This window comes from Lepisosteus oculatus, chromosome 17 (assembly GCF_040954835.1).
Source record: "Lepisosteus oculatus isolate fLepOcu1 chromosome 17, fLepOcu1.hap2, whole genome shotgun sequence".
Taxonomy (NCBI): Eukaryota; Metazoa; Chordata; class Actinopteri; order Semionotiformes; family Lepisosteidae; genus Lepisosteus; species Lepisosteus oculatus.
This window is the reverse complement of record NC_090712.1, coordinates 11,491,447-11,700,716: the sequence shown is the minus strand read 5'-3', so window position 1 is coordinate 11,700,716 and position 209,270 is coordinate 11,491,447. Positions and strand designations below refer to the sequence as shown.

General features: G+C 38.3%; 7 protein-coding genes across 19 annotated transcripts; 3 read left to right on the top strand and 4 right to left on the bottom strand.

The window, feature by feature from the left end:
* Nucleotides 1–32,505: 32,505 nt before the first annotated feature.
* On the top strand, nt 32,506–49,515 carry agpat4 (1-acylglycerol-3-phosphate O-acyltransferase 4 (lysophosphatidic acid acyltransferase, delta)). Of its 2 annotated transcripts, XM_015362933.2 has the most exons (10): nt 32,506–32,807; nt 39,023–39,234; nt 40,486–40,655; nt 41,322–41,483; nt 42,226–42,379; nt 43,233–43,335; nt 43,962–44,037; nt 44,566–44,764; nt 45,297–45,317; nt 46,573–49,515. In XM_015362933.2, exons 2-10 carry the CDS (start codon nt 39,057–39,059, stop codon nt 46,662–46,664), a joined length of 1,155 nt encoding a protein of 384 aa, XP_015218419.1. In that variant the 5' UTR covers nt 32,506–32,807; nt 39,023–39,056; the 3' UTR covers nt 46,665–49,515. The 2 variants fall into 2 exon arrangements, with proteins under 2 accessions (XP_015218419.1, XP_006638831.1); XM_006638768.3 differs by lacking the exon at nt 45,297–45,317 and having other exon boundaries at nt 32,511–32,807.
* A 319-nt stretch (nt 49,516–49,834) lies between these two features.
* Nucleotides 49,835–83,117, bottom strand: map3k4 (mitogen-activated protein kinase kinase kinase 4). 5 transcript variants are annotated; one of them, XM_015362929.2, is made up of 27 exons: nt 82,899–83,117; nt 72,016–72,200; nt 69,062–70,458; nt 67,987–68,244; nt 66,717–66,869; nt 66,112–66,269; nt 65,363–65,479; nt 64,625–64,724; nt 64,090–64,173; nt 62,780–63,046; nt 60,731–60,880; nt 60,181–60,342; nt 59,685–59,818; nt 59,510–59,588; nt 59,278–59,356; nt 58,983–59,076; nt 57,475–57,591; nt 56,556–56,656; nt 56,111–56,191; nt 55,281–55,472; nt 54,993–55,063; nt 54,220–54,336; nt 53,813–53,972; nt 53,349–53,471; nt 52,882–52,988; nt 52,033–52,212; nt 49,835–51,083 (listed from the first exon to the last, which is right to left on the bottom strand). In XM_015362929.2, the coding sequence occupies exons 1-27, from the start codon at nt 82,928–82,930 to the stop codon at nt 51,063–51,065; spliced, it is 4,719 nt and encodes a 1,572-aa protein (XP_015218415.2). In that variant the 5' UTR covers nt 82,931–83,117; the 3' UTR covers nt 49,835–51,062. The 5 variants fall into 5 exon arrangements, with proteins under 5 accessions (XP_015218415.2, XP_006638830.2, XP_015218414.2 ...); XM_015362928.2 differs by lacking the exon at nt 49,835–51,083 and adding an exon at nt 51,257–51,542; XM_015362931.2 differs by lacking the exons at nt 49,835–51,083; nt 82,899–83,117 and adding exons at nt 51,258–51,542; nt 82,599–82,734.
* Nucleotides 83,118–96,849: 13,732 nt separating this feature from the next.
* kcnk1b (potassium channel, subfamily K, member 1b) lies at nt 96,850–105,216 on the top strand. The gene is made up of 3 exons (XM_006638766.3): nt 96,850–98,294; nt 100,989–101,384; nt 103,647–105,216. The coding sequence occupies exons 1-3, from the start codon at nt 97,940–97,942 to the stop codon at nt 103,907–103,909; spliced, it is 1,014 nt and encodes a 337-aa protein (XP_006638829.1). The 5' UTR covers nt 96,850–97,939; the 3' UTR covers nt 103,910–105,216.
* A 10,623-nt stretch (nt 105,217–115,839) lies between these two features.
* On the top strand, nt 115,840–156,752 carry slc35f3b (solute carrier family 35 member F3b). Of its 3 annotated transcripts, none has more exons than XM_015363085.2 (8): nt 115,840–116,086; nt 117,210–117,439; nt 148,154–148,481; nt 152,818–153,037; nt 154,629–154,754; nt 155,073–155,265; nt 156,013–156,102; nt 156,511–156,752. In XM_015363085.2, exons 1-8 carry the CDS (start codon nt 115,992–115,994, stop codon nt 156,750–156,752), a joined length of 1,524 nt encoding a protein of 507 aa, XP_015218571.1. In that variant the 5' UTR covers nt 115,840–115,991. The 3 variants fall into 3 exon arrangements, with proteins under 3 accessions (XP_015218571.1, XP_006638828.1, XP_015218573.1); XM_006638765.3 differs by lacking the exon at nt 115,840–116,086 and adding an exon at nt 116,192–116,947; XM_015363087.2 differs by lacking the exons at nt 115,840–116,086; nt 117,210–117,439 and adding an exon at nt 139,797–140,046.
* On the bottom strand, nt 156,096–166,271 carry LOC102685153 (5-hydroxytryptamine receptor 1D). Of its 5 annotated transcripts, none has more exons than XM_015363084.2 (5): nt 164,086–166,271; nt 163,215–163,375; nt 161,323–162,516; nt 157,690–157,748; nt 156,096–156,809 (listed from the first exon to the last, which is right to left on the bottom strand). In XM_015363084.2, the coding sequence occupies exons 1-4, from the start codon at nt 164,264–164,266 to the stop codon at nt 157,728–157,730; spliced, it is 1,557 nt and encodes a 518-aa protein (XP_015218570.2). In that variant the 5' UTR covers nt 164,267–166,271; the 3' UTR covers nt 156,096–156,809; nt 157,690–157,727. The 5 variants fall into 5 exon arrangements, with proteins under 5 accessions (XP_015218570.2, XP_069035895.1, XP_015218569.2 ...); XM_069179794.1 differs by having other exon boundaries at nt 156,722–156,809; nt 161,307–162,516; XM_015363083.2 differs by lacking the exon at nt 156,096–156,809 and having other exon boundaries at nt 157,618–157,748; nt 161,307–162,516.
* Nucleotides 166,272–166,350: 79 nt separating this feature from the next.
* tarbp1 (TAR (HIV-1) RNA binding protein 1) lies at nt 166,351–185,762 on the bottom strand. The gene is made up of 30 exons (XM_015363082.2): nt 184,716–185,762; nt 184,347–184,444; nt 184,141–184,210; nt 183,632–183,780; nt 183,294–183,346; nt 182,906–183,003; nt 182,598–182,733; nt 182,287–182,383; nt 181,658–181,747; nt 181,216–181,363; nt 180,905–181,001; nt 180,179–180,369; nt 179,874–179,968; nt 179,319–179,477; nt 178,653–178,849; nt 178,164–178,389; nt 177,651–177,839; nt 176,267–176,454; nt 176,016–176,087; nt 175,325–175,445; nt 174,657–174,767; nt 173,654–173,803; nt 172,993–173,079; nt 172,483–172,685; nt 172,218–172,299; nt 171,884–172,055; nt 171,561–171,740; nt 170,251–170,375; nt 169,786–169,922; nt 166,351–167,054 (listed from the first exon to the last, which is right to left on the bottom strand). Exons 1-30 carry the CDS (start codon nt 185,668–185,670, stop codon nt 166,901–166,903), a joined length of 4,830 nt encoding a protein of 1,609 aa, XP_015218568.2. The 5' UTR covers nt 185,671–185,762; the 3' UTR covers nt 166,351–166,900.
* A 1,425-nt stretch (nt 185,763–187,187) lies between these two features.
* Nucleotides 187,188–208,703, bottom strand: zgc:172136 (FERM_F1_FRMD1 and FERM_C_FRMD1_FRMD6 domain-containing protein). 2 transcript variants are annotated; one of them, XM_006638762.3, is made up of 14 exons: nt 207,624–208,700; nt 201,220–201,385; nt 200,406–200,496; nt 198,938–199,017; nt 197,702–197,778; nt 196,858–197,044; nt 196,211–196,366; nt 194,318–194,383; nt 194,040–194,108; nt 193,479–193,653; nt 192,176–192,490; nt 190,464–190,559; nt 190,058–190,128; nt 187,188–189,825 (listed from the first exon to the last, which is right to left on the bottom strand). In XM_006638762.3, the coding sequence occupies exons 2-14, from the start codon at nt 201,286–201,288 to the stop codon at nt 189,544–189,546; spliced, it is 1,734 nt and encodes a 577-aa protein (XP_006638825.3). In that variant the 5' UTR covers nt 201,289–201,385; nt 207,624–208,700; the 3' UTR covers nt 187,188–189,543. The 2 variants fall into 2 exon arrangements, with proteins under 2 accessions (XP_006638825.3, XP_015218141.2); XM_015362655.2 differs by lacking the exon at nt 190,058–190,128 and having other exon boundaries at nt 189,732–189,825; nt 207,624–208,703.
* Nucleotides 208,704–209,270: the final 567 nt, after the last annotated feature.

Here is a 209,270-nt window from a genome sequence, read left to right as displayed (position 1 = left end):
TCTTATTACCTGTGCTCTTCACTTGTAGTGGGTACTGACCATTTGAAAGCTACAACACAGAAAGAGAAGAAATTACATCTATATATCTTTGGCTTTGGTCCCAGAATGCGTTGTGTCAAATGTGGCCCTACCGAAAGTACAGATCAGCTGAGTTGAGGCAGAAGGTCCATGACACAGGGTTTCAAGATGGTTTCTTCATTGAAAATATGGTTTGGCTGTTATCTGGTAAGTGATCTTCACCAATTTCTAAAGTGTAAAACATTATTTAGTGCACAGTTCTTAATATTTGCAATCTTTGCATTTTATATTTTTAAACTGCAGCATGCCTAATTTAGCCATTCTGCAGTCATGTGGTTTTAAGCTTTCTAATGGCAAGGATGGCAAGAATCTGCTTATTCTGAGAAAACTTTCCTATAACATAACCTTGTCATTCTCATTGTTCTTTATTGCATTAATTTTTGTTTCTTCAGTGATATCAAACTGATATGATGTAATGCCAATAACCAGAATTAGTAGTAGGATAACAAAAAGATCTTAATCTAAACAAAATACCTACTCTTACCTACAAAAGCTTGCTGATGATACCTTCTTTATTTTATTTTATATTATTAAATTAAAAAATAAAAAAGTATTTTCCTGTGTATTTGTGTTGCTGATCTCATGGCAGACGAACAGTTCTGGTTAGTGTCCAGATGCATGGCAGACAGAGCTTTGTGTCTCTGTGGTTGTTGACAGACTGAAGTGAGACTCCTATGCAAACAGAAGACAGGAAAGAGCAGAGCTCTGCCATGTGCAACATACTGTACTGTAGCTGGTGTGAAATGCCTGTCTCTCCTGTTGCAGATTCCCTTCTTAGAGTGCTATGCCTTCTATCAGTTGTTTTCAAAGTGCACAGTTCTCACTTTAATCTCCAGCATTGTGGGAAAGGAATAAAAGTTGATTAGTGGGAATACAGAGAACATTTGAAAAGCTGATGCAGTGAGAATGATGCACTTCCTAAAAACAGAGCACATATGCTTTTTTGTGCTCTGCCTGCACTACCATGGTGGGGTAGTACTGTTCTGCATTTGCAAATCCATCTGGCCAATCATATCCTAAGGGACCAGCAGACTGGGGCTTGCTCTTTGAAATAGAATCTTTTCACTTTCCCTCGTTTGTCAGAAGAGACATATGAATCGACATAAAACAATGTAAACTCTTTTACAAGGTGTAATTAAATAACAGTTCAGCAAATAAATGGAATAAAAGCCATTTCAAATACTTAGTTTTGAGCACTTTACCACTGAGTGTGAATTTTACTCAGAAATGTAATTTTACATTTGCATTTCCAGCTGAAAATGATTTCAAGAGTGATTCTTCACACACCACTAGCTGTTAAAACCTGGCAGCTTTCTAATACTTATATATAAATGGTTCCTCGGGATGAAATAAAAACCATCATTTGTTTCAAAGCATAAATCTTACCATATGAAATATTTCTTTAACACTGCAGTGCTGCCAACAATTCAACAGAATCTCTTATTTGACTTTTGAGTAATAGAATATAAATATTTTGGCAAATCTGTATAATGGCATCATATTTTGTGATGTGGACATCTTTAAAATTATAACTGAAAATGAACTGGTAACAGAACACCTGCCAGAAAACAATTACTGCACAGAGAGAAGTCACGTTATTACTTCAGATCACAGGAAACCAATAGGTAAGTGACTGCATGATAACAAATAGCCATCTAATAACGAATGTCTTTTACATAGTGATGTAAGTAGGATCTAATTAAAAATATATTTTTGTAGGTAGGGTCTAATTTAACAAAATTAAAAAAGAATGCTTTAAACTGGTACTGCCACTATCTTACTGTATATTGCATTCCCCATCCATCCATTTTCTAACTGCTATTTCTTATTCAGGACCACAAGGGAGCCAGAGCTATCCCATCAAGCAATGGTTGGAAGGCAGGGTACACCCTGGACAGGACACCAGTCCATTGTGGCAGACAGCACAAACACAGACATGCACCCACTCACACCAGGGCCAGTTTTCCCAGCCAATTAACCTTCCAGCATGTTTTTGGACTGTGGAAGGAAACTAGAGTACTCAGGGAAAACCCATAAAAACTAAAAAAGGTGAATATACAAACTCCATTTAGATAGCACCCCGGGTCCAGAACTGGAACCAAGGTCCGAGATCTTTGAGGCAGCAATGCTAAACCACCATGAAGCCTGCCTAGTCAATTATCTAGATCTTTTTTTTTCACCTCAACTGTGTAGAATCACATAATTAAACAGAAAATTGGGTACAGTCGCAGGGTGACTCTAAAAGTGATTCAGTATCATAGACCTTACACCTCCTGCACCATAATGTATGTCTTAGTGGGTCCATGTACTGTAGGTGGACACCCCGGCTATACATTTTAAGAAACAAAGTTATATTTAGACTCATAATTAACAAAAACGAAACCATAAATAAAATGCAGTTGCCACCAGCTCAAGCAGTCGAAAAGGCTCTCTCCCCTTCTCTGTATTTTCGTGTCTGGAATTAAGACAAGAGGATCAGTAGTACAAAGTAAGGATCTGGCTCTTGGTCCAGCTTCCTCAATAAACTTGTGAAACACCGTGGATATAAGAAAACTGATCACAGATGCATGGCAGCAGTGAGGTCTAGCATTCTAAGTATGATTGTATTTCATGTGCATTTGAACTACTTGCCAGTATATTCAAAGTATGAATATAAGGACACCTATGTGAGTAAATTGTACATTCACATTATTATTTGCACTTATCTACTATATATTGTAGTTTTTTCTAATTGTCTTGTTCTGTTTGGCTATATAAGTCACCCACCCTGTGCAAGGACATCTACACAAATTAATAAAATAATAAAACCATGACACTTCATTTTTCCTTAATTAATATTGTAACTTAACCATTTGTTAATATTGTGACATAAGCATTCCTTTATCTTTTATAAATTCCTTTATTTATATATTCCTTTATCCTTTATAGTCTAGCACACTGTTGTGTGCTAAAATGTATATTGCTGCTTTGGATTCAAATGAGTCAGTCCACTTTCCCAGATAAAAAACTTTCTGCCAAATTGAGTATTTTGTGTGTTTTTCTTTCTTTACTTTTTCTTAAGTAGGATTAAGGAAGTATGTAGCTTGAAAATGATTCATTTAATGGAAAATATGCACAGATTCCATTTGTTTAAGATCTTGGAAGATGTGAGAAACCTCAATGGCTGTTGGTACCATGTTTGACATAAAATGCAGCACCAAATCTGTATTGTGAGCAATAAATCAAGTGTGCCAACACAAGATTAACTTGTTTATGAAACACAGTAAAATACTAAATATTGGCACAACATAAAGTTTATTTTCTTTAATTTAAAAGTATACAGTATGTTTGTTTGGTGTACTACTGATTACTGAATCTCCATCATGATTTAGAGAATTATTTCAAAAGAATTAAATACTTGCCAATTCTCCGTAAAATAAATAGAATAGACAAATTATAAAGTGCAGTGTATGACAGAGTGTATTGTTTCAGCCTTTTCCACAGTGTTATAACTGCCAGATTCAGATGAGGAGCTATTGGGGTGGGCCGGCATGTACCATTGAGTAAGTATTTATACTTTGTCATCAGGCTTAGTTTAAGTGCGTAAACAGAGTGTGATTTGTTGCTGCTGATTGAATTACACTATATCCTTCAATAACTTTTAAAATGGCTTCCTGGGATCAATTTGCTTGAGGAACGATGGTGAAAGTTGCTTTTGAAAACTTCACACAGCACTCTGAGAATTACTCAGCACAAAGTTCTAATCCAGTCTAGACGTTTTGGGACTTTTGTGGAATATCAGTGTATAATTTAAAATGAAATAATTCTGATAAATCTTTGAAGTACACAATACTTGAGTCACAGAATGATAATCTGTCTATTTAAACATTCTCTGCGATTTCTGTCATCTTCCTCAGATAGACTTATTATTTAATTTCTTTGCTTATGATTTGGTGCCCTAAAAGATAAAGATTATGATGTCTCAGACTGATTTGGAAGAGTGGTATAGCTTCACCCTCAAGTTCCAGCAGGACTTACAAGCCAAAGAGGAAAGGATACCCTGGAGAAGCTAAAAATCTGCTCTTGACCAAATATTTAGCACATCTGCTTCCAAGCTTTGTTAATAAAGTTACACTTCCTGTGTACTGTACTTTGTGTAGGTCAAACAATTATTAATTTTTTTCTAATAAAATACATTTAAACGCGGGCACCTGATTGTGTCTGTAGCACTATCAATCTACCTTTTACATCCAAAATTGTCAGAAATCGAAGAATCAATTCTGAAATACTGAAAGAAACCTAAGGATTAATTAAACACAGAAAACAAATCCTGATATGCCCTCTGGTTGTGCTCAAGGGAGATTGAGTTAAACAAAAAGGCACAAGGAAAACATCAGGACATAAGTATCCTTGGAAGCTGCTCCACACATTCGCATGCAATCTAGCATAGCAGGTACAGCAATCATGTGCAGGAGTGGAAAAACATTGTCAACAGGTCAGTTTTAACTGAAAACATTAAAGTGATGAAGCACATGTTATGGAATGAAGTGTTGAATATGTTAATAGTAAGAGACATTTTAAAGAAGGAAAACATTTCATATCTGTACAACGTGCCATTAGTTCCACCTGAAACAATAATGAGTGTACAATAATGGTAATGCTGTTCAATTACAGGGAAGCATTAGTGCAACATGATTATAGAGCCTTTTTTAAACCAATACCAGTTTCTTCCTGCTTTTGTTTTTCTGACCATTCATTAGATATTGAAAAACAAAGTATTTTATGAAGTGAGGATTTCAGTTAATTTTGCAATTATTGCGTTTATTGGAAGATGTCCAATCTAGAAGTTTTCCATACTGATAGTTATGAAGATGGAAACAATTACCACAAAATTCTATCTTACTGTTTGTGGTGAACGTTCCAATTTCTCATATATCGTCTTTTAAATCCCTCAATTGGTTTCATTTTTGAGTAATTCAAGACAGCCAGGGAAAATAAAGTAAGAAGCAGGTAATGGCCTGGATGATACTGACACTCACTTTTGAATTCCAGACAGAAGCTCATTAATAATGTCTGCAGACAGCCAGGGATAAAGCAATTTCAGTAGCTTTAGAGTGAAGGCTACACATCACGCAAAAGGCCGAGAAGAAAATGGGAGGTTAATTATTTGCCAAGATGGAAAGAGATTAACTGAAATTTCTTTCCAGTGACTGGCACACCTTCAGAGATAAGAACGTTGTTAATTTGTATGAATTTCTCAAATCTGGACAAAAAACGAAACAGAAAAATTTAAAATCCTGTTTTAGGATTAACTGTCAAAATGTTTTTTTGGCTGCTTCCCTTGACAAACTAACATAAACCAAAATTTATATATTGTATCACTTTAGATTTTTGTTTTCAAATTGTTCAAATTGATCCTACCAGTTAAATTTGCATAAATCCTTTATTTCCTATTTAGCTAATATTATAATGAATAAGAATTATTTCTCGGCATTTCACACTGAAAAGCACAATCATCTAAATAGGTTTCTAATTGCACTTTGTAGTTGTAAAGTCAAAGTAAGCAACCATGGGTAGCTGTTGTCCTAAAGAGTGCTCATTAGCAGGGCATACTATAGCAAAGCTTGTTCAGTTAAAACTAAGTTCCTGACCCTCACAGATATTTAAGAATTTATAATGAAACATAATCTAAAAAAATGATTAATGCAAAAAAGGAGTAAAGCTGAAGGCAGTAAATCTATACCTATCTTAGAAAAACAGCTGTTTTAACTGTTTCTAATTCCAATCTAACTATTCACAGTTGGAAGGTTTGCTACATAGCTATCTATCACAATCTAAACCCATTCTGAACACACTGCAGAACCAGGTAACGTCCCATGGTGTAAGATGTATTCACTGCCTCAGAATTCCTGGGGCCTGCTTTCATGAGCGCAACTACAATGCTACATGTTCCTCCTGTGTGGTGCCAATGGAAATATTGGATCACACCGTATCACTTTACATCTTGATGGGTTTTGCAGTAATGCAACACTCTGTTGTAATGGAACTTGTATTATAATGGCAGAGCCTTCAGAAGATATGAATATTTTTGTAGCCTATTAGAAAACTTTGGAAAACCTGCTTCAGATTTCCACAGTCTCTGCCAAAGCATTTATTATTTAAACTGACCATCTTCAAGCTGCAAAAGGAATGTCACTCAAGTTACTTCTCTATGGGCCTTTTTTCCTACTGAAGTTTAAACACTACAGATCCCATTGGAAAATCTCAGTTTATTTAACCTGACTTTTCATAGTTGGTAACATTTTTTGCTAAACCCTAGGGGTGTCTACTTGTATTGTATTCTCACTGTTTACTTTTCTTTCCTTCATAGCTCATGGAGTAAAGGTTCATTCATAACTATCTGTCATGCTTTGTAAATGTCAAGCAGTAAATCTAATAATTAGCAAATGTGACCGTGCATGTTGACAGACTGGATTAGAAAGAGAGACTGCAGAAGGTATGAAAACATAGCAAACCACTCTTAACAATTAGTCAGATTAGGCAAATCAATATTACACAGGATACCAGAGATCTACAGTCCTCAAAGATCTAAAGTTATTAAAAAATTAAGAAGGTTATTGAAGGATCTGTGCACCTTTCAGAAAGAATAACACAATTTTTGGAACAGGCAATGCAAACAAATGACAGATATCCTCTGCTTAATATCAATATTCATTATGGACAATGCAAAAGGCATAGGTTTAACACATACAGTATGAATTCAATATTATGAACAATATTTTCACAGCCCCAACCCATGGGGCCATGGGTTGAATTCCAGACCTTGGGCACTATCTGCGTGAAGTTTGGATGTTCTCTCCTTGTCCACATGGGTTCCCTCCAGGAGCTCCAGTTTACTCCCACAGTCCAAAAACAAACTGGTAGGTTAATTGGCTTCTTGCAAAAGTGGCCCTTACATGAGTGTGTGCGTGTCAATGTCTGTGTGTGCCCTGGGATGGAGTGACGTTCCTTCCAGGGCGTATCCTGCCTTGAGCCCATTGCTCGCAGAGATAGCCTCCAGCCCCTCCACAACCCAAAATTGGAGGAATTGGTTAGATGATGGATGAATGTAAATAACCGTCCATTTTTTCACTTGTTTTTCTATGCCCTTAAGATAAATGTTTTAATCTGGTTGTATTGGCTGTTGAGATATTGTGTGGTCTACTGGTCTCTGATTGATCTTGTTTTATGATCTCATAAATACACCAATCCAAAATAATAATCCATGGAATTTTTGATGAGATAGTAATAATGATTATACCTGTCATGTTTGGTCATTTTGTGGTTAATTGAATATACACAGTGTGTACTGTTAATCATTAGCTGTTTCTCTCTTTTACAATCAAAGTGTAAAAGCTATTTACCATCTGTTACAGATTATATATACAGAATATTTCCTATAATTAATAGAAATGGATACCTAATATTTTTCAACAGTGTGTTTGAAGTTTGCAGCTGTATTAAAGATTGTCCTTAGCTCTGACAAAGCATTATGGAAAATGGAATGGAGACTGACAGTACAGACATATCATTCAGTAAATCAGAGATCTTTGCCAGTTCATGGAGGCTTGTTTGCTTCCCGAAAAACCAGACATTAAGTGAGGCTTAGGATGTTATATGTACTCTTTCTTAAAATTTGCATTTTAGTAGATTATTTCATAAATGGGTCTCTGTATCTTCTAGATCACACTTATTATGATTACCAAAGCCAAATTCATCTTCATTGGAAGGAGAAAGAGAAACAATGATCCTTCCAAAAGAATTTATCTTCAGTGTAACAGATTGTGAAATCATTGAGATCTGAAACCAAAGGGAACCAAAAGAAAAATTATGCATTGGCTGATGATAGTACATACCAGAATACTCTAGGATTGGATACACAGGTGTTTTCTGTTGTTATCAATGGGAAATGTGGTGCCCCTGGACACCATTAATATGTGTACCAAATTGTTGCTTCATGGTACAAAACAATCTGTGAGACAAATCTGGACTTGCTTCTCCTAGATGTGAAGTTGAAGTTTGTTGGTGAAGTTGAAGTTTGTTGAAAGCCAATCCAACAATAATGCAAGTACCAAAAGCAACACGATGTAAGATGCTTATGAGGGCAGTATCTCAGACAAGCAGCATTGCAGTGGTATGGAAACTTATAATTTGATTGACAAGGAAGACCTAAAAAACGTATTTAATTACATTTTACCTAGTAAATGCTAAATACTGCCAAACAGAAAAAAAGAAAAGGGAGCACTCAAGTTGCTCAACCAGTAAATATGCTTATTTGGAGAGCAGGTTAGGTCTTGGTCTTGCCACTCCAGCTCAGACTGGGATTCCCCCAGCAGCAGTGTGCAATTGCCAGAGGGCTGGAAGTAGTCACCCATTTCTTTCTTGCCAAAACAGCAACTCCTACCCTGCCAATAAGAGAGGTACTACTCCTCCATTCCTTAGTCACTCTCCTGTCCACATCATTACTGTGTGCTGAGAGGTAAAGAAACCATTGCCAATTCCAAAATTAGGCAGTTATAAAATTAGCCATCAGGAAAAAAACAACAGAAAAGTGGGGTAGATACAAGCTTCTTTTAACATTAAAGAAAGCAAAGCAGTCACATTCAGTCAGCTACAAATATAGCTGCTGTCCAACAGTTCCTGTGTAGCAGAAAAAAAATGATTATTTCAGGAAGTCAGAAGAAATGCATCTTGTTCATTTTGTTGCTAATAGTTAACTGGTTTGAGAATTTCATCCATTGTATTTCATTAAAGGTCACCTGTGAGGTGTTTACTTAATCTTGATTTTTTTCTGTTGGAAGCCCTTTTTCACACTTCCTTAGCTATTCGACAGTTTATTGACTCCATTATTTTAGTATCATCTGTGAAACTGACATGTGCTATACCAGAATATAGATCATTGATATTCATTAGGAAAACCAGTGGTCCTCATACAAATCCCTGTTCCACTGCTCCACTAATTATATAATTACAAAGTAGGTGAACATTTAACCTTTATCTGTACTGACATTATGAGGGTTTGAAATTAATCTCTCCATTAAACAGTTTGCAATCCAAATAAATAAATTACCATGAATACCGACAGCTTGCAATTTAAAAATGTAATACTTATGTGGAACTATATCAAAAGCCTTCTAAATATGCCATATCGTACTCTATACATATCATATGCTCTGTTTGCATCGATTTCTCCTTGTTCAAATAACTAAAAAGTTAGATAAGCAAGACTTAATTTTTCTTCTAGAATCCTATTACCATTCTGATGGCCTCTAGTTCTAATTGTTGTCACCATAAACTCACATATAATAGAAATGGGACTTACTGGTTTGTAATTACTTGGTTTGGTTTAGTTGCCAGCTGAAAGAGCTATTTGTCTTCAGAAAACAAATTCTCTGAGTGTGAGTCACTTACACGTCATTTTGTTTCTTGACATTTTCCTGAAACATATGCAATGTCCATATTTGTCTCCAGAAGAGACTGTGGACCCTGGAGGTCAGAACAGCATTAAAGCTAATTGAATGACAGCAGTAAAACCATCCCCTGGAATTCCATGCTGCAATAGCTAATTGATGAAATACAGATTTTTGAGCCTAAATCAAATGTATTAGGCAAGTATTTTAGGTTTTGTTTTCCACCTGTGTTTAAGTATTTCTAAAGCTTGTCATTTCTTTTGGGTTACGCTTGATTTCATGTCTAAAGCTTTCCATTACATGATTCAATAATGCTGTCAGTGAGAATTTTTTCTTCTTTTTTTATAAGAATTATTATAATTTCCAATTATTTTTGTTATACCGACCCAATTTGGAATAGCCAGTTGTGTTTTTTTTACATCTCATCTCCCGGATACAAAGCCACATTAGATAGAATTGGTGATGACAGGCACACTCCTCCAACCTGTCCTCCTTTGAGTCCCTCATCTTTTAACACTTCACACACTCTGCAGTTCCATGCGGGGAATGCTGTAGTGACTGGAGGAGAGATGTGATCCTCACAGACAGCATCACCCTGGAGGGTGAAGGGGTCACGGCATCACTGAGAGTCAAAAGACCCCAGGGTAACAACTATTTCTACACCTCCCACTTAAGAATAACTGTCACAGTCGACTAGTGACACGATCCAGGATTGGGAATATTTCCACCTTTTTTTATTTATTTAGCGAAACTATTGTTGTTTATTATTTTTAAAAAAGTGCTATTGTCAATTATTATTAATTTATTCATTTGTCATTTCTGTATTCCAGCAGAAAGACTGGCTTTTATGTGATATGATGAGAGTTTGCAATGGCATTCAAACTGACTTAAAACAATGCCAACTTGACTGCTTAATAGCTAGACAACAGCATCAGTGCTTCCCAATGGCTTTTTCATCATTGATATGATTTTTAACACTTGTAACGTAAAGAGACATTTTACTGAATAGAAAAAGAAACTTGTCATGCCACCCCACAGAGGAACTCAGTATTGACACTGACCTATGATGTGTGACTTTATTAAAAGATAATATTCAATCTAATCTGATCCTAAATAAAGCAAAGTAATCATATTACAGGCCATTTGTTATTTCCCATTTTAGATTAGCAATATTAACTTGTTTGCCTTTTGTTTATATTTTAAAGAACAACAGTAGTAAGAGGCAATCGGGTATCAGTGAATATTCCTTGTCATAACAGTTTAAGGGGATCCAGAGTTATGTAAAGTGTCTGCTTCTATTTTTATTACTAGTTACTATTTTTACAAAACAGAGGGCCAGAGTTAAATGTGTCTTAGAATGAGTGGTTTTGACTTATTGGATTTACTGGACTAGAGGACAATTGATATTCACTTTGTTTTGGTTAAAAGCAGCATAATGTGTTTCAGTAGAAAGACAGCATATACTGTATAGCATGTATATCTATAGTAACAAAAGTACCTCAATATTGAAAGCTGTATCCTAAGGTGTTGGTGAACTCTAGTTTAAACAGTTTAGATCAGATGATACCATCAGATCAGGACATCACTAGAGGTTCTAACTAGTACAACAGTACAACAGCAGCGTCAACTCTTAGGAATTCCTGGAACATAGATGGGAAATCCAGAGCCTGTCTTTGAGTTTAATTATCTATAAAGACAATAAAAAATCCTAGAGTGTTCCCTCCAAGAAGTCTCTGTTTAAAATAACTTTCATTTTCCATCACACAAGATTATGTGCTGCAGTGACCTTGTTCACCACTGACAGCCCGAGGTAAGTCCTGAAATGACTTTAAACTCTTTGACCTTTTTTATATGTGAAGTTCTTCTTGTTTCTAGTCATGAATTTACTCACACCTAATTTCCATGTGAGCCCTTTGGCCCTAATATGCTGAAATTTAAAATAATCATTGAGGTTGACTGGATCATTTCCTTTCTGGTTCTTGTAATAACTTAATCTCCAAATCTTTCTTTTTTTTCTTAGGATTAAATAAATGTGCTTGGGAACTGCTTTGGCATAACATACTTTAAAATCCACGAATTATTTTCATTGCTCCTCTATTGAAGGTTTCCAGATTATCAGTACATATTTTTAGCATTGCACCCCAGTATACAGTATATTAGCGTTTCCTCTCTTGACTTGAGTTTATCACTTTCTCAAACACAGCCAAAATGTTTTGGATGTGATTACTATTTCTTTGAATTGTCACCATTAGAGATTCACAGACGCCCACGGAATATTTTTTGAAATACATTTCCAAATGCCCTTTAATGGTAATGTTCAGCTGATGCAGTAAATCTTACAAATGTACAAATTACATTGCCCTCTAAATGTATACATAACCCCAATTAAATAGAAACAAAACACATCATATAGCAGTATACGTTATGGATTGTTTTATGTGTCTCACTTATAAAAATCTTATGTTAAACTACTAATAGGATTGCACAGAGCAAAGTCATGTCTATCATAAATAATCATTGCATTCCAGAAACCACAAGGGTCAGAGTTATTTACACCTCTAAGTATTCCTTTAAATAAACTTGAATTTTTTGTGGTAACATTCTGCTCTTTGGAAGTGTAATGAAAGCCTCTGGAGCTACAATGAAAGGTACCAAAAAGATGTCCTCTTTCTCTGGAGTATTAAATGTGGTAATACATAAAAAAACATTCAATAGTAGCACTCATCATCATGGTTAACATCAGAGAGCTCTCTGAACTTCGTAAGCTGGGGGGTGGCTATTAAGAAATCCTCCAAAAGCTGAATCTCCCACTTTCCACTGTAGGGTGCATAATTAAGATATTTATGGCTACTGGTATCATGGCCACCCTATGAGGAAGAAGTGTCCTGTATCTTCCCACCACAATCTGTGAAACAAGTTTTTTGGAAAATAACTTTAAATCCACTGTGACAGCATGAATTCCAACACATACTGTACCAGGACTTTTTGCCCAAACAGATGGTTTTTTTTCTGCCAAAAAGCTTAAGCTTATGTCAATGATCCTAAGCATACATCGACACAAGGAATGGTTAACTGCACACAAAATAAATATTCTCAACTGACCATCTCAGTCTCCACACCTCAATTCAATTAAACATTTGTGATTCTAACTCAAGATGACTGTTCTTAATGGAAACCAAAGGGTCTGAAGGAGCATTTCTACAAGCAGGATTTTCGTAAAGTTCCCCTATGAAGTACTAGAACATTATATCACACTACTGGAGTCATCCAGTCAGTGTAATCCCTGACATTTCTTTTATGTGATCATTATTGTTCCTATTTCATCAGACTACATTTGGAAATTACTGTATATATTCATATGGTCAACAGTGACACCTACATTTTTATCTCAAATTGTACCTAAGATGATATTCCAGGATATAGCACTATTTAACCTGTGACTGGATCAGGCTGGAAAATCTTCAAAATAATATATCATTCTATTGCCTAGCAATGCTAAAGAGGTCATGATTTTTAGAGAACAGTAATGCTTTTTTCTACAAATCATATTAACTAAAAATACTGAAAAATAAATAATTTATAGCACTGTCTTATTTTTTAAGTGAGCATTCTGAAAGAAAATTTGGGCTATCCTGTTCAGTTTCTAGGTAAGATATCATTATGCTTCTGGATGAGAATGCACATCCTAAGAATTAAGTAAACTTACACTTTTCTCGTCATACTTTTGTATGACTTACACCAGGAAACCTCTTTTAAGGTGGCAGACATATTTTAATTATCCTGTAAAAGGCACTTTCCCCCAAAAAGTAAATAACTTAATACCAGAGCTCATCTAAATACTGTACTGTATATTCAGCAGGAGTTTTCCACTGTATTATTTGCTGCAGTGTTATAATGTGTGTAGAACTGGATGTTTGAAAGAACCCACAATACTGAAAGTAGCTTCAGTGATACAGATGTGGAGAAACATGCTGCAAGTTTGTGGATTTGTTGAGCATGACCAGAGCAGAGACTGCCCACAGTGCTGCCTGTCTTTTGATAACTTTCAGGCAATCAGGAATTGGTTATGTGATGTACAGTAGTTTACATCATTCTTTAACCTCTTGTAGCAACAGTTAAATGTAAACCATACCATCAGCCTTTTCTCTTTCCTCTTGACTCCAAAATGACATTTTGATGTTAATGTTCTAAGTGTACCAAAGCATAGTATTATAAAACTCTTTTATAGCCCCAAAAACTATATGTCAGGAACAAAGGTGATTCACACTTTTTGATTAAAAAAATAAATAATATAATAATAAAAATAATATGTTCTGGATATAAAATAATATAAGAAGAAAAGGAGTAAATCTTAAAAGAAATGTTGAGCAATTAAAGGTTGAAAGCAATGTTTTCAAAAAGCATGGAGTAAAATTATAATTAAGTCATTTATAAAATTATTTTCCCATAAGGAACATCTTACTTCTGGGGTTTTTCATTCCTTTTTCAAATATTTTTTTATACACAACTGTTAGGCTTCCAAATGCACTTCTGTTCAAATTCTTTAAACATCTGAATGTTTTTTTGGCAAAATACCTGGAAAATGCTGTAACATTTTTAAACGATTAGGCTTTAAAATTAGTTTGAACTATAAAATGTCTGTCAGACTCACCAAAGTTCAAACTGGAAAGTTAATAATCCTCGGGTATGAGGAGAAAGTTAACTAATTTATATAGAAAGTTTATATATAAAGTACCTGTAATGCCTTTGCTAAATAAATAATCCAGGTTTAATGCTGGAATTCTAAAGCATAAATATATAACAGAGAAATGTACTTGAATAGGATAATCTGATATTTTCCATGAGCTTGTTATACAATGTTAATCTGCGGTGATACTAACACTCATTTTCACAAAAGTGTATGGTAGTATCATTACAGATTCACCAACTATTCTGGCAGAGATACTGGACATTTGTTTTCCTCTTTCAGGTGTTTCACCTTTTGTGACTTTATACGAGTCGAACACAATACCACAAGTGTATAAGTGAGGCCTAGATGAATATCAACCCAAGAGAAATTCAAGCTTATTCTCAATTAAGCTTTAGATAGTGAAACATCTGAAGGTAAAATTAGATAGTGACATATCTGAAGGTATTGTTCAGTCACAAAAGGAAGGGTGATAAAAATGAAGAAATCATCATAGAGGACATAATCCTAAAATGAAGATAATAAAGAGAATAACAGAGAGGATTGTGATGATGAAATTGTTGGAAATCAATGGGAAGACAAAGAAGGAAGCCATGAGGTTAGTGTAGTGTAGTGTAATAATACCAATTTAATTGTTTTAAAAATTAAAAGACAGTCTACAGCTTTGTCCTCAATTAATAATATTATGTTGAAGGGAGTGACTGTGAATATATTGATTGAATGTGGTACATTGGCATACAACGAGTTTATTTTTAATATTAGTAGTATAACTACAATTTCCTCTTATCAGACAGAATAAAGAACTTTTATCAGACAGAATAAAAAGATATACAGTATACTTCTCTGTCTAGTTCAGGTCGGTAGCTGTGAAGAAGCACACACCCGAAGAAGGCTCCACAGCCGAAACGTTGTGTTTTCTTTCTTCTCTTTTCAGCATGGGATAAACCTATTACTTGTTACTTCTCTGTCTTTTGTGAAAATCTGTTGATGTCATCCATGTTATCAGGTTTATTTTCTGTATTTCATGCTGTGCAGCGAAAGAAGTGAAAATAGATGTATAAATCTAAAGGAACTGCAAAAGTTATTTCCTCTGGGAGGTGCAATATAATGTTACATGAATATGCATACATTAGAAATCCTGAGAGCAGTAGCTCTTTGCCAAAATTAATTTTCCAGGCTCTTGCTCAAAGCCACTTGACTCCACACGAGATGGATTTATACCCTGTTTGGAGAGCAGTGGCTTTGCAGTGGTCAAACCATGAAGAATAGCTACAATCACAATAGCCAGGAAATGTCTTTGATCAAATGGAAAATACAATGTAATGCCAAAAACATGCAGTATGTTCTCTTCATCAAGCCCAGTATGTATCAGTTGCAGATAAAGCAAAGTTTGATATGAAAAGCATACTGTCAGTCATATTATTCTAATATTGTTTCATGGAACAAAAATCTAGATTAAAAAAGATAACGCACGGAGCATTGCAGTGGCAAACTGCCCAATGGTGTAGATTTCTCAGTGGCATGGTAGGCTTTTAGCAGAATAAGCATCAGATGTCCTAACAAGTGTCCTGACAAGTGCCCATTTCGGATGTCAGAGTTGTCATCATTGCATGGACCCCATTTCCCCAAGAAAACAAAAAAGGGGCCAAGTAATACATCCCCTTGCTGTGAGAAAAATACAAGTCAATCTCACCCTCAGAAAGCAACATAGCTGTAAAGATGGAATCCCATATTTTCTTCAATCCCAATGTACAGGCTCATAGTGGCAGGAAGCTGATGTTGCTTCTGGTGGTGAGAAAGGATGATTAAGAATTGGAGTTTCCAAATCAGATTAATAAAAGAAAAATAATTTGTGATTTTGAATTTAAGACAAGATCATTCTTTCACAGTCATTTAATCTCATGTGCTATTCAATACCTGGGGCACATGTAGTATAATTGAATGCCTATAATGTGTCTAGATACACTTGAATTTGGCCATTAAACCTTCTGACTGATTAGATTTTTTTCACATATTGTATATCAACACAGACTTTAGTGGACGTCAAAGACACATCTAAATTGTTTTCAGTCTTTCTGATTTGGCACTGTTGCTGTGTGTCTGAAGGTGATATTTTATAACCTGTGTCGATAAACTTCAAACGCCAAAACTAAAGCAACGACTAGCCAGATTGTAACCCTATTTTGTGCCCTGAGTGTATCCACACCTGTTATTCATCACACTTTTAATGGCAATGAATGTCTCCAAGAACAATGGAAATCTCTAAGTCAGCAATTCATTAGCTTTAATTCACACTGAAAAACCCTGACCAAACCTGTCCAGCTGAGCAGGACAGTATGCACATGAGTGTCTCTCAAAGCCAAATGGTTTCTGATGGGAGCCAAAATTAGATCATTAGATTGGTGTTTGGGAAAAAAGGGTTTTCACTACAATATCTCCTCCATGGTAGCTCTTTTAGTGCTGTTTACAGTATATTAGCATAAAATATTTCATTTTACACGTTACATTTGTCCTTCTGCTATAGTGCTTGGGCTTTTTTCCACTGAAGGTCTCACCTATTGTACTAATAGACCTACTAATAGACCTAATAAGGTCTCAAAATTATAACAATCCAGGCAAAACAATATTAGGTAGATATTACCATGTATTATTTGAAGTTTTGAAAAGGTCATATATACCATTGATATATGTACAGTATATTGACAGCTCCATATTCCTAACCTTGGATATTGTTATGAATATGGATCATGTTGTATAGTTCCTATGAAAGGAACACCAGGCCAGTGAGATCAATCAGTTCTATGAATAATCAGAAACCAATTTGTTACTACTCTTCAGCACTGAAAATTGATCCTCACAGACATAAGCATTGTGTAAATGGTCACATTGTTATCCAGGTGCCTTATCAGACTGAGCTCAGCCTCACTGCACATGAAAACAATGGGATGTATTCACTAAGAATTCAGATCTGTGATGTGGCAAACAAATTCCAACTGCTTAAACCTCACGTAAGGGCTGGAACTTTTCATTTGCAGAGGGTTCTATGACCTTTGAAGTGCTAGCTGACGTCCAGGCACCAAATAAAAATCTTAACATAGTTTTCCACTATGCTGCTAAAATACCACATACATTGTAATTATTTTATGACTCTTTGAGTATGTTAATTAACACACTGCCTTGGGTCATAATTCCACTGGAGCGGTGAGTCAGAAACAAATTATCTGGAAAAAGAAACTCTCTTTGGGGGAATAATTTATATATAAAGTTGGTGCCTCAATGATTAATGAATCTTATCCTTTACATCTAGCTGTGAAATGTTATGAGTTTCATCTTTTTGACTGGATATAGGCTCAATGCTGAGCTCTGTTGTTGATTTTGTGCTTCTTTGATATTACTCAACAGACAGAAGTGCAATGGAGAGAGACATGTTGCACCTACAAAATTCTCAAGGAGAAATCTGGGCTGCCTGCAGCCCAGCTAGGCAAAAAATCTATATTATCTCAGGAAAAACTCATCTGGAAATCTATATTCACCTCATCTATACTTCAAAAGGAAGAAGGACTCTTCCCAGATTTGTGCAAAAACCACAAAACATATTCCAAACAGACTCTATTCAGAATAGTTAAACAATGACAGGTTAGGTTGAACTGGTAACTAAGGACAGATATCTAAGACAATGATGTGAGTGTCTGATCTCCTTATTAATGTGAACTTTACTGTCTTTACTGATGAAAAGTGATGTGTTGTTTTGTAATTAACTAAGGGAGGAAATCTGAAGGATTCTCACTTGTTTTGTGACGGGAATTATTTTCGTATTTACTAAAGTACCTTCTAGATAAACCATTTAATTTGCATGAAAATCTATGTCATTCTAGTCTTCATATTGAGTCTCTCCAACAGATATTTTTATACTCATGAAGCAAATTGAAAGCAATAGCCATGAAGAACAATGGAGTAAAATCAAGTAATATCTTTGAAATTCTAAATTAAATCTCTGTTTTGTACTACTTTCTCATAATAGTGTTTAGATTTTGACAAACTGACCAGCAACGTCTGCTTACAGGCAATAACATTCTACTAAATCAGCTCATAATTTCAAACGATCTTGGATTTTTTCTCATCCTGTTTATGCAATGATGATGCAATAAGTTACTTTGGTTTGCATGCAGTCTGGACTAACTTTACCTACTGAAACCTACTGTACAATATTTTGAACAAAAGATTGCTTAGGTTAGTTTTCATTTAATTTGATCCTGTTAAAATAATGTATGTCATAAAAGGCTAATTTTGTTTAAAATGCACTTAACTGCTGAGGGAGGTTCAGTTTAACCCGAACATTTTCTCAATAGCCAGTATATCTTTGAGTTATTATTGCCAATAGTGATTGCATTGTCAATGTTCATGTTTATGGTCTTTGAAATTAAATATATTAAAGCATGGAATCCACTGAGGCACTTCTCTTCAAAGGATATTTGAGTCCTTTGTCATTCTATTAGCACTGTGATTTAGTCAATTTCATTGATGAAAGGAATTCCATAGCCTGCTAAACTAAGTCCTTTGCCTTCTTTTAATCAACCATTGGCAGGGATTCTCAGAATCAAAAGCAATAATGCCTATCAACACTATCAAAAGTGGAGAACGGCTATGGCCTCTGGTTAAGATTCATTTTAATATTTTTAACTGTCATGTAGTTTTTGTTGTTTGAATTGTCCATATTGTATTCTCTGATTAGGCATGTAAGTTCCTTTATCAGATCGTCATTATAAATTACAATTTCCTCTTGACTTATCTTCCTTATTAAATAAAGGCTTAATCACATATAATCACATGGTCGCTTGAATAATGTACATACTGTACATTCAGCATTGCTACTGTTTTGCCTTGCAAAATACAGTATGGATCTAAATGCTATATATCGCTTTGTATTATTTTGATTAGTGTTATCATTTAATGGTTAAATTGGAGAAACTGAGAAATTCTCAAAAAAGTGACAAAATAGAACATTTCATGTGTAGTTCATATGAGCAATAGCCCTGCACAGTGACATAAAATGGTTAATAAAATATTCCCAGCCACTGTCGATCTCTTTCTTATATGAGAAAAGTCTCTTTTATTCTCAGACAATAAACTAAACAGCAACCCTAACAATGAAAGAATGAGCCAACATTCCAGAGCAAGACTCCATTCTAAAGCACTAGGAAATGTGAAAGAATCTGTGGGAACTGCACTTATTATGAGGGCGGTGAAATGCAATGTTCGGCTAACTCTCTGAGCAGTAATCAGACTGTTGTGACTTTTTACTGACACGTGTGAGACTGTGCTTTAGGAATTATCTATGATCTCACGCCAAGACTGGGCTAGTTTTAGAAATGGCAATCCAGTGGCAAAAATGTGTGTAGATACCGAAGGCATTTCCACTTAGGCTATAGAGCGTTTAAACTGGGACCTGGTCTGAACCAAAAGCAGAACGATGACTTTTCAACTCCAGAAGTGTCTGGCGCTTCAATAAGATGAATGCTGCATGCTGATAAACGACTTATTTACTTAGAAACTACAGAAGAAAAAGAAACAAATGTTCATAATGACCTTTGCAGGGTTAACAGTGCAAAAAGCTGGAGCTTTTACAATTGAATGTAGGAACTGGTGGGGAATGATGGTGGTCATATTTTGTGGAGAAATTACCTTCTGCTTTTGTGAAGGGATTTACAAAAATCCTTGGTAAGACAAACATAGTGATTATCAGATTTGAATGCAATTATTCAGCTCAGCTGCAGTTGGAGAAATGAAAGAAATGTTACCTCTGGCAGTAATTTTTTGTCTAACATACGTTTTTAAATGCAGCTCATTTCGATAAGGTGCAGTAACTGAACGTTACAAGATATTTCCCTTAAAATATGATTTCTACACTGTAGGGTTAATGAAGAGTATCTCATTTAAAGCCAGCGGTTTTTGCAGTGGTCAGCATTTTCTCCGTCCTGTCAGCTGTGTGAGGAGCTGGGAGCTGTGGAAGCCAAGCAGACTTGCCAGCTCTCCCTCTGACTGATCACATCCTGTGTCTGGCACTACCTCCCCTGTCTCCTTGACTCCTGATTTAGCAGAGCAGCTCAGGCCAATGGGCCAAGGAAAACACTAGACAAGCTGAGCTGGACCAAACTCCTGAGACCAGACTTGTGCTGGAAGCCAGGGGTCTCTTCACACTTCAGCCGAGAGACTTCTAGTTACTCGGGCTGCTTATCCATCCAGTTAAAAGCTCTCTGGAAGCAACTTCATCTCCAGATTTTCTTGTGTACTTTCCTATTTGGTAGATAGTTTTCATTTCTGTTGTTATTTTGACATATGAATGGAAAGAAGAGAAGCTAATGTAGTTCTGGTGTACACACTAATACTATTCAACTTGCATTGTATGTGCGGGAAACTATGTATGAGTAGTAAAGGCAAAAGCACACAGGTAGGCCTGGATAGTTTTTTATAGGTCCAATTAAGAACGTGATGGTATAACCCTGCTTTCTTTGGCTCATCTGTAAAGTCTGATGACACTTGAAGAAAGCTCCACAGATGAAACATTGTGTTTTCTTTCTTCATTTTTCAGCATGGAATAAACCTATTACTTGCTCCTTTGCTCCCTAATGAGTGCTTACTCAAAACTAAACCACTGTGTCAATATGCTTGTATTAATTGTCTTAATTCGCAAGAGTAAAGCAATTTTTTCCCAAAAAATTAATACGTTTAAGAGTTGGTTAGTTTTTCTTATTTTTTTACATAGACTTTCAGGAAACTGAATTTACTAGGCATGAACTTTCTATCACCAGAATCACCTCAAACCCACTTAATCGTATGTGCAGTACATCTAGTTAATATAACACAACTACGAAGCATAGAATACACTGGTGTATATGTAATAGCATTGGTACAACACAGGTAGTACTGTATCTACGATTCTTGTAGATAATTGTGTAACAACAAAGAGAACTGAGTGACTGGATCCAATAAAAGGAAATATTTCAGGATCCTTGCATACTCAGAGGTCCATCAGACTTGTACTTATGTTGTAAATCAAGACCCTTCAAAAATCATTTAATTTGGATGTATTTTTAAAAGTGAAAAATGATCTACAAAAAAACCTTGGTGTGGGGGAAGCACTGTAAAATCAATTAATGAGATGCCAACATGACTGCATGAAATCACTGCAAATCTGAAACACTGTGTCACTTTTGCATGCCATTTGGCAGGAAATCAGATGGAATCCCTTGCAACATTACACTTTTTAAGGCACATGTCATGAATCATATTTAACCAACAAATGCTTTATGTGCATAAGGAACTATACCATTTATGCACAAGGTCTGTGGATGATTATCCCTAAGTTTCTTCAGATGTAGGTGTAAAATAATATTAGACATGACACGATAGAGACTGCAAAGGGATGCAAATAGATATGAAAGCAGAAAAAACAGTCCTTTTGCCCATCCATTTAACCACACTCCCAGCTCTATTTGCCTTTGTCAATGTATTACAGTATATCTTATTATAAAGCTACGTCAATTTAAAGAAGTTAATTTTTCTATGGTTTTCTCTCCCAATCTGTTTCAAAAGAAACTATTGAACATAAAAGGTGTGTTTGAGTTTTAGAGCAAATAATATAAACAAGAACAATAGAGTTGAAACTGCAGCTTGTTGAAACTTCAGCATGTGAGGAATATGTTACTGTATGTTTCGTCAACAATAGTTAAGGAAGTATTAAAAACAATATTAAGATTCAATTTCTCCTGAGACTATAGTGGGAAACGGACTTAACAGATAAAACATCAAAAAGATTTAAAACATTAAATCTGGAACTGAGTAACATGATATTAACAACAATGACGTACCTAGCATGCAGTTTAAAAATTGGATTCGTATTTTTAATGAAACTGGGTCAGTAGGACGTCAATTCCAAACAGCATTGAAAAACTGTTGTGTAGAAATTATTTTAATATATAACTTAGAGGAAAATATTAATTGTTTATGAAGTTTTTCAACTGTGAAGTCCTTATGTGGACCATCATCTGCTGTTTTCTGTACGCAAGCCCTTAGTAATTGATTCACATTTTCATAAATAAAATGAATGCTGTCAAACACAGCATTTATTACACTATGGATAGTAACAACTCAAAACGTGTTAATGAGATTTAAGTGTATTGGCATTCTTTTTGAACACATCCTAAGGAATATAGTATAATTACCTCTCATTTTATATTCCTCAGATATAAGTGTAGTATGGAACGCTGGTAATAATTAACAGCATCTGCAAATCTGTCATATTAGAACATAAGATTGTAAGAAAGATTGCAAATGTTTCTTGCTTGGCTGTCAATTCAGTAGCTGATTAATTGAAGCGGTGTGTTTTTCTCTATATTAATTATAAAACCATCCACATTGCTACACTTGACACTACATTACCCAACATTACAGCTGATACATTTTTATTTCAGTCATAACTTCAGTTTCCATTTTTCTTATAGTCTTTGTTTCATTTCAGTTTCACGTCATTATATATTATTTCTCTTAATTGTTGAAACATCTGTGGAGATTTTTACTTTTTTATACTGTGATATTTTTGGGTTTGTATCTCCACCAAGACTTCTAATCAATTCAGCTTTCCTGCTCCAACTTTATACCAGGGCAGGAGGGATGAAAGGCATACAAGTCGTCCTCTGAGATATGCACTGTTAAAACTATCTACCTCATTGACAGAATGCAGACCACACAGTGGAGACAACTAATTCTGAATTGCATTTTGTGCATAGACATACAGTATGAGGACAATAGGTAACATTATACAGACTTATAAATGGCACAAAGACACACAGAGTATTTTTCACTGAAGGTCTGATGAAGCTTTAACTGCCACATAACTAGGATATTGCATTGCTTACTAATGATGGGAACTCTACCCACTGACAGAGGAATTGAAAATGTAGAGCCAATTCATAAAAAGTGGAGAAAATCTAAACCTGAAGTCCAATCAGTCTTGCTTCTGTTAACAATTTGTGTAAACAAATTGTTTACACAGATTGTTAATCTAAACTAGACAAACACAAACAAATCTAAACTAGACATACAAGAAATATGGTTAAAAACTATAGTTTTAAGATGTAGTCAACATGGATGAAAAGGGAAGGCCTTGATTAACCAGCTTACTCAGATTCTTCTAAATAAGCAATGACAGTTGATACCACAGAAATAAATTGAGAAAAACACGAATCACATTGCAAAATAAATCCACTGTAACACTAGTTAAGTGTAAAGAGATCTGCAAAGTATGAATACACACTGTATCACATAATGTAGGTGATTTTGAAGTGCACAAAGACATTTCTTAAAAGAATCTGGTGTTTATGTAGCTTTTCCTATGTTGTCATGTAAACAATGTGGGTAGCAATAAAGAGGCAGACAATGTTTTTGAATATTACAAAAGATGGGGAATTTTAATCAAGAGAAGTTATGTTCAAGCTTTGCAAAATGCATTAGTAAATCATAATTTAGAACATTGTGCTGAGGTTTGGATATCATACCACAAAAATAGGATATTATAAGCTTAGAAAGAGTTTAAAGAAGAGCAACTAGAGTGATGTTTGGTCTTGATAGTCACATACAGACATATTAAAGAAGCTAAATTTCTTCAGCCTAAATTAATAAAAGGTTCAGAGGAGATTCAATACAAGCATTTAAAATATTAATGGTATACAACCATTAGTTTCAACACCAGTGTGTTCCTCAGAAACTCCAACAAAACAGCAACAAAGGGTCACATTGAAATGAAAAAGAAAATAATTTAGAGCAGAATGAATAAGAAACACTATCTAGAGTAACCCTCCCAGTCAAGAGTTTGAAGTCCTAAATTTCGGCACCTTGCAGAATAATTTGGAGAGAACCTTAGATTCATATAGCTACTTTACTACCAACAAGCAGGATGGGCTCAATTGCCTTCTCTCATTTGCAACATTCTTATGTAACTTAAAAAGCCTGCAGACTCGCAGACACCTGGGAAATCCAAGGGTTCAATGTTGCACAGCAAGCTGATAATACCTCTGTGGATTCAAACCCACCCAACCCCAGCATCGTTCAACCAGTTGTGTGCCACCTATGGGGGTATCACATGCACAGCCAGGTGCAGATGTTATCTACATTTGCCCTGGACATGTCTGAGCATTGACACAGAGTCTGCAATTTTATGAAAACCTCAGGTTCATTTGATTACAGTATCTAGCATCAGTTAGCTCAAGCATGCAGCAATATCTCAATAAGCCAGTCAATATATTTGTTCTTTTTTTCAGAAGCATGGATTCACCTAAAAAATCAAACAAATCTAAATGAAAGATTACCTGGCAAAACACCTGTCACTTAACTTCGACAAGGTTGTAATTGCAATGTACAGTATTTGCCCTAGTAAATATAGTATTGTTATGGCTAAAAAGAGTTAAGCTAGTTTAAAGCATGAAACATACAGTAGATTACCCATCTATTCATTATCTAACTGGTTCATCTAATTCAGGGTCGCAGCGGAGCCGGAGCCTATCTCAGCAAGCAATTGGCACGAGGCAGGGTCCGCCCTAGACAGGACAGTCCATCATTGGGCAAACAGACATAAACACCCACATACTGACACCTAGGGCCAGTTTTTCCCAGCAGCCAATTAACCTACCAGTATGTCTTTGGACTGCGGGACAAATCCAGAGCACCAGAGCAGTGCAAACTCCACGCAGATAGCACCACAGGTCCAGATTTAAACCTAGGGCCTAAAAGCTGCAAGACAGCAATACTAACATACTAACAACTGTGCCACAGTGCTGCAAAACATAAATCATTAAATAAAGCCACAATCGTATATAGCAGAATATAAACTTGCTTTGCTGGTGTGGAAGATGGGTGCATCGTGCCTGTGTATATAGCTGTATAAGTGGATGTACAAATGGCAGCCATACCAGGCCAATGAAATAAAAACAACAAACTAGTTATTTCTCAAAAAAAAAACCTACAAGGTTACAATGCCAGTAAGGAAGATACAGTAAATGCTGCGTTGAAGAATGCCAAGAACTGTTAAAAAGCTCAAATAAGTAAGAATGAGGAAAACTCCCCCCCCCCAATGTAATAATCCTACTGATGCAGAACAGCAAAAAGACTGTATTCCGCTCTATATACTACTTACTGTATGTATTCATTCAGTTTAGAGAAATGTCAAGGAATAAACATGCTACAATACTTGTAAAATACTTGTTTGAACTACTGTATAGTAGTCTATGCTTTACTGACACACTGTTACACTCTTTCCTTCTCACTGTGCTTCTTTTTAGTAAATACATATATTTTTAAATGTGGAACTGTCAGTTATGATTTATGCACTCTCCCAGTTTGGAATTGCCAATTGTTTTGCAAGCAGGCAACAGCTCCTGTGGCCGCCTGGGAGAGAATAAGATGTTCCTCCATCACTCTCAATCCAAGCTATTCATCATTTATAATTACCTGCATTATTTTGCCATTTATCATTTGACCTGCTGCGAGCTCTCTCTCTTTCACCGATGTCACTGCAGGCACACACCAGGAGTAGTGGCTGGTTGGCAGCCAGCCAGGTGAGCCCTGTCTTGCTAATCCTTGCCCTTTGCCAGTGTTGCTGAGCCAATTCTACGCAACCTCTTGCGGATTCGTGGCTTGATCAGCTAGCGACCTCACCAGCGCCTACAGATCTATGATGTCTAAGCCGTAGAATCCAATCTGCACACAAAGCAAGAGTCCCTCTAATTGAACCACTAGGGAGTGCTGCTTGTGCTTCTTAATATGTTTTAGAGTCTCAAGGCTCTAAAAGGATGAAGATAAAAAGTGCTGAGATTTAAACACCTACTAAGGCCCCAGTGAAAAATAACAACAATAAAGGATAAGCAACAATATACAGTGATATTCATTCTGTCAGGTTAAACCATTCATTCAATTTATGTCCATGTTTGCATTATTTCTCTCATTTTTTGTAATAATTCAAAATGAAGTTTTTGTTTTATATAAAGGAAATATCAGTTTTTCATTAGGATTATGGGATAATTTTTGCTTTTTTTCAGTTTCTTTTTATTTGCTTTTGGTTAGGGATAATTCACCCCCTTTGTGAGACATATAGTACAATCATATTCTGCAAATTGGCTTAGAAGTGATCCCTAATGAACAGCACATATTAAAGCTCAAAAACAGGGTGGATGATTAATTTGTTTTTAGCATTCATGACATTCTATACAATAAACAGAACATCTGGCATGTTTTTCAAGTGTGTATGTCACTTAATTAAAAGGAGCATTTAGATAAAAAGCATAACACTGATACATTATTTGTACTGTGAGTAAAGATTTGTTATTGGAAATGCACAGCACCATTGATCTTCATTACCAATGGTAACTGATGACGTACCTATAATCAGGTCAGTAGGGCAAAGAGAAAAAGATTTAAAAAACCCACATAGAACTGAGGAAGAGTTCCTTTTCCCTACCGTTTGAAAAGTGCCCATCTGTTATTAATTTCCTTCTTGTATAGACATCATTGATTAAATACTAGTATAAAAACAAAGTTCTTTTGCTATTACACAATGTGATTTTTTGGCTTTGCAGTTTTGAAAAATACATCTAGCATTACATTTACAACATCTGTTTCACTGCATAAGGGGTTTTGTGGTCAATATTGCACTGTGATCACCAATATTCTAATCCTGCCCTTCTACATTGATAGCATCGGTGGCCTTGGTCTTGTATTCTTTTTCAGGGTTATTACAATTGAAATGTCACCCAGAGATGTAGTTCTCTAGTTTTAATAAATGCAGAAATATATCTTTGTATAAAACAATGTGCTATGCAGAAAGTGACCTAGGTCTTGCCTAGGTCAAAGTTCTCTTGTCCTATTGATTGTTTAAAGGAAAGGCTGACAGTAGAACCTTTATACTTCAAAAGAAAAGAAAGTGTAGCATATTTATTAATCATTAATATATATAATTTTAATAAATGATCTTCCAGCAATGATTGACATAAATAATATCAGTCTAGAAGAGTCTAGAAATGATTATACATATTTGTGTTCATTAATACCACCACCTGAAAAACGATTTCCAAAATAAAGAGGCGTGAAGGCAGGAGTGCTTTTTCGAGATATAGTATAATTTAAGAGAAACTGCCTTTGTGCAAACTTTTCAACCAATCTTTGTTGTCTCTCCTAATAAAAAATGAAAAAAACAAACAAACTCCACACTACCCAAAGGAGCACAGAGTGATAAGGAACAGTAACAATAAGAAGTTTAATAGTTTTCACACTAATAGGAGCAATGTGACATCTTTGTAAGAGTGAAGACACGAAATTGGAGAAGAACCAGATAAACGGTAAAAAAAAAAGATAATCTTCAAGAAAAAGACATTAAGAAACAGACAAAGAAGATCACCTGTAAATCTTTACAAGCGATTAAGGCTTTAAATTTGCAAGAGCGAGGTGTGAAAAACAATTATGGATGAATGTCGGGGAAATCTTGCATCCAGCCTTAGAATGACCAAGGCAAGTTTATATCAGTTTCGTTGCAGCGAGCTGAAGGCAGTGTATTTATTGGGGGTGATCCTGCGATCTTGCTAAAATTTTAATTTAGTATGCAGTTCCGTACTAGATCCGCAAGGTCGTTACGATTGACCCAATGGGATTCGTAACGACCTGTATGTGTTAGCAGAAAATGCCGATTTTGCTTTTTTTCCATTCGGATACTACAAATCCCATGGCCCACCACTTCACAGTTTCAGACTGCATTGCAAGAGGTGGCGGGCAAAATTCAGTTGAATTTTGGGCATCGATTTTGTTTTCTATCCTCCCTTTTGGTATGTAAAACAGAAAATAAGTACAATTTATTTTATTTTTGCTTTTCGTTTTATATTGCGTCACTCCCATGGTTAGAGATTCGCGGACAAGTTTCACTGGTGGTTTATTAATGCTGTTTATTTAAACCATTTGAAATGCACACAACTCGTAACCATAAGTGTTCTTATAAAATTTAACGCTGGTTTCCGTGACAGCCTTGAAGTGCATATGTGCCATATGGATTTGGGATTTTTAAAAAAGTTTGCAGTATTAATAGTTTGCAAGATTAGAAAAAAAGTAGAACTATCGTTTCCTGCCCAATTGGCAAGGCATGTCTCATGCTCGTACCGCTAAGCATATAAGTAGTTTTATCATTGAGTTTATCTAATAATGCAAGTGTAAGTATACTATTAATGCAAATACTTTTTTTCTTACACGAGCTGTGTCTTGTTTTAGTTATATGGTTAGTTTTGACAGAAGACGACAGTATCCCTGTGAACCCAACTGTATATTTTCTCAGTTTTATCAAACCAGTGGTCGTGCCGCTGGCTAGGCTAGGCTCACAGGTCACCGGCGACCCTGTGTTACAATGGGTAAAGCGGTTAGAAACTGGGTGAATGGATAGACTTGTCCCAGCCATCAAATGGGGGCCAGATTTCTAATTTCGCATAACCGGACAATGACGCTTTAGTGGCGCATGTTCTGCAGTAAATGTGGAGGTGTCCGGGAATGGGAAATATTGAGTCTTTCCTAAAAACGTTCGCCACTAAAGTAGCTCCGACGTACGCTTGAAGATTGAAGATTGCTGTAAAAATACCTACAACTTAAACTAGAAGCACAACCGGGGGGATGCCTGTAAGTAAAGGTGATGTATTCAGTCCTGGTCAATGAGCAGTTAATATAATACCGCGGTCTCATGCGTTTTTAATTGTGAGGAGGTGGTGTGAAAGAGGTGCCCTCGATGCCCTTGAGAGGACGTAGCATCTAAATAAATATATTTCACCAAACATCTAAATTAAATGAAACAAACAATCATGTGAGAAGGGAAGTTAAATCATTGTAGCAATTTGCCAAAAAGTGTTCCACTTTCCCACAAATCTAGGTACACTCATATGCCAAGTATTCACTAGGCCGGGCTTACTGTTGGTTTTTTGATGCGTTGCGGAGCAGCATCTACAAAATAATAATGAAAACTGTCAGGCTGTAGTTTAGAGCAGGGTCAGAAACACATGAGTCTGGTGTCATGAGAAGTTTTTATAAAATGCACACATGATCAGATCAACAGTGAATAGTGATACGCTATTTTTTGCCTATTCCTTATACAAATGCAAAATGTTTAATGTGAGATAGTAGTTTAGTTTATGTAATAATATTCTCTGAAAAGAAAAACCTATAGGAACATTAGCCTATCTGTTATTTAATTTCTTAAGCCTGTATCTGGAATTTGTTCAGGCTTCTGCCACGTGCTCTTTAGCTGCCGGAGATTTCATCTGGTAGTTACAGTGAAAGAGTGATCCCTCTGAAAAGTCAAACCAGTTCTCCAGGTAATTCACCATGCATACTGTAGACCTGCTGAGCATGGTTCGGCATATTAAATTGACTCATGACATTATGGGCAAATAACATATAGGCTTACAATTTGGAGCAGCGTGAGGCATTTCTCACTGGCCACTTCATTTTTGTGGCCACCCTGAGCACCTGTTTTTGTTCCTTGCTCGAAAAATAGCTCTCGATTGCTAGCTGATTCTTAAGCAGTCTGTTCACTGCAATCAGAAGGTACAGTAAGTGCACTTGCCTATGTCTCAGTGTTTCTGAACACTCCATCTCCATAAACTGAGAACACACATTGAGCTGGCTGACAGTTTAATTAAAAATTAAACAAAGCATTATTTGCACTGGAGGCGAATTTGCAGTAGACTTTAATGAAAGGTGAACCTAGCACCCTTTTCAACTGCGTGAAAACTATACATCTCCAATGGCCTGAGAAGCCTTGTTGGTGTCCTCATAAAAGTCCACATTTGATGCTACCAGTACCATTCACCCAGCTGGAAAGGACAAACAACAACCAGGTACAATTTAATGTTTCCCTTGTTGGATGCAAGATCCAGTTTTGGAGCAAACTGGATTTGCCCTTAAGTTAAGTGAATGAGGTGCCAAAACATCTTATACTAAAGCCTCAGCCTTTATCCTCCAACCATGTACTGTGGCAGCTTTGAGTTTGAGTTGGTAAATATGGACCAAGACAACTTAGTTCTGCAGTCCTGGGAGAGATTACTCTGGTGGTGTGAAACACTATGAAAGGTCAGTAGCAATTCATCCGAGCTGACAATTTTTAGTGAGACATGAGATGCTAGTGTACTTCACTGATAAGAGGTTCTTGACAAACTTAAGGAGAATAAGCTTCTCTAGAACCTGAAGAAAAGCAGGATCCAAGAGACATATGTTTCTGGGCGTAATGGGTACTACGTTTGCTTCATTCCCTGGTTCTCGGAATAAGTGAACCAATCGATGGACTTTAAATAAATAAATCTAATTAATTGGACGCCTAAGGCTGACATGATGTACTGTATATGCCCTGCATAGCCCTGTGCAAAGTTCTCATGCTTGTAGTCCATCACCAATCAGTTTGATCAATCACCAATCAGGAGGGCAGGCAGGACTGTCTTGTCTCTCACATGGCAATCAAGCCACACTAGTGCCATCTAACTCTGGCTTTATGGAAGAGCAAGCTACTGGGCACATGGTTTCATTTGTTCTGCTTACTATGTTGCTAAAACACTTTAGTTTATGTAAAGGATTGCACTGTTAGTCAAGTATTTCAGTCATCTCTAGTGCTGTAGCAGTTGTTTGAGCTTTGTTGCAATCAAGAACATTTTTAAGATGCATATTCTAGAACTACAGTAAATAATAAGAATGCGTTCATCCCCACTTAGTGTGTTGATTTCATTTTGTTGCCATTTTTATCATGGATTGAGTAGTACAAACAACCTCTCCTGCAAATAAGCCAGCATGTCAGCAGTAGCACAACTGTTTGCCAGTCTATCATTGTAAGGAACTGCCAGCTAAAAACTTGATTTTTGTCTTGAAAATGACAAATGCATAATGCCAAAGAGACAATTGTAAGCAACTGGCTACTTTTCATAGTTAATAAAGAAGTTTCCTTAAAGTGGTGAAATATGTTTTTCTGTAGAAAATTACAAATTCTGTTTGTCCATAGTTAATTTTTAGGATCCCCGCAAGCACGAAGAACTGTTTCTATAAAGAGCTTCTCTCCTTTTTGAGAAAATATAAATTGTTCTATATAGAGATATGTATGGAAATATGTCCCTCTAGTGGATTTTCATTGTGTTGACATTTTATTTGATTTTCATTCCAAAGATTATTTTTTTTACATGGAAGCAGCAACAAATGTAATTTGGATTCTTGTCAATACTTATTTGCATCTGAAAGATAAACACATAAAAACCTAACAAGAATTGTCCGGTTTCAGGAATGTATGCAAAAATTAGTTTTAATAAAAAATGACTCAATTCACCCAAGCTCGGTCTGCACAGTGAGAGCTGTGACTAAAATCCTAAATGTTTATCAGAAATGCCTTAGTTTTAAAACAATTTATTGTAAAGCTGCAATTCAAAAATTGCAAATACTGGTAGTTCCCCAGTTTACCATCGGAACTAAATCCTTGAAGGTGATGTGCAACTGAAATTAGACTAATTTTATATTAGAATTTCTTAGAAAACACCATATTATTAAAAGTATATGTTGGACAGAACGGTATTTAAAAATAACAGTAAAACTTTACTCTTTTGAAATGATAAATAATTCAGTAGTTTCTCTGAATTACGTCATGACAGGTCAACCAACTTAAAAAGAATCAATGTCTATAAGAAAATATCTCTGAAAACTCTGAATTGAACTACGTATTAATATTGAACTACATATTCATATATTATTGTTGATGGGCTGCAGGACACAGCTAAAGCACTCAATTGACTGTCCATGTTTCTCCAACTGTGATACATATTACCACATTTTTCCATTGTTCAACGTCTGTACATTCTCCTAACAATCTCCCAAATGCATAGAAAGTAGGAACACATTTCTCCTTTGCTGTAGTAGCTCATCTGTAATCTTTGATTATTAGCATGTGGGGGAATACGTACAGTTGAGTATTTAGACTATGTTCTTTCACTCCAGCCACAAGGCTGTTGCTTCTGCAACATATCAGCATGTAATATACAGTATACTGCATAGCTGTATTCTTGGATTGAGACTACTAATATTGCTATGTTTTTTTGTACATTTAGAAGTGATTTCCCTTTTTGGAGATAATCTTTGCCTTTGGCTGTGCAGCCTGCAGGGGGTGCTGTTGTATCAGTCCTGTGTTAGCAGGCCTCGGTGCCCACCTCCTTGTCTCTACAGCTGTAAATGAAACAGCTAGTTTCCTAGTTCCCTCCCTCTCCCCAGAGGCCCCAGAGGACTGTGTTTTGAGACCCCGGCTGCTGACTGAGCTGTGAGCTGTGAGCTGTGGCAGGAAGTGATCTGACGGGGAGGCGCAGGCTTTCCTCCAACAAGGAGACCACCCCTGGGGTGGAGTTTGCCTGCACTGGGTGGGGTCTACGCAGAGGGCTGTGGCTGGCTTTGTGCTGATCTGCTGTGCAAGAAATTGTTGCACTCCCCTCACTCCATCTCTGCTTGTCTCCTCCTCGCTCCTACTTCCTCCTCAGTGACGTTCTGCAGTCCATGTGGTCAGGAATACCAGGCACGAGGTACAGTACATGCTCATTAATATTCTGTATGGGTTATTTTTTGTTCCCTTCATTTGTTTCACATCCTTTTCTGCTTCATGGGTTTCTTATGTTTGAAGGGCCATGGCTGCCTGAGCAAAGAAAGTATACCAATAGGGTGGAAAAAATGAACTATCTTGGCTTTGAGGTTTCTGTGTGTGGAGCGCACCCAGGCAAGAAACCAAAACTAAAAGTGAGGGATCTGTGTTGTAAGCAGGCTGCTGGGCTCCAGTGTGTGTACCAAAGCAGAGGCTGAGGGAATGTTCTAGTTATCAACTGTGTCATGTGGGACTGGTTGGTGGCATGTCTCTTTTCAGTTTCCATGGTAACTGCAGAGTAATTGCTCAGAAAGGCAGACACAGGCCCACCATTCATGCATGTACAACACATTCATATAGATAGTAAGACAGAAGACAGAAGGTGTGCTTTACTGTAAATGTGGATTCTACTCATGCTTGTATAAGTCCTTCTTTTATTGCTAGGTTATTTTTTTAAACTCTTGTCACATGGGTATTTTAGTTTCCCTGGCGATGGGGGGTTAGTGATATGTCTCTTTTTCCAAGACCTTTTTTTTAGTTGTTTTTTCCACATCAAACAAGTACCATACTGCATCAGTTTTGATTATCAACATGTGGTACATTTGTTTTTTCCCTTCTGTACGAAAGGAACTGTAAAAGCCTGTTCTGTCAGTCGTTTGTCCTGAGGGCTAAATATCTTATTTCAAGATACATTGCACACTTCCTGTTCAGTCCAAAGTTTCCCTCTCTTTGCACTTTTTTTTTCCACTGTGCTCTACCTTATAGTCTTAAATGCTAGTCAATTTCCCAGTTGGTCAGCTGGAGCTCCTCTCCATCTACCCTGCAAGTTGCAGAATCTTGAAGCTGTGCTCACCAACCAGACCTGGAGTGTCTGAAAGCAAAGAAAAACTTCCTATCAAGTTGCAGGAGAAACATAATTTAAACAATAACCTGATAAAAGCCCAAAGTAGAACTTTAGGTCTCAAATCAAATTCATTTTCTGCATAATAAATAATGTAGTGTAATAATGTGCACTTTTTTATTTTTTCACATCATCTGGCTTCGTGGATGTTTTACTTTTAATATGTATATTGACACAAAATATTAGAATGTTTTTACAATTGACAGCTTACTTTGAAGTATCCAGGTGATTCAGAGATACAGTTAGTGTTTTGTCTTGGAGTTGGGCTTATATCTAAATGTAATTTTGTCATGGAACATTTTTGTTTACGTAAATGTGTTTTGTGCTATTAGGACAGGGGCTATACTAAAGAGTAATATAAAATGTAAAGACAAATCTTTTAAAAATTGGGCTCAACCTTGATTACACCATTGAATCATTTTTAAACAATAGTCTGGCAGAGATGGATTGAGTTAATTATTGAAATCTGGTGGGTCCACCAGTAATATGAATACTTACAGCTTGATGTAGACTGGCAGAGACATCACAGGCATATTTCTATGCTCACTCTGGAAAACATCAACTAGATCAGCAGTTATATTTGGTTGAAACGGATATGCATTTCAGTCTGAATCATCCTCACAGGTGTGCTGTTGGTTTAAGATCCAGCATTACTGTGGACAAGAACATGACATTAATCTCAGATTCATGCAAAGTCTTTGAAATATTTTATTTAGATTGCCTGAAACTTTGGAACTATTAAGGCATTACATTTATGTCTTTTGCCATAACACTCAGTGGAACATTGGTCTCAAAATGTCTACAACATACAATAATAGGCAGTTTATTGCCACTGTTAACACAAAAAGCAGACTGTTGAAGTTAGCATTATTGTCCCTCCATATTTAAACTATTACCAACAGGAAATAGAACTTTGTGAATGTCAAAATGTTGTATTGAATTGGTTAATCAGTAAGTATTGCATAATTCATTATAGAGTCATGCTATAATTCCAAAGACTTTTAGTACTGCATGTTTCCATGTTTCCAGGTGCATATACAGTATGCAAGGAACAAGTAAAGGTTTCTTCTCTGAAAAGAGAAGAAAAGAAACAACGTTTCGGCTGTGGAATCTTCTTCGGGTCAAAAAAAGGCTCCCCGAAGACACCCGAAGAAGGCTCCACAGTCGAAACGTTGTGTTTCTTTTCTTCTCTTTTCAGCATAGAAGAAACCTTTACTTGTGCCTTTGCAGCCTACGCACGCTGACACAGCTACAGTATCTCCTGTACATGCTATTCAGTATGTGTGGTTATGGTTGTGTTAGCACTGAGGATAGAGTTGGAATTAGGATGTGTTTAGAATCTGAATACTTTATTTTCAGTCATAGGAATGGTGTTGAAAATAATTTTAAAATGAAAAATGCAGCAGACTCAGGAATATTAAAAAAACAGAGGCAAGTGATAACGTGTTTTAAATTTGGGTCTTTTTACAGATATGTAATTACCTCATCCTTTAAAAATGTATCGATGTTTTCAGCTGCGCTGTGAACAAAATGTTTGTTGGGAATGACTTATTTTAGTTCAGAAACTAAAACAAAAATATTTACAATGTTTGACACTCTTTGGTTCAGCACACCAAAATATTTTTAGGTATGAGTGCTAGCACTAGTGAATAAGTATTATTTTTTTTGTAGTTTGCTTTTTATGACATTTTATAAAGAAAGCAAGCACATGAATTGGAAATTAAAGCAATAAACCACAGTTGATAAATATTAACTTTTCAGCTTAACTGTCAAATTGCCATGACCAGTTGAGTGAGTAGGATGTCATTGCACAATCAGTGGTGATGTAAAGAGAGATAGTGCTCCTGCCCAGGGAGGGGCAAACACACCTGAGCACACAGCAGAACTTCAAAACCACAGCTCTACAAACTGTACCTACCTGTTCCAGAGACCGCTGCACTTGCTGCATTTTAGGGCCCGCAACTTTAAATATGTCCAAGTGTTATATCCACAGCTTGAGTTACTCTTTTAAACTATTTAACTGTTCTTTTAAATGTCGTACTATGTGATATTCTGCTTTTAGTTTTGAAGGAATGTAGGGCAAGAAAGCCTTTTTTCTGCTATTTGCAGTTTTTATCAGTGCAAAGTCAACTCGAAGATTTCTGTCTCCATCTTACTTAATACACTATAACATGTTCTATATTTTGTAATCTTATACTAATTATTCTGCACTTTATCAACTTCTAAAGAAAAGGCATTGAAAAGTAACAGATATGTAGAACTGGGTTCCAGAGTCATGTACTGTATGCAGAATACTGCAATAAATTAATAAATTCTGCTGTCACATTGAGCAAAAGAAACAATGATTTTTCTAGTTATGAGTTCTGCATGAGTTTTAACTTCTTACCAACTGGAAGAAACGTTCCCCAGTTAGTTCCCAAAATGTTGTAGAACTTGTGTTTGTGATGTCATCTCACATTTGAAACAAGACCAGTTGGGCTTGTTTCTGCTTCACCTGCTTTTCTGTAACATTGAATGACTTGACCAAAGGAAGCCCAATTATCATTACTTGTATAGGCATCTGCACGGTGAGGTTGTACTGAGTTGTCAGGCACAAATCAAGCCAAGCAAAGCTTTATAGCAAATTACTTAATGAGACATGATTCTGTGGTGAGACTCAGTAGGAGAACTTTAAAAACCATGGCAATCAAACCTAACTGCCTGGTGCTCATAATACTGTGCATTGTTTCAATAGGCAATATTTAACAGTGCATTGTGCTCTAGTAATTTAAGGGAGCATAACTTTGCTGATTTAAAATCTGTTTTCACAGATTTGTTTAAGTTAAACATCTTCTGTCTTTTATCACATTTGAGACATCCTTTTGTAAAGTTGATCAAATAGCAAGGAATCTGAGACCTGATTGAGTTGAGATTACATGTTCAGTGAACTGTGTATTTTCCACTCATATTGCTGAATTTCCTCTACAAATGAAGACTCAGACACATTTGGTTTCATCACAAACTGGATGACTTTGAACACGAGTTTGCAGGTTCTGTAACTGTGAAACTAACAATGCCAGAATACATACCAAAACTACCCTATATATCTACAATTATAGATTTTTGCTTTTCCAATTATTTTTTGTCATTGATTGTGCTTAGAAAAAAAAAATATTTAAGAGCACAGTTATAATTGCACCTGACTAGTGAAAAACACTGTAATCAAATCATCAGTTATAAATTTATCAAATATTTGCCCATAGAGAGTCAGTATTGAATTGAAATTCTATTTAAATTAAAAATGTGTCTACCCTAAATTCCTGCTGAAGCAGATTATTTTTTCATAAAAGGCAGTATAGAGAAATCAGATATATTATGTTCTGTGGGTGTCTCAATCACAGAGCTATCCATCTTCATTTTGCAACATAAGTGATGATAAATTTAGGTAATTTACTGTTTACTTTACCTAGAACATTAGAAGAAAGCATAGTAAAGTAATTGTTATTTTAATACAACCATGTAAAAGTGAAATAAATTATATTAGTCCAGTAACTATTCTAAAATGTTTTTTGTACAAACAGGTGTGACGCCAGTGTAGTGTGATAAAGGTTAGACAGTGTACCATGTAAATATTAATATTCACTCAAAACATTATTTAAAAAGATATTAAATTTCATCTTTGTAGAAAAGGTGATATACTGTATGTGGAAATTATTGATCTACAGCCATGTCGATTTTTCACAAGAAGGCATGGTATCTTTAACAAATATCGCAGATGGTTTCCCTCAGACCAGTGCAATGCTGTTTTGTACAAACCATTCTTCCTGTAACCAGATAAAACCACAAACTATTTCACAAGGGTTGACAACCATTGTTTTCCTCTTAAATTGAAGAGCAAAGTACCCTGAGTTATTAACTTAACAGCCACTGACAGAGTACTTCTCCCAACTTTTTCATTTTTAAAAAAGCTTTTAGAACAATATGGCAGAACTGATAATATTATAACTTTGTAAAGAGATAATGAAAACTACTTTGTATCATTATTTTGTAAAGCTACAATACTGAGGTATACAGTGGTTTTACAACAACTAAAATATGTTTTTGATAGATGATTTGTTTCAGTTATAACTGAACTCAGAAACATACTGATTAAAGTTGAGCTTCAGTAGTGTACCTAAACTAGGTACATACAATCTTACCTTAGGACTGGACTTCAGTGTACAGTACTGTATATGAAGTGCATTAAGAATCGTGTAGGAGAAATATGAATACTTTAATCTCTATGATTTATTTCTAGGTAGATTTGTAGGAGGCAGACTTTATAGACTGGTGAGACTTCTAGTCTGTTGCTGTGAGCTGCAGGACTGTAACGTGTATTGTGGTCCTTCATCCTGAAAAGACAGCACAAAGTCCCCAGCAGTGTGAGGAGGTGAATAGCTGCAGTCTAATATATGTGAAAACATGTTTTAGAGAAATAGGTTGTAATTGTTTTAGAAAGATTAACCTCTTAACATAACACTGTGACGTACTGTATACTGAGTAAGATGCATTGTAAAAAGTGAAGTGGTCTTGCTACACACTGTGTGTTAGGGTAATGTTCCCTTTCAGTTGGGATTAGTAAATACCAGGTGCTTACATTTTAACTTCTGCTTACCCAGGAGTGCATGGGTGTTCCTCTGATGAAACTTCCTGTATTTGTTGAGCCTGTAAAGAAAAGTAGCTCTTGCACAAAACCAAAAGAGTGAGTGCAGTGCAGTCTGCACAACAGAGAAGCTTTTAGCTGTGTGCACATCACTGCACCAACAGTAACATTGGCTTAGAGAAGATGTAATTTCCCAGCCTTCACTGTACTGATGATCCTGTTTTGTCTTTAGGGTTTAAGTTGGTTCTCCACTTTTGCCAGTCGGTTAGTGAGGACCCTAATAAAGAGATCCTATGAAACTAGAAACATGTTCTCAGAGGGAACAGATCTGCTGTCTGGCCAGGCCATAGCTTATTAACAATGATCAGTAGACTTGTGCGAGGCACTTTACCAAATAAAGCACATGTCTGTGTATTAGAAAAGTACTGTTAGTGACTTTGTTCCTTTCCAGCAATTCTTTATCTTCAGCTTGTTGTATTTAACATTGCACATTGTTTTTCTTTGACCATTTGTTGCACAAGCTCCAAATGTTGTAAATGTTGTGAAGTGTTTCATAAGAATAACCACTATAATAAAGATATAAATAGTAATTAATTTTTCCCCCTTTTTAGAGTGCACTAATCATCATTTTTTACAGGCTATTCCAGCTGAGGTCTGTTTACTTCTGAAGAATGGGAGTGCTGGAGTTTGTGAAATCGCAGTTCCTCTGTCATCTCCTTATCTGCTATGTGTTCCTTGTCAGTGGCCTCATCATCAACTTCATTCAGCTATTAACCCTGTTAATCTGGCCATTCAACAAGCAGTTCTACAGGAGGCTGAACTGCAGGCTGGGATACTGCATAGCGAGCCGTGAGTGCCCTGTGCCCATCACTACCACATTCATGCTACTCTCACAGCTGTTGCTTTATAATTCTAGTGAATTTTGCTGAAAGGGAAATGACACTAGGGCAAATCTGAATTGATCTTTAGAACATGTACACTTAGGGTTTTTATTGCATTCAACTGGAAGAACTTCAGTACAGGTATAGCTTCTATCCACAGCACAGCAACAATTTGACATGTATAAAGGGAAGCTCTAAGATGCAAGGACACTTAAGAGGAGATGCAAGGACACTTAAGAGGTTTATCTCCTTAAAGCCTTTTCTAGTGCTTTTTTCGTCTATAAGGTTTAATCTATGATACAAGCTAAATTAAGACCCACTAAATAAACAGGAAAATACCCCTGAAGCAAAACTGTTGGATAATTCTAGTATTGAACTGTAACTGTTGTAACTAATGTTGCTTTCACATCTACCTGATTTTATCCTGTACCCATGAGTCACCAATATGGCACTTCCAATATATTTTAGCAGAACACTTAAATAATTTAGATCATGAATGTGAAGCTGTGGAGGAAAATAAAAACACTGTAATGTCATTGTTTAGCAGTGAAAGTTCCAGTGTGCTATTATTCTGAAAGTTCTATGAATGTCTTTGCTAAAAGTAAGTTAATTCTAACTTGTTGACTTAACAGTTGTATTGACCTATGATGGTCATTCTCATTGCAGTGCCAAACTGCTTTGATTTCTTAAGGGACCTAAACTTAATATTATATGCAATGTATCTTTATCTAATACTGACTATATAAGAATGAAAAAACATTGTCACTGTTTCCATGAAAGGCACATGTTACTGTACTGTACATTAACCAAATGAAAACCCTTGTGAACTTGCTCATGAAGTTCATCTCTAGTCTCCTAGTGTTTCATTCATTCAGGATTGTTGGTACGGGTCTATAGTCAGCATTGAGTATTCATGTGCGATTAGAGTTTTGTTAGGATTGGGGTTTGGGTTAGGATACTTTAAAAATCTATTTAAAAAATTACCATTTTACCAGTAATATTGCCAGCTCATAAGGGAGAAGTTAATACAGAGGGCAAATAGGAATTTGTGTCTGTTTATTTATGGAATGTATTTAGTGGTTCCTGTACTGACAGTGACCCCATGAGGTGACAGATGTGAGGTTCTCATGAAGTGTAGTTTTGAATTCTGCAATTTGACATTAGGGTCTAAAAACCTGTGTGACTGTGACATTTCTCGGCTTCTTGTGCTTCCCTGTAGAGATGGTGGCCCTGCTTGAGTGGTGGTCGGGTACTGAGTGCAGGCTCTACACTGATCTGGAAAGCTATAAACTCTATGGCAAAGAAAACGCCATTGTCATCCTTAATCACAACTTTGAGATTGACTTCCTCTGTGGTTGGACCTTTTGTGAAAGATTTGGAGTCCTAGGGGTAAGAGATGGCATTAAGTTATAAATATTGTTTGTTTTTCTGTTTGTTTTGTTTTTGAGCTAACTTAATAACTGGAGAACCTAATTTTGTTTAGGAGTGCAAGCTTACTGAAATACTTGCCCTGGAGGAAAAAAAGAGATTCTCTAAATGTTTGATTGTGAAACTGTACCCTTAAATTATATTTTTTTACTATTGAACAGTAGTAAGCCTGTCCATATACAATCATTAAAATATTTTGTGCAATAATTGAAATACATAGAATTTTTATGAATCAAATAAAATGATAGACGAGACCTGAAATTTCATAGACTGACAATGTTTGAAATGGAAGACGTAGCCTCGAGTACTCAATTTAAATATATACTGGCATTACATGTAAATCTAGTATTTATTTTATGCTAGTGTTTACGCTCTTTACAACAAGGTTCATAGCCTTTGTTTATGTGGAGTAGCCATAGGATCTGACTGTTTCCTGTCCATTTTCAAAACCCCCTTCTCACAAGGTACACACAACTTACTCTACAGCAGAAAATTCCTTTGGCAACTGCTTCTTTAAAAACAGGCATACGTACAGTACCAAAGATATCATACAGTATAGGCCTCAGACCAGCAGCAGTCTTAGTTACGCCTTATTCTGGTGGCTCTAAGAGAATCCTTTTCTTTCAGAGCTCCAAGGTCCTGGCTAAAAAAGAACTGTCTTATGTACCTCTCATTGGCTGGATGTGGTACTTCCTTGAGATTGTCTTCTGCAAGCGGAAGTGGGATGAGGATCGAACGATGGTGGCGAAGAGCTTACAAAACCTCCGAGACTATCCCGTGAACTACTGGGTATGACCAACTAAAAAATGCTCCGCAAGTACAGTCCAGCTGAACATCCCAACATAAGTGCTTTCTGCAGTGTTCTCCTTATGGGACATGAACCTTCTCTTTTACTGATCTGAAAAATTGTGTACCTGATTTGTGGCAGCTTTAAAACCAGCAGTGTATCTGTTTCAGGGTAGGACAGTTTTGATACTCCCCAAAGACAAATCAAATTGTTTGTTGGCTGACAAATTTGTTACAAGGGGCTCATGAGTGGCTCAGCAAGTAAAGAGAGCTTACTTCAAGCACAGCTTGAGCTCTGTGATCTTGACATTGAGAGTTTGAGTCTGGGTCATGGCACTAACTGATTGTGAAGATTTGGCTCGGGATTGCTAGGGGCAGAATTGGGATCATTTGGCCCAACTCATTTTATTATTTTTGACCAGAACGTTACAAACGAGTGATTCTTGCACTACATTTGCACTTACTGTATCAGGATATCAGTGATGCTTTCAAGTATAAGGCATTCCAGGATACTAGTTTTGTGAGTTCCTATTGGCAGACTAAATACATCCTTTTTAGATCTGTATTATTCATTAAAAAAGTAAATGAAGGCTGAGGGAAAGGCCATGATTAATATTTCCTATAATATGACCCTGAGAGCCATAATACACGTAGTAGGTAACATTCTACAGCTTTTAAAAAAAAAGAACTATAGCCATTGATGCATCTTTAACATCACCTTGATGTCATTTCTGTGTTTTTGCAGTTTCTATTACACTGCGAAGGGACACGTTTCACAGAGAAGAAGCATCAGATCAGCATGCAGGTGGCAGAAGCTAAGGGGCTGCCCAAGCTCAAATACCATCTCCTGCCCAGAACAAAAGGCTTTTGTGTCACTGTGCAGAACCTGCGCAATTCTGGTAAGGAGCAGAAAGGAGTTAATCGCAATATTTTATTATCGTATGTTTGTTGTACTGAGACAGTAAAGAGAGAACTCATTGTACCTGACATGCAGAAACACTGGAGTAATGTTAACCCGTGTCCTGTAATAGCTGAGTATGGGATCTGGTCAATTCTGACTTTAAGAGCCTGTGCCTAAGTAAATAATGTGTTGATGTACTTTGATTTTCTCCATGGTAGCAGAGCTGTGAGTCAGAGCTTTATGAGTCCACCATTTTTTTTTTTTTTTTGGCTAGAGTTGCAACAGAAAAGGAACAAACTTCATTTTGACATGCATCTGGGCAAAGTGAAAGCAGGGGTTGATTGCCTACAGTTTAGGGACACAGATACAAATATTCCCTTTGCAGAAAGGACCTTGAGACACTAGTTACTATAAATCTACAAGGGATGGTACTGTATAAGATACTGTTACCACAATTGGGATCACTGAAATTATTGGGAAGAATGGGAATCCCAAATCATCTGCACCCTGGTGCAATCCATGTGGTGCTGATGTACAGTTTATTGCTTCCAACTGTGTTAATCGGCATAATGAATTTACTTATCTCATGCTTGTTCAGTAAAATTTCAGTGAACATGTTACACAAAAGGAGGTCTTTTTCATTTAATAACTGACTTTGTTTCAGTTACAGTTTAGGTGATTTTGCTTATCTTTTTCTTCTTCACCTTTTGGCTTTTTTCGGTTTGCAAGCTCAGAGTAAAAAAAGCAGGTGTGAATAATGCCCATGAAACTTTTAACCCCAGTCATCGGGTGAAATGCAAGGACAGATGAACTGACTCATTGTGTGGTTTTACTCTCTGTTTGCTCTGTAGTTGCTGCTGTGTACGATTCTACACTTAATTTCAGAAACAATGAAAACCCAACTCTACTGGGACTTCTCAATGGGAAAAAGTATCATGCAGATTTATATGTGAGGTAAGAGGCATGTCATCACAGGAACTTGTAGTTGCAATTGCACTCTGCACAATCACACAATGGTTTTTGATACTTCTGGGCACAATGTGCAAATAATTGTGGAAAGTTTGCTCTAGTATTTCAAATCATATTTTGAAAACATTTACTTGGTAGCGGTCCTTTTTATTTTTATGGATAGTGTGTTGGATTAATTTCTAAAAGGTTACATCACTATTTGGTTCATTCCATGCTGAAAAGAGAAGAAAAGAAAAACTCCCTGGATGGGATATGCCAGTCTATCAGGTTTTCCAATGCCATGCAAATACCGCACTGAATTTTTAAAACAAAGCCTCCTGGTTTTGAAAACTGTCAGACCCGTAGGTGGTAGAGGAAGGTTAAATGCCTGGGGGTAATGGAAAACCAGTAGACCCTGTAGTCCAGGAATATAACTGAACATTTTAAAATGACAAAAAGGAGCATTGCCTTTTGTCACTACTGTACATACCCTATGTATAACATGCCTGCTGTACATAGAATTCTTACAATTCATATAAAAAAGTAAAAGGGCACATGTCAAAATCTAAACACTAAAGGAGAGAAATGTGGATGGTGTTAAATCTGTGGACTTTATTTCTTCTTGTTCCTAGGCGGATTCCTTTAGAAAACATTCCTGAGGATGAGGTAGAGTGTTCTAACTGGCTCCACAAACTGTACCAGGAAAAGGTGAGAACTACCCTGATTTCCACTGTAGAATATGACTGAGACAGCTTATTTAATGTTTTGATTAAGTGATCTTTTTTTTTTATTAAAAAGTGTACCAAACACATTAAACGGGAAAGGGTTTGAATACCTGGTTTTTTTTAATTGCCTGTGCCTTTTAAGTCTCTGTGTTCATACCTCCAGAAGCACTGTACCATTTGAAAGGAAGGACTAATTCATAAAGTCTGGCTGAAAGACTCTCTTGCTAAATTTCTCTCTAAATGAGCGTGCATGCATGAAAGTGGACTTTTAGTGTTTGAGGTAACCATTATTTAATCTCTGGAGTGTATCCTTAGACACTCAAAGATTTTTATCAATACAGTACTGCACACCCAACACAAGAACTGTTAGAAACAGTTCAGCCCAACTGTAAGTTAAATACACTTTTCATATTATGTAAATATCTTTTTCAAAGTTTAAAATGAAAGACTTGCTTTTTCATCAGAACCAACCCAGTGCTGATGCTGCTTATCCACTCCTTTTCTCCACTAGGATGCTTTTCAGGAGGAGTACTATAAAACTGGGCGTTTCCCAGGCCAGGCAGTCAGCCCGCCACGGCGTCCCTGGGCTCTCCTCAACTTTCTCTTCTGGGCAGCTCTCCTGCTGTACCCCCTCGGCCATCTGTTGGTCAGCGTGATCAGCACCGGCTCCTCCATGACGCTCTTCAGCTTCATCGCCCTCTGTGTGGCAGGTCAGTGTGCTTGCAAAGGCACCTTTGAAACTAAAGCGTCCGCAGTACATCGCTGAACCAGCACAGAATTCTGTGCCTCAGGCATGCCAGGACGACACCGGTGGGGTCCCAGCTGCTCCGAGGACAGTGGCTAGGGGAGGGAAGGGCAAGATGTAAAAATGGGAAGGGGGGTCGGTACGATAGGAAATCCATGCTGAAGAAAGAAGAGTATCCCTGAAGGACACTATTAGACCTACTAACAATAATGGTAACATCTTATATAAAGTACATATTGATCCACAAGAAAACCAATGGGATCCTGAACCAGTCCCTTATTTTCTGTGTCTCCCTTATTGAGGTAGACTTTATTTATGCTAATACCAATTTAAAAGTTTGTTGTTAATTTCTGGGTTATCTCACGTATAGAATTGGAATGAGCAGCTTTAAGCCTTGGGGTCCTCACTCGAATGAATGCTTGTAGAATATTTGGGATTTATATCATATCAAGCGTGATTAATTCTTTTTTTTTTCCTGTGTCCAAATATTTTATTAGCAAACTGTCAGTCAGGTACTCGTAAGTATAGCTTTACATCACTGGAAGTATGGAATTTTAAAGCATGCTGCCTTGCAGTTGAATTGCATGACACTCATTTTTTCAATCCTGGTTTATGTAAAGTCTTACAAAATTGAGGAACTTGATAGGCCAAGTACCTTCAAATGACAGAACGAGTTTCATCTGTTACAGTAATGTTTTTCTGTAATGGTATGTGCTCATTTAATGGATTAAATAATGGTTGCAAGTTTTCAAGAAATAAGCTCAAGAAAGCTTTAAAAATAAAAGACAGGGCAAACGTACCAAGATTCACTATCATAATAGTGCTGGTGGTAATTCTGAAAATGACCCAGGCTGAAAAAAATGTACTTGCTTAACTTACTTTGTATGTTTAGTGATAAGAATTGAAGTAAGTGATGAATGATATTGCAGTGTTTATTGAAAACTTTAAAGAGAACAATCTGCATGTTTTAAAGCATTCAATCTGCCCTACAATCTTAACAGTCCTTTCACAACATAATATAAAAATAATGTTTTCTATGCTGTTGAGTTAAGAGTCTTCTGAGATGATGTGATGTGGAGGATTTGACTGAAAACCTAAGGCAACCCATAAATAAGTTACTGATTCAAAACAAAACTATTAAATGATTTGAGATCATCTGCTGTCTCAAGCCATCCACTCCCTCATCAAACATACAGACTGTCTCAGCAGAGGCTGCTGGTTAGCACAGCCAGAGACTGAAAGCTTTTAGAAAAGGTTCACATGACATTACATGGCTTTTGATTCCTAATGTGTTGACAAGCTCGTGAACCAGCTGCGCTGAGGATTTTGATATCCGCAGGAGCATCTGTCTTTCCTGTCCTTAGGATTTATTGCTTCTTTATCCAAATTATAGTTTATGAAACAAGCGTATTTTGTACTTTGGAATTAGCAGATGATGAAATAGAAGGGGAAAGTGTTGTAGTATTACACTGTAAATACCCCTGTACAGGCCTACAGCCATGGTCTCTTTTGTTTCAGTGTTGACACTGATTACAGTGATGCACTAATTTGACAGTAAATGCATGATATAATGCTTTGTACACCTAGCAATGCATTAATCATTTACCAGGTATGGGCAGTATTATGCCTTTGTGGACATTGACTATGTACTAAACATTTTATCCATGAACTAAGTACCCACCCAATTCTCCAAGATTCATGTTATTAATATTGTTGCTGTGTGTAATGGTACTTTACAGAACAACTTGCTCTCCCTTTTTTTTTTGTTTCAAGCTTCTGTTGGAGTTCGGTGGATGATTGGAGTCACAGAGATAGACAAGGGATCCAGCTATGGGAATAAAGATTTACAACGAAAAACCAACTGAAACATTCAGAAGCCATGACAAACCAAAGGCGACACACATAGCTTTGTATTATAACAGGATAAAATGCTGATATATGCAATGAACACTATTAACACTGGTACTATAAAAATATGGAAGACGCCTACAGGGCACACTACCTGCTGTACAGAAGAGTTCATGAGCTTTCAAAAGTTAGGAAAAACTAGTGGTGCAGCTTAATTCATTATCACAGACTGAAGGACAGCTTAAGTCACTTATTGTATATGTGCCTTGATAGCACATGCATTCATTTTTATGGATACATATAGATGCCTTACAATTACACGTGATGTAGCTACAAGTGTTCAGATGCGGTGCTAATAAGACCATTATGAATTTTTATTCCGGTTCACCATGTACTGCCTAGACCCTTATAAGCTGCTGTGGTTCAGATTATGATATCGGCCCTAAAAACAGATTAAAACTTAACGGCCAAGAATCTCTTTATAAACAGGTTGCACTGAAAAACCCTTGTAAAAGTCCAGTTCCTTCCACAGCAAAGCACAAGTTAACTGTGTAACAGTAGCAATTCTCATTAGTGCCAGTACTTGTGAGCCATTTCATTAAAATACCACGTCACATTGCTTTTACATCGGCTCTAAATCCATGGCATTTAATCCAAGGGTAAACTTTAATTATTTTAATAGGACTAACCATGGTGTACAATATGGTTTCTTCCCTAAATAATTTGTCTCTTGGTGTAGCTGTTTTTCCATGTAATTTGGAAAAATCAAATTGCTGGTATTCTATTGATAGGATAGCACAACAACATTCAGGTTTAAATATAAAGATTGTTTTGCTTATGTGCAATTTTTGTTAGATTAGTTACAGACTTACATCAATAAAAATAACTTTTTGGACATAATGGCCAGTCTGTAATGTAGCTATCAAGAACAGTTATTCAAGGTATTAATTACTTAATTTCCATATATCCATAAGCTGAACTTCCCATCCCATCTGTGGAACTGACTTTCACATCTGCACATTTCCCAAAGCCTTTGTGCTATGCCAGACAGGACAGGTGTAAGAGGAAACAACACTGGAGTTGCGTAGTTAGGGCAACCGCATGCCCAAACTACATGTCATGCTACAGCTAAATGGAAACAGATGGCTGACCAACAGGAACATGGTCAAATCACAATGTCATTTTGGTTGCCTTGGCTGCTAAGGAAACTACAGTAGCAGAGGTTTTGTCAGTGTTTTTGTCAGTCAATTGCAGGAAGCTTGTTTTCTTGTGTCAAACAGTGATTACTAGTATTACGATAATAGGACATTTCAGTGTTTGATTGGACAGAGATTCCGTATTAAAACAACTTTCAGTATTTAATGTGAAAGTGGAGTGATTGACAGAGGCAGTTTTCAACTGCTTTTAATATTTATAATGGGTATAATGGATCAAATATAGTCAAGGGAATAGTATATTTTAATTTTGCACTGCACTTTGAAATTGTACTTTTAGAGAGGGGCCTAATAAAAATGAGACCATGAACAAGAGAAAGTAAAACCATTCTTGTAAAGCAGGGTTTCCAAGAGTCTGATATCAGGATTTTATTTTCATTCCAGCTGAGCCCTTAATATCTTAACTGAATAACTGTATTTCTCGTGTGTGTGTTGTTATGGATATCTGCAGGTGACCTTAAATCTGTCCTAGTTTCAGAGCTGGACACAACTTTAAAGAGCGCAGTAGGGTTAAAGGTTTTACAACTGAGGATGAAGTGAAATACAGGAGTCACTAGGCATGCAGGACCTGTTGTAAAGGCCTCCTAAAAAAAGCCAAACCCCGAGGGGCCCACCAAAAAAGACTATTTGTCAGAAGTTGTTTTTAAGTCACAGTGACCTCCAAACCACCTCTTAAGGAGCTTGCCTGATACCAGAAATATCAACGACCCTTCCGTAATGAACAGATTCCACTGCTGGAAAATAACCTGATCAAGAGGGAATTAAGTGGTTCCATTTTGTTCATTGCAAATTTGCTGACATTGCAGCGCACTTCAGAATTTGTTTTTATCAGTACCTGCATACTAGGGTATTGCTGAATCTAGCTCTGATGTCTGACAAATCATAAAGCAGAAATTAATGCTTATGCAGTAAATGAGAACACAAAATCAGGTGAAATAGTTCGTTATGCAAGCCCATAACTTTGTCCTCTATACACAATTGTGCTTAGTTTGTACCAACAGAAAAGACTGTCTACTATGATCTGTGCTACTAGTCTCTTCAACTTATAAGCTTTGCTAATTGCTCTGCAAATCATTGGAATGAAATGCAAGTGACTGTTAATATTAAAAGTACAAACCATATAAATAGAGCATGAGAAGCTTTGATGTTTATTTCTGAGGCACACAAATATATCATATGTATATAATGCAGCAAAAACATAAGCATTGTGGATTCTTATTTGTTTTAATAAATTATTAATTTGTCAAGACTGGCGGCTCTGTTTAGTGTTAATATTTGGCATAAGGCGTGTACCCTAATGAGGATTGGCATATAGAAGACTTGCCGTTAAGATTGTGGAGAGATCAACGCTCCCAATGCTCCTCTTTATTGAACTTCTTTTGATCACAAATGCGATTTATCTGTGCTTTTCAAAAAATTTACATGCAGTACCTGGACTTTAACACTCCTTTAGTGACTTTGTGCTACTCCTTTAAAGAAAATTTCAAACTTAACATGAATAAATATTTTTTTTTTGTAAATTGTAAAGTCTGATGTTTTTTAATTGTTACTACTTGCTTGGTGTCTTATTGACAAGTTCCTTGAAAAAAAGGCTATGAATTTATAAATGTACTTCTGCCATGGAAGGAAATAAATGCTCAGCACTTCCTGTCTATTTTTACTTATTTCCTGACAACAGCCTGCTTGAGCTATCTGTTGCAACCCACAAAACAAACTTGTATTTTTCATTACATTAATGTAGTTGTAGAAGTATGCTCCTATTGTCATGCACTTCCCATTTACTACATGTGATTATACCTAGAAAGTCTTTAAATATTCATAAAAGCCTACAATATTCACAAACCACTTACCTAAGAGAAAGGATGGCTATCTAGAATTTTGTTTTGCACAAGTACAGTTCCTCCTCTATAACTACAGGTAACAATAAAAACACAGATTCTGTCCTTTTGAAGAATTCTGTTTCACAGAACATATTTCCTAAAATAAACAATTTATTGGAAAAAAAATTGATCAGTCTTTGCAGAAGACAAACTTACAGAAGCTGGCAAAACGAGTTTTACAGAAGTCAGTGCATTTGTACAAATTAAAAATAGTTGCACAGCACAACAAACAGGAAAAAGCTAAAACAAAAATCATCTTTACACAGTCTAGAGGCTATCCGACAGTAGAAGTCCAGAATTTCAGGGTCAGAACTCCCAGCCGTTCCCCTGCTGTTCTTTTGCAAGTTGATGGCAGAAACCACAAGTGGTCCTTGTACAGTAGTAATGGCACTTTTACCTAAACATGCACTTATTATTTGCCATTTTGTTTTTCCATTGCAAACATCACAGGAGCAGCATGTGCCAGAATCGAATGCAGCAGCAGCAGTAGTTTGGAGTGACCTCCTTGATTGCTGAGCTTGTCAGTCAGAAAGGGACACAGACTTCACTCCATGGGCCAGAGGAGTTCCAGAGCCTTATATCACAGGGATACAAGTCATGAGCAGCAGGCCAGGAACTGCTGCAGGTATAGGTATCCTCTTGGGGAGTGTGGATGATTTTGTGTCAACACTATTTATATACAACCAGTAAAAATGTGTTTCAAGGCAAGATAGTGAAAATAATTAACCCCAAAATCGAATAAATAAAAACCTTTCTAAGCTTGCCCTAAACAATAGTTATAATGAGAACCCTTTTGTGGATCTTACTCATTTCTCCAGTTTTAATGGAACACAAGAACCAGTACAACACACACTTCTGAGCTCATACCCTGCAGGTTCGTAACATCTGCCCTTCAACAAGGCCGAATTAATCGGCACCGTTCCCTGTTGGTAATTGAAGTCGCAGCCACTCTCCCCTCTGTTGGAATAGAGTTGCACTTCTTGGGCAAAAAAGCATTAGCTGCAAAAAGAACCCAAGCTTTGTTCTTATTTTCTAATAAAGGTCAGCAGAACAGCAAGTCTGGAAGTGGCTACTAAGCTTTACAATTCTATATACATGGATTACCAATCCAATTCTATGTACAAAAATGCCCCTTACTATACACTTAAGACTTGCTTTTCTGCTGGACTTGTCAGTGTTACTGGATGAGTGATTGAATCCAGCTGTGAACCTCAATAGCTAAAATGCATTGTTGTTTGTCTGAACACAATTTATTGTAAATATTACATACAGTAGTGATTTGTTTGTATGTGTCAGAACAACCGTTGAGTCACTTCAAGCTTCATTCTTCATCTGTACAAACCTGGAATTAAAATGATATTTTTGGAAAAAAATATCTACATATGCACTTTCATGCATTAAAATAATGCACAAAGAAACATGAACATCAAAGTTAAACACTCATCAGCTAAAATAGGTAGAACTATTTTATAGAAATATGGATAAAAATGAGGTCGCTGCAAGCAAAAATAACAGCTGAAACAAAGGTGTGGGATATGTTCCACAAGGTTCTTTAATAATAATTAATAATTTTCAGACCAATCCCATCCCATTCTTCAAACACAATAGCCTTCAGCTGAGGCTGTAATGAAGGTGATGTGGTGCATGACTGAACCACACTTTTCAACAGGACTGTTCTGGCCAGCAAAAACCAATGTCTCAAGCTTCTTGTGCCAACCATGAACTCATTGCCCCCTGTGAGTCTACTCATTTGACTGAGGAATTCTTTTCCTTAGCTGTTGGCTTGTACCTTATAGATTGCCTGCAACAATAATTTTAAAGCAAAAAAAAATCCTTAATGGTTTATAGATTACAGCAGAGAAGAAAATAGCACTAATGAAAGAAAAACAGGCCAGCAAAATGTTACTGGTATAACATCCTCCACTTACTCATCTAAATAACCCCTTTTTGTCTAACTATGTGTTTGGGGGGGTTAAAACTGTACTGGAACTTCATATCTGATGACCATGTCTGTGGCTGTGTACCACAGAAGGTTATCTGTTTCCTGGCCTTTGCAGCGATGGAAAAGTTTTAGTGTTTTTTTTTTTTTAAGACCACTTAAAAGAAATATCAGAATTCCTGCATAATTCTATTTAAATGAATGACAGACCTAAGGGAGGATGAAACAAAACTGCAGCTTGTGTAATTCTGCCCCATACACTTCAGGGTTCACACAGCCGCAGCTGCAGAGAAAGGTGTGTCAGGGGTACAGTGATGACAGGGTGTCGGTCTACAAGAAAGTTATGACTGACCTTCACAAAAGGGTGGTCAAGCAGTGCACTGGCAGTCCACCTCTGCTTGGGCTCGCTCTCCAAGCAATGGCTTAAGAAGTCCTTGCCTTCAGTGCTCAGCTTCTCAGGGATAGGTGGCTTGTGCCCCATGCCCACCTTGTACATGATCTGGAAGTTGTGCTCATACTCATGCCAGGGGCGCTGTTTTCAAACAAACAACACAACACCATCAGCAAACCTGCTGCTTCTTCAAGACAGCAGTTTCCATTTACCTTAAATCCATAACCAAAGACATATTCCTCTTATTGATATTCTTTAATAGCTGCAGTTCACTATACCTTCTTCTGGCATATTCAGACATTGATTTTTGATAAAAATGTTCACAAACTTTTGAATGGTCTGCTTTTCAAGTGCTTAAAAAAAAAGATCTGACCTTTCTATTGTAAAAGCTGGCCTTTACAAAGCATTTAAACAAAAGGTCAGCAGCCGTTTAGAAAACCGCACAGCTGTGCCACCTGCTGGATACAATACAACACTAACAATGCCTCACTGCTTAAATGACTTTGTCCGCACTCGTTTAGGCAAGACTTAAAATGCTAAACATGTCCTCTAGCCAAAACAGAGTTATGCAAATAAAGAAAAGATCCTACTGTCCTATTTAGTTCTTACTCAAGACCCCAGTTTCAGATAAAGGAGGGCATGATTGATTTGTGTGGGAGCTGAGTACACAGACTGACGACGAAGAACAAGAAAAGATGTGCACGGTCTCCTGTACAGAGCGTAGACAGAGCTGTAGAGGAGGAGTGAACAGAGAAGACAGACAGGTGGGATGCAGAATGAGAATGAAGCTATGTAAGAGGTCCGTCTCACCTTGCCTGTAACCATTTCGATGAGGACACAGCCCAGGCTCCAGATGTCAGCAGCTCGCCCATGACCTTCACCCTTTGCTCTAGTGATGACCTCAGGTGCCATGTAAGCTGCAGAGCAACAAGGCATTGTTACTACAGCACTGATGAAAACTGCAGGAAACACCGTGTGTCATCACACGAGAACCGGTTTCTCGCACTTCAGCATAAACAGGTAGCACTGTAACAATGAACATGCAGCACATTGGCACCTCAAATTCCTAACTCACATAAGAGATGTAGCATTACTATATACCACAGTATAATTGCCAGGATATAACGAACTTTAAATGACTGATTTGTAATGGACTGGATATGGTGCAATAAAGTCATAATACATGGAAAGAGAACTTCATCGTGTTTCGAACCAAATAAGATTTGACTTAACAGTCAAATGATAGAATGTACTTTCTGCATCAGAAATGGTCTCACCTGCCGTGCCCAAAGTGCTGTTTACCTCCCCTGGCATTGTGTGGGCATTATTCTTCAGCTTTACTGAACAGCCAAAATCTCCAAGTTTAATTAGTCCAGAGGATGTCAAGAAGATGTTGGCACCTGATAAATGAAAAAAAAACATTTTGCTTCATAACTCTGATAAGGGAGATGTTTTAATACTTAGGAAACGTTAGTTGCTTACACTAGGTTGTCTAGGTGTTAAGTAATATTATCTTCAGAGGGATATTATTCCTGGCTAGTTAGCAAGTGCTAACACAAGACTCCCATTTGTTCAGTTTTACATGCACTGAAAAGACAATAACAAAATGTATTCTAAAAACTAAACAGGGTCAAACAGCAATTCTAAGTGTTAAATATTTTAAATGCCTAACTGAAGTCTCTAAGAAACACGGGGCAGGTTTTCTCTTAAGCAAACTGAATGGGCAGGAAAGGTGCCTGACCTTTGATATCTCTGTGTACGATGCCATGTTCGTGCAGCACGTTGATAGCAATGGTGATCTGTTTGCTGTATAGCCTGATGACATGCTCCTGTAGACCCAGCCGTGACACCTCTTCCAGCGTACCCTCGTCACAGAACTCCATGAAGATATACATCTCCTCCTGCATAAGGGCACATACACTGACCACTGGATCATGTATTGCTGTTGAAGGTAGCTGGTCTCACCCAGGACACATTTGTAGCTAGGAAGCACCAAGCAGTTTTACATCTATCTAAATATCTATCTAAAATGTCAGCTGGAGGTCAAAATCTTCTTTAGGCCAGAAACACATTTGTCCGAAAACCCTTATAGCTCCCATGAGTCACTTTGTGCTCTTTCCGACTTGTAACAGGCTAATGGCTCCTTACCCGATGTAGCTCTACGCCAAAGTACCGAACCAAGTTTGGATGTTTGATGCCTTCAAAGATTTTCAGTTCATCTGCTGTCTCTTTTATTGTTTTGTGGTCATTAGGCTGGAATCGGATCTAGAAACAAAAAAAAACGCTGATGATAAAATCAATGACTGATTATACAGGCCTATATATGAGGCAGACAGTCACAGAGTCTCTAATGTACATGGGCCATGACTTCTACAGATGCGATACTGGACGCAGGTTTGAGCACCTATTTGAATCATCAGATTTCAGATTAAAAACTAGACTACACTCCTGCAATCAGTGAAGCTAGACGGATGAGCCTTGCAAGTGTACACTAAATTCCACTTGGAGAATGGGAGTTATGTACTGATGCAGAGTACCTTCAGTTGGCATATGAACTGTAGAATATTAGACATTATGAAATCTATTTAGTATCTAACATCAATTTCATCAATCATCAATTTACCTTTGGGATCAATAAAGTCTTATCTATCCATCTTGGAATTCAAGCCAATAAGTAAAGCATTACAGTTATCTATAAATAAGGCATGTATCAATATTTCACCATCACATAGGTAAAGCAAACATCTTAACAGAGCACTGTTAAAAGTGGGAGAAATATGTCCTGGTGTTTCCAACATGCACTTAAAATAACACCAAGGTTTTAAACTGAAGCTACTTGCTCACATTTTGTTTTAAAGATCACTTGCTGGTGGAGGGTTCAACAAGGCAAGACGAAAAACAGATTGAAACTTAACTCTTACCTCCTTCATAGCCATCAGCTCTCCAGTGTCCACATTAATGCAGGTGTATACTTTTCCATATTGTCCCTCACCTATAAAGACACACAAGAGTTATAAAACACTGAACCGGAGTATTTACTGACCACAGTGTGGTTTCTCTTACACAAAGACTTTCAATAGTTTTCAAACCTAAAGCTGGCAAAACAAAAGTGTGTATTAAAGCAACAGTTGAAGTAACAGATTTTACTTTTCCATGCAACTTGAGAAAAACACGCAGGTTCCCCTCTGCAGCACACTGTGTGAACTTACCTATTTTATTGCCTCTCTGCCATTTGAAGGTGACTTTCCTGAGACCCACATGCATGACGTTGTCGTAGGATTTGGGGATGTTGCACACCTGACCGATGATGTTCTTCTGTTTCATCATTGCGTACCGTTTGTCCTCTAGCAGTCTGATGGACTTGCGCACTGCCTCCATGGGGCTCTGTCGAGCTGCGGTGTCTAACCAGAGGTGGAGACAGAGCAGGAGAGGGATCTGGTCACACAAGCAGGGCTCGATATGTGGCGGGTGACACCTGCCTTTTCCCTTTAAACAATTCCTCAATCTTGCCATTTACAAAGTTCTCCTTTAAAATGTCTGCCACTTTCAGGTATCACTTAAAATGAACACAACCTTATGAAAAACGTATGAACTGCAAGGTACGTTCTGCTGCTATACTTCAAACACACTTTGTTAAAGTGTTAAATTGTCAAAGTGATCTGAATTGGCTACATCACCAAACAATCGAATTGTTCGGTGATCACTTTGCCTAGAAAGGTTTTATATTGCATACTGTGTGACATTTGCTAAAATTAATGGGAAACAATCACAGATTCTATTGTGCAACTGTACAGATTATTTAAGATGTCAAGTGTTCATATTTTTTAGAGTGATTGTATACTGGCATTTATTTTCATCTGGTAATTAACATATTTTGATAACTTTGTGTCTGTTTTCAGTGACACCTGTGAATGTCCAACATCTTAAAAGGACAAAGTTTCAAATTTTACTGACATAATATTTTAAAGGGAGCAAGTTAACAACTACTGTTAACAATAAGCAGTGCACTGCTGCTCATTCCCAAAATGTCCTGACTCACCTTTGGACTGGCTGATGAAGGTTCGGAGCTCCCAGCTCCTCCTTGCTGTGGTGTTTGGGTCTCCCTTAGGATAGGATGGTTCTAAGGACAACAGACAGGCAGTAATGCTTCCATTATTGAAATTCCAGAGAGAAGGGCAGTTATATCTGCTACCTGGCAGGTCAATTTATTTTTTTAAAACAGATGGACAAAGCACTGCTTAATTATCCTACAAGACTACATGGGATTTTAAAATTTATAACAGAAAGAACAGTATAATAATAATGCTTGAGTTTAAAAAGATCAAGTTAATCTGTAACCTAAAACACTTAAATGGGAAAATACCCCTGCTCCCCACACAGACATGCAGAAGCACTCCAGAAGAAAGAGAAAAGGCAAAATAAAGCCAACGGACACTGGACTCAAAGCAAACGAAATTCAGAGTTCAGAATCACCATGCTCTCACCTTCACGATCTTCTGTGGGGCTTGAGTGTCTGCTGAGAGACCTGAACTGCATTTCAGCTGCAACTGAAGACAGGCGGTCATTCTCGTGGAGATTAGAACCTCTGTAGATGATAAAGTCAAACACACCTCAGCACTAATCGAAGTCACACACGCTGATGGGCCAGTCTGTGCATCACATAAAACAGAAAACAGCTTAAGACACTGGATCTGGTAAATTGGTCAAACAGGTTTCTGTTGGGAAAAGAAATGTTGCATTAATTATTCGACGCACAAAATAAGGACAAAAAACTATCATTCACACCAATTAACTATGGTAGCATTTTTGTGTGCCTTTTGCAAAATGCACAAAAGTATCATAATCTGCGCAAGACACTAGCAATTCTCTTTCTACAGATATACAAATATTCCCTTCCACCTTCCCATTTAGAAAAGCATCACATTCACACCTCCCCTCTGATCAGTAAAAACCACAAAATGCTCAGGAAACCTTCGAGACCGCTGCTGTTGTCCCTCCCTCCTACCAGAGATTCAAAAACACCTACAACAGTGGTCTGAAGAAGAGAGGCAGCCTCTAATTCTGATGTCCGAGTAGGGATCAACTACTACTGTGCAAATCTCACAAATCCCAAAAGCCAACTTCATTTGGATGGTACTCAAAAAAAAAACAATTCAAACATTTTCACAGACAACACTAGGGTGAAAGGACAACAGGTGGATGAGGGAATAGACTTTAAGCTGCTTCCCCCCGCGATATGTCTGCATGTTTTAAACGTGCTTTAGAATATGGTGGCATGCCATGTCAAAGCTGTAATAATACAAATACACAAGAAAACAAAAAAATATTGGCAAGCAGCCAGTGGGAAATGGAGTGGATCGGCAGACTGCGCCAGTCTCTGAGGAAAGGCAGAGTCCAGACTACCTGATTTCATTAGAGCTGCTGCCAGGTTTGGGGTGGCAGGGCTCCCCGGGGCCTGGGGCAGGGCGGGGGGGTGTAGGGCACAGCTGGCTCCGCAGGTCACAGGGGAGACTCCGAGAGCTGTGACGAAAAAGCACACTGAGGAAAACTGCCTCTCTCTGGGACCAGGGACTCACGGTACCACAACACGGAGAACTGGGGAACAAGGAAACTGTTCTGAAGAGAATCCATGTAGGTCTTCTGCTTAACTAAAAACATGTCAGCTGAAAGCTCTTTAATTTTTTTTCTCTTCATTTCACACATCTGTTTTTTGCTATTGAGGTAATATTTCAAAATACTCTTTTGGACTAAACATTCTTCAAATAGTTTCCTTAGAACATCACTTTCTTAAACATACCTAAAACTTTCCATTACAAAAGCCTTCTGTTTAAGAACTTAAACTGTTGTTTAATGCCACTTACTCAATGTTCATTTCTTACAGCATTGAATTGTATTTAGCAGCTGTTCACAGTAACATCTTGCTCAAGGTTATGAGAAACGCTACCATAGGCACTTCAGAAAGGTGCTCATGCATACAAAGCACACACACAGTTAACCTCTATTTCTTCAATCTAGCTTGTCATCTTTGGATGGTAGGTTAGAGGAGTTACAACACCATGCAAAAAAGAAAGAAAAAAACAAGAAATTCAAGGGGTCTTGGCGATTACATAAAACCCCTGGAGGCAACACGTTTACAAAGTCACAACCAAGGTCATCTGGCACATCAAGTTCATCTTAAGACGCTTGTGGAGTGCAAAGAAACAAAGACAGTACTTAAAAGATAGCCACATTATGGTGTAGTAGTCTTTTTCACTCTGCATTGTCTCTAAATATGAGAAAGCTTTGGATCGGGTGTAGGAATGTACTTTCAAGAGAAGAAATTTACACTTAAATACCTTTTTGGCTGGTCTGTCATTTCAAAAATGGTTTGCATTAAGCACTTATCCTTTGAAAGCTACAGTTTAACAGAAGTCAGACATGCAAGTGTGTTCTCAGACTAATGTTTACTGCTAATGTTTTTTTATCCTCCTAATTTGCTTACTGGATTTTGTTATTTAATAAAGATTATGAAAACAAGGATATTAGTTAAACCATATAATTTTAAATGTCAGATCCAAACTGTTCATAGTATTTAACTATGAATAAAACGGATAACCAAATCCTTCTCTTCATGTATATACTGTAACATGAATTAAGTTTTTTTTTAATCCTACTTACAACTCCTTCAGGTATAAACTGTAGTTAAAGGGAGCTGGAAAATTTTAAAAGAAAACCTTACAACCTTAAAATCAGTGTCCTGTGTGCAATGATTTAATTTGCCATACTCATGCCAGGATAGCAGTCTGTCAGCTACCAGGAATAAACATAAAACGATAATAAAAAATATTTCCTTATGCAGTTGCACTTTGAAAGATACATGATGTTAAAACAGGACACAAACAATACGTTTTTAATATGAACTAGAGGCCTACCTGAAGGCCTCTGGATTGGGGATAAACAGGTTGGGGTTTGGGGGATCACTATGGCAACGGGGCACCTTCACAGGACGAGGGTTGTTCCGAGTGCCTGCAAAAGAAAACACGAAACTCTCCATTTTGGAAAAATTAACAATCCTTAAATGCTAACTGCTGCACTGAATTCTGTTAACTTAATTTGTGGAAAAATATACAGCATACCATGAACACAGAAATATTCCCATCTAAACTGTGCTAAAATCCGGTGAATTATAGGTCTCAAAATCTGAATAGTGTGCTGAGAGCTTCTTACCAAAATACAGGCCGGTGACAGGACTGTGTGGTTTGCCAATCACATGACCAATGCACTCGTTCATCAGCGCCTGTAAACTCTTATTTCCAGAAAAGAGAAAAAAACACAATTGCTCTGATATACAGTAGTATCACAAGCCTAGACAGGTAAGATTAGAGTTTAATATAAGCAAACATTTTTTTTACCTTCTTTATGTTTTTACACTTCTTCACATTAAAACACACATACTTACCAGAAAGTCATCTTCAGGCAGTGCAGAAATAAAACCAGGCTCAATAGCTTGAAGGAAATCAAAGCCTTGTGTCGCCCATCTAAAATGAGATTATGACATGCTCTTGTAAAAAGTACCAGAAAATGATGCTGAAGGTTTCTCTCATTACTCAGCTACTGCCATAAACTTGCATTACCTGGGTCGCGTGCCCCTTCCACTTTCACATTTTGTTAAAACATAGTTCATCCATTTCCTTGCAAAGGTGATGTATTTCTCCCCAATCCTCTGCCGGAATTCCCCAGACATTAGTCGCACCACTTCCTTATGGTACTGGGATAGAGTGTGCAAAGCAGAATAACCACAGGTAAACACGGGTTCAGACTACAGTAAAATGTTAAGAGCGCCAAGGAAAAAAAATCCCAACATTTTTTTTTACTTTGTAGATTTCTCTAACCTATTACGGAGACTTCATGAACCTTCTGAGTAATTAGTTAAGGACAGTAAGAAATTGCCATACAACTAAGGTGCATTGTAAAAGCTCCCATTCAAGTAGAGTTTTAATTTTAATACTCATGTAAATATTTTAACCCTCTGCCTGCAGTTCTCAAATGACATCTGATCTACAGCTAATGATCACGAGCACAGTGTACTGGCTCTCTGGTCCCAGCTAGAGTGTTTGGAGGGGCTCTTACCTCAAAGGCGAAGTTGTAGCTCTGAATCATGGCCTCTCTGTAGTACTGCTGCAATGTGGCTGACTCCGATTCCTCAACCTCCGCCTCAAACTCTGATGTGAACATGTGCTCTACCCGGTCTATGGCATTGTTTATCTTGATGCACAGCTGCAGAGCCTCGTTCTTCAAGGGAAAGTGCACACATCAGTCCTAACTACATCAAATGATGACCAAAAGAGCTATGTACTGCTGATTAAAGCATTCTGGGCAGCCTTGAAAATTCTGGTTTGGTAATTAAATACATCATTTTGCTGAGAGGTACATAAAATCCTGCAAGTAAAATCAATTAAAATAAAAAATAACATGCAGTACATGAAAACAATGCCTAATAGTGGTGCATTTTCCGATAGAAATGCATGCCTTCAGATGTAGTCATGCGAGCTGCAATGTGCTGTAGTGCTGCACTGCACTTTTTTCCAATTGTGAAGGTGATCTACCTGATCTAGCCGATTTCAATCACCGTCCTTGATTATGGCGTACTTATCTTGCCATTTCACATAAAACTCATTACCTTCAGCTGTTCCAGAGCTTTGGCAATGACAGGCTGGCTGGAGGTCTGCTCTCTGCTCAGGGAGATCAAGTCCTCCATGGAATGCTGGAAAGCCTTCCTCTGGGCAACCAGGTGGGCTGAGTGCATAACGATCAGTAGCAGGTTGCCCACCTGGAAAAACACATTCAGAAATCAAGACAAGTCATTGTAGTACCTCTACACAGCAAGGGCTATGTACATTACAATTTTACCCTTCAACCAGGTGCATCGCAAGGAAGAAATCCTTAGGATCCTAAGGAACTGTCAACATGTACTTAGAAAAGGCACGTTTTTATAAAATTTTCCGATTTCTTTAAACAAGCAACCACAGTAATGAACACATATAGAGGTATGGTGCTATGGTAATCTTTATTTAGCTTTTGAAAAGACTTTTGATACAGTTCATCATAAAGCAAAACAAATTACAGTATTAAGCATTCAACATAATGTCTGTTTGAACTGGGAACTGGTTAATGAATAGAAGACAGTGTAGAGTAAGGAGTAAATGCTCAAATTAGTATTTTGTACTGAACAGAGTACAACAGGGATCTCTATTTGGACCACTGCTCTCTCTAATTTACAGTATATAAGTGACCTAAATTGTGGTATGGTTAGTAAATTAGACAGGTTTGCAGATGATAAAGTAAGATGATACACCATAAAAAGCAGCAAAGTATATCCAAGACTGGACAAGATTACTGTCAAATGTAAAGTGTTAAATGCTGGTAAAAAAATGTAAACTACATATATAAATTGAAAAATACTGATCTTGATGAAGCTAGTCACAAAGAAGACTTAGGTGCTTATGTTAAGTTGCATAAACAGTTCAGGAAAGCAATAGAAAAGGCTTTTTTTCCTTGCAGTTCAAAGCACTGAACTTAAATCAAGGGTTGATATCTTAAATTTGTTCAATGCACTAGCAAGATCTGATTTACCGTACTGTGCACAATGTTGGACATTTTTCAAAAGATACTGCTACTCTTAAATCAGTCCAGAGAAAACTGACTAAATACATCCGTGTGTTTAAAGGAATATTCACACTGAGAAGCCAAAAAAAAAAGCTTTTTAGTGCTGAAGAAAGTGATTTTTCACCTGATTTAAGTGTTCAAAACTCCCAAAGGCACCGACAAAGTTATTACAGTGGACTTTTTCAAAAACAAGTTAAACATGAACCAGAGGCCACAAGTGGAAACCTCATGAAAGTGCATTTAATCAAAAAACTACTCTTTTTTTGCACAGAAGGTTGTGAAACACTACCTGGCCAAGTTATTTTAAGAAACAGCTGGATTAGAATCTCAGATCAATAGGATTTGAGGGCAGTATTGTGTAATGTGCAAATGAGCTAGACAGGCAGAATGGCCTCCTCTTGTTTTTTAAACCTGAAGTTTCTTTTAATAAGGTACTGTGTATATCAAAAGTAATTCAGACAAAAAAAAAAGACACTGAAGATCTAAATCTTACCTAACAGCAGCAATAAATATCACATCTTAAAACCCAAATGAATACAGTCAAATTAATCACCACAGGTCTAAAAAGCAGCTTCTTTTTAAAATCTGTTTCATGGGACAATTATAGTAAATACCGGAGATAATCCTAAAGGTCAGGACTAGTAATGTAAGCCTTTAGACATTTGTCTAAATGTCTAAAGCCAGAGTATATCTGAGGAAAGCAATAGGCGCAAGGCAGGGTAGACCCTGGATGTGATGCCTGATGCCAGTTTTCATAGAAGCCAGTTAACCCATTAGTATGTTTTTTTAAACTGTGGGAGCAAACAGGAGCACGTAGAGGACACCCACACAAAGAGTGGAAGAGTATGCATACTCTAGACAAATAGCACCCCAGGATTAGAACTGAAACCCAGGGCCCCAGCACTGCGAGGCAGTAATGCTATCCACTGCCCTACTGTGCCACCCTTCCCCTCACTACATGATTCCAGGTCCACTCAGAGTTGGATCTGCTCAACAACAGTACACACAGACCTCTCATCCATAGCTCCACATCTGCAGACACTCCTCTCAAAGTGGGCCATACCTGCATGGATCTCAAGGTGTCCACTGTCTCCACCTGAGGAACCAGTTTCAGCACAGTGCCCTCCCACAGGCTCCGGCCAGCCTCGTTCTCCACATCGCCAGCCTTCTGCTTGGTCATCAGCAGGTAAGACTCATCCAAAATGTCATCAGATTCCTTAGAGCAATCCTTGCCAGCAGCAGCATTGAGCAACTGCAGGATGATGGCTCTCTGAGCACTTAGGCTGGCTGGCACGAACACCTGGAGGTCCTCCAAGCCCGGGATCTCAACCTGCGCACAAGGAGACATGGGGACACCTGCTGAGACACTGCAGCAACACACAAACTGCCCTACTCTGCTGACTGCTAATTCACAGTAAACAGACCAGTCCAGTAAGATCCAAAACCACTGTCTCAACCTGATAGACCACTGTGTCTGCTGGGTTTTCATTCCACCTGGGTTCTATCACCAGTGCCGAGTGATGCACGTAACTGACACGCATGTTTGTTTGGACCTTTTTCTGCACCGAGCCCTTGTTTTTAAAAGTACTAAGCTAAGGTATATTTTTTCCAGACAACTCAGCATGAAAATGCTTATGCCAGTTCTCTTCACTTTTCCCCAATCAGTTAGAAACTGCTCCCACATTACTGAACAAAATGCTCTTAGGTGATCAACCAATCATGGCCTCCTAATAATCCCCTTCTATGAACTGACTACATTATTCTGCTCTCCTCCCCACTGAGAGCTGGTGTGTGGTGAGCATTCTGGCGCACTATGGCTGCCGTCGCATCATCCAGGTGGATGCTGCACATTGGTGGTGGTGGAGGGGAGTCCCCAATACCTGTAAAGCGCTTTGAGTGGAGTGTCCAGAAAAGCGCTATATAAGTGTAAGCAATTATTATTATTAACTTTTAGGTGATGAACTTAGGACACCGGTGAGAATGACAATGTACGCAACATTCTCACAATGAGTGTTTTTCTTTCTTTTTTCTTAAGTCCAACTGGTTAAGTTTCAGCTCACACACCTGCATAAGAGGAGTTCTGGACCTCAGGAATTCAAGAGTAAAAGAGTACAGGATAAATATCAATTTTCAAAACCCCATACAGGTTTTTAAGAGCTGAAACAAAAACATACCTAAAATAGAAATTAAATTTGCTGGTGATTAAGAACTTAGAAGTCAGAAAACACAGCAGTTCTGAACTGATACTGAAACAATGTCTTAAACCTAATAAAAATACCTTGCTGGCCACCTATGCATCAATGGTGTTATTAAATATATCAAAAAGTATTAATTTCTTGTTATTATTTCATTTTACCATACTACAACACTTACTTTGACATACTGTTTTTCCTTAAGATTACAAAGGAGACCTGGCACACCAGCAGAGATGACAAAAGCAGCTGCAATCTCTAAGTCCTGGAGCATGTAAAAACACAAAAAGGGAAAACTCCATTAAGATGGAAAAGCTCTGTGGATGTAAAAGACAAAAAAAAGCTCAATCCTTTACCCAGCTCCCAGTGTTCACTGAAAGAATCGAGCTGCTAAATTCTCTACAGGTTAAAGTCAAAAGACACAGTCCTGTCGCATGCAAACACGTCACTGAAGATGATAACAGGGGAAAAAAAAACATTAGATCAGTTCAGCAAGAATCCCAAAGATCCAATTTCATGAAACTTCAAAGCACAGCACAGGAAAATAAAAACAAATCCACATGAATCTTATTAACAGCAGTCTTTCTTTTGGTAAAATCAGCTTTGGGTAGTTAAGGCAGTACTATAAAACGCAGGTAAAGTTCAACTGCGGAGATAAAGGAAACCCACAGTATAACGAAGATAAAATACAAATGTTAGGAGGCATTTGTTTTCACCTTGCGAAGCATTTTGGCAAATCCAAGAGCTTTTGAGGCCCTCTCCCTGGCTTCGTGAAACAGCTCCTTCAGTGATCGGCTGGTCTCAATGACAGAGCGCCTGTTGGGAAAATGATGGAACCACAGGAATGTTCACTAAACTATAAAACAGAACTCCTGTCACCTACACACAGGGAATATGCAGCACAGTTTCTGAATTGTTTATGTAAGTTGATTAATATGATGAAACCCTGGTCACGTCAACTGCTGTCAAATATGCTTCCACAAAAGTATTTGATTAAGGGTGCTGAATATTTATGCAATGAACTTTTATTAGTGCTTGATTTCTTTTTTTTGTTTTGATATTTAACCACATTCACTCAAAGTTGTTCTGTATGAGCTTTGGAGTTATGATTACAAATAGTCTTGTTAAAAGTGTATGTTTATCACATGGAATTCAACAAAATGGGAAATCACAGGGAGAGGGTAAATGCATACAGCATATTAATAAAGATCTTTTTCCTCAAAGATTGTGCATCTTCCCCATAAAAATCTAGTCTGCCTTCAGGAAGGCTAATCCATTTAACTGTGGATTCACAGAAATTTCTTCCCCTAGTAATAGATCTGTTTTCCCTTTTCCCTCGAGTTCAAATGGAATTGGGTAACAGAAAAGATAAGCAGTTGTCCTTCTTTGTCCTTGTCCTGATCAATCTACCACATCTGTCCCAACAGTAACAGAGACACACACACTAGGCATACCTAATCTCATCAGAAGCAGTGCTGTCATCTGCACTTTCCCAGAATTCATCCCTGCTCTTCTGAAGGCCTGCATCCAAAAAGTCACCAGTGGACTTCAGCAGCATGCCAGCAATGTCACTGTAAGACAGAGAGGGAATTTCACTACAGTACATCAATAATTCAGCAACTGGCTTCCAACAGTTTCCCCACAGTCACAGACCAATTCAGTGAAAGTCATTCATAAATTATTGCTTGTAAATATTTCTCCTTTAAAAAGATTCTGTGCTGAACTTTATTACACTTTGCATTAAACAAAAGCTGCACTAATGTGTACTGTACAGCAGTGTTTCTGCAGTACTGTAGCTCAAAGATGTGCATGTAGTCTGTTTGTTTTTAAGCATTCCATGATTTATTTATAATATATTTTATGCGGTAAACGCATTCAGAACTCTAAAAACAAGTGTATTAAAAACACTTTGATGCAACTACTGTATCTGGTATTTCTGAATATCTAGACCATGCCAGTTAAAGATGACTGTATAAGTGAGAGCTATGTATACGTCACACACAACACTCATGTCTGAAATACCTCTAGCTACCCTGAGGACTGACTCCTATTTGAAGATACTTCACAAAAAAAAATACAAATTTTAATTGTACTAAAAACAAGTCTGTCATTAAATATAAGCCAAGAAAAAAGGAAGAAACTAAAGCTGTCTTCATGCTACCTTACTAAAGAAAAACATAAGATTAAGACTGAAGTCTCAGACCAGAAGAGCTTGCCAGACTGGGCCTCTCCTCCTCGGATGTATGGCGTGATAACCTTGGTGAAGTCCCACTCTTCCTCCAGCAGGTTCTTCAGGCTGTGAGAGGCTTGTGGCAACTGCTGTAACATTTGGATCCAGCTACGCATGTAATCAAAATACACCTGAGCACAACAGAAAAGAGAGAAACTGAGTGACTTTAAAGATGGGTTTCACTTCAAGTGACTTTAAAGGCTTTTCTTGCAGCCAAAGAATGTAGGCTACAGGGTGCAAAATTACAACAATTCACTTGATTTTTATGAATGACTATACAAGAGTACGAGTATTCAAATATATGTTCTTGATACAGGGTTGCTAGGCATCACAGAATGAAAGGAGAAAAAGAAGAGATTCTCTAATGTACAGTAGGAAATCTTTAGGAAGCAGTTGAGAAAAAGTAAAATCTAAATGTGATTCCTAGCAGCTACTTAAGTAATGACATCTGACTCTTTGTGAGAACAGAAATGGTAGATACTACATTGAAGGAAGCTGAAGTTAACTCAAATAGAGACAGAGGGCCAGTACCTTCACCAACATCCATTTCTCCAAGGTGTACCAAACCCAACACATACCATTAACATTTTATGTAGATCCTCCTCAAATTCATCTATGTTGGCATTCTTCTGCAATTCCTGGAGGTCCTGGACCAGGCCACGCAGCATGAACTGATAGTACTGCTTCATCAGCAAGCCCCCTTTCAAAACCTCCTTACACTCGCGCACCAGCTGAAACACAGAAAAGACAAAACCGAGTCAGACACTGCTAAAACAAACCACATTTCAGCAGGGTCTCAACAGGGACTCCATTACTGAATATTATAAACACAAGCTGCCAAATAGTCCAACTAACAAAACCTGAGACTGTTCAGTCTTCTTGAAACATTTCTGTGTCTCTGTACATTGCTTGGTACAAATATCAGCTTGAGATTCTATCTCGGATCATTCCTAATGCAAAAGTCCCAGACAAGTAAGCCCTTGTGTCTCTATTTTCTGCTTGTTATGGTGTTGCAGTGTACTATATGTCAAAGACTCTCATTATATCAGGGCACTGTATGCACACATCCAATAAAATCTGATGCCTTACTAAAATGCCTTTTTAAATACAGCTTGCTATAACTTATTCACGTATCATTTTTTTAATTGTAGACCTATTTCCTTTCCCTGTTGCACAACATTGTTTGTGCCACTACAATACATTCTCTTTATGACACTGACCCCATCTCAAGATGTTCCAGCAAAGAGCATTCCCTTGGTGGTTTACCACAACACTGAAAAGTAAGACATCTCAATAAAAGAAAAGAGGAAATATACAAAGGCTGTTTTGAAAGAGCAACAACAGCAGCACGCATCTGAAAATCTGTCACGGCAGAGCTGGCTTAGCACTGCAAAAAGTTCTTGCGACAGGGAACCGTGTTTGACCCAAGCAGTGAAATAAATCTATTACCTAAAGTGTTCTATGTATAAGATATGTGGAAAGCGTACAATACTTGGTCCAGAAGTTTGAGTGGGTAGCTGCGCCAGCATGCGTAGGCTGCAAGGGAACCTTGCAGCCTACAAGAAATGCCGAAAAGAAAAGAAACACAGCATTTCAGCTGCGGAGCCTGCTTCAGGCTACAGGCAACATCTAAAGAAGGCTCCACAGCTGGAATATTTTGCGCTTTTCCTTTCAGCATGGAACAAACCTTTGTGTTTACCAAATACTTGTTTTAGACTGCAATAGTTTTTATTTAGTTTGAAGCATGGTTGGAAAAAAGGACAAATCTGCAAAAACTAAAGGCCTCCCTTATGAAATGTAGGAATCCGGCCTGGCAGAGAGCAGTACAGGCAGGAAGACAGAAGCCACCTGTTTGATGCTGAGCAGTGAGGGCTCTCCAGCTGGCCTCTGCTCCAGGCGCAGCTTCAGGCACTCGTGGATGACGTTCAGCAGCACTCGACATAAGACCAGGAAGGCAGGCTGAAAGGAGGGCAGGTTCATGGCCACCAGCTCCTCCCACGACACACGGCAGTCGCTCTCCTCACAGCTGGGCGAGCCAGGGTTCAGATGTCGAGAGAGCTCAGGCAGGTAGTCACTGTAGAGCATCGGGTCCGGAAACTCGGAGAACTGCGGGGTGGAAATTCAACTGTACTGCACGCATCCAAAGAATGTTCCTCATGTGTATAGATTTTTATATATTCGGCAATTCTGAAACTCCGGGTCTTGCAAATAACCCAGTTTTCGAAGGTTTTATCCACTTTGCACTAAACTGAGAAATATTTTAAGAGAATATTTTTATCATGTAAGGATTCATTTATACTAACAACCAACCTCAAAGAATGTGCATTAATTTTGTTAATCAAATACAGCAAGGTTACAAGCAATAAAAGACAATTTAGGCTACAGCACTCACTGGCACTGACCAGGAGGAGTCTATTTTAAAATCTCCCCCCCACCAGCGTGCAGCCCTGTCACGAACTAAAACACAGTGTCCCTGGCTCTGAAAGCTGTAATTATCTCTAATGCATGGGCGAGATGCCTATTTGTGGAAGAGAAACACTCAGAAATTACAAAGCTACAGAAATTACTTTTTCCATCTATTTTAAAACATCTGTAATTATGCGTTAAGCTTTTTTTTTTCCTTAGGTCAGGGGGTTGCCTTCACTGTGCTCTGTCTCTTGCTAAACCTTCTACAATGATTTGGTCAAATGGACACTCCCAGCAATAAAGGCTGTCAAGTTTTTGTCTTAATCTGTCATCCGAAGATACTGACAAATTAAGAATACTAGATTATATTTTAACAAAGCATTTTTAAAAATCCTTTCAAGAACACACCGTTTAAATCTTAAGACTCTGTTTGGAATGTTCAATCAGCTTAAAGCAAAAAAATCAATACCCTTCACTATTCAAAATTCCTAGAAACATTATAATTAGATCCTCTCACCTCCTGAGGTTGGTTATCACTCATTAGTGCTGAACGAGCCCGCTGCAAAGATCTGTCCATCAGCTTATGCAGCCTTAGAATGAGCTTCCTAAGGCCCATCTGCTTCAGTGCTTTGTCCACGAAGGGCCTGTAGATGGAGGTGGGACAATGTCTGCCGCCTCCCCCATCATACGTAGGGTCCAGAGATCCTCCGATCAGGAGCTCATCCTCTGACAGAAGTCTGTCAAGCATGGGTGTCACACAGGGTAACTTGGCTGGGTGTTCGTCCTGGTCATGGTGGTTGTTAAAGTTGATCTCCCCACTCTCGCCCTCATCCAGCAGCTCCTCCCCCTCGCTGTCCGCCGTGTATGTGGCAGTTGAGTCATTCTCCTCATCCTCCTCATCTTCATTCCCTTTTGAACTGCGGGGCGACGGGATCTCGAACACAGGCCAGCCCATATCCGATAGGTTGCGGATACCCAACACAGTACCCATGACCCTCAGCTTCTGGTTCAGGTCCTTGGTGATGTTAAGCCACAGACAGAGTGCCTGCACTCTGCCCTGGAAGTCCTTGGCTGCATATTTTTCATAGTCCCTCTGAAGGGTCTGCAGCGATGGGTAAAGTGCTTCCACTGACTCCAGCAGCTCCATCACTCTCTTCACCTGTTCGAAAGACAGTCTCTGCTGCTGCAGGTGCTCCTGACAGTCTGAGTGCCCCATGGCATTCATTCCAGAAATGCTATTACAGTGGAAAGCCTGAAGGTCATCCTTCTTCTCCTGCTCTTTGCCTTCCTCCTCATGCGTTCCATCCACTGTGCACCCTGCAGTTGCTGGGCTACAGAGGCTCCTGTAGTCGACTTTAAAGTGCAAGACTTCATTGATGATGTCCGGTATGGCCTGGCGCGCAGTATACAGGAACAGGTCCTGATCGGTGATGCTTCTCCGCGCATGCCAGGCCTGCAGCTCCAGCCAGATCACCTCGTTGTTCTGGCCCATGAAGGACGTGTTCTCCAAACCCCTCTGCTCCCTCTCCTTTTTCTTGGAGGAGATGGAGGTCAGCTTGAGCAGCAGCCGCAACGTCTCAAAGAATTTGAGCCTGTCCGCAGGGCAGTCAGTGCGGGAAGTCTGGCGGGCTGTCCTGGCCAGGGGCACAGGCACGGGGACGGGCAGCTTTGCACTGCCGCAGCCCAGGCTGAGGTAGGGCTTTCGGGGGTCCATATTCGGGAGTGGGGTTCTGGACAGAGACCCAGTCACCGAGTCCAACATGAAAGAGCCTTCAAAGGTCTTCTTGTTGTCTCGTTCGGTCGACCGCAGGTTGGCTCTGTGCTTCTTCCCCTGTTTGTAAATGTGCTCCTCTGGGATTTCACAAGGTTTGCTGTTTTCTTTATGCGGGGTCTGAGTTGATGTGATGATCTTCTCTACAGTTAAGAAAGAACAACAAAATCAAAAGGTGTATGATGCAAGCATTGGTAACATCATCACAGGAGTTGAAAATAAGTATCAGTGAGTAGAACACAAAATCATAACTAGACTAAAGAAATACTGGACTGAAGGCCAAGAGATAAACATTTAGGAATTTCATATTTTTACTGCCATCCATACTTTCATATATAGGTACTTTTTTCAGTGTGTCAGATGACAGCACAGAAGTAAAGTTACGACTGCACATGTATGAAGCAGCTCCTGCAAACTCCACCCCATTTTCATTCCTGAGAATATTAACTAAGAACGTTATTCTACAAGGGACTTGGTTGTAGACACCCTTTCTATCCCAAAAGATACATTTAAAATTAATTTCTTTGATGAAAAGTAAAAATAGAAACTATTCCCTTTCTATTTTCCTAAACTTTAAAAAAATATCAGGCATTTATTTTAATGTAAAGTCTGTACCGAATGTTGTATTTAAAACTTAGAACAAAAATGGAGTAAAGACTTCAGCTATGCCTAATTATAGTATACTGACAACTAAATTATAGTTGACCCCAGTAAGGAACAGTAAGAAACAGTAAAGAAGAGTGGTCTGCTGTGACAAGCAGAAAACCCTGAGAGTGCAGTATGAAAACACAGGCTTGTGCTTGTGCAACACTGCACTCCATGCATGACTCAGGAAACAATGCACCCAGCTATTAGGGAACCATGCTGTTCAATTGCTCACCTTTTATTTTTATTTAAAAAGCTGAAAGTAAATGCCAGGTAAGAGCCAAGTCTTCTACAATAATTCGGGTCTGGCAATCTGAACCTCTTATAAACCACTGTATACAAGGTTCCGTTGAGAGGAGATATTTAACAAAAGAGCATTGTAAATTCTAACCCTTCACCCGGTTTCTTTTTTACTCACCAGAAAACTGTTACAGGACTAATAGAGTTTTCTCGACATATTACTTGCTGCACTGCATGGTCGGTTTATGAAGCCATTTCTTTAATGGGTATATGGAGGTCTGTAAATTTCACTGTTAAATTAATTTGCATTTTCTCTAGCACTGCATCAGAGAGGGACAGAGCCATTGTCCATCTAGGCCTTCTTTCACCAAGGCCATAACACTTTCGCTGAAAGTAGTCTCTCTCGCCACACAAAAACCAATACCTAGGCATCTACTCTCTATGTGAACATAATCTGATGATAATTTAGAGATACTCAAACAGCAGAAACAAGTTTTACATATTGTGTTTCAAAGGTAAATAAGCCTTCTTTCTGGATAGCACAGTGTATCATCTACATTCTGCAGGAGAAAAGGGGATATTAAGGTTGACTGCAACTGACCATTTTCTTAACCGCAATTCAAGAAAATTTTAGGTGCAGGTAAAGACAGGAAATTAAAAAGAAAAACTTGCTGACTGTTTTAACTACATGTCCTGCAGACACATGTTTGAAAAGTTAAAACGATTTTAAATGAAGCGCTGCACATTGACCACTCGCCACCAGCGTTCTGTGCTGCTGGTGCATCGTGCAGCATCGCCAAGGTAACCAGGCCTACCTCTGTTAGCGGCTCGGGTGGTGGCCTTGCCCAGGCTGTTCCTCTGGTGTTTGCCAGACATCCGTTTCATCTGCCGCGGAGTGCATGGCGGGGAGGTGCTGTAAGCTGCGTCCTCAGAGGGCTCGTCGAAGAAGTCTTCAGCATCCAAGCTCCCACAGATGGCATCCTCCAGAGGGCTGTCCAGACTGCAGAACAAACAGGGAGAGTCCACTGGACCTTCAGAATAGCTCACGTAACCGGCTCAAGGTGGAGCCAGGATGCCAATGTTTGAGCCAACCCTGATCTCAGGCATTCTGCTTTAAAATTGTATCGTCAAAAGAAACAAAGAAGTTGGAAATCCAGATCATTCAATGTCCGATCTGGAGAAATAAAGCATAAGATAAGAGAAAAAAAGATTCCCCCAATATCTAGGTTTAAAAAAAGAAAACCACAAAAGATTTTGGATTTTTAGAATGATTTTTAAATCAATCTGAAATAATCCTGTTGATATCATGGCCACAATAATGAATCACAAACCAGGGAGTATGACTGAAACAGAAGGGAAGTTATTGACGGAGTTACATTTTTGAAGTTTATCCTGGTTGACTTCACAGAATTTTTTCCAAGATACATGAATAGCGGCTTGAATGTAAGAAACAATACAGCCTTTAAACCTTACTTCAAATTCGAACACTTGTTTTAAAACGTGCTTGAAATTCACTTATAAAACATTTTGACGAATTGGAGTTGAATTGGAGTTGAAAGCTTTAAAACGGCACAAAAGCACATGATAATTATGACTGAAGTTAAGACTGCTTTATCTGTTTCGCAAATAGTTCAATTCAACCCAAGCTTTAATGTTCTTAACCTTCTGAATGGGAAGGCACTCAGGTGAATCTTTAGTTACCATTTTCTCCAAAACTGAACTGTTTTACAAAATTTAATCAGAATGACAAGAAGGGCAAGTATTTTGGAATGTCCCATTTACTAATAAGTCTTCACTACATTTAAAGCTTTGATCTTTAACAAAACCCAGCAGTTTCACATTCACTTGTATACCAACAACTGTCAGTCATCTGCTTCTAATATTTGAATAGCAAAACAAGACTTTTGACCCATAAATTGCACACTGTGTTTTTGCTAGGTCCTAAAGAGACTTGGGTATTATAATCTACACTAGTATTGCACAGTACTTTAGAACAGAACAAGTTATTGAGCACAAGCCATCCTTGAACCTGTAAAATGATTACATATTCTCCAAAGATTAGCATTTTAAATATCACGATGAATTCCATAAAGCCAGTCACAAAGTCAATAGTACTATAAGAACTTATAGACTTTGTTAGAAATTGTTGGGATTACTCACATTGCGTCTACAGGGACACTTAATTTTTTTGTGTTCTATGTTGATACTAGAATACGTTTTACACATTTTTTCTGCATACCAGAAGATTGTTTGTAAGTCAAAAAGGAGACAAAAACGTTAATGCACTCAAGGCCCACATATTCACAAGCCTAATGGACTCATAACTGTACAAGGCCATCAGCACATGAGAGTTCCAGCTCAAACAATAAGTTGCTTCTTAACCCATAAGGGCAACCAAGGTGACTTGGTCAACTACAATCAAAACAAACAGAGAAACAGCACTGGCTCCTCAGACAACTTCTGGTTAAAACACAGCAAGACATAATGATGGTGTCTGTAGTTTACAACTCATAATATTCACAATTCTCTCCCAAACAGAGGAAATCAGCCTGTGATTGGCAGCATGCAAAACTGTTTAACCAAAAAGGCTATTTTATAAAGGCCTTTCCTGAATTCTGTTTTTAAAAATTCATTGTAGTGCAAAAAACAGAATAGCTTCTAGGATAAGTGTAAGCTATAGACTACTGCTAAGAACACTTAAAAAGTCCTGATGAGAACACTACAGCAGGTCTTTTAGCAATTATCCATTATTTACTGTTGCAACTATCAATTCACAACCAAAAGAAGGACACACACAATGACAGACCAGGAATTAAATATTCAACTGTGAAAGAAATGTGCTTAAAATGCCAAAATGCAGATTCTAAGACAGGTCTATGGTCCCTGCACCCTGGGGATAGCCCCTTTATAAAGGATCATCTAAGCAGAAGTCATAGGTCAGAGGGCAATGGCACAAGTGCTTATCTCCTCAATACAGCCTGCCGAGAGGAACATCATTCATCTTAAGACACTGCTTTATGCACAGACCTCCACCATGCCCTGACGGCATCTAGTGTCAGAAGACATTCAAAGCAGCTGCACTGGTATCATGCCAAAAAAGCAGCGAATGGTGTCAATGAGCACTGTATTAGATCAAAGCACTTCTCAATTTTACAGTCTGTCAACAACTGAGGAGCACATTACATTCAATACTGCCGGTGTATCAGTGCAGTTTGTCATATGCACAAGTGCAATTAAATGCTTCTTTCGTATAACAAAGAATGCACCTTCACTGACAGCTGCAGGATTGTTTACTCCCAGGTTTATATCACTTCATATTTATGCTGTTTTATGCTGGATAAAAGCCCCTACCCCTACCACTGGCTCACACTGATGTTTTTTTTTATTGTATCTTATTTAACTTATTGTTGCTGCTGTTCTGTGTTGATGCTTTTGGTGTTTCCTTAATGTCTTCGTATTGGAGTATACATGCAAATAAGCATTTCATTGCACTTGTGCAAATGACAAACTGAACGGAAAAGTGAAGCAAATCATTGTGCTTCTGAATATTCCACTAAACTTAAAGAAGTAATTTATTTTTAAAAAACTATAGGTCCTCCAATTGCAAATTGAAGTGTAGCACATTTTTGGAATGTGATTTAACACCAATTGCACTGTTTAATCTGCAACTAAACCTTAGCTGTTTTTTCTCAGGCTCTCGAGACTGCTTTCATTTAGTCTGCTTCCTTAAACCACCTTAGCAGAAAGAAATAATGGGAAAGAAAGCATAAGATTACACTTGCAGATCTTTGTCTTCTAGCACATCTAAAGACCTTTTAATAGGATTAGAGTTCGAGGGCCTGACCTATCTAACAATGGAGGCTGATGACTGCTCGTGGGGCTCCGATATCCATTTCATGTGGCGCTGTGCCTTGCCATGCATGGTCTGTGCTCAGTAATTAACTGATTGCAACAAATTCCCAGCCTGCGTTGCCTTTGATGGAAATGGTCTAATCTCTGCATGAGGCGTCAGGGCTTTCACACAATCTGCCTCACTCCAAAGAAAAACCAAACCAGAAAAGCAAAAGTGCTCAGAATTAAATAACCAGACCACACCTAAGAAATGCAGTCCTAAGGAGCACTGCAGGAGAACTCCAACGTTGTTGGAAGCTACTGTACATGGTCTAGCATGTTCAGCTGCAATGTTGAAAGAGAATAATACATCTTGTTGATCTCAAGGACAAACTTTGTTCGTGCCTAAACACAATGCTACTGTAGTTCACATGTCATGACTCTCTTTACATTATGTGCACAGTGTGGATTTGCCACTGGACATTTAATTCACAATTCCACAAAATTAATAACTGCAATTTCCTTAGAACAAAACAAATATGTTTGTGATTTTATTTTTACGTTTTGATGAGGTGAGAGCTCTGCTTTTGCATATTTAAATGGAGATTACTGAGGAAACACAGGTTACCACATCAGTTTGGAATGATGAAAAAAAACATTACATCACAACACCAGCTGTTTGCTGAATTGCTAAGTGACAAAAGGCTGTGGAGTGTGTTTGAAAATAAGAAGATCAAAACCCAGTTATGCTCTCTGTGCAATGTTTTGATGAGAAAAGAACAAAAAGAAGTTAGTCAATAAGAGCTAAATTACTTGTTAAAAACAAAAGGCAGCTCCATGCAATAATGTATAAAAACTTTTAGTGAAATGAAAGACATCATACATCTAATAAACAGGAAACAAACTATCTTTGTTTTAGCATTTCAATTTAAAAAATACATTTAAGAAAGGTTTTAAAGTACATTATCTGTTGCTCTTGAGAAACTCCTGGTTCTATCTATGCCTGATAAATCGTCAAATAAAGATAGTACAGATATCTTTGGGGAAAAAGTTGGTTTTCACTCTATATTAGCACATATCAAAATACAGACATTTGGGACTGTTGTAACTCAGAATCAGAAGACTGATGTTTTCTTCATATGAGGAAAAACATCCACAAATGTGATCAAGCACATAAGTATTGAGCTCCAGAACCTCACTGCTGTTTTACTGTTCACTCTGGAGTTCATCAGTTGTCATGACGTAGCAAGTGGGTTTATAGGGCTACTTGTGAGCAAACCTCTCTCTTGGAAAGCAATTCACAGCTGGTTCGTGACCTAGCACTCCCAAAAGCCAAAAATGAAAAGCAATTGTTAAAAAGGGAAGGGAGGGATGTGTAAAAAAAAAGAAAAAAAAACTTCACAAACGCAGCAAAACTGTTAAAAGGGGACCTGTAAAAATGCTCTTACTTCTTACTGTGGTTCCTCTATGCCTCACTGAGAAATAACTAATATTTCGTAATAGTAATAGGTTTATTCTAAGCTGAAAAAAGAAGAAAGAAACCAATGTTTCGGCTGTGGAGCTTTCTTCAGATGTAAGGGATGGGAGCCTTACACCCAAAGAAGGCACCACAGCTGAAACATTGCGTTTTCATTCTCTTTTTAGCATGGAATAAACCTATTACTTGTTCCTTTGTAGCCTGCGCGTGCTGACGCAGCTACCCACCTTAACTAAAATTAATAACTGCAAAACACACATTCGAATCCCATAGGAAGAAATGAGAATGTGAGCACCAAAGTGTTTTGAATATGGGGTCCATGGAGTACATAATCTAATACATTTAAGTCTAATTCATGTTAACAAAGATATTTGGCATACATTATATTAACATTAACTAAAAAGTTATATAAGCCTAACAAATTGTCTTCACAGTGTCTCCATTATGTATAACAAGAAAAAGTAATAACACTTTTACATTTGTCAAAACATTTATCATTCCATAACTCTTCGCTTTTATAACAGAATGCAAAAGCATTACAGCCAAAACAAAGCCTATAAAGTTATTTTAAACAGTTACTGACACATTCTTATATTTGTATCCTTTTCCTTTCCAGAAAGCATAACATGAACTTCTCTAAATTCAGTTTGCTGTAGGAGATGTTAAAACTTTTGCTCAGCTGAGATTGAGGTGCTGGTTTTCTTTTCTTTGGTGCCAGGCTATTCCGGTAACACACTTACTTATTTAATTTAAAACAGTCTGGCAGTTGATTAGTACTAACAAATAAAAACTTGACAACATGAGCACATGTGTGAAGAATTCCTTTCCGCTCTCACCAAAGCAAATCCATTTCTTTCATTTCATTGGCACAAAGTGACAGTTTATCAGAACAGATTCGTGTGAGCAGTCCTTCGGTTTTAAAGAGTTAATCACTTCAGCGTCACTCTAGCACACTCTCAGAATACACAACGCAAATAGAAGAATCTGATGAAGCTCTAGAGTCAGTCAGGCTGCACATAAACAACTAATGGCGCAAGAACTGGACCCTGCAGTCACTATCAGCTCTCAACACCCATGGGACTTTCTACAGAAAACAGTATGCCTTATGGTTGCATCAAACCATGCTGGGAGCTATACATCCCTAACCACGCATGAAATGAATACGTCATAAAGCTTCCAGTGTATTACAGGAATTTAATAATATTCCAATTTTAAAAATAACAGACAAATCTGATAGGCCTGAAATCTACAAATCAAGCTCAAGTGGGTAGATTTTTTTAAAAAATTGTATTGTAGAAACTAATCCCAAAATGTGGAGCGTTGCAGATAATGTTTTCAGGAACCTTTAAAGCTCTGGCCGCTCTGTTGATACCTGTTGTGTACTTCAGTATTTTCGCAAAGTCACTCTTTGTAAAAGCACCTAAGACCTCGCCAAGGGTCAGGTTACGTAATACTAGACGTTTTTATAATTAGCATTTCTGATGCTGATGGTTAGTCCAGCGTAAGCTGATCAAATCACCACCTTGCTTCCAGTGACAAAGCAAATTTCAGCTACCTAATTAAATCTCTCCAAGAAAATCCTCCAAATAACACACACTGCACAACAATCTCAAACCAGGGCCTGAGTCAGTGAAAATAATTCAGTGACAACACACACAATGACCCCACCCAGCAAAGAAACAGCACAGCCTTGACGCTACAGACTTGAAGCCAAAAGTACTCTTGGAATGCACACACAATTCTTTCAATAGCAGTTACTTTCAGTAAGTCCTACTTGTAACTCTGGACTTCCACTTTCGAACCTAAGTAACCCCAGGCCAGCTTCACCTCTGAGCCAGTAAAAACAATGACCCCAATAAAGCCAACTGATCTTAACCTGTTGTAGCGGCAACACGGACAGCGGTGCAAGTAAAATGCTCCACTAAAACAGAGCAAGAAAAAAGAAAAACAGCAGCATTCCTAATTGGAACACTGACAACAAATTCACTCTTATCAGGATGTGACACACAGAACAAGCAAAGGGGAAATCTTCATTAATATAGCAAGCTTTGACTTTGCACTTTGCTCAATTAAAGTAAATTAAAACAGTGTTGTTGACTTAAAGATAAGGTACAAAATGCAAATGTATTACACATGGAACTGGTTAATAACAGATGCCCAGAAAAGATAGGAAGGTAACACTTGGACGCAATGCATTTCATACTGAACCAATTGGCTGGTATAAACAAAATGCCTGCTATTTCTGACTGTGGGTTCAGAAATATGCCTGCTTACTCAGAGAGTGAGAGATGCCGAGTGCATCATTTCTTAGAACAGCATCGGGTTGGGGGGTTTCAGACACATGGAACTGGAAAGCAATTTAAACCAGAAGCCTGAGTGGGAAAAGAGAAAAACAAGGTTTGTGTTGAAGGTTATCAAAGTCGGAAATTCAGCTATAAAGCAATTTTAGGACTAACAATTGCTATGACAAAGCTATGGTTTTCTAGCAATGGAAAGGTGAATGTGGAGTTCTTACAAATATGTTGAATTAATCACTGTGATTCTCAAAAAACCATGACTAGCTACTCAGAATCAAACACTGTACTATTCCATAGCAAACACCTGTCTAACTGCTAATTAGGAGCGGAATAGAGCAGAAGCTCTTGGGTTTAGGTTTACAGCAAAAAGAGGCTAGAAATCAAATTTTGCAGGAAACATCTCTTGAATTTAAAACAGTCAGTAACTGCTGTATCAGCAGATGTTTATAATTGTAATCTTTGTAGCCAGATTGGCAAAAATGTAAGTTGCAGAGCTGCTGTGCACTAGAATATATAATGCATGCTTTGGTATGTTTAATTCTGGAATAATTAATTAATTTCCTGGCTTTAAAGCTTAAAAACATTTCTATTAATGGTTACCTAACATTTACACAACTAAGAAGAAAACCAAAATAGACTTAAAAATAGAAATCCAAAATTTAAGTCAAGGATGAGGGTCATTAAAGTATTAACTGCTGCAACATAACATCTATTCATCCATTTTCCAACTGCTTAATTTCAGTCTTTAATAGGGTCGTAACAATACAAGACAAAGTGCACTTTAAACACCACCCATCCTTCATACCTTAGTACTATGAAAATCAAGTGTGGGCTGAAGGTCATATGCAAAAATAACATTCACATTAAACGCAGTTGAAGAAATGGCACCAGCCACAGCAATACACAGCATAAGCCATTAGGGAGTAACCCCAGTCCTGGATCTACAACAGTGATATCCTCACTCCTGGTTTTGAGAGCCAATGTCCTGCATATTTAATAGGAAAGTCAAACTCATGTACACTCAACACAATTAAAAAACAATTGAGTCATAATGAAATCAAGGAAGTCATTAAGTGGAGTGGAAGTAATTTGGTTCTGGTCTCGGCCTCTAGGTCTACGGAAGAGGTTTCTAACCCTAGTCCTGTAGCGTGTTTGCAGGTTTGTAGCTCTTAATAATCTAAGCCAGTTTATTCATGTTTTAAATGGACCAGTTCAGAAGCTGGTTGTTTATAAATGGCTATCTGGACAATCTGCAAAGAAAGGTGCCGTTAAGAACCGCACTTGGACCCTGCAGGGCACCCATGCCTAGAGTGCAAGACCAGAGCGCTCTGGACTATAGGGACGTCTGAAACTAATAGTGCAATAGCTCAAAGCTCAGTACAACTAGCGCCTTGCAGGCAATAACAATTTCTTTTTACAAATGCAAAAACGAAAAACTTCAATTTCCTCAATTTCCCTTTGGGATCAATAAAGTCTTATCTATCTATCTAAAAGAAAAGGTGAAACGTCCTCAGGCAAAGGGTTCAAATAAGTGTGGCAAAAGGCATTCCTCAAACCTATAGACACTTTCATCCGTTAGAAAGGGTTACCGTCATATCACTACACAAAACTGCAGGTCCTTGTTGGTGTGGTAAAACACTAGTGTAACGCCTAAAAGGCATGCCGTGATGTTTAGAAAAGATTACGATTAACAATGCCAAGAAATTAACAACACAAACAAGCTGCCCCTGCTGCCTTTCATATGTAAAGCCTGGCTGGTGATCTAGACAAAGCCCACGAGTTCTACCCATAAAATGGATTTTCTGGCTTCTTTCCACAGATGTGGAGTACAATTCCACAGGACCCTCTACCCACCACCATCCCCTCTAACACCCTCAGTCCTCGACCCAGTGCGACAGGGTGTTGGTCCTCCTGACCTTGAATGATACAAACAATGCAATGAATCAGACAGCATCCCTCCACACTGCATCACCAACCAAGGACTGCAAGCTGACACAACCCTGTTTTTACTCTCTTTCCACTTACAATTTGCTCCCCCTGTGACAAGCAGCTGAGTATTATAACTCTTTTACAGAAAATACATTTGTTTCTATTACTTTACAGCACAATTATTGTTTTGTTTTTCACTCCTACTGAAGTTTAAACAATAAGAAAAATGCACAGAAAGTAATGACCTACAATTTAAAAATATTAATAATAATAATAATAATAATAAGCGTCATGGAAAAAGAAACTTTTGGTACTCGAAGACTTGAATTTCCTGTTTCTTGGTGCAGAATTCTGAAGTATTCCAAATGATCATACCCTCTACAATTCAGGCACCAAATACATTTTTGTAATTAAAAAAGGTGATGTTAATTTCTGATCAACCCTTGTATAGAAACTATGGGGAAATATGGGATTCACACTCAACATATTGGTGTACATTAATAAGTTTAACATCCAAAAAATAAAAATCTGGAATCTTGACGCAAAGTAAAGGTAAAACGGACTGCAAAGTACAGGTGTATTTGTAAAACAGGAGCAAATGAATACAAGAAACTACTACATCAACATACACAAGCAAGTTCTCTCAAAGACTAATTTACAAAATATCAAAACCAAAGTCAATATGGAAACAAAGAATCAGAAGCAGAACGTGACCATTATCACACCCACAACCAAGCAGCAAGAATCAAAAATGAAAATAAAACTTTCATGCATGAATTGTAATCTAGTCCTTCCAGCAACTGGATCTGCATTTTTCCTAGTCATCTTTCTTTGACACTTGTTTCCTGGAATTACGAATCTTACAGTGAAGTAGGAAACTGGCGCACACAATTTGCAAAACAGGAAAAACACTCATTAATATGACTATTGCTTAAGCAATAGTCTCCCTGTATTGCAAACAAGAGAAGCAGGCAAAAAAGCACATTGGGAACCTGCACAATGACGTAGACGGTATGCATCCTCATAAATCAAAGAAAACAATCGCACGTTTTTTAAATGCACGCAGGGACATAAAACTGACCCCAAACTCTACAATCACATCAAATGCATTTTTTTTTTACATTTGAAAGAAAGTAACGACCGTCTTGCCCTTTTTCTAAATCCGCTTCTAAGCATCCAAAAGGACATGGACTGTCGAAAGCTAAAGGCTGCTTTAAAAACACTCGATATGCTAAATTACACACCATTACTGGATGAACGACTGTCCCCAGACAATCCTGAACATCTTGTCCGATGTACGTGCATTATTTTGATGCACTGGTATTGCTTTTTCACAAGAGCATTCATACAACTGAGCACCACAATCTGCAACAGGATTTGTAGAGAATATGCTACCTGTGCCAAGACTGTTCCCAATTGCAGATAAGTCTTAAGAAAAGATCTCCATACTGAGCGCATTCCGGTTATAGCAAAATGGAATTTGAGCAAAGCTGAACAGAGATCCAGTAAAGCAGATTGCGTTAGTCTCACATCAGTTGTCCCTCAGAGTTACTACAATAATGATACTGTACATTTTGAGCCGATAATCCTGGTTATATGCACATTTCACAGGAACCATCTCAGAAAGAAAATCTTTAAAATCACCGTTCAGTAAGGTAATGATACTCACCTACAGAATGCATTCAAATCTTCAAAGAGAAGATGAAAGTGCACCTACATTGTGTCCCCATTTTACAATGCAATCTAATTTTAAAAGTTTTCAACTGGGAATGTGCATTCGAAAATCCTGCAGACAATAAGCAAGTGTTGCAACACAAGTCCCTCCGGTGTTGTCGTGCATTCTGCCTTAGAATGAAGTAATTACCTTTTCTAGACGGTGAGCATTTTTATGATGTTACTCGATATTCTGTCTGAACCAGGAATCCCGTGCAGATATATGTAGATTTTTCTTCAAAAACTTTTCAACTTCAATACACTATACCACTTGAGGATGCAGCTGCAAGCTGATCACTTTTTGACAGGAAGGCAATTCGAAGCTGCTGCGCAAGCGCAAATCCAACAATGCCTTTGGTTTTCACTGTAAGATCACAATGTGGCAAGGGCCGGGTCCCGGCTGTGTAGTTCATTTTTTTTCAAACCACACCAGTTTCTGCGATTTGCTTACCTGCTGCGCTCGCCCGACGCTGCCGGCTCCATATTGGGGCGAGGGTGGGATTTTTCTATATGTGCATGACAGCCGCCATGGCTGGGCGAAGACTTCTGGGTTTTGCACTTTTCGCAAGAGTCACCAAATCGGCGCTAGCCCACTAATGTCTCTATCCCCCTGCAGAGCCCAGGCACCTCTCTCTGTGCTTAGCGGCCATCTTGCTAGCAATCACTGAAGGAGCTAGGCAGTTCATCTCTACGGCAACCCGTGCAGTACATCAGAGAGCCACCGTGACGACTCCTGAGCTAGTGTGATAGGCTTTAATTATACCCTGACCCAGCAATTACTACCGTGCACTAATAAACCGCAGAGAGCAGCTCATCAAGCTGCCGGTGCACAAGGCCAGGAAATACGCTTCGCATGGGAGAATACGATGTTTCTACTGTAATTTTTAATACACATTATGCATATATACATGGTACATATATTTATTGTACCAAATGTTTTCAACAACTTTAACATTAGGTTAAATTATGTATTATTCTTTTAAAGCATATATTGGCTTAAAAGAAAATGGACCAAAAAATGAATTCAATTTTCAATTGAAATTACAGTTGTTAAATGAATCATGTCAGTAAGGCCAGACCAACTCGGTCTACTTTTAATATTTTGTTCTTAAATTATTGTTTTTGTTAATATCCCCATTTTGTGATGTTTTAAACTGGGAATTGAGTAATCTTCTGTGTGTGAAGTGCTTAGATGGTAGTGGCTGAACAGCTATAGACAAATGCAAAAGATGCTAAAGTAATAAGTTGCATTTTAAAGGATTTTGATTAAACTTAAATGTAATTTGAATGTTCAAAAAGTTTTGATGGTAGTTTTTAAAGACCCTAATAATATAAAAGTTTGAAGAATCTATTAATTGCTCCTTAAGACACTTCTACATTCTCACAAAAGTAAATCCCTTCTGTGATGTTTGTACTCCTATCTATTATGAGTTCAATTAACCTAACCATAGCATTGCTTTACTCTCAAGTTAATTTTTTTCATAAAATAACCTGAAAGAGATTGCCCAGCTGTGTATTATATTGATACAACTAGACCTTAATATGGATCATTTTGCTTTGGCAAGAACACAAAAAAAATCTCAGAGAGAATGGCACAGTAACAATTTCCTCCTCATTGTGATCCTCTAAATGAATAAATGGGGCTGTGCCATTAGACAGGAAATTGAAAGCATTACCGCTGATAAGTGATATGTGCATGCATTTCTACAAGTTACACTGCCCTGCCTTCTGTGTTCATTTGATCAGTTCATTACCAAACTGAATTTCAGTGTATTCCGTATATTCTTTTTAAAAGAAACCTCCAGAACAAAACAGACCAGCGATATCCATCAGTTTTGTTTTACCATAGTAACAGTTTTTGTGCTCCAAGCGCTTTCTGTGTTTTGGTTTGCTAATCGACTGGCCTGCTGTGCAAGGAATCGAATCTCATTCTGTCTCAGATTACAGCATTATACTGAAGCTGGAAAGATAGCACATTTTCCACAAATAAATAATAAAAAATAACAGAACAAATGCTTCATTCAATGTTAAGAGACTGTAAATGAGTATTCAGTCTGAGAATGGTGACAGCTCTGTCCACAGTTTTTCATTTCCATGGGAAACCTAATATCTTGTATATGCAATGTGACAGAGAGGGTTCTTGTGGGATGACAGTGTTTCAGATTGTTTCTATATGAACATTATTCTTACATATTTAAGCATTGATCATGTAGTTTATATACTGTTCTTCAGTTTTATTCCCAAATTCTCCTCATTAACATAACATGAAGAAAAGAAGAACAGCTTAAGTAGCCCTACTGCTGTTAAGGGAAATTATTCCATTAATTAATTACTTTTATATACCACATATCACCCTAAAGGATCCCAGAACTAAATGTATGAGGGGGCCCAATTCATCCATCACGTAATTGCAGCACCCATCTACCTAATGGGCATCAATCCCCTTATGATGAGTGGGATCTTTAATGACCAAGCACACAGGATCTCATTTTTAATCTCATCCAAAAGATGTCAATGAGACATTGGTATAGATATCCTTGTCCAGATGGCAAAGTGCCTCCTATTGGACCACCAACTACACTGACAGAAGCAACTTGGTCTTCCTTGGTGGTCACCCATTGCAGTACCGACCAGAACTAACCTCACTTTGTTTCTGAGACTGAACAGGATCGGGCTAGAGAATGGTAACCCTGCTATCACACAGTTCAGTCATCACATTAAAGTAAAATCAGATGAGCATAAATTTTCATTTGCAATGACATGCTGACAAAAAGCTTAGGACAGCACCATTTTTGCAAAGGAATTGAATCAGTGTTAAAGAAGAAAATGCCAGGTAGAAAAGAGTTAACCATGAAACTGAAAACACCCTTAGATATAAAGTTGGATAGTTTCAACTCACTCTGCAGATTGTTCCAGTTGGCAACAGTAAATAGCAATGACTCGCACCTACAGTAGATTCAATCATTGCTCTTGGGAGATTAAGTCTGATAGAAAAATACATTTTAACTGTGAAATTGTATATTATTCTTGAATAACATTATGAGGAAAGGAAACCTATTTTTTCCCAGTCAAAGTTCTGTAAGATCTTTGTGGTGCAAAGAAAAATTCATCCAGTATGCATAAAGGGCCAATCAAAGAATAAAGATCACAATGATTAGTGTAATAGGAAATATTGTGAATTCTTACTGCAATATCCTACTCCTCACCTTAGCCAGACATCTGAAGTAAAACAGTTCTTTAGATACTTTAGCATTTTAGGTATTTTGCTTTTCCCATATGTTTTATTTTGTTAAAAAATAAAAAAAAACATGTTATAAATATACAGAGGATGGAGTTGGGCTAGGCTAAATTTTTAAATATTCTCTGTTTTGATACTGCTTCAGAATAACAATCTGAACCACAAGGTGTCACTTCTGCACAGTTCATGTGGGAGGAAGAATATGCGAAAGAATATGACCACAGTTGTTGACAGGCTATAGTAAATGTCATTCGCATTATTTAATGTGATATTTGTAACTTAATTATATACTGTACATACTACAATGTTTATCGATACAAAAAGGGAAGTTTGTTTCTTGAGAAACAGGAGTGATGTGAATGAGGACTGTAACCAAGACCAACAGTGTGAGACAGTGGAGAGAATAGACAGTTCCTAATGAACTGAAGCAGGTGATGCAAAATAACTTTTTGAATGTGTTTTCTTGAACAACATAAAAAGACTGATTAATTTTTAAAGTGTATAGGATTGTGCTCAATAATCCTAGTGTAGTTCTGTTACTGTATTTTACTGTTTTATTGTTGTTTATAGAAATGAGGACCATAGGTCTGTATTTGTAAATGACTTCATTTGTAAGTGTATTTTTATTTACAGAGGAGCAACATTGTAGTGAAAACCCGGACCCTGACCATCAGTACACTGTGCACTGTAGCACTTAAGCTGAATATAACCCGGTATATAAATGACTGTAAAGTAATTTGCAGTCTTTACTGGTTTTTACTGATCAAAGTTGTAAAAGACAAAATAAAGATATTTCCTGCAGCCATTTGATAAAGATACAATAAATTCATTGGGTTATTCTTTCTAAGAGTTTTGATTTTAAAAGTAAGGAGAATAAATTTGGAACAGAGCATGCACACAGAGACACAAACACCAACCTAGATATACATATACAATGCATAGTCACACCCCCATGCACACACATTCATTCTGCCTCATGCAAGCTGACAAGCCATTTATTGCATGGAGACATTGTGAGCTGACAGAAATGAGACGCCCTACACATAAATTTAATTGCTGCCATCCATACGAAAGACTATTTTTTGTAATGGGTGATAAAGCAGCACGCTGAGACACAGAACTCTGACAGCATGGAGCCTGGAGAGCAGCAGGTCTGTCAAGGACTCCCACAGGGTGACCTTTCAGCAAAGCCCTGCCTGATGCTCAGCCTCAGCAGCACAGTCTACAGGGATATAAGGAGTGAGTCACTCCCTGGGACACAGGCAGAAAATAGAGTCAGACAGTGAACATCACCTGTGAACCCGCACACCCCTTCTCAGAGTTCTTACAGCTCTGCGCTTTAAATGGAAAGTTATGGAGAGAAATCCTGTCTCCTGCAGCAAAAAGAAATTACCAAGACAAAATTAAGCTTCAAAATGTGTGTTAGCAGTGTGTGAAGGTTTGTTTAATATACTGCTGACATTAAAGAGGTGTAGAACCCTTCTACATGAAACACTCGCCTTCTGAGTTCTTCCTTTCCCCATCCCCTAGACATTGTAGTCCAAAGGTCATTTAATTTATACTGAGTAGGGAAAGAAAAAAAGGATTCCCTTGATCCCTAATCCAATTATCAGCTGCAAGGGGAAGATTGTTAAAAGTTCTGTAATGAACTGAGGGCTTGCACCACTCCACTGGGACACTAATCAGTTTCATCGTTCCTGCCTTAAGAATTTGTAATGTGTGTCTGTGAAAGAAATGGCTAACAAAAAATGGACAGTGATATACTGTGCGTTTAGTATTAGCACACTCTTGATGGCTGTATATACATACATAATATGGACAAGACAATTATTATATGAGATCACTTTATTGGCCATATACAATCTCTCAATTCTCAATTTGCTCTCCATGAGACACACAGAAAGGGAGAGAAACTTGGGGTCAGAGCGCGGGGTCAGCTATTTATACAGGACCTCTGGAGCAGTTGGGGATAAGGCCCTTGCTCAGGCCTTGCCTGTGCACTGCTGTATAAGTACTGCACGCTGACCGATTGTGCCACTAGAGCTATATATGTTCTTACATACTCAAGAATGTAACATGTAACAGATGTTTAAAAAACTCTTTTTGGGTTAAATATGCATATATAATATTAGTGGTATATATTATATTAGTGGTATGTAACAAACTCAGTGCTCCACTTCATCTTCAAAAGCATGCGTAAACAGATTAGCATAATATCTCAGAGAAGAGTCTTTTATTTTTTTCCTGCTGTCTGAGGCTGACTGATAACTTGACAGACCTTTCATGGTGTCACAGTCTGCACAATAAAATGCCAAAGTGCATTTAAAAAATTAAAATCTCAAAGTGCCCACAAACCACAACCCTGCTGTTACAGATAAATACAGTGCATTATTCAATACTTCATATAAAATTGGAGTTAGATTTGAAGAACCCCTGTATTTGTACTGTGTATGCCAGTGGCAGTGAAAAGCATTGAAACATAAAATTCTCAAATGTAGTAATAATAAATGCTGGCATTAATTCAAAATCATAAAAAACTTTCAATACACTTCCATGTGCTGTCTCTACTTCCAGAAATACATGTCTAATAGCATTCAGGTGCTATGGGTGGTGTCTTCTAGGACATGTTCACTCTTTCTCTAGCTCAGTCTATAGTTCCTACCTGCTTTAAGAAAACCACCATTGTCCCTGTTCCTAAAAAACCCAGAGTCAGTTGTCTGAATGACTACCGCCCCCATTGCACTCAACTCAGTTATCATGAAGTGCTTTAAGGGGTTGGTCAAAGCATACATCACCTCCTCACTGCCTGACACCCTAGACCCACTGCAATTTGCGTATCGCCAGAACAGGTCAACAAAGGATACTATTGCCACTGCCCTCCATACAGCCCTCTTACACCTGGATAAGAAAGGAACATATGTGAGAATGTTGTTTGTTGATTACAGCTCAGCATTCAATACCATAGTGTCTTCAAAGCTTGTCATCAAGCTCCAGGACATGGGACTGAACACCTCCCTCTGTAACTGGATAATGTACTTCTTGACGGAACAGCCACAGGTGGTGAGGGTGAGCACCAACATATCCTCTACCTTGACTCCAAACACTGGAGTTGATTGATTGATTTTTAAGAGATTCAGTACTGGGTGCTAGAGACCCACTGGAATATGCTGTATCTGTTCCCAATTGAGGAGAATTTTATATGGAGGATAGATAATAGCATATATAATGCACACAACAGAAAAACAGTGCCTCATTACCCTGAGAGATAAAGTTTGCTGTGGATGCTTAAATGTAAATGTGTATTGAGCCTGTTGAAATGGAGTCTCAAGTGCCCAATTAAATGTGAATGCATACTAGAATAGCTGTTTGTCCTGTGCTTAAATGAAATATTAAACTCAGATATATAATTGTAATGTAATAAATTCAGAAAATTGGGAACTGAATAGCTAATACAACTGGAATGAATTAAAGTTAATTATACGAAATATATTCAATTTTTAATAATTTATTCCAACTGGAACAAACCTTTGGAGAATTCTTGTTTATAAGATTCTAAGTTATTTAAAAACACTTAATATACTACAGAAATAAAACTCACTGGAATAATTACATTTTCATACATGTAGAATCATTGGTTTTAATCAGATTTGATACATTTGAATCAGTCCTGTATTCACCAGTACTGTATTCACGAAGTCTTGGCTTACCACCGGGAGGCATCCTTAGCACCAGGAAACGTGAAATTTGCCGTTTTTCATGTGAATTGCTTAGTATCTTATAGTCTGCCTTTGAACACAGCAGGTATTATTCTCATTGTCATCATCCTTACATCATCAGTGTCATCCAAAGCAGGATGTGACAATCGCTTCTCTTCGAACAAGAGGTGTGTTCTGCAAGCAGGAAAAAGCAGCAAAAGAAAAAGCAAGTCTAGCTTCTTATTTCAACATGAAACGAACAGGAAGCAACGAATCGTGAAACTCTGTCCTTTTTTATCTTCACCTGATCAGCAGAGCTGTTGTTTAAAATGCAATTTGGACAGTTCTGATTGTTGAGTACAACATCAAGAGTTTTTTTTTACTTTTTAATTTTTTTAAGTCATCATATAGAATTAGATTTGAAAGCATGAAGGCTGTTCGATACCAGCAGGATATTAAAAAAAAAACGTTTGTCTATTAGATTATCTTAATTTTAGTAGATGAAGAAATTCTTGTTCATTACTAAAGCAATGTTTTATTATATTGGAACTAGATAAAGTAATATTGTATCAGCCCTCAAATGTATTACAAAGTTCATATTATACAAATTGAGAAACAGAGGGCCCTAGGAACAACCTTGACTGACTTTAATGATTGAAGCCCTTTTAAGAATCTCAGATTTGCATTACAGAGATCTAAAATAACAGACCACAACAGGACAGTAGCTATTTTAGGTAACAGGATTTTAGCTGGCAGATGACCAAGAGAAAAGAGGTCCAGTTCCACTGAGGTTTAGACAAAAACTGCAGCATCAGCGGGAGGAGATTTAAACACATTTGGGTGAATCAGCACTAAAATACCATGGGCAATAATACACTGTTTCAATCTTTAATGTATTTTAGGGCACGGGAAACAAATATCAATTCTAAATTGCTAAAGGCTAAAGTCATTCAGTCATTTAAACTTCTATTGGAGTGATGAATGTGTCACTTTAGAACCAAGTCATGATTGTGCTCATCACTGCACCAAAAATGTATTTTGCTTGTGTTCTGTGGTTTTAAAAAAGGGTTGAAGAGCAACAAAGATGACTGCAAAGTCACATACAGGAGAGATGATACAAACAGAATGGGGGTTTCTAAAAATAGTGAAAGCTTTTGGAACCAATGATGTAATCAGAACGTTATGAATGCTGATTTGTCTGGAGCATTCAAGATGTGTCAGAGGTCCACATAAGCTCCTATTCAACAAATGAGTGCAATGGGGTAATTATCTTCTGAGTCATTCCAAACCTTTACCACTTCTCCATGAATTCTGAGTAATATACAAATATTGTAAGTCATTTGAAAGCATAAATTAAGTTTTAAATTCTACTATTAAATCTAATTTAAAAGGTAGACAAAAATGAAAGATTAAAGCAATCTGTTTTAAAGATTGTCGTAAATATTATTTATGTACAGTACAAATATGTGAATATATATATTATGAAATATATAATCAAATTACAATTTCAAACATATATGAATCAAATAACCAAGGATGTAGATATATTTCAAATACAGCATCACAGTATGTTTATTTTGTCAAATAAAGACAACACTTCTAATCACATACTGTCACTGCATAGTCAATGTCAATAAACACACTTTTATCTGTTTTATTGTGATATGTTCAGCTCATCAAACATGTTCTATATTTCCTTTTACATTTTAGTATATTATTAAAGTCTATTTTACAATTCATTATTCATCCCTGTTTTTTAGGTTAATGTAGCTATTAAACATAATTAAGGCTCATGAGAGCTCTAATAATCATTTTAGGTGTTCTGAACACAAAGTAATCATCTAAAGAATTACTTTTTTAAATACCCTATAGAAAAATGTAACAGGGTTCATATTTAATTTATGGTTCTCTGTGTCACAGAATTGATCCAATACAGGAAAATGTCAGGTATGTTTATTTTTCCATCCATACTGTTTATTTTGTGTTATATTTTGTGTCAAAGCCTTTACAGACTTTATGTTTTCCTGTCTCCTATTACATTGTATTATAAAGCTACCTTTCTGAAATACAGAAATATTTTAGACATACATTTTTTTCCTGGGACATATCACATTTTTTTTGTATGTTACTGTGTGGACAGGATTGTGTTTTAAAGTATGCATGTAGTAAAATTTAGTTTTATAGATGACATCTAAATTGAAGATGCAATTTTGCTTAGTGTGAGTTTTCTACATAAATGACTATGCTTGCCAAGTAGAAAACAGTTTTTCCATTACTAGTACAATGTACTGTTGCAATGAGCCATCCAGCCAATTTCCAGTACAGTAGTATCATAGTAAAGGACAGGTATACTGTAGATGCTAGAGTATCTGAAACCTACCTTAAAGTAGAGTAAGTGGAGCTTAATCTCTTGGAAACTGTTTATGTGTGTTGTATAGTGTTGCTTTGAAAACCACCTGGTTTCAGTTCCCTAAATTTTCAAGGAAGGGCCTGTACAAGCAGCGGTAGAAAGTTTTCAACTGCCAAGAACAGGATAGAGCAGTCATCCTTTAGAAGATGTGGATGATCTCTACAACTGGAGGAAGGATGTTACAAACTACAGGTTAACTAAAGGTCCACATGTTGCTGGGTTGATCCTGCATTTTACCACTGTCTTCAGAGACTGGGATTCCCCAGATAGTGGCACACCATTGGCAGAGGGGTGTGATGGGAATTAGTTACCGTTTTCAGTTACAACAAATCAACAACCTGTTCATCTGCACACTTGGTATGACACCAGTGAAAGAAACATTACTCCTCCAGTCGGCAATAAATTTCCCATAAAGCACTGTGAAACTTGTAGATTGTCAAAAGATGATGTGTGTTGGTATGATGTGGCAGCGTGTCTTATAGGTCCTGACTCTCCCTGTTCATGCACAGAGGTATAGCTAGTGATCCCATACTGTTTTAGTGGAGTATATTACCTAAATCAAAATTAGTAATCCATTTCAATTGAAAAAAAAAATAGAAGCAGCTGCAGCTTGTAACTTACAACAAGAGAACGAGACGTTACGTTAGAACCAGTTATTAACTGTGGCAGCACAATAAATCACTGTCATTCTGAACTGTCCTCAGGTCTGTGATGTGGAAAAAGGATTGTGTGCTTTATGGACACATCTTTAATTGTGAAAAGTAATGCTTCAGCAGCCCTGCCCACGCCTCACTGCAAGGTTGGGAAAATGGTTCTGTTTGTACCCGTCAGTAGTTTGTACCAGTCACCACTAAACTGTATTGCAGAACTAGCTAATCTCCACTGTCAATATGGCTGAGGTCCCATACTTACTCTCAGCAATGGCATTCCCATTACATCTCATGTCATGCAAATGTAGGCAAGAGAAAACTCCCATCAAAATCCCAAGTGACACTCCCAGTTCACTCGGATTTGAATAAGTGTTTAAGGCTGGTTACATTGTAACTGGCCTTTAGATTTCATCCTCCTAAGGTACACCTGAGCCTTAAGCGACACTTTGAGCTGAGCATCTCTAGGCAGGGGGCAGTATGTTGCCTCTTCCTCTGAAATAAGGTAATCCATTTTAATTATGGGTTTCCTGCTTGATTCACCACATTGGTGGATCATTTTAATGTACTGTATGTGTTCAGTCTTTGTGGAGACATCAGAATATTTGTAATATTATTGACTGTTACTATCTTTGTAACTGTTTTTGTATAGATATTATTGGACTAAGTGTAAGTACTAACAGTAGCACCGATACCAGCAGGAGTAAGATTTGTTTAATTAACAGCAAAATAACCTTTTTTTCTTAGACTACAGTTTAGACCTTAAACTTTAGAGCTATAACTTTAAAACACTCAGCACTCTACTGCTAATAATAATTGCTTACACTTATTGAGTGCTTTTCTAGACACTCCACTCAAAGCCCTTTACAGGTAATGGGGACTCCCCTCCACCACCACCAATGTGCAGCATCCACCTGGATGATGCGATGGCAGCCATTGTGCGCCTCCATAGTGGGGAGGAGAACAGATTGATGGAGCCAGTTCAGAGATAGGGATTTTTAGGTCATGATTGGTAAAGGCCAATGGAAAATTTGGCCAAGAAGCTGGGGTTACACCCCTACTCTTTTCAAGAAACACCCTGGGATTTTTTAATGACCACAGAGAGTCAGGACCTCGGTTTTACGTCTCATCCGAAGGACAGTGCCTCTTAACAGTATAGTGTCCCCATCACTATACTGGGGTATTAGGACCCACATAAACTGCAGAGAGGGCGCCCCCTGCTGGCCCCACTAACACCTCTTCTAGCAACGACCTTATTGTTTACCAGGAGGTCTCCCATCCAGGTACAGACGAGGCTCATACCTGCTGAGCTTGAGTGGTTGCCAGTTGTGAGTGGCAGGGTGATATGTTCATTCTGCTGTTCATAACAAACACCAGGAGAGCCCACCCCAAGAGCCTATGGCCAGATAGAAGACACCCTTGAAATGAGTGATTCCTGTTTAAGTGATCCTTGAACTTGTAGACAGCCTGAAAGCTGGTACTGTCAGCACTATCTAATCTTAATATCAGGCCCAGTTTTCAAGACAGCCAGGAACAGAGGGATTAATGTACATGACTGCAAACAGCCTAGGATTGTAAACTGCAGGAATTGCATGGAGTTGAGTACATACTACATGGGACCCACATACTGGCTGCTTTCAAAAAAGAAGTAGATGTTTATACTGATACAGTACATCATTTACATCTTCTAGACAAGGAACAAGTAAAAGTTAATTCCAAGCTGGAAATAACAGAATGCTTTTCCAGGTTACTACTTTTTCCAGGTTTTTATTTGAACTTGTCAGTATGGAATTGACCTTTACATTTTTCTTTGTGGCCAACACTCACAAAAGTAGCTCCCTAGACATTTAGAAAATGTGGGGGAAGTGATGATAAGGGCAAAATGATAGGATGTAAAATTAAAATCCTAAACTTAAGGTCAAGGTATGTTATGTTACAGTTGTAAAATGGACTTTTAAAACATCATTTCGAATAGTATGTAAAATTGTGGCAAGTGCATGACAAAAAAGACCATCAGTCCAGAGGTGAGCAACCGCATATTTTCATTAAAAGAATTTAAAGAATGTCCTACACTGGCAGCTTTGCCAATTTTTAGTCTTGTGCAGAGAACACCATGAGGGTATTGATCAAAATCCTCAAAGACACTGACAAAGTCAACCTAATGATGTCTTCAGAACCAACAGTGAAACACTGTGTTACGGATTTGGCCAATGATACCGAAGCTAAGTAATGAACCCACTTGCGGGATCTGAAAAAATAACCCTGAAAAAAATCTATACTGCGATACAGAATCAAGTCCAAAGGGGAAGCCAGTAATCCTAAACCAGGGAGAGAGCTACCGAAGCCGTAGTCGAAGGAGAAAACCAAGAGTCCGTAAGCAAAAAAGTAGCAGAGGGGAATAAGGCGTAGGGCGACAAAGTAGCTCAAACTGAAAACCAATACTGAGCGCGGAGGTAGGGGAAAACTGTGCTTAAGTACAAGATGAGACGGAGGTGTGGTGGTGAATACGTGGTCTTACAGGTTGTTTTAATTCAACATGGGCTACGCCTTCTTCTGCCTGTTCCGTTGCCCGGAAGCGGGGATCGTAACACAACGGACACAAATGAAACCCAGGCATGAATCAAGAACAGAACATGTGTCAAGCCTATGCACGTATACTGTACTGTATGCTAAACGAATACAAGCTAATCAATGTCACTCTTGTGTATTCTGAATGTGAATTATTGATGACAAATATGACTTTGCTTTATTTAATGCTGATAATATTACTGTATTACATTTTCAGATGTTCCAAGCTGTAAATCATTCTGCTATTTGATGTCCATTGTTCCAGATTTTGTTGGGGGGGTATAAGTACATTTGGAGGACATCCAAAGAGCAGCTATTTCAGAATTCAAACTCTTAACAGTAAAAAGGATGGTTAATTATTAAGCATATCAATTTTAAAGGCAATTTTGCTATTGTATTCTCTTGAGCCCCCCAAAAATGAAAGCAGGCCATTAATAAAAAGAAAAGTAGAACAGACTATTACTGTCATTTACAATGGGTTCTGCTTTTAAAGGTGGGTCAAATAACTCACTCTAAGTATGTCTTTTTGCTGTTGGCAAGTCCACTTTTTAAGAAAAATACAGTACATGTAAAAAAGCTTCCCTTTCAGTGTATAAGACGAAGCAAGATAATAGAATGTGAACAGACTGTGTAATAGAGGAGTGGCGTGATCTTATATCTGGGTGTTTAATCAGGTTTACACACTTTTTAAAGAAGGTTCCCAATAATGCTTTTGAAAATATATTATAAATCACGCCTGCCCAATGAAAAACAACTGCCCAGTCCACTCTTGTATGTCCAGTCCCGTTTTTGTTTTGATTGTTCTTTGCTCGGTATAGAAGCATGCTCAGAGCTTTTGAATTTGGTTTTGTCTAAAAAATACTTACGACTATAAAGCGCTTGTCAACGTCTGCTTGCGATGTGGAATTTGCGGTCTCCATCATTTTCTTTTTCGTTTTAGGTCCTTCTTTCCCATTTTTATTGTATGTTTGTCTTAATTAGTGCCACTTATTGTAATAAATAAAAACTAGCACAATAACTGTAATATATATCAACATTGCTTTACTACTATCATTTATTGTTACTGTTCTTACTGTACTTCACTGCATTATCTATACTAAGGGAGTCATGTTTATCAAATTTTTGCTTAAGGAAGACATTCAAGAAACGCATCCCTTTCGTAAAACGATGATTATATTATTTATTACCCATAACCTTAATTGGGATTGTAAGCAATGCCATCAACAAGCGCTTAGGTCATGTGTCCATGTTTGTAATGTGATGAAGTAGGTAGGAGTCTTTTTTAAACATACATAGTACATAGTACATAGAACATAGATTTCCTAGCTTATGCGACCTGCTCATTTTATTGGCTTGTTTTTCAGTTTTTATGAAAGTGCGCATCTTGCTCAAACCTCTCAAATACGGAGCAAGAAACCCTGGGGGGAATCAGGGCCTCCTCCTGATCTGAGTAGGTAGACTTAAAAGAAAGAGCAAAGGTTTCCTGGAACAGAACTTCGTTTCTGCCCCTCTCAGAAAAAAAAAAACATGACTCTTGGCAGTGCGCAGGTGGTGAATGAATTCCGTTTTAATGTTTTAACTGTAACCCTTTACAGTTAAAATGAACTCAACAGTAAAACCCCCTTCTGGCTTATTGTTGGGTGGACACCCTGCAGTAGATAAACTACAACAGACAGGTACACGAAATGAGCATCAGCCGTCTGTAAAGGAATTCACTGTGGCGTCATCTGAGAATTCAATCTGTGCAATGATGCAGAAACTCAAGTTTAGCAAGAGTCACAATGCATACAGTATCTGCTTTTCACAAGCCTTACAGCACGTGTTTCTGTGTGGTGTGAGACTGAGGTGTGTGAGGGTGAGTTTAATGTATACTGCCGCTTCCATTCACCAAATCGTCTTCACTATGTTAATTATTTGTTTTTTACTTGGATAACATAATGAAGCACCAATCTTTAAAAGCATGGATATTTTTAATGTGAAGCAGCCTGCATTTGACGACTTTTCTAGATCTAAAAGCTGCATGAAACTTTTATTTTGTAGGTTCAAAAGCACCGTTTATTGTTATTTCCTATTTCTAACTGTGCGTTGTGTGGGAGTTTCCTGTGAAATTATAAATGTCGTTAAAAAGAAGACGGGGGCAGTTTGAGCGTATATGCTAAGACCTGTGCTTGTTGTTGAGTGCTGTGCCAAAACAGACATATCAGAATGAAACCTGTAATTTGATAGTCGGACACCACATGCATAGCACCGGAGTCTAAATTAACATACTTGACATATCGTGTGAAAACGGTCTAGATTTTTCCACGTCGCCATCACTCCAAGGCTTGAAATCAAATGAGTCTTCAACCCATGAAAACACGATACCTCCAGAATCCCAGACAAACCGGAATGTCGAGGATGATTTTATTATATCATTTTCTTGTATGCTAAGGCAGGCCACGTATACATAAGTACGCATGCACACACTGGGCAGATATCTACGCAAATATATACAGTACCTTATATGTACGCTACAATATGTCTGTCTTATCTGTATTTCACTGTTGTGCCATGAGAGCGAGCGGGCATTTGCACAAAGGGAGTGAGTTTGAACTTCAGTCCTTTTGTCAGCCGCTTCGCTCTGCGCTGCTACGCGCCGAAGCACTGCCTCCTTCTGTAGCTAAGGAAGCTCTTCGGTCCTCCTCCTGTTACCTGGGCTGGGGAGCCAATAACGTCACAGGCGGGCTGAAGTCATCGCCACATCAGCTCATCTAACCTCAATGAATGTGAACCGACCGAACCAAAGAAAAACAGGGATCGGGAAAAAGAATTGGCGCTGCGCGAATGCGACACACAAATGAATCCTAGCTGGTTCTAAGTCGTATTTGGTGCAAAGGATACGGTCTTGAGAAATAACAGTAACATTACTGTTAATACCAATTTAGCTACTGGAAGATGTTACAATCCCTCACAAGTAACTCATGTGTGCGTCTCATACAGAGTAATAAATCGACGTGGTATTTCTTGTTTCTGATCCTGGGCTACGTGCTGTACTTGATTTTCGGGGCGGTGGTATTCTCCTCGGTCGAGCTGCCTTATGAGGACGAGCTCCGGCAAGATCTCCGCAATGTGAAGCGGAAGTTTCTGCAGGAGAACGAGTGCCTGTCGGAGGACCGGCTGGAGGAGTTCCTCGCCAAGGCGCTGGAGGCCAGCAATTATGGGGTCTCCATGCTGAACAACGCCACCGCCAACTGGAACTGGGACTTCACATCAGCTCTGTTCTTCGCGAGCACAGTTCTGTCTACCACAGGTAAGGAAGTACCGGGGGGAAGTCAAATACAGCGATGCAGGATGTTCAGTTAAGGGGCATGTCGAAATAGCCGTGTTGTATCTGCTTTATGTAAATTGGTAGTGGATTTTCCTAAATGGCTCAAAATTTGATTGTCGGGAAAATATATTATAGTATCACTTTCATGTTGTGTTACTTATGTGTCACGCCAGTAAGGGTGGGGTCGCGCAGTGAGCCTAGATTTGCATCATGGAATGTTTTGACCTGTAATAATATGCATGTGTTCGCTCAGTGGAGCCTTTGTTCAGCGTCTGATGTGCCACAGTCATCCTACACTTTGGTTAAGACTGGGGTGCTTGATTGACATCGATCAGTTTATCCCGATGGGCCTCGCAGTTTTGTTTTATTTTTGGGGGGGAGGGTATTATTAGGTGGTTAAACATGATATTTCAGACCTTTAGACAACATAAATCCACTCGTTTTGTTGTCCTACAGATACGATTTGCTTTTTTTCCTTCCATCAGCAAAATAACCAAATCAGCCAAATAATAAAGTTACAAACAGATCTATTTCGAAGTCCACGATTAAATGCTGAAGATCTAATGAAACTTCATGTAACCCTATATGTTCGAAACCCATTTCCTTTCTCTGCGCATTGATATACAAAGTCTCTAGAGCGCTGCAGGCGCTCAGGTGAAACTCGACTCCTGAGAGCCCCAGCAGAAGTCACCATTCACCGTCAGCATGGCTCGTCTGACTGCAGTGAGGAAACACGATCCCCATGACTTACCTTTCCCGGCACTGGCATCTCACCATTGTCCTTACTAAAGCCTGTAAAGAGTTGTTTTTAAAATAATCGGTTTACTTTAGGATATTTGGCCTAGACTTCCTGATGATAATGACATATCAATGCAGTTGCCTTGTTAGGTGAATGGTAAACCTAGAACATAGTTATAAACAAGGGAGTTCTCATGGTTATATCTGTGTCACTAGGTATCACACCATTACTGTATTCAAAGAGCAGTTGCACTTTGTTCCTGTTAAAGAATTGTCCCTCCCACTGGTAACCATAAAATCACTTCCTTCAATGTCAAACGCTTTATCTGAAAACATTCTGCAGAGAAGTACTTAACATTTAGAAAATAAAAGAAACGTTTAGTCACCCCTGTAAGAATAAGTGAGTGGTTTGTGTAATAAAAGACCCAGTACTGCCCTGAATGTCCTGTTGTTAACAGGCTGCTGAGCTGGATTCTTGACTAGGAGAACCCGAATTGTGAGAACAGAGACCAATGGGTTGGACTGTGGTCTGACAATGGTGGTGATTATGTACACATAGACTTTCAAGATTACCAACTGCTTATTCATTGGGTTTTAACTTTGGCAGGCACAGAAGAAAAGAACCACAGGAAATATTGTAGCACACTGAATGGTTATTGATTTTCATAATTACGCCCTTCCTTTTACTACAGAGGCCCTCCAGCAAGCTCAGGTGTGCCTGCTTTCAGTATCACTCCCTTATTGCATCATCCACTACATTGTAACAAGCACAACCGACAGGGTTCATCGCAACTTTTCTTGCTTCACCTTCAGGAAAGGGAACAACAAAAGAATGAGATGAAAAGCTTTATCATTATTCAGAGATCATGATGAAGTGTGGAGTGATCGTAGACTGAAACATTTTTTGACATATGGGAAGGACTTATATAAATAAACTTTTGTAGTCCATAGATACAGTAGCTGTACTGTTGCACAACAAAACATTTAAGTACTAACGTGCAGTGTTTCTGTAGGTATGACTCCTTCCCCACCATTCTGTTGTGCTCTTCACTGCTACGAGTAGTGCTCTTTCTTTTTATCATAAAGGTCACCAGACTAGCAGATCATGTTTGATGTAGAATTGCAGGTTCATGGCTCTGGTCTTTGAAAACTGCAGTGGGATTCTACAGTGGGTTTTGATGTTTTCTATTTACTGGCACAATAAATCGCATGTGAAATCCTGGCTTTCCTGACAGGCAGTTCAGTGCCATCATCCCGTGCGTCAGTTATGGTGCAGGATCTTTACAATATGGCCCTTCGTGCTAGATCATCTATTTTTTTAACAACATATTTACTAAGAGGTACTGTCACAAAGGTCATAAATCTTCAGGGAGGGAACCAGATCTGAGAGTTGAGTGTAGAGGCTTGTTCAGGGAGTTCTTTTACCTGCTGTACACTGTACTTCCCCAAATGTGCAGATACTTGGCTATGCAAACTATCCTAAAGACCTTGGGGGCTAGTGCGAAGGACACAGTCAGGGCAGAGCAATCTAATTTGTCACAAGTTCCACAGGTTCAGGTTAATGATGTTTCTACCCCATAGCCTGAGGAATGTTGTAAACAGTCAATGCACTGTAGGTTTAATAAATGGTTATGTACAACTTCACTCTGTGCATTTTGACGTTGTCAGTATGGATAGAAAAATACACATTTGTCTGTTCTACTGTAATGTGGTAACGTATTTATTTTCCATGTTCTCTTACCAAGAAAATAAATCAAAGGCAGTACATTGGGTTTCAGGTGAAAGTTTTGTTTGCACATTCGGAGGTTAACATTTAGCATATATATACATGTAACAGGATTGGTAGAAAGATCAGGTGGAGAGCATTTGTGTTGTCTCAATTCGTTTGATAAGACTTATGTTTATACTTTAACAGCCCGTACGTCTTCTCCCTTGCAGGCTATGGACACACGGTGCCCCTCTCAGACGGGGGAAAGGCATTCTGCATCATCTATTCAGTGATCGGGATCCCCTTCACCCTCCTCTTCCTGACAGCAGTGGTGCAGCGCATCATGGTGTTCAGCACCCGCCGTCCCGTGACCTACATCCACACCCACTGGGGCCTCTCCAAGCCATTGGTGGGGATGATCCATGCCATTTTCCTGGCCTTCATCACAGCGTCCTGCTTCTTCATCATTCCTGCTGTGGTCTTCTCTGCCCTGGAGGAGAACTGGAACTTCCTGGAGTCCTTCTACTTCTGCTTCATCTCCCTCAGCACCATTGGTCTGGGGGATTATGTACCCGGAGAGGGCTACAACCAGAAGTTCAGAGAGCTGTACAAACTGGGCATCACCGGTGCGTATCCTGTGCTTGTGAGTGGGTGAGGTGCCATGGAGTGATAAATGATGATTTTCTTTGAATATTTGGATCCTTGTTTATCTGGGGTTACTAAAAAAAGTGTTTAGGGCAGTCTGGTGATGCAGTGGTTATCATTGCTGCCACACTGTGCTGGGCCCCTGGGTGAAATTCCTGTCCTGGCATGCTATCTGCCCAGAGTTTGCCATGTTTGTGTGGGTTTCCTCTGGGTGCTCCAGTTTCCTCTCAAATTCAATAATAATAATATTGCTTAAACTTATATAGTGTTTTTCTGGACACTCCACTCAAAGCGCTTTAAATGAAATGATGCAACAGCAGCCAGAGTGCGCCAGTACACTCACCACACATCAGTGGGGAGGAGAACAAAGTAATGAAGCCATTTCTTAGATGGGGATTATTAGGAGGCCATGATTGGTAAAGGCCAGGGGGGAATTTCGCCAGGACACTGGGGTAACACCCCTACCCCTTTTGAGAGACGCTCCTGGGATTTTTAAATGACCACAGAGAGTTAGGACCTTTGTTTTACATCTTATCTGATGGATGGCGCCTTTTTATAGTACTGCTGGCCCCACTTCCAGCAGCAACCTTAGTTTTTCCCAGGAGGTCTCCCATCCAGGTACTGACCAGGCTCACACCTGCTGAGCTCCAGTGGGCTGCCAGCTGTGAGTTGCAGGGTGATAGGGACATACTGGTACATTAATAAGCTTCTGGGAAAATTAGTCCTGGTGTGAGTGGTGTGCATGTTTATGTCTGTGTGTGCCCTGCAATGGCCTGGAGCCCCATCCAGGGTCTAAACCACCTTGCTCCCACTGCTTGCCAGGTTAGGCTTTGGCTCCCCTGCAACCCTAAATTGGATTAAGTGGTTAGAAGATGGATGGATGTAAAAACTGTTAAGTTATTTTGTGTTCTCTTAACCCACAAGAACTGTGACTATCTGCAGGTAACCATATGGACTGTCATTTCAACATTATGGCCATTTACATCAATTTCCCTTCGGGATCAATAAAGTCTTATCTTATCTATTTACCATTTTCTTGGTTTTGGATTGTACTACTGGGTGCAGTTTTAAGAGGGATAATCCATTGAAGGCCGGTGTCTGGGATGCAGAAGACAGGGAGGAACAGCTAGTTAAATTGCAGCACCTCTAACAGTACTTGCTTTGATATAATTAGTGCCTTAGCAATGTTCCTCAAAGCACAGTACAGGAAGACAAATGTCCCCTTCAAGCGGCAAGAATCTTATACTATGGAACAAGTAATAGGGTTATTCCATGCTGAAAAGAGAAGAAAGAAAACACAACGTTTCAGCTGTGGAGCCTTCTTCAGGTGTGAAGCTGAAGAAGGCTCCACGGCCGAAACGTTGTGTTTTCTTTCTTCTCTTTTCAGCATGGAATAAACCTATAACTTGTTCCTTTGCAGCCTACGCATGCAGACGCAGTTACCCACCTGAACTACTACATCTTCTACTTTGGTTAACTAGATCTTGACTCTTGAGCCTTGAAGTTATCCAATTCCGTGGACGGAAATATGTTTAAATCCAGTTTTCGATACAGTGTGACATTACAAGAGCAAATGTATTTTTTCTAGACCATGTTGTTTTTCAAGCCATGGTTTTGTCTCTGCAACAACAACAACCTTGTTTCATTGGTTCTTTTTTCCATCTGGTGCCTGCCTGTACTTTTCAAGGGCTATAAAGCTTTTTCATGTGACACAAGGAGACACTCCTTGTCATTTAGATAAAGTTACCTTTCCCAGCTGCTTTTGGTTTAATCAGTGTAATTTAGAAGCATTTAGCAGATGATGGCATTGACGTCTGAGGTACAATGAGCCCGCGAGCAGGGCCTTTTTACAATTAACATCAGTAAGGGGCGACAGATGGTTGATAGTGTCTCTACTGCTGGTACAGTTTTTTTCCAAAGAAAGCATTCCCGATCCCTCTCTTTATTTCTGTTTTCTTTCTTGCAGATATTAATAATGGGGATATTCTTTTAAAGTTTTACAGGTGTACCAAGTAGTGTTTGTCAAAAAAGAAAGAAAATTGCTTAGTATATTTTATTATTTTGAGCAAACCACTAATCGTGATGCTCTGTAAATACCATAGACAGGTGTGTTTTTTTTACCAGGCGTTTTATCCTCACTACAGGTTTTTCAATTACTGGGAAAGAGCCGAGAGCAGCTGAGGGCTCTTGTCTGGCCTGTAACCTGTAATTAGTGTGTGTATGTGTGTTTGTCTCTTTGCCAGTGTACCTCCTGTTGGGCCTGATTGCCATGCTGGTGGTGCTGGAGACTTTCTGCGAGCTGCAGCAGCTGAAACAGTTTAGGAAGATGTTCTACTTGAAGAGGGAGAAGCCAGAAGACCGTGTGACCATCCTAGACCACGACCACTTGTCTTTCTCCTCTGTATCTGACCAGGCTGCCACCCTCAGGGAAGAGAAAATCACTGAACCCTTTGTGGATGTGCAGCCCGTGCTTTACACTGCTACAGATGGCTCCATCAACAGATAGGGTTCTGTATAGGTTACTCTGTAGTGGAATGTTGTGGAGATATAGAATCATAGCTGGACCATAGCCCACATAAGACCAGAATAGCTTTTTTTTCAGAACATATACAGTATATTGTGAAAAATGTATTTCAGAGGTTTTACAGGCTTGCTGTATTTGTTGAGTGGTGTGCTTAAGGAAAGCAAAATTAATTTAAGACAACAATGTTAATTTTAACTGACAGCATGCTATCAACAAGTGAATTTAGATGTCTATGTTTAAAAAGGCATACTTACTTAACTGCTGATATTTGGAAAGTGAGTTTAGTGTATTAAGCATAAGTCAAATAATGTCAATAGTTCTATCTCATGATTTCACTGGCTGTCGTTGCACTAAGGTATACAGTAGGTTTGAACAAGTCTACCGTTTGTATTACTTTAAGGTTGTGCTTTAAAGTTTAAAGGGCTTTGAAGGATGATGGAGTTAAAAATAATAATGGTATAACTGTTCACCTAATGTGAGAAAAATATTAACATTCAGCACATTGTCTTTAAATCCATAATGTACTTGAAATTGTAGATTCAGGGAAAGTGTTGAGGATGATTTAAAGGTGAATGATTTGTGGATTTACACATATAAATGCATTCCTTGTTTCTGTCTAGAATACAAAGCAGCAAATTCCTGCTTTACAAGCTGCAATTATTCTAAACATGGTGGAAGGTACTGTAATTAGTATTATTGTTATCTTAACATGTCTGTGGTTTTCTGTCATAGATGTGTAGAAAGAAGTGAAAAGAAATGTTATTTTAAACAGTCTTTTACAAGTGGGTATGGGGGCTGGTCCCTGATATTGTATTACAAAAGTCTTGCCAACTGTACATTTGTACATTGTATAGAGTTGCAGGTACAAAAGAGAGAAAAATGTTTTATAAGCAGCACAAAAATGTATTGAAAGGAGCTGTCAACAGTGTGACCTGAAGAGTTACATACTACCAATATAAAGGAATAAAAATGTTTTATTGTGAGATTTCCTAGTGACATTAGTTTACTGTATATTATTGAATAGTCCGTTCTCTGATATTTGCACTGTACTTCTGTGTCTCTACTGGGTCATGTGTGGTACATCAGACCGACCCATTGTCTTAGGAAAGGAACTCAAGCACAATGCATTTATGCACTCAAATAGCTGCTTCAGGATTAAATCATACATAGTGCATGCGCTGATATTCGATTGGTAAATTCAGAGTATCTGTGTAAAACAAAGTTTTTTCTTCTTATTTAAAACTGTAAATTGTGAACCTGGAGTATAATAAAGTGTTTATTAAGTTCAATTTCCTGTTACGTTGTTGTTAAGAGACCAGCACATTCTGCAGTATGAATGTCCCTCTTCTTTGAGGTTGAAGATGAACTTTCTGTCAAGAAGGGGCAGTCGATTTGCCTGTTAACAGTTTTTCTTTTTGTCTTCCGGGGCTGTAGAACTGCCCTGATGCACAGAATAATAGACACCAACAGACCGTAAGAACATTAGAAATGTTCAAAATGAGACCAGGATGTTCTGTCTGTCTAGTTTGTCTGGTTGCTATTAACCAAGTAGTCCAAGGATCTGATCCAAGTCCATCATCAACAATTTCATTAAGCCAACTCAAGATAATTGACATGATGTTAAATGTAAATTAAATGATGCTTGTAAAAATATTGGATTGTTTATTAAGGTAGAATTTAACATGTCTACATGTCCTTAAAATGGGAGTCTGACACATTTGTTATATGATTAGTTATTTTCATTTGTGCAATAAGTTCAGTGGTACAGTATTAAATCTTTATTACTTTGACTTCTTTTAAATGTATGAATTATTTTCATAAGGTGTATGGTTAAGTCCTTATAGATTTTCTTTGTCTTCAATGAAATCTTTAAGTATATTCATCACAAGACTTACACAATAATTCTGTAATTTTAGTTTGTTTTTATCAAAGGCTCCACCTTATGAGACTGATTTTATCTAGCAATTACATTAAAACATTACAAATTAAAATTACTTTAAGTGTAATTGTCAAGTGTCACAATGCATATATTTGCTTTGATGATCAGTTTCTTTCAAATTATTGTCAATAGCAGGGCTGTATGTAGCTGTGCCTGAAAAGGAGGTTTGGAATAATATCCTTAATATTCCATCTGCCACACTCCTGATGGCACAGTCTACTTTGATCCTGCACGCGTTTTTATATATTATTTCCTAATAAGTATAAAGTATGCAATTATTACCCAAGCAGACAATTTTGCTTGAACAAGATCTGGCTGTAAGATGCTCTCTTGGTTGCAGGAAGGGTGTGCATTTTACACGCAGAGAACATGCACACTAGAGCTGAATCTTTTAAGTGTTAAGCTGATAAGTTATTGATAAACAGTGCTGTAGTAAAACAGATCTGATGCAAGGGGTTATTCCTGGTGTGGGTGGACACTGGGTGAAGGACTAGTTTCTACCAGGCTCAAGGCTACTCCAAATCCAGCAGGCTCCTCCCAAAACTGATGGCTTTTTTTTGCTTAAGCTTTAACATATTTCAGGTTATTTTGTTCACTTACACCAGAGGTGCCCAATCCTGAGGCCCACATTCCTGCTGTTTTTCATTCCTACTCAGCCTAATTACCAAACCTTAATTAACTAAAGTCTTAAGGGTGCTTGGTTGGGATATTTATTCTTTAACCTACTCAAATGTCTGGGACTTTATTTAGTTCAAATGAATTCTCTTCTAATGTCAATTAAGGGTTAAATCATGTAACCAAGAGTGTTTAGACCTACAGGACCAGGATTGGGAACCATTGAGTTAACTACTATGCGCATCAGTGTGCCGGAATAGGTCCACTAAAGTTGCCGTCAAAGATAATACTTTGACAAACCTAGCAATGAAAGAATGTGGATAGAGTGACTTCTCCTTCACTGCTCATCAAGAGAGATAGGCATCTATACACTCTTGGTTTTCAGGTCCTCCTGGGTATAAACAGGTTAATAATAATACGGTACACTATATACAGTAATGTATCTTTTGTCAGATTTAATGCTTATGTTGTCTGTGACATTCCACAGCTTATTCATTGACTGAGTTCATTTATTGTTTTATTTGCTTATATAGAATGCATGGCAAACCTTGTAAGACAGTATAGATCCTTTGTGATTATTGTACTGTGTGTAATGTTTGCACATTCTTGATTGAGATTAAAAAGCTCAAGGTCTTTCAAAGTTATAAGCATTTTTTGTCTTCTATTTTGTGCATTAAGAATGTGGAATATGAATTCTGCACCACTCTTGTATTGGATTCTGTTAAACTTACTCCTTTATCTTTATTGACTTACAACTATTTATTTTTTATAAAATAGTGGATTCTAATAGCTGAATATCCATACAAAGCATGGTGACTGACAGCTCCTAACAATTTGTGTCACTCATTTGCTCGTTCCAGAAGCTGTAAATCTGGGTAAAAACAGTTTTTGTTTAGCGTGCGTGGCATGCCTTTTTACTTGTCATCTCTTCACTTTGAAATCTTGTTACTGGAAATCTATGGGGAATGTGTTTTTTAAAACTTTTATTTGATAAAAACAAAAATTGTCTCTTCAACATTGGGGAACTCTATATAGCTAAACCAGCTTTGGTTTTCATTTATCCAGAACCCTGACCAGAATCAGAAGGTCACTTTACCCTGGTATTTCTCCATTCATTCACTTTTCCTGCAGAATAAAGTGGATTTTAGTCTTTTCTTGTTGCATCACATTTAAAATTAACCTGGCGGACTGTCTGTACCTGTATACTTGGAAGTATAGGTTACAATGGCAGAGCTGTTGTCCATTACTTTACCATTAGAGAAAAATAGTGGTATGGTCAGAGAAAAAAACTAAAATAGGGAATGCTGAGCCATTTGCTGTAAGAAATTCAGAACTGTGTATTCAACAAGACTGTAAACCTGTTTCTATGGTTATTTGTCAAATTCCCAGTAATGTATTTCTACTGTTTACCCACATTCATGTTTGCAGCCTAGAGCCACTGTCTGTAAGAAAAATTCCTGGGCAACATTATGTATTGTCTCAAAAAAGCACAGTTGAAATTTCATTTTAAAAGAGAAGTCAGTGAAAACAAAATAAATGCTACTGAAAAAGGTTAGGCTAGGTAGCTTTTCAACCAATGTATGCTTCAGATTAAAAATTTACACTGTATATATAAGGAATCTGTAATGTTATGACATGTCCTTTCGGTTTTTAACATTAAACTAAAGTATCTAGTACGGAACGTCACAGTGAAATTAAGAGAAACCATGGTGAACGTGGCAAACTGTAATGAAAGAAAACTAATGACTATAATATTACGATGTTATACAGTAGCTGCTTCTAGACAGCATAAAGAGCATGTCTCTGTTGTACGGCTTTGGAAAGCAAATTCACATATTGAGCCAAAAACAGCTTTCAGAAAAAAAATCTAAATAATTAACTGCAAAAGCAGGCATGTATTTTATGTGATGGCAGAAGGGAGACTATCAGGTGCATGCAAAACACTTTTTTAGGAATTCTGAAGAAATTTCTACCCCAGCATAATACAGATACCAAATCACGTTGTATTCTAAGTACAGAAAAGGCAAGAATGTTCACTTTATCAGAATCAGATAATCAGAACGTAAAGTTCTGATTATCTGAAATAGTACTGTTTCTTTTCCGATTTTGTGGAAATACAGAAATATTCCACGCAAAGATAGTAAGTCTTTCGAAAACATCTTTCAGGGTGTCTGATATTGTTTCAACCGAATATTAGAAACATAATTCAACCAATCATCACTCCAATCATCACTCACAACATCAGATTAGTTTGAGCACCATGGAGACCAGAGCTCCTCCACAGCAATGAACTAACAGCCCTTACAGAAAAGAGCAGCAGGATGCACAATGCATTGCTAATCCAGGGAGGAGAGAAATGTAGTACCTGTTATAGTACTGTGGTTTCCCAAATCATGTCATTTCTCTCATTCTACTTGACAGGGTTCCTGGCCTATTTTCTGCTGTTCAGACTGGGTTTTGTTTTTGCAATGTTGATTAGGGTTTTTTTTTGACTGACAAGCCACAAACTTTTAAGTGTATTTGAAAGTGAAGTTATTCTGCCTTCTATTAACCCTGGATAAAATATGCAAATGAAGCTGTTACTCACAAAATCAAGAGCAACAGGCACTTAATGATTTAAAAATGTGAAGTAATCAGCCTGCATAATTTGTGCATTTTGGCCAATTACAATATGGCCCCAGTATTGCAGACTGCATTGCTAAATTGAAAGGCAATTAAGAAAATAATTTTAAAAACCAACAAGAAGGTATCTCACATCAGGAAAACATAAAATGTGCAAGATATTTTAAGTCACTGCAGTTGTATTTTCTAATGATAAGACAGAGCATTGTGTTTGTTTTGTTAATATCAAAAAACATTCAGCCAAAGTAAAACAAATTCTGCTAATGAATTTGCTTGCCACTTACATATACTATCATAGAGAAACTGAAGATTTTTTTTCCTTCAAAAGGAAGCAAAAATCAAATATTAATTGGTATGTCATCCTGACCCATTTAACAATGCTCAAAATAGCCTGCAGTGAGAACAGTCGTTAGGAAGCATAGAGAGAGGCAACTTTGATGCTTTTTACTTGGTTAAGATGAACAGGAAAAACAGACAAGGCGATTGTTTGAGAAAGGTGGAAGGTCTTTTGTTGGAAAATTATGCCATATGCTAAGAATAGTATTCTAGGAACATCCAACTCAAATCAGTTGTCTTCATCGTGGTCTATCTTAGTTAAACATAATGCACAGCAATTACATAAAGCTTGAGAATCTTCACAGAAATGCCCATGGTGATCAGTTTGCTAGTCAATTTCTTGATATCAGGAAAGAAAGAAATATCCCCAAAACAGAAGCCTTAAAATTCACCTTTTAATAAAACTGCTTTTTCCTTGTTTTTTTTCTTAGCAGTACAAAAACAGAATGTTCTTTAGATTCTTATAGTAAGAGATATATGATTTGGTGAAAAATTAACATCAATCCATATTGCTTTCACAGATGAGACCCCATCTGACACCACATATCTAAATCTTGCTTCATTTTTCTGAAAAAACAGGACATGAAAAGAGCATATGGCACTGTCGTACGTATTAATTAGTAAAATTAATGTCGGATGCAATGTATTGGAGTGCATATTAAAAGCTATCAGAGCTCTGATTTTGCACAAGCCATTGCATATCCTTTTTTTTCAAAGATTTACCAAGATTTAGAAACTTTGCCTAGTACAGAACTCTTTATACTGTAGTAAAATATACCCAGCAATATTATATACAAAATTCCCAACAATACTGAAATTCTTAAAAATGTTGAAGTTAAAAATATTTTATTTTGTTTCTTCAGTGCAGCTAAATTATGAGATATTCATTTTTCAATTTTAATTTGCTCTTGATTATTCAAACAAATTGATGTGGAACTCATAACTCATGTACTGTATACCACAGAATAACATTTTAATTCCCCATAAAATTGGCATACCTCTTTGTTAAGGTTTGAAGATTTTGTTTTTCATACCTCTACTGAATATTCAAGTGGCATGGGATTTGAAATATTTCATAATTGATTATTGTGATTACATAATGTTTTGAAAATATTGAAATATTTTAACTGCCCACAAACATTTTTCTATTGTTGTATGTATTAAAAGGTAGTATGTAAATCATTTTACTGAAGGGTTATTCTAATTGGAGTCTAGGGAATATGGCTTGTCATGCCCAAAGCTCTGATTGTCAGGGACCTGTCTATCTAGGTTTTCAACGTGTATTGCCTAAGAATGCTGATATGTCAGTTTGAGAGCCAATTAATAAAATAACAGAGAAATACAATGAATGATGAGAAACACCTTAATTTTATTTTAGCTCTCAATGAAGCAAATATTGTACCAGAGCAACTCAATTTCCACTGTTCGAGATTATGGCTGTAACTTAGATAATTGTGGTATGTCCCTCAGGCTTGAGAACCTAAATACACTTGAGCATTTTTAGTGCTTTACGTATTTTTCATTATGTCTGGGATATCACATGACATGCTGGATCCTTTAAAACAAATCAAATTTTATGTCTCAGAAAAAGACATCAGACACACAGACTTTCAGTATCTCTTTGTAGACCTGTAGTAACTAGAGGTCAGTAGTAGAACAAATGACATTTAGAAAAGTTGGGTCATGGCACTTTGTCAGCCATTTTCTACCATTTAATGACCACCAATATACATGAACATCACAAAAAATATTACTTTCAGAAAGAAAGAAAAAAATATTGTTGCAACTTTCCATTTATTTTCCAATATATTCAGATAACAGCTGATGAGCACATGATCCAGTACCCTGGTTCATAGCTCCTACTATATATTGTTTCTTGCAACCACTTGATTTAGATGATAAAATACCTTACTGATGTTTTGATATATGTAGAAGTGCCTGGCAATAATTTTAGATCGCTTTAATAGAAAGCTGATTATGAGAGAAGAAATCTTTCTTACTGCGTTTCAACTGAGTTTTACTGCGATTCAGGACCTGGGCTTTCAGCCTTCTATCGAGCAGATTTTAAATCAACATGGCACATGGTATAATATTTACCAGCCCAGCTCTCACCTTTTACCTGTTCCTTAAATCTCTGCTGGTGACTAAAGCATTTGTGTGCAATAAGAGTGTTGTTACATTGGCCAAGTCATCAAGGCACTCAAGGGAATCTTCAGACAATAAACAGCAATCAGACCTCAGAGTCAGGTGGCTGAAAGTACAAAAATAAAATAAATAGCATCACTCTCCCTTTCACTGCAAAATCACTGATTGTCATTATGATTGTAAATGTTTCACGAAGCAAATCCTGAAAAGACTTAGAATAACAAGCACAATAATTTGCACCTCCTAGTCACTCCTTCTTCTTACTTGCTGGTCTCTTCATCTCCAATTAATTTGCACCAGTGGGACAGAAAGGCAAACAGGAGGAAAAAATGTTTTAGTGATTAAGTGCTGTGAGGACTGCTGTGGAGAACTGGGAGCGGAGGTTAAGTGAGGACTTCTGAAAGTCTGGATGTTGTGATTTTTAAGGAAAGATGAAAAAAAGGTCTGAGACTTCTGGTCATCTTTTATGGTGAATGAATCTAATGGCAGAGGCTTTAGACCTGATGTCTGCTAAATAGCATCCAGTATTTGAACTACCCTTTAATGTTTTTGGACTAATAAATAAAAGATTTTAAAATAAATCATAAATCAGTGTCTGTCTTATTAGAAACTAGCAGGTTATGCTCAGTTAATAAACATGATATCCACTTTATTACTGACTAACACTGAGAGCTGTCCTAAATCCACAGAGCAGATTGAAGGAGGCTTCCCATCGATGATAATAATACACGTTTCTGAAAAATGTCATGAATTGCATTATGAGGAATAAAGAGTAGCTGTGACAAGGAAGAATGCAACATAAAATACCACAAGACAGACTATTCTTTATTATATATTTTTTCAACCTGGTATTCTTGGTATAACACTTGAATGCAGATGAGTAGCAGTGCAGTTGACACATGATAGGTAAGGACAGGATTTGTAAGTATTGTCTTCTATGCCAAATTGTTCTTATAAGTGTCTGAAGTCACTAACTTCAGATTTCAAAATAGCATATTCAGATTAAGTAAAGTTATAATTAGATTTCAAATCATCAATGATCTATGTGGGAAGAAAACAGAATAAATCGTTAGCAGTCTGTAACATTTTTCATTTTACAAGCAACAACATGTTACAAGCTATTTTAGCAGTTTTAAATTCTAAAAGCTTTTTCAGGAATACTGCTAGTTTAATCATGAATGAGCAATCAGCCATCACTTTGAAAGGGACACAAAGTTTTCTCCTAAAATACTGACAATAAAAACACACAAGTCTTCAAAGGCCTCTCATTGAATGTGAAAATTAAAAAAGGTTGTGGTGGTGATAGAGCCCAGAGAATGTTCTTTACAATATTTCCCCGGTGGACCATGACATCACCTTTGACACCCCTTCCCATCTCTCTTGAATTCTGCTGAATCACCAAAGTTTGGGTATTACCTATTTTTAAAACATGATCTACTGTAACAGAATTAATTAGCAGTAAAGTGTGAAGCTCATTCAACATATATAACATTGGAGTACAAATATCTCAGTGTTTCACATAGTGACAGGTATGTTATATAAGACAGCAGGGTGAGGTTATAAATAGCTCAGTGTATAAATTCCACTACTATGATTACACTGTGAAAAAGGCCATTGGTCACACATCTGGTAATGATTTGATTTTTTTCATAGAAACGCAAAATATCAACAGCATGCTTGATTAAACAATACAGAGAGTTTTACATCACTCCCCTTCGTATTAAAAAACAAGCATGAGAAAGGATCCTACTGAAATGATGCATCATTTGGCACAAAGCTGCTGCCTGCTTTAATAATCCTGTGAAGTTTGTGTTCATTTGTTGAGGGCTTTCTTTTCATCAATCTTTAAAGAATATGATTTTCAAGGCAGGTGACATGGTGGTGCAGTGATTAACATTGCTGCCTTCAAATGTTGAGGTCTTAGGTTCAGTTCTAGACCTAGGGAGCTATCTGCATGATAGCTTTAGTTCTCCCTGTTTTTGTGGGTTTATTCTGCTTGCTCCAGTTTTCTCCAACAGTCCTAAGATATTTTTTTAAGAAAATAATCTTTATATCAATGTATACAATTCTTACAAGGATTGCAACTCTACCATAACATAGAATCTCTACAGAATTATAAAAAAGGTCTTTAAAAAGGTGATTGTCCATTGACAATAAATGAATATAAATGATTGTGCTTAATCATCCTGCGCTAATAGAATCAGCAACACTAGCTTTATGAAAGGAACCTATTTGAACAGTGCTTAGCCATGTTTTATAAGGCATCTCGTGACAGATGTGATGCAGTGCTCTCTTCATTATCTGCTTTGTGGGAAAAAATAATAACCAACTTATTATATATAATGTAAGTAAGAAGTGAATAGGGCTGCTAGCATAATGCATTAATCAAGGTACAGTTTTCCTGGTCATTGTTATTCTCGTCATTACATTTTAATCCACCTGACATTGATTTTCAGCAATCCAGCTGCTTTCTCTGAATGACTTCAAGGAATTGACCACCCCCAAGAGATGCAACCAGGGTTGTTGATTTTCCTCAGCCTATCTAATTCGTCTGGGCAGCTAACTTGCAAAGAGCAAATAACCTGAAGGCATTCTTCTCGCACAAAAAAATTAAAATCTTCAATTTCAGGCTGTGAATTATTCTGAGTCCCCTGGCATTTCACTGTAGAACTTGTTTTTGAAGCTTCTACAAAGGGTATAATTACTTTTCTGTAAAAGATAACTGCCTCTAATATCATATGGCATGTTTTAAATATTTATCAGATTTGTGTGATGCTGTACAGTTTGTTGATGTACCTTGAAATAAAGTGATATTTCTATATGTGTACCTCCTGGTAATGTCTCCTGTGAGGTGCTGTACTCCTTCCTTATTAAGTTCCAGAAGCACAGCACAGTATTCATTTCAATAGTTTCAGTAGTCAATACTTCATTATGGCAAAGAAGAGGCGTGATTTGAATAGTGAGCTTTATTGGGTAACTCACTGGACTGAGGAGAATGACAACCTGTTCGTAAGGATGGGCTAGTCTGACCTCTCCTACCTTTCAATGAAAGGAAACACAGGGACCTGCAGCAAAGATGAAGCCAGGGTGGAGAGAGGGGTGTGAAAATGAAATGCGCAAACGAGTAGGTAAGAAAAACGATAATTATACGAAGGCAGGCTGAAGTGGGTGAGATTGGGGATTTACCTCTTCCAAGCTTTTGTTTTAAAAGTCCACTAATGTAATATGATATGGTTTACTAATATTACTTCACTGGAAATAACAAAGAATTAAGAATATTGAAAGGTTTATTGAGTATTTTAGTCATCATGAATCTAGTTTAACCCGCCTGGCTGAGGACTTACTTTCTGGCTATAGGACAAAGAGGCTTGAACCCCCATGCTGAGTGAGGGAGTGACCAAGGGGCAGCTGCAGAGGTGGAGATGGGGTGGAGGAGGGATGCAGAAGATATATGCGAGGGAGAGAACGGGATCACGTACAGTATTTATAATGTTTACGTGAGCAAATGACGTCAGGAATGATTATGAATTATTGACAGCTGAGGCTGATTGAACTTGGCTGTTGTCATGCTCCCTGAATGTTTTGTATAAGCTCAATTTCTTGCAGTCTTACTATATGTTCAATTTTACAACACAAATCTGTTAATCCTAGTTAAGAAAATATGTTTTTTGACATGGACCATCTTCAGTCCAACCCTGCCAAAAGTGCTTATGATTTCTCCCAGTGTGATGTAGTACATTCTAAGCAATAATTGGTTGGGATGCTGGTGGCTTATTTTGTTGAACTATTTTGCATTATCATAAGAAACTTAATAAGACAGGATTAGAGGAGTAGACTCCACCCTCTTCATCTTTTCCAATGTAGACTAATGAAGATTTTTTAGATAGATTTGTTTTTTATAAGCCTTAGTTTCCCTCTGTCCACTTGCTTATATGGGAATAAGACTAAAATGAAATAATCTTACTTCTTTTAATTAAGATTAATTAAAAAAGAGTTCTAGATTCACGTAAAAATGGAGCAGTTAAAGCGTTGTTAAAGCTGTTAAAGCTGTTTAAAACCTCATTTGTATTGTTCATTTTCTATAGATGCAAGAAATGATTCTTTGAGTGATACATTTTACTAGCATTATTTATGTCTAATTTTTGTAAAGATCGAAGAAAGAAAATTAAACTTCGTCTAAACCCTTTTCAGGTATCTTTTCACGAGTTTATGTACTGCTGTGTGACCTGCTGGATATCTCGTTTGCCCGGCAGACGGCGTAATTGAAAGAATTACAGAAGCCCCAAAGTATACCCGATGGGTTGCCAAACGCATTTGTTTAGCTTTATTGAAATAGATGATGCTCCTCGAGGGAGAACTAGTGATCTTGAGGGGTTTCTGAGGGAACAGTAACTTGTTAACGTCCTTATGTATGGCGATGCCAAAGCAGACGGTGTGGAAAAGAGTCTGTGCTCCAGCCAGCACTGCCGATGCCAGCTGGGATTCTCCACTTTGATGCCGAAGTAAGACAAAGAAAATCTATCCTGACAGTCGTTAAATATTCCTAGCTATATAATGATATTTGTTGCTTAAAATATTTTCATCCTTTTTATTAAATGAAGGGCAAATGTGACTGATATTTTAGGGAAATATGACCTTTTCTAACGAAGTGCATTTTATCCCTTAAGTTTTAGATTTTAGAATATTTTCATACACGAGATACAGTAGTGTGATTAGGGTCTTACATGATACAATATGCATAATCTTTAAAAAAATGCGTATACAGAACTGTAGCCGGTATTCTTGAAAAGAAGAGTTGGATCCATTAAAGTTACTAAATACCACGTGTACCTGATAGTGTTTTTAAATGTGTATAAAACATATCTTCTTTATAGCGACACAAGGTTGGAAAAACGGATAGTCTCGAATTTAGAACTGATGCATTCAATCAGAACACATCTACACCATAAAGGCTTAAGAGCATAAAGCTACGTACATTTTATGCAGGGATAAACAGAATTTCAGAAAACAAATAATAATATTAGCTTGTTGTATATGATTTTAGTACTGTGACCGTCATAATAATGACAGAAATTAATCTCACTCAATTTGAGCTTTTCAAAGAGAATGCCTCCCAGTGGCGGTGAATGTGATTAAAGCAGTGTAACGTGACAAGACATCACTTGGCTTTTCGTGGTCTCAGGAAAGGGGGAGCCTTCACGTTCACAACCCAATGGATCGTCCTATTTTGTTGCAAGTACTCTTTTCAAACACCCTGTGTCGCTTTATTTTATATTAATTTCTTGAATCTACTGTTGGAATATCTCTCTTCATATGGGGATCGGGGAGTTCCGCAACAAAGGAACCCATTCAGCAGCCCTAGTGTAAGTGTGAACGACTTTAAACGGTATTATTGCTTTCGCATGCAGTGCCAGTGAAAACGGAGTTCTGTAACTGTCCCAGAAGTACCCCGTGTAACAAGGAACATAATTTCTCATTTTTATAACGGCGAGGGTTTGAAAAGCTTCCACTTAACGGTGCCATCGAAAATGTGCAGTTAGGTCTCTATAGCCGGGCAGAGCTGTGCTTCTTACGGTACCTGCAGCTGGTTCTCTGCTCCGGTAACCCTTTGCTCTGCTGTTCTAGCGGGATGCGGAGATCGCCAGATGTGAGCCCGAGGAGGCTGTCAGACATCAGCCCCCAGCTCCGGCAGCTGAAGTACCTTGTCGTAGATGAATCGATCAAAGAGGATCTGAAGTCGTCCAGGTCGGTGGAGGACATAAATAGTGCGTCTATTGGGCTAACTTCCATCGAAGAGAGGATTCTGAGGATCACAGGATACTATGGATACCAGCCCTGGAGCGCGATTTATAACAGTAAGACCCCGATTAATTCGTTAAATAAGGCTGACTGATTGATTGCTACCGTCGTTATCAAACCCGATTCAGAATTCAATTACCAGCGAGCGTTAAAGTCCACATAAAATTGTAATATTTCTGCCCCTGTGTATTAGAGCAAGTTAATCCCTTGATACATCATCAATTACATATTTTACTTAATTATATATGCCCCACTGAAAATGCTTTATTACTCTTGGAATTTTAAGAATTATGTTTTTAAACGATAAAATGAGCCTGCTTTAGTGTCTGTTTTAGGACAGCACTTCACACTGTTTCTGTTTATTTCTCAATCGTCCAGCTGAGCTTTACTACCGTTAATAAAAAGACTAAAACAAACAAAAAATACTTAAGTGGTTTATTCAATTGTTTATTGCAGACATTCACAACTGTGTTGCTGCTGGTGTATTGTTTGTCAAGCCTATAAGGAACAAAACTGAAGCAACAACATGCTTTGGTTAAACTCTTAATTGGACATAAAATTAAATTACTTGCTTTGTAAAACGGGTTTAATCAGGCTGTTTTCTTAACGGGCTTCTCAGTGGGTTACTGTGTTAAAGGTGATCTTCTTCAAATGTTTGTCTGTCTTTGTGGGGATATACCATTAACTCCCAATCTGTATTAATTGTATTCTCTCTACTCCACTGAAATGTAACTCGACACAGGATGAAAGAAGATGTAAAACGAACACATTTGATTTCAAACAAGATGCAATTTGATTTGTAAAGAAGTTGTTTTATTGTGGGATCATACCCCCCATTCTCTGTAGACTATCTTTGGGGGGAACATTTTGTCCCAAACCTTGCTACACATGCATGCATCTCCCCCATGACACAGAAAGAAAAAAGAACAGTGGAGAATAAATATCTTCCATCAATGCAGACATAAATAGCGGTAGAGAGATTGAATTAAATATCTATCCATGCAATTTATTTTGTGAATGAAAGTTCTTTATGTTTCTGCTGAATGATGATATTGACCTACACAGATGACTTTTAAGCCATTTTTGTCTCAGATTTCTGAGCTATAGGGGAATTCAATTTTGGATGTAGAGACCTGGGTCTTCTGTTATTGTGTCTCACCAACATCGCTTTCAGAGCCTTCAAGTGATTTGTTTCCAGTGCTTTTTTACAGAGACAGTACTATACCTTTCAAAAGTTTACTGTGTACTGAAAGGCTTGGATAGAAAACAATATTGCTCATTTTCAGGCTTGGCAATCCCTTAATTCAATAATGTTATTGCATATCTGAACATGTAAATGTCTCTGCTCTGTTGTAAAGCTGCAACATTGTGATATGTTTTAATAGAAAGCTGGCATGGATGAGGAAAATGTTTAAGCAATGTGGCAGTGTAATATATTCTCCCAGGAAAGCTATACAACTTTGTTTGCATGGTGCCTTGATTAATCAATGTGTTACTTCCATATCATAGATTGTTGTTGTTTTTTCTATTTCCTATTAATGAAAATAAATAATGAGTACAGAGACTGGGAAGAAATTTATGTTTTTTCTTTTCTCAGACTCAAAGATGACTTGTATGTTAGCACAAAATAACCCCCATCTCCACTAAAACATGTTGCACATTTTGTTTCACATGTTTGACAGCAGCTAAATTAGTCCTCCCCTCTTCAGCTAGGGAGTGTGTGTGTGTTGTCTAATAAATCATGTTAGAGTACGTATTTGAACCACTACTAAAATTGTGGAAAATTTTAAGCGTTTTAAAACCTTTACAATAATTAAAAGAAAGGAATGATTCAGATAAATCTGCTTATTAAATACACAAGTGATTCAAATGTCGTATGTTGATATATCAGAAACTACACACAACCTCACCCAAATGGAGCTTTCCAAGTAAAAAGGAAATATGAGGCTGTCACCCCCTTAGAAATTAAGATCCAGGTGTGTGATACATGAATGCCATTGGCAGTCACCCTTAGTTCTGTATCTTATAAGACCTGTTGTGTCAGAAGGTTTGGTCTCTGCTTCAGCTGCTCAGGAGTGCAAACCAATGGCAGTGATTCACATGTGGGCTTCAAGAGATGTGCTTAGAATATTTTGTTTAGCACTAATTTCCATGTTTTTTCTTGCTTAATTGAACTGGTCTTTGACCAAGATGCTGTACATCACAGTAAACATTTAGAAGAGAAGGATCATGGGAATCATGACATGCAGAAAAAGTCAAAAGTGATGTGTGTTAAAGTATTAAATGAAATATTACTTTCTGTGAAGTGGCAATGGTTTTTACCCACGATGTACAGATAGTATTGAGACAAGTTTCTGTTTTGATAATATTTTCTGACAATACTGTATATCTATGCTTAAAAAATAAATCTGTAAATAAGGTAGAGTGGAAGGGAAAGTTTTAAACCCTTCTTGTACATTAAAAATTCTCAAATGAACTGCATGGACCATGAGGAAAATCTATTGGCGTTGTAGTGATATCCCTCCTTAAATTGATAAAAACTAAATTTCATGCATCTAATAAAAATCTCAATTAATTCCCCCCCTGTAATTTTTATAAAGTTGAACAGATGGTACGATTCATTGCAAGTTACAGCCTGTGTATTATATACTCATCTGTGGTAATGTAATAACCAGTTTGCACAAGAGCCTCCAATTTGTTTTGACACATTGCGTTAGCACTCTACAATTAAATCCACCAGAGAGAATGTTGTGTGTTCTTTTTTAATACCAGCTGAAAAACAGTAATATCTGTAATGGTTTTGAGCCATTAAAAATAATTTAAATTCCTTTTTTCGGACTGAGGACTTTATTCGTAACAGGCATGGACAGCAAAATGTGTTATTTTGTTCAGATTTCACAGTGATTTGGAAATCTAAGCACTGTAATATTTACAGGCATAGATGGTAAAAACTGCTGGTAGTAAGAACTGAGCTCCAGTAATTACCATGACAAGTGAATAGGTAGAAGGTCAGCTGTGAGATACAGCATCAGGCTTGCTGAGCTCTTACATTTTGTTTTATTGAGCCAGATTTTTTCCCTGTTATTCTTAAAAGTTGAAATGGAAAGAAATAACTAAAACAATGACTACATTGATCAGCCGAACAGAAACTTAGGTGTGGGCCCATGGTTACTAAATACTCCAGCAGACTCGCCAGTAAGAAAAATAAATAATACAAATTCTCAAATATTTGCAATTCTTAGGAAAACCTGACACAGTAATAGGTTTTGCTTGTACTGAGTGACGAACTCTAAATTTTGTATTGTATTGTCTAAATTGTTAAGCTGCAATTTTCCCTTTAGCATGTAGTTCAGGCAACCTTACCAGTGCTGGCAGTGGTGTATTCACCTCAGATTTGTCACGATATTAGTTCCCCCTCCTTAAGGGTGCTCCAGCCCTATCACTCAAGACTTTATTCCATGCACCTGCTCCCTATTCCCTGCCCACCTTAAAAGCCAGGCGCTGACGCTCTTCCGGGCTCTGCATCTGATTTCCATATCGTGCGAGTCCGGGACCAGGAAGCGCCTGGTCCCGTTAAGGTTTTAACCTCCGTTCCCGTTCCTGTTCCCCGTCCGCCGGTTCCGACCCGGCCTTCGTGGTTTTTATTCCGAGTTCTGATGGATCTCCTGGTTTTGGACTTACCTTCGTGTTTTGGATACTCTATGGATTATTCTTTGGGATTGTTCGCCTCGGCCACACCTCCCCCGTGCACCAGCGCACCTTGGACACGCCCCCCTGTCTTCAGCCCCGTTTTCCTGCATGACGTTTCCCCAGTGTTCCCCCACTTCGTCGGATTGTGTCGTCCGCATAGGGTCCGGAAAGAACTGTTCGTTACAAGATTCTACTGAGAATATACAATTCCATCATGGGATCTCACATCTTCAAACCAGTTACACCACTAATTCCACTGTTCTTCATTAGACTGTGGTTTGTTTGTTTGGCAAACGTATAAAAGTGTTTCATTAATCACATCCATGTGATTGCATATCAACCCGACTCATAAAAAAAAATCTTAATGATAAAAAAGTTTTAACTGATTGTGTTGTTGAGCTCTAAGAGCAACAGATATTTTTGTCCCATGATTTAATCTGTGTTTTTTAATGTGCACAAAACATCTGCACTTAACATAGATGGATTACTGTATGTTAGATTGTCAATATCTGTAAACATTAATTTCATTTCTATCAGGAATCTTTGTTCCCCTGCCTTAACTCTGTGACCAAGTCTGAGTGTGCAGAATAGTTTGTGCCCTTGACCAAATTCTGTCGTATTCTTGTCTTCACCATCTCAATCACAAAGATTTCACAGCACCAGCAACACGAACCAAGGACGTGTTCGTATTAAGCAGTGAATGGGATGGATATCAGAACCTCTGCTGCTGTAGAATATACTTGAGTTACTGGTATTACAGTATTTCAGAAGTGCAAATAATTCCTTTCCTTTTCTCTTTCAAATGAAGACGAGATTTCCTCGTTCTCTTATTTGGAGGTATTCTAATGCAGCACACATACTGTATTCACCACAGATCTATAAAGAGTGCCAGGGTAAATATGAAACAATTCCCCATTATTTATCCAGCTGCAATGGAAATCTCAATGTCAGATCAGTTCTATAAGGCAGCATTGTAAATAATATATGTGTTTTCACTTCATGTGACACTAGATCTCCTTCTGTTCCTGAGTTATACAGATGTAATAGAACTGGTCATGAAATGTAGTCCAGAAATCCAGACACATCACACAAGCTTGGGAGACAACCTTAAGACTAGTGCTTTCATTCCTGCTCTGTGGCATTGTACTTGTACTAAAATTACACTTATAAAATGCAAATATATTGTATAGTGTCCAAAAGAGTAGTATATATTGTGTCAATCATGTGGGAAGACAGGTTTGTTTCAATGTAAAAATGTAAAGTCTGTGCCAGACATACAGCAGTTCAGATGGGTACACCAGTTTTCTGAAATTTGTAAGCTTCTTTGAAAGGTTTCCCACATAAAATCTTAAAATATGCTGCTTTTTGCAGACGTGTCCCAGAGACAAAACATGCTGTTTTAATTATTTGGGGGTGTTCTTTAAAAGATATTTTTATAAAAAATAATGTCCACACTTTCCTTATAATAAGTTTTATCATAAGCCCCCTGCATGGAAAGCATAGAAGATAATTCAATTTTCTTTATAACAACAGGCAATATAAAGAGGCCATTTTCAGTTCATCCATGCATTTTTCTAATTCTTCCAATTCAGGGTCACTGGGAGCTGGAACATATTCCTGCAAGCAATGGGTGCATGTCAGGACACACCCCTGAGATGATGTCAGTCCATCTTTGGGAAGATACAAAAACAGACGCGCACATACTCACACCTAGGGTCAATTTTCCCAAAAACCAATTAGCCTACCAGTATGTCTTTGGACTGTGGGAGAAAACTGGAGTACCCAGAGGAAACCCACATGCAAATGGGGAGAACATACAAACTCTATGCAGATACATAGACACAACAGGTCCAAAACTGAACCCAGGGCCCCAACACTGTGAGCCAGCAGTGCTAACCATTGTGCCACCATGCATGCAACCATAACATTGTCTTATATAAAAAAATAACTATGCACACTATGCTTTCTACACTGTAAAATAATTTATTGACTAGCATAGAACTTGTTAACATTGCAGTATACACAACCTTTCATCAGGACACATACACCCTTGGTTAAAGAAGGAGGCTTTGAACCTTTCCTTAATCTCCATAGTAGATAATTGTATATAATCACTTTACATATACTGCAGCATTAACAATAAATGAATATCGGGACCAAATACGTGTATTGTGTATTTAATGCCTTTTAATTTTAAATGCAAAATAATGTTATGAAAAAATATATTTGCAAAGCTTTATATGATAAAAAATAATACATTGTTCAATGCAAAAAATATTTAAAATTACAGAAGACCACTATGTGCCACCATGCTTCCCACAGACAAATAAATAATAATATCTAACCAAGATGTTTCTTTTAAAGTTAATGCGGCCTTAAACTGTGTTGTGTTATTTTTTTTATTAATTATTAAGGAGATCTGATAACCTTGCTGTGGAGATAAACCTGCTAGTGACTGAATCTACTGCCTAATTCACTTTGACTTTCAAGCAAACTGGAGAGAAGACAGTCAGGTGATCTGAGCTTTTGTATTAAAAAGTTCCCCTAAATGAGGTAAATCACAACGGGACAGACAGTTGACGTTGGTCTAAAATCACACTAGTACCCCCCCCCTGCACTTGTTAAGTATTTTAAGGGGAAGGAACATTATGTGCACTTGTTGTCCAAACTGTCATGGTCCTTATGGTTGGATTAATGGCAATGATAATGTAATTATTATTATTGATGGCTTTGGCACACAACTGTTGTGTTTTAGAGTACAGCTCGGAGCCCCCTTATAAAGGTGCATCTTGCTCCTGTTTAGAAGAGCATTACTTTACTTTCCCACTTGACATCTGAAAAGCACAGCAGGGCCTGTCTGAATCAAGGACTGAGTCTACAGCAAGCATCTGTGTAAGCCCAGTTAAGGTCACACAAACCACAGCATCGGCAAATATGACAAGGATCTGTTGCCTTAAGAGACTACTGTCTGAAAAAAACAATGCTACTCTGTTTCTGCATTTAAGAAATGTATAAAACCTGCCTTTTCTCACTGCGATGAAGTGGGGTAAATAATTGATTTCATGCTGCGTTGAACGCTTGACTGTTTTTAACCTTTTTTCACATTTTGTGATGTCGTGATGAGGAATACATTTATGTAAATATGTGGAGAGAGATTTTAAAACAATAATCAAAAGAAAAAATCAAAACAAGGTTAGAAGGGAGTTATATAAAAGTCAAAGAACAAAATAACTGCACATTATTATGAGAAGTAAATAACTCTGCCTAAGACTGATATTTTGCTTCTGGATAGAGAGACTTACAGCGATGACAGAGAATAGAATGATTGTAAAATTTTGGTACAGCAAAACAGGGACCCTTTTCCATATAAGCCTGGAGAGGTATTTTGGCTTTTTTAGAGTTGATAAATACAACCTGATGAAAAAAATAAATGGCTTTTGAAGACTGGGCTTTCTTATGGACTAGACCTCACTATGGCTTAGTAATGAAGTTCAAGGAGTCTCTGTGTTTCACACTCGCATCTATTCCACAGCAGTGAGACCACTGATCTGACTTCATCAGTTATCTGCTCCATATCTATCTGTGGCTTAACAACATGAGCTAGTACAGCTCCTGTCTGAGACCATGGATACAGTATATGGCACTAATATGAGAGCTATACTGTACCATCCCTGTGTGAGTGGTGGACAGTATAACCACTGGCTGTGATTAGTTTTTTTTCCAGTCCAAGGTGGCGGTGGGGACTGTTTCCAGGATGACCAATATTGGTTATGCGACTGAAACAGAACAAAAGGAGCATGATAGGCCACATAGTCTCCTCTCCTTAGGAGCCAATCTAATGTTCTGTTGGTTAGATGCCCTCTCTCTGTTGGCTTTGGCTTTTCTGAGTTCATCCTCTACCCTTATTTTTTTCTAACATATTGTGTGTGCCCTTCCCCTATTCCTCTTTTATCAGAATGAGTATGGTGGGCTTTACATATTCACTGATTCTCCTGAGAATGGACTGTGAATTGGGTGTAAGGTGTTTGAAAACTAAGCAAATGCTGTGCCTGTAGGCATATAATATTAGCACAGCAAAGGCAAAATTGGGTTGTGACTAGCCAGGTGGGTTTGCTCTTAAGGTAAGGAATTTGACAGAAGGAATATACCTGAGCCACTTCCATTAGCTCAGTCTGTGAATTTGAGTGATTTGATGTCATCACCATCAGGTTCCATAATTACTTCTTCACAAGTCTAACGATAGAATTTGTCTATATTGTTATATTGTCTATATTGCTTTATTGTCTAGAATGTTTCTGGTTTCCATTGTGATGTATAAGCAGTTACACTGCAGTTGTTTTCTTACTTCAGCTCTTCCTCATAATCCATTCCCCAGTTGTCTTCTGCCAGAAACTAGGTCAAATTAGAACTCAGTAGAGTTGGTACACTGCTCTCTTATTTTGCTCTCTGTTATAACACACGACATAGCTTAATAGACTAGAGTATAATACTGTAATATTATGCTGCCTGAGATGTCATGATAGGTCAATGTATTAAATTAAGTTGGTTTAATATCACAATCCAAACAACAACTTTCCCCCTCCCACATTCACCACCACATAGGACCACCCCACTGAAGGATTTTCTCTTGTCTTCTACATTTTGGTTGGCTACAGCTGGTCATGAATGAAAAGAAAACAAAATGACTGAACAATTCATACAAAATTATAAATGCAAAGATGCTGACATTATGCTCCTATGAGCCCTGAATCCAAATTCAGTTGCACTAGGGACAACAACATCCAAGGATTGAATGCTTGTGAATGCTAGGTATACTTGTTAAGAAAAGCTTGGCTTATTCTGCTTAGTTAATGGGCAGCCTCCTGGCCACAGAACAAGGAGGCTCGAACCCCATTCAGACTGAGTGATCCAGGGGTGGAGATGGGGCGGAGGAGGGATAATTGAGACTAATGCAATGGAGTTCAGTTTATGTAGCTAGTTTGGTGGTGATCATGGTTAGGAACAGCGATGTGAGATTAACTTCTTGTTATCCCTCCCAAACTTTAGTTTATAACTTCCATTTAATGCATTGAGACATTAGTATCAGAATAAAACATACAAATAGAAACTTGGTCAGGTATGCTGACAATCCACCCGACACAGTAATTATAGCTCGATTACCAACCTCATGTGGGTGGATTTCGTGCTGGCCTTTATTTCATTGGGTCTCTTCTTTTCCTCAGAGGGGCTGCTATCATTTATAATTGTGAAGGCCGCACAAAAAAACAGAGCTCAGTATAAGAGAGGCCCCACTGAGATTCTGTCTTATTTTGAATTCTGGTTTTCTGGCAGAAATGTTGTGTTTGAATGGAAACTGGGAAAAGGTCAGCCCTGAACAAAGTTTAAAGAGCTAAAGCTGTTATGACTGAGAAAAAGATAGAAAATAAAAAGGATATCTATGCTCTGGTGCCTATTCTACCCCAGGGGGTTAAAAGCATCCTATAGACTAGAGCAGTGTTCTTTTATCATTCCTTAATATAAATTCTTATTCAGGCCTGGTGTCCAAGGACACATCATGAGAAAGGTCTTGTTCCTCTTCCTGAATATAAAGGAATTAAAAAAACATATTTTCAAAAGGAGAAAAATGTGAACTATATTGCAGACTAATTTTTATAATCTTGTTGGGGTCATTGGACTATCTTGGTGTTGGCTTAAAATGAATTTATTTGTTTGCTTGCTGATTTTTTTAATTGAATCAGGCTTTGAAGATACTTTTGAGAAGTAGTTCATGTTTTGTTACTTTTGAAAACAGTGCCAAAGTAACAAGAATTAAATTGACTTTCAATTATTAAAAATGTACCTAATTTAGTATTCCCTCTTACAGGACTTTAATCATCTCCGAACTGTTGAACATTGCTTTGCAACATAATGGCAAACGATGAATTTTGTTTTGCTATAGGTTTTAAGTATAGACTTGTGGTAATTATTACTAAGTACTTTTTGCAAGAGCAGAGTGGTTGACTGAGAGATTGTGGGTTAAAGTCCCTGCTGCAGAAACTGCTTAGAGAGGGGATTTATCCCAGTTTTTCTAGTATCACCAGTATTGCTGGGGGGTTATCTCTGTGATGTATGAGTATCCTGTTGAGGAAGGCAATCATGTGCTCTTTAGTGTACCTAATGCTCCAGAAATCATAATAGGCTCTGGCCCAATGAGTCACCTTTTTACTGTTATTAGAACTAAACAGCTGTGAGGAAGCTAATTTGAGAATTAATATGAGGATTAGTGGCGAGTGAGGAAATAATCTGGACGGCACATCACCTAAAGGTGCTGAAACTACAGATGTTGTATCATTCAGTCACTCATTAAGATTATTTGTTAGCGATGATGGAAAATTCTGGCAATGTGACTATGGCTACTGATAAAAATGGAGGAAAAATGGTGTCAACCAGGACAAAATAGTGAAGTGAGGTTTTCTGAAAGTATTGATGCTCTGCCATGAGTCACTCTTGGCTTTCCCATGCCTCTTCATTGATATGAACTTCATAAGATATATTGAATGATATAGACTGTGTTTTGCCAAACATTTCTGTGCCTGTACTGTGGTGTACCACATTAAACTTTCATGAGGTCATGGTATGTCATGTCAGAGAATGTTCAGGTGTTGGATCTCACAATGCGGGTTCTAAATTTAATTTAAAGTGCTAACTTAATTAAGTGTTTTTATTTTCTCAGCAAATACTTTTAAAATAAAAAAACGATTTTTATATATTTGAATAATATACTACAAGGTCACTTTTTAAACTCAGTACATCAGCCGAAGAAGAAGCTTGTGTCTCAATTGATTATTCACAGCATTTTTTCTGTAGTTCAGGGAAGGCATGGCTGTTTTTTACTTCAGCCAACCAGGGCATTGTCAACACAGCTCAGCACACTGCCACTCCTATCCCAGTGTTTCTCACAGTGACATCCAGAAGAACGGCACCGTGGTAGAAATCCTCAATTAGCGAGAAGAAGGCATTTAACTAGATGAGACACAAAGGGGAAGTGAAGAGACAGCTGAGAGTGGGGATGCAGAACAGGCCAAAAGAAATGTTCATGTGCTGTGCAGTACGGCTGCAGAAGTGCTGAATCATTGGCCTGTGATTGGCCATGTGGAAAAGGGAAACAGGCCCTGCCAACCACAGATGTATTCAAATGCCTTTTATACACTATGTGAAAAAATTCAATATAATTCTAGTCATTAATAATTAGTGTTAACACTTGAAATCACGAGACAGTGGGAGTGCTGTATGTCTCTAGTCATTGTTCATGACAGTGTCAGCTGACTCAGTGTCCATCTGTTTGTCCCAGGTGTGAGGAGTAGGCTCACTGAAAGCAGTGCTTGTGGTGAAGCTGCATAAGAACTGACTTACATTGCTCGTCAGGCACCTACCTGATGTAAAAGGCTGTGGAAATGAACAGGGAAATGGAACACAGAACACACGCAGCACGTCCTGCTCTGTGTTTGTTGGAAATTTAGGAAATAACTTTATTTGGGGTGGTGCTTTATTTTTTTAGACATCAGTTGTGTTTACTTTTTTCCACGACTGATGGCACCAGATGGGAAATGGCATCAGTGAAAACATCTATGTGTTATGTGAAATTAAAACCAAATTATTAACCAAAAATTAAAAGTTTTTGAAAATGTGAAAATGAGAGCTGGAATACACTATTTCTAACAATAGCTAATCCTTAAAAGGAATCCTTACCACTTGCAGACCAAAACTATGTGGAAAACATAAAATATTGTGTAATAGTGAAGACTAAGACTAAGAATTAAGGATAGGTGTAAGAGTAAGAATATTGTTTACAGTACTTGTGCACCAGTTTGCAGTAGCAGATCTTGGACAAATTGTCAAATATTTCACTGTAACAAAGAGTAATTTAATTCTAATTATTATTCAGTATTTAGAATAGGTTAATCAGTTATCCTTTTAGCTAAAACCAGTTACACCTGCTTCCATTTACAGTTCATTTTTAAACTAATTTTACCTGCGTCACCAATATTTACATATATTTAAAGACCTGTGCATTTAAAAAAATATATATAATAATCAGAAAATAATATGTCAATAGTTTCTGATATTGTGAATGTTGTGAAATGCTGAAACTATTTTATTTAGAAAAAAGTTAATATATAGATATATTTATATCAGTCCTACTCTTTAACCAAAGTATACAAAGTGTGTTATTTTAATACAAAATGCAAAGTTGAGTGTTTGGGACCATGTAACATTTCTGGTCAAACTAATAATTTTATACAGGATCTTACCATTTACATGGTTAACTTAATCCTGCTTTTATTACAACTAGTATTATAATCATAGCATTTCTAAACATTATGAATACCATAAACTACAATTATGTGCAGTATATCTTTGTAGTTGTATCTTTACAATGCTTGTATCTTGTCAAGTCTGTGCCCCTTTTAAACAACTGCTCCAAGCAGTAGAATTGGCCATATTAGGTGATGTACTGTGGATGCTTGGTGTTTGCAAATTAGTTTTACCCTTTTATTAAATAAAAATGACACGTTTTTAGGATCAGTTTCTCCCACACAGTTTTGTAGCCGTGATTGCAGAGCGTTACTGATTGTATGCCGTGGGTGTGTGTGAGCTCTTTAAATGTCGAGGAAAAATATGTGATGGTAACTCTGTAAGACAACAACATTTAAATCAGATTCCTGGAACCTACACAGATTTTAAGATGAGATTTTATTCAGCAGATCAATTCCTAAATGCTCACAGGGGTCTGTAGTACACAGTCAAAGCTGTTATTTCTCCAGCCTTATCTGTAAATGGCTAGTATTATAAAAAAGAGAGCCCATGGTATTTTAAACACCTTCTTAGTATCAGTGTTGTTATCTTAGTTACAGCGCTGTAACAATGGTGTTGTGTAACAGTAGTTGTCAGTTTGTTCTAGATCCTGTTTCTGTTCATGTTGCATTGGTTGTGTTTTTTTTAAATAATCTTAAAGATAAGCTTAGGATATCTTCTGATAAACATGATTAAGAATGAAGTGAGTTCACTTTGTGCATTGAATGTGTTGTTCTATCCAGCAGACTTGAAAGTGCACTCTTCTGAAGACCTTGATTTGAAACAGACCTCTGGGGCAGCATTATTGAAATTTTGTAACATATTTTTTATCGCTGCAATTTTTCCTTTTTTGAATACCTCTACCCTATGAAGCTTGTGTTTTTTTATTTAAAAATCTGAGAATAATTAGCCAATTTATGCCTATAGTTATATGGAAAGACTTTCACTGAGATACTTCAATGCCAATGTATTTATGCACATTTCTAGTTTGCTACCCAAATTTGTCTTAGTTGCCATATGTGCAACTTACAGTACATAGCATCTAATAGTTATTTTACCCATTAGAAAGATATATTTTATTTAAATTAAAACATTATTATGTATAGCTAGCAACCAATACACACTGTATTACAAAGCATGCATTCTGTAAGCACACATCTTTATCCCACACCATATGTAACATATGTTAAGGGTTAGTCACTCAATGTGATGAACCTTGAGGGGAGAATGCAATTATTGGTGCTAACTGAATTTAAGCTTGAAATCAGTTGACAGATTTCATTAATGCAAATATGTGTGGTCTCAATGCTATTTCCACAGAGAGAAGCCACCATTTTTCACACCTCATGAATCTTAATAGCAGTGTCAAATCTTGTTGTCTGTCTGCAAAGGGGAAGCACTTATAATATAAAGCAAGCTTTCAAAATGGAAAGATCATAAGTAAAAATTAATTAATAATTAATAACAAGAGGCAGAAAGAGTAAATGCTGCATTTCCTTTACAATTTTCCAGACTGCAGCACACCAGTTAATGATACAATAAATGATATGCCTTTTAAACTTTTACATTGGATGTATCAGTCATTAAATAACACAGGTATGATTTTGATCTAATATTTATGTGGAATATCCAGCTAAACAATTATGGTGCAAGGGCGCAGTAATGCAATTGGCACTATATCATGATTGCAAGTGCTATTCTGAAAAACTATTTATGACCTCATTTCTGGTACTGGGGATATTTAGATGACTATGACAGATAACTGTAGACATATAGAACCTCACAATTGAAAAGAAAGTGTAAGAAAAATCTTTACTACCTTAGGTAGAGTGATTATGTGAGACTGCAATCCCAATACTTAGACAACTAATATCTGTGTGTCCCAGTGTCACACTCAGAGAATCAAGGGTTTTGAGACTGTAGATAATTGTATTCCTAAATGAACTGTACTGTACAATCACAGGCCTGTAGGGATTTCAGTAAATTGTTAGTTACTTTGACAGGTTCAGTGTGATAATGTTGAAGAGCGAGTGTCCTCCTCCTTAGAGTGATGTTAATGATTCATAGGTGATTCAGGTGTTATTTTAATAAAGCCAAGTGTTTTTGTGCATAATGGTGGTGATTAAGACTAGAGTGATCTATGGATTATTTTTCCCTCCGAGATGTCATTCCTCAATGCAAGGCACAACCTTGTGTGCTGAATTATGTTTCTTAATGTATTTTTCAAATAAAAGACGAAAGCATCAATGTATTGTAAGCTGAAATGTGGGATAGCCAGCATGTATCTCTAGAGGATAGTTAGCAGGGGAATAGAAAAGACAGGTTTGGCTTTATTAACTTCTAGTTACACTTAATCATGTTTATCAGAAGATATCCTAAGCTTATCTTTAAGATTATTTAAAAAAGTTCTAGTAACAAACAGCAGCAATAGTGGAATATCTTTTTGGATTCAAAACCAGTACTGGATATTTAGATTTTGATAACATATGATGATTACCTTACAATAAAGTTACTTTTAATTCTCAGATTGCAAGAGGTTGAGGGGTTTAATTTTTTTTTAATTGAGTACTATTTAATGGATAGAAAACAAAGAGTCCGGATAAGGGATGAATGTTTAAATTGTGGGTGATACCAGTTAGTGAAATACTACTGGGACCTAAATGAAGATATATGATGTTCCTGATTATGACAATAATCTAGATTCTGGTAGAGTTAGTAAGGTCAAGTATGCAGATGATACCAAATTAGAAGGATTACACTGTGGAAGCTGCAAAGGATATTCAACAAAACTGGGGCAGAATTTAAGATTGGGCTGGCATCTGGCAAACAGATAAATAGACTTAGGTGTTTAAGTTGGTATATCTTTTTTATCTTCTTTTATCATCTGTCTTCTAGAATATTGTGTACACTTTTGGACAGCATGATACATAATATTGCCATATACAGTATATAAGTTACAGTTGGTCTGCAATCAGAACTATCTAGCAACATCCCAGGTCAAAGGAAAGTCCTATTCTGACAAGCTAAAAAAAGCTAAATTGCATTTATCTTAAATTGCAGCGATGGCTATAATGGGTATTCAGTATTTAATCTGAGTACGAGTATTCAAAATCTTCTAAGACAAATGCGAAATCAACCCTATGGACTTCTTCATATCAATGTTGAAACACGTACCTGAGCACACAAATGAAATCTAAGGAAGAAGGTATTTAAAGCTGGAAACAGGAGACACTTAATTATACTAAGATTTGGAAATCTAGAACAAGTGTAGACCAAATTGTCTTAAAAACCAAAGGCATAGTGCCATCTGCTGTTAGGCAGCTTAAAGCCTAATACAGGGTAATCTTAAATGTTGAAACAAATAAGAAGAATACTGCTGGTATTAAAGTCTTTAAAAAATAACTGCAATTATGGCAAGTTTATCTTTCCATGAAGTGACCTTGCTTTATGTTTTCTGATGAATTTATTTATTTATTATTTATTTATTGGTGACGTATTTTACTCTTAACTATTAAGTACTATTTTAAATATTAATGGCTCAATTAATCAGTGTCAGTAGAACTGATGTCCCCGTGTGCTTGTTTGTGTTCTGAGATGAGCTTGTGTTATATCCATTGTGAAGTCCCCTCAGGCTCCTGGTGCTTCCAAGATAAGACCTGGGTTATTGTGACCCTTACCAGGAAAATACAGCATTGTAATGATATAAGTGTGCGGTATACAGGCACACAGTGTGTTTAGCCCAGACAGTAAGAATATAATAGGGTTACCACTTTCCTCTTCTAATTTTCATTGTTTTAGCAAAATGTGTTCTCTTTTCAACAACTTACATTTTTTATTTTATCCATTAATTTTCTAACTGCTTCATCCAATTCAGAGTCACAGGTGAGCCTGTGCCTATACCAACAAACAAAGAATGGTAAACCATAGACTAGACACTGCTCTGTCACAGGGCAGACACACTAACACCTGGGCCCATTTTCCCAGATTGCAACAGAAGCCAGTTAACCTAGCAGTGTGTCTTTGGACTGAGGAAGGAAACTGGAGCACCTACAGTAGCAAACAGAGGGAGATCAGCACACAGATCACATTACAAGTCAAGAATTAAACCCAGAGCACCAGGGCTATGAGGCAACAAAGCTAACCGCTGGACCACTGTGCCAATTCTGAGTTTCATTACTTAAAAAAACACACTGATTTGTGCACACTGGACACTGCAAATAATTTATTGACAAGCACTTTGTCACGACATACACCTTTGGCTAGAGAAGGTGGCTTTGAACCTTTAACTCATCTCCAATGCTGAGATGGATGTTTGGAGGTTTAAGTGAAAATGAAGATTTATGCAAAGTTTTTATTTTCCATATACTTACCATATACTGGGGGCATTAACAACAATTGAATACAGGAGCCAATAACATTTACTGTATATTTAATGTCTTTTAGTTTATTTTAAATGCAAAGTAATGTTATGAAAAATATATTCATTAATATGTAGTAAAACATAATACATTGTTTTGTGCTTCAAATCATAATAGTAAATTATGCATTATAAAATGACAGAGGACTCATATAGAGAATCTTTATTAACTTTATTATAGAGAATTGTATAAGAATAAACTATTCTTATTCACTGTTTATATAACAACTGAATGAAATCAGTAACTACTAAACATATCAAAATGTATGTAACTGCAGTTTAATATATATATGTAATGTATTTTTAGTATGAAGCTCTTTATATCTAATCTTGTACATAGAAATACACAAGGTCTGAAAGTTATATTTCTTCTTAAAACACATTGGTATAACACATTGGGGGCTAATTTGAAAATATGGTTGGATTTTAGCAGTCTAAATTCTCTCAAAAAGTACAGAAAAATTGTTATCAACCAGAACCTGCAGTTAAATTCTCGTGAAGGTTTAGACTATGGTGTATTCAAATATTACCAATAGATGGCAGTATATGTAACAGTATATTGAGTTTTGAAACTGAAATGGAAAGTGTTTGAATGGTAGGAAAAGTTTCAGCTGGCCTTTGCATGAGCTGCAGGGGGTTGTGGGCTGAGGGCTATAAGGATGTGAAGGTACGAATCCTGTTCAGTTCAATTAGTGTTAAATTTAGATTTCAATAAGAGTGTTTTAGACTGAGTTGTAGACTGGACATAACTTCAAAACTAGCCTGGACTAAGACTGAGTTTCTGGCTCATGTGAGGCCTATTGATATGGTTGAACTGGAGTAAAGGCTATAATCGTGTAAGGTTTAATCTTAAATTAAATGATAATTTAATTAAATTATGGTGTGAAAAATAGTGTTTGAATTGAAAGTTACTTAATTAGTCACATACTGTAAGTCAAGTAAGGATGATGTCTGTGTTTGCAGTGGTTGTGCAAAATGTAAAAAGTCCCCACTAAATTTCTAGCCTTTTGAGCTTATAAATGCCACCACCTACACCATTTATTTGCAAGCCTGGAACAGAAGGTGAACTATGAGAATTCAAGTTCAGTCACAGCAAGAGGCTTCTTGTCAAAGCATGTTGATCTGACAAGTATTGAAAGGTCAGTATTAAGGATCTAAACATTTACTAACCTGTTTTAGCACTCTTTAATTAAACATCACACACATTGCCACATGCTGTTCATTTTACTGTTTAGTCAAGATTATGATGTACAGGCACCAGGTGGTAGAGGATGGGGGAAAGCAAAAGAGGGCTTTTACAGGGAAGTGCAGTTTTAAGCAACCTCTACTGCACAGTCAATTAGTTGAGTTGAAATAGTGTGCAGCTTGTTGGGACAATCCAACATGAAGCGCGCCCAACAGCTGATAGCATTTGTCATTCTATAATAGTGGCATCACTATGAAAAGGACGGAAATGCATTCCTATAACTTAACTGAGTCAGTGCTTAGTATGTGCAATTCAAGCAATCCATAACATGCCATGTTCCTCGAATTATTTCTTCTATCACCAGTTTTCATGCAAAAAGAATGTTTGATTGCAGTACATTCAATCCCATTGAATCATATATATGATTTCATGGATGATACAGTATGTTTATAATTCCACCTTATTTTTTGTAAGCCATTTATCTTACATTGCCCCTGGAGTTTAAATACCAGATTCATTATTTATTCATTTATTTGAATGAAACTTTATCCGGAGTCACTTAGATTTGTACTCATTTATACAGCTGGGCATTTTTACGGAACCAATCTTAATGCGTTGCCAGGGCACAAGTCAATATCTTTAACCACTACTCCACACTGCTGCCTCAGATTTATAAAGCAGTTTTTTCCAAACCCTCTTTTTCAGTTTAGCTTGGTATGGCAATACTGAGCAATACGTTCACATGTGCAAACGAAAACTACATAAATGTAGTTAACAGTGAACTGAACGAAACAATTATTTGGCACTTAAAGGTGAACTAAGAATGAAATCAATCTCTGCAAAGAGAGAATGAAAATCCATAGGGAAAGAAATAGCAAGACATTATAATGTATGAAAGTAATTCTAAAAGCACCTTATGTCATGTTTTAATTCACACCTGTCATCTGTTGGCTTTGACATCAGGGTAAGAGTTATGAAGATAAAGCTCACCACCAAGTCATAATCATCATGAATTAATGACAGGTAGCAGCTATTGTTTTTCAGTCAGAGTATGTAATGAACTTGAATGAAATGCAATAAGCACGATTGTCACCCCTTGCTTTTAAGTAAGAAAGAGGAATAATAATAATAATAATAATGTAACCTCCATTTCTGATCAGTGATTTTATTTAACTGAACCAGAGCTTTTTTCTTCCATTTTAATTTTGCTGAAGCAGTTCAAATGTATTGAAATAAACAACACACTATCAACATCAACCCATTAATTAACACAATGACCAAACATAATTTCAGCAGGCTTCTGTCAGAATTCAGTTCCCAAGGGGAATCAGCACTCTGGACAGCAGCAGTGCCATTGCTGTTGTACCATCGCCACTCCCTAACCCAAAGCTAGTATGAGCATCTGTATAATTATTGGTTGTGAAGTACGTATGCTCAGCTGCATGAAGCAATTGGTTTTGAAGTACTGAATTAATTTCCACTTGGCAGTATGTGGAGATCTTTGTTCAAGGTCTTTTATAATACAGTTTGTTACAGCTGTTCAAAGGTTTTCATATTCCTTTTAATCTTATGCTCAAAACAGAATAGCAAGAAAGAGAAGGGAAGGGCTACAGTTGCTAGAAATAATACCATAAGCAAAGAGGGGCCTTTGTGGCAAATAACCATTTTTCACAACCTAAGATAAGTGAAATATAAATCATAAAATGTGATCATGTTCTAATTGGTTTTCATTATAACTTTGGGTTATTCTTTTTTTCTTATGAAAGCGGTAAGTCGGGAATTAAAAGGGCAACACAGATTGTAAAATCAAAACGTAATTGGCCGATCACTTGCAAAGTCAATTAATTAATACATCTTTTATATAAGTCAAATTTCAAAATTGCATTTCTGCCCCTGGAGAGCCATTGTGCATGTTCATAGTTTTCTTCATGAACGTCAGCCCAGTCATCTATCTTTTCCACTTTACCTCTTTTGCTTATACAACACTTTTGGGATAGAAAGCAGTCATGCTGAAACACTCCTTTCACATATTATTTTCCTGCTACAACTTTGCCCCAGAGACTTCTTACAAGGTCACTTCCTCACCCGGCTTTGCTTATTTCAGTGTGCCCTGTGTGACTGGAACGACTTTAATAAGGTGGCTGACAGGGCCTAAGCAAATTAAGACTCACAACCGCTGTACAGAGAAGAGTTCATAGTGTAACAAACTCTACTCTATGTTGGAAAACAAAACCTCAAGAAAACACCCAACACCACTAATACCATGCACACCCTTTTTATACCAATGTTTCACCCATGTTTGAATGTGTATCCTTCAACCACTTAGTAATTAACAAATGAATCCTCACTGTGACTATTAACAAGAATTAGAGTCTGAAATTGGCCTCTATGGCTGGTCAAGATAAAATACCCCCCTGGACAGTCTATTTGAGTTTCCTGCTTATTGACAGGACAAGAAAATTAGTGTTGATAACCAGAATATATCAGCTGTGTGATAAGCTTTTAACCTCAAAATCTCCTGTGAGCTGTATTTAAAAAATAACATTGTGAATCAGCTCTTTTAAAAACCTTTAAGATGTTTATTAATCTCTTCTTAACAAGTCAACCAAAGTAGCTTGGTAATGTGGAAATAAACAAGAAACAGTAAGTTTAGATTTTATTATTTCCATTACTTCATGGATACATGAAATACAACCATGTTTATCATGATTAAAATGCCACCATGGGAAACAGAGAATTTTCTGCCTTAGCTATTCGTCCTCTTCATGTATTCTTTCACTGCCACAGAGTCAAATAGCATGCACACCTGTCTGTGTTAGATTTATATTAAGATTTGTATTAAATCTGTATTAACGTTTACAAATCCACAAACATGGCCCAATTTCAAGCTATTTCTCCCAGTTTTTTTTGTTTTTACATTCAATAGGTAGAAGTAACATATGGTCCATAGGATTTTTCCTGTTATTTGATTGTTCAAGGTCACAGAGATCTCTTTCATTTCGTTTAGGCTTTGTTAATGTGAAGAGACATTGCTGTATTGGTCGACTCATGAAATTAAACCAGAATGCCGGCATGCAGTTCTGCACAGAATCACCGCAGGGTCTGCAGTTCCTTTAGAATCTTTCAGTTTGTGAAATTAAAATAAAACATCAGCTCATCACTCATCTGGTTAAATATCCTATTTTAGTTCTTTAATAGTTCTGAGAACAAATACTTCAAAGGGTCCATTTTATCCATTAAACTGCATTTTCTTCTTTTACAGTTCCAGAATATTCTCGACCTTGTCCGCAAGAAATCGTAAATATGTCCAAAATCTTTTGCTAGGCTTTTGTGGAAAAAGAAACATTAAGTAAAGAAAATACATGGAAAAAAAAAGAGAATTCCAAGATATCAGTTTTTGGCGGCATCAGCAGATGTTTTTTGTCTTTTAACGGAGATGAAAAGCAGAGTAGCAATTAAAATGACAGTCAAATGTGAGTACATATATCTGTACCGGCATAACGATTCCCCTTTGTAAATGTGCATGACTCACACTGCAGCCACACAGACCCCCTCCTTCTCTGCTATTCACAGGAGGTTATAAATCACATCTGCTCTGGTATACCTCTAAGTGAAAGAAACTCATGTGATGTTCTAATTATTATTATTATTTGATTAGTCCATGGGCTTAATGCGGGGTGACTTACAGTAAAATCCTTGTTGAAGAGATTTGTAGGTAAAAGCGCTTAGAACCAGTACAGAGAACTCAGTGACTAAAATATGTATTTAACAGAGTCCTTGGGAACTAGGGCTTTAACCACAAAGCACTTGCTTTCAATAATTTATTGTCATAGCCACACATAGCTACCCCCCACAATAGTACCATCACAGTCTTTTAACTACACATCCTGCTGTAGTGTCATCATACAAGCAGTACTGGATACTTACTACAGTAAATTTGCTCAGTGTTGTGAGAGGACGTTTTTGAAATGATGGAAATATAACATTAAACTCATAAGAAAAAAGAAAGCTTCTTAGCTTCCTGAATCATGAAATCTCTATTCTGGGTCAATGCAGAATGTTGGTTCTACAGTACATAGTGTGTAAGACTAGTACCTTAGCTACCTGTTACAGTGGCCAAGATGCTCCCAGATATGCTACTCTTTTGGAAATGTTAGCAATACAATAACTTTCAGAGTTCTAAAAAGATTAAACTATCGGAAAAGAAAAACGGAATGTCGACATCTGCTTTATGAAGGGGTATTTAGTTAATTGTCTTCGCTCCCTATAAAACATCCTGCATTGTTACTGTGTGCGGCAGTCGTTAACGAAAACGATTCTTAATTTCAAAGTGTATATGCTACGCATCTTACTTATGGCAGGCCGCCTTGAATTAAAACCTCTACAATAATAATAAAATTAATGCATCATGCGTTCATGATATAGATCATAACAGAGCTATAATAATTGGGCTGTAATTTATAGGTTTGTTTATTGTGATTAGTTACTGTTTGTTTTGTTAGAATGAGATAAACTAAATACTCATAAATAAAATATAGACGTCAGTGTTTTTGTTTACTGCATACTTCCACGGCTTTCTGCAACAGTGTATTCTTGCTCTGACTTCAGCACGATGTTTGAAGGAGTCCCGTAAAATATGACACAGCAGCTACTGCAGTATCTTCTGCTCTCCTCCACTGAATCTCAAGGTGGTGTTGGTTTCACTGGGTTTGCCTGGGCTGGGTGATGGGGAGGTAGAGAGGGGGTGTGGACAGTGGAGTGTTCGTGACGTGCTCGAATTGCAGCAGTTGGTGATGGGAGTGTGACAGATCAGCATTCCGAGGGGTACTGCAGGCAGGGGAAAAAAACGGAGAGGGAGAAGGAGAGAAAACGGGGATAAGCTTAATACAGACTCTGCTGCGACACTGGTTTCAGGGATGTAGTCGACAGGGAAGAGCTCTGCTTTACCGAGCTCATCAGAATGAAGAAACACTCCGCTAGGGTAGCCCCGCTGTCTGCTTGTAACAGCCCGGTGCTCACCTTAACCAAAGTAGAAGGTAAGCGCTTGGGTTTGGGATGTGAACAGTGAGCATGCTGTAGTCCAGATTAACGTCTATCCGCTAAGTGACAGAAGAGGGTCTGAGTACAGTCCGTAGGATGCGTTGCACTGTCAGGGGCCAGTGTATTGGTGTCATGTCGAATTGCTTAATTGCTGCTTGTGTTATTATCACTGTTTCTATGTGAGCCTCCCTTTTACGTATACAAGCCATATAGGGTTACTTTAAAATGCCCCAAATGGGGGTGATCAATAGCGTATTTTCCTAAGGGCAATTATGTAAAATGTCTGGTGTTGTGCTTTGCGGACTGTCACAAGTACAGAGCAACTTTTATCGCAGCAATATAGCGCGCGTAGAGAAGGGAGACTCCGCTGGGGAGATACCGTGTCTGTCTTTAAGCATGACGGTCACGTTAAGGACAGGCGATGTAGCTTTGGAGATTCCAGGAGATGCGCTTATTATGAATGTGGGATCTTGCGAGCACCACGGAGACACCATGTAACACAGTGTTTGTGCTGTACCGTGGGGAGAGCAGAACCGCCGAGAGTGCAATGCAGTGTTTCAACTTGCAGTATTTATTTTCCTTACTGCACGGAGAATGTCTTCTATATTTAAACGACTGAACACGTAGTGAGGTGTTGGCATAGTGTCCATAGAAGTTTTAGAAATTGGTTTCTATGCGAGGAAAATATGTATTGAATTAAGCACAGTGCAGCCACCCCTCCCCCGTGATTTGAGGGGAAAAATATTTTCCAAGTCACCACAAACATTTCTATGTTTAAACATTTTCAATTCTGGGTTCAAATGTGTTCAGTTCTCCATCTGGAGTTTGTATATTCGCATGGGTTTCCCTTTGTTTCCTCCCTCAGTCCAAAAACATACTGGTAGGTTAAATGGCTTCTGGGAAATTTGGCCTTAGGTGTGAGTGTGTGTGTTTGTAACTGTGTACCTCCCCTGTGATGGACTGGCATTCCATCCAGGGTGTATCCTGCCTCGCGTCTGTTGCTTTCCGAGATGACCCTCCCCCATGACCCTGAATTGGAAGAAGAGGTTAGGAAAGGGATGGATATGGCCATACTGTAGATGGCACAGTGGTGCAGTGGGTAGCATTGCTGGGTCTGGGTTCAATTCTGGACCTGGAGTACTATCTGTGTGGTTTGTATGTTCTCCTTGTGTTCACATGGGTTTCCTCCAGGTGTTCTGGTTTCTTCCCACGTTCTAAGGACATAACCTTGGGTTAATTTGGCTTCTGGGAAAATTGGCCCCAGTGTGTGTATGCATGTTTGTATTTGTGTCTATCTGCCCTGTGATGAAATGGTGTCCCCTCCAGGGTGTATCCTGCCTTGTGCTTGCTGGGATAGGCTCTGGCTCTCCCTCGATCCTGAAATTGAATAAGCTTTTAGAAAAGGGGTGGATGATATGGACATAATTGTGCTGACAAATTTGTTGCTGGGAATCTCATTTAAGCTCCTTTATTATTTTCCTGTCTATCAGGACAGCCACACTGGTCCTGTTATTTTCAGGGTGTTTAAGAACAGTTTGAATAGCCACACTTTGATTTAATGTGGAATAAAGTCTTTTAAGAATTCCTACTGTCACTGTCTTCCAGGAGTGGAGAAAATAAAGCTCATTTTTCACAAAGTTTACTATATTGCAGGTGTAGTGAATCAAGTGTAGCGGATACATCTGTTATAAAATATTTGATTTCATCCATCTGTCTTTGTTTTTATTTGTGGAAAGAGTGGGTAGAATTGTTATGGATATTTAAAATATATTTCTGCCTAAGGGAAACAAGCTATTTACATTTGTGCTACATCATTCAGAGCATGTTAGCAGACAATTTAGTAGACTAAATTATTACTGGCTCAATTGCCACTAAGCCTAATTTTACATTTAATTTGTTTCACCATTAATTCTCAAAAAATGCTCTTAAATACTCTTCCATATGTAGTGTTGTCTTAAACAATCACTTGCAACAACTTATGTGTTATTAAAGCATTTATTTAGCAATGGGTTTGGTGTTAGGATTCTACACATAATGTATACTAATCATTTTACCAGCTTGTTAGTTGCAAGGAAATGCACATTGAACTCAACATTGTACTTCCCACACGCCTTTGTGTCCTTAGATGTCTTGAAGAAATTGATATTTTAATATTCAGAGCTGAGGATATCTGAGATATTAGAATGATAATGTGCTCTCTAATGTGTTTTCCTTAGCTTCTTTGGCCCTCTTGTGAAACAGCTGCATGATTCCTGCAACTTCTCTGCTGTACATGCAGTTCATATATAGAAGCTTTGTGGGATTTGGAGATCACAATCCTAATGGATTCCCACAATTATTCTATCCTTGTCCTATTACAATTAATCCTACGAGATCTTCCTTTAGAATTATTTTAGGATTTTCTACACCATTTAGCAGGATTTTGTAGCGTTTCTATAGACATACAGAAATTGCATGTATGTATGTTGTGTCCTTATGATAAATGACCTACTCTGTGTATTGTGTCCAGTCAGACTGCTAAGGTTGACCTGCATGTATTGAGTGCTTAAAAGCTAGTTTCATTAAATTTTATTTTGAATCTGATTTGCTATTTTGAGTTTAGTCTTTAAACCTCTTTAAACACTCATTATATGCCCAAAGCAATGATCTTATTTCAGGAGCTTCCCTGCTTCACTGTATCTAAGGGTTATAAAACAGTTACAAACCATACATGCTTCAACACTGTGAACACTGCTATTTACACATGTGGAACTCAAGTCATCAAGACAGTGGGTCAGCCCCATTTCCACAGCAGTTTAAAAACACGCTCCAGAGTATTTTCTTCTCATCCATGACTAGCAGTTGTGACTCTAATGTCAGTCATTTTCCTCTTAATGGTCTTTAATAGATGTCCCTGATGGGGTCACTTTGACTAATAATATACTGGTGAATGGCCTGAGGTGGTCCAAATACATTAAACCACTTCCTGTTGGAGCTTTTCAGTGAGACAGGACACTTCCATTTACAGTTCCAATTCTGTTTGGTGTGCAAATGATGGTATTTAAATTATGGATAAAAATGTGATTCGTGAAATTAAAATTGGTAAAAATGCAAAAAAAAAGCAAAAATAGAACATTCTTTCTAAATGTAGAGTGTAGCTCTTGGGGTTAGAATTAGTGTCATCTTTGCAGTTTTCTGTTGCTTTGAAGATTGTTACTGCATCTCGATTATGAGGCTGTCAAATGCCACATTATTTAATAACTGTACTCCCTTTATGTGAAAGTGGCTAGGGGAGGGGTCTCTCATAATAAGTCATTGTGTGAGCATGTTGAAATGACCTCAAGGGCTCTGTCATTTTGAGTCAGAAGGTAAGGAAGATGCCTGCATAATCCTTGCCAGCTCTTTCATTGTTTCCCATCACGGTTTCTTCGGGACTTTAACTCTCTTATTACATTACTGATTGATAGATTTCATCATTCAGAGCAGTTTGCGATCTAAATGTGGAAGGTATCTCATTTCAAACGGAATATGTTTTGTGTCAAGTTATCAAAACAAAAACGGTTACATTAGAAAATTCGCATGGGCAGTTAAACATACCCGGAGTTATGCAGATTGATTAAATTGATTTTTGGAAAAGAGAACTGTCTTCTTTGCCAGTTTTTAAACTTATTTTTCACTGACTCGGACAGGATTGTTGTGGCTGTCAGAAGATTTAGTCTACTCTATAACACATAGCAGGCATTGAGTAATTGTTTACATTGCCAGTTTCGATTTTAATTGATGATTTTCTAATGTTGCACATAGCAAAATGGCCATTGAGCCAAGGCACATATTTACCTCAAGTTTGCTTTTTAAATGACTAAGGCCTGTAAGGGTTATTGCTATTTATACATTGAGAGGCTTCTTTACTTTGGTGGTGAATATGTGATATTGGTCTTTGAAATAAGGTACCTAAAACTGTTTAGTAAATACACATCCTTTAAACCACATATAACTTTACCACTTCCTCCAGCCTATTTTAACCTACCATTTTTTATGTTCTCTTTATGCCAGACACCCCTGCAGACTCATCTGCTCACTCCAATTGTTTACATGTCTTTGATTGACACTCTTACCCTATGTGGCATCACAGATCCCACACTTTCACAGTCCAAAATCCAGTGCCTGACATTCTGAGAATACTCGCAGTTAATCAGCACTTTTAAGGAGAAATTTTAGGGTGATAACAACCTTTATACACATCACACATCAATGCGTTAAAATTCTACATAACCAATAAGTGATATCAAACTTTGAATAATAACAAGAAAGGCCTACATTTGAAAATAAGTTGAAAATTAATCAAATAAACACAAATCATTTTCAAAACTCTGGGATATTGGTCATTAAGGATGGTATAATACCACAACCTTGCATAACAATTAGCGAACCTTCAGCTTGGAATGTTCCTCTCGGCTTTGTGAACAGCCAGTGTATCGGAGAGCCATGTGGGACAACAGTGTTAGGTCAACCTTTTCATTGGCATCTTGTCATATCAAAGATGTCAAAGACAGGTAAAGCATTTGTTCAATATGAAATTGAAAATTGCAGTTTTGTGATAGTTGTTAGATCATGAGGCAGAGCAGTGTTCTGCAGTGTCTTTCTCTTTCAGCTTTTGTGCAAAGACTGCAGTCATACAGAGCAATGCTGCCATGTGGATTGTGACAAGGGCACTTTAATCCACTAGAACCAATTGGATTCCAGTCCTGGCCCTCATTATTCCTCCTGATATTCACTGGGGCTGTGCTGCATTCTATTAGATGGACAAAATAACGGAAAAACCTAACCTTCCTATCCACAAAGAGTTAGCCAGCCTACCACAGAATCTATTGAAACCACGCCAGTCTATCTGGGAAACAGAAGACAATGTCTGTGTTGCTCACTCAAGAACTGTAAGGAGGAAACTTACCATCACTGACTAGAGCAGAGACTTCGACCTCCTCCAAAAGACAATGGATTCAACTGAATCCGCACAGATCCTGGGTGAAGTGCTGCTCCAGAAGGGGAAGATGATCCAAAATGTTACTGTGATCATTCCTAAATCAAGAAGTAAATCACAACCAACTGACAACAGAGATCTATTGCATCTATTGCCTTCCTTCCCTGTGGTAATCATGAAGCCATTGAAAGGTCTGATAAGTGGACGTCCAACTGTAGTGCTTTTCATGTCATGTGACACGGAAATGGTCTGGTCAGGACTATGTTTTACACTTTAAAAGATGTGAAACAACATAGCCTTTTCCCGATGTTGAAATTATTTTTTTGTGTCACCTATTTTTATTTTGTTTTTGTATGGAGGCAAAATTGAGTGTTTCTGTGGAAATGCTACTGCACAAAATGTAAATGTATGAAACTGATTTTTTGTTTTTACTGTGCATTACACATAAGTATATTTTCAGCCTGAATAAAAAAGATGTTATTATTTATTATTTTATTTATGTACATTTAAATGAATTTATGTAACAGTGTAACAGTCCCAAGTCCACTGCCTATATTATTAAGTATTAAGCTGTCATACTGACTGTCGTGTAAAATCCAATTCTGTTACTATATGCAAAAACACTTTTGTTAGCAAAAAATACATTCTAAAATTGATCAATAATAGAATATATTGGTATAAAATGAATAGGCACATTAAAAAAAATTTGAGCAATAAAATCAGTGGAGGGTATCAACTAGCAGTAATTGATTATTGACGTTCTGTGTTTAATATAATTCTGCCCTAGCTCCCGACAATCTGTCAGCTATGACAACACAACCTAATTGAACTTACATGAAGCCAGCTAACATTTTGACATACACCTTGAACAAAACAGGATAGAAAACCATAATATCTTCATAATCTGTGTAAACACAGCAATTGCGTGCTTTGAATCAGAATGAGGAGATGAGGTTCTGTGAAGTGGAAGGTAATAGTGGAAGGATTTGCCAAGTAGCACAGCAGGTAATCTGCAATGCAGAAATGGGAGTTGGACGCAAACACGTTGAGGAATTGAGTACAGTAGCTAGATCAGTATGAAACACAGGAATAATATTTACATGCATATTTATATAATAAATAATTTATTGTAAATAAATAATAATAATAAATAATAATAATATTTAAATGCATGCAGGAATAAAAAATATTTCTAGTACTATATTAGCAAAATCGAATTTCTGGGGGGAAAAAGACCACAGAACAATAATATATATATTTCACTGGATGAGAAATGTCTTTTGCAAATATTTCTAATACTTGATTACAACTTAAATCCCATTTTGAGAGACAGACTGATGTGAGTCTGCATATGTATGTTTAAGTTGTTCAGCACAAAGTACTATTCTTTTTTAGTAAAACACAAATAATACTGTGTGTTTTTTCAGACTGCCTATGTCAAGGGTGGTAGTATGCTTATTTGTATGTAATCTTCTCTTTGGAAATGTACATGGCATGAATATGTGGGTTACGGAAATTACAGTTCACAATACCATAACAAATGTCACTTAACATGAACACAAATAAAATATATCCATAGTTTATGTAAACTAAAAAGAACCTGAGATCTCACTGTGGCTTTCTGTTTTCAGGGATAACATGAACTGATATTTAAAACCTCTTCCTGTGTCAGCAGTCTTTAGCATTTGAAGTGTTAATGTGGTTGAAGAACAGAGGTTCTGGTAAATGAGTGGGAGTTTCCTGGTCACTCAGGAATGATTTACTGCAGACACAGTAGTTCGTCAGTGCTCATGACCAGACCTTATCCTAATGCCCTGAGCAAAAGAAGAACAATAAAATGCTAAATGTAATATTTTTCATTTGTTGTTTGGATTTTAATGTGGCTGTTTGAATAGCTTGTAAATGTAATGTGGGTATTTTCTTTGATCGTTTATTTCATTGTGTTGATTGCAAATAATATTGAATGTTACAGCGATACACAGTATAAAGAACAGAAATAGGGAACCTCCTGAATTAAAACAGTGTGTTGAAGTGTTTGAATGATGTAGAACCCTCAGAGATTTGAAAGCACTGCAATCCTAAACCCGTAGGCAGCCAGCCAAGAATCTGGGTACCCAGTCGACACAAGAATTTAATTTAGAATGATCTACTTCTTGAATCATTGGCTTAATAATCTATTTTCTTTATGGCATATCCATCTTTGTTTGAGCTACTGGTTTCAGGTACTGAAAGAAATTACCAACAGAGCAATAAAGATCTAACTGTGATCTTCAGGGCCTGTTGTCCATCATGTGGTCATAATATGCATTTTAGTTTTGCAGTACCTTATTCCACAGCTTTGTTAATAGAAGAAGAAAACAAAGTAGCACAATGATCTTTAAAAAGTCGTTGTCTACCCTTAACACTGAGATAGAAAACAGATCTGATGAGAAACTAGGCACAGAAATAAATAGGCAGGGCAATAAGAACATTTTCTGGTTTGCTGCAGCAGGTGTTTGATAATGGGAAAATCATTTACTAGGCAAGTTTTTTATAACAGCTTGTGATCTAGAGAGGTGAGAGAAATGACAATAAGAATTGCAGCAGCTAATGGTATTTCTTATTGTAGTCTGTAAGGCTCTAGACAGTAATATTAAATCAACACATTTTGAGAGGCCTGGATATCAACAGTGAAGTACTTGTAGATTTGTAGAGCATTTAATTTCTGCAGAGAGAAAACCATAGGTGTGGAAGACAGTGTAAATGGATTCATTAAGCCAACATAATTTAGTGTCAGATAGTTTTCACCACCTTTTGATTACCAAGATGCAAATGGGATTTTGAATTAGTAGTCTAGGACAGGGGGTCTAATGTGAAAGTTATAGGCAAACAATGTTATACCTTTGCGATGCAGATCTGTCCCATTCTTCCTGTTGAACCTGGACAAGCATGTTCACTGGTCTCTGTCCCCTAGATGCCTCATGTTGTTCAAACTCACCCCGCATATGTTTAAAGTGGGTCAGGTTTGGTAAATAGGGCATACGTGGCAAGAAGGTTTCTGGTGCGCAGGCAAGAGGACTCCTGGGAGAATAGATTGTCAAATATAAGGTGCAGCTTGAACATGGTACATCAGTGAGGTTCATCCTGATGTTTGGTGTGTCTTGCAGGAGAGGAGAGACCCCGTGAGAATGCCGCCCCTGTGGATGTCCAGCCCCCCCTGGCGGGGGAGACGGGGGGTCACTGTCTGCTGCGCTGCTGTCTTCAGATCTCGGCTGCCCAGGCCCGCAAGGCACTGTGGGGCGTCGCCATGGTGCTGTGTGTCTGTTCCTCTTGGACTGGCTCCACGCAACTGGCCAAACTCACCTTCCAACAATTTGATGCACCTTTCACCCTGACTTGGTTTGCAACGAATTGGAATTTTTTATTTTTCCCCTTATATTATACAGGACATCTGTACAAGTCCACAGAACGACAGACTCCAAAACAAAGATACAGGTATGCCACAGTCTGCAGGAAATAAAAGCAGCATTAGATAGCTTGTGAGTAGTGTCTTGTACAAGAATATCAATCACTCTGCCTTTGCTGTTTCTGCTGATTAAACTCATCGCCGTGGCTTCCTCATCCAGAAACTAGCGTAATACTCAGGCTGACACTTTTAATCCTCTGTCCTGATTAATACACTTGAACCACAGACGGAAGGAGTTATTATACTTTAAGTGGAATACTGTAATTATTTCTGAGCTGCGGGCTCTTCGTTTGTTAATATGGCATTACATTTAACTGCACATTCTTCAAGTAATTTTCATCTACTTATCCCATTACAAAAATATCTATTAATACTGTCCATGTAAAATCCTGTAAATTCTAGAGTATGCTCTTATCTGGATAAAAAAAATAGGTTGAGGAAGTGTCAATGGGCAACGCTGTGATTTGGCGATTAGCACTGCTGCCTCTTAGGTCCAAGGTTCCAGGTTAATTTTTGGCCCTTGGTATTTGTCTCTGCAGACTGTGCATTTTCTCTGTGTTCACAGGAGTTTTCTCCAGGTGTTCCACATTCCTTCCATTTCTCACAGACACACTGGTGCAATTTGCATGGTTTTCTCTGTAGCCCCATGATGGACAAGTATCCTGTCTAGGGGGAGAGCATGCAATTGTCTCTACTCTGACTCTACTCTGATATCCCTCATTACAGTGTTTTTCAGTCCTGGACCTGGAATAATCCTGTCTCTTCTGGTTTTCATTCTAGCTGAGATTTCTTAATGTAAGCTTATTAAACTAATTATTTAAACTTTATACTAGAATACACATTTCTTGATTTGCAGAGACGGTTAGAAATCAGGATTTACCCTGTGCAGGAAGATTAATTTTGTAATTTGTCTCACTTGGGTTTGTTGGTTTAAGGTGGAAATGTATCAGTGGGTCTATACAACACTTCAATGTTTACAAACTAGTATTTGACAATTCAGTGACTCCTGTGTCTGTACATTGTTAATTGTTTAGAAAGCTATGCAAAAGCAACAATTTTAAACATATTTGAAATGTGAAACAGATTTCGGATGCAGCATTTTGCGGAAGCTTAAGCATTAATTAATGAAAAGCTTAGCTGAAACAAAAATCAGAAGGTAAAAATACAAACTGTTCTGACATAGAGTTCTATACATATTTGGTTTTATTTGATATACACAGTGTTAAGGAAATCCTCCATTTAAATATGCACATCTCCCTAGTTGTGCTTTAGCCTAATAAACTGAATCCAACCTTGCAAAAATCTCATTTTTAATTCTGTTACATGGTGATTCTTATTGTATTAGGTCCCTGCCTGGGTATCTTTGTATTGCCAGTAATTGGATTTTTTTTTGTATTAATTCTGTGTACCGCTGTGTGGTGTAGATCCTTGGCACGTTGTCAGCTTTCCCTAGGATATTACATCACTCAGAAAACCTTTGTCAGGCATATTGAGTTAGCATCTTGTATATCAATCTGGATTTCTGCGTGCGATGGTTTTGATGCAAAAATATAGTAGGTTAGAAAATATAGTGAGTATTTTATGAATGGACAATACAGTACCTGTAATGAGGTTATTTTTTAACTTTAACAGTTTGTTTTATCTTATTCAGGTTAAAATGCTCTTAATTTTGTTTAGGTCTGCTTTATTCAATAACAAATATAGTAATAATAAAATAGTTTCTCTTCTGAAAAAATAATTTGCCTAGGTTTTCTTTTGGTTTATATTTAGGTCCTGAAAATATGGCACATTTTAAAACTATAAACCTGGCCAACAGAATTCACCCGCCTTCATGTCTCAGTAAGTCACTTAGCTTAAGCCTTTGAGATTGTGTGTATTTTATGTGTGGAAAGCTGTAGATGATTTTTATCTTCCTGAAAAAGACTTTAGGAACACTTACAGAAAGTCTTGGATGTTTTACAAAAACTGCTTGATCGGGACAAAAATAATTCAAACATTATAATAGCCATTTAAAATATTTGACTTTCTAATGGAGCTAATTGGCACTGAGGAACTATCACAGTTCTGTCAATTAGACCAAAGAGATGAGCTAGAGGACTTGTGGTACGCTAATACATTTTGTTCCTATTGATATCTAACTTCCTTCACCCTTTAGGAGTTAAATGTAGGCTGAGTGTGAAAATAACAATGCAGTTGATACAGGATTTGGGCTAAACTATAATAAAATGCTGCTGATGTCTACTTAACTGTAACGTCAGGGGTGAAGACTGTAGCTAGTGAGTTCTGCAGCAGTGCAGCACTGCAGTCCTAGTCAGGATGTAGTGCCTGCACTGTGGGAAGCTGAAGGTTGGCAGATCCTGAGGAAATGGACTGGCTGGAAACATCAGAAAGAATAACAGTAAGATTCCAAACGAGATCTGGTCACGATTTGTTAGCAGAGGGCATTTTGGTTTAATCAAGTGCTCTGGGAGGCTGCCAGCTGTCTCAGGACACAGATCGCTGGGATTGAGTATTGGCAACACGTCCTCTCATTATGGGAATATGGATGGGAATCCCAAGGCCACCCCCCCCACTTTGCTCTGGAGATTTTCCAAACAAGGAGATATCCTCAGTGCCTGGGGAAATGAGTGGCTGAAACGTTCGGGATATCTCATTAACTGAAATAACTGCCTCTTCTGTAATCTGGAAGATGCATATGTTCTCTGCTTTGGTATTGTGGGAGACAATGTTCGGACTGTGATCAGAGAATTGGAGTCTGAGTGGTGAAAAGATAGGAGCAGAGGCAGGCCATCTGGAGTACTAAGATAGGATTGATCCTGAGAGGTCACAAATTGGCAGGCCACTTATAACGAATCACTTATCAGATTATTCACAATATGACATCACTATGTGTTCATTATGGATTTTTTATTTTGCTGTCTCAGCTTAAGAAAAACTAAACAACGTGACACATTAAAAGTGTGTTTGTGCCTTTGAGCAAACTATGCTGCTATGAAAAGAAAGAGTGTTTTTGATTAATAATCATTAAAGACAGATATTATACTGGACTCTCAATGAAATCTTCAGTCTGCTACTGAAAAGAGGAGCTGACGTGTGAGATCAGAAAAGCAGGTTATACCTTTCTGGGCAATTCTAGGCAGGCAACCAGGTCCCTGAAAATATTGGAAGAGTATGTTCTGGGAGATTACTGTTTGCTTATAGTACACTAATGTAAGAATTCAATGGAAAATGTTCTTGGTTTATTTTTCAGTATGTGAATACTCAAGTTGTTGAAAAGTTCAAACATTATTATGTGGGAGAAAGAGGTATGCAGCCAACAAAATGATTTCTGTACCGTGTGTATATGTAATGAGAAGAAGAAAGCATCGATCCAGTAAACAAATTGAAGTGTGGCAGAGACTTTCAATATGATCAACTTCAGCCACTGAAACCATTACAGACCTTTTAATCTAATGGTTTTTATGTTGTTTATTTAAGGCCAGAATACAAGTAACTGTTATAGGGGATTTATATTTGTTATATACTGTATAAATAGCAATATCTATTTTAAAAAAAGGCAATTGCTATGAATTATGGGAAGGAGACTATAAATTACCCATGATCAATTTAGTCATTTTATAATACTAAAAAGGAAGACCACATTAACAGACTTTTAATTCCAACTAACAATATAAGACGAAAGAGACATCAGTCACAAACAGCTTCTTTGCCCTTTTTGTTGATAATTAGTGTGATATAGCTAACTTTGACTAGTAAAATAGGCATGCACATCTTACAAGGAACACCTTCTAGGTTGCTGAGGTTATAGCTGAGCTCTTTGCGGAAGATATCATTTTTACTTAATATCAACTGTTGAGCATGGATTGGACAAAATGCTTAGTTTCACATGTTGGAGTTCATTGGTTATCTTCAGCATATTAAAATCATTTTACAAATGCTTTATGGATGTATACATGTAATTGTTCTCCACAAAACAGTAAATGTGAAAAATACATTATTCTTTGGGTGTTACCATGTCTCAGGGGGCTGCGTAATTAATGGTGGGTTGTAGATTAATGTCCCTGCTGTCCCTGCTGCTATTATACCTTGAGCAAAGTTCTGTATCCCAGTTGCTCCAGTCGACTAAAGCTGTAGTTACAGGGACAAGTTTTTTCCTGGGCTAATTCCTGTGGTGGACAGGTACCCCATCCAGAGGGGAGTCACATACTCTCTTTTCGCTTAGTGCCATAGAAACCAGGATAAATTCAGGCCCCTGTTGGTCAAATATGGAACCACCTACAGTACCTAACTAAAGTGTCTGGCCCCCTTTTCAGTAACTGCTGCATCATTTTCTATCACTGGCTTTTTTCCTTCTGTTTTTCCCAGAGAATGCTGCAGGTTTTTTGGGGATGATGGCTTGACAGCGAAGGTGTTCTTCACCAAGGTAGCCCCTTTTGGCCTTCTATGGACATTAACAAACTATCTGTACTTACAAGCACTGAGGAGAATAAACACAACGGATGTCTCTGCACTGTTCTGCTGCAACAAGGCATTTGTGTTCTTGCTGTCATGGATTGTTCTGCGGGATCGCTTCATGGGAGTGCGAGTAAGTTAATCCAGGGAGCTCTGCAAGCTCTGTGTCTTTAACCACTGTCTAAACACTCCTGTAGATGGGATTGCACTTGCTCTGTACAGCCCTGAAACACAGTGCTGAGATTGGTGCTACAACCATTTTGGTGTTATATCATATTTATCATAATTTATTTGTTAAAATAGCTTAACTGTGTGACTTTAAGAGAAGGCATAGTCCATGAGCACCTGTTTTCCAGTATAATTTTTTTTAATGGGGAGTAGAACTGGACCCTTCATCACTGTGGTATAGACCTGCTGCTATGATCCTCCATAAAATACACTATAGTGCAGCCCATGTGATGAAAGAGTCTCTCATTTGTTCCTCTGTTTATAAGGATCAAAGAGGAGTGCTTGTAATTTTTTAAGCCTGTGTGGGCATTGGATATGGTTTCCTACAATAATAGCTGCTTCAAGTACAGTATAAGTGCTTTCACTTGATATCTGACCGTATTATTAACTCTTCTTCATGAATCCACAGTACTGCAAATCTGTGTAACAGCAAATGGCCTTAAAGGATTGAGCAATACTGTATTTAATTCATGGTGAACAAAACAAGCATATTGAGTGCTTGATAAAAGCTTAACTGTAGAAGTCTCCCTTTGAATGTGAATGAGTTAATGAAGGAATGATGTGATGCCCAAAAGAAAAAGACGTTCAAAGAAACATCTGGTTTCTTACAGCAGAGGCATTATTTTGATCACCAACCCCTCAGTGCTCCCAAGAGCAGAGAATGCAGGCCATTTATCTTCACAATACCTTCTAATCCTCGTCTAATGTAAAATACAGTCAGGCCGGTACCCATTCATCATCCAGTCATTTCCGTTTACTCACTTCCTTTGCTTTATGTAGCAATGAGGATGTTGTCCTAAGCTAGAAAGAATGTTTGTAACTGATAAAGACCAGCATTGCTTGTTGGTTAATAAATAAATTTAATACATCCATTGCAAGGTATAGTAAATTATACTGGTGTATATAGGGAGTATACAGAAACATAGCTTGCTTCCAAGCCTATGTGGAAAAGGAATAAAATATATTTCTCTGGTTAAGCATCTGTTCAGATGCACCCAACTAGGATTACTCCTAATTAAGTTTTTGATTCCTGCATGTTTTCCATTTTAGAGTGTCTCTCAATGTACATTGAAAACAAGATTGCTGGTGGCCTGAATAGCTCACATGCAATACTGCTTCCCCTCCAGTGCTTTATCTCACTTCTATCTTTACCTTTAACCAGTTTGACAGATGGACAAACAGAAATTGTCATTCCATACAGAAGCTGTGCAGCTAGAGTACTTCTGAGCCTACTATGTGTGACAACACTATCATTGCATTACTGTATGATGTGGTTATGGTATTATATAAGATGTTGTCCAGAAGCAAAACCAATAAACACATTTATGGAATATTATAGTGGTAGTAATGATATTTCCTGATATCAACACCAAGTCAGCTCTACTGACATTGTTTATGCTAGACTGGAACGTTACTAGTTATGAGTTAAGCTGGATGTTAACTGTTTGCAGAGCATCTGCAGATTGGAATCTGATCATATTCTTCTTTCTGACCAGATTGTGGCAGCAATTCTCGCTATAGCTGGTATAGTAATGATGACCTATGCCGATGGATTTCACAGCCATTCTGTTATTGGAATTGCACTGGTGGTGTCGTCTGCATCCATGTCTGCTTTGTATAAGGCAAGTATACTCAAAACCCAGTTCACGGCCCAATTCTAGCAGTGTTCCCATTTCCATATCCTACTGTAGATTTATTTTGTGAAAGGATATTAGCAAAAGGGGTCTATTAGGATTGCTATATGCATCAATATTTGTGTAAAAAAATACAGTTTTATGTGCTCTGGTAATCCCTAAACTGTTCGTCAGACTGACAGATGGATCAATTCCAGAACAAAAAAAGAACCTGGATCATGAAAGGCAGCAGATACCAACAGTAGATTGACTGAGAAGTCCTGAGTATCTCGGCAGTCTGTTTCCAACCAAACTCTTGTCCCGCAGGTGTTGTTCAAGCTCATTCTCGGCAGTGCCAAGTTCGGAGAAGCAGCCTTATTCCTCACAATCCTGGGAGGAGCTAACTTTGTGTTCATCAGCTTCATCCCTGTCATCCTGTACTTCACCAAAGTGGAATACTTTGACTCCCTGGAGGAACTTCCCTGGGGCTGTCTGTGTGGAGTGGCTGTCCTTTTACTAAGTAAGAGTACTGTGCACAGTTCCTTTCACTCAGATCCCAACTACAGTAATTGCTGACACAACCTTCCTAGAAAATACAGCTTATTTATTTTGATGGCCTGTGATATGTGATGCACCTGCTCCACCAGATATCGTCATTAGTGTCAGGTTTAAGCAGAGTCCACCCAAATTTTGCAGATCAGCATAGATTCATTTTTTATCTGAATTGCTATTTATCTCCTTTCCTTAATACACATCTTTTCAAACCTGTAATAGCCTCCTTGTCAAGTGAAGTCATGTTTGTGTCAGGAGGCCATAGCTTCTTAGCAAAAGCAAAGCATAGTTGTCTAGTTAAAAATTAGTAATCCTTTTATTCGGTTTGAAAATATTTTTCAGTGTTACAATTTCACCAGTGGCACATTTGAGCCATTGTAGAAGGTGGAAAAAGTAAGTCAACCATATCAGCCCTATAACCAAAGGCTCAGTAAGTGTGAATTTAATGAAAACTCGGTCTGTCACTCAAACAAAATTTCAATCATATAGAATTTGCAAACTGACTACAGTGAGAAGCATTAGTCAAAGCTCAGTGGGCGTTACATTGTATGTAAAGCTAAATTATGCATTTGAGTATATTGTTTATAAACAAAATATATTTCATTCTAAAGAAATCTGGAAAATGGCGGTACTACATTGGTTTTGTTTTCTAAGTGTCTTCTGTTAAATTAGTTTGTGTGTATCAACCACATCTGTTTTTATATTTTTGTTGCAGCTTTCAACATGCTAGTGAACTTTGGCATAGCTATTACCTACCCCACACTCATTTCATTTGGGATTGTCTTAAGTGTTCCTGTTAATGCTGGTAAGTAAGCAATTTGGTTTCTCTTGGAGTACAACAGAGCAAAAACTAATCGTTTCCAATGCTGCTGCCAGCACCTAGTAAGCATTTGACCGATATGCTGTATTATGAAAATAAATGTGTTTGCTGCATACTGAAGGCTAGGATTTCTTTGTACACAGAGGAGTAGAAAACATAGTTAAATGGCATAAACTAAAGAATTAAAGTAAAAATGTAAAGATGAGCTTTGGATTCATAAAACAGTGCAGATGAGAGGCAGCAACAGGAGAACTTGTGTTTTTGAAACTGCACCTTTGCATCCAGTGGTTCCTCCAAGTGTTGAGGCTCTCTCATTGAGGGCTTCTCCCTTCTGTGCTGGTGTCTGGGACACTTTGCCCCCCTTCTGAGTGCTGCTGGCCTGCTGTGTTGCAGTTGTGGACCATTACACCAGCGAGATCAGCTTCAACTCGGTGCGCGTCATTGCCGTGCTCATCATCTGCCTGGGCTTCCTGCTGCTGCTGCTGCCCGAGGAGTGGGACCAGTGCGTGATCCAGCTGCTGGCCCGGCTCCGCACACGCAAGAAGGAGGAGCCAGCCGAGGGCGGGGCGGAGGCGGGGCCAGGCCTCGGCTGGAGCCGGAGAGGCAGGACCTCCATGTCCACCTTCGCTCACTGATCACCCCCGCCACCCCCCAACAGTGACTCGGTCTGTTCTGTGCCCAAAAGCTTTGTCCTACCAAAACAAGGTGAAAAAAAAGCACAGCTGTTGTGTTGTAAATCTTTGTAAAGTTTTTTCCCCATTATTTTTTACATAAGCTCTATATAAGCTGTATATATATCCTATCTGGAAGTGTACAGATTGATGCATGATCTCCTGTTGCCTGATTTTTTTTTATCATCGTATCACTGAGCCTTTTCTGGGGCAATGGCAGTAATGCATTTTTACAACTGAAGGCTGGAATACAGGGTGAGAATGGAACTGCTGCATAAAAAAACATGCAAAAATCTGTTTTGCATTTTGACAACTAGGATAGAGAAAGTACTGAGGTGGAGATTTGTTATTTATATCTTATAAATAGGGGTATATGCAGACCAAACTAATTGATTTTCAAAACCCATTCATCATTAGGATAAACAGAGTTAACTGTTTTCCAAATCCAAAGAGACTTGTTTAAGATTTGTTTGTTTCCTTAGGGTGATGGTGGAGGGTAAATTTTGATATTGAAAGTTAAAGACTTTCACTAGGCACGTGAATGGAATGGTCACATAATTAATGACATAACATTATGTCACACATCGTCACACATTATGTCTTTGTTATCTGTTTTTTAAAAACGAAACAGGTCACTCAGCTGAAGGCTAAAATTCAGTCCCTTTCAGGGCCTTGTTAGTGGTTTTTCACAGCCTGGATTGTACCTGTTTGTTCTTGACAGTATTACCAATGAGGGAAAACTAGATACTTTACATGGTGAGAGGTTTTTCAGATGTTGACAAGTAGGTCACTGCTCAGGTATGCTTGAGAAAGATGGAATCGATGTGCTTTACCGATCTAATATAATGTGCTCTTTGCACCATCTTTCACATGTAATTTTAATATTCAGAAAAACACCAACCTGCTTAAATAGAACAGTGCTTGAAATTTTCTGACTTGTCAACGGAAGAGTTTGAAAGGCTGTCAGGGGATGACATAAGAGTGTTAGATGATTACGAAATTTTAGGATATAAATAAAGCATTAAGGAAAATTAAAGGCCCACATTCACACAGGGATTATAACTGGAGTAAAAGGGGATTCCACATAGCTGGTGTTGATTGGTTATGATTATTGTGAGTGGACTGTACAGTTCAAGAGTCAGTTACCACTTACTCTCCAAGGAGTCGGTTTGCTTCATAGTGAGGCAGGAGCTCTCTGGTAGGTGTGTTCTGAGCTGTTGGTGGTGAGGCTGGGAAGGCTTCAGGATTTTTAAACCAAGGTTATTCTGCAGGGAAACTGGGGTGTTCACTTGAAGAGACAACAGGTTGCTTTCCCAAATTTCTGAAGATGTAGTATAGGGAAGTTTCAAAGTGTCCACAATTGTAGGGAGGGAATTTCTAAAGTTCAGACTGAGTAAGATTGACCGAATGAGCAACCGGACGGCAAGACACTATAAATTAACAACACAGTCTCTGGTTTATATGTAAAACTTCCCTGAGCCACACTGTTGTCTCAGGGGATCCTCTACATTTGTCAAAACTTAAAGTCTAAACTTTCACTGTTACCTCAGTGAACACTTTTGTAGATTTGTCCACTTATATAGATTAATTGGTATTCAGACATTAAGATTTACTGTCTCATAATCAACTAAATCATGAGCATTGTCTTAGCAACACTGAGCTTTCATTTCCATAAATATCCATTGACTATACTTTTTTGTAAAAAGACTGATTATACTGACAGAAAGTTAGCTGCTGAAATCTTTCACAATCCAACAGTTCCTCAGTAGATGCTGTGATTTTAAAAGCAATATAGATCCACCTTACTGTGACAAGGTTATTTTTACACCCCGTAAAACATTCCACATATATAAGATTTTGTGGTGCCAGAAAGGAAGAATTTGCATCAGTAATATTTTTAAATCTTTTGCATTTTATACTGTGATGATTCAAACTGCAAGTGTTGCTGATTATTGCTGTGACTGTAAAGAGAACTGTAAAGGTAAGTGTACATGAGCACCTTGCGTCTTACTCCTCCATGTTTCATAAAGAGCAATAGTGTTCTATTTGTTTGCAATGAGTTGAATGTATTTTTCTTACTAAAAATGCACATCTGCTTTCTTCTAGAAGATACACATGAAGTTTATTTACGGCAATTGCAGTTGTCCGCCTGACAGTGTTTCAATAATGGACACTAAAGTAAATTTAGAGACACTTAGTGATTTGTTTACTGCCAGTGAGTGATTGTGTCAGCTCTTAGTCTCTACGTTTGAAGAACATGTAAAACAAAACAAACACTGAGCTTAAGTAATTACTTTCACTGCCTTGTACAAAAATACATCTAACACTGTTTCCCATTGTCATTTTATAATGACAATAAATTATTATATTGTATTCCTCTGGAATTATTGCTAGAAGTAACAGTAAACCTTTGTAAGGAATGATTTATACACTGAAATGCAACATAACTTCATCACATTTAATTAAGGGTTTGGATAAGGGAATTAGCTTAATAATGGCATTTTCAGACATTACCATATGTACATATTTATGTCAGGAATTTTAATGGAAGAACTTGTGGGTTTTCTATTGAATGTTTTAATAAAATAATAGTGTCGATTTGTCAGTGAAGATCTTGAAAATGCCATTTATGTGTCTTAGTTTTTGAAAACAAAATGCTTGCATATTTAATTTCGTACACAGAATAAAAGCAAAACAATATAGTTGTGCAATAAATCTTGTAATCTCAACTTCAGCCTTGTAATCATTTCGATCCACAAAGACAGCTAACGATCTTGCTACCCCAAGCACAGAAAGTATTAAGAAGTATTTAAAATAATGCACCCTTTAAAACATACAGTTGTGTGTTATATTGTAACATCTTTCTGTGAGTTTACATGGAGTCTATGCTGCACAAGAGAAATGTGAGCAGAGACTGTATAACATTTAAATAATTCATCCTTTAGAAAGGCCCTCTTTGAATGTTCTATAAAAGTGTGCAAGATCAGGTCGGTTATTGCAAAGCTAATTTGTCCGGGGGACAGCTCAAGCACTGTGATCTGATTGTGTTTAAAGGTGTTATATACATTTTTTTTATTCAACAATATTTTTACTTGAGAGAGCAGAAGAGAGAAAGCTTAGCTACTGAAGGGTACTTAAATACAGGCAGTCACACCCCGTGTCTTTATTGTGAGTAGGAATATGTAATTGTTTGCACTGAACTTAATGGGCATTTCTTTAGATTTCTTATTTTAACTGATGTATTGGCCTTAAACATTTGCATATACATATTGTTTGTTACATTGTAGGCTCATGCCTATGAAGGGTATGAGAATTTGGCACCAGGGGTAGAAACCAAAGCAATAGTTGAGATGAAGAGGTTTTCTGACAGCAGTTTACAGAGGATATAGAAGACAGCTCAGGAAGAGTGGCTGATGAGGTTAAATGGAATGTTTTACAGTGGATTCAGTGCATTAACATTTTTTCAGGTGCCAATCCATTGACATTTAAAAGATGTAGAAATCACTTTTGGAAAGAGCCTGTAAGAGTGTTAGGGGGTTCACACATCCTGCTTCTCCCCAGGTGTTGTGATTGTTTGTCTTAAGACGACAGAAATCACAAATCTGAGAGATACATATTGTCCTTATATTAGTGTAGATGTTTCATGTGACTTTAAAACAATCTGTTAACAAATGGTGCTAGCAGCCTGGAGGAGTGCATGGGTGTGTGAATCAGGCTTGTGGCTCGCAGGCAGTCACAGGAGAATTTCCAGGCTAAGAGAGACCATTTTCATGAGGTCGATATCAAAGTGCCGTTGTACTGTCTGCAAGATCTCATTGAATCAGAGCTTTGTTACCTTAATCACAAATATACTTTGTACATTTTATTTTTCTATACCTTCACTGCAAATTTTATCAAACGACTGTAAATAAAGTGATAAATACAATAAATCTTAACAAAAAAAATAATTTTCTAATAGTGTCCTTTTCACTTTTGAACTGATGCAGGTGATATGAGGTCCATCTGTGACATTGGAAACAGTGGTCTGTTCTCAAGTCAGAGGGATGATTCCTTGATGTTTCTAATGGATTTGGTGACTTCCATGTGTATCCTGCCAGGATGTACTTTAAGCTGATGACCATGACGTGTTATGAAAATTCTCTGTTCTGTTTAACTTTTGATCATTGGACGGTTAAAGCAAGTGTTTATGAAAAGATGTTGAATCAGGGTTATCCAAGAGGGTGACAATGCCATTCACTGTCTTTGTTTGACATTCAGTAGGTTTATACTATAGTACCATAAAGTAGCATGAGAACTCACAATAACAAAATATAGGATCTGCGCAATACTACAGCATGATTAACCTAGGTATGAGAGTTGCATGAATTTCTTTGTTTTTACTTCAAAGACTGAAGTAGCCCAAGGTTATGGCAGACACTGCTCTTTCACACTGCATAGTGAAGTCCCACAGCTAAGACTGATGCAACAGATCCCGTGGTAGTCATTGCACATCATGCTCCACTTTAACTGTTATCTTACCATAAAAGAAGGTCACCTGTCTGTCAGAGGGTGAAGATGGCCTACTTGGCTTATCGCTCTCTACAGGGGCAGAGGGCACCTGCAAGTGCTGTGTATCCAGCCCCTGCCCCTCTGGCTTCACACAGACACACTCTTTGGTCCTTTCCAGCTTCACAGCGGAGGAAAGATGTCCGGGCAGGAGGTTGTTCCTCCTAGATACTTGTTCCTTCTTGTAGCCTTCTGGTGTGCAAGAGTCCAGGGAGAAAAGTGAGGAATTGAAGGCCCTTTCTGGACACACAGAGTTAATGCTGGAGGCAGCTGTATTACGGGGGCACTGTGGGCTGTGCTCTGTGCATGTCTGGGGGTTGCACACCTGCTGGCTAACCCTGGCATGCAGTTTGTGGCGCAGGCTCTTTAGTGCCTTCTGAAACCTCTTGCTCAGTAGAGCATAGAGCAGCGGGTTGATGTCAGAGTTCAGCAGAGCCAGCCAGTAGGCAAAGGTGATGACGTTGTTGGGGATGTGGGTGGACTGGTGAGAAGTAGCAGTCTCGATGGCCTGCACCAGTGCCACAATGATGTATGGCATCCAGCAGCAGAAGAAGGCAAAGATGACCAGAAAGAGACGGAAAACGCCATGGTGCTCCTTGCTGTGGAAGCCATGCCTAGTCAAGAGATTGTGCAACCTCCCTGTGCTGGAGGAACTGCAGGAGGGGTATGGGGGGCTGAGGGTCTCGTCCCGGTGGGTCTCTGGGAGTATCTTCCCGCTGATGCAATAAATCAGCCTGGAAAAGGTGGGCTTCTCCTCCTGCTCAGCGGGATGTGGTCTGTTTCTCTGCAGGTGATCTTCCAGGTCGTGGATCCTCCGTGCGTGACCCCTGGCCACTTTCACAATCTTAACATAACAGAAGACCATAATGCAGGCAGGAAGCATGAAGGAGAAGGCGGCCACGAACCCAGTGTAGCTTGGGCTCCTGGACCAGTCCACTGCACAGCTGTACATTGGAGCGATATAGTCCAAATGACTCCACCCCAGTAATGGGGGGCAGCTAGTGACAGCCGCCTGGAGCCAAATCCAGATGACAGCAGCCACCGTCCTCCATACTGTGCTCTGAGAGCTGTAGTGCAGGCAGTCTATGATGGCGTAATATCGGTCCAAAGCAATCGCAGCCAGTGTCAATACTGAGGCTGTACAATACACAGAGGATGTGTAACCAACATAGAGGCATAAATCCTGCAAGAGAAGAAGTGAAAATAGCACTGAGAGGGTCTTATAAACCCTATATTCCAAACATAAACAAACTCACCTGAATGTCTGAGTTCATACTTGAAGCAATGGAGAAATTAAAATAACAGAGCATTATATAATTATGAATATTTTTTAAAATCAAATGCCTCTTAAAATGTTTGTGTGCATTCTTTAAGACATGTTTAATGCTAAATTTATGTTTAAAATTGTGAGGATTATCAATATTTGGATTTCTCTCTGAGAGGTTGTGTTCAACCCATATAAAACATGTCATTGACCACTGACATGTAAATTAATTCAAAACTCATTTCATGTCAAAGCAAAACTGAACATTTTACCAAATATGCCAGCCTCTAAAAATTAATCTAATCTTGTTAGGATTTAAAGAAGAAAAATAGACACACAATATTACCAATTCACATGTCTTTAAAGTTTGAAGATTGAAATTAACCACACAGCAGCTAAAATACAAAGGAACTAGTGAGCAGAGGGAGAAGGATGTTGACAAAGACAGGGACAGGAGGGTTTCTTCTTTAATTCATACAGAGGGTAAATGAATACATATTTAATGTAAAATTACAGGTTTTGAGCATAAATTTCTATAGGATTAGAAAGAATAGACAACGGCGTTGCAAGACCTGAATAAATGCTCTTTTCTGACAATAAAAATAATAAAAGCTCACTGTGCAATCCACCCATCCATCGTACATAACCGAGATGGCAACGAAGGGCATGACCCCGATGCCCACCAGAAAGTCGCTGATGGCCAGGTTAATGATCAGCACTGACGTCACCGAGTGGAACGTCTTGGTCGCGGCCACGATCACGATCACCAGAATATTACCTGCCAGGCCGAAACAGAACCTCCGTTACACTGCGCTGAAATTCATTCGCATTGTGCTTAACCTACAGGAAATATTAACGCTTGACAGACGCCTACAGTTAATAAAAAAAAGCAGATTTTACCCTTTTAGGTTTTAACTAAACTTTAAGCTAAACTTAACTGACACATAGGCAAATGAAAAGAGTGAAACTACATACACTACAGCACAAAATAAAATATCTTCCCCCAAAACATATTGACTGGTCACCACTTCAATACGGAATCTGATTTTAAACAATCAAGAACATAAATTCAATTTAGAGTGCAACTCCAGTCCTGGGGCACTTCAGTGTTAGTGTCTGAATGTTAACTCAAAAGATCTGAGCATAGGTGGGCTAATTAGGTCTGTTGCATTATTGCATCATTAGGTGCAAGTCATACATAATAAAACCCAGCTTTAGATAAACATTGCAGCCGGATGATCCATTTTTCTTATGACGTTACTCACGTTTTGATGACAAATAATTCACAGGTTTTAATAAAAAGTTTGAAAATGTGTGAGACATGCAATACACCAAAACCCGAAATATGCATCATGTAACTGCTCCAACGGGAAGGTAACATGCTTTTTCCCGTGTCTTCGTGCTCTGACTTTGGCATTAGAATGCCGAATTCTACAGTAAATCTATAAAAAAGCCGCCTGCTGTGCCGTCCGAGATGCGACGTCTGACCTGCCACTGCGCCCAAAGCCATCAGCACTATCAAAACCTCCAGGAGCAGCCTGGTGCGCGCAGAGATGTTCAGCCTGACCTCCGAAGAACTAAAGTTTACGGCTCTGAAACCACCGGCAATAAACGGGTCACCGTTGTAATCCAGGGACTCACTAGAAGGCCATTTAGTCGGAATGTCCATTTTAACGTTACCGTTAGGTCAGCAGCCTAACTGGAGCTTAATCCAGAAGCAGCGAAATTAGGTCTGCCTTGGCAATCGACTGGATACCAGACCCGGGCATGAAGTCCTGAAAGTGTTTCAGACTTGACAGCATGGCGAACACCCGAAGAAAGAAGTACAGCCGATACCAGCAATCTCACGGACCCTAGATTATCCAATCTTCCGTTCGCGAGACTGAAACCTAAATATTCGGTTATTAAAGCTCAAGTAAACGGGGAGTCCAGACGGGAGACGTCCTCCGAGCCATGCGCGTCTCACCGGCTCAGCTCACCAGCTCCTCACCTGCGCTCTCGCTCCCCACACGAAACGGGCGGGGCCGCGGCACCCTGCGAGGCAGGGGCATATTCGACTGGCTGACGGTGTGGAAAATCAAACAACTTTTTTTTTTTCTCTCGGCAAAAATAAAAAATAAATAGTAGACAAATGGTACTGTAGAATAACGCTCTCTTATGTTTCATTAATATTAGTTTTCCATGCAATTGTCTGCTTTTGCGCCATTCTCTGGTTGCATTCAGTGGGTGCTGAAGGAAAAACAAGAAAAAAAAACAATTTCTATAAACTTATTGACCTTTTGAGTGGTATTTTAAAGCTTTCTTCTATGTTACTCTCTTACCAGTGACGCCTGTTCCTTCTTAGGAGAAAACCATGATTTACTTTGAAAGAACGTTTTTCTGTTTTGTTTGTACAATCCTATCGCATTGCAATCATACAAAGCAGGTGAATTCAAATTTCTTTTTAATACAGTACTGTTTTAGGTTTACTGCTTTCTTGCACCTTTTTATGTTGCCAAGTGTTTTTACAGGTATGCTTCTGCATTAGTTTATAATATTAAAGTATTTCCTGGCAGCCAAAGTGCACCAGTACGCTCACCACACACCAGCTGTCAGTGGGGAATAGAACAGACTAATGAGCCAATTCATAGATGGAATTAGGAGGCCATGATGGTAAAGGCCAAGGGGAAATTTGGCAAGGATTCCTGGGTTAAAACCATCACAAGAAACTTTTTGAAGAACACCCTGGGATTTTTAATGACTACAGAGGGTTAGGACCTGTTTTATGTCTTACCCAAAAGATAGCACCTTCTTTACAAAATAGTGTCCCTATCACTATACTGGAGCATTAGAACCCACACAGACCACAGGGTGAGCACTCCCAACTGGTCCCACTAATACCACTTCCAGCAGCAAGCTTAGCTTTCCCAGGAGGGCTCTTATCCAGGTACTGGCCAGGATCGCAGCTGCTGCGCTTCAGTGGGTTGTCAGTTGTGAGCTACAATACAGGGCAATATGGCTCTACTGGCATTTTATAAATGAAAAGGCTTACACAGCTAGATCCCCTTGTCCTCTTATGAAACCTTCTACAAACCACTACAGTACCTGGCACAACGCAGTTCCTTGCTGACTTTGGTCTCAGTCTGATAATGTAACTTCTGTAAGCTGAGTTTTGTTGTACTGGTACAGGAGACATAGAATAGTGGTAGACTACTTCATGCTAGGTGACAATATCACTGTAATACTATTATTAGTACTGGTGAGGTACACATCTAACTCAAAGGATGTAAACAAACGAGACCAATTAAAAGATGTATTTCAGTTCTGCCTTTTCTCTGTTGCCAGCATGTTATGGTACATTTTGCTTTATCACAGCATCAGCTGTTACATTTCAACTATCCAACTCAATTTTACACTCCACATGTTGGAAAAGCTCTAGGGATATTTCCCAGAATGAACGCTGCCATTTTCTGCCGACGTCAGTTCCTGAGGCCACACAGGTCTCTTCGGCGTCGTTAAACACCTCATGACACCAAACTCACTCTCCATATCAGAGATCTCTGAGGGCAGAGCTGAGCGCAGTGGAGTCAACACCTCAACCCACTCCATCCGACACCAGTCATTCCCGATTTGGTCATTTGTTTTTTCCCCACAGTTTAGCTGAAATAGCATTGTTATTCTGAACCTTCAATAATCTCCCCAGATGTGATTGCCCCCATCAGACACACTGTAGACACATGACATGTTTACTAAACAAAACTGCCCTAGACAAGGTAGATCAATGCAGTTTATTATTTGAGACAAGAATGAACATTTCTTTAAATAGTTTCTTGATCGTTGCCATGTCTGACATTAGCTGCCTGAACACGCCGATGATTCAGTCTGCAGGAAGAGGTCAGTGACTTTTTGCACATTCCTTACCCAATGTTTTGATGATTGATTTAAAATCTTCTATAACATTTATTGAGTATAACATTAAAACAATTTAAAAATACTAAATCTTATTACAAATATCAAACCATCAACCACATTCACTCATGTGGTTTAAGAATAAAACAGTTCATTGAAGTTCCCATGAAATTCTTATGACTACAAAACCAGCATTAATATACTTTCAATTCCAATAGGGGCAAAGGTGGGGCCCCCTTAAAATGAGTTCAAATAACAAATGATCTCTTCCAAGGTTTGTTTAAAATCCAGCTTTTCTGTTAACCCATTTTCAGGTTCAGACTGTTTTTTTTTTTAAAAGGAGCTCTCTTTGGTAGAACAGTAGCACTTGTGTCCAGGACTGTAGATCCCTGAGGACAATCACCCCAGCAGATCTCTAAGGGTCCCCCATGTGCTGGCGGGTATACTCCCACACCAGCAGAGCCCCACTCACATGCACATTGAGCGAGCGGGTCACGCCAAACTGGGGGATCTCCACACACACATCCAGCAACTGCAGGAGGTTTGCCGGGATACCCTCCCGTTCATTTCTGTTGGAGGAAAGTTCAAACCGACAAAGAGATTAAAACCCGTCAGCACAGCATGGTCGATATCATATGAAATACATCACTTTCAATTGTAGAGGAACATCTTTCCACAGAGAGGCGGGATCTGTTCTGCACGGCCTCTGACAGGCCCCGCGACTCAAGACATTTTATTTTCTTAATATTTATAGGGCCATACTAGTTTACTGCTTTGTGGGAATTAAATGGGAACTAGCAAACAAACCTCATCGGCGGAAGGCTTCTGTCATTTTGGATCCAAGCCATAGCAACAATGTACTCCAAATCAAATGCAAAAGCATTGAACGGTTAAACGTAATTTGTTACAAAATTTGTTATTTTACGTTACGCATAAGTAAGAGATTACCACAATTCTAAAAATGCAGTTAGATTTATATGAAAATGCTCAGCTCTACCCACCGTGTTGAGTTAACCAGAAATAACATTATGGTATATTACTTTAATAGAACAATGTAGTCTGTAAACTACATAAATAAAAAACCCAGGAAATCTGTTATATTGGCAACACTCAGCCCTTAAGTCATACGACCCACAGCTGAACACCAGCCAACTCAGATATGAAAGAGCCAGAGCTTCAGTTATATCTGCACTGCACAATAGGCTGGAACCAATAGGGGAAGTACATACTGATGATAAATGTTCCATCTGGTCCTGACAGCAGAAACAGTGTTTGCTTTGACTGTTCTACAATCATATGTGCCATTCATTCAATGCAACATACCAGATAATTTCTTCTTTACAACACCATATGGTTACATCCCATCAGCTGTAGATCTAGTTTGCTTATTCATGCCATTATCACCCTGTGGCAGCGGAAGATCTCTGCAGCAGTAAAACTGCTGTCTTTTTTTATGTCCATTCAAGATCAAACTCTGTGCAATGGCATCAATTAAAGGTTGACGAGGATGCTACATTAAATGAATTTTAATTTCTGGTAGATTTAAAGCAGAAGAGATAAAACATATTGCAAAGTATTGTCTATAATTGCAATCATATGTGCACACATATATAACCCAACCTATCTGTACATTTGCTCTAACTGCACACTTTTGTGCTATTGAATACCAATATAGGAATAATAATAGGAAAAAGGATTACAAATGAAAGAAGACTGCTTGGCCCATGCCCTTTGGTTGCTGATTAATAATTTAATCCAAGGATCTCACCTAGCCTTTTATTGAAAAAAGTCAGGGTACGGGCTTCAACAATTGGGCTTGGTAACATGTTCCATATTCCTACAACTGTTTGTTTAACAATGCACCTGCTGATCTCAGTTTTATATGCCCTTCCATGTAGTTTCAAATTGTTTTCTGGTTTGTGTTTCATTGCAGATTATGTTGAAGTTCAGTTTAGTTCAATGTCTTTGAGGATTCTGAATTTGTTAATCAGGTGCACTTGTAGTTTTCTCTGTTGAAGACTACAAATGTTCAGCTCTTTTAGCCTGTCAGTGCAGCTCGTTCCTTCAGCCTTAACCTAGATGATTGATATAAATTAGAAGAGCTGTGGTCCACATACAGATCCCTGGAGTACTAATTACATTACTCCAATTTGAGTTTTTTTTCCCTTATCTTTCTATCTTACCTTCCTTTTTACCTATTAACCAGTACCAAATCCAAAAACACACATTACTTTAAATACCTAATGTCTGTAACTTGAGAATTATTATTATATGTGGAGTTCATTATCTAGGAATCTAAGCTTTATCATCTCACTCACTAGACCTTTAAAAAGCTTTGCCTCATACTTTTGTGCAGCTGTTGAACCTCCAGTCATTAGCAAAAATTTAACAGGACCTTTAGGATATAACAAATCCTGAAGTTCTGAAGAGCCATCAAGTATTATTTGGCAAGGCACCCTAAACCTTTACACTTGCAACAACAGTGCACAGGTTACAGATTGCAAAACACACTAACAAATACCATTTCACAAGGTCAAATACAAGACTGTAATTGCATGCTTCATTCTGTACTGTGAAGTGCCATACTGATATGATCCTAGACATGATAAGTGTTTGTAAACAAATTAATGCACAAGCAAGCCTGGGCAGGTTTGTAAATCCACATGGTGTAGTGGGAAGATTTAAGCAATTATCTTAATTAAACTTAAGAGTATCACTAGCTTGGAGGCCGTTTTAAATTAGAAGCATCTGTCAGCAAGAGGTGGAAGAGGTAAGAAAGTAACGGACTGTTTGTGTGGAAGAGCATTATCGGTTCAAAGACAAGGGAGGAGTTCTGAAACAAGCAACTGCCAGCATTATAACCAGAGGAGCCACAGACAGTAGCAGCACAGTGCAGGTCACTGTGGCCTATGATAACAGCATGTGGCAAACAAACACCCCTGCAATCAATGTCTTCTTCAAGACTCCATTCATTATTTGAATTAACAAACGGAAGGGCACCATGACCTGAGCTGCATTTCCCTAAGTGCTGTCTACAACCAAGTGTGACGCAGTCCTTACATCTCTCCCTGTATTCATTGGAGCCATAAAAGATCGATCTAATCAAGAGCTGTTGTCAGGCAAAACCAGATTTTTGGAAAACTGACAAATGTTTACAACTATTTACTATTTATCACTCTTAGCACTCTGAAAAATATGTTTTAGATCAATGTTGAAGTCGAAGACTGCATCTCCCGAATCTGTTTAAAAGGTGTCTGTATAGTTCTGGCACAGGTCTATCAGAAACAAGGAAGTGCTCACCCCAGGAGCAGCAGGGTTTTTTCTGGGAACTTGTAGTCAGCCAGACTTTGACTGTTTGCGGTCTGTTCCACGCCCACTATACTGTAGCCTTCAGTCTTCTTTTGCTCTAGATAGTCAGCCAGCTGAGGGGGCTTCACCTGCTCAGAGAAGACAGTAGACAATTCACAATGATTGTAGAAAACACCTTTTTGGCTCCAGAATCTTTGACAGCAATTAAAATCAAATATTTGGTTCTGCAATACATGGATTGTTATTATGCATCAGCACTCGCCTGGATGAACTCCCTGAATTAAACTGTTTTTTTTCCATTCGGAATACAAAAAGGTAAAATATGGTGCTGCACCTTAACCAACTTCTTGGGTATTAATCACAGAATAAACAAGGGCTAAATTCTAGGTGACTGAAATGAGCACAACTCTAGTAAAGAGACAGGAGAAAAGAGCCAGGAGAGGCAGCAGAACTCACCTCCAGCAAAGGGAACCAGAGCTCTGCAGACACACTGAGAGCCTGAAAGTGTTTGTCACTAACATAGTGGAGGCTGTCCAGCACCAGTGCAGAGGCCCCGAAGATCTCACACGTCCGGCACAGACCTGTATGTACACAAGGTTGAAAAAATGTCTCCCCAGATACATAATAGGTGAATAACCATTTCCTTATTTAGACTGACAGGTTCTTTTTTTTAAGAGCAGAAATACCTAGTCTTTCATAATATGACTACTTTCTTTATAATTATCTACAGTAAAATTTAAAACTATTAAATCTTTTAACAGAAACAGATCACAAATTATCACATCACAAAAATAGCAAGACGGGTAATTTCGGCCTAACTTAGAGTTTAATGTGCAATGCCCGATTGTAAATACTATCCCAGTGCGTAGCAACTCAAACTGACAAGCAGCACTCTCCTGGAAATCTCTTATCTATGAATGTAAATCTATGCAGGTTACACAATGCAAAAATTAACACATTTTCTGTTTCTCATGAGGTTTTCAGTATGGTAGCAATTCATACTAAACCACTTACGGCAAGAGATCTGTCTTCATTTATACAAGATGTAGTAATTGCTGCCTATTTTTCCCATATAACAAGCTGATTTTCACTCTTAAGAGCTTGGTTTTCATGAAGCATTGCTGAGATTCTTGTTTTCTCTCATCTTTTTGTATGAGGAATTGAGTTTTTATTCTTTATTATATTTTAACTTTTTAACTATTTTATTTATTTTATTTTCACTTCTTTATAATAAAGGCTCATATGTGTTAAGTGCAAATAGTACAGGATAGCACCAGATGTCTATGTATTTGGTGCAACGATACAACTACTGTACCACAAATAAACAGGCATGTTAATCTTTTCCTAACTATGTTTATGCATCGGCTAATGACAATAAGCATGTTATTTAAATACTTAATCAAAACTGTTATAAATTTTCACAATTAGGTAACATTACGTATTAAGGTGAGGCTTTGGTGTTTGAGGGAACATTGTTGAGTTCTAGAACTAATCAGAGACTAGAACATGGAAAATAATGGAATTTAATTTAGTAGTTTTCACCTTACGCACAGTTTTTGAGGAAGAACTAAAGCTCGTAGAACAAGAGGTTTCTGTACACTGCAAGAAAATGCACAAACTCAATGATGCAATTATTAATTTAAGCCCTACACCGAAACAACTACAGTTAGTGCTTACAACTAATTAATTTGTAATGAACCTCATGAAGAGCTCAGCTTTAGAAAAACTGAAGAGTCTGTTAATAAGAACTAATGTGCCCGTCTTACCTCCAAGGTTAGTAGGTTTGTCAATCAGTGAAGCCACCACAAGGAGAGCGCTGTTGAGCTTGCCTAAGCGGGCAGCTCTCTGCTGATACACAAGCTCTAGATCCTGATCAGGGACACAAAGCCTCCAAGGCATCATCTTCTTCTGCACTTCCACCCACTCCAGCTCCTTTTCGCCATCACCTGCACAGCCAGGACAACAACGACCTCAATGGAAAGTCAGCAGTAGGAATGACACCAGAAAGCTGGTCTAATTCTAACAGTTCTACCAAAGCTCAAGAGGTGTTTAATGAACAATCTGCTCATTTACAGCAACCACAACGTACATTTGTCCTGCTGAATCCAATGTCCGACTTCCAGCTTGCCCAGATCTGTCCGGAGGTTTCGCAGTGGAAGCATGGAGTTTATGGGAAATTCCATATGTCTTTCAAATTTCCACACCGGAATCCATTCATCATCAGCCAGTTCAGACAGACTGGGAAAGGTGTAGAATATGGTCTGGAAAGTGGGGAAAAAAGAGGTAAAGTTAGACATGATGGCTAGAAACAAAAATTAGTATTTTGCTCACTAAAAAGGTAACAGCATACAACCATCTATATTTAACATCATTATGAATTTATATTCCACATCAGATAATATTGATTAAGCTTTAAAACACACCTCTATGCTGTAGTCCTTCAAAGGGTGAAATGTTCCAAAAAAAAAGTGATCCTGAATCCTCTGCCAGTTCTTTACAGCATTCCTGTTGGCAGGAGGACAATCTTACTAGAACAACTGCCCATATGATAAAGGATACAGAGTAAATTTTTAAATTCCACATACTAGCACAGAAAAAAAAAAACTAAGAGGCAGTATGATGGACATTTCCACATAATACAAATAAGTCTGGGGCCTGCCTGGAACTGTATACCCACAGAGTACATACCCGGAGCCTTGCATGGCCTCTGTCTGCTGCAGGCTGGCCTGCACCAACCCAGACAGAGCCCCCAGCTCCGGCTCATCCCCAGGGGCCGCCCCCTGGAGACCCCACAGCCGCTTCAAGGCCAGCAGGGCGTACAAGCGCACGGTGAAGTTGGGACTGAAGCACCATTGCAGAGTGACGCCTAATGCTCTCCTCCATTGTGCACCCTGTCAACACAACAGCACGGTTATTAATAACAGAAGTCCAACACTCCCTTTTCGGTTATCGCAGTACAATTCACACGATGATGGCTTTGGGCAGTGGTCACTCAAACACAGAACACACAATGCAGAAGAACAATGAAAACAAAATGTTTTACCAGGTTCAATATCATGTTTAAAGTTTTTCCATGCACAAAATATTTTTTTCTAATAACCCAGTAAGCACTTAAACCTAGAGGAAGGATGTCAATCTTTTTCTTTTAGAACTAAAAACTTTTTAAAAAAGCTATCTTCATCGAAACACAGATTATACCTTGTCCTCCACGTTTTGAAGAATGATGTCAAAGTGTATTAACACAGACAGGAACGTGCAGATGCTGGTTTTTGTCTTCTCTTGATCCTACATATAAATTATATTCAGTAATTTCATAAAGAAAACATTGAAATAATCCCATTTATTTATATACCTTTAGAGAACTTTTAATTTGCAGATTAGTAACAAACAATTACATTCATATCCTGTTTCAAGTATATTTCCTTAATATGGCTCATAATAAATGTAATGAATAGCACACCTCTTGAAGACCTCTGACTAAAATAATTGCTGAAATTGGATATACTTTTACTTACATCAACATATAAAGTGCCTACAGAAAGTCAACAAACACTTTCTGAAGTAATTCATTTTGTGGCCTAACAGCCTAAAATCAAGATACATTAAATCAGAATGTATTTTACCTTTACTTACTCATTGTAATACACAACCTCCAAGTAGAAAAACAAATGCTCTAATATTCTGAAAAGTAATAAAAAATTAAAACCTAGAAAATGAGCTGGATCATTTCGACACACCCCTGAATTAGGACTTGGTGGAAGAACCTTTTGCTTGAATTATAGCCATAATTCTGTTTGGACAGGTCTGTACTTAAATGGCAATGTTTAAGCTTGTAGTGTATTCCACATCACCAGCTCACCAGGAGGAAGCAGGCCCACAAGGTGTGCAGCAGTGCGGGGTGATGAAACAGGACCAGAGTGATCAGCCACTCAATCAAGTACTTCACTGATGCCTGGTTACTGCAGAAGCCGGCCTCATACACCCTGCCCAGGACACTGGCTACAAACCCCTGCAGAGAGCACAAAATTCCATGAGCCTCACTCCAGAGACCAAAGTCAGCCTTTAAGTCACTACCTCCTGAGTTATAGGCAAAGGCTGGTGTTTTCATCTAATGGGGTACTTAGAAGGCAATAGGATTTATATCATACCAAACAGCTACTGAACATCAAAGTAAACATTACACCACTTATACCTGTATGTTTTAACAAAACTGAACTACACTGTTTTTGGGTTTAGATTCAATGGTTTTGGAATCATTTTGATTATTTCAGCATTCATAGTTAAGTGTGATAGCCTGGGTATAGTTGTTGCTCAATGTTGTTACATTATTCCCCTTATGCTGCTTAATGATTATAACTTCAGTGATGAAGTCCTGGGACCTTACTGCTACTCTCACTGTGGGTTCATCCAGACTTGACAATATTTCAGCTGAACAACACATCCTCTTTGTGTATATTTATATATACGTGCACATTTATGTAATTATGTTTATGTATATTTATATGTGCAGTGAATGATATAACATATTCTATTCTCTTCAATCAAAATTTTTTAAAATACAGTTCCTTGGTTCCACAAGATCACAGAAACCAAATGAATGAGAAGCTCACTGGTCCTGCAGCCTCTAAATGATTCTGCAGCCTCTAAGTCTGAGGAAGTCCAACAATAGTTCAACATTTTTTTAAACTGGAGTGAGAGCTTGATGAGGCAGTATGGACGCAGATCTACAGGAACCTTCTGCATTCCCTGTCCTGGCAAGAAGGGGTGACAGCAGCTGTCACCAGCCTGTGCAGTGACTGTTATTCTGTATGAGAAGTGCCTTTCCTAATGCGTGTGTTATTACACGGCAGAGAGAAGCTGACCTCCTCCAGTCTGGGCAGCAGGACAAGCAGAGTCTGCCACACTCTATTCTTCACGCGGTGCTGCAGGGAGTTGCCATAGTAACGTACTTTGGATTTGGTCACCTCTTCATCCTGCAGGGAAATGGGAAAAGGGAGTGAACAAGAAGGCCTGGGGGGGGCTGTGTTGTTGTATGTCAACACTTGACTGCTGTAGAATTTCTGCATGTGAAACGGACTAAGAGAGTAGCCCTGAGGTCCTCAGTTTGGTCACACAGCCTTGCCCAGAAGCACTCGCGATGCCCAGAGACACACAGCAGCTGTGTGAGAATCAGAAAGAGACGCTCCCTCAACTAGAGGAGTGTAAACACCATACCATTTCATTACATTTCACTAAAATAAATATTCCCCCTTGAAAAGGAAATAAGACATCTGTCACAATAGTTAAACAACTTGGTTCAAGGTCCTGGACACGTGAACTAAGTCTTGAGCTCGCTGATTTTTCACTTTTAACAAACAATAGCAACAAAATCATCCATATAGATACTTATTAGCTTTTCACCACAATGTTCAGTCTCTGTTTCAAATCCTACATTTTTTTAGTTAGAAGCACCACACTTTTCAATACTTAAACCAGTCCAAATGCACATGTGGGAATTTCATTCTGAATATCTCTTTTTTTATTTAAATACCTTTTTAAGAAGCTGGAGAACAAGCTCTTCCATGAAGGTTTTATGAAGATTGTTTGAAGGATCCAAGCGGCTCAGAAAGGTGATGGCACAAACCCGGGGATAAAGATCATCCCTCCAATCACTGTAAGACAGCACCCAAAATGGCACCCTCAGGCAGCTTACAAACTCTTAGAAATTCAATGGATACAGGACATAATTGCCTACATAATGGCGAGCAGAATGACACACCATTTGGTACAGGTTAACACTAGTATACAAAGTTGTACAAATATTTGTTTTTGTACATTGTTATCAAAGCAGTATTTATCCATTTTCTAACATTACACTCCAAAGCACATGCTGCATTTCTCATTATCGCCATACAGGTTGCATACTGGCTTTGCCTATCCCTTTGGTTGCATATTTTATCCATTATTAAGAAAATTCAAAGTTTCTAAATGAGGGGAGGGCAATAGGCCCGGCTAGCTTGTTTGATAGTTGTATCAAATCTAGTGGTGTGGCATTTGATGTTTTTGATTGTATTAGGATTAAAAAGGTCCTCTTGTGCTTTAAAAGCACTGTTCTACACATAGAAAAGAAATGTTTGATTCAATCCAATGATAAATTCCAATTCTCAGTTTCATCCTAGCTTCCAGGTTATACGTTCAATAATGTGACAGTGCACTGTAACACTCAAGTGAAATGAGTTTACCTTTTGACAACAGTATTTGCAGCACATTCATCTCCAAGTTGTTCAACATATGTCTGTACATCTTGAATCAACCTAAATCAAGAAACACCTGTTAAATTCAACACCAAAAGCTCTGACACACAAAACAATAACTGAACTATAAAGACACAGTCAATGTAGATTCCCTACCTATAGATGTTACCCATATTAATAATTACCAGCATTAAGCATTAATCTTTCACAGTCTGGAAGAAAAATAAAGATCAACTAACCTCTGGTCTCTCCTGAAGACAGGCCCATGAATGCAGGCTTCTGTGATAATGTCCAAGTGGTTTAAGGCACTGGAGAAAGCACTCTCATCCCCAGGGTCAGGAGGCAGCCAGGTCTCACAACAGTGTTTAATGAGAATGTTAAAGACTCCCATTTTCACCTGGGACATTTCAATTAATTCTGAAGCAATCTGTATAAGAACAAAAACAGGAATGATGGTGGTGTTTCCAGTGCCTTATATATAGGTGTTTAATCTTATCTCTGTTGGAAACTGTCAGTTCTGGTGTAAAACAGAAAATGAAACTGAGCTGCAAGCCAAAACATACATTTTAAGATCACCAGTCATATTCATTCTTCATTCTATTCTTTACAAATGCCTATTTTAAGATGATGGCTAGAAGACCAATTTAGAGGAATACAGCAAACAAAAAAAATCATATTACAGCTCTTGCTTCTTAATCTATGATAAATATAACACAAAAAAACTCCTTTGTGTATAGTGTTTAAAAAATACAAGCTCACAACTCCTGAGTTTATGACCTGCACTTTCCTTGCAGTCAAAAGGATGGATGACCTGCCAATATTTTCTGCAGCAATTAATCATATGATGAATTCCGTCACCAAAGGGACAGAGGAAAAGTGTGACTCAGAAAGCATTGAATATGGATTAATAATTCTCCCTGTTTTTTTTAAGTGAGTTTTGAAAATAGAGGACAGTCAAAGAGTTGAATTAATTTGCTCTATCACCCTTTGTGCGGAACCTCATCTTTGTAATTTCAGATTAAAAAGCAGACTATACTTGTGCAATAGGTCCCTAAAATAATCTGAACCAAGATCATTCAGTGTCATATAAGTGAACAGAAGAACTGAAATCCACTTTAAATTGCTGTAGCAACCAGTGCCATTTACAGAGGATGGGAATTGTGCACAAGAGGGCTTTTAGTTAGCAAACAATGTAGAGGTCAGTCATTTTAAAACCCATTTAATACTTTAGAAGATAATCTAGTAAGTAAGATATTACAGAAGTCTAATCTTAACAATAAAGCCATGCATGAATATTTCAGCATCAGGCTTAGCCACGGGTTTGTTACAAAGATGCAAAAGATATCAGTGGGACACTGTTAGTTTCAACTGATAGCATGGTCTCAAAGGTAACACCGAGGTTTCTAAATCTACGAGCATAACCTCTATTTTACCACAGTTTAGCCTAAAAATATTCTGGCATATAAATCTAACTCAATATCAGATCCAAACCTGTAAATTGCAGGAACAACAGCAGTATTGTCTAACCCAGTCCTCATACAAAGCTAACTGTCCTCAGTAAAGCAACCAAAATCCAAGGCAGAACAGACACTGTATGACCCCCTAGATACAAACAGATTTTACCTCCTTCACCGTAGATGTAATCAGACACCCTTCCTTGGAGCTGAGCTCCAGAACACTGTGGTCAAATGCAAAGAGGACGAAGCCTTGAAGAGCTGTCCAGAAATCATGTGGATTGCTGCTGAGGCCTTGGACCACCTTCCATGTCACAGTCATAGCCTCCACGCACAGAGATGCATCTGAAAACAATAGCTGTTGCAGAGCAGAGACAAGCAGGCTCAGGTTTGTTACCAAGCATCCTATATTCACTCATATAAATGCATATCTCTAATGCAAAGATTCTGATTGAGTTTTTGGCTTAGTGCACGGGTTTGCTCTAACCTATCATCGTTAAAAATGATAAATACAGTAACAAGGATGAATGTTATGTTAAGAGATCGATCAATGTCAAGAACCTAAAATGGATTAACAAGTCAATACTTAGGTATTTTATTTGAACCACTACGACATTTATGCTGGCTAATAAAAAGTTTCTTGAGTACATCTGTATGGAAAGAGAGGACTAAAGAAGCAGACCTTGGGAAGTACTGTTCTCATACAACACAGCACTGGCAGAACATGGTCACATGGCAGGATAGCCAGGGCCTCCAAAGCTGCTTTCAGAACAATGGAAGGCTGAGGGACGACAGTGTTAGGCTGGACATGATGCTTAAACACAAAATGCAGACACGTCCACTGGTCCTGAACAAACTGTGCAGCCACTCGGCCCCAGCCCTGCAAAGAGGACAGCTCTTCAACGGTACTGCAAAATAAAGGAATATGAGCATCAGCGTGGACTGACAGCAGGACCTGAGCAATGAATGAGGAATATCTCACAGAAGTACTTTTTAATTGTTATGTTTTGGTAAATACAGTATGCACACAAATAACACTGAACACAGTCTTTCATTTTGTATTGACTCTATCAATAACTACGAATCTCATAACGGTTTATATGAGAATTTCTACCTTTACTCTGCAACAACGTTAGTAAACACATTATTAAATGACAGCTGTTACACTGACCCCTGCTGGTCTCCACCGGCATCAGGTTTGTCCAACGCCTGGTTCATGGGGGCAGATGAGATATGGGCAATTAACTCTGCGAGAGCCTTGGTGGAATTAGAGTCAAGCTTCTCGTGGTGTCTGTCTACCACCTCACAGACCCATGCTAAAGACGCCATGCTTACGGACCTCTGGACTTGCGCCTCCAGTTGGGGGCACTGCAAGGAAATACAGAGATTAAATTGCCTGGAGTGAATGCAGACATTATTATAGTGTTGGAATAGAAAACGAAATCTGCTCTTCTTACAGATTTTGTTAGAAAAATGGGACATCCATCTATGAACATTTAATACACACACAGGCAGCAGTAATAAATTAAAGGGAATGTGATACAAGAAAGTTCATTTTTTCTTCTGTAGAATTCCAACAACAGAAATCTGGTCAAGTCTGGACTTTTTTTTTTGTTCCTGTTAAAACTTTGTTGCTTATAACATTACATAATATCAAAAGTGTTCCAAAGGCCTGACATTCTCCATGTTAAGAGCATCCGAAGCATTAGCACATGGTCATCTATCCAATGGAAAACTATGCCATCTAGTGTTATAAGTTTATATATGACACAACTGCAGCAAAACAGTAAATCAGTGATGTAAAATAAACAGTAAAACAGATATATCAGTGATGTACCTGCTCTCTCTGCAGTTGCAGGTTCCTCAAGCAGCTCTTGAGCAGTGACAGGATGAAGCTCTGGAGCCAGGAGGTCCTGTGCCAGCCAACTGCAGTGTACAGTCTGACCAGCTCACGTAGCACAGAAAGATACAGACGGCAGCGCTCAATATCGGAGAGCTGAGAACCACAACAGATAGAAGAAGAAGAAGAATTTGTTTCTTAAACTGCAATGCTTGAAGGCAGACCAGACACTAAAGACACTATATTCCACCACAATATCATTTTTTAGTTATAGGTACAGTTATATACTCAGTTTCCTCAATAGTCCGAAACACATGGTAATCCATAATACTGCAATCTATGATGCAACCAAAGTACATTCTGGGCTGTCACACAGAGCAAAACAAAAGGACTGGGAGGTTAATTGTTTAAAAAGTGAAAATGTAAAACACAAACAAGTTGATATGTGATGGCTCCATTTATTATATAAAAAGAAAGATGAAAATGGCCAACATTGACATGTTGCAGCACAGAATGTCGTGAACAGTTGAAGGACACACTGGATAAACTCACTGTACACAGTTCACTGCTCAGCCTCCTCAGAATGTACTCCAGAACTGACCCAGTGCTGGCCAGCACAGCTTCTTCTAAAGCAGTTATGACAGAATCTGGAATTTTAAGAAAGCACATTAACTCAAGGAACTCCTGTGTATAAATTCTCCTATTCGTGCTGTACAAAAGTACTGCATAGTAATATATACATTTCTTTGGCATTAAAAAGACTGCAGACTAAGGTATATCAGGTGCTCAGTTTAGTCAAAATTTAGGTTTTCACTTCTTTTGGAATAAATATAACCAGTACTCTGTGCAGTACTGACCCTGGTGAGCTTTTCCCTGCAGAGATAGGCTATTGTCTTTTCCGTGACAGAGCTGCAGCAGAGCGAGCAGTAACTGCAAGCTCTTGTCAGTCTTGTGCACAGGCAAGTAGACATTGGTGCTGAGTCTGTGCAGCGTGTCCATAAGGGGGCCCAGCAGTCGTCCCAGTCCAGGCTCAGATGCTCCTGCTTCACTGAACAGTACAAAAGACACATCAGCATACTGTACGTGCTATAGGTGTCAAGACAAGATGACTCCAATTAAAACATTCAGGCACTGGTTTCATTGGACAAGGGTTATTCCCCTAGAAAGGAGAACCTTTCTGATCTTTGCCGGCACAGTTGTGAGGAAAAGTTTATGAACCATTTGGGATCATCTGTATTCCTGCATTATCTGCTCCTAAAGGGTGCTTTGATCTTCAGCTAACTAATAATAATAGACACAAAAACAATCTGATTAAATAATTAACACACAAACGATTATGCTTTTTCTTGTCTATATTGGACACATTGTTTAAACATTCACTGCTTATGCTGTAAAAATATGTGAACCTCTAGGATAATGACCTTTAATAAAGGGGGTAATTGGAGTCAGGAGTTCCAATCAATGAGATGACATTCAGGTGTGAGTTTGAGATGTCCCGAACCTATAACAAAACCCACAAAGGGTGGTTACACACAGAGTCTGCTCTTAACGTCTAACATCTAGTGCATCTGAACAAAGAGCACCTCTTCCGTCCATGTTGCTCCTCCAGATCAGCAGCCAACAGTATTGCTCTTGCTACCAGCTCAGCATCACCCCAGTCTGGCAAGGTGCTTGGGAGTCCTGAGAGACAAAACCATGACCTCTAACTGTTTTGTAAAGAGAAACAAATAAGGATTCTAATACAGTTTTAACAAATGCAATACAGTGATAAGCTTCAAAATGAGATAAATCATCAGTTAACACAAGTTGTGTGACAATTTTCCCTGGGAGACATACTGTACAGTAAGAAATTGCTTACAGGATGAGAGTACAATTACAGGACACTTCCCCTCACCTGTGCTTGCAGGAACTCTCAGGAATGACTCCACCAGGTTCTGCACAAAACTGCACACTGTCACACTGTCTCCATTTCCTGAATATGTGTTCTTGTCATTGACTCCAGGCTTGAACAAACGCTCATTGCTGTGCAGCCAGTTACAAAGCTGCAAATTGAGAGTTTTGTGAGATTACACATGATTCAGAGGTCAACAGGACTTATCATTATCATCAAGAATGAGCCACACTTCCATAAAGTTCCAATTATAAATGAAGAACAAATGAGAAACATTCAAGGAAGGGGTTTTCCTTTAGAACTTATTGTTCCAATTTAAAAAATGTGAAGCATGCATTGCATTTTTTAACAATAATGTCCACCCTGTTCATTTTGTATTCAATAACTCTGCAGACCAATTGCTAGGAATATACCATTGGGTACTAGGACATAATGGTCGTCTTACTTGAGTCCAGAGCAACGCTCCTCTGCACAGTGACTCCTCCGTTCTGAAATGCTTGAGGAAGCTGAAGACATCCTCCAGGGTTACTGTGGTCTGTGGATACATGCAGGCCTCAGACACCAACGGTGAAGGAAGTACTTAAACAATCGGTTTCTCCCAGGAGAAGAAACACTATTCTTTAAATTAAAAAATGGAATTCTAAAGCCATCAGCCTGATCATGTCCCCAGGTGGTGAGGTACAATTAGGAATATTCAGCCAAGGGCCTCTAAGGGATCTATCAGAGGCCCCTGTGACTCACCACGCATCAACAGGCAAGCAGTGATGTCAACAAGAGAAGCATAACTTCTCAAACTGGTGCCATCTCCTCTGTCAGGCATGGGAAAACAAACGTGTGTTGCCATAGCCAGTTTATATCAAAAACACCTTATCAGACACCAGGACACCCCACACTGTAGGAGCGAGAGTTTGAAAGCACAATGTAAACTTATTGAGAGATGGAGAAAAGAAAAAGATTAATGTCTTTACAAAATAAAAACAACTAATAAAAAAAAGGTTTAAAACCCTAAATGCCACGGCCTTGTGAAGTATTACTTGTATCACAGGCATGCAAGAAGGCAGGTGATTCTCTTACCACATCAGTTAAATTCAGGGCACTCTGGAGCAGGAAACACTGAGCAGCACCTCGCAGCAGAACCTGGTGAGTAATCATGGTACAGCGGAGAACCTCTCTGAAAAATAAAGATATACATTGCTTCTGACCCATCGGTTTTTGTTGCACAATTACCTGGTCATCAGGGTGAGGGCTCTGATTCAGGTGAGGGGGTGCTAAAATGAAACATTTCTTACATTCAGTCATTTATGTATGGAATACAGATATCAATTGTGTGCTGTTAGCATTGCAGTAAGCACCGTAGATTGAAAGCAGTAGCCCGGGAGTCCTACCTAAGAGCACACAGACCCTCCAGTCCAAGGGCTGAACAGCATGGGAGCTGGGATAGTGCCTGAGAGATGAACAGGAGGGGAACAGCACACCAGTGACGACATGCCAGGTTCTGAACCATCTGCAGCAGCACACTTCCTGCAGGAAGGCAATATGGAGACTGGTATGGTATTTCTTCAATGAAACAATCACTTAACTATAAGATCTGTAGATCTAGGCAGCACCAGTAAGACAGACACAACCAAACACAAAACTACAATTAATTTGGTCTCTGGAAACCTGGCCATTTCAGTTTGAGATATGCTCTTACCTTGTTTCTCCTTTGGCAGACTACTGATGAAAGTCACTAGAAACCTTTGCAGCTTGATTGCCAGTTCAGGGCACTCCCCGATGCTCTGTCCTACAGACCTAACACAGCAAACCACTATCGTGAGGTGTACATTTTTATCATCTTCTAATGCAAAGGAAACATTTACACATTACAAGTTCTTATTTCAGAATTCTCTCAGTAGTGTCCTGGAGAGAAAGAACTTCTCTACTTCAGGGCTTTTCTATATATAATGGGATAATCACAGTAAACTTTTTGGTAAACTTCCAACAATACGTTTTGTGGCATAATATATTTCCTTTATGTTTGACGTATATTTTCTTTATGGGCAGCTGTTGACAATAACTGATGTTTAAATAACCTGGCTCACCTGTTAAACAATGTGCTTTCTGCCAGGACATCCAGGAACGGACCCACAATGAACTGTAAAAATAAACAGAACAGTCATCGTGGTTCAGTTCTGAACTTTGTTTGGGGAAAAAAAAAATCAACGTGAGTACTCTTAGAAGATTTAAAACCTGGACCTGCTGCTTAGCTTTTTATCGTTCTGAAATGTATTGGTTTCCGTGAGTTTCCAAACTTCATACTTCATTAGCTGAGAAGTTCTAGACTGGAAAACCCCTGCATCCAGGAAGAATCGAAGAAGCTCTTTTTCTCTATAATTCAACAGGTCAGAAGGATAGTGTAGAACAAACCTGCCATGCCTACCTCAGAGAAGCCCAGGGAGAACATGGGCAAGTCCATCACAGACATGTCCAGCAGGTGGCACACCCCTACTCTCATCACAGTTTTATTCTCACTGTCGAACATCCTCCTGTACACACATACCAGCCAGCTGGGGTGGAACCAGCAGCGGTCTGGGACAAAACAGATGGGAGTAAGAACAGGGAAACAACTGGCTCAGAGTTTTGCTCAGTGGAAAAAAACTGCAACAAAGAAAAAGAAGAGAAGGCTTTAAATAAGGAGATTTTATTGTGGTTCCTACTTCAAATCAGTTTGAGGTTTTATAGGCTGTGAACTGTCATATGTGCCAATATCAGGTGCTTAATATTTTAGGCATTTTTCATCTTATTTTAAGAAAACATGCGTGGACCAACTTTGCTTCTTAAGCAGCATCAATTGTACCAGAGATTGTAGTTTGTAAAACATAAAAATTGGACAAAGGAATGCGTTATGGGCATCATATCTTTCCTTTAATACAGCATTCAGAACATTACCTTGTCTATCCATCATAGACACCTCCATGAGTTTATTAATTCTGTTCAGCACAGGCCTGACAACATGAATCTAAAACAAAACAGATAAGGAATTATGTGAGGTGTTATCTGGACTTCTTTCCTGGAACTGTAATGGAAGCATTTGTATTCATGTCAAAGAGATACTATTTTATAAGAATATATATAGTGTGTTTTAGGTGTTATACCTGGTTTTCATCCAAAGTCTCCATTATTAAAATGTAATCTTCCCAAAATCCCAGCAGAAGCTGATGTTGGTCTGGAGCCCACCAAAACAGACTGACCCCTGCAAACACACATGGACAGGGCAATGACATGACCTACCAGTGTTCCCTATTCCAGCCTTGATTACGATACTGGACCTATTTTTGGAATCCAAAATTTGTCTTTAAAATATCCATCTTCACAAATACGTTCAGAAGTATCACCTTTGCAACTACAGGGGATGGCACTTGTAGTTATAATATTAAAATTAAAAGAAATACAAATGAGCAGAAATGGCATATCCAGTACTGAGCATTACTCGGCTGTTCCTCATACCGTTAATACACTCTTACCGCTGGCCTCTGGTGGACCGCTGTGGAAAGCAGTATTCGTTGCTTCCGAGACGGCAATGCATCTCTTCAACAAGTAAAGGGCTCTTTTGCGCGATACGTTGTCTCTGTGAATCAATCCGTTCTGAACGGTCTTCCAGAAGCGCTCGGAGAGCCGGGGGTCTGGGTATTCGGTGGTCTCGGCACAGAGCGAGAACATGTGGTCTGAGAGAGCTGTCAGGCACAGCAGGATGCGTCCAGTCACACTGGGGCTGCTGTCCTCCACCTGCCAGACGCTTAAATCTTCTAAGATGCGTTGCAGCGTATCCGTTTTCCTCATTTTGCTGTAGTTCAGAAGAGTGGATAAAATCCTGATTGTCACTTTTGACACTACGTGATCTTTATGTTTCCTAATGCAAGTGAAAGCAGCAATAAGCACTCTGTGCGTCGTCCGTGGCTCAGATGAAATGAATGGTAGTGCAGCAGCTATAACCTCAACAGCGATATCTGCATCCAAGCACCCATCGCTGGACAATTCCAAGCTGTCCTCGTCAACCCCTGCAAGCATAAAAGGCAGAGCGGTATCTACCACTCTCTCTGCCGTGTCAGAGCGGCCACATAGTCCGAGACAGGCGTTTAACAATCCGCAAACCGCAGGGATAATCTCCCTCCTCTGACCGTTGTTATTATGTTTGCTCAATTCTTTTTCACGGGAAAATTTAAACAACAGCGGGAAACAATGATCCCACACTACATTTTCTACCTTATCGAGAATCTGCCTCTTGTTTGGTGGATTACTGGAAGCCCCATCACCAGCTGGCGTGCGGTCCAACACACTAGCAATGTTTCTGATAAAACAACTTAGAGCTTCTACCGTCTGCGTCTGAGGCCAGGAATCGCTTCCCCAGCAGAGTGAGTCTAAAACAGCCCCAAAGTCCCGGCAGTTTAATAAAAGAACATCTATTAAAACAGAGGTCATTGTGTGCACCGTTAAGCACAATAAAACTGAAAAAGGAGCAGGCACAGTCGAACACGCTGTCAACACAACTGCATTTAAGATAACTTCCGGGATTCCACGTGCTCTTCTGGGCTACGCATGCTTACGATTACGTCATCACGACGTACTACGGCGGTGTATATAAAAATGCAGTCGTCTCCCAAGGTGTATTGGTTTGTGCTTTTTCTTTTACGGTTTTCTGGTAAAATCGGAAACTTCCAACAGATAAATTTGTGCGCCCGTGCAATTAAAAACCAGACATTATCCCCTGTCCACGATACATACTTTATTTACATGATCATGTATTTACTTTTTACGTTTCCTTTTCCTTCTTGCGTTAAGCAATTGTTTAGTGTCTCTGTGTGTTGAATGGGACTTCGATTTGACTTATGAATCATATCTATAACTCGTATACTGGTAGAAAATGTTAAGCCAACGACCTCTCACTCTCCTAAAAACCCACAACAGGACATAATCCCTTCACATGGATTGTGATCTACTCCAGTTATTGAGTCTGAGCACTGAATCTCGTCACGTAAACGAGATCTTAGGCTAGCAAAGGATGAAGTTATCCACCATTGGTGACCATCCAAATTCTGACTTGTGAGGAGGTGACACACCCTACAGAGTTCTTTTTTTCTGGATCAAAGGAATGTTCTACATAGATCTGTCAAAGGAAATTAAGCTCTCCAGTTCTGAGCAATAGTTCTGACACAGGTTGTGTAGGAAACCGATTGCAAGGTAAATCTTTAGAGGCTGAAAAAAATTGCTTTAAAAATAAATAAGCCCATTAATTTAATAATAGCTAGAGCATATCCTGGCAAGCAATGGGAGCAAGACAGGACACACCCTGTATGGGATGCCAGTCCATCACGGGGCCAACACAGTTAATTACACACTCACACCACAGCCACTTTTACCAGTAGCCAATTAACTCTTTGTATGTATAACATACTTAACTTGTAAGTAGGTTTACGGACTGCTGGGGGAAACCAGTGCACCCAGAAGAAATTCACACGTACACTGGTAGACCATACAGCTCCACACAGAGCAGCACCCAGGTCTTGGATTGAACCCAGGAGCCCAGCACTGCATGGCAGCAATGTTATCCACTGCGCTACCATGCAATATATAATCTGTTAATACATTTATGACATGTATTTCATTTATAAAATACTGTATTGGTGAATCAAATTACTGTACCTTCTACAAACACTGTAGTTTGAGATGTTTATAGAAGTGCAGGTAGTCCAGGCTCTGACCAGTATTAGGGTTTTATTTTTACATGCAATTTCTCTACTTCAGAGGATGGTTATTATCCCATTTACATTACTCTGTTAATACTATATTACTATTAATCTTTTTAGAAATATTAAACGATTTTCATCACCTCTAATGTAAGATGCTAAAGAGATTTTTATGTGTCCCGAGCAGATCTGAGTTTTCGCCAAGCATCTTCAAGGACATCAAAAATAAGTCTTCACTTCAATTCATTAGGACATTTCATCATTTTTATTGCTATAGTCTTACAAAAATGTTTCCTTTCACTGAAAGGAGAAAGCATTTAGAGAAAAACTCTATTTACCTGTTTAATGTATAAATGATTTTAAACACAGCAATTAATACAATATGGTGTAATTAGTCTACATAAGATATAAATGATCATATAGGTCACAGATATAAAAAGGTACAAGGAATTTCTTAATAGAAAAATGCCAATATAAAAAATAAGAAGAACGAACAGTCACAGCTTTTACAATTAATACTAGAATGAAGAATACCAACAAACCTGTTGGTAGATTCTTTGCATAAAATAATCTTATTTTCAATGCTAGACATAAATAAATAATACACAGGAAAATGCAATGATTGATGCAACTTCTAAAAATACAAGATACATATTCCAAATAAGATAGGCTTTGAACAAAAATAACATATCATGAATCAAGTGCAAGAATTCTGCAAACTGATAAACCAGATGTACCCTTCTCATAGTTGAGAATAATCCTTATCTCTCACATTCACACTTTCAATTTTCAGAATCCTGAAAGACAAACAGGGCATATTAACAAGGACATATATACAGTCTTAACATTAATGCACCCCTTATTTAAACAATTTGCATAAGCTTTGTGATAAATCCTTTTAATCAAATTGCAGAATGCATTAAATTCAATCTTGTGAAAATAAAGCCATTAACACAGAAAACATTGTATAACTCTTGGTTTTGAAGAGGAACCTTAAGTTATTATAGAAACATTTCCTTTAGTGTCCTGTGAATCCCCAGGGACACAGTACGTTCCACTAGTGGAATAAACCTTCCACTAGTGAATTAATAACATGCCAAAAAAGTGAAACGTGAAAACGATACAAGAGCACTAGAGCTGGAATAACATCTAAACACTTCATCCTGCTCAATAGCACACCTTCATTCTTACCGGATAACTTTCTTTAATACAGTACATCCTTGTCACAGGAAAAACAGTTACAAATACAACTGTCTTTTCATTTTGCTTCAAAAACCATCGGCTGCCCAGAGCAGAGGTTGAGCCCTGTGGCTCAGACAAGTCTGGGTCATGTCAAGAGCCGACTGGGACTGGAATTTGAAAAGTGGTGGCACCATTGTGTGTGTCAAGGCCGAGCCTTCTCGCCATTCAGTAAAACAAGCTGCGACTTGCTTGCCGCCCCTCAGGTCTACGGTTGCACCAGGGAGAAATGAGTTCTAGCCTACAAGAACTTTCCAATAAGGCCTTGTGGAACTTGCAGTGTGTCAAACAAAAACCGTTCTCACAGGCAGGTAATCAGAGCAGGACGTCTGCAGGTCCTCATTCTCTTCATGCAGTACACAAGCTGGAACCTCATGCTGATGAGTAAAGCGGAGTCTTAAACAACTAGGGATCCCAAAGAAAGCTGGTATTTAAAAAGCGGCAATCCCAAATTGTTCAAAAAATAAAATTGCCTAAACAGTTTGTAATACCAACCGATTGAAGAAAACTACAGTAAATACCCTAAAATTTTTGACAAAAAACACCAATGAAAGCTGCCAACTACCCTCAAAAACATTCTTCTGCCCTGTCCTGTCCCTCCTTTCCCTCCTCTTGCACTGTTCCCTGAACTCACTCTTTACCACAAACAACGTCCTGGTCCCCAACTTAACCTTTAACAACACATAAATACCACAGTAAAAGACGACTACAAGAGCACATTAAATGTTAGTTACCAAAAATGTAACACTAAATGGATGTTATTCTTTGTATTGCAATATTCTGTCAAATATCCCCTTCTATGATAGGAAGATTGTTAACTTATCTTATCAAGAGAGATGATAGATTTGTTACCTCCACTGAACAAATCAATTTGAAACATATTATTCAAGGCGAAGTATGGACTGAGTTTCTGGCCCAGTACGCTTTCTTTTGCAACAACTGCAGCTGCATTTTTTAAAATACTAGTTCAGCTGCCAGAACATGGAAGACACAGCAGCTTGTGAGAAAATGGATTACAAAATAAACATTTTCACATATAATCAAAAGAGTTTTTACAAATTAAGGAAAACCTTCCCATTTCAAAGCAATAATGGAATATCCAGTATATTTGTTCACTGGTCACTGAGTGTATGATCAGCTGGCTGTGAGGTATAAAGGTATATTCTTGCATGGCTGGCAATGCATGATTTCCTTCACATGCAGCCTTTGTATGCATGAGTCCTTCAATACAGTATTTGTTCAATAGGCACCCTTCCTCCATTTCCAGAGTCTCCAGGCAGAGGACTAGACTGACCTCCTTCTCCAGTCAGAACAGGCCTACATTTTAAAGTGCTGTGTATGTGGGTTGCTTCCTCAACGCAGTCCTGAATTACAGCATGAACTCCAGCAGCTGTTCGTTCCCCAATAGGTCCAGGGAGAGGCAGTTCATGGACCTCTTGCCATAGAAGGATGGTTTAGTCTGGCCCTCACTGGTGCAGTATGTGTAGCAGTACTGGTCCTCTGGGTCAGGCGCGCACAGACCGAAGGTGTAGCTCTGAGACGTATCTGTGTGCAGGCCAGCGCCTAGTGGGGCTGGTGGCGAATACAGACGCACGTCATCCAGGCTCTGGCTGTGCCGGTCTGTACAGCTCCGACCTTTCCGCTTAGACGCCTGTCAGAGAGATGTGGAAGAACAAGCATGAGGAAACACACCCAAGCAGCGCTTGTGTGAGACAACAGGACAGCAGTCACAGGAATCTGGATCCTAACTTTCACTATACACCAGGCTCCTAGAATACTATCCCACTATCTTACTGGTTACATGACTCTCCTCTTTGGGATTTGTAATGAGATTTAAATCAGCAATTATCCCTAAACTCTCAAATATGTCTTCAGCGACTCACCTGTTCAAGGGAGTCTATGTTACGTAGTCTCACTCGCGTTTCTATTGAGCTCACAGGCTGGATAGTGACATCTGCAAAAAATAAAGCTATATGATAGGAGTTTGGTTTCCATATAAAGGTAATACTTTAAAGCACTTTTTAGTTTAAAATACTGAAACTCTTCATTGAACACTTGTGTGACAATTGCTTTTATGAAACTGCTCAGTTATGGAAATTTGTAATTCCATTTTTAGAAGAAAAACATTATAGGACAGTAGGTGGCAGTAAAGGCATGGCTGAGAATAGTTTGGTATTCACTATTACTATTGTCACAGAGCAGCTACTACTATATGTGTTCAGCTGTACAGTGATGATCTATGAAGTGCTGTGCAGTCATCCATGTGTTCTCAGCTCCATGGTCACTAACCCTTCCAGCTCTGTTCTTGATTGGCCAAGAACTGCAACATTTCTTCTGGGTCATCCACAGACACCTCTTCAGGCTCATCCACAGCCAGCTCCACCTCTGCACGAGAGAAAGGTCCACATCAAACAACATGAGCCCAGAACGGACAGAGAAACTTTATCAGATACCTGATAAGTAATGACAGGTTTTATGAATGACAGCTGGCTTAATTGCTGAAGTGTGCATTATTCCTGCAAATGTTACTTAAAACGCATGTTCAAAAAATGACCAAGGATTGCCTGACTTTGCATTATTGCGTTGGAACATCTGATCAAAGTAAATGGTTCATTTACCTTTATCAAGAATGTATTGCTTAAAAGCAAAGTCCTCTTAATTGTAACCCAGATAACTTTGTGTAGACTCTGAGTTATAGTTAATATCTTAACGAGTATGCAGTCATGATGCCTTGTACATTTTCAAAAGCAGTTTTCTGAAGTTGTGTTCTACATTGTTGCAATTGTAGTGCTAAAAGTTATTTTCAAGACTGACTGTTAGTGTCTTTGATCTAATTCCTAAAACATAAGCTTATTTCTTATCTTAGGAAAATATGTGCTTGTACTTCTACAGTTCTAGCATTCCAATATGACCAGTGTTAAATATCTATCTTATAGAACAATACTGATTATAGCTGGAAAAGTTGTTTTATATACAAACCTGTGGTTCAAGTACTGCATTTTGTTTTTAGAAGTGTTTACTTTACATATACTGTATATTGCTCATTTTCTATGGTTAAAGGACCATAGCAAGTGAAACACAGTTAACCAAAAATGAGCTGTAAGGTAAAATAAGTTCGTAACAAATACTAATCATTTGTTTTTTTCTGAATTAGCCAGTGAACCTAATCCAGTGTATAATTTCTGCATCTATCATTTTCAGATCAAATAAAAAGTTCAAAACCCTTCATCATACAAGTTACAAAGCATTCAAACTGAATTTATCTTTTTCTATAGTGACAAATAGACTTTGTTCTGGTCAAGGAATGGGGTGTCTTTGCTTTGAGAGGGCTGCCAAAGAACACAGAGAAGCTGCTCACATTGAATAAAATACTTTGCAGGCAATTATCCCCACACAACAGTGAGGAATGTATGCAAACAGAAGTTCAGCCAGCCAGCTAAGTAATCCAGTTAATGGGTAACATCAGTGCAGAATCTGGAGAAAGGTGAATATCCCTTCAAAAAAAGCAGTTTGGGAGACCCTCAGCAAAGTGTCATCACAGTAGTGGGAGTTGTGGCTCACAGGTATACAGATCAAAACTAAGGCAGGCAGATTTTCTTAAGGGGCCAGTGCCCTAGTTTTCTTAATTTCACCACAACTAAGCTCCTTCTCTGTTCGGAGACATGAGCTCTGTTGAGGACAGAGTCCTTCAGACTGTCTTAGGGACGGGAACTATTTGGGGAGTAACAGGTGTCTAGTTATCTACCCAAAATAGGGATAAAGCAGGGCGAAGCCCACTGACCGTTGAAGGACATGACAAATAACACAATGAAGATAAGAATCCAAAATTCAGATCGATTCTGTGCCAAGCCACACTATGTTTAGCCAGGATTCTGAGATGATCACAGGGTGACTGCAGTGGAAGTACCCAGTCCTGCTCCAGAGTCCCTCCGTGATCCCTCACTCCCTAATCCGGACAGTGTAAATGCGTGGAGGCAAGAGTGAGGGCGGTTTCCCCTCACCGTCATCCTGCCAGTCATCATCGGCGCGGGTCTTGCTGCCGGTCTCGATGCCGGAGGTGTGCGAGCTGCCGTGGCTGATGGCCGAGCTGAAGGACTTCATGGCGGAGTGCGCGGGGGGCAGGGAGAAGGGTTCGTCCACCGACATCTCCACAGACGTGCGCTGCCGGGCGTCGGCCTCGATGCCGGAGCTCCCGCGGCTGCTGCCGGAGCAGGAGCGGCGCGGGAAGCGGGGGCTGCCGTCCGCGACCGGGCCAAGGGGCTCCAGGTCCACTTCCAGGGTGTCGCTGATGTAGGACTCGCGGTATCGCTTCTTATCTGGGGGGACGGGACGACATTCACAACTCATATTCCATCCTCTGGAAAACCAAAGGCTTTACTGGGATTTTGACAGATTTATGGAATGCCGGCAGCTATATCACTCAGCAGCTCACAGCTGGCAGCCCACTGAAGCTTAGCAGCGAGTCTGGCCAGTGCCTCCTGGGAAAAGCTTGTTAGTGGGACCAGGAGGGGGTGCTGACCCTGCAGTCTGTGTTGATCCTAATGCCCCAGTATCAGTATAGTGATGGGGACACTACACTGTAAAAAAAAAAGTGCTGTCCTTCAGATGAGATGTAAAACTGAGGTCCTGACACTCTGTGGTCATTAAAAATCCCAAGGTATTTCTCAAAAAGAGTATTTTGGCCAAATTTCCCCCAGGTTTTTACCAATCAGGGCCAACTAATAATGCCCGTATATGAATCGGCTGCTCTATTCTGTTCTCCTCCCCACTGATAGCTGGTGTGAGCGTACTGGCACACTTCGGCATGTCGCATCATGCAGGTGGGTGCTACACATTGCTGATGGAGGGGAGTCCCCATAAAGCAGTTTGAGTGGAGTGTCTAGAAAAGTGCTATATAAAAGTAAGGATTTATTTATTTTACAGAACCAGCAAAACTAAATGACCATTTAACCTCTGCTGGACTCTTAAAATTCAGTCTTTTTCCTCTCTGGATTTTATTTCATAGGGATATGATGTTTGAAATCACCCACCAGCCTTTTGCTGCTTGTCACAGCTGCTCTATGTAAGATCAAATGGTGAAGGACGAGTACTTGGTTTTAATTTTGGTAACTTCATTGCCTCAGAGAGAAAAACCTTACCTAAAAACAAACTTCAGCCTTTTTTTTTTCTTACAATGTCTATTATTTGCGATCTCTACGACTGTCAGTAATGGTGAGTAATACATTATTATTTTAGTTTATGTACAGTTCCCTGGACACCGAAGCAAACTCAATAGCTCTGTCCAAGCCCGTCTCACACTCTTACCCTCAGTCTCTTCGATCTTGCGGATGTGTTTGAGTACCGGCTGGATGTTGAGGTACAGCCGGTGACCGTTACTGAGGTGCTGCAGCAGATGCCTGGACCGGAAAGGGGAGCCAGTGTAATACACAAGCTTTCGGGCTGATGGCAGCCCATCCGGCTGGATTTCAAACTTTTTACCCTGCAATATGGCAAAAGTAACACTGACGACTTTGTCTCTTATATTTCACCTGCAATGTAACTTGCCATCAGTATCCTGTGTCACATTCTTCTCAGAAACACACATTCTGTACTTCTGCTACAGTATGTACTTCTGCTACAGTATGTGCATCTTAGAAACTGTTCTTCAGAGTTTCAAGCCTTGTATAAGGCAACAAGAAACATTCAAAATTGATATAACAAAAGTCATCTGTTAATACACAAAATAAAAGAGTCAGTGGATGTGTCAAATTACAAGAAAGATTAGCAATGCATTGTTGCTCTTGTTATCTGCTTGGCACGCCATGTTGACCGATGAGAAACAGGTTATATGAGATTCCACAAAGGAGAAAGATGCACCCAACATACCAGAAACGTCAGCCTGCCAACGTTAGACCACGGGAAATCGTACAGCAGCTGACGTACACGGTTCAGCTCCTAAGACATAAAGAATGAACAATCTCAAAGCATCTGCTGGAAATAGCTTCAGGTAACCAATCTGTGCCAAAGAAACCATAATTAACCACGTATCATTGTTCCCAGTATCACCATCTACATTCATTATCTGTACTCAAATTCTTAACATTTTTCACACATACTTGAATTCTAAAATTTGGACATTTTGAAAGCCGGGCAAAATAACACACCTGATAAATGTGCATTCCTCGCAGGGTCAGCCCCAGGATGATAGAGCCATGCTTCTCCTTCTTGTCCTGTTGAAACCAAAAACTATTAGTCCCATTTCTGTTATTAAGATAAATACTATTTTTGAACTCTTATGTTTTGGTTTCTACGTTTCCACTATCACCACGTGATTTTAAACCAATTGGTTGGTGGGTACTGACTGTGTGAGTCTCATTCCCTTTTTGTCAAGCGTGTTGATAACTTAGATCTGGGATTTCAAACTGACAGCTGGCTAAACAACTAGCTCCTCAGAAGTAAGCTGCCTATCTCGATGGGCAGTGTTAAAATGTGTTTATAACCTTCAAAAGGAGCTGAATGATTTCTCTGAAAAGAAAACTGAAAATTGAAAAATGTTTGTGGGTTCTGAAGCTTACATACATGTCAGGTGTATTCCAGTTACTAAATACTCTTAATCAGAGTATGAAAGGCAATTATCTTATCATTTTGAATGTTCAAGACAAAGTCAGAACTTTTTCTAGCAAGATATTGCATTGGGAGAGAGAAAACTACATGAGAGTCACTGAAATGTTCCCACTCCTTCAACAACAACTTCAAAATGTCTACCATGACAGCTGACAACATTCTGGCTGCATATTTTCCCCATCTTTCACTCCGGAAGGATTATTTTATTGAGTTCTTCCCCAAGCTTGACAAAACTCACTTAAACTGGGTCAGAAATCTGTGCTCATCACTAACTGAGGCAATTCTTGGCCCACGGCCAGAAGACGAAAATACTGAAAATGTCCAAATTTTATTTCCAGATTTCTTTCACTGTTTTCTCTATCGGTGTTCTGGATCTAAGTGAGTGAGGAGTACCCACAGAGTGAGAAAGCCCTTTAAGGTCTTCTACCCTTTGGAACCTCTCATTTGTGTGAAGCAGATTTTTCCACTTTAAAAGTCTTCAAAGACAGAGCATAAATACACATGGAGAATGATATGAAATCAGCACTAACATGAACAAAATCACATATTGCAGCAACCACCAGTCCCATCCATGCCACTGCAAGGGGCCAATTAGATCTGTATTATGAATTCTGCACTGCACTGCAGTTAGGGTTATTTTTTACTGTGCACCTTTAACAATAATATTCCATTAATGACCTGCATAAGCATCTTAAAACAGCTCATTGCAGCAAGTTGAAGAGAGTGGATAAAAGTACGATATGTTTCAGTGAGATGGGGGCCCTTGGTCAAAGTGCAGTCATAGGGGGCCTTGAGAACCCTAATTTTTGGTATGTATGGCCAACTTTAAGTACATTTCATTCAAATCTGGCCCACCATAGTAAACAAGTTTGACACCCCTGAGCTCAAGTGCTCTGCTGTATGTCACATGCCTTTAAGCTCGAGACGTACATATTTCTGAAAATGTCCAAATTTTATTTCCAGATTTCTGGAAATCTGGAAAATTTCCAGAAATCTGGAAAAAATTTTATTTCCAGATTTCTCACACCTGAAGAAGGCTCCACGGCCGAAACGTTGTGTTCTCTTTCTTCTTTTTTTCAGCATGGAATAAACCTATTACTTGTTCTTCTGAATACCTACTGCCACACCTCCTTTCTGCAAGTTCAGAAATGTAATCACCTATGTAAGAAGAAACACCCACAATTGCTGGGATGCTCAGCATACCTGAGCAAACATACACTTAAAAGAGGTTGGGCACTGCATGTTTAAATGAGTCACTTTTAATTTTGGTTTTGTATTAACACTGAAATTTCTGACTAAGGGAAGAAATGCTTTCTTTCTTAATTGCAGTACGTATGCTAGCTCAGCTGAAACCCACTGCATTTCTTATCTCTGAGACTGATTTTAAGAATTGATTGTGCAGCTTTTGGCAGATGTGAAGTGCCTGCCCTTACCTTACGCAGCCTGTAGAAGTGCACAGGCACGTCCTCCAGCAGGCAGGACTCCCTGACAAACAGAAGAATGGCCTCCTTGGTCAACAGCCCCTTCTGCTCCCTGTGGATCTTGGGCGCATGCTTCAGGATGTAGTCACAGCCTCTTCTGGCAATGATCTGGGATTTGGAAAACACTGTTAATTATCTTTCCCCTCGGGACAAAATCCCATAGGCTGGGGAACAGGCACTGAGCAGCCTATCTGTGCTTAGGCTCTCTAGGAACCCTCTCCATCCTACTGCAAACTCTGTCTAGGCTAACTAGAAACTGACATCTCTGAGAATAGGCCTGCCCAAGACTCAGGACAGAACTTATAATGATTTAATTTCAAAGTGAAATGATTTCATGGATCACTGCTCCAAAGACATAACACACATCAAATGGCTTGACTTGTTTGTATGACAGATGATTTTAGGGTGTTACTGGATTGTGTACTTTACAGTTCCACCCTAATTGGAGTGCTCTGCAAAGTGTGCTCTGTAAATACATGTCTACCCCATATTTCATAGCAGGCAGGGAAGCTGGGATTGAAAAATACCGCAACTGTAAACCAATTTTTCGAATGCCCAAACAAAAATAACCGGTATTGCGCATTTAGTGAGGCACCTACCCATGAAGGGAAGTAGTCCTGTGGCTTGAAGTACTCTCCCACATGCCCCTCGGTTTGGTAGTCCCCTAGATCAGCCTGCAGAGCATACGCTGCTAACAGGAAATATACCTCCTCTTTGTGTCTACACTCCGATCTCAGCACTCGATCTCGTAGATCACAGTAGTATAGGTGTCCGGCCTTCCTGTCACTGCCAGGAAAAAGAAAGGGGCCTAGCAACACATCATATTGACTTAATATATTGCAATGAAACACAGATTTGTCAGAACATAACGTACACTGATCAGTGAGTCCACCTGAGAGCAATCTTAGTATCAACACCAATACATATTGTATTTCAGACTGCTGATTTAATTCGAATGCTGCTCGCCAAGATTTCTATAGTTTATCTCCTAATTTTATTTAGGAATATTTATTGTTTTATACATTATATATTTTATGTTATAAATATTATTTAGGAAATAAAATGTTGACAAAATATTTCTATTTCTGTGGCTCCCAATGATGTCACCATACAACTTTGTCTTTTTGTGCACGAGTCAAAGATTAACTATGAATTGTCTATTAAATACACCTATCACAGAACAACTTGCCAACTTATGTACACATTCTTATAACACCTGCAGAACACAATGGAATATGTTTATTTTCTTAAGTACAAACTCACAAAATCTATAAGCATGCAAAAGAGTATTAAAAACTGATTTCATGTGGTATATAGTTTTACTAGGGTATATAATTCACACCCTCTAATCTCCAAAATAGACTTCAGAAGTATGATTGTTTCCTGCTAATGAGTATAAGAAACATATTAAATCCTATAAACATTCTTGTTCAGAAACATTACCTTAAGAGTCTTCCATTCTCTATGTAATATTGTACCTGCAGGCAGGTGACTAGAGGCAAGTCGGGACAGGTAGAGCCCTGCAGGAGGAGGGGACAACCAGAATCAGAAAGAGAAACCACACTTACACATATAGCTTATTTAAGTTGCCTTTCCAATCTTTAGCATTTTTTGTGATCATTTTCAGTTTTTATAGATATATTTTAATAACTTTAATTGGAAAACCATTCTGTTCTGACAAAAAATAGATAAACAGTTCTCACTCTGGTGCCTAAGTAAAATGCATGCCAACAGTGCCCTAAGAGAGGTATACTGGACCACCACTTACTAAAGAACACAGTATCCTCTAAGCAACAAATATCATACCGAGAAATATATAGACCGATATTAGGAAATACTAGGTGGAGTGCATTCAAAGTCACAAACATGATGCCCTTCTATACAAAGAGCATCGTGGGAGCATGAAACAAGTGATGCCATGTAATTGAAGCTAATATCTCAAGCCTCTTTCACTTATATACCGCTTTTTCTGGACACTCCACTCAAAGCGCTTTACAGTTAATGGGGACACCCCCCCACCACCACCAATGTGCAGCCCCACCTGGATGAAGTGACAGCAGCCATACTGCGCCAGAACGCTCACCACACACCAGCTCTCAGTGGCGAGGAGAGCAGAGTAATGAAGCCAATTCATAGAGGGGGATTGTTAGGAGGCCATGATTGATAAAGGCCGATGGGAAATTTGGCCAGGACGCCGGGGTACACCCCTACTCTTTTCGAGAAATGCCCTGGGATTTTTAATGACCACAGAGAGTCAGGATCTCAGTTTTATGTCTCATCCGAAGGACGGCGCCTGTTTTGCAGTATAGTGTCCTCGTCACTACACTGGGGCATTAGGACCCACATGAGCCGCAGGTCGAGCACCCCCTGCTGGCCCCACTAACACCTCTTCCAGCAGCAACCTTAGTTTTTCCCTGGAGGTCTCCCAACCAGGTACTGACCAGGCTCACACCTGCTGAGCTTCAGTGGTATGGCTGCTGGCTTTAGTAAGCAAATAACATTTGTCTCTATATAATAATCAGTGACGTCTCCAGGTGCTCACAAAACAGTTATTACATTTCTTAATGTGTTCTAACAGCACAGATTGTACTAAACAGTGTTTATATAAACTAACACGTAGTAGGAACACCTTCAGCGACATGTGCATGCAGAGGTGTACTTTTAGACATCCAGCCTCACCTTGCTAGAGTCTTTCTTCCATTCTTTGGGGAAATACTTGGTCAGCTTTTGCTCCAAGTCCATGAATACAAGTTCATTGTCTGAAAGAAAATGGTACAAAAGAAGCATTAAGATCATGTAATCATGTCTGAAATGATGTACAAAGATTTTAGAATTAACGCGCTGAGTTTGTCCTATGCATTATTTCTCGGCTACTTACAGCCTCTATGCCTAAACACATTGCTTCCAAAACACTATTTTCTCACTCCAATTTACCAAGAAACACCTTTTACCAAAGGAAGGACTGAAAGCAAGTTTTGGCAACAATTGCAAAAGACTGTTAAACTTTAGGTAAAAAATACAGCTGGTTTTAAAATGTGGAAAAGCTAGGAATATTTTCTTTAATAAATGTCCTTTGTCTGTAACCCTGTGCTGCCTCGTTCAGAGATGGCAGTTCCAAATCCAGCACAATAAACACACACAGAGCCTCAGTGAACTTAGTCACTGCATGCTTCACAGCTTACAGTCCAATTTCCAGAAACAATCTTTGAAGGAGAAACAACTTTTCTTTTCAAAGGGCAATAATAAAAAGGAAGATTGATTTGCAAATAATCTCGCTGTCAGTCAGAGGTACATGATGAATGTGTCCAGAAGCAATTTGCACCCCCTCACAATCTCCATCTCCCCTCTGAGGAGGAATGCTGAACTACATTCCAGCCTTAATGAAATTAATATTGCTGGAATCCTGGGTAATAGTGAAACACTCCATCCTGCAAAAACAAAAGGGCTCTTGTTGAGAAGGTAAGCTTCACAGGATTAGCCGAAAACAAAGGCAAAGACAAACTTTGCAGCTGTTTATCAAAAGATTAGGTATCTCAGTTATGCTGGAAACATTCATTGATTCAAACAAATGGCTTTGATTTTGGCAGCAAACCCTCATATTGATATTTCTTATGTAGATGGAGCACAGCACTTCAAGGACAGGCCTAGACCAAGAGATTGGTCCTGGTGTCAGCCAGTACGGCTTAATGACTCAACAGGAGAACTGGCAGGGAGCTTTGAAGTTTATAGACTGCTCTTGCCAGATGTCTGAAGCCGAGTTCACCGCTGGAATCATATCTTTACACTGTGACAGTCCATACCCATCATAATTTCTTCTACACAACATTCAGTGCAGCAACATTTGAAGTAGAAAATGTGATGCAAACCATACAGGGGCTAGAATTAAAACATCTAAAATCTAACACAAGCAATAAATCTATTATTAGTAATAAAAATGGACTAGACCAGTCATGTTGAGATTAAACCAGTTTTTCTCCTTTGTTTTAACCTTTTAATCAATTATAATCACACAGAATACCCTGAGACAACCTTTCCCGCACTAAAAAAAGCCCATTAATAAGTACAGGAATGAAAAATAACATGAAGCAAGCAAGTCACATAAAAACATACATTGTCTGCACTAAAACAATATTATAGTAAGACCCACCTTTCACGATGCTGAGCCCAAAGAAGTGAAGGTTCTTGACTTTCAGAAGCTCGCAAACACGACCAAACAAATCCTGCCCTATCGCCTTCACCTGCATCACACAACAGACCGACAGCTGGAACAGGCTCATCAACATCAACTACTAAGGAAACCATTTGTTCCACTTACGAGAGAACATTGTGCTTCTCTTTTATGCATTTCATCTACTGAATGGGGAACACTGATTTGTTTTTGTTACCTTCAGTGGAAATTTAACATTCACTTTTATCTTTTTAAAGCACTCCTAGGAGGGCAACCTTCGTTAAAAGCAGGAAGGACAAATGCTTAAGTATACTTCCCACAACTTACTTCAATATATGAGCTGTGCTGAAGATGATTTAGTACTTATAATTTTATTAACTTTTACAACATGCATGCACAGAACTTTGCTCTTGTGAACATGCAGTAGCTGAGCATGAACTCATCTACGTTCACAGCTACAGGACACTTTCTCTGGTTGAAGAAACTATAAAATTAAGTGTAATATTGAAAGGGCAACGTGCTAACAAACATTTTTAGGGTTTTTTTTAATACTGTTATTTTTTCTACACTACTTTTTTTCATTTCAAACCCATAACATAGACCTATAATAAAATAAACTCAAAATATTACTATTACAATATATTACTAAATATTGAAATTAGATTTATTCTGTAGTGGGTGACTACTCAAAGCCTCTAACATGAAACGAAGACAGTTTCTTCAATGAAACCCGCATCTCAGCAATGCATTCACATACATTAACAGCAGTGGGCAATTCCGATTCTGCACTTACCCCAATGGTGATGTCAAGCTGCTCTTTGTTAGGCAACAAGACACACACACTTTGCTCCTGCTTGCTCATGGTAACTCTTTTATCTGATCCTTCACACAGGTCTGGCTAAGGGCCCGTTCCTTTTACAGGATTGCTCCAAACAGAGGCCCCGGAGCCTTCATCTCCCCTGGAAAAAAAGCAGAAAATGAATTAAGGGAAACAGCTCACCTCCTCTGCATGAAGAGAGGAGTAGACATGTCCTGACAGCTGCATTGTTGCTTGATGAAAAACGAGGCTTCAGCACATTCTGCACAGCACATTAGAACGCTGAATTCCACCAGCACAGACAGTATGCACAGCTTGTATTCTTTTCGGACTAACCTTCCAAGCACATCCTTTAGACATGTTTAACACTGGAAATGTTCACAGATCTTGCCGTTTTCTTAAACTTTCACATCCATTCAGTTTGCTCTGCCATGGCTTTCCACAGTTTCAATCATGTTTCTCTGAACACAACACCCTGTATTATCCATTTAGCCAAATAAAGTACCTTTGCCATCCATCAAAAGGCTATTCTGATCCATGTTTTGGTCAAGCATGAATGTGTGCTTTGTGATTTTTGAACATTCTTAAAGGTGCCATAAAAACGTCAGCCTCAGTCATTCATCAATAAAAACTCTTTGGTGTTTGGTCCAAAGGAGCAGCCAACAGAAAACATACACTTGTCATTACTTGGCAAGCACTCCAAGGTCCATTATTGCTGGCTATATTGAGCAGCTGTGAAATGTCTTTGATTTAAGCTGCACATGTGGGTGTCAGTCTTAAGCAAGAAAACCAACAGCTTTAAAAAAAACTCACAACAGAAAACCTTATTTGAACTCCTGAGCTTGTACATTCTTGTACTGACTGAGCTGTGTTGTTTAGCGATTCTGCTTCCAAAGTGGAAATCTTTAAAAGAAATGATGCACCAATTTTATTTTTGTTATAGTTCCAGATCCAAAATGCCTGCCTTCAAAACTTTCTTTACTGGAAGACAGTTTGTTATTAAAATCACAAAAGATAAACAATTATTTGATTAGGTTTAATTTTTGTTTCATCTATTTTACTCCAACAACTTAAGACACATTTAATAATGTATTAATTCTCAGGAAACAAATGTCAAACTTTTTTTTTGTCATCTGTCAAACTTTTTTTTGCAGTTAGATCTTCATTTTTCTACAAAGCTCTCCAGACTGTTTTGACCTAATCTAAATAGCTCTTACCTTGTCCATTATGCAGAAACTACACTGAACCTAGACTCAATAGAGCACATCATCCACTTTTAAAATGAGGCCTATCCTGTGAAAAACACAGTAGGTCTCTCAAGTACATGAGTGTGTTTAAGTGACTGAACTGAGATTCCAGTTGGAGATAAAACAGATGGCACAGAAAAGCAAGTAGAATCTGACATTACAGTATATAACACAATGGAATACAATCTTTTCAGTAATTCAATGAGGTTTGAGTTTCCGACAAAATGTTAAGTCGATTATGTTTCAAGGCCCAATGCTTTTCTAAACAGACTAGTACTGCCACTGAGTGATTAACGCCAACTTAGTCACAAATCAACTAATCAGCTTAAAAAAGTTACAGTACTCACCCCAGCAAAGCTGTGGTTTAATACAGTTAAGGAATGGGAAGAAAAACAAAGATGAGAGATTGACATTTATTTACATTAGATAAATTTACAAAAGCTCAGAACACAATTTTCTTCAAGGTTCAACTGAAAAACGGACTTGGGTCTGTAAAATACTAACATATCCTTCCGAAACGAACATGAATTTTTCACAAATAAGATCTCGTGCAACATTTTCTTGAGCATTTGTGAGATTTCCGCATGTCTACTGGAAGTGTATGAGGCCATGTATGCACAGTAAGCAGAGTCCAGCTCAGCAGGATTCTCACAACTTTAATTATCAGCCACAATAATGGTATAATGAGGTGTGGTCTTTTTGTATGCATTAAAATATTTGTTAACGTTTGAAGGACAGCACCCATGTATCCCATTCACGGTACTACTGTACATTGTAAAATAATGAAATACTTGTAAAATCCAATACCGTATAACCCATCTGCGCTGGCAACTTACAGTGCAGCAGCATCAGTATGGCTAAACATGTAAGGATAACTACAAATCAATTTTTTTTTTTATATTTTAAAGGATTGAATTAATGTCTCTAGCATTTATTTTAACAAATGAACGTGCATCCAAAGTTTTATCTTGTATGATTATAACTCTTCTTTATAAGCCTGACAACATTTTTTAAAATTTAAATCCAGTCTGTTAATTAAAACGTCAGCACAGCACGATTCCCTTAGCTCTGGTGGACTTACAGTTGATGAACAGATGCTCTCATCAGAAGCACCAAGGCTTTTCACAGCCAATTAGAGACAAACAGTAATGCCTATCTTGAGGTTTACAGATATTCAGAGGTATCACTGTGAGGTCAATCGCATTATGAGATCTCTGGAGACCTCGTTTTTAACCAGCATTTGCCAGTGACCACGCAACTATTGGCGAGTGTTAGAGACAGCGGCATTTCAAGTTAAACATATTCATGTAATGAAAACCCAGATACCCAATGGACAGGACAGAAAAGCAACCCCAAAAGCCTCACTTCAACCACAGGGAAATGTATTTTTATCAAAGAAATAAATTAAAGTTGACAGAAATATTGTATAGAAAAGCTTATTTGTAGTATTAGTTTTAGTACCAATTAATTTTTACTGTGCCTAAAAATAACTCTTCAATTTCCTTTTAATCTGGTTTACCCTTTGTTTTATGAAGTATGCAGTTCAACTGTCCTCCACATTCAGTGAAACTCTGTTTAAAGAAGGTAGGCTATGCATACAAAAAGAGATTACTAATGATTGAATTATATATTTAGATAATATGTTAATTAAAAAAAAACAGATAAACTGCTTCTTTAACAATAATAGTAATATTCTTAGTAAACAATGAATACCAACAAAGAGCTGTGAACGTTACCCTGCACTGTACCGCTCAAGAGATTTGGACTCCTTCAAACCCTGACTATTGACCTGAGCCTGTGTTCTACTGTTATATTCTGAGTCAGTGTCTGAATCAACTATATCTGGAACATCCTGGGCTCAACCGTGAACACTGAGCAGGTCCCTGGACCCCCACGCTGCAGTGCATTTACACATGAATCACATGCTGACTGCAAAGTGAGTAGGCGTGGGTGTGAGTTTAACTTTGCTCATATTGCTATTTTACAAGTGATGTTTAATTAGCATTAAAATGCCTTTTGCATTGCATTTGAATTCCTTTATAAAATGTCAAGACTGAGGTAAATGGTGCACTAAAGAAGAATTCCTAACAGGATACAAACATGAGGAAATGGAAAAACACCAAGACCCACCACTTTTCATAAGACTGATTAGATACCTTTACCATTCCAAAGTCAAAGCACTTAGTGCACAAGTAATTACAACACACTAAACCCCAAGAGAAAGACTGTTCATTTCTTCTGCAAAAAGGTAAGGATTTTGAAAGTATTTTGACCCGGAATATCATAAAAGTATTATTTTAGTGTATTATTTAAGGGTTAAAGCTGTAGCTGATTTTGCTTTATGACTTAATATCCTTGTAATAAAAGGCATTCCCTATAAGTAGATGGTCTCATGATTAGTTACCTTACAGAGGAGATAACGCTGAACTGTTATAGAAATAACATTCAACTTTGCTCTCATGTGGGGCTCGTTTTATGAGCAAATCTAAGCCCATACTTCCGCAGACCTGCTTGTATTCCAATGATAGTTTTTAGGAGAAAAAAACTCACCTACCCAAAGTAGAATTAATCTGTATCCATTTACTTTTAAAAGAAAATCTGCATAAAGCTGAAAAATAATAGTAATTTCCAAAAAACTGGCTATTATTTTGGTGAAACACATAGCACTCTAATGGCGTAACTTTTTCACAAGAATATAAAGCAACTTTTTGTTGTAGTTGCCTAGTTCAGAAGGCGATAGACATCTGATTTATTCAAACTGTCTGAGCCAGGCATTCTCTGGAAGGGAGTAAAATTACCCCAGTTCCACAACGCTACAGCAGTACAGACTCAAATGACTTTTAGCTTCTACACACATCACCATCCCACCTCTCCCTCCCAACAAATACCTTTGTAGTCTATAGTAGCCACAGTGACTCACAGACAGTCACTGCTGAGTATGGCCTAACATGGAAAGTACAGCAACTGCTTAAAGCTGCAGCTATTTAATCAAGTGTCTGAACGCAGTGACTTCTGTGGTTTGAGACTTTTTGTGAAGTCAGGCACGTCTGGAGAGAGATGAGGGGGTTCCAGGAGGGAGCTGAATCTTTGCTAGAGTTTGGGGTCAGGCCCATCATTGTTTTTGTCCAATAAAGCAGAAAATTGAGACTAGCTAAATCCTCCTCTGAATCTTCCAAATGACTCCACGCAGCCCTCCTTAAGGACTGCAGCAGGGAGTGACAGTGAGCAACCCTGGGAGAACAGCAGTCCTAAAGTCAATTTATTTTCTTTTACAGCTTTAGTATTATGGCAAAACAAAAAACAATCCCACTAATGGGACATCACTTTAAAGCAAAACAGGTCCTGTGCTGTCCCCAGACTCAAGACAAAGACTGGTCAGTCCACATCCTGACAAATAGTTTCTTAGACATAAAAAAAAACACATGAAGTGGTATTTTGTTACTGAACCCATGCGGGATACTTTGAAAGATAAACACCTTGGAGACCTTCACATCAAGAGTTGTCAGATCCCAGGCCCATTTCACTATTTGGTAAACTGATAAAAAAACAGCGTTTCAATATGTATACATCGGTGGCCCAGTCTGACTACTAATTTGCAGCCATACAAGACCAGAACCAGAAATGGCCATCTTGCCTATAGACAGACAGAGGAGTGCTTTGAGATAAAAGGTGAAAGGCAGTGACAAAGACATTACCTACTGTAGGTCTCTTAAAAGACAAACTTAAAAGGGGAAAATTAATAATTGACATGGCCAGGTGTGTAAAATAATTCACTTTCTTCACTTCACAGTCAGCAGTCTCAAGCAAGGTTTGCACACAAGCTTATATATATTGACGACATCTCGCACTCATTGACGAAGACCGTTAGCATTTGTGTTTGCGTGTTAATTTGCTGACATCAGAAACTGAAATACGATAAATGATAAATCACTGTTGGAGCACATTTAAAGGTTGGTTGTATCACAAAAATACGTTCAAAAAGCAACAAAGAAATTTAGTCTAATGCGGTTACACTACTTTTATTTCTCCTGCCTATCAAGCATATTAAAATACTGATTTAATACATTATTTAAAATTGCCATAATGATTAGCAACATACCATCTAGCACTTCAATATCGCAACTGAGGGGTGTTTCCCTATTTAAATGTAAAACTGACGATCTGCAGACTACAGTTTTGTTTAAATTTAACAGCTACACAACATATGTGTTCGGTACCATTGCCTTAAGACTATATAATGAGATAAAAAGAGATTAATTTGCTCTTGCCAGGCTAACAACCATCTGTACGCCGCTCTCTGCAACGTTTTTTACAAACGTGACTTCTATGCCTCGACTGACGCATTAAAAACGCACGGGAGTATCACAGGTTGAAATAAGATACCCGTAGTCTTAAAACAGAAAGCTTATTTAAAAACACAATGGCAGGTGTGAGGGTCGCATTTTGATGAAGCCTGAGATAAAAACGGCCCCTTGTGTCCAATCTCAATAAATCCCAAACTAATTATAAGGAAATTACGCTGATCAGAATGTTGTTTCAGCACCAGTACGTTACATGTGGAAGACGACACCAGTATGAAACAATATGGTTCTTTCTTATTTAGAGTCCAGTGAATATAAGCCGTTTCAGAATAATGTATTAAGTTTATATTGAAACAGTACGTTTGCAGGAGTGAGCGCAGAGCACGGGCAATGATTCCTAAAACAGAATGAACCACCGACACAGTTAAAATAGCGCTGTACAATTCACTGGCCAAGAAACTCCGCGTTTCGATGACGATATTGCACCCACTAAGCAGGTTGTATACACATGGAACGTTTCATTGAGAAATGCTTCAAAATTGAAGATTTTTATTTAGAAAAAGGCAGAAGTAGATGCCACTACCCTGCTTACTTCCTCACTTTAATTCGGGACACAAAAATCAGACCGAGGTTAAAAAAAAACAACTGATTCAGTTGCGGATGCGTCCCCAGTTTAGAAACTTTATTTTCAGTCAAGACCACCAACATACATTTCAATGCAGTTAAAGTTCAGAGACTTAGCCTATACAAATAATATCCAATGAGCATACTGAAATAACCATGCCATCTGTGGCTCGTTAACTTCTAAGGTAAAAGCCAGAGTTGTACTCACCAAAACAATGCACAGCACAGGATTCGTGAAAATACTGTTTGAGGGTGACGTTTGACTTCTCTCAAGAGAATTGTTCTTCAGAGACGCTTCTCACTGGCTACTCCTAATTCAAAAACCCCTTCTTCATACACTAAACCTACAATCCTAAAACACACACCCACCTCCTCCGACAGCCCATTGACTGCCGGAGAGTAGGGATGGGCCAAGACACTACCAGCTGGAATTAAGTGTGGGGGGCGACGCAGGGGAGCTAACTTTTAAATGAAAAAAAAGTAACATGAAAGACGCGTAACAGGATTACTTTTACTTATCTTTATAATCAGAATTATAAATGTACAGCATACTGTACTGTTAACTGTACTAATATGCTTCCTGATCACGGAGAAAATTATTCAAATATTATTTAAAAAAAACTACTGTAGTTATTTTCAGTCAGCATGACTAAAAGTCAACAGCGGCCAGCTCGTTTTAAAAGCTATATAAATAAAAAAAAAACACGTGAGACTCGCCTCTAGTATGCAAACTACGACGAAAGAAGGAAGGAGAACGCGAAGACGGTATAGTGTTAGTATTTTAATCCCAATGTACCTTTTCCAGATGTAAAATTAACATTTTAAATGATAAGAGTCCTGCTATGACTAGTTAAACGGTACTGAATATCAAAAGAACATTTCGGTAAACGGTCTAACGTGATCCTTTTTTTATTTGAAAATTAAAGTTTGGAAAAGTATTACGTTTAACAAAACAACGCTGATACCTTAATAGTAATTAATTATACTTCCTTGTAGTGCTATTGCCAAAATGTCTATTCCTGTTTTGTTTTTGTTTTTTGGTGGTGGTGGAATTTAGTTATGCGGAAATTGCTCTTACGCGTATCTACAGACCGTAGGTTGCACATGGATAGAGGCAATAAATAGCGTAAAAGTCCAAGAATCAATCCCGCCTCAAGCGTGTTTTTACCATTACGGCTTCTAAAACCTGAGTCAACCTTGTTATCGGATGATAGCAGGAGGCGGCGTTCATTTCCGAAGCCTGATTGTTGTCGCTAGTCGAGAGTTCAACAATGGGACAATAGCCGAGTATTAACAATGGAGCCGCTAGAGGGGACCGACAGCCCCAGTTCATTCACTCGCGCACCTGAATTTCTTGTACTGCGAGAAGGCTTACAGGGAGTTTGGCACGTTTACTTCTCCGTGAAAGCGTAAAAGGTTGGAATTGAAAACCAGAAACGAAGAAGCCATAGACAAAAGGGGCGAATGCTTTGGTTGTTGAATTTAGTACGTTTAAACCGAAAGGCACAGCGCATATGGGACCGGTAGCTACAGTCCAGGATGAAATGCACTTTTATCAGTTGCGTGTCAATGACATCTGCTGCACTCATAAAAAAAAAAAACGAGAATATATTAATCAAGATTCACAGATTATTCTTTTTAAAGTACTATCTTTGATATTACTGGTGCAAGTAGCAAAATGAAGCCTTTACCCAATTGATAAACCCCAGCATCACCTGTCAATAAAATGTTGGATTTTGACCAACTGATTAATTTCCGAACATTTTTAAATGACCAATTGACTTAAACCATATTCTCCCTTTCTTTGAGGAACTTAATACAATTTTGTTTTTAGCTGTGCCCTGCTACAGAAACA

Bases quoted from the DNA above. Each gene is read 5' to 3' on its own strand.
- agpat4 (XM_015362933.2), top strand. From the start codon at position 39,057: ATGGGAGTGCTGGAGTTTGTGAAATCGCAGTTCCTCTGTCATCTCCTT. The intron at 41,484-42,225 runs GTATGACCAACT...GTGTTTTTGCAG, and splicing joins ACTATCCCGTGAACTACTGG to TTTCTATTACACTGCGAAGG. The intron at 45,318-46,572 runs GTAAGTATAGCT...TTTTGTTTCAAG, and splicing joins AAACTGTCAGTCAGGTACTC to CTTCTGTTGGAGTTCGGTGG.
- map3k4 (XM_015362928.2), bottom strand. From the start codon at position 82,930: ATGGAGCCGGCAGCGTCGGGCGAGCGCAGCAG. The intron at 68,245-69,061 runs GTGAGAGGATCT...TCCACCCCGCAG, and splicing joins GTGATAACCAACCTCAGGAG to TTCTCCGAGTTTCCGGACCC. The intron at 66,870-67,986 runs GTGGCTTCTGTC...TCTGTGTTTCAG, and splicing joins CACTGCTCAGCATCAAACAG to CTGGTGCGCGAGTGTAAGGA.
- kcnk1b (XM_006638766.3), top strand. From the start codon at position 97,940: ATGTTACAATCCCTCACAAGTAACTCATGTGTGCGTCTCATACAGAGT. The intron at 98,295-100,988 runs GTAAGGAAGTAC...TCTCCCTTGCAG, and splicing joins CACAGTTCTGTCTACCACAG to GCTATGGACACACGGTGCCC. The intron at 101,385-103,646 runs GTGCGTATCCTG...TCTCTTTGCCAG, and splicing joins GTACAAACTGGGCATCACCG to TGTACCTCCTGTTGGGCCTG.
- slc35f3b (XM_015363085.2), top strand. From the start codon at position 115,992: ATGTATGGCGATGCCAAAGCAGACGGTGTGGAAAAGAGTCTGTGCTCC. The intron at 148,482-152,817 runs GTATGCCACAGT...TGTTTTTCCCAG, and splicing joins ACTCCAAAACAAAGATACAG to AGAATGCTGCAGGTTTTTTG. The intron at 154,755-155,072 runs GCAAGTATACTC...CTTGTCCCGCAG, and splicing joins CCATGTCTGCTTTGTATAAG to GTGTTGTTCAAGCTCATTCT.
- LOC102685153 (XM_015363083.2), bottom strand. From the start codon at position 164,266: ATGGACATTCCGACTAAATGGCCTTCTAGTGAGTCCCTGGATTACAAC. The intron at 163,376-164,085 runs GTCAGACGTCGC...TCGGCCTGGCAG, and splicing joins GGCTTTGGGCGCAGTGGCAG to GTAATATTCTGGTGATCGTG. The intron at 162,517-163,214 runs GTGAGCTTTTAT...CTTCTCTTGCAG, and splicing joins ATGGATGGGTGGATTGCACA to GATTTATGCCTCTATGTTGG.
- tarbp1 (XM_015363082.2), bottom strand. From the start codon at position 185,670: ATGACCTCTGTTTTAATAGATGTTCTTTTATTAAACTGCCGGGACTTT. The intron at 181,364-181,657 runs GTAAGACGACCA...CTCAATTTGCAG, and splicing joins GAGCGTTGCTCTGGACTCAA to CTTTGTAACTGGCTGCACAG. The intron at 169,923-170,250 runs GTGAGTTCTGCT...TTCTCTGAGCAG, and splicing joins TCTGGTTCCCTTTGCTGGAG to GTGAAGCCCCCTCAGCTGGC.
- zgc:172136 (XM_006638762.3), bottom strand. From the start codon at position 201,288: ATGAGCAAGCAGGAGCAAAGTGTGTGTGTCTTGTTGCCTAACAAAGAG. The intron at 200,497-201,219 runs GTAAGTGCAGAA...TGTGTGATGCAG, and splicing joins AGCTTGACATCACCATTGGG to GTGAAGGCGATAGGGCAGGA. The intron at 193,654-194,039 runs GTATGTTGGGTG...GCCATATTGCAG, and splicing joins TTGGCAGGCTGACGTTTCTG to GGTAAAAAGTTTGAAATCCA.